The sequence below is a fragment of the Musca vetustissima genome, unplaced genomic scaffold, assembly GCF_032173495.1.
Source record: "Musca vetustissima isolate MV318-11 ecotype Yass unplaced genomic scaffold, APGP_CSIRO_Mvet_v1 utg5570, whole genome shotgun sequence".
Lineage (NCBI taxonomy): Eukaryota > Metazoa > Arthropoda > Insecta > Diptera > Muscidae > Musca > Musca vetustissima.
The window spans coordinates 30,447-318,804 of record NW_026882635.1 but is presented as its reverse complement, the minus strand read 5'-3'; the positions used below and the strand labels follow the sequence as shown (position 1 = coordinate 318,804).

Genomic DNA, 288,358 nt, shown 5'->3' with positions numbered 1-288,358 from the left:
ATTCAGTCCACTAAGTTTCTGATTTCGAAGTCGAGGCCTATCAAGTTTGTCTCATGGTTGTAGCACTATCAGATTCGTCTGAAATATTTGCAGGAGATATAAAAACAAAGTTTAGAGGTCCGATCAAGCCGAACTAGGCGTAAATTTTTAACTGTTATACCCTACACAACTATGTTGTCAGGGTATTATAGCTTTGTGCAGCCCCAAAAGTTTGTAACGCCGCGAAATATTGATCCTAGACCCACCTTTAAGTATACCGACGTCATATCTCGACTAGCGGAGTCGATCTAGACATGTGTGTCCGTCTGTCCGTCTGTCCATTATAATTTGTAAACACGATACAGGCCACAGCTATAGACCAATCTTCACGAAAGTTTGCATGTAGGATCGGTTCTGGGCAATGAAGACCCCTATTGTTTTTGGTAAAGATCGGTTAATATTTAGAGGATGAAATGGACCAAAAAACTTTATTTTTGTTGGATTTTCTGGTCGCTCCAGAGGCCGGCCCAAACACCTCGAATTTTTGCATGGAGAAGGGGATCGGCCCAAAGAATAAGCATGCCTGTTTTGATAATGATCGGTCAATATTTAGCGGTCAAATGGACCCTAACTTTTGTGTGAAGAATGACAAAATTTGTATTTTATAGCGTATATATTTACTCCTGAAGGACATAGACCCGAGAAGTTTATAGTATATATGCAAGAGGAGTAGTCGGCCTTTAAATTGGTACCAATTATATAGTCGTATGTACTCGAAAGTGGGAGTTACACGTAAATATTTTCAGGAGCTTATGTATTCAGATATTATTTAGTAACCCATTTCCACGGTAGAGGACGGAAATATAGCGCTGATCGCTTTGAAATTTTCCATAAGGTTCCAGTTATGGTCGAGGACATCGCCTATAATTTTCGATGACGATCAGATAATAATTTTTGGATGAAGTTGGCCGAAATCTTAATTTTTTGTGTTTTTTTGAGTCGATATATAGGCCACAATTATAAGCCGAACATCACAACACAACCCACGGTGGAGGGAATCTGATGGGTTTACTGAATATAAGTAATATTCGGAATATAAGTAATATTCTAATCAGGCAAGAGGGTGCAAGTATTAGAAATATTACACAGGCTCGGAATAAAAATCCGCAGAAAGTTAGGAGGTTGTGTAGGGTATCGTATGGTCGGCCCCGTCCGACTATACTACTCCGCTCACAGTTTTTTTTTCTAATTTGCGACAAAGTCGTAGATTTTTAAAGCATTATTTTAGATGTCCGCACAAGGCGTAGATTTCTTAAGCATTATTTTAGAGGAAAAACAAGACGTGAACTTGTTCAAACATTTCTTTAGAGGTCGGCGTAGATTTTTTAAAGAATTTTTTAGAGGCCAAACAAGACGTAAAATTGTTAAAGAATTTTTTGTTAAAGAGCTTCAAAGAAGGCATAGAATTTTTTTAGAGGTTTTAAGAATTTTTAGAGGTTCGAATAAGGTGTAGATTTTTAAAATACTTTTTACAGAAATCCGAACAAGTCGTAGACTTTTTAAAGAATTTTTTAGCACAAGGCGTAAATTTTTTAGAGAATTGTTTCAGAGGTCCGAATAAGGCATAGATTTTTTAATGAATTTTTTTTAGGAGTAGATTTTGTAAGAATTGTTTGAAGGTCCGAATATGCATGCGGAATTAAAATAAGTCATTGGGTATAAAATCTTGGTTATACGGTTGAACCTACTTTATTATGTATTGTTTATAAGTCTCAGTGTAAAAAATACTATCAACTACTTTTTATGCACATTCTTAAAAAAAAATTGGAATTTCTTACTTTTGTTATTATTGCCATTTTTTAAATTTAATTATCTCAAATTCTTCTAAACAGAATTTTTTATTTCATGCAAATATTTAGAGATTCGTTATCTCTTTCACATTTTATTTCCGCGAAATCCGGTGATAGCATGAAGTTATGTTCTCTCCTATTTCAATTTGATTCATTGTGTAAGAATTTTCATTCATGGGAAAGAATTTGAACGGGTTGTGCAGATAAAGCAATGAGCTATGCGGATACAACAGTAGCATGGAAAATATAACCTGGAGACGGGAGGTTGTGTTTATTATTCTGATAAAAAATGGTTTGAAATTCTAAAAATAGCGAAGTAAATATAATAGGTTGGATAAAATGTGTTATTTCTTAAGAGAAGATGCGTGATGAGAACCTTTAATGAAAAAAATCGTGGGTTTGATTTCAATTCGATCTTAAAACTTTCCAGAAGAAGTGAGTACCTTCCGCTCAAAAGGCGAGGATTTTAAGGAATATTTCAATGCTATGTTCAGCTTAGATTTTTATAGAATATCTTCCAGGCTATATTCAGTTCAAAATCCGTTTATTTTTAGTATTGTTGATATTAAACTTTGAATAATAAAAAATGTTTGTATTGAATGTCAAACATATATAAAACAGAAAAATGTGTTAAATTTCTCCAGTTTTTTGATTTTAATAATTATGAAATATAAATTCCATATTTTATATTTCCTTATTATTAACACTTAATTCCATACAATGGTCAAATAACAAAATTGTATCTCACATACCATACGTATTTATTTCTTTTTTAATATGATTAAATTAAAATTAAGTAACCCCCACCATAACCTCTAAGGTTCACGTACGCTGTCGCTCAACATTTGTTTGCTACAATAAAAAATCTACAAATATTTTTTATAGTTTTTATGTAACAATTGCTTTAAATCTTATACGTGATATGATAATTTGTTTTTTTTTTTTTAAGAATGTGGGAGGTAACTTGTTTTCGTCTGTTCGTTCAGTTGTATTTTTTCTCTCAACATTTGGGCAAGGTCGTTTGAGTTCAACAATTACCACGATTAATAACAACCAACAAATGTGAAAAAATTAAAAAAAAAACAAAATAGCAACTGCCAAACAACAATAATAAAAATAAATAAACATAAATCGTGATAAAAAAATATTATAACCATTGAAACTACTGACCATATATTTGTTTGTATTCGACAAGAATTCGACATTGTCGGCAAAATAATAATAAAAATTAAAATCATTTATTTGTGTGAAATATGTATATTTGTGTAAAAATGTAAACCCTATATTATTATGAGAACTTAACAAGTACAAGAAAATATAACATATTAAAATTTTTTGGTAAAATAAAATTTAAATTCCTAAAAAATGAGAATACCTAGTTTTTACTTTTACAATACAAAGCCCCAGGTCTCCTCCCCTTATTTGTGATCTAAATCAATTCAGACTCCTTTTCTCTCCTCTGTTCGATTTTTCAAATCTTTCAAAAAATTTTCAATTTTTCATGATTGGAAATACAGTCGACGCCCGGTGTATCGAATGATATATTGGCAGGCCCATTCGTTGTAGCGAAAAATTTGTTATATTGCGAAGTTTTTTATGGTGCCATTTTATTAAAAAAATTTTAATCCACTTTTCATTGGGTTTCTAATAAAAAATAAATTAATAAACGTAATAACAGTAATAATAACATATTTATATATGTTTTTATAAGGCTGTCCATTATTTTTTGCGCCATTCGTTATATAAATTTGGAAAACTTTCGTTATATGCGATAGATAGTCATATTTTAAGAACACTTTAAATTTTGGGAATCTTGGACCAAACAAGCAAGGTGTAGATTTTTTAATTTTTGTAAAAAAGGCGTTTTTTTAAGCAGGTCCAAACAAGTCGTAGATTTTTTAAAGTTTTTTTTTTTTGTGATCCCAAGAAGTAGTAGATTTTTTAGAGGCTCAAACAAGGCTTATATTTTTTTAAGAATTTATTTAGAGGCGTATATTTTTACAGAATTTTTTGCAAGTCCCAATTTAGTTTTTTTAGGTCTAAAAAGGCGCAGAAATTTTCAGAGGACCAAACAAGGCGTAGAAGTCCAAACAAGTTGTAGATGTTTTAAAGAAAATTTAAGTGAAGAAGAAGGCGTAGATTTTTTAAATAATTGTTATAGAGGTCCAAACAAGTCTAGATTTTTTAAAGAAATTTTTAGAGGTGCGAACAATGCGTAGATTTTTAAAAGAATTTTTCGAGGTCCAAACAAGGCGTAGATTTTTAAAATAATTTTTTAGAGGTCCGAACAAGGCGTAGGTTTTTATAAAGAATTTTTTATAGGTCCTAACAAGGCATAGATGTTTTATAGATTTTTTAGAGGTCATAAGAAGGCTAGATGTTTTATAATTTTTTTAGAGGTCCTAACAAGGCTTAGATTTTTAAAAATTTTTTAGAGGTCTGAACAAGTCGTAGATTTTTTCAAGCATATTTTCAGTTTAAAAGTCGTAAATTACAAGACTACGTTCAGCTCAAAAGGCGTGGCTTTTTAAAGAATATTTTCAAGGCTATCTTCAGCTCAAATGACGAGGGTTCAGTTTAAAAGCCGTAAATATTTAATAAATATTTTCAGAACTATTTGCCGCTTAAAATGCGAGGATTTTTAACAAATATTTTCAAGGCTATGTTCAGCTCAAAAGTTGTGGGTTTTTCAGGAATATGTTTTTTAAAGCTATGTTCAGCTCAAAAGGCGTGACTTTTTAAAGAATATTTCCAGGACTATGTTCTGGTCCAAAGGTAAAGGTATAAAATGTGTGGACTTTTAAAGAATATTTTCAGGAATATGTTCAGCTTAAAAGACCTGGATTTTTAAAGAATATTTTCAAGGCTATATTCTGCTTAAAATGCGTGTGTTTTTAAAGAATATTTTAAAGGCTATTATCAAGGCTCAAAAAGTGTAGATTTTTAAAGTATGTTTTTAAGGTGTGGATTTTTAAAGAATATATTCAATGTTATGTTCATTGAAAATGCTCTTAGAGGTATTTTGAAGATACTAACCACACTTCCACTTTTTAAAGACTTTTACAAAGCTCAAAAGGCGTAAACTTTTAAAAACGTATTCCAGAATATATTAAACTAAACCGCTCATCTAAAGCAGTCCAACGGCATTTTTCAACCGAAGGGCCTGTATGTTGACATTTCGGGTTTCCAGAAGATAATATTCCTATCCGCAAAAACATAGCTCCATGTTTAGTCACACTCAAATTTAAAAAGAAAACTGTAATTTAGCTTTTCCAATTCTTAAGAGATAAAATACCTCGAATTCTATATCCCGCTCCATTTTAGTTATTGTAAAGGTTCTAGTCGGTTATATTTGGCATTTTGATAAGGACTTACATTACGACCTTCACTGATTTTTAGGTGCATTTTTTAAACCTTCCATAAATCCAGAATGTAAAATTACAATCACATTTCACAATTCGGATTTATGAAAGTTTAAAGTACTCCTCGACAAAATATTCATTATATGACATATAATTTATACCCATAAAAAATGGCGCCCAAATTATACATTATTTTTTTACGTCCAAGATGCATTTTCCAAACGAAGTGCATGTAATTTACCATTTTGTTATCAGAGGGTAAAATCCAAAACTTCGTTTGCCATTAGTTTCCCAATGTAATAACAATACGAAGTTCAAAAATTCCTCCTTCAGTGACACATTTTAGAATGACAATTTGCCAATTTTTCAGTCTGGGCCAAACTGCGTAACTGTTGTGTGTAAAGAGTACCGAAAACAAGAGTTACAATCGGCCACAACCGAAACTTCATTGAAACTTACAGCTATTTATACAGCTGTTTAGGTCCACACCAATATTTCTCGGGGCTAGAAAAACTTATTATGCCAGATGCATTCAATTCTAATAGAATTATTTAAGAGTCAAATCGGATCTTAATACTTATACTTTTCTATTGTTAAATCTATATAATATTTTTTCTATATTTTATTTTAATATTTAAAGTATAATTTATAAACAAATTTTACCCTAAAATCCCACACACACACACACACTCTCATCTACATATTTACTATTCTTTGTTTCTCTTACGAAACTTTAATGTAATTTTGCCCAAAATCTACCTTCATCCGACTTTCTTGCAACAATTATCCATGGGGACCCATATGCTATGCAAGTTCATTTTCGGCAAATTCATCTTGAAAACTATGCCAGAGCATCTCTTTTGCATTAACTATGGGAAATTTTCTACTTTAGCTTCCTGCTACTACCTCTTCTACTCCTTCCCCTTTTTACATACTGCCATAACACGCTACCACATACAACAGGCAAAAGACGAAAATACTGATGATGAAGATAGGGACGGGACGGGAAGCCACAAATTCATTTAAACATTCATACATATTTTATGATGCAACATTGTAAAGTTTTCCCAAACAACACACACATTCATACACACTTGCCCATATGTGAGTTTGTGTATATGTGTGCCGTTGAAATTATTTATAAATACATTTGTGTGTGTTTGTGCCATAAGAGGAAGAAGAAATGCCATAAATGTGTTAAACTCAGATGCAGGTATGACCTCCAGATATTAGGGTGAATAAAGGTTAAGATTTCTATAAAAAAAATATTTCGCTAATAACCTAATCGAAATATAATATTTGACATAACAAACACTTTAAACAGAAACTGGAGGAATATATCATATAAAAAAATATGTTCAAGCTCTTTGTCTATGTAATTAGATTTGAGGCTTCATATCGATAGTCAGGTTATATTATCCCGTCGGGTCTCTTAGATATCGTAGTATACATTACTACAATTCAAATGTATATGTATATATCCATAATTTTTAGTATATAGGCAAATATTATATAAATTCACTTACTACAAATATAATGTAGAATAAAAAAATCCTTAAATTCTGGCACCACTTACATCGAACACTCTCCAATTTCGTGAATTCAATCTCCTCGAGGACTCGTATCCACTTCCGAACTATTTATGTATACTTCTGCTGTTATTCCAATACATCATGTCATCTACACCTACTTGTAAATATTTTCGTTCTTCATTTTTTTATGTTGGCTCTCTGTAACATGCTGACGCTAAGCCACCGGCCACAACATATTTCTGTACGAGCGTTTTCCTTCTGAGCCACTCGAAAGCCAAAAAAGCCGCAACGACAACAATGTAAGAAAAAGAGTGTGGTCGATTTGGTTTTTTCGGCCACATTTTCCTTTCATCGTTCACACACTGCTGCTGCTGTTTCAATCTCAAACGACCGACATGGCTGCATGACTGACTGACACAGTAACTTGGGTGCCTTGCAGGCAGAAGATGTCGCAGTAATGGCATTCCTTCTTCAGCATTGCAATGGCAAGGTATATTAGAGTGGGTATTTGCTGTAATATGGAGTGCTGCTGTAAGATGTTCGAAAAAGTCATAAGTTATGCAAATATTAGGTTGGTGAAAAAGAATTCCATTAGACGGGTCGTCGAAACTGTCGATAAAATCGGAGAAATGATCGAAGTTGATCGGCATGTTAGCAGTCGTAACATCGCCCAGGAGCTTAAAATCGACCATGAAACTGTTAAACCATTTACACAAAGCTGGATTCAAGAAGAAGCTCGATGTTTTCGTGCCGCACCAATTAATAGAGAAAAATAGGATGGATCGACCCATTTCTTTAACGGACGTTATATGGAGATGAGAAATGGATCACATGCAATAACTCTGTGCGAAAACGATCGTGGTCAAAGAGCGGCGAAGCACCCTAAACGGTGGCCAAACCAGGACTAACGGCGAGGAAGGTTCTGCTATGCATTTGGTGGGAATGGAAGGGGATTATTTATTATGAGTTGCTTCCATATTACCAAACGCTAAATTCTGATCTCTTCTGTCAACAATTGGACCGTTTGAAGATAGCAATTGACCAGAATTGACCATCAGGAGTGGTGTCAATGCAAAATTTCTTTAATGATAAAAAAACTGGTATCTAGAGAGGATTGTGAAAACTGACTACTAGAGTTTTTTGCAAATAGAGAACAGGACATCTATGAGAGAGGCATTATGAAGTTACATTTGAAATGGCAATAAATCATACAACAAAACGGTGAATATTTTGCACAAATAGGACATTCCAAAGGAAATCCATCGTTTTCCCCACCCAATACATACATGCGACAAATTATAAGACTGTGCTATTTCGTCTTGAAGGAAATTGTCCTTGGGAGAATTAAAACTCCTGAAGCAGTAAATGGTGCACATGGGATATAATTTAAAAATAAAAAAACCCTCAGAGGATCCTGGAATAAAATTTACATCCCCTTTTAGCCACAATCTTACCATTTCTTGCAAATTTTCCGTTTAATCCTCAAAATACCATACCGGTTGTTGTTAAAAGGAAGTTGTAGCAAAAAATAAGCCGATATTTCCCGTTTTTATACGAATCAATGGATAAATGCGGCTAGAGCCTTCTGGAATACACAAATTCAGACACCACCGTGTCAGCCAAAATAGGGTCTGTTTGGTTGAAATGTGTGGCTAGTTTCTTCCAAATGTTCGATATTTATACAGGCGATAACACACACAAGAGGGTTTGAAATGGACAGGGTTCTCTAAAATATTTTTGAAGCTCTAAAATGATATAGAGTAACTTCGGGTAATGTGGACCACCATTTTCTTTTTTTTATATTGTGGGTGTAACAAAGGTAAAAAATAAAAACAAATTGTTTCCACATCATGGTAGATTTGTTGGCTAATTATATTCCAGGTCAAAAATTATATATATTTGTCCATTAAAATGGTATTGCATTATATTTCAAAAAACTCTAAACTGCAAATAAAAATAACTTGGCGGGTAATGTGGACCAGTATGTGTGGGTAATGAGGATCAGTAAGTTAAAGGTAGGTTGTGGATTAATTGTGATAAATTTCAATTTATTGCACTCTTGGGTAACAATGAATGCAAAAATATATGGGTCCATGTTTTGGAATAGCCCCCATTTAAGGGTACCACCCCATGCGGTATTTTATCCGCATGGGGTGGTACCCCCCCTCGGTATTATCCAACCGAGGCACCTATAATTTCGGATATCAAGTTTTCAGAGGATAGAATACCTCCTCGCATATTAAATGCGTCCTTGTTTCGAACTCGTCCTCATGAAAATGTCCCACTTTTTTATAGTGGTCCACATTACCCGACATTGAATATTTTTATTTAAAAATAATTATCGTCTTCAAAAATGAATAAAAATGTAAAAATAACCGAAAGTAATTACAGATAAACGTGTATTTTTGTTAAAGAAAACAAGAAAACCAAATAACCTCTTTATATTCGAGAAAAACAAAATGTTCGACTATTTTACAAAATCGTTCGACTAGTGTGCTAAAAAATTTTCAAATCACACTTTTACAATCAGAACTACATTTTCAGCTACTAAATTTTCAACTTTGCAATTATTTATTAAAAACCAAGTTTGCTGCTTGTTTTTACTAACTAGGAAAACATTTATCATGGCGGCATTGACATATTTCATATTTCAAGATATGGGGGGTGGTCCACATTTGACGCATGGTCCACATTACCAGAAGTTACTCTATTTGGAATAAGCTTATTAAATTGTCGAATATATAGGAATAATTAATTTTATTAGTGTATAGACCTCTACGGCAACTCACTTACATTTATTTGTATTTTACCCACTCTAATGTATTACAATTCACCCCTTTTTTACGAAACAAGCATCTGAATACATTCTTGTGCAGTTGCAGTTGTTAAGTTTACTTTTCTCAATCTTTTTTTTATTTTTTGCAAACATTAACCCAAATTTTATTATAACGAATTGTTGCTGTTGTTGTTCTTGTATAAATAAAAAGAAAATTGCAACATAACTGGCAAAGACATATTAACATTGACTTGCTAAACACACAGGGGACTAAATTATGTTCTACTTAACTATGCCGCATGTTGAGGAAGGCATGAAAAAAATTACAAAAATACAACAATATTCTATATATATATATATATTTTCCTATGTGAATTAAATGAAAAGTCATTCTGGCACGGAGAGTTGAGAAAAAATTGGAACAATTTAAAGGCAATGGAATATTTTATTTAAATCCTTTATATATAGTTTTTAAAATAAAATTCCTAAATCTAAACAATATAGAAAAATTCAAAAGCCTTGGAATAGTTATTTACAAAAAGTTTTGTTTAAGTAGCAAACAATTAATTCAATATTTCCTAAATCTGAGCCATATGTAAGCAAATGCAAAAATGTATGTTATGGGGTCGTATACGTAATTTTGTTTAATATTGCGTATACGATAGCAATTTAAGAAAAAGCGTATACGTACCCCAGTACTTCTGGCGTCTGTGATTTGAAGTTATTTAAATAAATTATAATACAATTTGGTTAATATACACAAACAAAAATCGTTCTTAATTTAAAGTTAATTTCAATATAGGGGAGACTGGGGCACCTTCGGCATCGGGGCACCTTCGGCAATCGCGTTTTCGATATGAAGTTCTCACCGTACATCACTAGTTTCGATACATAGGTATCGAATATCGAAATAAATAACTGACACAAAGTTTGAAATTTTTAGCTAATAAGCTTATTTAGATACATAGGTTTTTGTATTTTTATAGATGTTTCTGTAATATTTCAATTCCATTTCGTAAGTATTTCGTATATAAAACTTTTAAAATTTTTAAGACAATATTATTAAAAAGTGGTTAACTACGATGTGTATTATTATAAAAATATTTAAAAATATAATCTTTTTACAAATCTGATCGAAAAAAATGAAAAAAACTATAAAAAGTACATTCGGGGTACATTCGGCATTTCAAAGTGGGGCACATTCGGCCATATACAGATTGTGCAATATTATTTCCGTAAAAGGTTTTTGAGTTTGTTTTTAAAACTAATCCTTTAATATGGTTCGAAATTGCATATATAAGATCAAACGTGCTTGTATTGACGAAAATGCGATAGAAAACCCCTATTTCTGATGGTGTGTGCGACCTTGAGATGTAAACGTCCGCCGCTCCAAAATAAAGCCATATAATTCAAACATTGTGTGGCGTATTAAAACCTAATAGAGCCTTTAGAGGATCAGAATTTCAACCAGACTGATAGCGATGACAATTACCCGGCTATGACTATGGTGCCGAATGTGCCCCATCAAATGCCGAAGCTACCCCGGGTTGGGGCACATTCGGCGAATTTGACTTTTTTTAAAAAACTGTAAATTTTTTTAACTAATACTATTTTTTTATATCTTTTTGGTACTATTTTTTATAATTAAGTGTCAGAGGACAAAAATCAGCCATAAAGTTGTTATATATGTTAAATAAGTACTGAGATATAGAGCTCTAAAAAAAAAGTGCCGAAGGTGCCCCAGTCTCCCCTACACACAAAAACTTTCTGAGAAAGAAAGAAAATATTTCATTAAAATTCTTTCCCTAACAAATAAAACAAAATTGTATTTTCAAAAATTAAAAAATATATATACAGTCGAATTCGGTTAAGCGAAAACGCCTAATTTCAGAAAATGTTTTTCTCTTAAGGGAACCCCCCCCCATTCACGATTTGAATTTTTTAAGATTTTCAATGGGCTGGTAAATCAATACCAATGCTTGTTAAGGTTTGTAACTTTGCACATATATAATTGAAGATTTAAAAAAGAAGAAAAGTAATTTACAAAAAATTTTTGTTATTGTTTTGTTGTTGTTTTTTGTAATTAAAGAACAGTTCTTATTTTTGATGGCGGGCATGATAACTCCTCACTGGAACATTGGAATCCGAAAATTCCAACGGTGTTAGAAAGAGTACATGTCTGGCTCTCGTATGAACTAGGATTATTGACTTCGCTCTAAAATTAACAAAATGGTGGACCTTTGAAAAAATATTTTTGGAAAATCGCCGATTTTTGACCAAAAACCAAATTAAAAAATAAGGAAGATCTTCACCGATTGGCTTTATCCTAGTTCATACGAGAGCTATACACTCCCAGAGAAACGATGCAAAATTTGGAACCGATTGGATTATTAGTTTTTGAGTTATCGTACCCGCCATTCGCAAAAAAATGTTTAGAGAAAAACGCGTTTAAAGTTTGAGAAGTCCTTTAGCCGTCACTTGATGCTGACACACTAAATCGGATATATCTTCAACAGTTCTTGAGATTTTCACTTGAAATTTTGTAGAGACATTCTTTAATCAGTGTAGATTCGAATTATATCAACAAAAATTTTGACCCCGAGAATGGGGGGGTCCCCTTAAGCTGAATTTTTTTTAAGAACTTCAGATAAGCGAAACTCGTTGCGCTTAAACAAAGTTTTCAATCATTATCTGAAAAAGTGTGAAATTTATAAATCATATTATATAATAAATTAAGCAGGAACTTATTTTTTTCGTAGTCATTTGCTTGGATGGTTGGAAAAATGTGCAACATAATTTTAGGGTTGCAAATACAAATTTTAATGAATTATGTCGTCCTTACAAAAATGATATTTTTCTCTTAAACGGTGCTCGTTTCATATATATTTGTGTTTTTGCAACTAAAAAGTCTTTCTCTTTTACAGATTTTCAATTAAGCGGGTTTTCTTTTAAGCAAAGTAAAGTGTTTGAAAATTCACCAGAAATATTAGTTTAAAATTTTTAGTTTCAATTAACAGATTTTTTCGATAAACCGGCGTTCGCTTATCCGAATTCGACTGTATATCCATTCTCTTCATTGTTTTCCCTTCATAATACAATTTAATTTCATTTGTCTAATATTATTTTAAAATATGCAAAGTATAAAAGTTAATGAAAACATTGTTGAAAACTCGAAATAACGACGCCTTTTCCTAGTAATTTTTATATTTTTAAATACTTCGACGGCATTTCATTCATAAACTTCTAAGTCATTCAGATGAGATGATGACTAAAAAAGAAAGTTGGAAATTATGCGAAGGAGAGTGGGGAAAACAAGAACAACAATATTATAATTATAATATAAAACTACTGCCACATCATCATCATTATCATACAATATACTGGTATATTTTTTTATTATCACAAAATTAAGACCAAGAGATTTAATTAAATTGAACAACAACATGTCAAAAACACTAGCAACAAGAACAGCAATAACATCGAGTCTCCACAATTTGTAGTGTTATGGGCCACCAAGGAAGGAGAGTGGAGGGTAGAATAACAATTAGAATTGCTCTATAATTAATATAAATATTATTTAATTAAACAAATTTCACCACAAGCTATCTATGACTTTTTCAGAGCTGCTATCAAGAAGTAGCTGCTGCATAAGTGCAACAACACATAATATGTGCTGTTGCAAGATGTTATGTAGAACATTTCACAAGGAAACAAACGAGAAAAATGAGGTTGCTACATAGGAAAAAAATCTCACCATAAAGCAGGTTAAGGTAATTTTCTTCAAGATAATGTGAACTGAAATTGATGTACTCAAGAAATGGCCGAGAGAGATTTTTATTATTATTATTTTTATTATTATGGATAATGTTGTCTTACTAAATGACATACATACATGCGACAATTTCTAAGATGAATTACATAGACTGGAAATATTTTGTCATGAAGGAAATTGTCCTGTAAATTATTGTAACCCCTAAGCCATTAAATGGTGCACAAGGGATATTATTTAAAAATAAAAAAATAAAACATCAGAAACAGGCGAATCGTCTTCGATCATATAAAATCACGAACATTAAATAATAGCCATTCCAAGAACCCGAAAAGTCATCACACAACATAGCTGCTCAATCAGGGGAACTAGTGTCTTTGGTTATAAACTCGTCCATTGTGATGTCTTTTTTATAGCATTAAAAAAATGACTTTGAAACCAGTGGGAAAATATTTAAAATTTCAATGTGCCAATATGCCACTTATCATAATGCGGCTAGGACCTTAAAAATAACATAAATGATGCGGGGCATATATCAAAATATGGACATATGTTGACATTTTTCCATGGAAGTCTTTCCCTTAGAAGATCCTGAAATGCAAAATCACATCCCCTTAGGGCGAAGTCCTACTACGGACATGAAGATGTCTCAATTGGAACCGAATCTTTATATGGAGCTCAAATGGATCTACATTGATTTTTTTTAACCACGAGCATTAAAGTCTGGTTTACTTCACTAAGGTCACGAAATGCGGCTTTTACAACCACATAGGCACAAACTAGTTGTTCATAAAATGGGCGGGATCTTTATACTTGGGGGTATACCAGAATATAGATATATTAGGTTGGGGAAAACGAAATCATTTATTTTTATATGAACTATACGAATTTATTTAACATGCTTCGGAATGTACGATTTGTGCCAAATATGCACCGTTTTGTTGTATGATTTGTTGGCATTTTGAAGGTAACTTCATAATGCCTCTCCAATAGAAGTCCTTCTAGTAGTCGGTTTTCAAAATCCTCCCTAGATACCAATTTTGTATCATTGTATCATTGCATTGCAAGCAAAAGATGATAATTGATTGGTGCCAAGTCTGGACTGTATGGCGGATGCATTAAACTTCCCAAAGAAGCTCCCGAAGTTTCTGACGAGTTTCTGACACCTCTCCAGTTTACCAACTCTGGCCGTTTCTGGTCAATTGTAAATGGTTTAAAATAGGGTTATGGTCGATTTGGGCGATGTAACGACTGCTAACATGCTAGTCAACTTCGATCATTTCTCCGATTTCATCGACATTTTCAAAGACGGGTCAACCTGTTCGAAATGCATCTTTAACATCAAAAATTCCTGAACGGAATTTTAGCCGCTTGGCTTGCATTTTCGAATTTGTCAAAGAAAAACTGTAAAATGTACCGAATTTCCTGTTTGTTCACTTCCATTTTAACACCCTGTAACGCACAACTGAATGCAACAAACAAAAAACAGCAAAATATTTTTTATTGCGAAATGTTACCCTTCCTACGAGCATAAATCGGAAATTGTTTGATCGATACTTTACGAGAAATCTATCAGTACAGACCTCTGCCGAAAAAAGAATGGATTTCTTTTTCCCCAACTTAATATATAGCTCCAATTTTTAGTAAATGGTGCTCTAAAATCCCAACGGTTGTCCGATTGAAACCAAAATTTGCACAACGTATTGAAATAGGTCAATATTGATGTATATGAAGTTTTGTAGAAATTGGATGAGATTTAGATATAGCTCGTCCGAATATATCTAAATGGTGCACCAAACACATAAAATTTGTCCGATCGAGAGAAAATTTTGCACAGCGTAAAATAGGTCCAGTTCAATGTCTGTGAAGTTTTGTTGTAGTTTCGTCCGATTTTTGGTAAATGGTGCACCAAACTCCCAAGGATTGTCCGATTGATATCACATCGTATTAAAATAGATTAATATTAATGTATTCGAAATATTGTGGAAATCGATTTAGATGGGCCTACTTCTGTTGCAGCATACCAAATGGTATATGCCACGGTTGCTTTAATTGGTAGAAATGTCTACGTAGATCACAAACTTAGTTTCGCCCGATTCCATTTCAATGGTCTTCTAACTTCTAATACTAAAGGCTATTATTCAGATTATGGATGGGTTGAAACGCGATTTTGTAAAAATATGCAAAGTTAGGATCTAATTGAACATTTTATTCGCAGGATATTTCATTGTCAATTTTATAAATTGTTTGTATAAACTGTGGGTGGGGTGTTTATACACAGAGTTAAGTCATGATATATTAAAATTCCATCCTCCTTATAAAATTTCTATATTCTCCCTTGCACCTTAAAGTTTCCAAGAAAATATTAATGATAGTTAGGAAAAATCGAATACCCCAGTTCTTTTTCTACTTTTTATATATATTTCGCATTTTTGTTTTTTGCAATTTTAATCCCCACCAAAAAACCATTTTATATGGAAAGTAGTTCATATCTTACAAAACTTAAAATGAAAATTACTTTCCTCGGTCGTTTTTGTTTTCTTTACTTGATTTTTTTCTTCTTCTTCTTTTACCATTTTGCTACTCATCTTATTTAACTTCAAACTGCCACCGTCCACATCCATCCATCTAAAATACTTCAAATATTCTGCAGCTCATCTGTGGAGTGAAATTGAGAAAACTGTCATGCAGGTGCATTAATATCAATTCCACATTTACTTTTACCAACACGTCCACACAAAAGCAGAGAAAGAAGACGACGAAAAAAAATAGAAAACTGCAAAACGAAATAGAAACGATTTACTTGCATTGGCTTTTCTGAGGAAGCTGCTGAGTAATTTTTTATAACGTTTACTTTTCCCAGCCATTAGAGTGAGTGCATCCTGACCTGTTTCAGTTTTTGTTGTTGTTGTTGTTGTCGTTGCTTCCTTTATCTGTTTAGATTGAATGGCAACAAGATGCCAGGCAGGATGGGTGAGTGAATGAGTGAGTGCTTATGCCAACAAAAACACCGGGTATTATTACTAGCCCAGGCAGCAAGCCAGACATGTTCGTCCATTTCCTGGGAGTGTGTGTGTATGAGTCTCTTCCTATGTAGTAACAACCATAGTTCAAAGTTTAAAAGCAAAAACATTTTTTTTTCTGGCGGATGTAGTTTCTGGTTGCTTGCCTGCCCAACTTCTCCTCCTTGTGACCAATAACAAGGAGGCTTGTCAGCCAGGTTTGCTTTGCTGCTGCTACACGGTGTTGGATTTAGGTATTTGGTAGCCAAAGTTACTTCCTGTATTTTGTGCAGTTAGGCTGGCTTCTTTAGGGCCTAACCAGAGATTAGGTTGGTGGAAAAGTTTTATTACTTTGTCTCTCCCAGCTTTCTTCGTTATGCCATTTCTCTCTGTGTGTGTGTGTGTGTAATGGGTATTTTTGCTGTGGCATCTCTTTTGTAGTCGTTGTTGTTGTCATTTTGGTATTCATGTTGCCAGTGTCTCCGCAAAAGTTTTGCTGCATTCATTTTTATGCAGCATAACCAATATTGGGTCGAGCTATGTTGCCACTATATCCTCCACTCCTCCACTCTGGAAGAGCTTAGCTAAATGGCATAAATTTGTAAGTGGCTATATTTGCTTAGTTGGCTGTATTAAAAATGGTAGCTTAAATTTCATTCTTTGGGCAGATGGTGTGTTTATGTGTTTGCAGAATGGAGAATGAATATATTTCCTTAGCTAAGACTGCAATTTTCAATTATATAAAATATTTTACAAATGGATTCTAAATCCACAAACAGAATTTCCTAGTTGTGGCACACAATTTATTTTAGCAATGCCACTTAAAAAATAAAAAAATGTGTATTTTTGTAATTCCAGATAAACCCCAAAATTAATATTGAATTTCCTCAATTATTGTATATTTGTTCTAAGAAAAAAAAAACACATGTTTTCTGCTGCTGATAATTTGCCATATTTCTCTCTCCGACACACACACCATCTACCCACAAACGAACACTACACAAAAATCTGCTAATTTTCCTTCTTCTTCTTATACAACAAACATACAGCCAGCCAGCTAGCTTTTCGAACAAATTGCAAATATAGTTTTGCAATTAATTACAATAAAGTTTTTCAATATTTTCATTTCGGAATTTCATTACAACAAGTTTACAATAATTTTTGTTAGTTATACAACAGTGGTGGTGGTGGTGATGGCGTATGGCTTATTGATGAAGGCGTCAGGAGGGAGGTAACATAGCTACACCTCCTTCCCGAAAAGCAACAACCAAACTCCACCTATTTGTATAACGCCTTCACATCGTAATGTAGACGATTTATGTTTTTGTAACCTTGCAATAGCACCCACAGCTGAATTTTTGTCGTTTATTTTGTTGGACCAGAGTTGCCAATTTGTAAATAAATAATAAATTTGTATATAAATAATCAAATTATAATAAAATAAAACAATGGAATCCAAGTTTATGCAGAGGTTAAATCCAATCCAATCCAAGTTTATGCAGAGGTTAATTCCGCCTTTATGCAGAGGTTAAATTTTTACCTTATATTAGTTTCGATAAGTTTTGTTTTTCATCGTAAGAATATGACGGGTTTCCTGTAGCCTGTCCTAGCTGTTGAGGCTGCCATCTATTGTTGCCTAGAAACAGCGCATTCTTGCTTATTTAGTTCGCTTAATTGTTTTTTTCTTTGTTCCTCAGGGTGGCGCTATCTCCTACATTAATCATGTATTTATGATGAAGATTGCTATTTAACCCTTTGAGCCCTGGTTTTAGGCCACAAATATTCGTTTACTACCACGCCAATTTCCCTATTATATTTAAGCCAGATCGAGGAATATCGCTCTATACGACAACAACAACCTGCAAAGGTTTTCAAAAAATTGGGGCAAAATCCAAATTCAAAAAAGGAAATTAATCCAAGGATTTGAACCTGACTTTAATGCGGATGACGTTATAATTAGGAATACGTAATGGAGCTGACTAAAAAGTCGATTTTTAAATTTTACGACTTTTTCCTTTGAGTACAAAGTCTACTTTTCAATCTTTCGATTTTGTAAAACCTGTTCAAAATCGATTTCCGAATACAAAATCGACAAAAAAATTTATGTTTAATATGGATTGCATACGTAAAATAAAGTTTGGTGGGCCTGTATTTTTAAAGAAAATAAAGGGACAAAAGTCGATATCGACTTTAAGACTTTTCAATAAAAAAAAACATTTCGATTAACTTATCCCTAGTTATAACCCTTCAATATAAAATGAATATGAAGAAAAATAAATTGGAAAAGTTTTGTTTTAGTACTTCTGTAAAAGATTTTATGTTTTCTTAGTTCTTTGTTATGTCTAGTCTTGGTGTTCAGATCAAAGGAACTTTATATATATTGCTATAGCATTTATATCGAAATAATTTGTGACCTCGTACTTTGTTCCCATATTCTTCATTTGTTCACGCTGCCATTTTTTTAAAAATACATAAAAATAACAATTTATCATTGTTTAAATAATTATGAAAACAAAGTAGATTAATAAAAAAAGTATTTTGAGATTATCGTCCTGCTGAATTCGGCAGCTTCTGAATATTCTACTAAATAGAAATTAAATTAAAAATTTAAATCATTTGTTGCATTTTTCCTCAATTTCTTTACCTTTCACACCTATCAACGAATTCACACAAAACTATGTGATCGAAGAATAAAATCGATGAATGAGAGAGAGAGAAAGAGATTCAAAGAAACTATCTAGGAACTAGTTCCGTTAAAAAGGAACGAGAAAGATTGCTCCGCTTCGTGAACTAGCCCAACTCTAGCTCAAAATGGTGTTTTTATTTAAAGATTATACCCAGGATCTATAAGAGCATTATTAGATTAATTTGGACATACGTGTCTGTATTTAGGTGTAAAAGCACTACCTAAGTATACCTAAGTATATCTTGGAGAAAGGCCTTGGTGAATATTTTGATATCAAATAAAATGTGAAGCTGTTTTCACAGCTTTCAGGTTAAAAGCCTTAAGCGATGAATTTTATGAATGCTATTCAAGTATTGCAAGTTTGGTGTATGTGTGTTTGGTGGTGGTGGGTTTCTATGGCATAGCAATTCTTTGTTATTTTAATTTTTTATATTTTGATATTATGTTTTCTTCTCCGTTATGTCGTTATAAAAAACCTTCGGTTAGGTTTATTGTTCATATTGATTTGACATATTGTATTTAGCATTTATATCGAAATAATTTGGAAAATCCATATGCGATATCTTAACACCGATGTAAATCAAGGCTGTGTGTGGGAGAGGCGTATTACTTATCCTATGCTGCATAATCGAAACCGTTGTCATATGGTAATTTTTGCTGAAAAATAAACTGACTACTAATCTCCTCAAAAGAGAGAGATAGAGAAACAAGTTCGGAAAAAAGTCGTAAAATAGAGCGCACAGGTTCTCATACAGCTCGCATATAAAGATGGGACCATGGCATTTTTTGACATTTTAATGGTTTTGCCCCAAATTTGAAATTCGGATACCTGATTAAAAGTCTGTTCTTCCCAGAACCATTTATAGGGCCATGTTTCCACATGTTTGATATTATAAGGGTTCAAGGCCCGAATTTGACATTCCTGGTTTATAGAGGAAAACAATTCTTCGCAGGAAAGATGTAATGTAAAATATAAATCCTCCGCTTAATTTGTTATCGACAGCTTCCTTTCGTATTGGCTGTAATTCCACATTTATGGTTCATAGTCTCCGTATACCTTTTCACATTTTGAAAATCTTGGTGGAATTAAATTATGCTATTTTAGACTCCCACTGAATAGAAAATCTCAATTCAATAAATATGTTGACCGATTTTTTAACGCAAGTACCCAGTTATTAAACTTCGCCAACCAAATTTTAGTCCCTGTTTTAAATAAATTGTAATTATCCTCAATTCGTGTGAGGTATCTCAGGCAATTTCTGATCGACTTAATCCTTGTTGTTATAAAGTGGCAACTCTTGTTTCATATCGACATATATTTTGTACATTATATGAAGCAAGAACATTTGTATAATAGACAGTTTTTTAATATTTAACCAACATTTTTTTCTTATATTTCTTCCTCTTCTGAGTGGCCCAACGGCGTTCGAACAATACTTGTCATCTAAAGTTTCTTAGCCTGAAGGCAAGCTCTTCATATAACCCGCAAAAAAAGAAACAGACAAGATGACACCGATGACAAATACTTTACAAGCCATAAGCTGTCGCATACCACAAGAAAAGAACCCTTTAGACCAAGACTCTATCTCCCTCCCCATCCCCATCCCGATTCCAGTTACGATTTTCTATAAAGTTTTTGGACAAAAAAATAACCACAATTCTGTGTGTGTGCGGTGGTGGTGTTGCTTGTAACATGAATAAGTTTTGATGTTGCTGGAGTATTGATTTTGTTGTAGTATTTGTTGTTGTTGTCTTTTTTGATATTACTTGAAAAATTTATGAAAGACAATTTTCTTGTCACATTTTATTGTTGTTTGGTTGGTCGCTTGCTGGGTTAGCAGAGTTGAACTGTAATTTGACCAAGATTTCGGTTGACTGTCAGTTAACACCACCACCATCGCCTGCCTGCCAGTCAGCACCACTGCAATCACACAGATGCAAATTTGCAGAAAAATAGACAATCAGACAAACCAGTCTTCCTTTTTTTGTGGCGCACATTGACCAGGCTGTGGGGTATCGCATGGTTCAAAGTTTTGGTTTTTTTTCTTCAAAAATTTTGGAAATTTGTTTGGAGTTCGAAGAAGAAAAACCAAAATAGCAGATATTGTGTATATTTTTATGAGGCTGTAAATTATGACTGGCAGTCTGTTGTTTGGATTTTTTGTTTCGTATAGATTTTGTTTTTGGCCGGCCAGCCAGCGATACTTTGCCGGACAATGGTCCATAGTTTGTTGAAACCGCTTGCCGAGTGTGTCGATGTGCAATATGAATGAATAGTAGAAAAAAATATATTCATTAAAATCATTTATTATTTAATTATGGTAATTTGGTTACCAAGAAAAAAACAACAACGGTAGAGGAGGCAGCAGCACAGATGCGATGCGAAATGATAGCGTAAAATTTGCGTTTTTCTGCAAATCAGCAAAAAAATCGATATTTCGCATAACTTCTTTTTCATTTGGTGGTCGGTTTCTTTCTAGTATTACTGTTGTTGTTGTTGCTTTTGACCAAGTGTTAATTAATTTTAATGAAGTCATTTTTTTTCAAACAAGTAATTACCGCAAGACATTTAGCCCTTTATTTAAGAGGGGGATTATAAATGGTTTTTGTTTCTTTAAAGACTTAAAAAGAGTTATTTTTCGCCATGGCAAAAGATTTATGTCTAACACTTAATTTTGCAAATGACGATTTGACTTTCTAGGAAATAATTGTATTAAATTATTACCTCGTTTTGGCGCCCAACCATCCACTCAAATCCTTGTATTGCGCAGCCCATAAATCCCCCCGTTTTAAGAGGGTAATTATTTTTGTGCAACAAAATAAATGTTGAATACCTTTGCAAAATTTTCTTCTCATTGACTTTTACAAAGGCGACATTTTTCTTTTGCAAAATTTTTATGTTGTTGCTTTCACTGGAAAAAAATTGCCATCAGTGCAAATCATTTATTTTGAAGAGACAACCCACCGACCACAGTCACCAAAAATAACTCAGACAAACATCAAACGCGGTTTTTTTTCAACAACCATGTCAGGCGGAGACCTTGTTCTTAATTTTCTTTAAAAGGCTTTACTTTGAAAAGAAGCTGTCGCTGTGCTTCTCCTTTGTCTTCAAATAAATTGTGAAAATTTCTGACGAAAATTGCAATTATATTAAGTGCTTAAGTGAAATTAGTAACAAACGAAAAAATGTGTGTGTGTGCATCTCAAATTTGCCTTTGAGGATAATTTATTTATGAGGGATAAATTTAATAATAATTTAAAGGTGGATCTCAAATATTTTAAATGAAACCAAAATATATTTATTTTAATAAATTTAAATTTTTAATGTGCTAATTTTTTGCCTTATTTTCTTTTCAGAATTTGCACAAAAATAATTGATATCGCTTTGGCATGTAATCAAGGTATGTATTGAAAGTCAATAGAACATTTTAAAATCCTATATTATAAATGAAAACCTATATGAAAATATCGAATATGGAAATTACTCCCATTCCTACCTATAGTGTTTAATAAACATAGGCGAAACCTGCGCAAAAAAAAAATATTTAATAAATAAAAAATAAAATTCTTTCAAAGCTTATTTTTTTAAATTTTATACATATACCTCGCTATTTTCCTACTTCGCTCTACTTTACTCTCTCTCTTTTTGACAAAAACAAATGTATTCTTTCGATAAATAAAACAACACCACCATTTCATTTTTGGCTGTGCTCGCTTCGACGCTCACTTGGTGGTTGTTAATTTTGCAACCGTTTATTTGACTACTGTTTCTCTCGCTAGCAACCCCTGTCACTTGACTCATTCGATTGTGCTTAGTTTTACATTCCATTGATTAATTCTCTCTCTCTCTCTCTTATTTTGGAATAAAGTCAAAATATATCAAAAGTGTATATGTCAAACTTGTACATAATTGCCCTAATAAAACAACACCATTTTCACTCTCTTTTATAAGAAACCATTATTTAAATCTTATGAATTTCATTCATAAAATTCAGAAGTCTGAATATATAATATACGAATTATATTTTATTTATTTTTACTCTCGCCATTTCTCGTCCATATGCTAATTAAATAACCCTTCCCTGTGTTCATAGTAACTACATATTTTTTGTTTCTCTCTCCAAAAAATTCAACGAAGACCTTGTTCTTCCGTCACTTGAAAAATGGGGTTAAAACCATTCGCCGATAAAATCGAAAATAAAACAATACCTAATGTTAAAGTACAAGTCGGAATGCTCTATGAGGCCAATTAAAAAATCCGACATACAAATTTTTATGCCCTCCACTATAAATATTATATTTGGCATTTTCGTACATACAATACAATCGACAAGGAATGCATTGGTGTTATAAAATTCGCATATGTATTTTCCAAATTATTTTGGAATAAATGTCAAATGCAATATATGAAATAAGGTCCTGGCTATCCTAGCCATAAACATATTTTCAATAGAACCGGTTGTAACTAACTTATTTGAGTTCTAAGAACAGAAAATACCTCCTCACCAAAAACTTAATTTTAAACTGTTTTAATGGTTAGGCATAATTTCCCAGAAGTGGTTGAAATTACAAATTTTTTGTTCTTAGAAAAAAACCTGGTGGGTCATATTTTAAGTAATTTGCCAATTAGCCAATTCGTAGATTCGAAATATAACCATATAGGATGGGCTCATGTTTTGCCACTGTACCCATATAAAGCCGATGTAATACCTGTTGTCTCTGCCTTTAAATAGAATTATATTTTTAGTAACAATTTTTCTGAGATCTCAGGAAATTAAAAAGTCGCAGAATACGCTTTGGAGCTTATAACCCTTAATCATCCTCAATCGTCCATCTAAATCATTTACGAGCTCACTTTTTTAAATAAAACACGAAGTTTTATTTAAAAAAGTGAGCTCGTGGTGACCTCACCTGATACAGAGTATTGTCCTATCAAATAATGAGTTAATAGTACAAGTCAAATTGTTATCTATATAATAGTTCGTTTAATTATTTTTTATGCCGATCTCTTTTGTCTTCGATACATACACAGTATTCCAAGTTATGATCAATAGTTATTTATATTCAGCATCGTATAATCAATAAATTATTAGAGTTTTTAATTTGTTGGTGCTATGTTGCGTATAAGTGTCATTAATTATTATTATTTCTGGTATTTTTATTATAACTCGAAAACTAGTCGATATTTTATGTGGCTGTAAATGTCATAGTATTCTTCAGAATATTTGTAATACGTCTAAATGCAATAAATATTTATTTTCAGGGAGTAACTTGGTAAAGATTTGCCATTAAATCGAAATTTAAAAAATAGGAAATTCTCAGAAGAATAAATATTTTTTCTATATGAGAAAATAATTTCTTCAACCTTTCTGAAGATTATTTTTTTGAACACAATTTATCAGGCACCATTGATGAGTTATATTTTTCTAGTGTAAATATGCCCAGGTCTTCTAAATCTTTTTTAAATACATTCGAAAATTGTTTAAGGCAATAATAGAGATGGGTAGTGGGTACCCAAATCGATTGCTGCAATATTTCATCGATACTCAAACAATTGTCCAATAGTCCTAATATCCTTAAAAAATCACATTGAAAATAAATTGTTTTCTTCATACCGAAATCGTTTTTCTACATACCGGACACTTTTTTAAAAATACAATTTAGAATAGGTGTGAAATTCCATTGAATTTACTTCATTAACTTTTACCCATCTTCTTAATTCACAAAAATTCAGCATCCGTAATGTTTTACAGTCACACAGCTGGCCACATTTATTTGGATTATAATTAATATGTTTTATTCCACCTTTCGGTTCGCCCATCAAAATTCATATTCAAAAGCTTAATTTGATGATATAATAACAATAGCAACAACACCAACAACAGGCATCGACTAAAAAACACAAAAAAAAAACAAACAAAAGAGATGCATTTATTGAACTGTATTTTTATGAATAATCATAAATTCCCAAGTTGGGTATTTCTAACGAAATTAGTTTATGATGCGCTAATTTTTTTTTTATTTAAAGAATTGGTATCCAAGGTAGAAGCATAAAAATATAAAAATAGATGTGAGCGTAATAAATTAATAAAAATACGATATCCAAGAGCACTGGTCAATTTTTTCGTTTTTAAATAATGTGGTAAATTGGTATCGAAAGAAACGTTTATAGGGTTTCATATTTCATTATTTGGCTGTATGAATTTGGATAAGTGCTACTGTACTTCTTTAAGGGAAATCAATTTTGGACCTGCAGTACAAAAAATCTGACCTATACACAGAAAAAAATAATTCGTATTTTATATGAAGAGTGTTAAGAAAGTATTGTCAATGTCAGGATTTCTGCATTTTATGAATGCAATTCATAAAACATTAAATACTGGTATCTTGTCAGAGAGATAGTGAAAAAAACAACTTCGGAGTGTGTGTTTGGTGGTGACGGAATTGAAAGGAATACATTTGTTTTTGTCAAAAGAGAGAGAGAGAGGGAGAGAGGAAAACTAAGCGCCAATAGTGGTAAAGTAGACGAACTAAGAAAATAGTTGTAATATCAATGAAATGTTTACGTTTTTTAAAAGAGAGAGAGAGAGAGAGGGAGGGAGAGAGGAAAATAGTGCCTTTTCGTCTTTACAAATGAATTTTTAAAAAAAAAGAAAATAGTGCTTGCATTCAAAGATTTTTTACATGCATTTAATGCAATATGGAAAAATAACTGTGAGTGAAATTATGAAAATATTCATGAAACATATTTTTCCCTTTAGTAAAAGAAATCTACTTAAACTATCGGGCCTATTGGTTTCCTTTATTGAAGCCGTTTCAATTATATATTTCATTTGATAGTCACCCCAAAAATATGTAAACAATAATAAAATATTTATTAATATATGCCCCCATTAACATTTTACCACACTTTCATTTTCCAATACCCAATACCACCCGCAAATTCTTAACAAAAAAAAAAACAAAAAACCCAATTTGCTGTGCTCTCAAATATTTTCGATTCCATTTTTTTTTAATTTCACTTTTTTTCGTCTACATAGATATTGTTTTTATTAAAATAAATTACTGGGCCGAGTGATATGTTTTGAACACATTTTACTCCGATTTGACAACAAACAACAAAAAATCAATCCCGAGTTTCGCATAAACTTTGATTTTATTTCTTTAACTTTGAATTTTTGTTATGCTAATACAAAACAAAAAAAATAATATTGACAAAGAAACAACCGAGGAAGATGATGGTGATGAGACCCCATCATAAAAAAGTCTAGTCACGTACAAATTCCAATCAAGTGTTTTTTTCTTGGGTTTCTGTCTTTCCTATTTGGTAATATCTACACACATTGACTGGTGAGGTGAGGGCACATATGGCCATTAAAAGGTGGAGAATAGTAAATGAAATGTGGTTAAAAGAAAAAAATAAAACTTTTGGAAAGATATGCAAAAATATGTTTAGTTACGTAGTTGGGGTAAAAGGTTTTGAGAATTTTTTTCTATAGGGAGGCTTTGGTATGGTATTATTTGTACCATTGTAATTAGGGTGTGAGAATTGTTATTAATTTCACTTAACTTTAGGCAGATATGTAGAAAAGTTGGTATGTACGCAAAAGGGTTATACCATCAAACTTCTCTATAGCAAAAAATTCCACTTGTGCTTTTGAAAAAAAATTTATAGGTGTAATTGAAAATCGAGAAAATTGTGTAAAAAATATAATATTTAAATTTGTATGAAGAAAATGGGGAAATTTAATGAGAAAAAATATAACATTTCAAATTTTCTCACATTATAATTATAATTGTCCAAAAATAGTCCAGAGATTTCCAAGACAATTTTTCCCAACCGAATTAATTCAACTCAATTTATTTTAAAACCTAACCACCTCTTTCAGCGCATAAAATAACAAATATTATTTTTTTCTCCTCTTTCTCAAACAAAGATAAAGAATCAATAAGCCACAACACAAATAACCACACAAAAAACAGGTACCTCTTGTGAGCAAACATTGCCATCACCATTATCATAATTCTCATGCACCACCAACACCATCACATTAACTAACAAAATCACAATTCTAAATTTAGTTAATGACATTGAAATGAAAAATCCTGATGTGTACGAATGTGAGCGCCCACATCCTGTTTTTGTTCAGTTCACTCACTCAGTTACAAAGTTATTTTTGTATCACCCCAGTCACCATCACAAGAAATTGTCCAGTTTTTTCGTTGTTGTTTTTTATCGCAAATTTTATTAATAGGTAATTTATTGCTCACAATTTATAATTAATGATTATTAGTTGGATGATAAAGGGTGTTGTGTTGAGGCAAAATGCAAATTTCTTATTTAAAAGTAAACAAATATCTACCAGGAGATTTTCTATCCCCTCAAAAACCGAAACACCAAATAACAGACCCTTAGTTTGAAGGCTACACTGAAAAAAATAATTTGTATATTGTATAAATAGTGTTCAGAAAGTGTAGCCAATTTCGGGATTTACACATTTTACGAACGCAATTCATAAAACTTTATATACTGGTTTCTTGTCAGAGAGAGTGAAAAAACAACTTCGGAGTGTGTGTGTTTGGTGGTAGTGGCGGGTTTCTATGACCCAACAATTCTCTGTCCTTTTAATTTTACGTTTTCTTCATCTTCGTTATGTCTTGTCTCGTTTCTTTTTATTTGCTTACATATTCTGCGTCATTAGAACCACCGCATACAATGTTGCACATTCGATTTATTTCATATATTGCATTTTGCATTTATATCGAAACAATTTGGAAAATACATATGCGAATTTTGTAACATCAATGCAGAGGTTGGTAAGAGTGTCTGAAATAAAGAATCAACGGAATGCAAAATTAGTCACAATCGTCACAAAATCGGCGATTTTTATCAACAGAAACAGTAGACAAATAAACGGCTGGAAACAAAACCCAGCCGAACAACGAATGTTGGTTGCGGTGTTTTTTTTTTCTTTGGGGAACACATTTGTTTGTAAAAAAAAGATGGAGAGAGAAAAAATGAGCGCAACTAATGGTAAACTAGAGCAAAGTATGAAAATAGTTTTGATATTGATGAAATGTTAACTTTTTTGGAAAAAATATTGGCTTTTTCATGGTTATAAGGTTTCATGGTTTTGTCTGGTACTTAAATCGAGGTACATGTACAATATAGAGACTGCGGAGACTTTATATGGAGGCTCTGCCAATGGACCAATGATGACATTTTATTTTCCAGAAATTTTCACTCCAGACAATTGACAATGCTAAAACTTCAAAATACCGAAAATAATGCGATACTATTCTATGGATAATATACTAAAACGTGGGTCAATATATCCCATCATCAACCATATATGCCATCAAAATTATTTATTGATTGTTTTTTTTTTAAGTATTCTCAAGCTTGATTCTCGATTTCAAATTCCCGTTGAGCAATAATTCCAAAAGTGCCTTATATAAAAAATACAAATTTACGTTTTATATCAACTTGCCCATATTTATTTATTTCATTATCGATTTTATCTAAACATTGAATTTGGTAATATTAATACCCAGCCTTATGGCTAATGAGGGTATATACACTTTGCTACAGCAAAAATATGTCTCATCGAAATATTGGTGTTAGACCCCATGTTTCTTTGAACCAAATCAGTTTCTGACCATTTGGAGACGATTTACAAATGTCCGTCCATCTGTCTGTCTGGGCGGCTGGTGCGCAGAGTGCAATCGATTGGATGACCAAGCTTCACACATCGTAATATTTCTTCTAAACTTAGTTTAAGTTCGAAGGTGGGGAATTTCGATACACTCCTTCCTCCGCAAAAAATTGTCAAAATTGTGGAAAATATTAATATCATGCGAACAAACTATCCAATGTGTACCAAACTTTGTACAACCTATTATCTTTGTCAAGCCTAGATCAAGTTCGAAGATGGCACCAATTTGTCCACTCCTTCTGCTACCTCCACCACAAAGGATCAAAATTGTCAATATTTATAAATGCAATATCAGGCAAATGGAATGTCCGATTAGGACCAAACTTTGCACAACCTATTATATTTACAGAGCCTAGATCAAATGCAAAGATGAGACCCCTCGGTCCACTTTATTTTCTTTTCAATACAAACATTTCGTCATCCATATTTAAATTTATTTAAATAAGAATAATTAAAAAACACTTTTTGTAAAATATAATACTACCGCCACAGTAGGTGCTGTCTGTCGCCCTATTTATAATTTTTACAACAATCAACGACAATTAAACGTCATGTATGGAAATAGTTGATTACCAGCACACTAAACATACAAATTATTTACATGCACATACATGTGTTTGTATTTCGTACTCCAATACGAATTAAAATAAAAAATACTTGAAAAAAAAACATTTTCTTAAAATTAAACTTGAAAAGAAGTACATACATAGTTGATGACAAAGTCACAACAACTACTCTAAACAGTGGGATATCTACTACTATTGTTGTTGTTGTTTTATATTTTTTCTGCTGGTATCATTTACAACATTTCACGGGATACCGAGAGAGAGGGAGGGAGAAGTCTGTAAACCACCTGTTTCCCACAGTTAATCGTATTACATTTAGTTTTAATTGCGATCTTAGATTACCAAGACCAAAAAACCGGCAGTTTCAAAAAATAAAAAAACAACAAAACTACAAACAATGTGTCATTCAAAACGACAACAATTGAAAAAGTAGCGAAATATTTAACAATAAAAACAAAGGCATACCGAATTCAAAAGAAAACTAAAACAGTTTTCAATTACCGTGCAAGTGAGTGATATTTTTTTCCAAATATCAAATCGATATAGTGATATTTTCAAATCGGTGAGTGTACTTTTTATTAGTAAAAAAGACGTAATAAAATAAATAAAAATAAAAAAATATTTAACCAGTAAGGAAAGTTGTAAAGTCGGACTGGGCCTCCGATATATGGGAGCTATATCTAAATCTGAACCGATTTTCACGAAACTTAGTACACACCATTCTAGACTTAATTCTGTACGCTATGGTAAAATTTGTGCAAATCGGAAGAAATATCGGGACTTTGGTGCACCATTTATATCAGACGAAAATATATATGGGAGCTATATCTAAATCTGAACCGATTTCCCAATTTCAATAGGGTTCGTCCTTGGGCCATATTAATGAGCTGTGCCATATTTCAGCCAATCGGCATCATAAATGCGACCTGTACTTTGTTTACAATTTAACATCTACATACGGACAGACGGACATACATAAATCAACTCAGAAAGTGATTCTATGCATATTCTCAAAAGGAACCATTTGTCTACCTCGTTTCCTTTTGCCTGTTACAAACATATGCAAAGACATAATCAGGAGACCCTCCCCACAATTGGTCTCAATTTTGATCATTTTCAAAAAATGCGAAATGAGTCCCCGATTTAATATAAACGTGGATATAGATTTGGCATATTCGCGAGACCTCAACACGTAGACCTTGATTCTGTAAACCTGGTTCGGCCGACCCAAATGTTTAGAGGCTCCACATGAGTTGGGTGATCAAAATGTCTAAAGTCACCGTCAGCTTATATGGGAATTGTAGAAAATTAAAGATTATGAAATTTGGTTAGGGCCTTCAACATGCCGAAAATTCTTGCCAAAACATGGACTTATATATTCTACGAAAAATTTTATCTTACCCATCAAAAACCCGGAGTGTCATACTGCAGCCACTTTGGTTGGGAAATTAAGCAGTTCATTAACAAGGGGGTAGAACAAAACGTGAATTGATTTCTCCCACGAATATTTCGAAAATTTGCAACGGCATCCCTTTATCTTATTGTGGAGAGTATACCAAGTTTCCCATATCTGTACAGGAATGTTGGCCACTGATATTCTGCGCCTTAGCATTCAAATCCATCTACATAACTTCCGTAGGTTGCATATGAGCAGGTGCATTATTATCCTCCTATTCAGACTCGACATTTGAGTTTGAGTCATCACCTGCTTCCGAAGGTTGGGTCGAGATTGTTCTTCAACTGCGGCCCGAAACATTAGATACATTTTAGCTCGTTGGCTGTCAAGAAACCCAAATCAGTAGGAGATGTTTCCACACCATTACAGGATGACGATGGGGTGTGACTTTTCAAAATTGACAACAAAAATTTTGATTTCCCTGATACAACTGAATTTTCTTCACGGATGCAATTTCCGAATAACGTTGTTCTAAATACAAATTAGCAACGTAACGACTGGGAATAGTAATTCGACTTTTTTATTGAACAATGTAAAAACTGAAATCGACTTTTGATCTTTATGGTCGCAAAGTCGACTTTTCAAAATTGACTTTTGATTTCCTTCCGACCTAGCCAACGTAATCGCTGCAGCTCGATCCGTCTGACTATGTCGAATAGATGGTCGACGCAGATCGGTCCATAGATCTTCCGGAGAATTTTTCTTTCAAACACTCCAAGGGCTGCCTCATTTGTTTACGAAAATACCCATGCTTTATATCCATACAACAGCACGGGTAATATCAGCGTCTTGTGGAGGGTGAGTTTGGTCTGGCGAGAGATGGCCTTGTTTTTGAGTTGCTTACTTAGACCATAGTAGCATCTGTTGGTCAACACTAATATCCGGATTTCAAAGCTGATGATATTAGTTTTATTTATGGCAGTACCGAGGTATATAAAATTGTTGAATACATCGAAGTTGTAGTCTTCAAGTTCCACAGTTGGTCCGAGTCTACTGGACGTCTTGCACGTTGATATCATCAGCATGGTCTTCCCGCCATATACTGTCAGACCACTTTGGCAGACTCCTTCTCACACATTTATGTCGGTACCGAGGTATATAAAATTGTTGATTACATCGAAGTTGTAGTCTTCAAGTTCCACAGTTGGTCCGAGTCTACTGGAGTCTTGCACGTTGATATCATCAGCATGGTCTTCCTGCCATTTACTGTCAGTCCACTTTGGCAGACTCCTTCTCACACCGTTCAAACGCAGACATGACATTAAATGCCTCTGAACGGATAGGGCTGTCGAATGTGTTTTTCGTGGGTCGTTTGGTTTTCTTTCTCGTTGCTTTTTTATAGTTTTGTTTTTTTTCGAGTGTGGGCAACTAACCGGATGCATCAACCCACTTTTTATAGTTCTTATGGGCACATATGAGCTCACTATTTCAACGTGTGATGAAAATTGCTACCCAGGTGACACTGCGGGGAGGTCTGTGCCCACAATTGAAATGAAAGATGGACCAAGATACGCCTGGGCTTAGTCATGATAAAGCCAATCAGAGCCGTTGCTTGGTATCTATCATCCCCTAAGTCAATTATAGTTTACGAAGGATTTTTTTGAAATATCTAAGTGTTGTTATACCACTTTTATGAAAAATCCAATGTGATTATCAATCGATAAAATTTAAAATGCTCTCAATGACCACATCTTATTTCGAGATCCCAGTCTATCATTAGAAGACACGTCCTCATTTGGTTAGGAAAAAAAAACTAACAAACCGCTTGACATTTACAAACTTACATCCTTTTGCGGTTAACGTTTTACATTTTTTTAATGTGGACACAATCTAACCAGACATTTGTGCCTGAGAACACGTTCTAATACATTTTCACCATTGGAGAATAATAAAAGGTTCATTGGCCTCAATCTACAGAGATTTCCATGTACGTAGTCGTAGTAGTGGTAGCACTCGCATTTAGTTGTCGGGGGATTGGGAATTTAACGACAAGTATTTGCAAATACTAGACTTGTGTGTGGGTGTGTGTGTGCAAGTAACGCATAGAATAAGAAGAAGAAGAAGAAGAAGCTTGAAAAACATATAACCCTTAATCTGGGTAAATCTTTTCTTTTATTCATAATCACACTCTCGTGGGGTTTTGGCGTTTTCGAATGGAATGAAACGCAATGGCGAGGGAGTGAGTTTTATGGCTAGGCGATAGACAAACATTCTAAGCATGAGGCGTTTTCTTTCTATTTTTCTATAGCCAGACAACATAAGTTTTTCTATTTTTTTCTTCTTTTTCAGCTTTTTATGATTTGAATGAATAGAGTTTTTCTTTTGCAAATGTAAACATTGTCACAAACATGATTACATACATACGTACTTATAGTACACACATGCAATTTGAAAACGGATTATAAATAAATATTCTAAACCATCACTGGAAAACTGTTGACTGACTGTTTGCTTGGATGACTGACTGGCTGGCTGGTTGGTTGGTTGATCATAAATACGTAGAACTTTTGAAAACCTAACACTACAGTCGACACATGAGACTTAAAGTGTTTGCGGGGTGGTTCTATATGAGAGAAGTGCGGAAGGAGACGCTGCAGATGCATATTACTACTTGTAGTAGTGTGTTACATAATGAATTCATTTTCAAAGAAAACCGCTTAGCTGGCATTATATGTGACACCACTTACAATGACTGTTGTGACAGGCAACACCAGCCACTAACACATCCAAAGAATGGAAATAGAAAAAAAAATGGAAAACAAAACACCAGAAAATAGTCACAGTTAATGGACTTTTAAGTACGAGGATCGTTATTGTTTTTGAATGGATTTAGTCAAACAAATATATTATTTTCTATGCATATTGGGTTGTGGTTGGAATGTTGGAATTTTTTGTTTTTAAATTGAGGTTCCCCAAAGGAGCCAGTAATATGAATTAAGTTTGATGTGTTTTCTAACCGAAAATTTTGAGAAAATTGTAAGAAATTTTCAGTTTGTCGTACCGAGTTCCTTATGAGTGCCTAACAAAATATTGAACATTCTGAAGAGAAATTCGAGACTTCTGTACATGTTTTGATATAAAAAGGTATGGAACACTCTTTATAGGAAGTAAATTTTGGAGAGTTATACACTTCATCATTCGCTCAAACCAATTTTCGAAGCATTTTTTTCCACTCAGATAAAGACACTTCCATAACATGGTTTTCGATGTGCGGGAATAAAATTAAGTCATTGGGTCAAACAATTTTTCAAAGCACTTTTACTGATTACATTTGTGAAAACTTCAACACCACCTTTGTTGAGGGAAATCGCTGACAACCCCTTTTTTGCTCGATGTACGGTAAGAACAAGTAAAAAAGTGTCAATCGGTGTTGCCGACAGATATACCCTCTGTCTATGGTTTGCAGAGGTCTGCGGAATTACACACAGGTTTTATTATTAATTTTATGTAAGGTATAGTTTTTATTAAACATTTGGTTGAAATCGTACATTCCATTCGCATGAGATTGGATTTTTGAATGCTAAAATGTTGACCCTTGGCGGGGGAGGTACCAGAAGGAGTGGTCCAATGGGTCCCATCTTCGGACTGGATATAGGCTTGGTAATTCGCCTAGTATTAGATTTGTAAATATTGACAATTTTGACCATTTGTGGGGGAGGTACCAGAAGCAGTGGACCAATCTGTTATATCTTCGGACTTAATCTAGGCGTAGTAAAGGTAATTAGTTGTGCAAAGTTTGGTTCAAATCGAATAGTCCTTTCCCAAGATATAAAAAAATCAATTTTCAGTAAAATTTTGACCATTTTGTGTGGTAGGTACCCGAAGGAGTGGACCAATAATTGCCATCTTCGATTTTAAACTAAGCATGAAAAAAATATTGCGATGTGGGAAGTTTGGATGATACCGGTTAATCCCTTCGAGTGTTATAGTGCGCGGCAGCCGACCAGTGAGATAGACGGACGTAAATCGACTCCAAATTGTCTGAAACGGATTTGGTCCAAAGAAACATGAGGTCAAAATTCAATATTTGGATGAGGCACATTTTTGCCGTACCCACATTAGCCATAAGGCTGAAGATATTAAAATCGATGTCAATTTAGCAGTGGGAGGCATATGAACTTCCGGTTTATGACTGTCAATCTGAATTCTGATATTTTTTAATACAATTCCGCTCTATTTCAGATATTCATGTTTTGACATGGCCGAAGAAGGTTCAAAAATTATTACATTTTTTATAAACGGCATAATTCCGCTCAAAGTTCTTGCGATTACATTTGACATTTTTTCATATAATCCTTGTTCAGATCTATATACTAAAATGTGGCTTCTGAACCCTCAGAGAGACATTGTTAATCTACTATAACAATCTAAGCCGAAGGATATTTTCCAGGGCCCATCTCAGCTAAAGGAGTGGTCTTTTTAAATGAATATTTTTCAATAACGAATGATCTCAAGGGTGAGTTTTTTACAGAATTTCTTTAAGACCGACTGGTCTTAAGGTGTGCGTGTTTAAAGAATATTTTTTCTAGACCGACTTAAGGCGTCTTAAGGGGTGGATTTTTAAAGAATATTTTTTCAAGACGGACTGGTGTGAAGGCGTGGATTTTTAAAAAATATTTTTTCAATGCCGACTGGTCTTAAGGTGTTGATGTTTTAAAGAATATTTTTTCAAGGCCGACTGGTCTTAAGGTGTGGATGTTTTAAAGAATATTTCTTCAAGGCAGATTGATTTGAAGGCGTGGATGTTATAAAGAATATTTTTTCAAGACCGACTAGTCTTTAGGCGTGGATTTTAAAATAAAATTTTCAGTAATGATCTGAAGCCATGGTCTTTTTAATAAATATTTTTCAATGGCGTCTGATCATAAGGCTCGGGTTTGTAAAAAATTTTATGCAGGAACGACTGATCATAAGGCTCGGATTTTTAAAAACTGTTTTGAAGGAATGACTGATCTAAAGGCTTAGATTTTTTAAATAATTTATTTTCAGTGGATAAGTATTAATTAATATCAAAACTGAGAACGGCAACGTCCCTGACAAGGCATGTCAGGAAGAATCTACATGGTCTACATGACCACAATAAACTAAAGAGAACTACTAAGCTCACGAGCAACCCAAGCAGATTTATTCGCTAATACCACATAGAATGCAATAAAATAAAAAAAATGCTGGTCTGATGTTATGGCATCCCTTCACTCAACAGCCCTCCTTTTTCCCCTCTTCATAATTTTACTCACTGGAATGTTCCGAAATTAAAATATCGATTAATTATGACGCGATTTGCTTTTGCGATAAGAATTGGTGAAAGACATTCACGCAATCCCTACAAATCAAGATAAACTTCAATTACCTACAAAAGGGACAACAACAACAATGAGAACATGTGCTTCACTTTTATTTTCAAAACTATTTGAATTTACGTTTTCTTTTGCATGTGACTAACCGACAATGAGATATAGATATCAGTGCAAAGAAAAATTGTCGTGGCACTACTTTCAACGAAATTTGAGATATGAGTGGTGGTGGAACGTAGGAGGAATACAATCAATCGATCGCCAAGGTGGCTGACCTTATCACTTGAGGGAATTAAAAAAAAAAATAAAACGCTGTCACCGATTTATTTATGCTTATAAAATATCTCTTGGGCCGCTGATTTGCTTGATGCTTGGTTGCTTGCTCAACTTACCTTAGATGCCCTTTGGAATTGGGTTACCTTTGATCACAGGCAAACAGGCATCCAAGCAGCAAACTTGTTTGTTGTTATTTTTTAATTTACACTTTTTTGATATCTAATGAATGTTCAATTGTTGTTCGTATTTGTCACATGCAAATAAGTGTTGTTGTATTGATTTTCAATTAAAAAAATTATAACGCAAAATTCAATTGAATTTTGCATAAAAGTGACATGTCTAAAAAAGTGGTAGACAGTGGGACCTGTAACACAATAAATCGGCTACAAATAAATAAATAAGTCTCTTAGATGCCTATAATCCAAAATATATGTGATTTCGATTTGTGAAACTCGCACTGTATTGCCGATATAAATTGGGTGAATGAAATTCCATTGTCAAATATATATTTTTTTTTTATTTGCAACATTTTTATTGTTCTTGTTGTTTTTTGTTTCAGTTTAAGTTAATTAAATTTTTGGTTTTCGTATTTATTGCTGGCATTTAATCACATTTTGTTGTGATTGGCTTAATTTAATATGGCAAAAAAAAACTAAAAACAAAACAATAGCCACCATGCGTTTGTATTATCTATTTTTCATTCAATTTTTCGAGCGTTTATCTATCGCGCAATGAATTTAATTGAAATAGATTCAAGGGAATTTATAACCGAGAGATTAAACGAAACTCTGAAAGATTAAACGTTGACCCGAATCCAAAATTAGATTAATTAAGTTTTAATTAGAGAAAAATGAAAAGTCGTATGGTATATAATAAATTTTGAAATTTAAATGAAATTAAAACACAACTACAATGTTTTGTAAAATTATTTACTAAATAAAAAACAAATTTAAATATTAACCGAGTCAAATTCAGAAAAGCAATACAATTGACAGAGTCAATGTAAACAAGATTCCCAATTCTATGGCATTTTGTATATAAGTTATTTGATCGAAGCGGCTACCGAATTGCATCCCTTAATTATTCTATTTTTTTTAATGTGGAAAGAAAGAGTCATATGGAATTGGCGTAAAGAGCTCATATGTTCCTTTTTTTATAGAGGCTTTGTAATATTAGAAACAGAGCAACGGAGGAAATGTACGAACGATCCAAATTTGGTTGAAGCGGAAATTGCCTGCTCTAAATAAATCAGAGCTCCGATTTGCTCGATTTTACTCGTGAGTGAAAAATACTCCTGCGTGGGAGTACGAGTTTTTTGAGGAGTATACTCGCCACTCTTTTATTTTGTTTAGGAGTGCTAGCGAGTACTCCTTGTTAATGAAAAAGGGTGAGAGTCTAAATGCTCGAAATAGAGTAAGAGTTCACTCTAAGAGTGAAATCGAGTAGACAAATAATTTTTTTGTGATTTGCGTGTGTTGTAGCAAACAGTTTTTGTTGTTAATCGATCATGTATAAAAACAAAAAAAAAAAACATTGGTTATTTTGTTTTTTGAAGGTATTTAAAAAATTGCTTACACATGTAAGGTACAAATAAAGATATTTTTTGAAGAAGAATGCCTAAGTAGTTCACTATTCAGCTTTAAAATCAAAATATTTTTATTTAGTTTCATTTTTTATTTAAAAAAAAAAAGTATTCAAAAGGAGTACTCGGCAAGAGTGGAATCTGCTCGATTTCGAGCGTATTTCACTCCCACTCTAAAACGAGCGAAGCACATGCGCTCTTATTTGAGTGGCAGAGAAAAATAGAGTATACTCGATTTATTTTTTCTACACGCAGGAGTACTCCCGCTCGAATTCGAGCAAGTTTCACTCTTTACTCGAACTCGAGCGAGCATTTCGGAGCTCTGAAATAAATACATCGCAATACTAATTCACCTCCCAAATAATTTCCTTTCCTAATCGGTGTTAGGTGGCCTAGAGTATATCGATTTTCATGAACATAGTGAAGGTTGCGACTATATTCGAACGGCCCTTCTTTGTACCTTAACTAGTTCTTAATTTAGTTGCAAGATAACAATTTCTTCTCTGCTACTGATTTATTTTTCAACTCCTATGTCATTCGGAAAGAACTTTGTCTCTTACTTTTGGAAGCTGACATTTTGGGCATACGATGCTGCTCCTGCTCCGATGTTAGGTAATGAAAATGGGATATATCGGTCCACGTTTTGGTAATACACCAGTTTCTGTGTTTTTTAAGAAAATTTTTGTCTTGGTATTTTCGTCTTTGCTTAGATTTAGTCCCCACATAAATGCCGAAAGGACTTTTAGATACTGTGAAGATTTTAGACGCATTTTTTCCAATATTATTTCCAAAAATTCATCAATATAAGTTCAAAATATTTTGAAGTGAAGGGATTATAATCGGAGCGTTTATACAAAAAACATTTCTATATACGTCCATAGTTTGACATAGCTGCTTATAATGTTCGAGCCATTTTCGGCATTTTGAAGTTTTTGGATGTATTTTCACACCGAAGTGGATTCCTTGTATATAAAGGATCTCAACAGAGGGAAGAGAATATAGCCAGATGTTCTATTTGCAATACTATTGAGGAGGTCGTAGGCAATGGTACTAACATTATTCATAAGTTACAAAGTTATCCAATCTTCTTTCTTCCAAACAATGTATTGTATACATGGCAATATTTTTGCTGTCCTATGAGTTTGTAATATAACATTGGTCCTATCTAACTCAATTTGAACAAAATACACATCGAAATAATACACGAAATTTTGCATGAACATCAAGTTGTTATCGAGAGCATGAACTTCTGGAACCTCCCCCACAAAATGATCATAAAAATAATTTTTGGCATCATGCAAACGGACTATCCGATTTAAACCGCACTTTGCACAACCTATTATCATTAACACGTCTAGATGAAGTCCGAAAATGTGACCCATTGGCCCCCTCCTTCTGGTACCTCGCCCACAAAGGGTCAATATTTTCAATATTTATAAATCCAGGCGAATGGAATGTCCGATTTGAACCAAACTTTGCACAACTTTTTACCTTTACCAAGCCTAGATAAAGTCCGCAGATGGGAGCATTGGCCCACTCCTCGATAATGTGAACACTCAAACTGACAATAAAGTATTGAATAAATCAGGGAATTAGCGGTAAATAAGCTGGTCGAAACGAAAATGTGAACAAATTCGAAAATATGAACTACCCCGACATAAATTAGTTCACAATATCGAGTGTTAACTGTATTTATAAATCCAATATCGGCAAAGGGAATGTCTGATTTGAAGATGGGACACATTGTCCCACTTCTTCTGGTACCTCCCCCACAAAGGGCAAATATTGCATAAACATGTAAATTTAATTTGAAGCGAATTGAATAACCGATTTGATCAACATTAAATCCGCAATTTCCTTGATAGAAACATATACCTTATATAAAGAGAGTAATAAAACCTGTGTGTAATTCCGAACACCTACGCAAATCATATACTGAGGAAATATATCTGTCGGCAGCACAATAAGTTCATATTTTAGGTTCTTCAGGACACAATGTGGAATGTTTACATGATTAATAAAATTAAAAAGCATATTAGTTTTAGTTTTGAATATTTTGGCAGATTCTTGAAGACATGGTCCGCACATCGAATTTATTATATATTATACGTGCATCTGAAATTTCTAATATTCTTTAGTTCTACCATTTTCACAATAAAGATCGTAAATACGGAAAACTCTCACGAAAACTGCACTGCTTTGTTTAAAGACAAGTGGGAATTCTTAGACAAAATAATCGGGTATTTTCTGACATTCACCTCAACGGTAGAAGTATATAGAACAAACGTCGAACATTTTTTTAACACACTTTACACCTTTTTGAAGTAAATTCATGTATGTTTTTCTATAATAAATAATATTATTTATAAAATAAAAAATGCACATGATGGTAGATTAATACGTTATTATTACCTATAATTTGTTTAAAATCACAAAATCACACGCCATAAAAACGAATTTCTTGAAATATATACTAAAGTTTGTGTGGATTTTCCAAACGAGTTTCTAGCTTGACACAAACAGCTGATTTGAAATAGGCTCGAACAGGATAGGATTACCAAATGTTCCTCTCAAGAAAAAACAACAAATTAATGATATTACAGAGTCTTCCATACAAATGTAATTATCGTTAGAATTAACGACATTACTAAAATGACAGAAACAATTTAAAAAACGAATACAATTTTTATTGTAGGGCAACACTATTTCTTGTTTTTGTTGGGCAGAAGCTCTATAACTTCAATTCACGTGAGTAGCCGAACAGAAGATAACTTCTGAGGGGAAGTGTGTGTGTATAGTGTAAAAAAGCACCGTGCGTTCCAGACCATACCCGAATCACTCCATAAAGTAGTAATTTATTGGTCCTTAACAGATATCCTATAAAGAAGTATTGCGGTATATAGTATTTCTACTATTGCGTCAGCCACTACATACCGCATTCCAACTGACATATGTTCTGAAAAACTTAAAAATAATAAATTCACAAATAAGGATACTAGTTTGCTTTTTTGCGCAATATCTGTGATTTATATACTAAACAAAATTCGGTAGCAAAACTTTAGCATTTAATGGCAAATATTTTTCACTTTGTTATTATTTATCCCTCAAATTAATTTCGTGTTATATTCAACCACCACTTAAACATACCTCTTTAATAACAATGGAATTTTTGTTAGATGACTTCTTAAAAATGATATCATTCTTTTATTATTTTATATTTATTTTTATTATATCTTGACGTGTGCTTTGAATTCTTTTGGTTGTTCTTTTTGTTTTTCTAAGTGCGTGCTTGGCTGCGTGCCATTACTTAAACTAATTATTATGGGTCGTATTTTGTTTGCTTTTTTTTGACATCTTAAATTATATATTAAAAAAATGTATACCACATATAAATGTTGAAAATTTATCATGAACCTACCTAACAATTCTAATTATATACGGTGGTCACAGTGTCAGCAGTTGTCATCTGTTGTTGTTGTATTTTTTTCTTTTTTTATAAAAGTTGAACATTTTAAATGATGTAGTATTTTTAATTAAAGTAAGAATCTGGCTGACATTTTTTTTCGTTATAAAGGTTCATTAGCATAGATTAACAATGCTATTCAAATTATTGTGTTTATAATTCACACCACAGGGAACATCTTCATTTGTTACTAAGGGGAGAGGGAGGTGCATGCAAGTTGGATACATTTTCAAAATTAATTTCTTTTTTGGTTAAGTAAACGTTTTGAAAACGCTATAATTTCACTCATATGGATTTATATGAGGAGGGTCAAATTATTTGGGGAGTTTTTTTTTGCCGAATGATCCGAAAATTTATATAGGCAAGGATAAATAGTTTGATGAGCATTAATCTACTTTTCAAAAAATATAATTTAGTAATAGTTTTCTTTAGAATTTATAAACTTCTTTCACATCTTTTATTTGTTAAAAAATTGACATATTTTTTTTAACATGCATAAAATTTTATGGAATTTATTATTTGAAATTAATTTCAAATAAGTTCCATAAAATTCCAACGGTGGTCATTATGAATTTCTCAAATGAGTCTACCTTCCATAATTATGCACTGAGACTGGGGTATGAAACAAAATTTCGTCACTGGCTCCAATTGGCTATTACCTTACATCTTCAGCAAATTTTCACTTTCATTTTCTTTTTTTCTTTTTCAAAATTAGAATTCAAGCTTATCATTCCCCAAACCACACTTTTAGTAAAATAAATGCTCCCATTTCATTTCGTTTTTTTCACATGGGTGATAATATTGTGATAATAATTATCACCAAAAACCAAAGTAACCCAACAGAAATTTGTCACCACACATTTTGCAGTTTAGCATGTCATGGTTAAATTCCAATGCAATGCTTTCATTACTTAATTACTTTAAAGCACACAAAAAAAAACACAAAATGTGAGCAGGAATTATTTATCAAATTAAATAAAAAAGAAAAAAACAAACCTACTGCCAGTCACAAAACATGCTGTGTTAAACCACAATTAAAATTTGTGGCAACCTTGTCAACGAATTGTCGTTCAACCACCACGAAATGAAAAAAAAACCTGAAACCATGGTAGTGAAATGAAAAACTAACACGCATTATTATCGCACTTCGTGTGCGTAAAAATGAAAATAGAAATTGCGTAGCAATGATTACTTTTTTTTTTTTTTTTTTTGAAAAAAAATATATAAGGGCAGTATTGCCAATTTTTTAACATAGCTGAAGCGGAGGTTCACCCCTTTATAACTCGGGAATTACTTTAGTATATGAAAAAAAGTGAATAGTTTTGGGTTAATTGATCTGTCGTTGCAAACTGTTCATGATATTGACCTCAAAACTTTATTTTGGTGGAAGCTGTATCTACTTTAATGTAAAAAAGGTGTAAAAACAGGTTGAGGCGAACCAGTTTTTTTATGTTCTCTATCGATTTGTGATTAAGCCACTCATTTCACGGTCTTCGTGTCAAAGTAAAACTAGAAGCCAACAAAATGAGGACTACGCCCCTTATGTATCATTTTTCAAAATTGTAACAGCATCTACCTTTAAATGATGCTGACATTTTGATGCTCGATTTGGAGTGTTTTTTTTTTAATTTTACTTCTAACTTTAATACGCAAACAGGAATTTCTAAAAATCGATTATAAGATTATTGTAGTCGCGAATCTGCGTAATTTGATATGTATTTTGTGTATGTAGTATGCACAGCTTCAGAGTAATTCTCATCCGAAGGTGCGAATTTTGTGCGATCAAATTTCTAAAAAACCTATTTTTCGGGCCAAATTTTTAGATCTGTCAACTGAATGATATGGGTACTTGCGATCAATAAAGTTTTTTACGTTTCGGATGATATAAAATCTTCTTCGTGAAAATCCATCTACTAGAACGGCGGGAACTGGCCTTCCAAAAACACGAAATTTGGCAAAAACTGTTTTTGAAAATATAGCGAATTTACTTGCGTTTTCTGTGTATCATTTCCGCTTCAATAAATGACCTCATACGGATTTTGATCTTTTTCGAAAAGAGAACTTTAAAACTTCAGCCGAAAGAGAGATGTACGCAATTTATCTCAAAAATAGATTGTGCTGGCACATCCATGGTTCTTAATGGACCACATTGAAATCGGTATAGATCGATGTATTTTTTTAGGGTGCACACCGAAATCGGATGCGCGTTAATGGCATATGGAGTTTTCGGAAATTATTCGCGTTTTACGATTTTTTGGGTACTTCAATGTAACGTGTGGCACATCTTAGCCATCAAATGAAATTCACAAAATATATATGGATTGGAAGATAAACTTCAGTACTTCCTGGAAACCGCATGCGCATCAAATGATTTTGATAATTAAGCGATTTACACGCAATTTAAAATGTATATTTCATAATATTATTTTATTTTAAGATTTATTCCTATTTATAGAATTCTAAGATTTATCGGAAGGGTCTTGATATAATCCGCAAGGCGTATACTTATACACAAAAAGTGATTATTATTATATATGTCAATTTTTCGGCGAAATTCGTGTAAAATAGCAGAATAACCCCAAATTTTTTTTCTGAAATTTCTTGTATACAATTAAAAAAATAAATACGATGACATTATTTCTTCGAACCAAAAACAAATGTTTTTCCTCAATATCTTGTTTTGTTGTCGCTTTGATTTACAAACCGCTACACGGACTTGTGTGATTTTGATATCATTTGATTCATCATGGTGTTTAGATTATGTAGATATTTTTAAATTATTTTGTAGGTGTGAATGTCATTAATATAATGAAAATATTGACGTAATCTCCTATATTTTTATTTTTTTTCTCATATTTCGCGAAGATGTGCAACTTTTTCGCGATTATTATAATATGTTCATATTCTTATTTTACGGAGGAAGATATATCAACGTTTTTGGTAAATATAATAAACGGAGCAATATTAAGATATTTTTCTTATGCCCAAAATTAAAACCTCGATAACTTTTGGGCGCATCAACCAAAAATTTGATCGCGAACAATTTCGGAGTCAGAACATTTTTTTCTATATGTGTACCAAAAATCATTGATGTGCCACAAAAACAAAAAAGCTGATTTTTTGAAAATGGAATATTAAAAAATTGGCAATATTGCCCATATATTTACATACGAAAATTTGAAAGTAAATACATTCATATAGAGCTTCATATGAGTGAGAGAGAAGATATATTTCACAGTTTTATGGTAGAGTTTTAGCTGCATTTCAAATTTTTTCGTACGAGAAATAATAATAATTCCGAACTCCCTAGATTTATACCAGAGATTTTCAAATATGAGGTGCGGTATCGCACTGATTACTGAACCGTTTTTGTATTCTATGTGCTCGCATAATTGTAAAATCAAGGATCTATTGGAACATATGTGTTGAAAGTTATGCTCCAATCCTACACGTCCTGTCATATTCCCACGTGTCAAAATATTCAACACCAAATCTTTTACCACACTGTTACTGAATATGCATTTCGATAGCCATACAATTTCGTAAACAACTACCCAAAATGTTCGACAATATATAATATCGGAATGAAATTCAGTGTGATTCTATGGATATTTTTTCAAAACAAACTTGCTAAAATGGGAGCATTTATGTTGCATCCTGTAGTTAAAAGTTCTCTAATTAGAAAATTATTTAAGAGTTCTGGTCATCATTATAATGCTTTATTGGGTGTTATCGTGAGAGTAGGCACACCTCCATTTTTCTTCGCTACTCTTTATGGCATCCGCCTCTCCAATCATTGACTTTCTAATCTTGAAGAAGTCTGCATTAAACACGTTGTGCATCTTTCACATAGCCCCCTCGAAACTTCAGTTCAATAGGATCGCCTCCTTATGGCTCTCCTTTTTGATTTTTTCCAGACCTTTTCAAAAGATGTCGGCACTTTACTATTCGTTGCCGCTGTCTTTCTCTTTCAGCTCTTCAGGAGATTTAATAATTTTCGCCACTTCCGAAGAAGGTTTATTCTTCTGTGCATAGGCTTGCTGTTCAATTATGCTTCTCTTGATCACTCTGGATATTTTTCGCTTATGTGACCTCACATAACTGCTTCTTTCTTGTAGCGATGCCCTTACTCACTTTCTTAATCATCTTATCAGCTTTTACGCTCATTCGGCTTTCTAGGTCGGTCGTATAAGTCGTGTATTCATGTTCAGACTCAGACTGTGATTAGCCCAGGTTACATCAATACATAAAGTCGGAAACCTCAAGGTGGAGATTTCTTTTTCAGATTTCTTTATTTCTAATACGCTTGCGTTTCTTTTCAGTGTTTGTGTTGGGGTCATTATCGACATCTTGACTGTAATTAGTTACTGTTCTTCGACAAGCTTTCATGTCCACTACTACCTTAGGTTTGGCTCTTTAGAAATTTAAGATATCAGTGGTAGGTAGAAATAGTTAGAACGTATCGTTCTCTTCTTAACCTCTTAAAGTCTGCGACTCCTTTTTTTTCTAGCTGCGTTGTTGTCTCACAGAAAAAAATAATTAACACTTCCTTAATTTCATTCATATTTTCCATACTGTACATGTACCTCGCTTTGAATACAAGTAAAAATTCTTATAATCATGAGGAGGAAGCCACTATATTGTCGAAAAAATGAAAACATTTCATTAATATTACAACTATTTTCCTACTTTGTTATTTTTTCTTCTCTCTGTCTTTTAGTTGACAAAAACAACTGTATCCCCCGTTTATTTGACTACTGTTCTTGTTGCTAAAAACCGCTAGTTTTGTATTCCATTCTTCTTTATATCATATACTGATATCGACCTCAGCATTGATGTTACAAAATTCGCATATGTATTTTCCAAATTATTTCGATATAAATGCCAATAAAAATATATGAAAAAGAGGAGAACTTAAAACTAAAATAGAAAAATTAAACACATTTTTTTAATTTCTTTCTGCCTATCTGGAATGAAACCAGACTTTTCATGTGATATTTTATGGATTGCATTCTGAACACCATTCTATAATATACGAAGAATTTTTTTCTGTGCACCAGCCGAGTTTGTTCCTGTACGTAAGGTCGGAAACCTTGTTGCGAAGATAGTTACTCTCGAACTTCCTTAAACTTTCTTGTTTCGAATTAGCTGGTATTGCTCTAGAACGATTGTGTTTGGGTCCTTGGCGTCTTTAGCACTTGCACTTTTGGTAATTGGAAATTGTTATAAATGTTTAGTTAAATTATGACAAATATCTGTTAGTAATCATTGCCATAACCTCACAAAAATAGTAATTTCTTACCCTTCTTTGTACACTCTACTAGGAAACCAAATATTTTTTGATATATATTTTAGTAAATCACTGACATAACCTCACATAAATAATAATATCATATATGTATATTCATTCCCATCTCATCTAGTATTTTATTTTCTTTCTCACCCCAATTTAAACATAATTTGTTTTTATATTTACAATAGAAAAATTGCATTGACCTCCAGCATAAAAATCGGTGTAATGGGTTTCAAACAACTGGTACGGCCACTGGATCCCTTATTAAGTGGCTGAAGCAAGGGAATTGTAAAGAACAAAAATAAATAAACATATTTACATTTGAAGGTTGACTGAACAGAACAGCAACAAAAAATTAAATCACATTTGATATGCTTCCCCAAGTCTGTCTGTCAGGCAGTCCATCTAGCTGTCCTTCTCTACGTCATTTACTCAGTTTGTCAAACTAGAAAAATAAAACGTTTTGCTCCCCATGCGTTTTTGGCCGCACACACACGCTCACACAAAAATATGGAATAATTTACTCTAAATAAATTTCATTTAAATTGTTGGCAATAAATCACAATTGTTTTAGATTTTTGCCGGTACCTAAAACGGCTACAATCATGTTGGTGATGAAGATGATGCTGCTGACGATGATGGATGCGAAGCCCTGGTGTTTTGGGTTTTCTACAAATGCGTTAAATTTCTGGTGAGGGTGTTTTTTGAAAATCTATGTCATTTATATTTTCTTCCCTTCTACACTGCAATTAATTTTATTGCAGCTCTCATTCCAATTTTTTGAGGGAAGGGGAAACATTTGTTTTTATCTCGGACCAAGCCATAAGGAAATGAAACGACGTAAACCACAAACATATTTTGCATAAAATGACAAAGAGGATTATTGTGACAACCTCACACTTCTACTTATGTTGAAGGATGGGGATGAGAGAGTGTGAGAGTTTAATTTATTTCAAACAAGTGAGCAATTGGGTATTCATTTCTCTTCAATTCTTCTTCTTAAAATGTCACAGTTTTTATGGCTTGGACTTGAATCGATTTATAGAGAACGAAAGGGAGTTAGAGAGAGAGAGAGAGAGAGAGATAGAGTGTGAGCATGAAGATGTTGTAAATTGTTCCATAGCTTAATGAAGAGACCGAGAACAAGTTAGAAGATATGTTGACAACTTGACAGCTGTCAGCTTTAAATTGTTAATAAAGAAAATAAGACTTTTATCGGAAATTAGAAAGAAACGAATGAAAACAAATATGTGAACTTGTGTGACCTACTACTACCACTAAGATGCTGCTAGTCATTTTGGTTCTCACGTGACAGTTTTTATTGTTTAACTCAGAAATTTTATTTCGACACATATTAAATTAGTTTGGCAAAAGCGGAAATGAAGGGTGAGGGTAGACATGCACCGACGATCAACTGGAGATAATCTGATAAATATTCTGTCATCATCACCATATTAATTGTAAACCACTGAACTCATATTAAGTTAGCCCGAAGCCTTTATTGAACCCTTGCCACTTGAAAAAATATATTATTGAGGAAAAAGAATCTATGTCGATTTTCTGTCAGGAAATTAAAAATTCTCACTGCCCATAATATATTCTAAATATCTCAATTTCTTCCCGACTCGAGTCTTTGAATGCATTTTTATTTACTTCTGTTGACCCTGCAATTTTCTAGCTTTTTGTAATTACCTCCTACTTTTGGATGCCACCATTTTACTCATGGTTGTGCGTTCCATTTTGTCCCCTTGCATTTCATTCATAATTTCCTTTTTTAATAATCTCTTAACGCCACCATTTAATTTCTGGTATTTGTTCTATGCTACTGTGAACACCTTATCCGGATGTCCGGTTTCAACATAGATGATAAAATGGTGGGGAACTATTTATTAAACAAAATGTCACCATAAGTGGATATTTTACCACTTTATTAGCAATGACGTTGATTTAAATTGCTTTATGCTATTAGAAATGTTAGAAATCTGAGGTAAATAGCAAATCTGGAACATGAACCAAAACATCACAGAAAATGGTGGCATTAAAAAAATATCTATTTTTTAAATTTTAGAAAACTAGCACAAACCAGACTGATAGGTCTTGAAAAATTGAATAATTACAGAAAATCGTATTGGTTGCTCACTGATTAAATAGAATTTCCTTTTGCGGTCGAATATTCTCTCAGTATATACCCTCAGTAATAATAGTACAATGTTGGGAAATGCACTATAAGACAAAATTTTGAGGGTGAAATATTCCAATTGGTGATGAAACCTTGGCGAGTATATGAAACCCCCAGAAGGAAAAAATCGCCATAGGTCAAATTTCGGAGATATGGCGGCTACCCTTCAAAGCACGAAGAAGAGATGACTCAATATCTCGATTTTTAGCCATTCTATATATTTTTGGAGATGACATTTCTTCAGTAAAATAAAATGAGGAATTTGTTTGTAGAACATTTTGTCCTTCTAAGTCGAACCAGATTCCAATTATCTCAAGATGCGATTTTTCATTTTCGCAATGTTTTACAATCGATATTTTAACATTTTAATTGTATTTGTCATGTTAAAAAACAAGGTTTTCTAAATTTTTGAAACGAATATTCAGATAATAAAACCAGTTTAAATATCTTATATGCATGACATTAGAAGGATAACAAACAAACGCGCTAAATATATTATAAAAGCGGACTTTTTGGTTTTATTATCTGAATAGCCGTTTTAAGAATTTAGAAAACCGGTTCTTTTTGGTCAAAATTATTTTCTTTCGTCTGAACTATTTACTAAAACATATACAGTTTGCCCAAATAACCAAAAAAAAATAATTTTGAACAAAAAAGAACCGGTTTTATAAATTTATAAACCGCGGATATTCAGATAATAAAACCGGTTTAAATATCTTATATGCATAACATTAGAGATTTTTTGGTTTTATTATCTGAATATCCGGTTCAAAAATTTAGAAAACCGGTTCTTTGTGCTCAAAATTATTATTATTTATTTATTATTTTTTTTTTTTTTTGGCTTGGCAGTAAATAAAGTTGTCACGCCATATCTCCGAACTTTGACTTATGGCGGATTTCTCCTTTTGGGGTTTTCATATACTCACCAAGGTCTTTTAACCACAAGAGGAATTTTCCACCCCCAGCCCATGATCCCGATTTTGTTGCACAGTGTTATATATACAATTTTCGGAGTCCACTCCTCAGGTGGGAAATTCCTTTGGCGAGGAAAGCCCTTGGTGTATGATTTTTACGAAATTTATTAAAGTATATAGATATAAGGTTGCCAGGCAAGGATCGGGTTAAAGTGAAAAATGCTGAAGAAGTAATGTAAATGTCATCTCGTAATATTTAGTTTACGTCTCAAGAAAATAGGGACCACAAGAATATATTTTACAAAAAATAACCACCAAAAACTTAGTTTTTTTCTTTCTGAATTTTAGTTTAATAAAAAAACGAAAAATTCGCCATCGGTCAAAATATCACGCCATAATTCAAAAACTTGACCTATGCCTAATTTGTCCTACTGGTTTCTTAATATACTCGATTTGACCAGTTTCGATGATATTTTTTTAATTTCGATTTATTGTCCAGTATATTATCACATAAAATCTCCTTTCAAAATTTTTCCTTTCCCCCAATTAAATTAAATAGCAATCATTCGCATTATCTTGCTAATTTGTTAACGTTTAATTTGTGAATGCATTCAAAAAATTTAATTTTAAATTCAAATTGAATATGCAAAAAATGTGTTGTTAAATATAATGACCAGAAAAATAAGCATTTAAAAAGTATATTTGCATTTTTATTATTTTTAAATTTAGTTTTTTCAATTTATTTTACTCGAATATAAATCAATTTATTTTTTTATTGAATAATAAATTTTTGTGATATATTTAAATGCTAAAGACCGGCAAACTTCCTCCTTCTCCACAATTCACTATTATACAATTATTTTAATTTAAACATTTATGCAAAGGTAACATAAAAAGAATGCAAATGTTTTTTTTTTCATTCCCTGTGTTCATTCATACATAGTTTTAGCTACCTACGACCCGCATACCACAATTCCCCAGCTCTTTGATTTGTTTGAGTTTCAAAGAAAAACAAAAGAACTGTAAAGTAGCTGTTGTTGCTGTTACTGCTGCTGCTGCTGCCGTTGATTAGTTAATCTGATTTCCCACAGATGTCACAGTTAATGAACTATGACAAATTACTAATGGCATACGAAATGTGAGTCAAGCTGGAAACGACTCATTAACACTGGACCGCCAATAAATCTCTACAATGCACACACACGCACACACAGTCGCATTAAATGAATTAGTTTTTAAATGGATTTTTCGTTGCGATTTAATGGGGAAAATGCGGAAGAAATCTAATTTCTGAATACTATTAATATAAGGAATATTTTCATTCAGATAAATTTTAATAATCATACGCACCATGGGTAATGGTGTATTCATTAATATTACTAATACGCAACCGAACTTTAGATTATATGTTCTCCAAGCCATTATTAAACTATAGTGGATTCATCTCTACAGCACATAGGCATATTAAATGATATATTGGATTTTTGATGTGATTAAATATGAAATGTGGAAGAAGAAGATGTTCTCAATATTTTTAATGTGAGACATATTTTATTCAGACAATTAATAAAAATCATACGCACCATACTGGTGCTTATTAATATTACGAATACGCAACCGAATTTTGTTCTGCAAACCGTTATTAACCTGTCGAGAATTTAAAAAATTATTTACAATTAATAGAGAAGTTGGATTTTTTCACGTTTTCAACACTTTTTTTTATTTATAGGGCTTCAACTTTTTATATTCCTCTCAACCCTGAACAGTGAACCTATCAATTTGTACAGTCACATTAAATGAATTAGTTTTTAAATGGATTTTAATTGTGATTTAAGAGGAAAATGAGGAAAAAATAAATTCTGATTGCTATTAATATTATAAATATATTCATTATATCAATTAATAATAATCATTTGTACCATGAGTAATGGTGCGTATTAATTAATATTACTAGTACGCAATCCAATATTCGATTTTTCCCTGAGTCCTATTTAGAATTCATAAATTATTTAGAATTTATAGAGAAGTTGGATTTTTTTCCTTTTCCTCGTCATTTTTTTAGATTTTTTAATCTTCGTCTCAAATCCTTTACACTGGACCATTAAATCTCTAGAACACACACACAGCCGCATTAAATTAATTAGTTTTTAAATGGATTTTCTTTGTGATTAAGAGCAAAATGCGGAAGAAATTGAGTTGCTAAATACTAATAATTTAAGTAATATTCGGACTATTAATAATAATCATACGCACCCTGGACAATGGTGAGGAGTAATTAATATAACTTATACGCAACCAAACATTTGATTACTTTATTTATAGAATACTAGCATATGCCCGCAACTTCGTTAGCGAATGTAGGAAAAATTTAATAATATATTAGCATATTATTTTATTTTTAGATAAAACTGCATATGTCTGAAAAAACAAGTACCATTTAGTACCAAATTTCATTCGAGCTCTAAAGGTTCACCCAAATCCAAATTTTAACAAATTTTCCATTTAGCACACATTATTTCCATGAGTACCCTCCTCAACCAATGATTCCAAATTAAAATTTCAGGATTCCAACTCTATTAACTGTATCGGTTCACCCACAATACAAATTGTACCAAATTTAGTACACAGTAGTACGAATTTCAAAAACTTCCAACTTAACCCAAACCAACACCCCCACAGTGATCCTAAATCCATTTTTCAGGATTATCACTTCACTCACAATTGAAATTGTACCAAATTTAGTACAGAGTAGTACCAATTTCCAAAACATCCTACATACCCCAATCCTACCCCCACACTGATCCTAAATCCAAGTTTCAGGATTCCAACTCTATCGGTTCACCCACAATTTAAATTGTACCAAATTTAGTACACAGTAGTATGAATTTCTAAAGCCTCCTTCTTACCACAAACATTAATATTAATATCCCAATCCTATTAATATCCCAATCCTACACTCCGACGGTAATGTTACTTTAAATTTTCAGGATTTCAGCTCGATTTGTACCTCCAAATCAAATTTGTACCAAATATAGTACCATATGGTACTTTTCGTACACATGAGAACACGCAAACTCTCCTCATATCGACCATAATTCTCAACCTTAATTTGCATTCCAAATTTCAAGTTTTTTACTCATTTCATTCACATGCTACAAAATTGTACCAAATTTAGTACATTTTCGGATAGTTATAGTTCGAATTTCCAAAAACCCTTTGGTACATCTATCCTACACTCCATCAACGACCACCAAACCAAATTTCAGAGTTCTAGCTCCACCGGTTCGCCAAACACATATGGTATCACATATAGTACTTTTTAGTACTTTTCGTACCGTTCTAGAACGAATTTTCAGCCGTTTCGTCTGGGCGTTGATGAATCGTTAAATCAGTCAGTCAGTCAATCACTTTACTCTTTTATTAGTATAGATATGGATTCATCTTTATATATTCGTCCCAAAACCTGTACACTGGTCCAATAAATATCTAAAATATAGAAAAACATTAAATGAATTAGTTTTAAAGAGATTTTCGATGTGGTCATATGCACCATGGGCAATATTTGATTAGTTGTTCTCCAAGCCCTTATTAACCTATACGGGATTAAAACATTATTTAGAATTAATAGAGAAGTTGGATTTCAGCTTTTAATACATGGTTTCATCTTTTAATATTCGTCTCAAATTATTTTTAAATGAAAATTCCTCATGATTTAATAGAAAATGTGGAAGAAGAGTTTTTTAATACTATTAATGTAAGGAATATTTGCATTCAGACAATTAATAACAGTCATACGCACCGTGGGTAATGAATGTTACCATTGAATTAATATTACTAATACGCAACACAATATTTGATTATTTTTTACTCCAAGCCCTTATACGACTACAGGATTCATAAATTATTTACCATTAATGGAGAAGATTTGATTTTTTTCACTTTTCCTACTCAAAGATTTGCTTTCCAAGAATTTATGACTGCATTTAAAAAAATTGTTTGAAAAAGGTAGTCTTCATCAACTTAAAATCCTCAACCGATTTTTTAACGAAAAAAGCTTAAGTTTTAAGTAAAATGTATTAATCTTCCTTAAATATTAAACACACACAACAGTACATACATACCCGTAAAATAAATCCGCAACACCTTTTTACCGAACGCACTTTCCAGCAGGTGAATGAATATCATTTGAGGTCGCAGCAAACCACTTTTTACATCTCTCCCACACACACACAGCCATCAAAAACCAACCATTACAGATAATAAAAGCATTTATTCACATTTGACCACTCTTACTGTCCAACTCCACCACACCCCTCCCTACCACAATCAAAATATCCACAAAAATAAATCCTCCATTGATAAAGAAGAAAAAAACACATAAATGATAAAAGCAAACCGTTCATCATCAGCCTCATCCGCTAGCCACCTTCATTCCAGCTGTCATATAAAGAAGTGGTTAGGCATTCAATTCTATTTTGGTGAAAAAAGATAAATGCATTGCCTCAATAACCAAAACCAAGCAACCAACCATTACCATTGAGTTGGGACAATATTTTGTATAGCACCGCACCGCCATCATATGTACGTACGGGAGGATCAACCGACAAACCAGCAGCTAACAACATCCATTGAACTTCCGCAACAAAACGAATACCAGCCAATAGCAGACTATCTCTCTCTCGGTGCATTCGGCAATGAAGAGGTATTTGCGTCCATGTGTGTGTGCGTTTGTTTGTATGCGAATGACACAAAATCCTACAAACAATTGAAAAATTGGTGATGCACCAAAGGCAAACAAACAGACACACAGACAAACAAAATAAATGTAAATAAAAACGCACCACTATTGGCTGTGTTCGTACTTGTTGTGTGCATGTATAGCGTGGGAATACACTGAACGGGAAAAGTGTGCACAATTTTAATGAAATACTTATTTAATACTGAAACCCAAACACGATTTGCATTTATTTATGTGAAGAAACACTTTCTCCCACCTTCAAAATATCGAAAATAGTATCCGATGTGTTTGTTTCATTTACGTGAAAGCTGCAAACCGGGTTTGCGTACTAGCATTGGTGAGGTTTATATACTAGAATTGGTCGATTGGGTACACCATGAGTTCCACGCTGAGAACTACATTTCAAAGATATTCGTATTTTTTGCCATAATGTCCTCAGTAATCCTCCCATATAAACGAAAATAGCCTCATTTAACAAGCGAGATCAAGATCTCCCAGTTATACTCCTACATAACCGGCATGGTTGTGTGTAATGCATATTCAATTGTCTGGGGGATATTTTTCGTGGTATCCAATTAACCAGTAGACGGACAGTATGTCTTAACAGGTTACGACGATGTTTCACTCGTGGTCGGCACTTTTAATTAAACCTCTGATTTTCATTTCCTAACCTAGGAAGTTAACTCCTTACATATATATCTGATGCGTGGGAAGTATGTTGGCGCTTCCGTTATGGGTAGTATCTCTGATTGAGATATACTGGGGAGTTCAACCAGCTTTGCTGATGTTTATATATTATTTTCTCAAACCAATCCACATACCCGTATACACCTTGACGTTATATCTAACCAATCATGGTCTCAATCTGTTAGTTTTTGAAGTTTAGTTTCAAAATTCTGAATTCAGTTTCGGAAGAGACGTTGTACTTGTAGCAAATAAAGAAATCATTCTGATCTGTCTAATTCAGGCTCCTCTTTTTCCTAATCACAAAAGGCTGCAACCTGACTGACCAGTAGGTTAAGGAATCCGTTGGTTTTTTATCAACATGTTGCACGTGTATTCGATATTGTGCCTTCAACTCATAACTGCATCACTCTGACATAAAAAGGGTCTAATCCACAAGCTTTTCTCTTGTCATCTGGTGTGGTTTCCATCACATTTTAATTTATACTCCACGGTGCTACTGTCTGGCCGATTCCATCTAGAGGTTGACGTTTTTTCTCGTAGGACATCCCTCGAATGTGCGAGGAATGTCAGAATACCAATTCATGGACTGGAGACTAATACAGCAGGAGGTGCAGACAATTTAATAGCCAAACTATTCAAGATCGGTGGTCAGATGCTGACCAGGAGCATGTACCTTCATGTGTCCCGTGCACAAAAAAGGAGAGAAGATATGTGCCAACTATAGAGGAATTAGACTTCTTCCCATAGCATATAAAGTGCTATCCAGCGTGATATGTGAACAACTGATGCCAATGATCAATGATATTATTGGATCTTACCAATGCGAATTCAAACCTGGCAAATCCACCATAGACCAGACACACGAAAAAAATATCGACACATTCCACCTATTCATGGACTATAAAGCTGCATTCGACAGCCCTATCCGAACAAAGGAGTTTAAAGTCATGTCTGCGTTCGGCATTCTTGCAAAATTAATACGACTATGTAGGATAACTTTAACTGGTACAAGGTCAGCAGTTGAAGTCGGAAAGAACCTCTCGGAGTCCTTCAATACAGAACGATGATTCAGACAAGCAGAGAGTTTGTCGTGCGACCTGTTTTACATCCTTCTAGAAAAGGTAAAGTTATTGAAGCTTTTTTCGTACACCTTATGAGTTGTATAGACAATGTGTCACCTATCTTCTCATGTGTCAACTATGATAAAATCCGATGCCAAGGCCGTACAATCATCCGCATACATTATATCGATGCCGACCGTTGGCTTGTGTGAAATCAGAAGAAGGTTGAATGATTCCGGAACTATCTATTGAAAATCTCTCTTCAGACCTTTCACTTATTGTATCTGGATTCCACATATTCGTGGCGTCCCCACTTATAGTATATATTGGCCTCCTCTATATCCTGCGATAGTTCGCGTTTGCATGACCTGTTTTGGTTCAATCGTTTGTCATCGTAGGAGTGACTACTGTATCTAGTGTCAATGGTGTCGTTAAAAATATTCTGTATAATTCACCCCACCTAGTATTCATGCCGAACTTCGGTAATGTGATCAATCTAAGTTCAAACCTGCAGAGTGTTCTATGGACTAACCGGCACAACACAAGCTTAACTATGGAGTTTTCACTGTTACGTCTTTAATTGTGGAAATTCAGATTCACTCACCCTCACATAGCCTTGGGTGATCCAGCAAATTTTTTTCATTTATAACCATTATAATAAAATAAAATCTCATTAACCTATACCGTTAAAATTCGGCCTACTTCGGTTATTAGTACAGCAATCGCTTTGAAAATTCTTCAAAGGAATCCCAGGTACCTGACGAAAGCATCAATTGGTAAACTCTCTGAAATATTGCCAAGTAGACTTCCCATTGCTTATAATAGATCTGAGTTATTGAAGACGGCTGGTTCTGGACCTGAACCTGGAGCTTGTGGTTATGTCTCTCTTATTCTTGTGTTCCGTTATATAGTCGAGAAGAGACGTCTCATATCATAACAAAACAAATCTTAAAAGCCTATGGGTGTAATCGTGACTTCAAGATTTCCCTTTTCTACAACAATTTTCTCTGCGTGTATTTTTTGACACGACAATTTCATGTAAACATTCCTCCACACATGCTGCATATGTTCAAGTAAATATAACAACACAAAATATTCGCTGGGTCTCGGTTGTCGGTTCTCGTTTCGAGTGCAGCTACCCATCAAGAAGAAATATCAATATTTGTATATTTAAATATTGTGTGTCGTCTATTTATTTTTTGCCTTCGTTGAAATCAATTTTGAAAAATTGATAACCAAAAAATAAAGCGAAAAAAATAAATAAATTTGATTTCCTACTGACATTGCGGAATTGAATCGATGGGATGAGAGAGATGATAAACAAAGATTCAAAATACATATATTTGCAATTTTAAATTGAATATTTAAATTGAAATATTTTTGGTGAAGTTGTCAAAGGAAAATTTGAAAGTAATTTTGATATAAAATTAATTAGATCTTCGAAAATACTTTTGAAGAAATTAAATTAAATTTTTTAAAATACTTAAATTAAAATATTTCAAATTCTTTAATAAATTTAATTTTCAAAATACATATATTTGCAATTTAAATTAAATATATAAATTTAAATATTTTTGGCTAAGTTGTCAAAGGATATTTTAAAAATATTTTTGAAAAATAAAAAATAAGTTATAATTTTAAAAATACTGTTGAAAAAAATTAAAAGAAATACTTAAATAAAATTAAAATATTTAAAATTCTTTGCATAAATGTAAAATTGTCTCCATCATTTAATAGCCCATCGGTCTTAACAGTCTCACCTAATTGAGTTATTACAAAAACCTATAACCTCCTACCCTCCCAAGCTTACACTAATTGACCCCTAAATGCAACTCCAACATAAATTTTGCCACACTTAAAAATAATAACTTGTTAATTTGCATTACAGTTTTTTGTGCAATTGCAAATGTTGTTCACATTGAACCCCCCCTTGAGGAAATAACAAAAACACAACAACAACATTTTGTTGTTGACGAGTTCAAAAAGCTATAATTAAAACATGTTAAAATGCAAGGCAATTTATGTTTACACGGAGCCGCCTTTTGTTGACCCACATGTGTTTTCTGAGCGAATAATAAAAAGAGGCACGGACAGCAGACACACAGACAGGCAAGCAAACAGTTAGTCAGGCAGGCGATCAGAGGGGCTAACAATAGTTTTTTTTTTTTTTGCCATGCAATTTTTTTTTCTGCTGAGTGCACCAACATACATATTTTACAAATTAATTATGCTTCTATTAAAAAAAAAAAACAAAACAGAAATCAAATGTGAGAGAGAGAAGCGGGGAGTCGAGAAGCTGAACAAGAAAAATAGACGCAACCACATAAATACTCATGCACTTCAGTTGGGATTTTGTTGTTGTTTTTTTATAAAACTGCCAATGAAGTGTTACTGTGTCACCCCAGTCAGTCAGTGAGTTCATAACAAACCAACACATTGACACACTCACACACACCTCGCGTAAGCCACTGCCTCTGACACAATTCATTTTTTTTTTTTTGCACAAAATTTTCAGTACCATGAAGTGTGACCAATATTCTCTGCCGACCTGCCTGCCAGTCAGTCGTCATTCACTCGCAACGAACACCCAGTTAGTCAGTCAGTCAGCAATTTTGTACTCAGCAGTTTTCATGACTTTGTCAAATATTACGCGAAAATGTGTCAAATGTTAGTCCGTGCCATGGGACAGAATTCCGAAAATTAATGTTGATACTTGCTGTGTTGTGTGTTGCGGCGCAATATGGTTACCCTTTGTAAGGGTAAGGGCAGAACAGTAATCTCCGAAGTGACCTAGTTGTTTATTTTGAGATTTTGTTTTTGTGTTATCTATATAAAAAATTAAATGTGAATTTGTTTAGGGGAATATTGGAAATTGTTCTAGAATCGGATTGCTATTCGATAGGGGATTCTCATACATACGACATGTTCGAGGACTACATGGATATTCAATATTGTACATTCTTGTGGAAAATTTACCGGATCTCACATGTTTCTATTAAAAATCTGTTAATTACACATTTTTCAATAGAAAATTTGGCTGAAGCTAGAATCTTGGAATTTTGGACGAAAGTACTAAATGTTGTATGTGTATCAGTGTCTTTGTTATTCTCTCGAATATATTCCTCCAAAAAAAGAAACAAAAAACACGACCATTCACTGGTCGGCTGTGTTTTGTTTTGACATCGGCAATTCTTCTCTCCCCTCAATTAGTGGTTGTTAGTTTTGTAACAGTGTGTGTTGGACTATTGTTCCTCTCGCTAACAAACTCCGTCTCTCCACTAACTCGGTTGCGGTTAGTTTAGCATCTCATTGTTTGTATATTTCATTATAATTCTCATATGTATTTTCCAAATTATTTCGATATAAATACCAGATATAAAATGTCAAGCAAATGTTGATACGAGCAACTTGACATACCGATTGTTTCAATTGTGACTTAATATAGAACAGAGATAATTTTTACAATTAAATATCGTGCCTACAATATTCTTTCCTTTTGTAACTAAAAGTAAAATAGAGATAATATGTTTGTCCTTTCTACCATCCTTCTGAAACGACATCTAGTGGGCAAAAATGGTACAGATAAGATTGCTTTTAATCCTTAAATGAGTCCATATTTTAAAAAATTTTGACGTTTAGGGTAATTATTGAGTTTTGGGGTTTTCTGAGGCTTAAAGTAAAAAATGTATTCCTCGCATTTATATTAGTAATATTGTCAAAGACACCATATACCTAATATGTAAGGAATTCGAGAAATGTTAATACGAATATTTTCAAATGTATTGGAAATGGGAATTATTGCCACTCCTTTTTAGGTTACCTCCAGACGTAAACTTTCAAAATGCCCATAGACGTCTTTCTTCTATTTTTAGCTCCTCTATAGCCCCCCTTACTTATGAAGTGAAATAATTTTAAATAAATAACCCGTAACTTAATACCAATATTTTCCCCGATCCCATAAATATATAATTATTTATAAATTATACCCTACACAACTATGTCGTCAGGATTTTATAGCTTTGTGCAGCTCCAGAAGTTTTACTGATCGTCATATATCGACCAGCTGAGTCGATCTAGACATGTGTGTCCGTCCGTCTGCTCATTTCAATTTGTAAACACGATACAGGCTACAGTTATAGACCAATCGTCATACAATTTTGCATGTAGGAGGGGTTCTAGCCAAAGAAGACCCCTATTGTTTTTGATAATGATCCGTTAATATTTATTTATATGGACAACAAACTTTATTTTTGTCTGTTTTTCTGGTCGCTTTAGAGACCACAATTATGACCTAAACACCACGAAATTTTACACCAGAAAGAGAATCTGGCCATAGAATAAGCATGACTGTTTTCCTGAAGATCAGTCAATGTTTAGCGTGTAAAATGGACCCTGACGTTTGTGTGAAAAATGACAAATTTTGTATTCTATGGCGTATATTTTTACTCCTGAAGGACATAGACCCGAGAATTTGATAATATATCCTAGAGGAGTGGTTATCCTTTAAATTGTTACCAATAATATTGTTGCATGTAATCGGATGTAGAAGTTATACGTAAATATTGATAAGTGTTTATGTGTTATGATATTGTTTGGTATTTTTTGAAATTTTACATGAATTTCCCGGTTATGGTCTAGGACCATAATTTAGGGGTTGCAATGAACCGAAAACTTTTCTAGTTGCTCTAGAAGCCATTATTATATTCAGAACGTCATATACATTTTACACGATGAAGGGGATCTGACAAATACTTAGAACGGCTGTTTAGATGATGATCGGCCAACATTCCGAGAATCATCATATTCGCCTCGCAAAACAAGATTTGGAAAATATGTCAGGATTAGAAAGTGGAGCTGTTGACCTATAAGCAAATAGCAAATGAGTGCAAATATCGCGAAATATTGCCCAGGCTCAGAAAATATAAAAGCAAAAAGTTAGACTTTCGTCGAAGTTTTGTAAGGTATCATATGGTCGGCCCCGACCAACTATATTTCTCCGCTCGATGGTTATTTTTTTGTGTTGTGCGATGTTATTTTGATGTGTAATAATTTTCAATAAATAACCCGTAATTTAGTAACAATAATTTTCTCGATCCGATAAAGGTATAATTATTTATTAACTCTATTTGTGAACTATTTAGTGGCTTATCTGTAACTAAACCATAATAGGCTTAATAAAAAAAATTACGGGTACTTTGAGGGTCAGATTTTTAGTTATTGGTATAATCGAATTCCTCTTCAAACATAAACGAATTCCTTTTCAAAATAAGTGTTTATTTAGAATCGCTGTTATCGACTGATAAAATATATAGGGCGACCCTATACGTTAATAACTCTTCATTGTCCAGAGGATGGGTGTTCTTGTTCTCTTCGCTATATACGGAGACTACTTGATCGAACGAAAAAATATTCATGCCTTTAAATAATATTATCACACATTTTTCACCACTCAAACTCCCCCTATATTTCTTTCATCTTCTTTTACCCCGAACTTATTAATAATAAATTTTCATTCATTTTTCTCTTTTCATTTCAGATAATTAAAATCAAATTTCATAGAAAAGAATCAGAAGCACACAAAAGAAAACGCATTTTATTTATTTATGTATGGGTGTGTGGGCCGATGAAAAGCAGCAAAATGTTTACACAACGAAAACAAGTGGCATGCGTTTCTGCAACGGCTATTAAATAATAAAACGACGGAAGGAAAAAAGGTAGCCGGCAACAAATACAACTGCAACAACAACCCACAACACCAAGTCCCTCTATCATCAGAAAAACAAAACAAACGAAAAGAAGAAGAACAAGAACGATTACAACACTGATTGTTAATTTGTAAACAATCGCCAAGCACCTCCCCACGATAATTCCCCCTTCGTTCATAAAATTGAATTGCAACATAAAAGAAAATCTAATAAGGAAGAGTAGAATTCAAAGAAAGAAAAAACTCATTGACTGCTCCCTGGTAAATTGAAAAAATTGAATACTTAGGGAGAATTTTTTTTCTAAAAAGCCGAACAGGAAAAAAAGGAAACATTTCTATTTCGCCAAACAACGACTGATTTGTATTGAACAGAGAACTGAAGTTTTTTTATATATTCACACTTCATTAAGGAGTTTTTTGTAAACAAAAACAACAATTGCTAATCAATAAACCATAAACATTTTGAGAAGAAGAAACGAAATATTAAAAACCCAACAACAACAACAAGAACAAGAAGTTTTTTACAACTTCATAAAAAAAAGAAAAACCATAAAACAATTTTCTTCTCCCCCCACGTTGCCATAAAAAACATTCAAAATTACGACGTATCACCCACCCACACCCAAAGTCAAACAAAACCCGGCCAATATGGACAGTGGTTCCGGGCCGGGATTTGACGATGAACCACCGCCAGAGCCACGGGACGGTTGGCTGCTGGTGCGCATCCACGTACCAGAGCTCAACGTCTACAAATGCCTGCAATTTCCCTCGGATAAATTGGTCTGGGATGTCAAACAACAAGTATTAGCCTCATTACCAAAGGTATGTAATAATTTTTCCTACTACTAATACTTCTAAGTTTTTAGATATTTAATTTAGCCATAGCATATTTTAATTTTAGGTGCATCCATTGATCTGCAAAACCCAAACATGAAAAAAATGTGTAAATAAATTGAAATTGTTTGGGATTTGTTTGTTTTCTGTTCGATATATTTTTTCTTTGTTTGATTTGAGATTTTTTTGTTTGACAGCATATCCATAACTGTACAAAATAAAAATCCATTTTATTCCCATATGCATTTTGTTTAGATTTGTAAATAATTTTTTGTTTTTCCTGCTCGTCATCTCCAGTTTTGGGAATTATGATTTTTTGTTTCTTTTATTTGTTTTTTCAAGATTGGATGAATATTTCTTTCCCTGTATTTATATTTGTGTTGTAAGGTTTTTTTCAAATTAAATAAGTAATCTGTTTATAGGATTTCAATAAATAAACTTAATGCAAATTGGAAGCATTATACAATATTGAATAAAGAACTAATGCATATTTATACATTTGATGCAATAAATTCAATTAAAAATGTCAATGGTGATAGTTATATATTATTAAATGAAATATAATTAAAGAAAGATGCAAAACAAGGACAATAATCTATAAGACAGCATTAAGAAAATTTTGAAAAAGGAATTTTCTATATTATTACACTGTGCAACACAAAAAATAATTATGGGAAAATTCCAAAAACTATGATAGAAGACACATGTATCGGCATTCTGAAAGTTTACGTCCGGACTTGACCTATAAAGATGTGACAATAATAATTGCATTTCCAAGACATTTGAAATTTATACGGATTAAGATTTCTCGAAATCCTTGCATTGTAGGCATATGGTATCTTTGGAAATATTACAGATTTTTTTTCTGATACATCAAACCACAGCCGATTCTCTGATGAGGTCCCTTTTTCCATAAAATTATTGAAAACTCATTTAAAACTGAATTATAGCAACTGAGAATATTTTTTGCAATATGTTTCTCCATAAATTTTTGCTATAAGTCTCAGAATATATCAAAACTCGAAATTAGCTTAAACGTCAAAAATCTTAAAAAATATAAAAAATCAATTTGGGGTTAAAACCGATATTATTCCGAGTTTGTACGAATTTTGCCCACTAGATATCGTTTTATAAGGATGGTATAAAAGACAAAAGTATTCTTCATCAATTGCTAGTATAAGTCACAGAACAAGAAAAATCGGTATATATAATAAATATGTATCGAATATATGACCTGAAAATGATGGCAATATTTCCAATAACCAAGATATTTTTAGGAAATATTCGAATTATGATTTCTCGAAATCCTTGTATTTTAGGTATATGGTGTCAATATTACTGATATAAATGAGAGGAATATTTTTGTCTAATACGATTATCGTCAATCGACTCTCTGAAAAACTCATTTAAAACGCTATTATATCAAGTCAGATTATTCTACAAAAAGTTTTACTATAAGCCTAAGAATAGAGCAAATTTCGAAAATCAGACTACGCCAACGTCAAAAATCTAAAAAATATGAAAACTCATTTCAGCCAATTTCCACCACTAGATGTCGCTTTACAAGGATGATATGAAGGACAAAAATATTCTCCAAATTTTAGTATAAGTCACTGAACAAGAGACGTCAATTTGGGAAAAAAATCTAAAAATATTAGCAATTTTTTACATAGCAAATAGTATGAAAGTTTGTACAAATTTCTTCGACTAGATGTCGTTTTAGAAGGATGGTATAAAGGACAAAAATATTCTCCATCAAATTTTAGTATAAGTCAGAGAACAAAAGAAATCGGAAATTGTAATGTATATATGCCGAATATATAGAGTCAATTTAGGACAAAAAAATGAAAAAAATATTAAATTTTATAAGAAAGGTTCCCAGTTCTTTTTTCAATAAATTGTATGAAAGTAACATGAAACTTTATTTTTCGTGCATACTGTCAAGGAATGGAATATTCAACATAAAAAATCATTATGAGTCTCAAAACAATCTATACATTAAAATTCAATATATTTTTCATCAGTTTTTGGCAAAACAAGTAATGTGGTGACTTTTCCACTTGACTGATGTCTTCGAAGAAATTCGAAAAATAACCATGACAATAGTGAGCTCTGAAGCATATACAGAACCAAATATTTCGTAGATTATATGAATAGTATTCAGAATGTGTTGCCAATGTTCGGATTTCTGTATTTTATGAATACAATTCATAAAACATTAAATATTGATTTTCTGTCAGAGAGAGCCAAAAAATAACTTTGGAGTGTGTTTGGTAGTGGTGGCAGATTTTCTATGACACCAGAACTATTTGTGATTTTGATTTTGTTTTCCTCCTCTTCTTCTTTAAATCTGATCTACCTTACACATGTTCTTATCCTGAACGACCATTGAACGATCATATACAATGTTAAACATTCGTTTGGGAGTGTTGCTCGCATAAACACTTGTTTTTTGATATATTATATTTGCATTTGGAAAATACATATGCGAATTATGTGTATAGAAACAGTGTCTAAAATACAGAAATAATGGAATGCAATACTTATCACACAACCGAGTGGGAAAGGAGACGGCGGTTTTTAGCAAAAGATATAGCTGTCAATCAAAGTAGGGAAATAATTTTGATATTAAAGAAATATCAACGTTTTTTTTTTAATAGTGGCTTTCTCATGATTACAAGATTTTTTACATGTTTAGAATACGAAGTACGTCTAAAATATGGAAAAAATAAACTACAAATGATAGATTTTAGGTACATATTTTGATAGATTATTTTATTATTCCTAATTTTAAACGCAGTTATTTTCGAGACAAAATAACCCTTGCAAAAGTATTCTGTTTTATTTATTTATACCTCAGTCTTATCAATACATCTTGGCCCGAAATCATAAAATGTTATTTCCTTCTGAGGAGCTTTCTGCCAATGGAACTCCATACAACTTCTTCTGTTTGCAAAAAGACTTCGTTATTATTTATTTTTAATTAAAAAAACTTGTTTCTGATACTCAGTCAATCTAATATCACTGACTAATGTTAATCACTGCCATAAACTTCCTACGTTCTTTATAAATTTCATGCATCTATCTTGTAACAATTAACCATAAGTTCATGTTAATTAATGTGGATTTGAACAAGAAATTGCTAGTGTAGTTTTTGTTCGGAGTTTTTTTCTAATTATTAAATCAAATACAACAAATCCACTTTGTAATTTAAATTCAATTAGACACGCGGGTGTTCTCTCCACAGAACTTGTTTCCCACTGCGAATAGGAAAAAAATAATGTGTGGCACAAGAAAAAACAGCAAAGTTATTAAAACATAAACTACAATTGTTGAAATTAATTACAAATTTAATTTGTAAAACTGCCGAAGGAAAACAAAAACAATAAAAATTAATTCATTAATTGAGACGTGGTGGGAATGTTAGGTTATGGGGTTAATTAAAACATTGGATGTGATTAATTGATAGATGAAGAAAAAAACTATTTAAATATTTTAATTTACTTGGAAAGAATCCAAAACAAATCCCATTTCTAGATTTTATGTGTTTGCTATTTTTAACGTCCTTGACCTTTCCATACCCCTACCTCGTTTGAACAACAAAGTATTGGCATCTTACACCAACACGGCACTTGAATAAAAATAAATAAACCCCATTACCACCAGTTCAAGTTTATGAATGAACTGTGGCGGTTAACTTTACTTTAACGGAAGTTCAAAACAAAATATAAATTTCAATATCTCAAACCCACTGCTCTCCAGTTAGCAGCAGTAAAGTAACGGCGGCCACTTCTTGAACAATAAAGTAGCCGAATGAAATGACAGATCGCTCAATGATTAATGGCAATTTGATGGATTGTGGCCATTTGTCCATTTGTAAAGAGGTTTGTGAGTTGTTGAGTTGATGCTTTGACGTAAACGCTGAGAGAAGGAAAATGAGTAAGGAGTTCATAAATGAATTCAAAAGAAGGTGGTTTGGTGATTCTGGAATCACTTTGAATAATGAAATTTCAATAATTTTTTTCTTCGAGTGTATAATCATTGCTGTTAATTTGATCATAAAAAAATTACACTGTGATGGCCGTAACTTTCGTAAAGAGTGTTTTTTTTTTTCTTTTACAAAAGTCAAATTCTTTCATTGAAACATACATACATTTCTACCAAATATTTGTAGTTTTAAAACAGTGTATGTTCGTATGTATTCCTCTTTTCTAAAGCCCCACATGTCTGTATGTATGCCATCATAATAAGACGTGATTTTTTTCTAAACATTCTACACGTCGAAAATACCAGTAATCTGTGCGTATTTTTTTCTTCTGTGACTTTGAAATGCGTGGGTTGACCGACCGTCTGTCAGACCAGTCTGTACTTTATCGCGGACTTTTGGAAAAAAAGAAATCTTTTTTTAATGTAAAGGTTGTTGGTGGACGGTTTAATGGATGTGGGGACACACTCATGTGCTGGTATTAGGTGGAAGTAAATTAAAAAAAAATAAATTTAAAATAAACAAAAAATATGTTGCTAAGGCGGAATATGGGAAGAAAGTGACTATGTCACATGTAAAAAAATAAAATAAAGAAATTAACTATACTTAAATATTAAAATATAATAAGTTTGTGATTCCTAAAAATGTCAAGTTAATTTTCATAACATGGAATTGCAATCAGAATATTTTTCCCAGGGAATATCAGAGGTATATGTGTGTATTTTTCCAATAACATTATCCGCAGACGCTATTACAGCTGCAACTGTGATTTTTTAAAGTATTTTCAATGACTTTTTCAAGCTAAAAACATTAATTTTTAGAAAATGTTTTTATCAAGCTCAGTAAAAGCTTTGGTAATAGAGTTTTTAATAATATGTATTTAAGGGATATTAGTGCCATAAACTTTGATTTTTAAAACGATATCAATGCTTTAAACGTGGAGTTTTTAAATAATCTTTTCTAAGCACTATCAAAGCTTTCAATGTGGATTTTTTAATTAATAGTTTTCAAAAACGACCACGCTTTAAGAGTGAAGTTGTAAAAAGAAATTAAGAATATATTTTGCAAACTGTAGAACTATCAGAGCATTAAGCTTGAATATTTAATATTTCAAGTTTGGATTATTTGAAGTATATATTCTGAGAACGACCTTGGATTTGTGAAGAATATTTTGAGGATTTTTAATGAATATATTTTCAATGACTACCAGGGCTTTTAAAGTATATTTTTATAAAATATTTCCTCAACTTTGTTACGAAACAACCCTGGATTTTTAATGGTTTTTTTCAAGGACTAACAGAGCTTTAATCATGAATTTGTAAAGAATATTTTTTTGATGGACTGTCACTGCTTGGATTGGATTTTCAAAAAAATGTTAATTTGTAGAACTACCAGAGCTTTAAGCTTTAATTTTTTCAAGATTATTTCATTTAAGGACTACCAAAGCTTTAAGTGATTTTTTAAAGAATATTTATTTTATATACTAAAAGTGCTTTAAGCGCGATTTTTTCAAGAATATATTTTAAGGACTAAAAGGGCTTTTATCGTGACTTTTTAAAGAATTATTCTTTCAAGGGCTCCCAGAGCTTTAAGCGTGGACTTTTTAAAGAATATTTTACAAAGCTTTTAGCGTGGATTTTTAAAAAATAGTTTTATCAAGGGCTAACAAAGCTTTTAGTGTGGATTTTTAAAGATTTTTATCTACAAGGACTAAAAGAGCTTTAAACGTGGATTTTTTTTTTATCAGAGCGAGTGAATTTTTAAAGAATATTTTTCCAATAACTACCAGAACATTAAGCGTGGATTTTCACAATTTTGTTCAAGAACTAACAGAGTTTTAAACGTGAAGTTATTAAGTACTATTTTTGGAGCTTAATTTGGCTCCAACAATAGTACTTTCAGTTTCAAGTTTTCGACGAATATTTTTCCAAAACTATCAGAACTTTGAGTTTGCATATTTTTAAACATATTTTTCAAGGACTAAAAAAACTTTAAAAGTAGATTTTTTTCAAGAAGTAATCGCGATTTTGGACTTTTTATTTTTTGAAGAATAGTTTTTTTTCAAGTACTTGAAGTGACGATTTAAAAAATATTTGTTAAGTGCTATTAAAGCTTTAAGCGTAAATGTGTAAGTATATCTCTTAAAAAAAACTACTGGAGCTTTAAGCGTAATTTTTGAAAAAAAAAATCGCTTAGGGACTATCGGAGCGTATATTTTTAAAATTATTTCTTTCGAGAAGTGCCAGAGCTTTAAGGTTTGATTTTTAACGAAGATTTGTTCAAGGATTAAGAGAATTTTGAGCGTGGAACTTGTAAGTACTATTTTTCAAATCAAGCAAAGCCTTAAACCTCGATTTTTTAACGAATATTTTTCAAAGTATATTTTCTTTAAAATTAACAGAGATTTAAACATAGAATTTTTAGTACTATTTTCAAGCCACATTAAAGTTTTAAATTTCGATTTTTCTACAGATAAAAGCTTTCAGAGCTTTGGGTTTGAAGTTTTTAAGCCATCAGCCTTATGGTTAATTTTTAGGTTTATTTGCATCAAATCCGTTTAAGACAATTGTGTGTCCATTTTCAAATGTCTGTCTATCTGTATATCTGGCTGTTGTGCACGATAACTCTCGAGGGGTGTAACAAATTCTATACAAACTTTCTTTCAAACTTAGATCGAGTTCAAAGATCGGGAATATCAGTAAACATCATGCTGATACCTCCCCACAACATAACAAAATTTTAAATTTATTTATTTACAAATCGAACCTACATTAAACTCGAAGATCGAGGGGCAAAGACTTTTAGAATTACAGTTTACCTCCTTAAATGACTTTGACTTAAAGAAAATTTTTCCTCTTTCGGGTCGAGCTTAATAATCGAAGTTTTGCATTTAAAATGAAAGCCAGGAAAAGAACCTACGCACCCACCATTACGCGTTTCGCCGTCTGTTATGCGGCTCATTAGGCATATTCGTTTTTTTTTTATTCTTCTATTCAATATTTTTAAACGCTGATTTTTTAAATATACTCACTATTTCCTATGGATATTAGTTTCCATGGATATTATTTTCCAAAAAATGCAATTAAATTCCAATTAATGTTAATTTCTTAAAGCCGTTCCCATTGTCTTTGATTTCCAATAAAAACAAATTGTGGGTGGGTATTTAGTATGCATTCCATACCAAATGGCCCCGAAATTTTTTTGCTTACTAATATTTTGAATTTTGTTTTCATTTTCAATGGAATCTCAAGTTTAATTAACTTGTGTTTTTCTTGTATTTTTTGCTTTATATTTTTGTATGGCCAAATTCGGTGGCAAGAATAAATAATTGTTACCAATTTGTAACACAATTCACAATTGTTGTTCCGACCGATGTTGTTACTGTTGTTGCTGCTGCTCGATTCCAAAGTTGTTCTCAATAATGTTAATTTTATTGTTAAAACGTGTTCATTTGCTTGTTGTAGTCATTGCTTTCTGCAACTACTGCTTCTTGTTAACTTGTACATTTGATTCTTGCTATTTTTTAACAAGCCAAAGATGATAGTAAAATATAAAAAAAAAAACAAAAAAAAAAAGAACATGAGAATGAAAATTAAAAAAAAAAAACAATAATAAAAATAAAATTGATTGCCGATGTTAAACGAAATGGAAATCAAGTCATTTAGAAGCAATTAATATTGAACATGATTTTTAAATGTTTTTATTTTTGTCAGTGTGTGTGTGTTTTGGTGTAATTCAAAAATATAAAAAAAAAAAAAATTTTGAAATAGTTTTCGAGCTTTTGATAAAAAATACTATAATCAGGAACGTATTTTATAAAAAAAAATTATAGGAAATGATATATTTTCATGAAATGATATTTTCCTATAGTTGATTTTTACAACATATCCCATATCTCGACAAATATATGTCGATACATTACAACTTTAAATACTCAGTTCGGAAAGGAAAGAGGTGTAAAATGTTTTAATTTCCCTCAACTCTCTCTCTCTCTCACCAACCATCGGAAAAAAATTAAAAATATATATGTACCTATGTTCTAATCCAATAAGGGGATCTCTCCTTTTAAACCAGTCGATTAAGATTTCAAATATCAGTCAAAATGCCGATATAACTGCCCTTCTCAATAGTTAATTTTCCTATTATTACCTCAGACCTCTTGAGTTCCCAACTAACCTAAATATTAAGTAATCAATGATAAGTGCAATTAATTACGGCAGGTCAATAAAATAAATAATAATTCTTATGTTTTTTCAATTATTTTTACAATTACAAACCTCCATCTGGTATCTGAAGAAAAAGCAAATACAACCCCTATCGTTGTTACAACTTCCCCCACCTATACGAAAATCAATAAAGTGACAGCTTTTTGAAACGTGTATTCTTTCTTTTACTTTGTTTATGATCTCTTTCTTATTTTTATCTGCACATTATTTTCTTTTGATAATTTCTACCTTATTGTTACCCAAACATAATCTTATCAACATTACTAAACATCGATAAGAAGCCAAGAACATGCTTTTAATCAATGGAGAGCAGAGGATATGTCTAGTACTGCTGCTATCTACCCATGCCACTGACTGCTATGTTGTACTACGACGAGTAGTATGTAGTCATGCTGATTTTGAGGTGTGAAGAATTCATTCAAGTCAATTAAAAACAAAAAAACTTAAAAATTATTCGTGGCGGGAAATCTTACTTTGTTGTGGTATTTGAGGTAAATGAAGGTGACGATGTCAACACATCATCGCACACAGGGAAATTTATAAGAAAATTGTAAACAGCAGTAGATGTGTTTGGGGATTTTTTTTGGAGGACTATCAGAGCTATATTTGTGTAATAACTATTTAATGAATATCAAATAATTACAAAAAAATATTATGTAAAAAAAATATAAGTGATTTTCAAAAGAAAAAGGACCCTAGATAAAAGTAAAGCATATAAGGGGTGTAATAAAATGTATTTAAAAAAATGTATTCAAAATAAAAAATATTTATAATGACATTTAACATCAATTTTGTTTATCGTAATTTTTTTCAAAACAAAATTTTTATTTGGGATACCATTTGTATTTTGTTTTTGCAAAATAGTCAGGCTGAATCCCAGTTTGTTGTTTTTATAAAAAAAAAACAACTATTTATTAGTGGGCAATGTATGACATTGTTTGCCGAGGGGTAAGGCAGGGAAGACTATAGTTTCGGATCACGCCACTGATCCTCATCAGTTCCCTTAGTTTTTTGTTGGGATATTCTCTCCAGAAGCTATTGCTTCTATACAAAAAACCTTTCATACCCAAATGTCTCTTGTAACAAAGCGAAGTACATAGCTGACCAACGACATAAACTGCATGAGAATTTCGCTGGAGTCTCACTTCGAGGTTAACAAGGCATTTACAAACAATACCACACCTTTCCCACTGTTGTGTAATAAGAATTCAAGGAATGTCAGAGCAACATTTTCTACAAAACATACCAAATCGTAGACTTGAAAAAATATTTCTTTAAATATGAAAGCATCGACTTTTACAAAATGTTTCAATGAATTCGTTACAAAAATAAACTAATAAAAATGTTTTCCAAACAAATACCAGCGCGTTGCATTTTAGAAAAAAGTATTTTCGTCAACACCCTCAGAGCGTGGATTTCAAAGCTTGGATTGGATTTCAGAGAATGTAAGATTGTAATTTTTTATTTATTTATTTTTCTATTTAAAATTTTTTTTTTTTCAAAGAAAAAAAATAGATACAAAAAATTAGAAAAAAATATATACGTTGAATGAAAAATATTCTTTTAAGGATATCAGGCCGGGATTAAAAAAAACATATTTTTTAAAGAACTATTATGAAGGAGATATTTAATAAGAAAATATTTTTTCAAATTATATTAGGGCTTGGTGATCCCTTTTAAACCAGGGTATTTTATAAAATATTTGACAAGGAACATATATCGTCAGCTAAAATGCAAAAAGGCGTAACTAACAAAAGCATAATTGTGTAGGAGAAGCAAAAAACTGTTTTGAATGAAAACTATAAACATGTCATGTTATATGAAAAAGTATACCCGGCACACAGTGGGAAAAAATACCGATCTAGCGCGCAGAAAATCAAAAAATGAAGTTGAAGGAAACTTTAAAACATTAATGCAGTTTTAAAGTAGAGTGTTGAGAGTACTTAAGTCCGTATAAAATAATCCGAATTAATAAGCTAGAACGGAATAACGGTACATTTAAAACAGAAAATTTTTCCAATGTTAAAAATGGCATTTTTTTGCTATAAAATTGCGATGGTCGTGTGCATTCTGTGAATATATTATTATAAAATTTTGTCCATTTTTGATATATAGTATTGGTATTTAATTAAATGGTATAGTTATATAACCCATAAGTTATTTTAATTTAGGTGTTTCGGGCTAAATATATGTAAGGCCCGTTTTTTTTAATTCCTTCAATTAAAATAGGGGTTTAGTATGGAGTGCAGTCGAGTTCAGCTTTGATTTTTGTTTTATTTTTCTTGTGTGTCTGTCTAGAACATCATACTAAATTTTTTCCTGCGACTTCCTGCGATTCTCGGATTTATGACAATTTTTTGAAAAAATGCCAATTTTGTGTAGGAAGCTTTTTTAAGGTTTGGTTCAAATAAAATTAAAAATTTGTGAATTTTTTTGATATAATTCATCAAATATGACTTGGAATAGATCACAGCATAGCAGATAAGAAAAAAAACAAGTTCAAAATGTCCATCCTAAGGTTCAAGAGTACTGGGTGTGAGTATGAAAATGAGGGATTTAAGTAAGCTGCTCCAAACGTTGATTTTAAACTCATGCACTGAATATACATTTATTCCAAATGTCTTTCTAAATGAAAATTAAAATTACAACGAAATCGGTTGTAAGAGTCTTTTAAAATACCGCAGGTAAAGGGTCCACTTTATGAACCATGGAAAAATATCATTGGTGTAACATTCATATATACACTGTTTTACCTATATTTATGATTTTCGTGGAGGTGGAGTTTATGGACTTTTATTATACCTGTTATGGGGTTTCCAATGACTGACATGACTTCGGATGACTTTATGACTTTGTCATGCGAATTTCGTTAGGGTCGGATACAGGTATCAGTTACGAATGAATGCAAAAATACATATTATTTATAGATTTTTCTACCTATGAATGAAAAATCCGCATTTAACAAATGTTCATTCATAGATTTTTCTCATTCAATAAGTGTCAAAGAACGGGATTATACAAGTTATAAACAAGTGAATAGCGATTTATTTTAGTTCTTAAACAAGTGAAGTGGAAAAATTGTCAATTTTGTACAGAGAGCTCTTTGAAGTTTGGATAAAATCTAAACATGGTTCTGATGTAAAAGAATATATATTAAATAGACTTACTGAGGAAATATTTATTCTTTTCGTGGAATTATATTCTTGGTTCTATATGCCTTCAAGCATACACAAAATATTAGTGCATGGAGCTGATATAATCAAATGTGCAGCTTTGCCCATAGGAATGTTGTCTGAAGAAGCCATGGAATCCAGAAATAAGGACTTTCGGAACTACAGGGAACTGTACACCAGAAAAATTAGTCGTGAGGAAACAATGAGGGATCTTTTTAATAGGTTGCTATTTTCTTCTGATCCAAAAATATCATGTTTGTCTCGTAGTACATCTCTTAGCCATCGATATAGTGAGCCACTATCTGAAGAAGTCCTTAAACTACTGGAGGATCCAATGCTACCAACTAATTCAGATCAAAACTCGGATTCTGAATGTGATTAGTATTTAATAAGTAACGCCTAAATTTTGTAAAATATATATAGTTTAATGTTTTAGATATGTAATATTTACAATAATAAAGATATATATAATAACAATAGTGTTTGGCCTTAACCCACTTTTTACCCTCCAAATGTTTCCGAATTTTTAAAAGAAGCTTCCATTCTAGGAGTACTATTAGTTATAACGAAAAATATTGCTTATTATAAAATATTTCAATTGCTTCAAAATAGTAATTTTCACCTAAAAATTTAAGTTTTTTCTAAAAAAAAATCGGCGCTTAATGGGTTAATAAAAAAAAAATTGCCAAATTTTTTCATAAAATACTTAAAATTGTCCATCTAAATCTATTCTTATCCAAAATATCGATAAACATACAGTAAAACATCTACTTTGATTTTCTGCGCGCTAGATCTGCATTTTTTCCCACTGTGCGGCAGGGTGATATTGATTATAACGAAAAATAGACTACAATTTTTCTATCAAATTTAGTTATTTAGTTTAATGACAGTCATAACAATTAAGTAAAAAATTTGAATTTTTTGTTAGTTACGCCTTTTTGCATTTTAGCTAACGATGTGTATATTTAATGGATAATAGAAGATTAAAAAAATATTTTCGAAAATTAAACGAAAAATAGTCAAGCTGTAACCCAGTTTGTCATTTTTATAAAAAACAACTAATTATTGGTGGGAAATGTATGGGATAGTTCGCCGAGGGGTAAGGCAGGGAAGACTATAGTTTCGGATCTCGCCACTGATCCTCATCAGTACCCTTAGTTTTTTTTGTTGGGATATTCTCCCCAGAAGCTATTTATTGGTTCTTTACAAAAAAAACCTTTCATACCCAAATGTCTCTTGCAACAAATCGACCGTGACTGCGTCTACAACTTCAGTAGTGTTGGCGGTAATTTGGGATATAATTTGTAGTTTGTTGTTGCAAAATACCCGGGCTAAATCCCAGTTTGTTGTTTTTATAAAACTGACTATTTTGCAAAAACAAAATACAAATTGTATCCTAAATATTTTATAAGGAATAAATGTTTATGTTAACATCATATTTTTTCTAAGAAAAGCTGAGCTGCGTATTTTTGAAACTATCAATTTGAATTTTCGAAAACAGAAATATTTTTTTAAGTATCAGCAATGGATTTTTCAAAAAAAGGTTCATAGATTTTAGGGAGTGGTTTTCTTCAATGATTTTTAAAGGAATATCAAGCGTGGATTTTCAAAGAATATTCTCATTCCTTCATAAATAATTTTCAGGCGTTGATATTTCAAAGATTTTTTCTATTATAATTTTCATGCATGGTTATTTAAAATAATGTCTTTCAGAGATTACTAGATTTCTCAAAGAATATTTTTTTCAGATACCATTAAGCGTTGTTTTCTCCAAGAATATTTTAAAATTATTTTCACAAAGGATTATTTGCGACTGATCAATCCATTCAAAATTTAAGTGCAAAAGAACGTTTTTTCTAATTGAATTCTCAAAAAATATTGTTTTTCCAAAAAAAAATTCGGGAACTACCTGGAGTGGAATTTTCAAATAATATTTTTTTCAAATAACCTTTTTGAGAGGAATTTTTAAATAATATTGTTTGGGAGACGATTCTTAGAGGAATTTTTTAATTGTTGTTTTTTAAAGAAAATTTTTACGCATGGATTTTTTGAGGGACAGTTGAGATTTTCCATGCTATAAATTTCATTTTTCCTAAGTATGAATTCTTTTTTTCAGGGATTATGTTCTGATAAATTTTCCAAAGAATATTTATTGAAGGCATATTTTTCTATTTTTTTTTTTTCAAACAAACATTTTTATACCCTACACAACTATGTTGTCAGAATATTGTAGCTTTGTGCTGCCCCAAGAATTTGTAACGCAGAGAAATATTGGTCCTAGACCCACCTAGCGGGTCAATTTTAGCGGGTCACAATTGAAAGTCGAACATCACAACACAACCCACGGTGAGGGGAAAATGGAGAAGTAATTAGAAGGGCTATACTGAATATAAGTAATATTTTTTGACCTCTAGTTGGACAAGAGGATGCAAATATTCTGCCCAAGCTCAGAATATAGAACCACACAAAGATAAATTTTCGTGGAATTTGTGTACGGTATCATATGGTCATAGGAAATAATTTTCAAAGAATATTTTTGGAGACGAATTTTCATGGAACATGTTTCAATCGTGGCTTTTTTAGAGAATTTTTTTCAAGCACATTGGTTTTTGAAGGACTGTCGATGTTTATTTTCTAAGGACTGTCAAGGTTTTTTCAAGACTTTCCTTGATTTTTCTAAATCTCCGAATTTTAAGCTATAAAGTAAATTACTTAATTGTTTATATTTAAATAATAAGTTTTAAAAGGTTAAGGCGTTATTTTTTAGCACTTAATTTTAAAAATACTAGACTATGAAGCTGCAATTTTTCAAAAATAATTCTTCATAAACTATCCAGCACAAATCATTCAAGGAATATTATTTTCAGCAGAATATTTATATCAAGGACTGCTGCGCTGGAGTTTTCAAGAAAAAGTTTTTCAAATTTTTTTTTTCAAGTATTTTAAGAAATATTTCTCAATGGATTACCTACTGTGGATTTTTCAAAAAATGTGAATGCATAAAATTTTGAACAAAAAAATAAGCATTTTTTAATGGCTTTCAAGAGTTGATTTTTCAATACTATTTTACTGAAGTACTTTCGTGTCTATTGGCTAAAAGTGTAGCTGTTCAAATATATTCAAAGTATATATTACGACTGCGAGAACAATTCTCACATTCTATAATTAAGTTATTATAAAATCGACTCCATCTTATCAATTTCTTGCAGCCATTAGCTACCCTTTTAACACCTTACCACACTTCCACATTCTTTAAGTAATTTCCAATGCTATCATTGACCTCCCATGTGTATTAAATTAATATTACCTCCAACAGATGTTTGTGGCTGTATGGGTGATTTATTAATTGGTTATATTAATAAATAGCTCCCTTAGTATATATATATTGTTTTGTTATGAGAATATGTGTTAATTAAAGATTGTTTTCTATTATATTTTATATCGAACATTTTTTTCCGATAAAAGAAATAACAGCAGTGAAGCCAATCAGCCATTGATCCATTTACTATCTACCTGTGGCGTTATTAGAATACAAAGTTTATTGTTCGATATTTTTATACAGCAAGGCAATATTAGGTCGGTAATATTGCGAGTTTATTTAATTAAGAATTGATAACAAAAATTGCAAAGAAGAAGAAAATAAAGACGATTGTGTAATTTATTGCTAGCAAAACGTGGCTACTATTAATAATAAATAAAATGGCCTATATTTTTTTTAATTATAAATCGATAAGAGAGGGGCTTTTGTGACTTGCAATGATGATCAAAGCAGTAAGGCATAAAATGCTATACTAGAATCCCATACTAGGGCTACTTTATATAGTTCTGCAAACTTCCCAATGGAAATGTTATCTAGCACCCGATATATATTTATAAATATATATAGTGCGTAGAAAAATTCTCACATCTGTGTTCGATGTTTTCTAATAGACCCTATTTGCCTCCATTAACTAAAAATTCAACATAAATTTCACTTCTAAAAATGTAACCTCCTCCTAACTTCCTCCTCTTCTTTGTTGAAAATTTTCTCCCAAAAAAGGTAACTCCTTTCTAAATTAAAGCATTATCTTAATCACAATTTAGTGACAATGACAATCCCCAACGAACAACAACAAAAAATACACTCAGCTTTTAAACTAATGCTGATGATCTCTTTGCCAGCAAATAAATGGCACTGCACTTTTAAGTGAAAAAGAAAATCTTCCATACATTTTGGCTATACAAAGACCCTCCGAACAACAAAACCAGACCTTTCCCAAAAATAAAACATTAAAAGGCACGTGGCTGGGCAACTAAAATTGAAGGAAGGCAGCAACAAGAACACCAACCAAATTTTTGTAATGAAAACCTGTAAATTACAATTGCAACAAAGCTCGCGAAAATCAGAACAACAACCACAAGTCCGCAGAGTTATTTTTTTTTTCTATTGTCAAAGTCACCAATTTAGTGAACCCTGAAAAAAAATTGTGCAGAAAAGTTCAACTGCTAGGCAATTTCCTTAATGCAATGCCGAAAAAAAATTGAAACATTGGCCTACCACCACTGCCTACACCAGGCCAATGGCACGTTTCTATTTCTTAGTTTTTCGTTTCTTTCAAACACTTCTTTTTTTGGATTTTCCACCATCAAATGAAACGAAAAAATCGTGACTTTTGGAAAACATCAAATCCCAAACAACCATCATTTCGAGAAGAGAGAAACAACACAAAAAAATAATCGTTTTGGTCGGTCAAAACAATGCCTATAACTTGGAGAATATCAACCACAAACCAAAACGAAAGCAATAACAACAACAAAACACAAATTTCATCTAAAAATTTGCTACAATTGCCAAACAGAAAAAAAATTATTGTATTTTTTCATTTGCTGGTTGTCTTGGGCCCGTTTTTATGGTTTGTAGGTTGTTTTGACTTGCCTTGCCTGCTTTCGACCCATTACAATCCAATAAAGTTCAAGAATAATAATGAATGGAATCAACAAACAGCCAGACCAAACAAAATCCAAAATAAAGACAGAATATAAAAGGAAATAGACAGACAATGAGTTGAACTATTTCCAAATAGACAACACACAGTGGAAATGAAGGGATAACAAGGACAAGAAGAAATAATAATAAATATTTATAAATATAAATTTTAAATATTTTTATTTAAAAATACAAACCGCTAGAAATTTAGATTGAATTAAATATATGTATATATATATATATATATAGAATTTTCTTTTTACGAAATACAACCACAGTCAAAGGCAAGTAACGTTGGGCATTAATGTACCAGGCCCCACGTTCGGCGCCAATGTAACGGACACCACGTTGGGTGTCAATAAAGCAGATGTGGTATATCTTCCCCCGCAACAAACCATTTAAGCCAATACTTTTACACCTTTTATCCGGCTTATGATCGGAGTCCATCAACTTGGGCAAGCGTGGTCATTAATCTTATTCACATTGTTAACCCTTAAGTTCAAATATTTAAATATGTATTTATACTATAGAAAATAAAATACATAAGTGGAATTCAGATAAAAATAATTAAAAATAGAGGTAGTCTGTTTCAGAGTAGACCTTTTGATTACAAAATGGTGTCTTTTAATAATTAAAAAAAAAATATTTTACAAAGTTTATCTTTGTTTCAAGGACTAATCAAAGTTCTTGGCGTAAATTGTGATGCTTTGTAATATTTTTACCTTAGCTACAAGACAGTTTTTATACCCTACGCAACTATGTTGTCAGGGTATTATAGCTTTGTGCAGCCCCAAAAGTTTGTAACGCCGCGAACTATTGGTCCTAGACCAACCTTTAAGTATACCGATCGTCATATCTCGACCAGCTGAGTCGATCTAGACATGTGTGTCCGTCCGTCCGTCTGTCCATTATAATTTGTAAACACGATACAGGCCACAGTTATGGACCAATCTTCACGAAATTTTGCATGTAAGATGGGTTCTGGCCAATGAAGACCCCTATTGTTTTTGGAAAAGATCGGTTAATATTTAGGGGATGAAATGGACCAAAAACTTTATTTTTGTCGGTTTTTCTGGTCGCTCCAGAGGCCGCAATTATGGCCCAAACACCGCGAATTTTTGCATGGAGAAGGGGATCGGGCCAGAGAATAAGCATGCATGTTTTGATAAAGATTGGTCAATATTTAGCGGGTCAAATGGACCCTGACTTTTGTGTGAAAAACGACAAAATTTGTATTCTATAGCGTATATATTTACCCCTGAAGAACAAAGGCCCGAGAAGTTGATAACATACCCAAGAGGAGTGGTTGACCTTAAAATTGGTACCATTTATATGGTCGTATGTACTCAGATGTGGGAGTTACACTTAAATATTTATAGGTGCTTACGTACTGAGATATTACTTAGTAACCCATTACCACACTAGAAGGCGGAAATATAGCTCTGATCGCTTTGAAATTTTCCAGGAGGATCCAGGTATGGTCAAGGGGAACGCTTATAATTTTCGGTGATGATCAAATAATAGTATTGGGATGAAGTGGACCGAAAACTTATTTTGTCGTGTTTTTTTTTCAGACGATATATAGGCCACCTTTGAAAGCCGAACATTACAACACAACCCACGGTGAAGAAAATCTAGACAAGTAATTAGAAGGGCTGAACTGAATATTAGTAATAATAATATTTGTTGACCTCTAATCGGTCAAGGGGTGCAAATATCGCGAAGTATTGCCCAAGTTCAGAATGTAGTACCACAGAATGTTAGATTTTCGTAGAAGTTGTGTAGGGTATAATATGGTCGGCCCCGTCCGACTATACTGCCCCGCTCACTGGTTTAGGAATATTTTTCTTAATTCAAATTTTTCACAGTGTGAATTTTTTTATTCAATATTTGAATAAGGATTAAACAAACATATTATAAAGGTCAAATCATAGACCAACATCAAATCGTAGATTATTGTTTATATATATATATATATATATATAAAAGAGAAACGCGATTGATTGACTGACTTAACGATTCATCAACGCCCAGACGAAACGGCTGAAGCTAAAATCTAGAAATTTAAGGTAAGGGTCACTCACGGTCCGAGGGTGTGGGCATTCGTACCAGAAAGGCGCGAAATGTACTAAAGAGTATTGAATATGGTATCATTTGTATTTGGCGAACCCGTACATGTCGTCACACAGACGGACGCAGACATTTGTAAATCGAGGAGGCACATGCTTGCCATATCAAAATGTATTTACACTCATTTTTACACCCATTTATACCTAAAATAATAAAAAAACTGAATGGAGATGTAAAATTCTACCATATGATAATTTTTTATTGCAATTTTCCATTACAATGCAATGAAATATTTTTTTTTTAATTTATTTGTAAAGTATGTGGAATTCTATCTAAATTGTGAATTTCCTGAGGCGTACCTTTTGATTACTTTCTGAAGCGTGGGAATTATTTTTTACGGATTACTTCTTGACTTCAGGATTACTTTCTCAATTACTTGATAACGCGCGGTTTTTTTGGTTAAATTACTGAATAGTCGATTTTTTAAGATTTATTTTCTAATGACTTTCTTCAGAGTGAATTTTTAATATTTTTACTTAAAAAACTAAATGTCCCTCTCATTATTGAGCCCCACTGTCCTTTCATGGCAGTTTATGACATTCGTTTTTTCTTTTTGTATTTGGTTTATTTCTTGGAATTGATACAAATTCGCCAATAACGCCAAAGGAGAAAAAATCGACAATGGCGCCAAGTGTCATAGTCGTTGGCGTTGTCGTCGTCGCCATAGTTTGTGACCTCTAAAAACGTCTTCCAACGTCGCCTGGCTCCACTACCACCAATTCGGTTGATGGTGAGTGACGACGGAACAGCAATATTTTTTCTTGTACAAGTCAAAAAAGCGATTTACCAATTTTTTTGTTTGTTTGTCTGTACAACAAGAGCATTGTTAAGAGATAAACTGCTGTTTTTCTGTCAGTCTGTCTTTCTGTCATATGGATTACCGTTACAATTATAGGCTTCTTTTTTGGGGGGGTTTTGTATTTTGGGCCCAACCAACCAAAACAATGACAAATGCAAATCGAACAATGCTGTTGTTGCTGCTGCTTGGCCAAATTGTTTAGCAAATGTCAAAAATCGTGTACGTACATCAAGTTGAATGTCAATGTTGAATTGACAAGTGATGGATAGATAGTTTTTGTGGGTTTGGGAGGCACACTTTATGTGTCTTGTTTTTATGTATAAGGCATTTATTGAAAGCTGACATTTGGAAAAGTGCGATGTGGATTACAGGACTTGCAAATTTGAAAATTTAATATTCGATAAGCTTCTTTTATTTGGAATGTTTCAAAATTGTATGACTTTGAAGCCTAAAAGTATACCTTAATTTGAAGAAATATAACGTATGTCATATTTTGAAATTTATTTATTAATATTATCATTTCTATTTAAAAAAAGATTTTCAAAGTTTCATAATAAGATTCCAAGTGAGTAGGGATTCCAAGTTGCCATAGAGCCTTAAAGTATGCCGCATTTCAAAAATTTAATTGAAACAGCTGATAGAAGAGGAGCAATTTAACTTTAAAAATCCCTGAAAGTATGCCACATTTTGAATAATATATAAATTACTCAGCTGGTGCAATTTGTTTTTACACAATTTGTAATCGATATTTTTGATGTTTTTAATAAAAATAACCTTTACCACAACAATTACAATTTTGTTTTCTGACCCTTAATTCCCATTTACACAAAATTTAAATTTGTATGCCATCAATTTCGTTAGCAAATATTAAATGCCACCAAGAAAAAAGAGAATGAATAAAAATGTATTTTACAAATATATGTCGTGTAAATATTTACCATGTTTCTCTGGGTCCCATTATTATTATTGTTGTTGTTAGTATTTACTCCCCTCCATTAGCGTTGCAAATAGTAAAGAATTAATTGACCGGAAATAACAATTTAATCAGTACATACAAAAAATAAAATAAAAATAAAAAACCGAATTATTCCCAAACATAAAACGAACAACGAATAATATTGAACCGCGTGCAATAAATAAAATTAAAGTAAAAAAACGGAAATTGGGAATAATCATGGAAAAATCACCGCACATCAGGGGAAGCGGGAGTAGAATGGAAAAATAAATAAAGCACACACAAAATTTACCAACAAAATAAAAAAATATTACATAATTTCATAGAAAAAAAAAATGTTCTATGTCATGTTGTTGCGATTTTTACTTGTTTTGTGATTAACTGGAAATTGCGGTTTTTGAAATACGAAACGAAAATCATTGCTGTTTTTGTTATTTTGCCTAACCACAATTATTGTGTGAGTGGAGAGGTGGAAGTTTTAGAATTAATCAGCCAGTAAAATTTGTGTAGGATCCAGGCATGTCGTACGGAGTAGCTGGTTAGTTCGGATTTGAAAATAATATATTATCAAATACCGTTGTATAAATTCTTGTTACTAGGCATGCTAATCAAAGCTAGTTTTGAAATGTAAAGCGTGGTGGTGTTTTATTATTTTGGCGCCAGCTTAAGAAAGTTCTAAGAATTTTATTGTCAGAGAAAACAGGATTTATAGGAGGCATACAATTAGAAAATTAACGAGTACTTCTACAAAACGTACGACAAAAAAAGCAAACAGACAAAAATACGATATTTCGATGTATATCACACGGTATGGCAAATTAAATATATGCCTTCCTCTTTTGGTGGCATTTCCATAGCAAAGTTTGGCATATTTAACATTATGGTACTCTGTACTATTTAATGTAGGACCAAGTGTTGTGTGGCGTACAGAGACATGAAAGTCAATTTCGATGTGGTTTATGGTGTAATCATCACCATTTTTATGAAATATGAAGTAGAAATATAAAATAAATATAAAATATTGAATCGAATATTTTTTTGAGTTGCCCTCAGATTTACCAGTTATCTACACACTCGGATAAGTTTTCTTTAGAGGTAACAGTTTAGTTTTGCACAAGACCTTGCTCACAACCTCTACCATCCAGACTAAGTCATTACTCATCCTACTTTCTGACTCTGAAGGTTGGGTCGAACCTGTACTTCGAATACATACTCAGCAGTATCCACGACTACATATACCAAGAGGAGATAATTACTCATTCTTCTTTTTCTTCATAATTTTTAGGAGAACAACACCGTTTCCGGTGTCTATATATATATATATATATTCGGGATCAGCGTAAAATTTTATGACGTCGGTGGTAGTCACTCTGGCGTCTAAACGAATTGAGATAGATCACCAAAATTTAGCATAGAGTCGTATTTTGTCCCATATTAGGGTGCCCCCATTTTCGGTATTTTGGGTTTCTTGAGCGCGTTTTTCAACCGAATTCGCTGAAATTTGGTACATAAGATTCTTATTGGGCACCAAATTTCCCCTCTACAAATTATAAAAATAGGTCCATTTTTGTGGTAGCCGTCATTTAACAGCACCACCCAATTTTCAGTATTTTGGGGGTTTTTATCGTATTTTTCAACCGAATTGGCTGTAATTTAGTACTTTGAGTTCTTATTGGGTAGCAAATCTCTCCACTAAAAATTATAAAAATATGGTACCCCTAATTTTCGGTATTTTGGGGTTCTTGAGCGCGTTTTTTCAACCAAATTCGCTGTAATTTGGTATTTCATGGTCGTAAATGGTAACAAATCTCCCTCCCAAAAATTATTTGTTTTCGGAGCAGTCCCCATAAAACCCCCTTCTTTATATTAAAATAGTAAACTGACGCCTATATGGAAACACCCGTGTGTTCGGGTTTCCCCATATAGGCGTATTCTACCATTGTATGGGGATAGCCGTTACTTGAAATATTCTGTTACGCAAATACTCACTTGGCCATATGTTGTAATCATTCCGCATTCTAAGGATATCGCGATAAATAATTCGAACTTGACGATAATAAAATATATCGTCTGGCATTTAGGCATCTCCCCCATATAATGATACCTCTTGAAGGAAAGAATTGAGGTGCAAAGATAAAATATTGGGTTTGCATATGCATAGCCTTCATATACTGATAACCCCAAATATTCGCTAATTCCTACACTATGTAATAAATATTGGATCCCCTTTAGACATAGCCACATATAACTTTGCACTCTGCATTGGGGTAATTTGAGGATTTTATCAGTATCAGTCCTCATTTTGGGGGTTTCAGATGTTAAAAAACCCCATTAACAATTGTGACATTTGTATTTGGTGTACATAATGGTATAGGTCCACTTTTTGGTATGTTCCTTATATTTTCATTGCAAGTGCCTGTTAGTATACCTATGGTGGAGGGTATCCAAAGTTCGATCCGGCCAATTTTTACGTTTTTTTTCAATTTTCCCATTGCCCCTCAAATATCTGCTTAATTTTAGTCGTGATATTAGTATACACTGCATGTTTTATTTGATTTTTTCAAATTTCTTCAGGAAACACCCACGTAGTCAGATTTAATTGTTTCATCAGAATAGTTTTCCCACAATCCGTTTAATTTCCTGTTTCGTAAGAAATTAACAAAGTTTTTTCTTGCACAAATTTGTGTAGAATTCTTTCGCACATATCGCTTCGAACCTGCAGATGATATTATTAATGTGGCTTCCGTAAAGGTTTAAAAACGTATGCAACTCTTACTTTTAATCCGACGATTGAGCTTTCCACGATATAACCATAGAATCTGGTGTTAGGCAATCTAGCTCACGGAGGTAATCGATTTTTCTCGTTCATTTTTTTCGAATGGAACTATTTCCGAAATGAGTCAACATCAGATTTTGTTGTTAGATTCCTGTGACAACTTCCGTTGCAACGATTGAACATAAGCCATAAGCTGAATCCATTTTTTTACTTTGTCAATATTCGAAAAACAAAGGGGACTTAACGATAAATAATGGAGCGTGATAATCTGAAGGAACTAGATGAACTAAAGTCGTTCAGTCGTTCCTTTCTCGGATGAACCTTTCCCTTATGAACTATTTCGAATACAAGTAACAATAATTGAATACTGTCTAACAAAATTATTCAGAATCTTTTTAAACTGATAAAATTATTTATCATATTCTGTAAGTCTTTTCAGAATCATGTTTTATACGTAGGATGCGAACATTTTTATATCCACATTCGGCTTCTTTAGAAAATTGCTAAAAATCAATACAATGTTTTCCTAATTCGAACACTAAATCCGTAATGTACACGTAATCTATAGGTAGAGGAGTAATCTCTTATAAAGATTCCCCCATATGTTCTCAAAGAGTTGCTTCGTTCCCGAATGAACATGTTCGGTTTTATAATTCACTGAAAAGAGCGCATGAACTAGTTCAGTCCATATGGTTCATTTTACTTCAGTTCAGCAACATAAGATACGATTATCTTTCAAAAGGTATTAAAACATATTTTTATTGTTCCCAAAATCCACAAAAAGAAAAAACAAACAATAGATGGTTATGGGCGCGTGAGGGATTTTAATACTGTGATTATTCGTATACTTCTAACGACTGAACTAGGAAATGGATTGTGAACTATGATTTTTATGACCATACCTGCTCACCCAATAGTGCTATAGTTCGGCTCCCGATTGTTATTTTACATAACGTAAAATATATATATATGTAATAATTTGAGGCCAGATACGGCAAAGTATAATTTAAAACTCACTCTGCCCAATGGAGTTGAACATTCTCACTTCACTTCGCTATCCTAATGAAGCATTGATGTTCTCCTACATTTGTTTGAGCTCGCCAAAATGTTTAAGACTTGAGATGTCTAGCTTTTCACTATCCACATCAAACTGACTGATTCAGACAAATCGTAGGATTCTCAGGACTCCAAACATACCTCAGATATGTTTGGAGTGCATCCGAACTGAATTACCTGTCTGGTCTTCTGTTTCCTCTTCTTCTTTTATCTTGTTCTATACACTCATGGCTTATTGCTGAAACTAAATTTTTCTTCAAAGTAGTCATTTATTAATAAAATATTAGAGATTTAAAAGTAATTTCAAGATTTTGGAGAAGAAATCTATGTCGATATCTATCTCAGTTTCAAAGTTAATTTGTTAGAAACGTTGTTAAGTAGTGCCAGGAGATTTTCATGAGAATGACTAAAAATATTAAAAAATCAATCTGGTCTATTTTTGCCATTTGAAACAGATTTTCAATTCAAACTTTTGTAATAAATCGGTTAAAAACGATTTTCCCCAAATTTCCTGCTCCAGAATGTAATCACCCAAACTTACAATGGGCAAATAAATCAATTTAACGACATGTGCCACGAAAACTGGAACATTTCACATTTAAAGCACTCACCGAACACATGGTGCCTAATGCCACTTAATAATACACCAGGTTAAAAGTGCAAAAGTCCAGAACAGCTTCTTTCCCTGTTACCAGCTTGGGTAACGGGTATGGCGGCGGCATGCTGCTGCTGTTTCTGCTATGTGTGCCTTAAGTACTGAACACCATTTGTTTTCTATTGGCCACCAGCTGATGGTGGTGATGGCGGTGGTGGTCCCCTTTAAAAAAAGTGATTACATTAAAGGCTCTTAGTGCGGCATAATGATGACAAACATTGCCACTTTAAAGCGCAGCCATGCTTAAGCATTAGAAGAAAAAAAAAAACTAAAGAAAGAAAAATCCTCACAATTTATTGTTTCAACATGAATGAATTGCGGAGAGTATAGAGCAAAAGTTTGACCTCGATGATAATTGAATTGAAACACAGCTGAGCAGAAGAAAGCTGATAACCAGCTTGTAACAAAAAAAATCTAACCAATGGCCTGCCCCGCACGGAAACACGAAAAGAATGGAAGAAATGAAATTCAATACTAAAATGATTGGAATTAAAAGAAACGAAATGTGAACTCACATAGAGAGAAATTAAAGACGAAATTAGTTTCTTTAGCCACAGCAAAGTGTTGAAGATGTCAGTCAAAAGGCCACAGCATAGAAAAAGTTGGTCATTGAATAACTGCGTTAATGTAGGCCAGTCGCCTGCCCAAACGCCCGACTACTATTTGTCTATTTGTCTCTGTGACTGCGGAAAAAAAAGTTCCTGTGATTTGTTTTTTTTAGAGCATACCTTAAGGCTGTGGTTCAACTAGACAAAAAGTGGCATAGCTCTTGGTCTGCCTGTCATCATTTGAAACATAAAATGCCCGGTCTAAGTACTTTATCTGTTTGCGGCTTGCACAGCTCTACTTGTGTTCAATGCTTATTTTGCAGACATAAAGTTTTCAAATTTATTTAAGTCCACTTTAGGGGTTTTTTCAACAAACATTAATTGCATCTAAATAAATGCTTGATTTTTAATTGGAAGGTGTAATTACGGCAAATGGTATATGGTAAACATATTTTAAGCTTTATAATATTGCATATCTAACAGGCAACAGCAAATATGTTGGGAAATTTAAAGCATAGTTTTAGGCAAAGTTGTGTAAATTAATGAATTTAGTGCCGTATAAAATTGTGTGTTTAATATTTAATGAATAGTATAGTTCAGCATAATAATAAAAAGTTACAAACTATGAACATGTGAATATTTAATACCAAAAGTGGTGGGCTTTAATTTCGAAATATTTTAAATGAAGAATAAATTGTGGAGAATAAAAACTTAAATCCTTCTATAACCTTGTTACCACTTTTACTTTCTCTACTTTATGAACTTTTATGAAGCATCCGTAACACACACGAGGAATACTGTGATCGCATCTGGAGACCTCGCTAAATTCTTTCTATCGGTAGAAGCAACGTGGGTACCAAGTGCAGGAACATAATTAATGGGCGCGCAGCCCACTACATCTAATGGCATCGCAGGCCTGTTATCGCTCAATATCTTAATTTGAAACACAATTTGTTCATTTATAAAGCTAGGGTCCTTCTAATGGAGCACACCAACAAGTAGGCTCCACAGGCACTTTTAATTCGGTCGCGAATGAAGTCTTTAAAAGCTTCCACACCATAATTCTGATAGCATCTATTTAATATACGAGTCTCGTCGTTATCGTAATTAAGCTGACAAACTAAGAACAGTCGTGCACCACAATCCATAGATACGACAAAAGCTACCAATAAATCTTACACACTTATCTTCGGATCTGGTATCTGATATACTTCAGATGAAGTCTATAAAAGGTTCAACACCATAATTCGTTATCGGAATTAACCAGACAAATCAATCCACGAACTAGGAACGCCTGTGCACCACTATCGATAGATTCTCATATTATATTATATTTTGTTGAACTAACACTAATAAACACTTAATACGCCACTATAGACAAGTTTAAATGAATAATTATTAATTTGGTTAAAAGACACTCACAAAACGCTTCTATACGAGCAGAGTTGCCAAACTTCAATCAACACTTATGTTCGGACATGGTAAGATTTCCCGAGCTGTGTCATATTAAACCGCACTCTCCACTCTGGTCATGCCCTTCCGCCAATTCCTTTAAGTTTCAGATTTGCAACCACACTTCGCCCAGAGCACAAATGATTTGGTTTCCTGGGAAGTGACTGAAAGAGTCATAAAAGTAGCTACACCCATTTATAATTAGAACTAGGGAGGTATCTGAACTTTCGTTCTAGATAAAAGAAAAAATCTTTAGCAATTGCTTTCGCTTAAGTTAGTCTTGCGACGGTCTACCAATTTTACTTCTCGCGTCGTAATACTAATGCTGCCCAAACTGCTTATATTAATCATTTCCTCTCAATCTAAAAACCAATGAAAGTAGAACTGAGATCTTATTTCCTTATTCTATGTACAACAGCTTTAGGCACTCTAATTTGTTCAATTCCACCAATCCACCTTTTCTGACGGCCAAACAGCCTCTGCTTTGAGTCGATATGTGAGAGCTCGCCTTGTAAGGGTCTACAATTATTTGCTTATTTTTTCATAATTTATTACATATCCAAAGTCTTCAGAGAAACAAATTGTCGTGAATCACTCAGTGTGTGGACGAAGTTAGATGTTTAGAATGCTTTCGACACCATCAGACGAACTGCATTAGATAAATATTGAGCCAAAATGAAGTACCTCAGAACATAATCCGAATAATAAAAGCGATATACGAGAATGCAGAACTCTTCAAGGGAAACATAAACAACTCGTTTCTCACTAGCGCGCGAGTAAAGCAATTATGCCCTCTGCAACCCCTTCTCTTCACAATTGTATTGAATGAAATAAATAATGAAGTCTACTCTCAGATAAGAGACATAACATGGTGTCTCTCACGACAACTTGAAGACTTAGATTATGCGGATGATCTCCCTATATGACAGTGAAACATGGCTTGTGTCTAACACCATCACGAAAAAGTTACACGCATTCATAAACAAATGCCTCAGGATCATATGCAGAATATTCTAACCGAACACCATAAGTAACGTAGAGTGGTGGAATCTAATGAACTAGGAAACAATTTCGTTAGTAGGTGGTTTAGGGGAAATTGATAAAATACAATATCAAATGAAAATTGTTGTTGAAACATCCGTCAGTTGGCGGTGACGGATGTTTCTTTTTATAGCGTAGACACCAACCAAACAGTGGTGAGTTGTAGGTGTTACCCTATGATCGATAGCAAGGGCACAAATATTTCTATATAAAAAATTATTTTTTATGCAGCTAATTACAATTGTTGAGACGGGCTAATCGATTACGAACTCCTTTATAATACCTACTGAACGTAAGTTGTTTACGATATAAGAATGGAGAATGCATACCAAATTATAAAGATTTCAAATCTCCTACCTATTTTCCCCGTTTAAAATACACCTACTCTAAAAATCATACTCTTTATAAGCTTCCCTGTTACTAGGGCGACAATTAAAAAATTAATCAAATCATTAAAAAATTGATTTACTTAATTAAATACGTGATTGATATGAATAACTATTTGCTTTCCTTCAATCAAACGATTTTTTTTTTTTTAATAAAAAATTACAAACATTTCGACCCACCCTCCATATCAGATTATCATCATTTTTCTTTCTCATTTTACAAAGCTACTATTTAATGCTTTTATAGTCCACACACATAACAGAAACGCTTATCGTTTGTGGACATTCCGATTCCGATGGACATTACAATTCCTTTTTAAGTGGACAAAGACGATAAAAAGAACGAAACGTTCATAATGTTGAATTGACATGACAAATTAACCTGCTTTCTCGGACCAGCTAAATGGGTGGAAGGGACGAAATGTATGGTTTGGTTGGTTGGGTGGCTGGCTGGCAATTCCAACATGGTCACAGGTGTGACCGACCACCATCGGCATTGCTCTTTGACTCCTAGTCCAACATTCTTTCACATGATTCCTTTCGGCTACCAAGTGTTGCTGTTTGTCGGATTTCCCAATGCCTGTCTCTGAGGGAAAGTTTGTCTGTGTGTTTGGACAGAGAGGCTTGGCAGTTATTAAACAGTGATTGGTCAAATTACAAAGTTTTCCCACAGCAAATTGGCCCAGCTGTGGACTTGGAAACAGGACTAAAGTAAGAAAATACAATAATTGAGGATATTTCGTAATTTGTTAAATGCTGTTGGTCGAAACAAACACACACACGCACACATTCCAAGCAATTTTTAAAACAAATGTCAAAGGAATTTTCCTGATCCCTCCAAACAACTTCACACCTATCCTTGCTAGATTGCAATCACGATGAAGGGAGAGAGCCACTCCCCGTTTGGCAACCAGAGGAAATTACATTAAACGGCATTTCCTTTTTTAAGTTGTTTTATGGCATTTTATTCCGTCAATGGCATTCGCGCTGTGTTTTTGTCTGTCATGTTGTGTGTCTGTGCGTGATTAAAAGCTTTAAGGTGTTAACGTTAAATGTTTTCAATTCTCCAATGAAAAAAAAAAAACAAATGGAAATAGCTCAGTGTGTGGATTTGTTGGGATATTTCAATGTGAATCAGTTGGAGGTGGGAGGGTGTGATTTGTGGAAATTAAAATTGCCTGTTGTGGTGTCTCCACAATCTCAATTGACCACTTATGTTTATCTGGCACAGACTACTCTTGCCAGCGATCCTACCACACGCCACACATATGACACACATTTTATCTACATAAAAGGTTAACCAAGGTTTTAACCGGAACATAAAAGAAAAACCATTTCAATGACTCGGGTGGTGTCCATTTAAATGCCATTAAACGTTATAAAATCATCATCATCACCATTATTACCATGACTCGGTGCTGACTGATTTAAGCCGATTAATGAGGCTTAACATTTGAATTGTCTATAACTATGCGGAGGTCTTTTTTCGAGGCGATCTGCTGCTATACAAATTACCTTACAATAATTTTCACCCGGGAATTATTTGAGATTTCAGAAAAAAGAATATTTCGTTTTTAATGGATTTTTTATGTCTGTCAACTAAGCCTGAATAAGAAGAGGAAGAGAATTTCCTATTGCATAGCTATTTTTTATTAGCACCTGAAAAAGGGATTATAGAAATGTTATTTAGATTAAACTTGGATCAATTTGTAATAATAAAAAAAAATGCATTAAAAATTATGGTTGAAAGCTCAAATTTAAAAACGAAAAGATCAAAATGAAAAATTCATACTGTAATTAAATTAATGTGATTATGGTCTCCACACAAAGCATTGAAATCAATCCAAACTAAAATACTATTCTTACACTACAAACAATCTTAACAGATAGAATCCGTTCAAAATTTTTTAATATTTTTTTTTATCGTTTCCACCACATAACCCTACTATGGTTAGATGCGCGAGTTTAGACTTCCAAGAAGTTTGGTACGAACGAATCTCTAAAATGTGTACCAAAACTAATTTATCTGCCACTTTATCTGACAATCCCCGCCCTAGGTGTTTTTGTCCAGTCAATCCAATTATAATTAACAGCATATAAAACAGAAATTTTAATATTGAAATATTTGTTCCTTTGCTATAGCTCACAGGGTTACACATAAAATTCACAACAGTTTGGTTCATGTCAACGCTACAAAAAATCTAAATTTTCGTCAGCTAACGGAAATTTCAACAACTATTTAAATTTTGTATAGTGTTTAATCGTATGCCCCTAATCCACCTACTAAAGAAATTGTTTGTTACGAATGGAGCAATTTGTATTGCAAGTAGAACATTAAGAATTACAAATGTTCTTAGATTTTTATTTTTATTCGCTGTCATTTGTTTCGTGATTCTTGGCGATGCTATTGAAGTGTCATGTGTAATCTGCTTTTTACGGGTTTCTGGTTCGTTAGGCTTCACAGCTCTACATAACTTATGGTGTTGGACCAAAATATCCTGCATATGATTCGTAGGCATTTCTTTTTAAATATCTGTAGCTTTAGACACAAGCACGGTATTACAGTACTTCCTAGATGTCACAAACTATCGACGTATAATTGAAATGTTTGTGTCTTTGCTATCGATCACTTGGTTACACTTACAATTCACAACTGTTTGCTTCGTAGCTAGGCTATAAAAAATAAACAGCGCCAGCTAACGGAAATTTCAACAGCAATTTTAAATTCATATAATTTTTAATCGCATTCTCCTAAACCACCTACTAAATGATTGTTTTTGCGAGTATCTTCAGGTCTCCTAATTTTGATTGCAAGTTTTCGAGTTGTCGTGAGAGACTCTACGTTATGGCTTTTCTTTGAGAGCAGACTCTATTAATTCTTACCTCCCATACAATTAAATTAAAATAATGTAATTTGTAATTCAAATTATTGCATTCATATTGTAATTTAAAACATATTAAAGGAATTTCGAATTTTATATTAAAATGTTTTTGCCTTTACCTCTATCACAGGGTTACTTACACCCAAGGTGTATTTAATAAGGTGTAAGTGACAATCATAAGGTTTTAAACTTTTTTCTTTATTGTTTGTAAAGTAAATTGTCAAAAACATTTTCAATATTACATTTCGATTTCAAAAATGGTCTTTAAATGTAGACTTTTTTAATAATAAAAATGTAAGAAAACTACATTCATGTGGCGGACGGAAAGGAAAGCTTAAATCAGTTTTAACCCCGTTCGCCGAATGGTCCACATATTTTATGTTATGTGTGGAAATATGTCCCTAAATTCCTGGTACTCATAAAATCGAGAAGATTATGTTAGCATACATTGGAATCGGCCCCTTGGTGCTTGTCACAATTCTCGGCGAAGGTTAAAACGCCTATGGAGAGATTTTATACGGTCAACACAATTTCCATGATTTAGTCTTTGGCCGGGGATTTATGTCTTTCATTTTTTTAAGAAGGCAAGAAAATTGAAAGGCACTACTCCATAGAAAAATAGATTGTAATTCACAATATGAACAACATCACAAGGAGCCATGGGCTGCATGTGGGAAACTTAAAATTAATCTCGACCAGGTCTTAAACTTTATTTCTCACTGACTTAAACCGCCAATAACCCAATAATACACAAATTCATTAATTATTCCTCAAAGTAAAATAAATTAATAATTGTTTTTGTTTATATTTGTAAAAAACTGATTGTCAGCATGACAATTTAATTTCTATAATAACAATGTTGTTTTTGTAAAATATTTGTTGTTGTATCTGATGCATACACCTTGCTTACACCTACAATTCACCACAGTTTGGTTCACTTATATACTACAAAGGCGAACAGCGCCATATGGCGGAAATTTCTACAACATTATCATTTGACACGATTTTTATTCGAATGCCCCAAAACCACTTACTAATGGAATTGTAGGTGATTTAAGGGCAATATTTTGAATGTTTATATATTTTGGAGCAAAGCTAATTTGCATAACCCATCCAAAACTATGAAATATTTAAAAGGTTATTATAATTATAATAACAAAATTATTTTGTTATTACAGAAATAGATTTGAACAACGAAATATTTCAGTGGTAATTCTTCAATATCGACATATTATTTTTTTAATTCTTATTATTTGACGTTTATTTCAAATAATTTCATTTGTAATTATATTATTGCAATTACAAACATTTTAAAGGAGTTTTGAATTTGTGCCTTTGCTATCGATCACTAATTGCACCTACAATTCATCACAATTCGGTTCGTGTCTCTACTACAAAAACGAACACCGCCATCTAACGGAAATTTGAATAACAATTTTATAGGATTTTATTAATCGAATTCCCCTAAACCACCTACTAATAAAATGGTTGTGGATTTAGGGGTAATATCTTGAATGTTTAGACATTTTTGAAGCTCAGCTAATTTATATAACCCATACAACCCTGAACCATATTTATTTTTAATATATTAATATTTTACAAACCGAACTTTGGTTAAGCTGATATTGTCAAATTAGTTTACTTGTTGTGTGTTGTTCTTGTTGTTTTTTTTTTTCTTTTATTTGTTTTTATTCAAAAGTCAACGGAATGAAACCAACAAAAAATAAAAAAAAAATTGAAAACTGTTTCAAAACTTTTGATAAAACCAAATAATGAAACCCATGTCACATTTGGCACTGTGACAGTTGAAATAGTTAGTTTGACAAACATGTTAGCCAAATTAAGATGTGTAGCAAACTTATTTACACCAGCACTCATACATGTACACACACATGTCATAAAATTGTCATATTTTGGAATTAAAATGAGATGAGAATGAGAATATCTCAATCATGTCATTTGTAAAATTCAGTTCATTTCATTACTTCTAGTTGATATCCTTCCAAGGGATGGAGTAAGAGAGTGTGTGTATATGTGGAACTTTTGGGAATTGTTTGCAGTAATAGTAATTATTTTTGTGTCTATGTGTTCGTCGGTATGTTTGTATATCTGACTGTATTTATGTCAAATGGTTATTACTTGGTATTGTGGCCTCAGTAATTATTGCTAATTGAAAAATTGTCAATCGTGTAAAGTAGTTTTGGGGAATTTTTAATAATTATTTAATGAAAGTTTTACCCTGTGATTATATGTGTGTGTGAGCATAATGAGAGGAAAATACTAATGAGGCAATTTTAAGAAGGCTGATAAAAATAATCAGTTAATATGATGATTATGAATTTGTGAAGTAATTAAGTATGGAGATGCATTTAAATATATTATAATTAATATAAATTAAATAAACTAGACGTGGTTTATGATAAATGTAATAAAGTAAATAATTCGTCTAAGTCTAAGACATAATTATTCTCATGAAGAAGATCTAAACTCTAGGTGCTTGCGGTTCAAACAGAAATTTGTTATAATTTTTGTAAATTATCTTATTTAATTTTTATCTGTGCGGTTGTATTTGATTGCATAAATACTCCACGAAATTCCTCAACAGTAATTTAAATACTTTCAAGCCATTTTATTTGTCGCTTAATACCGATATATTTTATTGTTCCATTTTATCTCTTCTTGTCAATTTTGTGTGTTCAAATTATATTAAACATTTGTGTAATTGTGCGATGGTTCATGGTTCATTTAATGACAACAAATCTCATTTGTCAGTAATAAATGTTACAGATTATGGTCGATGCGTATTGTGCGTGACTTAATCTCATTGCTGCACTGCCACTACCACCACCAAAAATCATCATCATCCACAACCACAATGACAATATTGAATGAAGTTAATTAATTTATGAAGAATTTATTTTTATTAATACATAAAAAATGAAGTAACATACATTTTTAATAAATTATGTAGAGAGATTTATTTAAATGAATTGTAAATGATTACAATGGAAGATATGCAATATGTATGATGTGAAACCTAAAAGTATGCAATATTTTTTTATAAAAAAATAAATTTCCAAAAATAGTAAGGAATTCGGTTGATTAATAATCATATTTATATGATTAATTTCCATTATTTTAATTTAAAAAGTTGATGTAATTACATGATTTTATTAAAAAATAATGCATACTTTTGGGCTCCAATAAACTCGAGTCATATGACATTAAAGAAAAAATGGAAATGTAATTAAATTTAATAGCATACATAACATTTATTAGAAAATTGTTTTAAAATTCAATCCAGTCGAAAATTTGACAAGATTTCCCCTAAACCACCTACTAATGAAATTGTTGTAGGTCTTTGGCCTTTGCATCGGTCACAGGGTTTCGCCTACAATTGACTACAGTTTAGTTTATGTCTTTGCTGCAAAAGCGAACAGCGCCATCTGGCGGAAATTTAAACAACAATATGGATTTTTAATTGAATGCCCAAAAACCACCTATTAAATGAATTGTGGGTGGTTTAAGGGGCAATGTTTAGACATTTTTGGAGCACAGCTAATTTATACAACCCCTGCAACACTGTGCCATATTTAACATTTAATTATAATAAGAAAATTAGTTTTTTATTCCACAATTACATTTTAACATATAAATATTTCAAAGATAATTCTTTAATATCTAAATGGAGATATTTTATTTGAAATTCTTGGTATTATTCCAATTTTAATTCATAATAATTTTGTTTGTAATTTATGTTATTGTAATTTAACACATATTAAAAGAATTTTGAATTTAATATAGGGAAAATTTACTCCATTACCCTTGATTACAGGCTTGCACTTACAATGGTTCGTGTCTATGTCAAAAGTAGAAAGAGTGGCATCTAACGGAAATTTCAGCAACAATTTAATTTGATAATTTTTTCGGATTCCCCTAAACCACCTACTAATGGAATTGCTGTGGGTTTAGGGGTAATATCTTGAACGTTTGGAAGATGTATTTTAACACTAGATTGCCGAAGGCAGTCATTTTGACCGTTTTCCAATTTCAGGTACAAAAACAATTGCGTATATTATGACCCAGCTTTTTAAAATTTGGTGACTTTTGTACCACATAAAACTACGTTTATTAATCATGGTAGCTGCTTATGGCCTAAAAGCGGTAATTTTGACCTTTTGTGAAATATTAAATAATCAAACTACTTTTATTATTGTATAAAGTAAATTTTTTATATGACCAGATCAGTACAACAACATCGAAACCCGTTTGCTACTCTAGAAACACAAACAAACATACAAATCGGGAAAAATAAATTTTATATTTCCAGTCTTAGAGTAAAGACTTCCTCTTTTTCGAACATTTTGCCCGCGCTCTTATTTTTCAAAAGGGGAAACTCGAGAGCCCTACCACCAAAAACAAATAATAACAACGTTTTGTATGATTGTAAATAATGTAAAAAATATTAAAAAAATAGTTTAAAAAAATTTCTTTACACAATAAAAATTCTTTCAGAATGAGGTCATTTTGACCGATTTTAGGCAATATAGGTATATACAAAATTCCCGTCTTTCTAGTGTTAAATAAATAAATTAAAATTAAAACAGATAAAATCAGTAATTATTTTCAATCGCATTCACCTAAACCACCTACTAATGGAATTGTGGGTTAAGGGGTACTAATTTGAACGTTTATTCGTTTTGTTATTCCACAATTGCATTTTAGCATATAAATATTTCGATGGTAATTCTTCAATATCTTAATGGAAATATTTTATTTGAAACTCTTATTATTCCAATTTTAATTGAAATAATTTTATTTGTAATTTATATTATTGTAATTTAAAACATATTAAACGAGTTTTGAATTTAATATAGAGAAAATTTGCTCCCTGGCACCTACAATGGTTCGTGTCTATGCCAAAAGTTGGAAGAGCGACATCTATCGACAATTTCAGCAACAATTTAACTTTATATGATGTTTTTAAACGAATTCCCCTTAATCATCTACTAATGAAATTGTCGTGGGTTTAGGGGTAACATCTTAAATGTTTAGAATTTTTTTAAGCGCAGCTAATTTATCTAATCTATACAACACTGTGTCATATTTATTATTAATACATGAGTATTTTCCTTGACAAACCCGAACTTAGGTAAACTTATACTATCAAATTAGTCTACTTGTAGTATTTAAGGTTTAAAATGCATTTATCAACTGCGTTTTGAGACGATTTAAACAATATTTATAGAAAATTTTCAATATAGTCCAGGTTTTGACATGGCATTCATATAAGGATCCCCCAGGCCTCTTAAGGTCCAATCCGCCAGAAATTTAACAGTTCCCTATTACAATGAATAAAAAAATTTATGTTAACCATAAATCTACATTTCACTCTATGCTATCATTACCACCACCACAACCTCCCTCAAAATTGTTCTTGTTTCCATTTTTATTTTTCAATTAGAATTTCACATAATGTTTTCTCTTTCAATTTATTTTTCATTGTTTTTCCCCCAAAATTTTTCCACGGTAGTTCATCAAAACCACCTGTCATATTTTTATCAATTTTCCATTATTTGCACATTCCATTTGCATTAACAAGCAATTGTAGCAAAATCTACATACAGATATATATTTTTTTAAATTTATTTATCAATTGAGTAAACCTGCATCCAATAACCCAGCATATAGCGAACTATCATCATCATTCATCGATTGGTTATAGTGAAGTTTTTTTTCTTTTTTGCACGGCTACCCTAATGAAATCCACATATCGTTTTTCTTTTTGTGTAGTCCTTTTTTTTGCTACCATTCCTCTCACATGCACTCAGCATCATTTTATGTTATGTCTGTCAATCGGGGGCCAATATGGCTCACACCTATACCATATTTACTATGTGTGTGCGCGCCGTGTGTTACACACAGCTTGTCAGTGTAACTCTATGGAATGGAATGTCGGGAATGAATAAAAAAGACTGATTGTTACAGCATATTGGAATGCCGAAGTAAAGTAATAGCTTTTGTATAGCAGTTTAAAAATGTTGGAAGAAAAAACTAATTAAAAAATGATTTTTGTTCTTTTCTTTTTCTCTTTTTTCTCTTGATTTCTTTCTAAATGCTTTTTTGCAAAACAAAAAAAAATACCAAACAAAAAACATCACGGCTTTCACTCGCCAAAAAAAAAACACTCACAACATGTTAAATGCACCTTTTGAAAAAAACTACAACAAATTGAATTCAATCACACATTCAAAATCCCAAATTACAAAATGTGTTATTGGCCTGAATCCTGTATTCTGCTGATGGAAAATTGACAAAAACTAATACATGGATGTTATCTTTATAATACTATTCATCACGTAATCTACGTCACCATAATGATACTACTAATGCTGAATAATGTGAATTAAAAAAATTATATTTAACATTTCATCTCAAAAATATGCAACGATTTTTAAAAAAATCATCGATTACTGTTGGATATAATTAAATCCCTGGAATATGGCTGTTTATTGGAAATTTTCAAATTTGTTGACAATCGTAATGTGACTATTTTTTGCTGTGAAAATTTATCGGTTTGAAAATATAAATATGCTGGCAATTACCTACAATAAAAATTAATGAATCTGCGCTAAAATCTATGATCGGCTTTAAATGGATTGTAATAATATCAAATTCCTCTAAACTCAATATTACCGCAAAAAAATTAATTTATATTAATCTACTGATGCTGGTGACACAAATTATGTTCATTATTATGATTTTGTAATCGCAAAATGTACGAAATTAACAATAACTAAAATGGTTATCATTTGGGGTAATTGTAATAATGAATGCCTTATGAATGCCTCTCATCACAACCCCGAATATTTAAAACCTGTGATATATTAAATAATCGTTTTTTGCAATATATCACCAACTGCTTGTGATAATGAACACTTAAATTCGGCGGCCGTTCAACCTGTGATACTATAATCGCAAAATACCACCCTCGTGGCTCCCACTAAAAATCGTCGTCTAATCAATTTATTACCACCTGAAACTGCGATATGTTTGAAAATCCAACATCTGCATAAAACAAAAAAAAAATAAATACTATATCAAAAATATTCGCTTATTTGTGATAATTATTTTCTTTATAACGTAAACCTTCGAACTTGCGATATTTTTGGATAATAACTTACCGATTGATAATACTAATTTGTTTTTATTTTGAAAAAAAAAACACATACAAAATCATTCCATTATTTTGCGGTCTTTGATGATTTGGTAAAACTCCTGATGTTAAATACAAAAATTAATTTTGAACCTGTGATACATAAACATCATCGTCTATATGTAATCTTCGATGAATTGGTGATGATAATTTTGTACCTGTGATATATGAACATAACAATCTCAATACTCTGCGATGCTTTGCAAACTTTTTGGGACCTATGATATTTGAACGAACGAAATTGGTGATTTTTAAATTAATTAAAAAATATTTTTTTAACCTGTGATACATAAATACATTTTTTTATAAACGAACTTCTGATGATTGGATGTACTGATGGTATTAATAATAAAATAATTTTGAACCATGTGATATATGTACATCCCTATCTCTATAATCCGCAATGACTTGGACGCTGCCTCAATACGTTTTTCTGAAACCTGTTATACTTGAACGAACGTCATGAATATTGATGATATTTTTTAAATAAATTAAACCGGTAAACATCATGACAAAACTGCGAATTGGTGATTTTTGTTGCTTCTTTGAATGATGATTGAAACTAACACCTCCGAAATAAATTTCTGATCGTTGTGATATTATTTACCAATCTGTGATATTTTTGCATAACAATTTTCGAATATTTCTAACAAAAAATACAATTTTAAAAATCCACGTCTTATTGGTTGGACAAATTTTATTACAAAATCCACGTTTTATTGTTTGCTGGAAAAATATTTTATAAAAAACTATGCTTATTGGTGCATCAAAAAATATAATTTTAAAAATCCATGCCTTATTGGTGCCTCAAAACAATTTTAAAATCCACGCCTTATTGGCTTTTGAAAAATGTTATCTTAAAAATCCACACCTATTGATTGATGATGTGATATATTTTTCCCATATTTATTAAAATTACCGATTTATTGCCAATTATTTTTCAAATATGGTCTAAATTCTCTTACTTTTCCACTCATCCGCCGAATTTCATAAATCCATTCCATGGATACCTGTGATAATTTGAACCGCGAACCTATAATACTTCGCATCTTTCCAAACGTTGCTGAATTTTTGACGAACTATATTTTAACATAATGAATTCAAATTAAATGTATTCGGCTACCAATATTTCGACTTTCATGATGCGTAATCGCTTTATAATTTTGATTATAATCACAATTCCCGATATTTTTACAAACATTAATCAATTATGGTTATTATGGTTAACAACATGAACTCCCATTTTAAAACACCCACATACAATTTTTAATCAAATAACTCAATAACTACTCCATACCACAATCTACGTTTTCAAACTTCATTGATATTCCTCTGATCAATAATATGATTTCTTGATCTTGATTACAACAACAACTATCCCGCACAACAATTTATATTAACTCCTCGATATCCTATATCCTGTTAATCTCGATTATGACCCTAAAATTTCTGTGATAATTTTTCACTCTGCTGTATTTTCACAACAATTATCGTCCTGTCACCAAACACCATTAATATACTCCGGCGTTTATTACATCAACCATCAACAAATACAAACAAAATATCGCCCTATTTGAAAAAATGGTATTTATAACTAAAAACGTTCCCATATAAAAATGCTCCCGTTAATACTCCTTTACATGGCTTACTAACTATCAAATAATTACAACGCCTCGACCTTCAAATCGTCGCTGCCTAATTCCTGCAACATCGCTATGACTACTGAAATGATCCAACAATTATCCCGCAACACGATTATATGAACTCTTCGATCTCTTGTCAACCGGCGCTATTTTTGATTACTGTCATAATTTTCCTGTGATAATTTCTCAAACTGCTGCATATCCGCAACAACTATCATCCTGCTACAAAACACCATTATTATCCCACACTCGTTATTACATCAACTTTCTACAAATATTATCATCATAAACAACTACAAACAAAACAAACGCGCGCTCTCTCTCTCCCTTAACACATCACTCTCCATCTCACATCCTCGTAATAATCTCTGGGGTTTCAAACAAATTACAAACAAAAAAAAAAAAAACGTTGCCACATATAAAAATGTTTACCGTTAATATGCTACCGTTTTTATGACTGACTGACTAACTAACACATAATAATAACAAAAACAACAACGACATAACGTAACAACGTAACTGATGCTGCCATTGGCAACATGTGTTCTGCTGCTGCCTACAAAATGTACATACGCTCATCTGCCACTTTATAACCATTTGGGCCATATGATTTATGACGATGCCGTACGGCCACCGTTTGCTGTTTTGTTGTGGCAATGTTATTGCTAATGATGGTGCGCCAATGTTGCTCAAAAACACACGCACACGCCAACAACAAAATTATATATTACATTATCTCTCTGAAACACACACACATACAAACACTCATGTATTAATGGTGGGTGGGTATATATGTATGTGTTAATGGAATTTATATATGACAACAACATGTAATTAACAAAACCTCATCTCTTTACGACAAACACATATATGTGACGACAAACACATATATGTGACTCCTTTCCTTATCTTCTCAATTTGCCAAAAAAAAAACAACAACAACAACGGGGAAATATTGCCAACAACTACTAAACACCATCTAACTACGATGTTAATAAATTATTAAACCGCTGATTAACCATTAAACGGGTGAATAATCTTTAACCAACCAATACAACAACTACTACTTCGAATGCTGCTGAATTGCTGCCAAAACAAAACCAACCGCTGTTGAACTACAACTACCTCTGTTTGCTCGATGGCTGCCTGACATCTATGTTAATTATTTTTTCGTTGTTGCTGACATTAATTATTTTTTGCATATTAATTTTTTTAACGTTAACGTTTAACCATCAACACAACACCACAATTGTCAACCATATAACAAAAAAAAAACAAAAAACTGCAACAACTTTGCAAATCAAAAAAAAAAATACATCATTACAACAATAACAACAACTGTCTTAATTAATTTGCTTGTATTTTTGGTTTTGTCTACCATAACAATTGTTACAACAACAACAACTGCAATAATGATAATAACAATTGCATCGTTTAACCAACAACAATAACAACTACAACATTAACAACACACGATTTACGTATTTTTTTGCTTCCTCATGGAATTAATAACGATAATACAACAACAACAAAAAAATCATCTACACAGGTGGCTTTTTGGTTTAAGGTTGGTGTTTTGCTTTTTTCACAATTATTAAATTATATATAATTTATTTATATTATTTTTTTATATATATAATAATTCTATTAATATTTTATTATTATTTTTAATATTTTATATAAAAATTGGAAAATATTTGTAATATTTTATACAAATTAACAAAGTAATATTATTGGGAAAATCAATAGAAGGGCAATGCATTGAAAATTATGAAACTAAGAGAAAATTATACTTTCATGACAAAAATTAGTAAAAACAAATAAAACAAGTGAAAAAAGCGTTAAGTCCAGCCGGGGCGAACTTTGGATACCCTACACCATAGGTTACTGGCAGATACTTGAAATGAAAATATAGGGAAAATACCAAAAATGAACCTATACCGATAATCCTACAAAAGGAATTATGTAAACCATTATGTACACCAAATAAAAATTTCAGCAATTTTTAATGGGGATTTTTCCTAAAATCTGAAAACCCCAAACGTGGACTGATACTAATAACGTATGGTAGAGTATAAAATACCCAAACTACTGCAATTTAGATTACAAAGTTATATGAGGCTATTCATAAAGGGGGACCAATATTGATTACATAGTGTAGGAATTAGCGAATATTTGTGGTTATCATTATATAAGGGCATTGCCTAATTAATGTCCGATATATGTAAATTTCGAACCCAATATTTTAGTTATGTATCTCAATTCTTCTCTTTAGGAATTATCGTTATATGGAAGAGATGCCTGAATGCCTACCGTTATACATAAAATACAAATTTCAGAAATGTTTATGGATATTTTTCCTAAAAAACCTAAAAAAGTGGACCGATATAGATGATGGGGATGGAACATCCCCAAAAAACTGTAATTTAGTTGTTACATGAACTATATAAAACCATCACCAGAGGTTTTATATAGTTCATTTAGGAACCTAACCTTATAATTTTTTATCTTGATATCCTCCGCAGGTAGAATGATTCAGATAGCTATTTTAATATAAAATAGGGTGTTATATGGGGACTACCCCTAAAAGGGGTGAATATTAATAATTTTTGGGAGGGAGGTTTGTTAACATATACGACCGCAAAATACCAAATTACAAAGAATTTGGTTGAAAAACGCGTTCAAGAACCCCAAAATACCGAAAATTGGATGGTACCCTTAAATGGGGGCTACCCGAAAAAATGGACCTATATTTATAATTTTTAGTGGAAAGAATAATAACTCGAAGTACAAAATTACAGCCAATGCGGTCGAAAAATACGACCAGAACCCCCAAAATATCGAAAAATTTGGAGGTAACGTTATATGGGGGCTACCAGAAAAGGTGGACCAATATTTATAATTTTTAGGGGAGTAATTTGGTACCCAATAATAACCCAATGTACAAAGTTTCAGAGAATTCAGTTATAAAACGAGCCCAAGAACCCCAAAATACCGAAAATTGGGGGAACCCTTATATGGGAGCTATCCGAAAAATGGACCTATATTTATAATTTTTAATAGGGAGATTTGCTACCCAATAAATACTAATAATACTAAATTTCAGCGAATTCGGTTGAAAAACGCGCTCAAGAACCGCAAAATACCGAAAATTTGAGGGTACCCTTATATGGGGGCTATTCGAAAAAATTGACCTATATTTATAATTTTTAGTTTGGAGATTCAAAGTTGAAAAACGCACTCAAGAACCTCAAAATACCGAAAATTGGGGGGGGTAACCTTATATGGGAGCAATGCCTAAACTTGGACCGATATAGCCCATCTTCGAACTTAACCTGCCTGCAGACAAAAGACTCTATAAAAAATTTGGCGTTCTATCTCCATTCGTTTAGACGCTAGAGTGATTACAACTGACGGAAAGACGGACATGGAGGGTATAAAAATCATTAACATCGATCGGATCGAAGTTTTTGTATCCTACACTATAGGAAACCAAAATAAAAACTAGTAAAAAAATAAATAAACTCGGAACTTTTTTATTTTAATTTTAAAATGCTTTATAGTACATTTACATGGTACTGGATTTAGTAAATCCATTGAGTTCCAAATGTCAATTCCATTGCATATATGTCAAATAAATCCTCATAGAGGAAGTAAACCCTGCCCAATGTTCTAATGTACATGCCATTTTATTCAAGTTGGAAAATTTGGCTGAGATCTTCAGTATACCAAAAAACGACCGGATCATTGTGCCATAACCTGAACTTCGGTTGGGAAATGGCCCCAATACAATAGGAATATCTTAAATTCGGTGGCATCTATATATGGGGACTAGGTCAAACAAGGACGCATATAAAACCAGTAGAGAAAGTTCAAAAGTCGGGCGAAAATATAAAATATATTTTTTAATAAAGAAAATATATTTTTTGGGCAATATCGTAAAATGTAAGGGCTTTGGTGCAGATAAAAATATTATATATGGAAGCTGTAGCTAAATCTGAACAGATTTTCACGAAACTTGGCACACATCTCAAAAGACTCAATTTAACCATGGGTTCATCTCCTTTCCGTTTGCCTATTACAAACACATGCACAAAGATGTAATATCCTATACTACAGTGTGGTGAAGGGCAAACAAATTGCTAAGTACTTCTGTACCCACCATTAACCTTCAATGCCAAATTACAGACATTTTAATGTGAAAATGTCCCATGGCCTATGAAAACACCTAAAATTGTACTCGACCTATAAAATAAGGCTATATCAAAATATTGACCTATATTTAAACCAGTGAGCGGAGCAGTATCGTCGGACGGCGCCGACCATACGATACCCTACACAACTACCACGAAACTCTAACTTTATATGGATTTTTTTTTCCGAGCCTAAGCAATATTTCGTGATATTTGCAACCTCTTGCCCGATTAGAGGTCAACAGCACCTCTTCCATAGACTGACATATTTTCCGAATATAACTAATATTCAGTACAGCGCTTCTAATTACTTTTCCAGATTCCCTTCGCCGTGGGTTGTGATGTTCGGCTTATAATTGTGGCCTATAGATCGAAAAAAAAAACACAAAAATTTAAGTTTTTGGTCCACTTCATCCCAAAATTACTATCTGACCATCACCGAAAATGATAGATGTTCTTCTTGACCTTAAGTGGAACCTCATGGAAAATTTCAAACCGATCAGGGCTAAATTTCCGCCCTCTAGTGTGGTAACGGGTTACTAAATAATATCTGAATACGTAATCACCTGTGCAACTCCCACATCCGAGTACCTACGACAATATAATTGGTACCAGTTTAAAGGTCAACCACTCCACTTAGATATACTATCAACTACTCGGGTCTATGTTCTTCAGAGGTAAATATATTCGCTATAGAATACAAATTTTGTAATTTTTCACACAAAATTCAGGGTCCATTTGACCCGCTAAATATTGGCAGATCTTTATCAAAACAGGCATGCTTATTCTTTGGCCCAATCTCCTTCTCCATGTAAACTTTTGCGACGTTTGGGCCATAATTGCGACCTCTGGAGCGATCAGAAAATCAGACAAAAATAAAGTTTTTGGTCAATTTCATCCCCTAAATATTAACGGATCTTTCCCAAAAATAATGGGGGTCTTCATCGGCCAAAACCCATCCTACATGGAAATTTCGTGAAGATTGGTCCATAACTGTGGCCTGTATCGTGTTTACAAATTATAATGGACAGACGGACGGACACACATGTCTAGATCGACTCACCTAGTCGAGATATGACGATCCAAGAACCACAAACGCCAAATTACATTAGAACCTAACATGATATCACAACCTAAAGCTATATTTCAATAGTTCTGCGTAGAAAATGCAATAAAAATACTTCAAATAGGGCCTGCCCTGTTCATTGTCCCCCATGAACATTAAATGGCAACCATAAAAATAAAAAAAATTGGAGTGAAAAAACATCTTAAAAGAACAAGTAAGTTGGCAAGCCATTGAAAATATTTAGGCCAACTATATAGTATATTTCTGGCCTAATAATGAAAAAGTTATTTTTTAACAGGATTTTTACACTTTTTTCATGAGCTCAAAACAATACTCGAAGCTATATTTTCTATTCTAATCTCCAGCAAAATCTTCTGGCGGAGAAAATCAATTTTCTCAGTGTCAGAGCTATATGCAGTACATGACATGTCAAGCCAACGTTTTGGTTGGTCAAAAATATGCTGGCCGATGACGTTATTTTATTAAAAATCCAATAATTCCACATTCCTTAATTACAAATATTTTAACATATTTCAAAACAATTGTTGAATTGATCAACTCTGTGTATATATCAATCAAATTACTTCCGTTTCGATGTCATTGCAAACAACAGAAACAAAAAAAATCCGTCATACAAACTTTTAATCGGTAAATAGCGATTTTTCGCATGATCATGCTCATCAACAACCCCAATTTTTATAGTTCATCAACAACAATAAAATAATTGTGAAATGAAAATCGCAAATGACCGGAAGTAAGTAATTTTTTTCTTGCTATTTAGTCAGTCAAAACAATTATTGAAGATTGAATTCGAACATATTTTGTTGCGCTTAAATAAACGGTACAGACATGCAACAATTATTTACCACGCCTTTTACACTTGTGGCAATTTGAATAGCACAACAAAACAAAAAAAGTAAAAAACAAATATTGTTATTTGCTGTAGCTGTCTCAGTTCCGTTCCGTTTCTGTTTTTGCGGAACTTCATTTAAATAGGTCTTGTCAAGTGCATGTTGGTACATGTGTGTGTGTTTTTTCTTTCTTTTTTTGACAAAACATTGCCATTGTCGAATATATCGAACATCAGACAAAGAATGGTAATTGTTGAATAAAAATCAAACAAAAAAATTTAGCAAGTGGAGGAGCAAAAAGTCGGTATTTGAACTATTTTTTCCAAATGGTGTGACAGATTACACTATGCAAAAAAATGAGTGGAGTAGAATATTCCTTTGGGGGTTGATAGATCTTGGCGAGAACATTAAGAAATCCGAAGAAAAATTCTCATAGGTCAGGTCTTTGAGTTATATAATAATGAATTTTTTTATGGTGTAAAATTGTTCCCTTTTTGGATTTGCTGGATTTTTCTGTTTTTTAATATTACTACGGGGTTTTTCATATCTCAAAGTTATGGAATGGTCTAAATCCGTCTCTATTCTGCGGAAGTCATAAGGGTTACTGATTCCTTTGTATGTTAAATTGTTTTTGTCTCCTACCATGATTTTCGTAAAAGTAAATTTCTGCTCAAGTTTTTTTTAATGGAAAGGTTTACGACTTACTTCGTATCTGAATTAAAAAAATCGTCGCCCTCCGACTATGATTTCCTGATCATAGCTTAGTTCTTTTGATCGTATTTTCCAGCTTATAAAATGTAAATGAAGTTTCTAGAGCCTTTACCTATACTCTCCAGCTTCAACTATTCCACATAATTTTCCTAGTCTTAAACAAAATTAGACTTGATCTTTTTCTGGATAAGGATTTAAGGGAACAATGAATAAGGAGTTCTCTTGCAGTATTTTTGTTTCTTTTTCTCCTGTTACTCCTCTTGAAAGCATAGGGCTTCCACAGTTCTTGGCTTAACCTATTGGGATGTTGCTGCCATCTATTGATATCTAGAAACAACGTCTACTTGAATTTTATGCAGTGTTAGTGTTGTCCTTTACCTTAGGGAAATTTGTCTATTATAGCCTGGCCTAGGTGAGGGAACTGCCATCTATAGCATTCTTGAATTTTGTGCTGTGGTTTGGGTCCTTATTTAGTGTTGACATTTTCCTCGGGATGACATTTTCTCCTGTCATTCCGATTTTGTGTTATGTTGATGCCGAGGTTTGTTGGAATTTGAACCCTGACACATCGGTTTGTATAAGAATTTCCAATTGACAACATTTTTTTTTAACGCAATCGCTTCAAATGGTTCATTGACTTTAATTTTCAATTAATTTTTACCATACAGGGTACCAAAATACGCCAAAAAGTAGTTTGGAAAGAAAGTCTTGGAATTTTCTACGAATTCTATCGAAATATGCACCCATAAAGTGTATATATTCGTGATCGCATATATTGCTAATGGTCCTAGGATGTCAAGTATTGAAATGGTTCATTTTATTACCCTCCACCATAGTATGGAGGGTATATTAGTTTTGTTTTTCCATTTGTAACGCATCGAAATAATTATTTCCGACCCTATAAAGTATATATGTTCTTTATTAGCGTAAAATTCTATGACAATTTAGCCATGTCCGTCTGTCTGTTGTAATCACTCTAGCGCCTAAACGAATTGAGATAGGGCCACAAAATGTTGCATAGAGTCTTTTGTCTGCAGGCAGGTCAAGTCCGAAGATGGGCTATATTGGTCCACGTTTAGGCATAGCTCCCATATATGGGTACCCCCAAATTTCGGTATTTTGGGGTTCTTACTTTGGTACTTTGAGTTCTTATTGCGTAGCAAATCTCCCCACTAAAAATTATAAATACAGGTCAATTTTTTCTGGTACCCCCCATATAACGGTACCCCTCAATTTTCGGTATTTTTGGGTTCTTGAGCGCGTTTTTCAACCGAATTCGCTGAAATTTGCTATATTGGATTCTTATTGGGTACTAAATGTCTCCACAGAAAATTATAAATATAGGTCCACTTTTTCTGGTAGCCCCCATATAACGGTACCTCCTAATTTTCAATATTTTAGGGATTTTGATCGTATTTTTCCGCCCAATTAGCTGTAATTTTATATTTTGAGTTCTTAATAGGTCCCAAATCTCTCCACAAAAAATTATGAATATAGGTCCATTTTTTTCGGATAGCCCCCATATAAGGGTACCCCCAATTTTCGGTATTTTGGGGTTTTTGAGCGCGTTTTTCAACCGAATTTGCTGCAAATTGGTATTTTGTAGTCGTATATGGTACCAAATCTGCCTACCAAAAATTATTAATATTCGCCCCCATTTTGGGGTAGTCCCCATATAACCCCCTTTTTTATTTTAAAATGGTTATCTGATTTGTTCCACGTTTAAAAGCTCTGATGTAATCATTTCACCTGCGGAGGATATCGAGATAAACAAGTAGAACGTAAGGTTCGATAATGAACTATAACCCGCATTTAGACCTAGCCCCTGTATGGAGGTTCAAGAAGAAGTGGACCGTTTTTCCCCATTTTCGAATTTGAACTAAGATTGGAAGCAATAATAAGACGGACAAAGTTTGGATGAAATCTAACTTTTTTGAAACGGATTTGGTCCAAAGAAACATGGGGTCTAAAACCAATATTTCGATTAGCCACATTTTCACCGTGTTAAAGTGTATACACCCTCAATAGCGATAGATCTGAGGGTATAATTATCCATTAAAAATTTCTGAATTTTTTATTTTTGTTTATATAATCCCTTTTTAGAAATGTCGGTATAGGTCGACAGTAATGTGGAATTATGGATTCTCAGTGGTTAGAATGTTTCCTTCCAAAAAGGTATGAATGTAGGGCTAAGGTAGCCCTTATAGAACAATAATTCCAACATTTCAGCGTTTGGGATCGTTTTTCATTCCAATTGGATTCGCATTTTGTAGAAAATTCCCATACCAACAATTATTAATATTGACTCAGATTTCAGTAGCTCCTATATATCTGCACCCCTATAATTGGGTACTTTAAAAATTTTAGACACATTTTCTACTATTCATAAATTTTATCACCCCAAAATTTCGCACACTCCAAATAGACCCATAATTATTTTTTTGTTTACACATTTAGGAACTTCAAAATGAAATTCAGTTCGGCTCACGTCAAAATGCAAAAGCGACAATGACGATGATGACATAGTTGGAGTTTTTGTGTGTTTCGCAAAACCCATCATCATCAACTGCATAGACAGATATCGTCATCATCATCTCACCTCCGCCCTAGCTGCAGTTAATATCTTCTATCTTCCAAATCAAGCTGTTAAATAAACATTGTCCCACTTGTTGGTGTTGGTGGCTCAGTGGTTCCGTTTTGCCTGCAACAGCAACAATAGCGACATCACAGTCAACAAATTGTTTTGGCTGGCGGGATTTGTTGATGCCGAAAATTACAGCAATTATGTGCAACTGCAACAGTAATTGTTGCCACTCAATATTTAGCGGATCTCTTTTTTGCTGTTGTTTAGCTCTTTTTTCGCTAGCGTTGGCGTTTTCTGGGTTACTTTTTTGTTGTTGCTGCTGCTGTTGTTTCAAAACACTATTTGAAGTGTTTATTTGCAATTGTTGCTCACTCACTAGCTCGGGCTGACTGTCTGTCAATTTTGTCTGCTTCCGTTGCAGTGTTGATTTTTTGCAAAAATATAGGGAGTGGTATTACTGCCATCTATTGTACGAGTGTATGCAGCTTTATATACAATTTTCCTTGTCGTTGGTTTTTTTTGCTGCAAGATTTCTTTTGTTTAAATTAAATTGTTGTTTAGTTTACTATAAAACTCATTGTTGTTGTTTTTATTGTTTGTCTGTCTGTCTGTATATAGTTGTTTATTTAATTTGTGATGTGATCATTGCTGACTGGCAGTCTGGTTGTGTGTCTGTCTGGTCGCTCGTTGCTTTTCAATGTCAAGGTTGTATGGAAATTATCGATGCCATACCGAGACTTCATACTTTAGCGGCTGGGATCTGTGGTTTATGTGGAAGAAGAAGAGGCTCTGAGTCTAAAGAAATGTAAAATGATTTGAGATTTTTTTTGCCTCAAAGATGTGCAATTAGTTGCTTGAATATGTCTAGCCAAAGGCGTTTTTCTTTATGTATGCAAGAACACAATGACAGCAACACAAACAAACGTCAATCAAAAAATTAAAAATCAATTTCAATAAACAATTTCAATAACAATTTATATCAATTTGTACAGTTTTTGTTGTTTATTTATTCCTCTTCGTTGTCATTTGATTTAAATGATGTTTTTTTTATAAACAGATCTGTGAGAGAAAAATTTATATAAGAAAATAATTAAATCAGTGAAGATTATAATTATTTTTTAACTTTAATTGGAGCTAATCCAAGTTAATATCTGATTTCTCCCAATTCCATAGGAATTTTTCAGTGAGGGAAAAATCACATGATTGGCTTGGTGTATTATCAAAAAAATCAGAAATTATATTGAAGTCTTGAAGTAAATCCACTGTGGAAAGGGGATTTTAGCTAAGAGCGCACTAACTTACCCAACATACAATAATGAACTTTGACAAATTTGAATTTAATTCGCATATGCAAGTTTCGCATCAGGGCGGAATAAGTACAAGTTATCAACGTACGACATTTGTAAAGCCACATAGCCCAATATGCCTGATGAGCCGCTTAACCAACGGCGAAACGCGTCGCATAATGGTGGGTACGTAGGTTCTTCTCCTGGCTTTCCTTTTCATTGCAAAACTTAGATCATCAAGCTCGACTCGAAAGAGTATAAATAACCACTTAAAATTTTTGGACAAATCTCAAAATATATTTTCTTATTATTTCCTTTGGCATAATCCATTTCAAGGGGTGCCTATATATCTAAAGGTATGTTACAAACAGATAATTGTCTGTAGATGCTCTAGAGAAGGCATCTAAAAAAAAGTAGTACAGAATTCCCTTTGTTAGGTTTATAGCTAAACGACCTTCTGCAGATACTCTATAGATGAAAAAATGCTTTTTTAGGTCTTCTAAAGGCCGAAAACAATATTTGGGTTAAACAATTCACTTTATTCTGGCCCTAATTAGCATAAGACCTCCGCTCGCTTTCTATAACCTCTGGTAGATCCAGAAAAATTCTTAAATTATCTATTACTAGAAAATCTTTAGATCGCCTGTCCCAGAAAAAAATAGATCAGAAGGTCATCTACGGGTAAACGACCTTCTGCAGATCCTCCATAGATGAAAACATGCTTCTTTAGGTTTTCTAAAAGCCGATTAAACTATGAACTATGTACTGGCTTTCAATTAACATAAGGCCTCTGCAGGCTTTACATTGCCTGATTGCTTTTATTACTAGAAAATGCCTATGTCTCTCATCCCAGAAAAAATAGAGACGATACCCATTATGACGTAGAAAAACACATGTGGGGTTTTCACCAAAAACCCAAGGAACATAAAAACTATTTTTAAATAATCCGCGCTTTGTCTTAGGCTTTAAAATCATTTAAAAAAATCCAACACTGTTTAAGGACCCAAAAAAATATTTTTAAAAAATCCAAGGACTATACAAAATAATATTAAAATGTCCAAGACTATATAAGGCCCCAAAAGTATCTTAAAAAATTCAAGCCTATCTAAGGACCCTAAACATAGTTTTTAAAAGTCCACGACTTAGACAGACCCTTAAAAATGTTTTTAAAAGCCCACGCTTTGTATTAGGTCTTAAAAATATTTTTTAAAATATAAAAAATCCAAAACAATCTAAGGTCCTAAAAAATATATTTGTTTAAATCCATACCCATCTTAGAACCCTACAAAATAATTTTAGGAAAACCCAAGACTTTCTAAGGATCCTAAAAAATATATTTTAAAAATCTACGCCTTGTCTTAGGCGTAATCCAAGACTATATAAGAACCCTAAAAATATTTTTTTAAATATCCACGGCCTTAAACATTTTTTTAAAAATCCAAGACCAAGAAATCCACGTCTTTTCTTAAGTCTAAAAAAAAGTTAAAAAAATGCAAGGACCCCAAAAAAGGTTAAAAACTCCTAGACTGTCTAAGAACCCAAAAAAAAAAAACAAATGTTTTTAAAAAATTCACGCCTTGTCTTTGGCTTTTAACATTTTTGTTTAAATCCAACACTATATAAGGACCCTAAAAAATATATTTTAAAATATCAACGCCTTTTCCTAGGCTATATTTTCTATAATTATATGCTTTACCAGAACTGGCCATCTTTGGGGAGGAACCAGAAGAAGTTACCCTAAAGAGTAAAGTGTAAATCAAATCTACGCTCAGGTTTGGGTCAGGTCTAACGAAATGGCAAGGCAATGCATATATAGTGTTATTTTGTAGTTTAAACTTAGGTTATATAAAAAATTACTAGTAATAAATAAAAAATCTTTTTTCAATGTAATTAATAAATATTTTATTTCATTTACAGGTAAGCATTCACTCAAAAGATATGGTTAGCCAATGGGTAAGATTTAAGTAGCAATGTATGTACGCAAAAACCATACCTTAACTTTATTTTTTTTTACATTTAAAGAATACGCCTATTATTTTAACAATAAAACAAATCACAGTTTTCAATTCGTCATTACTATCTAAGTTCTTTTTTTTAGTATTTTTTTAAATTATTCTTTATTAGAATCTGTATTTTCGTTAAATTCGATTGTCGAAATCTAATCTGTACTAAGAGAATCACCATTATTCGTGAATATTTTGAGACCAAAGGAATTTTTTATGAACTGGTCGATTTATAAGCGTGGATTTTTTAAACTATTTAGCTAAAAACTGGAAGGCCAAAATTTTTAAAAATATTTTCTTTTGAAGGATTGGTGACCAAAATTCTTGGATGTTTTAAAACAATTTCTCTAAAGGCTGAAAGCAAATAACTTAATTAATATAATGCTTCTCATCTCAGAACTTACCAAAAATTGTCACATACACTTATTCAATGTCAACAAAAAATAAAATTTCTTAAAATTCATACAACTAAATATTAAGCCGAACAACATAGAATCCCATGGAACCAACGAATTTCAAACCAACTCCCCTAAGTAGCAACTTTTACATTTACTTTTACGTAAAAATGGCATTGTTGTGTGACCCACAAACAATTTCGGCTACATCCCCAAAAGGCAAAACAAAAACAACAACAAAAACAATATTTCGCTTCCCCCATAACGACGACGTTTATGAGGCATTTCAAATCACATTTAGGCCAAACGATAAGAGATTACATACAACTACTACAACAACAGAAACTATAACCCATAAACATACTTCCTACCAGCGATTAAATTAGCATAAAAATTGTTTTTCGTATATTTTTTCAGCTTCTCTCCTCTCCTACAAAGCTGTCCTTTTGTTTCAAAGGCCCTTCCAGAAACAACGAATCTTTGTTCATCTTGGAAGTTTTTGTTTGCCAGTGACTGTGTGTGTGTGCGTTTTGTTGTCTACTACACACAAAAACCAATCTCTTAAAACTGTTTCTGAGTGTCACTTCTTTTGGAAAATTTAGCCATTATTGTTTGGTTCGGTTACGACCCCAAACTAAGCATGGAAAATGCTGTAACGGAAAAAAGTTTATTTCTTCTTTTAAGAATTTTTAAGTAAAATTTACAATAAATAAATATTTACTTGCCTAAATAGACAACTGTGGAAAGCGGGAAGAGACACAAATACACACACACACAGACAGAGCGAGAGAGAGAGAAAACCGACTAAGGAAATAAGTCGTTTTTGTGTGCATCATTTCCGTTTAGCAAGTAAACACCGCAATTCAGACATTGTGGCAGACAGTAGTGTAATAAAAGCTCCTTGAAATATGGAATTGTTTTTCAGTTTTTTTTTTAGTTTGTCTCCCCTCTTCCTTCACATAAAACAAGAAAAATGCTGACTGGCTGTCTGACAGTTCAATTTTGTTATTAAATTTAATATAATTTTATATTCTCCACCAGAAGATGGAGAGTATATTAAATTTATCATTCCGTTTGCAACACTTCTAAAAAGTTTTGCTGATCAAGAATATTTGCTTTATAATGTTTAGTAATGTTTTAGTAATATGTGACATTGAAAATGCCATTTAAATGTTCAGCCTGATTTTAAATATTTTTAGGGTCCAATCCTCAATTTCCGACCGAAGTGGCTATAATATGACACTATGCGTGCTTGAATGATAAAATACTTCCTCGCAACACAGTTTTGTATGCCTTCTTCCCATTAGAGGTATTAAAGTCCCGCCGATTATAGTCCTTAAGTTTCCTGGAGGTATTGCAACAGCGCTATCTGAATTTCGATCTAGAAGGCTAATAAGCGTCGGTTCTAAAGAATATTTTTGTGAGGACTGGAGTGTGATTATTTTACCTGATTTTTGTAAGAATTTTGTACGCTTGGATTATTTAAGACCTTTTAAAATACAGTTTTTGGAAGGACTTTAAAATCAAAAAAATATTGAAGACTATTTCTTAAGGAATAAAATGGCAATAATTATGTAGGGAATGGAATGTTATATATATATATATATATATATATATATTCTTCTACAGACTGACACACTTATTTTCCCCATTTATTCATAGGGCAGTAGATCATTCTCTTGAATTAATTTATGGGCAGAAGATGATCTTGAGGACTTCGATCGTCAAAAAAGCATAGTTAGGACTTTTAGGGACATAATAACTTCTTTAGATTATTTCTAGACAATTGACAGAAAACCTTCTTCAGGAGTTCTATGGACAGGACGGTTGCTTTAAGTCCAGTTCTACTATAGACAACAGACCTTGTTTTGTTATTCTGTAGATAACAGAGATTCAAGTCTTCCATAAAGAAAAGATCTTTAAAAAATCGTCAGTAATCAAATGACCTTGTTCAGATATTTAAAGTCAGGAGACCACTTTGGAGCTTCTATACTCAGAATACCTTCATCGAGGGTTCTATGTTTAAGGAGACTTTCTTTATGTCTTCTACAGACCCTTTTCAGGAGACCAACTTTAGGTTTTTTATACACAGAATAACTTATTCGGGGGTTCTATGCTCAGACGACTTTCTTTATGTCCTCTACATACCGTTTTTAGTTATTCTATAGACAGCAGGCTTTTCCATGCCTTCTATAGATTAAAGACCTTATCTTCCTTTATGTACAGCAGTTACTTTTATAATCTTCTGTAGATAGCAGATTTGCTTAAGAACTTCGATGGTCTGAACAGCGATTTCCTTGGACAAAAGACCCAGGTCGTTAATAGATAAAAAAATGCCATCATATCTTCTATGAACAGAGAACAAGACTCTTATGTACAGACGACTTCTGACGTTCTTCTAAAGAAAATATATATTCTGCAGGTCTTCTATCCAAAGCAGACCTTTTTCAGGACTTATATATTTTAGAGTTTTCTATAAACAGAAGAGATTTAAGGAACATTTATAGATTTCTACAAAGGTCCCTAAGTCTTCTGTCCAATATTCTACTTCTGGTCTTCTATAGAAAGCAGATCTTATTCAGTTCTTCTATAGAAAGGTAAAATTCTTCACGTCCGCTGGTCTTCCATAGGCAGAAAACCTTGAGCGGGTCTTCGATAGACAGAAGTCCTTCAGCCATCAATGAAAATAAAAATTTTCAGCCATCATGTGTCCTATTGATAGAAATCCCTCTGCTGAACATTCTTTACTGTATAGTTTACTATAGACAGAAGTTCGTTACGAAGATCTTCGTTGTTCAACAGACATTTTAGAGTTTTCTATAGACAGAAGAGATTTTAGGGACTTTTATAGACAGAAGACCGTGTTACATATTCTATGGACAGAGTAACTGCCAAGTTCTTTTAATGTGTTCTATGGGTCTTCTGAATGAATGTACTAAAGATTTATTAAGGCATTTATGGCCTTTATAGCATATTAATGTCTTATATAGGTCAAGACATTTCAACTGTAAGCAGATGACCTTTAAAGGTTGTCGATAGACTGCAGACCCCTTCTTGCTTTTCCATGACAGAAGACCTACTCTTCTACACACAGAAACCCCTCTCTATGCCCAATTTTAGGAAATTTCCCTTCGGTTTTCTTCACTAGCTCAATGACCTTCCACACGAACAATAAACATTTATAGTGCTTCTATAAATCGATACGTTCATTTGATCTTCCACAAATATATATGATATCCCAATTGGCCTTTACATAACTTCATCAATATCTTCAAAATTGAATTGTTAACTTCAATTCAAAATTATTTTTGAAATATTTTTATTTATCTTGCACATGGACACTAAACTCACCCACACACACAGAAATAACCCTGCGGATATATACAGTGTGTATATTTCACCTAACTAATATAGTATTCGTATAGTTAACGAATATTCATTTATTCGTTCATTTTTTTTATTTTCCTGTCATATTAAATTGCTGTTTGTTTTCTCAAACGTGTGTGTGTTTTGACATTTGACATGTGTCACGTTGTGTTGTGTTCACTTCAATGAGTTTTGGCAATGCAATACAACAAAAAATGTTGCTGCATGTCGTAACACTTAGGTAAATAAATACATAAATACTTGTATTTATACACAAATACATATATGTATATATATATATATATATGTATATCTATATACCCACAAAAAAGTAACACAATATTCTCAACCAGTAAATTGCGGGCCTAAAGTTAAATTTACGTTTGAGAGAAGGGCTGTTCACACAATATGATCTGTAGGTGACATTGAGGGTAACTACTTTGGGAAGTAGTGAAATTGAAAATGGTTATTTCGAGAGAATGTTGGAAACCATATGACTATCCTATCGTCGTCGTTATAATCGGTGTCATTGTACACGACTTCGACTGTACAGAGTTAGGCCCACTGGGGCTTTGTTGAACTTTCAGAGATTTTCTTATGGCCAGTAAACTTTTTCTGAGCCCGTCAATGGACCCTAATAGTACATTTACATTGTTCTGGATTTGGTACGTCCAGTGGGTTACAAATGTCAATTGCATTGCATATATGTCAAACAAATCCTCATAGAAGTGGTTAACCCTGCACAAAGCTTTAATCTACATGCCGGTTAAGTACCCTAAATATCTACCCCTCCCAAAGGCCTATTACCTCAGCATTTCTTACCTTTTTGCCCAAAATTTATTATTTCAAAAATAATATGATACATTGTGAACCTTCCTTGTTTTAGATATATTACCTCAAACATATCACACATACACCTGAAAAGGAGTGTGAGTATGTGTTATTGTGCGGGGGTGTGAGTATGCATGATTTTCGTTACGTGACATAGCAGTAGTCAAATCAATTACTAGTTTACTGGGGAAACACCATCCACACCACATACACCGATACTAGCTTTGGATGGATGCATGGTGCTCAACCTGGCCCTGATGATGAATTTGCAACTTTTGTTTGTTTGGCTTTGGGGGAAAATATTTCACACACACAACCAAATGAAAATATGCATCGAAAATTGTAAACAGACATAAATAATTCAATTAGAAGTAAAATAAACACCTTCAAAAAAAATAATAAAATTTTTGGTTTCATGTGTCCAAAAGCCTGCGGGCACTAAAACAATATGAGAGGGTATTACGTTACTTAACCCTTATTCAATTGTCAAACATTTTATGATTGAGTTTGTCTGGAATTCGGGATGGCATCATAAATTAAATTGTGGTTGACCAAAGTTCAGTAGTTCAGCACTGATTGATTGAACGAACGAAGTAGAAAAGCACTTCATCGATTCTCTGTTGGAGAAATTAAAAATCTTAAATCTTTAATTTAATTATGTGTTCGAGGCAGCTGTACTTCAAACCAAAAACTCAAAACAAATTGATTAAATTGAATTTTTTGAGGTCAAAAAGTGTTAATGAAATATTTATGGTGACCAGAAGAGATTACAAATTGCTCTGAAATGCCAACAACAAACACAAGAGCACTTGACCCTTTCGACTAGTGTCAATAATTTGTGAGGGATAAAAGTTTGTAAGGGGCAATTGATCAAATTCCTTGAATGACCTTACGAATTTAAGGAAATTGATTTTAAATTGTGGGGGTTCAACATGAGGAAACTCGAGGTTAACAGTCTCTTAATCATAAGATAAATTTTGAAATTGGGGTGAAATATTTTATGTAAACATTGAAATTGAAAACATTCTGAAAAATATATTTAGAAGGAAGGGATTATATAAATTATAAATAGCCAATATTATTATGCGACAAAATAGAGCTCATGGTCTGAGGGTGGAAAATTCCTATTTAGGGTATGGATGCCCTTAGTCAGTATATTATATATACACCTCCCAATAGGTACATTTTTAGTTATGGCGTGATGGACTTTTAACTTGTGACGAATCCGACAATTCTTCATATTCTACAATTTAAACGAAATTTGGTTGTTCTTTATCACGCAGCTCGATGAACAGTGATGGTCCCGGAGGTTGACACAGTGCTAATTCCACTGGAAGCTAATTCTCGTTTTTCAACCCCACTCGACACAGAGTCTATGCTCTGTTAGCGGAGGACTCGTTTTTCAATTGCACTAGACAATTCAGCAGCTAATTCACTCGTCTCCGAGGTATCGTTTTGCTACACCACTCGACTAGACTGTCACTACAACTACCTACTTCCCCAGAAAAGGTTTCGTTTTTCAAATCTACTTGACTCCACAAACATCTACAGAAGACTGCCCCGATTTAATTTCATTTCAAAGTTGTCATTTATTTAGAAAATTCTTTCATTGCGCAGTATACTTAATGGCTACAGTATAAAATTAGACTTTATATATATTTCTCTTATGCCACATGGCTTCCAATGAAGGAGACTACGAACTATTTCATATCCAGCCACTTTGGAGCTTCTATACTCAGAATACCTTCATCGAGGGTTCTATGTTTAAGGAGACTTTCTTTATGTCTTCTACAGACCCTTTTCAGGAGACCAACTTTAGGTTTTTTATACACAGAATAACTTATTCGGGGGTTCTATGCTCAGACGACTTTCTTTATGTCCTCTACATACCGTTTTTAGTTATTCTATAGACAGCAGGCTTTTTCCATGCCTTCTATAGATTAAAGACCTTATCTTCCTTTATGCACAGGAGTTACTTTTATAATCTTCTGTAGATAGCAGATTTGCTTAAGAACTTCGATGGTCTGAACAGCGATTTCCTTGGACAAAAGACCCAGGTCGTTAATAGATAAAAAAATGCCATCATATCTTCTATGAACAGAGAACAAGACTCTTATGTACAGACGACTTCTGACGTTCTTCTAAAGAAAATATATATTCTGCAGGTCTTCTATCCAAAGCAGACCTTTTTCAGGACTTATATATTTTAGAGTTTTCTATAAACAGAAGAGATTTAAGGAACATTTATAGATTTCTACAAAGGTCCCTAAGTCTTCTGTCCAATATTCTACTTCTGGTCTTCTATAGAAAGCAGATCTTATTCAGTTCTTCTATAGAAAGGTAAAATTCTTCACGTCCGCTGGTCTTCCATAGGCAGAAAACCTTGAGCGGGTCTTCGATAGACAGAAGTCCTTCAGCCATCAATGAAAATAAAAATTTTCAGCCATCATGTGTCCTATTGATAGAAATCCCTCTGCTGAACATTCTTTACTGTATAGTTTACTATAGACAGAAGTTCGTTACGAAGATCTTCGTTGTTCAACAGACATTTTAGAGTTTTCTATAGACAGAAGAGATTTTAGGGACTTTTATAGACAGAAGACCGTGTTACATATTCTATGGACAGAGTAACTGCCAAGTTCTTTTAATGTGTTCTATGGGTCTTCTGAATGAATGTACTAAAGATTTATTAAGGCATTTATGGCCTTTATAGCATATTAATGTCTTATATAGGTCAAGACATTTCAACTGTAAGCAGATGACCTTTAAAGGTTGTCGATAGACTGCAGACCCCTTCTTGCTTTTCCATGACAGAAGACCTACTCTTCTACACACAGAAACCCCTCTCTATGCCCAATTTTAGGAAATTTCCCTTCGGTTTTCTTCACTAGCTCAATGACCTTCCACACGAACAATAAACATTTATAGTGCTTCTATAAATCGATACGTTCATTTGATCTTCCACAAATATATATGATATCCCAATTGGCCTTTACATAACTTCATCAATATCTTCAAAATTGAATTGTTAACATCAATTCAAAATTATTTTTGAAATATTTTTATTTATCTTGCACATGGACACTAAAGTCACCCACACACACAGAAATAACCCTGCGGATATATACAGTGTGTATATTTCACCTAACTAATATAGTATTCGTATAGTTAACGAATATTCATTTATTCGTTCATTTTTTTTATTTTCCTGTCATATTAAATTGCTGTTTGTTTTCTCAAACGTGTGTGTGTTTTGACATTTGACATGTGTCACGTTGTGTTGTGTTCACTTCAATGAGTTTTGGCAATGCAATACAACAAAAAATGTTGCTGCATGTCGTAACACTTAAGTAAATAAATACATAAATACTTGTATTTATACACAAATACATATATGTATATATATATATATGTATATCTATATACCCACAAAAAAGTAACACAATATTCTCAACCAGTAAATTGCGGGCCTAAAGTTAAATTTACGTTTGAGAGAAGGGCTGTTCACACAATGTGATCTGTAGGTGACATTGAGGGTAACTACTTTGGGAAGTAGTGAAATTGAAAATGGTTATTTCGAGAGAATGTTGGAAACCATATGACTATCCTATCGTCGTCGTTATAATCGGTGTCATTGTACACGACTTCGACTGTACAGAGTTAGGCCCACTGGGGCTTTGTTGAACTTTCAGAGATTTTCTTATGGCCAGTAAACTTTTTCTGAGCCCGTCAATGGACCCTAATAGTACATTTACATTGTTCTGGATTTGGTACGTCCAGTGGGTTACAAATGTCAATTGCATTGCATATATGTCAAACAAATCCTCATAGAAGTGGTTAACCCTGCACAAAGCTTTAATCTACATGCCGGTTAAGTACCCTAAATATCTACCCCTCCCAAAGGCCTATTACCTCAGCATTTCTTACCTTTTTGCCCAAAATTTATTATTTCAAAAATAATATGATACATTGTGAACCTTCCTTGTTTTAGATATATTACCTCAAACATATCACACATACACCTGAAAAGGAGTGTGAGTATGTGTTATTGTGCGGGGGTGTGAGTATGCATGATTTTCGTTACGTGACATAGCAGTAGTCAAATCAATTACTAGTTTACTGGGGAAACACCATCCACACCACATACACCGATACTAGCTTTGGATGGATGCATGGTGCTCAACCTGGCCCTGATGATGAATTTGCAACTTTTGTTTGTTTGGCTTTGGGGGAAAATATTTCACACACACAACCAAATGAAAATATGCATCGAAAATTGTAAACAGACATAAATAATTCAATTAGAAGTAAAATAAACACCTTCAAAAAAAATAATAAAATTTTTGGTTTCATGTGTCCAAAAGCCTGCGGGCACTAAAACAATATGAGAGGGTATTACGTTACTTAACCCTTATTCAATTGACAAACATTTTATGATTGAGTTTGTCTGGAATTCGGGATGGTATCATAAATTAAATTGTGGTTGACCAAAGTTCAGTAGTTCAGCACTGATTGATTGAACGAACGAAGTAGAAAAGCACTTCATCGATTCTCTGTTGGAGAAATTAAAAATCTTAAATCTTTAATTTAATTATGTGTTCGAGGCAGCTGTACTTCAAACCAAAAACTCAAAACAAATTGATTAAATTGAATTTTTTGAGGTCAAAAAGTGTTAATGAAATATTTATGGTGACCAGAAGAGATTACAAATTGCTCTGAAATGCCAACAACAAACACAAGAGCACTTGACCCTTTCGACTAGTGTCAATAATTTGTGAGGGATAAAAGTTTGTAAGGGGCAATTGATCAAATTCCTTGAATGACCTTACGAATTTAAGGAAATTGATTTTAAATTGTGGGGGTTCAACATGAGGAAACTCGAGGTTAACAGTCTCTTAATCATAAGATAAATTTTGAAATTGGGGTGAAATATTTTATGTAAACATTGAAATTGAAAACATTCTGAAAAATATATTTAGAAGGAAGGGATTATATAAATTATAAATAGCCAATATTATTATGCGACAAAATAGAGCTCATGGTCTGAGGGTGGAAAATTCCTATTTAGGGTATGGATGCCCTTAGTCAGTATATTATATATACACCTCCCAATAGGTACATTTTTAGTTATGGCGTGATGGACTTTTAACTTGTGACGAATCCGACAATTCTTCATATTCTACAATTTAAACGAAATTTGGTTGTTCTTTATCACGCAGCTCGATGAACAGTGATGGTCCCGGAGGTTGACACAGTGCTAATTCCACTGGAAGCTAATTCTCGTTTTTCAACCCCACTCGACACAGAGTCTATGCTCTGTTAGCGGAGGACTCGTTTTTCAATTGCACTAGACAATTCAGCAGCTAATTCACTCGTCTCCGAGGTATCGTTTTGCTACACCACTCGACTAGACTGTCACTACAACTACCTACTTCCCCAGAAAAGGTTTCGTTTTTCAAATCTACTTGACTCCACAAACATCTACAGAAGACTGCCCCGATTTAATTTCATTTCAAAGTTGTCATTTATTTAGAAAATTCTTTCATTGCGCAGTATACTTAATGGCTACAGTATAAAATTAGACTTTATATATATTTCTCTTATGCCACATGGCTTCCAATGAAGGAGACTACGAACTATTTCATATCCAGCGCCGCATTTGAAATACTAGGCGAATCTTTAAACAAGCTAGTACTTATATAGATACTCTTAAAACATCACATGCCTTAAAAAATAGGCCAAACTTAAATTAACTTAGAACTACCTTAAATCTAAACTTACCATTAAATTATATACAATTTCTGCGTTATTGAGCTGGGTCCTTTCCATAAAGTTGAGGGCGTATTTCATCATGCAGACATCGATTCGGTTGAAGTCGATTGCATTGTAGATGTTCCTATTGTTATCCAGTGTTGGACGCATTCCTACGCATGATGCCAATATATTTCTCTCCCACATTCTAATCATTTCCATTTGGGCTGACGATATGTCTGCCCATGCAGCAAAGGATTAGGTGATGATGGCACGAATCACTTGCTTGTATATTAGCAACTTTACCTCTGAAGAAAGTCCTCCTCCCATTCGAAAAAGTCGAATCTTTCGTGCAGGATGATTCCAAGGTATTTCATACTGTCTGATACTCCGACCTTTATAGTTGGAATGTACTTTCGGAAGCTCTTCGCAGTAGACACACATTTTCCTAAAATTGAGTTTAAGGGAACCCCACCCATTCTCGATTTTAATTTTTCAAGATTTTCAATGGGCTGGTAAATCAATACCAATGCTTGTTAAGGTTTGTAACTTTGCACATATATATTTGAAGATTTAAAAGAGAAGAAAAATAATTTACAAAAAAATTTTGTAATTTTTTTGTTGTCGTTTTTTGTAATTAAAGAAAAGTCCTTATTTTTGATGGCGGGCATGATAACTCCTCACTGGAACATCGGAATCCGAAAAATTCAACGGTGTTAGAAAGAGTACATGTCTGGCTCTCGTATGAACTAGGATTATTGACTTCGCTCTAAAATTAACAAAATGGCGGACCTTTGAAAAAATATTTTTGGAAAATCGCCGATTTTTGACCAAAAACCAAGTTAAAAAATAAGGAAGATCTTCACCGATTGGCTTTATCCTAGTTCATACGATAGCTATACACTCACAGAGAAACGTGTAAAAATTTGAAACCGATTGGGTTATTAGTTTTTGAGTTATCGTGCCCGCCATTCACAAAAAAATGTTTAGAGAACAACGCGTTTAAAGTTTGAGAAGCCCTTTAGCCGTCACATGATGCTGACACAATAAATCGGATATATATTCAAGAGTTCTTGAGATTTTCACTTGAAATTTTGTAGAGACATTCTTGAATTAGTGTAGAATCGAATTAAATCAAAAAAAAAAATTTGACCCCGAGAATGGGGGGTCCTCTTAAGTCCCCATTTGTTAAAGTAGTTGTGAAGTATTTCCATATACACATTCAGTCTTCTTTCCACAGTGCTTCCAAAACGGCCTCGTAGAGCAAGTAACACATCATCAGCGTACGTTAATAGCAGTCCTCTTTCAGGCGGCATACCCATACGAACAGGTTGTATAGAACCGGTCCCAGGAGTGATCCCTATGGCCGTTCGCTTTTCAGACATCTTATCTTCTACCCTGACACGGAATACTCGATCCTTGAGAAAACTTGCCACCATGCGACAAGTTTGTTGATCGAATCCTAGTGATTGAATATATAAAGAATGCCGTGCTACCATACTGTATAAATAAACAATTACAGTGTTGAGAACCCCTAGCGTCAACGGTCTACACTAAAAATATCAGGTTAACAGACAGCCACCAACAGGTATAAAAGGAGGTGCTCTGGTCTGCAATAGCACGCCGTGCTCCGAAAATGTCGTATGGTATCGACAAATTTCCAGACATTGCCGTGAAGAAAGCAGGTGAAGTCATAATACATTTCCTGCAGGCAATTTATTATGGCTTCACCTTTCTGACCAATAGCAATGATTCCTTCCTTCAGGTTGAAGCCTTCGGTGACATATAGCCAATGCAGTGATTTAAAAGTGCCGTCAGGAAAATTATTATGACTTCACCTGCTTTCTTCACAGCATTGTCTGGAACTTCGTCGATACCATACGGAGCACGGCGTGCTATTGCAGACCAGAGCACCTCCTTTTTAGTGTAGACCGTTGACGCTAGGGGTTCTCAACACTGTAATTGTTTATTGTATGACCAATAGGGTGCTTTTTGACGGTTACTTTTAAACTTAATACCTTGAAACCTCAGATTTTAATTTAATTTGAATGAAGATTAAAAGTTTGTGTCTTCTGGGATTTTCAGCAGGTTCCCAAAAAGATACACGAGTATGTTCTGGAATACACGAAGTGTTTTTTACACTTTATTATTCTATATTTAATTATTTAAAGAAAAACACCTGTTAACACAAAACAATGGAAACATTGATGGTTCCAACCGTTACCAAGGAACTCAAAATGTGTCCTTGTTTATTGATTTGATGTGAAAAGGCATTGCAGTCCCTTCTTCATATTGTATGCATTGTGGTATCTTTCACCTCAATTACGGGTATTCTCAGTACTTAATTAATCTTAATTACATTATTGAATCAAACTTTTATTAGTTATTTATGAAATGCTGAAATACCCCTCATAAATGAAATTCAAGAACAATTGCAGCAAATCAACACCACATAATTTTCAGCATCACATAATCTCCCCACCACTCTCTCCCACATAAATGTCATATGGGGTTTACAGCAAATACAAATTCAATAACAATTCAATACGCAATTGTGAAGCGCGTAAACAACAATAATAATCCACTTCAAAGTTTTAACATTGTCCAATCAAAGCTCTAAAGTAAACCTATGCGGGAAGAACTTCTTAGAGAATCGAGGAAGCAAACACAACAAAAATATTGGAAAATGAAGTGTGGAGGTAAAATGCATTTCTACGCAGCAACTCAGACGGAAAACAACGCACACACACACATAGACACGTTCTAAGAGCTCTTCAAATCAGACAATTGTTAGGTGGAGAAGAAGAAGAGGGGGAAGTGGTCGGGGTGGTGATGGTGACGCGAAGTAGTTGCATTACATCAATACCCGGCAATGCACTGCGCATTGATGTTTAGCTTGCGAATGCAACCACAAAGCACGTACTACCTCTGAATGTACTCCGAACGTAGAAACCCCTAATGGCAATGGTTGTTCGTAACCCTCCATAGATAATTCTTCTTGACGCAACTGAATCAAGAAGAACAACGCCAGCAACAACAACACCATCATCATCACAGGCAATAAACAAAGGTACAAATCAAATCAAGGAAACGTTTTCTCACAAGATGCAATTTTTGAAGGAGGGTGGTGAGGTCCCCCCTCATCTCACTTGGTGTAAATTTAAATTCGCACAACAACAAAAAATAAATTTCAAATTTCTCACTTGTATCCCAGACAAGCGAACACCGCACAGCACAAGAATTCTTTGGAGTTCATGCTGAATTTTCTTATTCAGGTATTTTTTTTTTGCTCTGTTCCCCTCAGGTACAATTTAAAAGTATTTTGTTTGGGTTTAAACCAAAAAACGCCCTCAAGCCTCAACAGCAGAACTCCTTGGTATCTTGGAATGGCAGCTGACAGTATCAAGAAATATTTTTTATGTATGTGAGATTTTTTTCATTCCTTAAGATTTCGTTACAAATTACAGAGCTATTTTTATGCAACAAAGATATGCCAGAAACATGGTACCCTACAATGGGGAGGAAGAAAACAATATCAATGTCCGATGTGAAATATGTTTTTTTTCTATAGAGAAATTATAATTATAAATAATTATAAATGTAAAGCCTATTTTCCTGGTGGGAACCGTTTCTATGGATAATATTTCCTTGGTCTGAAAATATTCTATAAAGGACATTTCCACGTGTGAAAATTGTCTACACAGAAAATGTCCCTAGTGTCAAAATTTTCTATAGAGAATTTTTCCTTACTACCCAAATTCTATATAGCACATTTTTCAGGTGTGAATATAGTCTATAGGAAAATTACCCCGTGTGAAACTCGTATACAGAGAAAATTTTCGTTTTTTAAAAAAATCCACGGTATGAAAATGTTTGATAAAGAAAATTTACTTGGTATGAAAATTATCTATAAAAAAAGTTCCCTGGTGTAAAAATTTAATATAGAGAAAATTTCCCTGGTGTAAAAATTTCCTATAGGGAAAATTTCCCTAGCATAAAAATTTCCAACAAAGAAACACATTACCCTCATTTAAAAATTTCTATATAGAGAAGATTTCCGTGGTGTCAAAATTTTCTATAGAAAATAATCTAAAGAGAATATTCCCCTCGTGTAAAAATCGTATACAGAGGAAATTTGCATTGTATTACAAATGGTTTATAGAGAAAGCAAATTACTCAGTGAAAATTTTTATAAAAAATCTGTATGATAATATTTATAAAAAAATTTCCTTAGTATGTAAATTATCTATTAAAAAAATGTCTTAAAAATAAAATTTCCCTAGCATACAATTTTCCTAGTTTATAATATGCCTATAAAGAACATTTCCCTGATTTAAAAATTTCCATATAAAGAATATTTCTACGGAGTGAAAATTTTCTATGGTATTAGAATTTTTTAGGAAAAAATTTATGTGAAAATTTAAAAAAAAAATATTTTGTTAGTATAAAAATTTTCTATTGAGAAAATGTCCTTGGTGAAAAAATTGTCTGCACAGAAAATGTCCTCGTGTCAAAATTTTATATAGAAAAAATATCCACGGTGTGAACGTTGTCTATAGGGAAAAGTTCCCCCTAGTGAAAAATTCCTTTAAAAGAAATTTTACCGGTGTCAAAATTTCAAAGCGAGGAAGTTTATTTTTTTTTTTTTTTGAAAATTTGTGTAAAAAATATTTAGTGAATTAGAGAATATGCTAAATTTCCCAGGTGTAAAAACTTTCTATAAAGAAAATTAGCTTTATTTAAAATTTTCCTATTGAGGGAATTTTACTGGTGTGAAAATGTTTTATATAGAAAATATTCGCTGATATAAAATTTTCCTAAAGCAAAATTTCCCACGGTATTAATTTTTTCCTGAAAAAAAAAATTGATGTGAACATTTTCAGTGAAAAAATATTGAGAAAAAATTTGTATATAGGGAAAATTTTAGGTAGTGAAGAACTTCTTTGAAAGAGAAAATTTCCCCGTATAAAATTTTTAAAGCGAAGGAAATGTGCCTTGTCTTGAACCTTTTTTTTTAAAAAAATTACTTAGTGAAAATTGTTACTACAGTAAAAAATTTTCAGAATTTTCTATAAAGAAAATTTCTTTGGTATGAACGTTTTCCTACCATAAAAAATTCCTGGTGTACAAATGTCCTTTAAAAAATGTCCCCTATTTTAAAATATTATAAAATCCCAGGTATCCCAATTTTCTTTAAAGAAAATTTCTGTGGTATGCACATTTTCCATAATGAAAAATTTCCTAGCATAAAAAAATTCCTGATGTGCAAATTTTATTTTTATTTAAAAATTTCCTATAGAGAAATTATTGGTGGATGTGTACATTTTCTGAAAAGAATTTCCCTAGTATTAGAATTTTAAAAAGACAAAGCATGTTTTATAGAGAAAATTTCCAAAGAAATAAATAATCCGGTATGAAAATAGACTATCGGGAGAAGTTCTCAATAGGAAACTTTTCTACAGAGAAGTATTCCTCAAGAAGGAACATTTGATGGTAAGAAGTTCCCAATGTTAAAATTTTGTATAGTGAAAAGATCTCCAAAGTAAAACTTGTGCCGCCTACCATATTTCTCCGTGTGAAACTTTTCGATTGGGAGAAGGTCACCGAATTTTACTATTTTGGTTAAAGGAAAAAAATCTAATTATATAATGTGCCTACAAAATTTCAAATGAAAATCTCAAGAACTCTTGAAGATATAGCCGATTTAGTGTGTCAGCATCAAGTGACGGCTGAAGGGCTTTAAACGCGTTTTTCTCTAAACATTTTTTTGCGAAATTTTAACCCAATCGATTTCAAAACGTTTCTTTGTTAACAATTTGTATTTTTATTATTTTAACTTGGGTTTTGGTAAAAAATCCTCTTTTCCAAAAATATTTTTTCAAAGGTCCACCATTTTCTAATTTTAGAATCCATTTATATTGAAAAATTACTTCCAGTGGGGAGTTATCGTGAAAAAATAAGGACTTTTCTTTGATTACAAAAAAACAACAACAAAAATTTTTTGTAAATTATTTTTCTTCTATTTTAAATCTTCAATTATATATGTGTAAAGTTACAATTTGATTATTTCCTTGAAAATCTTGAAAAATTTAAGAAAAAAAAAATAACAACTTTTCTGCTGTCAAATGTTCTCCTGGGAATTTTCAAAAAAGCTTTGTTAACAATTTTTCGTATCCTCTTCCAGTTCCAAGAATCCATTTATATAGAAAAGTTACTCTAGGTGAAACTTTTCGATTCGGAAAACTTTCCCAAATTTGATTTTTTTTTAAATACACATTTTTCAAAATCTATTTTTTTTTAAATACACATTGTTCTTAACCTCATCCTCTTACAATTCTTAGAATCCATTTAAGAGAATATTTTCTTATAAACTTGCATATTTCTATATTACCATTTGACCATTTAGATAACCATCGACCATTTTCTTTCCAAGAACAAGGCATAGGGTATCATCGTTAAACAAAAACTACACGACTTTGGACCATAACATTTGCACCATTTTAGATTAGAATTCCATTGCAGCAACAACAAGAAAAAATGGGATGCCACAGGGTTATTTCATTTTTCACTCTCTTCTCCAATGAGGAGAAGAAGTAGTTACATAGCTACGAATGGGCCAACGTCGGGATGGTGGATGATGGTAACCACACTTAAAACGTAACATTTTCAGTTAATAGACAGTTGCAGAGGCTACAATTTTTTTCCTGTTGTTTTTCATTCTGGATATGCTGTTGAAACACCCAATTCGAAATTCAGCCAAGGTGCGTCAGTGTGTGTGTCGGTGTCTGTGTCAGGCTGTGTGTAAATTTGTAGCCCGACGAACAAATTTGATTAGGTGCACACAATGTTCAGACATATATATTTTAAACACAATTTTATACTGGACCAGCACTGCTGGCACTCCATGAAAAAATAAGCAAAGAAGAAAAAAATTGTTATTTGATGAAATACCCGGGCCAGGAGGAATGTTTGGGCGGAAAATGCTATGCTACAGGAAAACCACATCGAGGCATGCTAGTTACGACGAAGAATGAAAAAAACATACAAAACTAAACCGAATAAAATTAAAGAACTGAAATTTTTGTTTTGCTATTCGTTTTTCGGACATTGACATTTAACAACATGGCCTTAACATTTTTTTTCGTTTGGTTTTACTTGGACATTGTTATTCAAATATTGCCTGTTTGTTGTATTTATTGGGCAAGTCATGTTCTAAATGACATTGTGGTGAAATATTTTTTTGTTGTGGGAAACTAATTGCAGTTGGTGAAAGAAGAAGTTGGGAATTTTTTTTGCGGAATGACCCAAATGGTCAAGGAGGGTACGGTTTGAATTAGACAATTGGTATTAGAAATACCATGTTATGGAAATGTTAGCTATAAACTAGGAATATATTCCTTTGGAATATCGTAGAGACTGGAAATGTCGAAAAAATCCTAGATTCTAAGAATGCAGGGCAATACCAACCAATTTGTTGTCCAATACGACATGGAACTTTAAAATTCCGAAATTCGGGATCTTATTGTATATATATATATATAAATTAGCTTCGTATCAAATTTTTAAAACCTTGTAAGGGAGGTACTAAAAAGAGTGAACGAATAAATCCCATCATCGAAATATAGGTTTAGATATGCAGTGTTTGGATAAAATCGTACATTTCTTCCACATAATATTATAATTATATTTCTCAGAAACATTGTGACCAATTTACGCTGGAGATACCATAAGGAATATACCAATATTCTCTGCCTTCCCAAATAATATATGTTTGAAAAGAAAATTACGATGAACTATTTATCTGTAGTGGGTTTGGTACACAGACACATGGGGCCTAAAACTTATATTTCGATTATGCACATTTATTAGCCATAAGTCGTCTTAGGGTATAAAATGTCAGGACCTGTATATTTTTGGTATAAAAATACCACTTGAAGTTTTTTATTGAAAAAATATTATCTTGTATTGGGAGCATATGGCGGTCACATAACATCGCCATCATTAATTCTATTTATACCAGGTAATCATATAATTTTTGTAGCTTGTCCTAGATGATGGGAATGCCATCTATTGCTGTCTAGAAACAAAACCGCCTTATATTTAGGGTCCAGTGGTTAGGGTCCTTGCTGATTTAATGTTGCCATTTTCCCCAGGGTGGCGCTGCAATCTACTGACATTTCTATTTTATATTATACTCAAGATTTTAGAGTTAGGTTATTAGAGGGTCAGGGGGATTTCGAATTCATTTCATCTACAAGGGAATGCTTCCCTCTGGCGGTAAATAAGACGGATCTGTGAAAGTGTGCATTTTATTTCGAAGAAAAAATCAGTGGCAATTTGTTTATGACTTCTTGATTTTTTATTTTAACTAAGTAGATAATTGATTTGCTGTTGGAGGTTCTGCCATCTACCGTCGACTAGAAACAACGTCTCCATGAATTTTGTACAGTGTTGGTGTCTTCGCTTATTTAGTATTGGCATTTTCATTCGGATGTCGCTATTTCCTACAATCCCTAATTTGTGTTATCTTCATGCGTGTGGATGTTGATGTCGGGTTTGGTTACTACAATGTAAGGGGGCTTTGGATGAATTTCATCTAATTTAACAAATATTCAAAAATAGCTGTGTAACATTTTTCCTCTGAAACATTTTTTCGCTTCCGGACCTGTAGAAGTGTACACCTTTTTTGATAAATAAAATCAACGAAAATTTTCTTATGGCATCACAGTGCATATCTATCATTATTTTTTATTATTTCACCTAAGTAGATCTTTGATTTGCTGTAAATGATGGTGCTGCCATTTATCGTTGCCTAGAAACAATGTCTCTTTGAATTTTGTGCAGTTGTTAGTGTCTTTGATTATTTGGTATTGACATTGTAATGTGGGTATTTGGTATTTTGTGTATTAGCCTCATGAGTTACTGTTTATGACAAGTCGAGTTGGAAAATTCCGCTCTTAAAGCGATTCGCTTCGAAAAGGATGATTTATTTTGTTCCATAGTTCATTTAAGTTCACTCGTATATTGATACACGAAAATTAAAAGAGACTAGGATCAAAAGTAACGGGGCGAGAGAGAACAAAAAGAAAGGATCATCCATTTAGTTCCATAGTTCATTAAAGTTCAAACTGGTTCACGCCAATTAATATGAGCTGGGTGAATGAGAACTAAAAAAAACGACTGGAGTAAAATGAACGAAAAATCCGGTTATTTTGGGAAATAATTGTCTCGAAACAACCGAACGCTATTACCGAGCTTAGTTATTAGAATGTTAGCGGCCTTCGGATGCATTTCAGCTAGAAAGGGATGTAAGCCTCCTTCTACAAATATTTGATAACCACTTTCAACAAAATTTTTACTCTTTTGCTGAGATTTGAACCCGGTACGCGACCATTGAAAAAATAGTTATGTTGAAATGATCTCTCTTGACTAAAGATGTTCTATCTAGTTCTGTAAACTGATCGCTCTTTCAGTTCCGTTCAGTTCCTTTTAGAGAACTAGGTCGGAGTTCAATCGTTCACAATAAAGCTCTTTTATTCAGTTGTCGTTTCAGTTCGATATTTCCTTTAATAGCTCATTGCTCCCCGAATCATTCGGGTAATAGTTTCAGTTCTTAGAAGGGTACGTTCTGGAAATAAAAATAATTATAAAGGGAGACTGAAAAGTTTCAGATAAATTTATAGACCAATAAGTCGTGGATTCTTAAAAGTTTATGGACCAATAAGGCGTGGATTTTTAAAGAAAAGTTTCAGAAGAATTTATGGACCAATAAGGCATGGATTTTTAAAGAAAAGTTTTAGAAGAATTGATGGACCAATAAGGCATGAATTTTTAAAGAAAAGTTTCAGAAGAATTTATGGACCAATAAGGCTTTTGACAAAGAACTTAAAAAAAATAACATAATTTATTATTTGGGTTTACATTTTTACATCCCATTGGAACTTAAGGGAACGATTATTCTCGTTCGTTCATTTAATGAACTAAAAATAACATCATTGTATGTCCTAGTTCAGTCGCTCTTTTCAGTGAATTGTTTATTTGAAATAGTTCGTTTGTGAACTATACAGCTTTAGTGTTTACGGAGTACGATTTAAAATATATATATATATATATATAAAATTCGAAGAAATTTCAGAATTTATCCTGGTCAAGAATATAAATATGTTTTTATGTCCACAATGTAAAATTATTATAAGGCTCCTAAAAGTATGCACTACACATGTATTGTTTTCACTTTACAAAAACCTATAATGTCGATTTAGTCATGCCTATCTGTTGAAATCAAGACAGAGCACGCAATATTTGGGTGCCATTATTTGGGATTTTAGGAACACTGGGCACAATTTTCAACCAAATTAAAAATAAGTGTTTATTTTGGGTACTCATATGGTGTCATGTCTTCCTACTCTCCACTATATTGAAGGGTGAATAAATTATTTGCAGAAAATATTCAATATACGTCCATGTTTAGACATAGCCCCTATATAAAGAAGGATCTGAAAAATTTTCCGTTTTTTTTCCAGTGTTTTAACACCAATGTGCCTGTGTATAGGTTTTGAGTATTCATGTTTTTGTGAAAAAAATAGCTTTAGGTTTTGCGGATACTCCAGAAAGTCATTTGTAATTTTTAGACCATTAATTGTTTATCGATGACTCCTAAAAGTATGCACTACACATGTACTGTGTAGAATATTACACCTCTACAATTAGCAGTTTCCGATTAAGACATACAACAATAACAGCTGACGTTGTCTGTTAATTTGTGTTTCTTTCAAATTGTTGATCCCAATGGCCCCAATATATTCGGCATCAGTTGATATCTTAATTAACATTGTATTTGTTTACAAACGTGCAGTTAAAAATCTACAAAATTTTTTCGGAATATTTCACAGAAAAATCCAAAGCCAATGTTTCACAAAATACAAATATTTTCCTCTGTATGTTCGGATTTTAATCATAAAACCGTGTTGATTTTTATCTATCTCTCGAACAAAGTCAATTTTTTGGAGTTGTTGTTACCTATCAGTACGAAAGATATGACATACATACTTACATTTTTAACAGAAAAATATTTTTCTTGTAACATGTCTAACATTTGTGGAAAAAAATGACTACCACCATCGGTAGACATAATTTTTTTTTTGGCTATCATTAAATCTGGAAAATCTCCGAGGAAAAAACAAATCAACAAAGTTATGTTATTTGATTTCGGTTTATAACAAATTTACAGTAGTTTTATTGCTATGTACACTCCTGTCCTGCCCGGTCGTGTTCCACCCCAAAACATCTGCTGGCTGACTGGCTAGTCGTTGTTGTTGTTGTTGTTGATTTTTTTCCTGCCCGCCTATATGTCTGTCGGCTATTTTGCGTAAGACACACCCAATACGGACAAGGCATTTGAACAGCCAGCCAGTTGGTTAAGACCAGACCCAGTAGCTCTGACAGTCCATGTAAAGAGCTAACTCTTGAGAGCATTTAGCCATTTTTTTTTAATCGTAACTTATTACACACATGTTGCTGGCTTGGATTTTCCTTAGTCTCTGGGTATAATTTACGATTTATCGTTGAACCAAGGGGCAAAAATTATTTCAATTGTTGAAGTCCGTAAAAGTGCAGGGTAGTAGTTGTAGTTATTGTTGTAGTTTTTATTTAATGATTATTTGATTGGATTTTAAGTAAATGAATGAATGGAATGGAAAATTGTCCAGTCAACAACATTCTTCAATGTGTGTGGCCTCTGGGGAGTTGCATGGCTGCAAATATAGGAGGAGGAATTTTAAAATGTCTCGTAATGACATGGAGGTAAATTTGCTAAGTGCAATATTTTGGGTGATAAAATAAAAATAATACAACATTTTAAAACGAAATACAGAAAGTCGAAAAGAAAAGAAAAGAAAAGGAAGACTAATAGTACGTTTACATTGTATCGGACAAATATTTCTCTTAAAAATTATCAATATTAGTTCACTTATTAAGGAATCTCCGACACAATATTCGGAAGTTGAGCCTTTTTGGCACGTTTCTCAACCACATTGGCTCCAATTTGATATTTCGTATTCTCATTGAACAGAAAATCAAAAAATAATCAATATGGGCAAAGTGTCCGGGATCACGTTTTTCAGCCGATTTGGTTTCTGATGGGGGTCAAAACTCTCTACACAACATTTTAAATAGGGGCTTGCGTTTTGGTAACCTCCTCACTTTCGATATTTTGAAGAATTTCGCCGCATTTTCCGACCGATGTGGCTGTATTTGATATTTCTTGGTTCTTGAAGGCTGATATACATATGACCATGATCAATATAAATAAATTTTTTGTCATAGCTCCCATATAAGGGTAACCACTAGCGGCTGTTAAAAAACATTTTTTCAACAATTTTCGATATGACTCACATCGTTTTGACATAACCCTATAGAAAGGTCCAACCCCATTTTCGGTATTATTAGGGAGTTTTACCGAATTTTCTCATCGATATCGGATTCCGGATGAATAAAAACCTTACTTCTGAAAAATTATCCCCTCCCTACAAATGTGCCTTTTAATATTCGGTATATTGAAATTATTTTCCCACTATCCAACAACATATTCACCATATAAATGTTTCGACCGATTTAAGAAATTCTGAATGCACACAACGTTGTGGAGGGTATAACAAGTTCGGGCCGTCCGAACATAATAAGTTCTTATTTGCTTTTAAACTCAAATCAAGTTTCAAAATGGAGCGCATCTGGCCACTCCTTGATGTACTTCTCTCTCAAAGGGCCAACAAATTTGGAGAACTTTTAAATCTCCTTCAGGATTGGATACTCCAATCGAAAACGAAGCTCAAAGATGGAGTGTGTCTAGCAACTCTTATTAATCCCTTCACCCCACTGTGGTACAGGGTATTATGTCTTTGTTCATATGTTTATGACAGACCAAAAACCCATGGTTCCTTTTGAGAATATGCTTAGAATCACTTTCTGAATCTATTTTTGGCATGTCCGTCCATCTATCTTTTGGCGTAAAATTGTAAACAAAGTATAAACCGCATTTCTTATAATCGTATTTAGTTGAAAATTGTTAAAACGCATTAATTTAGCCCAAGGACAAACCCTATTGAAATTGGTGAAAATCGGTTAAAATTTAGATATAGCTGCCATATATATGGTCGGCCGATTTTAGGGGGCACTAAGGGGCACTAAACTCTCTAGGTTTGTCCGATTAAGACGAAATTTGGAATATCGTACCATATTGAGTCTATAATGATGTGAGCTATGTTTCGTTGACATCGGTTCATATCTGGATATATAGCTCCCATATTTATTTTTGTCCAATTTTATGTAGATGAAGCACCAAAGCACCTATATTTTTTTCGAATTACATAAAATTGATCATAGCGTACAAATTTGAGTCTATAATGGTATGTGTTAAGTTTTATTGAAATCGGTTTAGATTTAGATATCGGTTTAGATTTAGATATAGGTCCAATATACATATATGTTCGTCCGATTTCATGTAAAACGAGCACTAATCTCCAAAGGTTCGTCCAATTAAAACGAAATTTGGAATCTCGATTCAAATTGAGTCTATAATGAAATTTGGAATGCCGTATCATATTGAGTTTGTAATGATATGTGTGGCAATTTTTTTTGGAAATCGGTTTAAAATTTAATACACTTCCTATATAGATCAAGTCAGAAGATGGAATTCATGAATCCACTCTTTCTGGTGCCTCCCCTACAAAGGGTCAAAATTTTCAATATTAATAAATTCAATATTAGGCTAGTGGAATGTTCGATGTGATTCAAACTGGGCACATAATCATGTCTGTATATTGTTATGAGATGGGAGGTTTTTGCCTAGCCTAAATCGAATCCAAGTGGCTCCCCACCAAAAGGTCAATATTTTGGAAATTTGTTAATTTTATATGAAGCGACGGAGTATCCAATTCCATCCAAATTTTTATCTTACATATTTAAGTGATAATGGAGTGTCGGATTTGATCCAAACTTTGGTAATGGTAATATTTTACCAAACCTACATTAAATCCTAAGATAAGGACATTAGGGCAACATCATCTAGAACTTATCAAAAGATTGTGAATTCTTAGAAAAAAAATAAACCTCATATGAAGCGAATAACAAAACCTGTGTTTTAATACGTAGTCCTCCGCAAGCCATAGACTGAGGGTATATATCTGTCGGCAACACCCACTGACATTTTTTTTAATTCTTTAAATAAAAACAGTTTCGGTAATGGGGTCGACTTCGGTACATAACATCCAACTTTGCAGACATGATAAAAAGTGTTAAAAATAACAACAAAAGGTAGGAAGAAAAACCAAGTTATACATGGGCGGCAATGTCAGAAGGTACCAATTTCGTAGCTTCGAGTTCCCAACAAAATTTTATAATTCTATTATCAGGTTCGAGAAACTCTGTGGTGCAGTATTTAGCACTACCTCGACCCAATCAGGCGATAATAGTTTACCTTTTAGTACATTTTACAACATGAAGGTGTACAAATATTAAATGTCCACTATTGTATTTCAGTATTTGGCCCAGCTGACAGAATTTCAGAATATTACGTATTTAGCACTACTTATTACAACTACAGAAGAAGAAAAAAATCATTTAATCATCCCAGTTTTTTTTCGATTGGAATTTCCCTTCCTTTAGAAAAATTGTGATTTTTCAATTGTCGTTAATTTCACATCAATGCCACTTCTGCAACTTCCACAATCCGCTCAAAACAACTAATTGTACTTTTAACACATTTACCAGCACACCACACCAATCAGGCTCACTTCTATTGATTTTATGCGATTTTCGGCCATGACTAGCTTTTAATTACTTTTTTGTTGTTGGTGTTCGTGTTGTTGTTGTTGTTGCTGGATCCAAATCCATTCAATTTATTTGCAACAGCTATTTCAACGAACGACCTAATGTCCATATTTGTACAAAATGTTCCCAGCCAAATGAAACAGAATTGGAGTCAACATCGTCGGCAGCAGCCTAAGAAAAGTTGGCCAATATCAAACTGCCTTGAAAAGTATGCCAAAGTTTTGTTTGTTGGTGTTGTTGTTGTTGTTGTATTTTCGACTTGGCATGTTTGACTTGAAAACTTTGCAATCAATTTGAAAAGGGGGATTGAGGGAGGGAGGCGAACATAGCAGACACAGTTTAGGCGACAGGAGGGTTTTTTGAAAACTGGCTGGCTGACTAGATGTCTGTCCTACCATCAGTCTGTTGGGGTTTTTTCTTTTAAATCACAAAACGCAAAAACAAAAACCAAATCAGCAAATGTGGTGCACACGTGTTCCAAAACTGAAAGACACACACACAACTTTTATTTGTATTTGTACCGCCAGACATTTTGTAAATGAATGTATGCTAGCTACATACAAACATGCTTACAGAAATTGTTCGACGGAAAATATATCATAAAAACTTGGTTTGTAAGGATTTGTGAAAAATTGGTGGAGGTTTGGAGCGGGTACTCTAATGGAGGAGGCAAAGTGTAGTGATTAGGGGAATTTTTGAATATTTGATCACATTTGTGCACAATAAACGAACGGGTTCTCAGCTTTGATTTTCTTTTTGTGTACGTACATATTTTTTAGAGATTGAAATTCAAGATTTTGTTCACACTCACACATACACAAAACATTAATTATTTTAGTAGTTTTTTTCTGGCAATTAGAAATTTTGAATTAGATACATATTTTTGGCGGGATAATAGAATAACTAAGAGGTGTTCTTGAAAAATAAGTCTTAACACTCAACATTCCTCCAATAAATACAAACCTAATATCATTCGAAGTTGGTCCGAAGGTTGTATGTATAGAAGATTAGAATTCGCTTTTGGATAAAGAGAACGAATGAAACTGGTGGGAAATTTTCTTTTATAATGAAGGCAACTTATAGATGACTGATAATTATACCCTTCACCACACTGTGGCACAGGGACGAAACGGACCCATAGTTACATTCTGAATCGATCCTGAATCCGTCCATCCTGTCTTTTGATGTAAAAACAAAATACTGGTCGCATTTAAAAACCGATTTAGATGTAAATTGGTAAAACTAATTTATTTGACCCAAGAACGAACCCTATTGAAAGTGGTGAAATTCTGTCAAGAGTTTTATATACATAGCTCCAATATATATTTTCTTCCAATTATAAGTAAATGGTGGACCAAAGACTATCACATTTCACATTTTGGTATTTCGTTTTCAGGACGCTCCCATGTTTTGACATAGCTCCCATATAAGAATATGAATATGGAGCCAGAGTTTTCTTAATAGTTTAAACAGCACCTAAACCATCACCACTCTAATTTTCTCTGGGCCTAAATCCCGATTCTATGAACATTTTCGTGACATTCTCTTTACAAACTCGTGGGCCACACACATTTATGGTACCCTAGCCACAAAGTTAGGACAGGACCGTCAAATAGGTATAGGTTATAGAAAATCGAATAGGTGTTCTTTTATGTTTAAATTGGACTTCTTATGGACGGCTGAATATGCCTTCTTTAAGAAAGTCGAATAGGTCTAGGTTATAGAAGCCCGAATAAGTCCTCTTATAGAAGGTCGATTTGGTGTACTTATTTCTTTTTATAGAATTTCTAATATATCGTCTTATAGAAGTCCGAAAAGGTCATCTTACAGAAGGCCGAATTGGTCTTCTTATAGAAAGCCAAATTGGTCTTCTTATAGAAGGCCGAATTGGTCTTCTTATAGAAGGCCAAAAAGGCTCTTATAGATGGCAGAATAGGTCCTCTTATAGAAGGCTGAATAGGTATAAGTTATAGAATATGTCCCCTTACAGAAGTCCGAATAGGTCATCTTATAGATGGCCGTATAGGTATTTTTACAGAAGGTCGAATATGTTTTCTTTCCTTTACTTATAAAATTCCGAATATAGATCTCCTTATAAAAGGTCGAATAGGTCTTCTTATAGAAGGCTGAATATAGGTCTTCTTATAAAAGGCCGAATAGGTCTTCTTATAAAAGCTTTTTTATAGAAGGTCGAATAGGTTTTTTTATACATAGGTCTTCTCGTAGAAGGCTGAATAGGTCTTCATATAGAAGGTTGAATATATATTCTTGTAAAATGCCGATATATTTATGTAGAAGGCCTGTAAGTCTGCTTATAAAAGGCCGAATATGTTTTCTTTTATATGGACGAATAGTTCTTTTTATAGATGAACGAATTAGACCTCGTATGAAAGGCCGAATAGATCTTCTTAAAGAATGCCGAATTGATTCTCTTATGGAATGCCGAATAGGTCTTCTTACAGAAGGTCGAACAGGTCTTCTTATAGAAGACCGAATAGTTCCTCTTATAGAAGACGGGATAGATCTTTTTATTGAAAGCCGAATAGCACTTATTATAGAAGGCCAAATAGTTCTTCCTATAGAAGGCCGAATTGGTCTTCTTATTGAAAGCCGAATAGGTCTTCTTATAGATGGCAGAATCATCACTAACAACTGTACCTTGATTTTTTGTCTGATCTACTGAAAATTAGTTATTTATTAGCCTCCACACTCCGCAATAAATCTAATTAAATTGTATTGAATTTATTTATTTTGTCAACATTTTCTAGCACTTCCTTTCAAATACATACATATGCATGTGTGTATGTATTGTTTAATATTAACACCATTTATACATTAAATCCCCTACCCCTTACATCCTCTCTCCCTCACACACATTCTTACATTGACATCCTGCAATTGTGGGCCTTCATTGTTTTCGTTTTAATGATCCAACCGAACAATGATTGGTCCACCGAATTAATGACTGACTATGTTGCGGGTAAGTGAAGGAATGTGGCACAATGTCTTGGCTTTGTGAACCATAACTGACCCATATTTGTCGAACAAATGCTCTGCCTGCATCTACCATTGACTAGGAGGTTAAGTATTGTCGGTCAAACAGTCTCTGGCAAACAATGTCCAGCCATTTGGATTCCATCCTCTTCTTAGGTCGATTCTATAGATTCTGTTTTCATGTTATTATTGACAAATACCAATAGCAAAACAAAAGAGCAAAAAAATCGAAATAGAGTTTAAGCTGAAGCTCTACAAATCTCCTTGGAATGGCTACTTTGTTGCATTGGCTGGCATGCTGCCGGGCACTACTTCAGTTTTTTTCTGTTTTTGTTTTGTTCTGTTGCCAGTGATTATGGGCCTCTGCAACATAATAGTTTTTTATTTGATGTAATTTTTTTCCTTGTAGTTATTATTGTTGTTTTGTTGTTATTTTCTATGTTTTCTGTTTTTGTTGTATATTGAATCAATTTTTTGTTGTTGTCGTTATGTTTTGTGTTTGTATGTCACTGCAACAATTGCTGCTGCTTCAAATGCTCACCATCATCAACTTTTATGACTCGTGCGGCAAGTTTTCCTCTGGCCGGATTTTTTCCATTATTGTTTTGTCGTTTTGCTGCTTCTTTTTTATTTTTCTTAACCCAGTATTCAAGTTATTGGTGTTGTGAGTTTTTTCTCAATTGCGTTACCATAATTTTGTTGTTGATGTTGTTTCCACGTATGAATGTGCAACTGCTGCTGTACCACTGCCGGTCTTAGAGTTGCTGCTGCCATCTCTGATTAGTGGTCATTAGATTAGATGGCCATAATGTGGCCATTATGTTACTGTAATGGCTTATTTTTGATGATTGTTGTTGTTATATTTTTTTATGTTTGTTTTGTTGGTGTTTATCGCTTGCATTTGAAGCTGTCCATTCATTTGGCAACATTGAATATTTTTTATTATTGAACAATTCATATGTTTTACAACTTCAGATGTACGTGATATGAAAATGTATATACTTCGAGAGATCGTATTTGGAATATCTAATTTTGGATATAAATTTTTATGTGGACTAATTAGGCTAAATTTTAACTGCTGTCAATCAAAACATTTTTGGTTATCTTGTAATGACAATCATAAGGGAAATCTCTAAAAATCATAAATTTGAAAAGTGACTGACATCAGATGAAAGATTAAATCGATCCCAAAGATGGCCCCCATGTTGGATGGTACAAAAAATCACTTTTAGAGTGGTGATTTTTGAGAAAAAAATTCGATGTAACAATTGGGCGCCATTAAAATGACTTCTTACAGGAGGACTTCTTATAGAGGGCCGTATAGGACTATTGAAGACCGAATTGGTATTCTAATAGGAATAGATCTTTATATGGAAGGCCGAATAGGTGTCCTTATAGAAAGCTGAATAGGTCTTCATAGTAAATTATACTATTCATCATCTTAATGACATCAGTGGTACACGTCTTCTTACAAGGGCCTAATAGGTATTCTTATAGAGTAGGTTTTCTTCTCATAGAAGGCCGAATAGGTCTTTTTATAAAAGGCCGAATAGGTCTTCACACAGAAGAGCGACTAGGTCCTCTTATAGAAGTTCGATTAGTTCTTCTTACAAAAGCGCGCTTAGGTCTACTTATAGAATGCCGAATAGGTCTTTTTTATAAGAAGTAATATAGGTCTTTTTATGGAAACCCGAATAAGCAGTATAGGACTTCTTATAAGGCCGTATAGGTCATCTTATAGAAGGCCCTATAGCAAATCTTATAGGAAGCCGTATAGGGCTTCTTATAGAAGGCCATCGTATAGGACTTCTTACAGAAGGTCATCGTATAGGACATCTTATAGAAGGCCGTATAACAATTCTTATAGAAGGCCATCGTATAGCAATTCTTATAGATGGACTTCTTATAGAAAGCCACTTCTTATAGAAGGCCATCGTATAGGACTTCTTATAGAAGGCCATCGTATAGGACTTCTTTTAGAAGGCCATCGTATAGGATTTCTTATAGAAGGCCGTCGTATAGGACTTCTTATAGAAGACCGTATAGGACTTCTTACAGAAGACCGTATAGGACTACTTAAAGAAGGCCGTATAGGACTTCTTATAGAAGGCAGTATAGGACTTCTTATAGAATGTCGTATAGGACTTCTTATAGAAGGCAGAATAAGACTTCTTATGGAAGACCGAATAAGACTTCTCATAGCACACCGAAAAGCACCAATTACAGCACTCCGAATAGGGTTACTTATACATAATATGCCGAATAGAACTAGACCTATTTATTTTTTTTCTCTGCCTGGATAAAGTTTACGTTAATCAAGGAGTCGTTCAAATAGACCCGAAATAATTTATTGTCTGTTTTACAAGATTCATATTATCATATATATTTTTAATTCTACCATTTACAAACAACTAATTGCCTTACCCATTTATTTTATTTCCAGGTATGTTCCTAATTTCCCCTTTAAAAGCAGAAGATTGCATTAGTAAGTACGTAACTATTTAATGGAATATGCATATTCCCCGGGATTCCAGCGTAAGGATCCAATTTTTATTTTGAAAACAAAACTACAACTCCCTTGCAAGAACCAAAACACATTTAAATGAGCATAAAACTTCAATTCGCCAGAATAAAAAACATCGCAACTCTACATGTAAACTCTGCATACCATCCTAATTGAATTTTTCCTCTTTAGTTCGTGCTGCTACAAGCGAAGCGAAGAAGATCATAGAGTAGTGCAAAAAAATTCAACATAAATTCAATTTAAAATTGTAACTATCTTTCCTGCCATTTTGATAACAAAAACGTAAAAATAATAATAACAAAAAAACGCATAACAAAAAAATATATCCTCCAACCAGCACCTAAAATAAAACGAAAAAAATAATAGCTTAACAAAATCTATTTGCTTTGCTCTACATCTTTCGGGGCCCAATGTCCCAAAAACGCCATGCCATTCCAAAAAACACCATTGATCTGTATATTCATTTAGTTAGTTATACGTCCGTCCATCCGGCTGTCTGCCCATTCGGCTGTCTATCTATTCGTTTGTTCAATTTTAACTGGCATCTAAACTAAAAGCGAGCCAAGAAAAAAAACCAAACGGAGTTCATAGCAGAGATATTAACGTTTGTTTGCCGGCGATAGTTTTAGACCAACGATGCGGACGAGTTTTCAATTAAAGGTTTCAGGTGTGAAAATTGCACACTTGCACCAAATATGGCCAGTTTTGTCGGCCAACTGCGGCAACAACAACAACAATTCCAACAAAAATTCACCTCCGTCTAAAAACATTAAATTTTATATTTATATTACTTCCATACCAGGTCCAAAAAAAAAATCATAAGGAAAACAAAAAAAATTGTTCATTCACTAAAAATATATGGGTTATTCCATGAGAAGTTCCATGCGGTCATAGGTCTTCTTGTAGAATGCCGAATAGATCTTCTTTAGATGGCCATATATATCTTTTTATAGAAGCCTAATAGGTCTTCATAGCGAAGTCCGAATAGATTTTCTTATAGAAGGCCGAATAGGTCTTCTTATAGAAGGCCAAATAGCTCTTCCTATAGAAGGTCGAATAGATTTTCTTATAGAAGTTCGAATAGGTATTTATATTTATAAGGTAGATTAAGTCTTCTTATAGGAGGCTGAATTGGTCTTCTTATAGAAGGCCGTATAGGTCTTCTTAGAAAGCCGAATAGTTGTTCTTACAGAAGTCCGAATGGGTCTTCTTATAAAAGGCCGAATTGGTATTCTTATAGAAGGTCAAATTGGAATTCTCATAGAAGACCTAATAGGAATTCTTATGAGAATTCCAATTCCGAAAAATTCTTCTTCCAAAAAGGCCGAATAAGTCTTCTTATAGAAGGCGGAATACGACTTGTTACGAAAGCCCGAATAGGTCTACTATTAGAAGGCCGAATAGATATTCTTATTGAAGGCGGAATAGGTATTTTTATAGAAGGACGAATAGGTCTTCTTATATAAAGGCGAATATATCTTCTTACAGAAATCCGCCTTCTTATAGAAGACCAAATTATAAATAGCCAAGTAAATCGTCTTATAGACATAATATCACATTTTTAAGCCAGACCGAATAAGTCATGTGAAACTCCATACCGGATAAAGACTCTGGGCCTAACGAAACACTAGCCCTAAAGCCCTCTGGAACCTGTTATTACACCGATGGCCCTCTGCTAGGAGGAAAGGCGGAACTGTGACTCTCCTAGAAGATGCAGAAACTAAAATTACATTCAGCATCCACCAGGTGAAGGTTCGAGCCTTAACTAAATGTTTTTACTTGTTAAGTTCAAACTCAAGACTAACAACAAGCATCCTGATGGCTAACAAATAAGCTTAAAAACATAGCTGGCAACCAATTATAGGGTACTGGGTCACGTAGGAATTATAGACAATTTTGAAGGCAATATCCTCGCCTGAAGTCCTACACACTTTGTCACAGTTCTCAACACCTTTTTACGCAAACAGGTGAAAAATTGAGGTAATGAGTGAAGGAGACCCAAGTCAGGACATACAGATGACTCCTCCTTTCCACATTTTGGCCTGACGAAAAGCCCTGGGTTGTCATGGTGCCCTCCGTTTTTCGAAGACTTCGGGCAAAGAAATTGTCGTTTATCACTCAAATTTGACCTCCTACTTAAGCCAAAGGGAACAGTCGCCAGATAAGCAGTTTCGCCGAAGTCGCATATTTCTTCGAAGGCCTTATTTGCCTCGAAGTGTTCCATAGATCATTTCTTCCGAAGTCACATTTGCTTCGAAGTGTTTCTCCCACAAATAACTTTCATTGGGTTTGGCTTGTCTTCGAAGACCCACACGGTCGCTTGCTGTTCTGTGTCGGACACATACACACAAATCAATGATTTGTCACCTGTAAGGATCTAATAAACGCATCGCGATATTTCTGGCCTAGACGGGCTTAAGAGGACTAGGATAAGGTCAAGATGTTTTCTATTTTTAAAATATGCGATTTGTGCTAGATCAGTAATCCTACTGCTTACGAGAGCCTAACTTCAGGCGTGGATTTTGTTTGAACCGCCATTTTGTAAATTTTTATGCGAAGTCATTAGGTTTTACATCCTATTTATAAAATATCTATCCGAACCTAACCATTCTTTACTTCCCTTTTTAGTTATTTGATTTTTTTCCAAAATATAAACGATTATCTCATCCAGAATCTCCCATATGTAGTTCCAAACACTATTTTTATTATTTCACACATAAGTTATAGTTTGGAGAGTTGTCTTACTTGTCTTGTTGGCGGTGGCGGTTCCATTAGATAACTGGAGTTGTGAAAAACCTCCTCTCGAAACAAAAAACAACAAATACCAACAACTACAACGCCGAGTACCATGATAATTTCATATGAACCCAAAAACAAAACAACAGCAAAAAATCCAAATTCCAGTCTCGCTAACTGACTGACAGACATACCTATCTGAGTGACCGGCTTTTGTTGTTGTTGTCGTTGTTTCCTCATCTGTGGGAATATATAGAGCACACACTCTGCTATTTAATTTTCTTTTTGGTACACATCCTAACTACAACAAAATCATTGACATGGTACTTGTCGTTTTTTTTTTTTTTTTTTTTTTTTGAAAACAACAACAAAATTTTCGTTAAAAGTCCTCTTGGTAAACATTTTTAACACTTTGACTAAATTGATGTGCAAACACACACACACACACACTCAACATAGCAAATCATCACCAACTATTTCACTCCGTAACACCCCTACCACCACTCAAACATCACAGGCTTCCATGGTCCTTTATGTTTGTTCGAGGGGTTATCTTGTCCATATGTAGGTCATTTAAGCTTTGTGTTCAGATATTAGAAATAGAGAGCAAAAAACATGAAAACATTTTATTTGCGACTAACCTATTTTTGGAGTTTAAACATTAAATGTTGTTGTCAGACAACAAGGACCTAGTGTTGAAGCAGTAGCAGCAGTAGTTCACACCATTGCTTGCAACAACCTCATCAAACATTTGTTTAGTTTTGGAGGCAGCATTTTTTCTTGATATTAAATAAATTTGACTGAATTCAATTAAGTTCATGCTGTCATCGGAATCCGATTTTTGTTTTGTGGTAATTTAATTAACACTAGATTGCCGAAGGCAGTCATTTTGACCGTTTTTCAATTTCAAGTACAAAAACAATTGTGTATATTATGACACAGCTTTTTGAAATTTGGTGACTTTTTGTACCACATAGAACTACGTTTATTAATCATAGTAGCTGCTTCCTCCCCTCTTTCATTCCCAGTATTCACATGTGCTATACCTATATTGCCTGAAAGCGGTCATTTTGACCTTTTCTGAAATATTAAATAATCAAACTACTTTTATTATTGTATAAAGTAAATTTCTTATATGATCAGATCAGTACAACAACATCGAAACCCGTTTGCTACTCTAGAAACACAAACGAACATACAAATCGGGAAAAACAAACTTTATATTTCCATTCGATTTCACTCTTAGAGTAAAGACTTCCTCTTTTTCGAACATTTTGTCAGCGCTCTTATTTTTGAAAAGGGGAAACTCGAGAGCCCTACCACCGAAAATAAATAATAACAACGTTTTGTATGATTGTAAATAATGTAAAAAATATTAAAAAATTAGTTTAAAAAAATTTCTTTACACAATAAAAATTCTTTCAGAATGAGGTCATTTTGACCGATTTTAGGCAATATAGGTATGTACAAAATTCCCGTCTTTCTAGTGTTAAATAAAATTATTGAAGGGTATGAAAAATCGGACATGTTGGAAGGGGTTAATTTTCGATTTTTAAAATGTGGAATTTTGACTTGGATTTTTTTCAAATGATATTTTAAAGGAACCTACAGAAGTCCTGGATTTTTTAAAGAATATTTTTTTTGTGCCTACAGAAGGCCTGGATTTTTCAAAAAAATATTTTTAGGGGGTTTACAGAAGTCCTGGATTTATTTTAAAAATATTTTTAAGGGATCTACAGAAAGCGTAGATTTTTTAAAAAATTTTTTTGCGTCCTACAGAAGACGTTGATTTTTTAAAGATTATTTTTAAAGGACCTACAGTAGGCGTAGGTTTTTTAAAGAATATTTTAAGAGTCCTACAGAAGATGGTGGATTTTTTTAAAGAATTTTTAAGGGATCTACAGAATACGTGGATTTTTTAAATATTTTAAGGGTCCTACAAAAGGCGTTGATTTTTTAAAGAACATTTTAAGGGTCGTACAAAAGGCGTAGATTTTTTAAAGAATATTTTAAGGGTCCTACAGAAGGTGTGGGTTTCCTAAAAAATATTTTTAAGGGACCTACAAAAGGCGTGGGTTTCCTAAAAAATATTTTTAAGGGACCTACAAAAGGGGTGGGTTTCCTAAAAAATATTTTTAATGGAACCTACAATAGACTTGGGGTTTTTAATAAATATTTTTAAGGGACCTACAAAAGGCGTGGACTTTTGAATGAATATTTTTAAGGGCCTTGCAAAAGGCGTGGACTTTTAAAAGAACATTTTTAAGGGTCTTATCAAAGGTGTAATTTTTTTTCTTTCATAGCTGTACACCAAACAACATCAGTTACTCGCCTACGCCGATGACATCGATATAATAGGTCGAACATTGCGAGCGGTAACAGCCACCTTTGAACAAATTGAAAAGGAGTCTGCCAAGGTAGGTCTGGCAGTAAACGGCGAGAAGACCAAGCTGATGGTATCAACGCGCAAGACGTCCAGTAGACTCGGACCAACTGTGGAACTTGAGAACTACAGCTTCGAGGTAGTTAAAGATCTTATTTATACCTTGGTACCGCCATAAATAAAACGAATGGCATCAGTTTTGAAATTCGGAGAAGGATTGTGATGGCCAACAGATGCTACTATGGTCTAAGTAAGCAGTTTAGAAACAAGGCCACCTCTCGCCAGACCAAACTCAAACTTTACAAGACGCTGATACTACCCGTGCTATTATATGGATCAGAAGCATGGGTACTTGCGCAAGCAGATGAGGCAGCGCTTGGGGTGTTTGAGAGAAAAATTCTCCGAAAGATCTACGGGCCGATCTGCGTCGACGGTGAATATCGGCGTCGAATGAACCACGAGCTCTACAATTTATACGCGGACATCGACATAGTCAGTCTACTGATGGTTCCCGTAGAAGGGGAAGGCCACGAATTAGATGGAAAGACCAAGTAGAAAACAACATCTTGGAACGTGGTCTTCCAAATTGGTGGACTTGCGCACAAGACCGAAGCGCTTGGAAATCTTTTTTAAGCTCGGCTTATGGAACAACCGTTCTGTAACAAGCCAGCTAAGTAAGTAAGTAAGTAAGTAGCTGGCTAGAGACAGAACACTTGTTCCATAAGCCGAACTTAAAAAAACATTCCAGGTGCGTCGATCATGTGCGCAGGAACTTCAAACAAATTGTCGAGACGCTTTCCTCACTCTGATTGTGACACCTCCAAAATATGGATTTCGGAAGCCTCGACAGCATCGTCTGGTGATGAAAATTTTCGGACACAATATTTTTCTTGATGTGCAGAATAAAAATTATCCGGACAGAGCAGTGCGGCGGATGTCCTAATTATTCCATATTTTGGCAGAAGAAAAAAGGGCCTGGTTTAAGAGGTTGTGCGAGCAATATTTTTCATGATGTGCGAAATAAAAATAAGTTTTTGGTGCCCAGGTGACCATCTATTCCTCATTTAGGTCAGGCAAAAATGCCCGATAGTGAGAGTTCACATTGTCATGGTGAGTTTTTCGAATTTCTCCGAAAACCTCAGACGAAAAAAATTGTGGTGTATCACTCTGAATTAACCGTCCTACGTTGTTCAGGCGGAACAGTCTCCATATGCCCACATAATGTAGGATGTTTCTCTCGAAATTTTCTCGATATGTAGGAATAAAAAGAAGTAATTAGGTGTTATGCGGATGGCCCATCAATTCGACGTTTTGGCTGGTGAAATTCGAATTCGCTGCGTGGAGTTAATGTGTGAGAGTTTGTATTGACAGGATGCAAACAGTCACGTTGCTCATGACCAGTTTTGCCGAAGATGCATGTTTCTTAGGAAGTTCCATTTGCTTGCGAAGTATTTCTCCCACGAAAAACTTTCATTTGATTTAGCTTTTCTCCGAAGACCCACACGATCGATCACACAGATCCATTATTTGTCATCTCTGAGGATCTTATAAACGCATCGCAATATGTCTGGCCTTGACTTTTCCAAATAGCCGATTTTCCAAAAAATCGAAGTTTTGCGCGATGTCAGTAATCCTACCTTATTCGAGAGCCTGATTTCAAGGACCTACAGAAGGCATGGATTTTTTTTTTTAAATATTTATATTTTGTGTGCAGTTTTTCAAATTTACCATGGTCCACAATGATTCCTCTCATGTTTATATTTTCAGCAGAGTTTAGAATTCGTCAAACTTTTTGGACAAGCCTCGTATTAAAGACCTTCTATTACCTAAATATCTAAGAGTCACTTCAGTTTTTTTTTTCTTTTTAGAAGAAAACTCAATGGAAAACTATATTCTGCAGTTTCAGCAATTCAACAATTTTATTGAAATTCTATTGCCATAAATAAATAAGCTAACGTGTTTCTATGCCATAATTTTACAATTGTCAGTTATTGAGTGTGTGGTGCGTGTGTTGGTGTTGATTTTCCATGTATTTGGCATACATTCCTCTTTGGAAAACTGGCACAAGCACATATCCAGGAAGATATTAACAATGGTCACTTAAAGTCTGAAGTCCATTTTGATGGTCAGTCAGTCGGCTTAAGTTGTTGTGATGGCATAGCCGTCAGAACAAAACAAAAAACTCTAAACCAGTATTTGCAGCTATCCATAAGCTACGAGTATGGACTCTTATGTATCCCCCCATCCATAAATAATAGCTTATTGGCATGCTATTGCCAATGGCACTTCTAATGTCAAAGTGATTCAAAACACTTGTAGAGTGTCTTAATAAACATCATACCATCGGACTTGAGCCCCCCTAGTATGGAGTTTTATTCCTTCTTAGGATAATTGTTGTGACCATCCACAACAATGTGAATGCTCTGCTCGATTCATCCAGCATTCACATCCATCGATGGCTTGCGGCAAAAATATAGGAAATGTATTTCATTTGAAATAACTGCAAATAATTGTTATTATCATCAGGAGGGTTTAGAGGAATTTTCAAAGTGTTCGAATCGTTGTATTGTTTAATAAGTTATGGCCAGAGGACATAATGTTCTTGTAGTTTTTTTTAGGCTTGTAAAGATCTGTTAATGAAGACTAGAGTTGTGAAATCGATAATTTATATGTTTTGAAAATCTTCCTCATGTATGTGGTTCTTTGGAAAGGAGAAATAACATAAACTGAGAGCTATGAAATATTTGTTTTATACAATCTATGGGGATTTAAGCGTATTAATAAGCGTGGCAAATGTAAGATGCAGTGTACACAGAAATTGTTAATGAATATTTTTTATAATATCATTTTTTATAATATCTAGACCAACTCAGTTAATGTTTACCATATTGTGAATACAAGTAAAAATTCTTATAATCATGAAGAAGACACAATTTTTTCAAAAAAAAAATTTAAACATTTCATGAATATTACAACTATTTTCCTACTTCGCTCTACTTTGACACTATTTACGATAATTTTTCCTCGCTCACTCTCTCTTTTTGACAAAATCAAATGTATTCCTCCAAAGAAAAAAACACCACCACCTCTAGACCAACTCATTGTCCTCAGGCTCTTCCCTTACTTGTTATTTTTGCAACCGTTTATTTGACTACTGTTTCCGTTGCTAACAATAGCCGACTTTCAACTCACTCGATTGTGGTGTTTTTGGTGTTACAAAATTCGCATATGTATTTTCCAAATTATTTCGATATAAATGCTAAATACAATATGTCAAACAAGTACTGATACGAACAACAAGCCCATTCGAATGTTTAACATTGTATGTGGTTGTTCTAGTGATGCATAACATGAACATGTCAGTAAATAAGAAAACAGAAGACAAGACAATAACAAAGAGAAATCTCCATTATAGAAAAATCAAAATCTCCATTATAGAAAATTTATCGTTACAATTGATATTGATGCATTAGTAGAAATAGCGTACATTTTTCCATAGAACATGCTCTACAAACGGTTTTCATTGATTAAAAATAATGCTTGCTTGGTTATTAATATAGATTAAATGTTTCTAATTTTATAAAATGTTGATGGACCTATTATATACAGCGCTTGAAAACTTGTATTATATAAACTCATTAATTTTGAAGTTTAGTTAGGATTCTCCTGTTTAATTAAGTAGGATTTATCCCCATGATCCGATAGTTCACAAACGAACTAGTTCTATTGAACGATTCACTAAATGGGCATATATACTAGCTTGCAACATATGAAGTTCCTTTTATGAACCAACCGAACGATTCATTCATTCCAATAACTAAACGTTTGAGAAGAGAGTGAAATGAAAAAAACTGTCCCATCATCAACACTAAACAACAAATGAGAAGTGAATGAGGAACAATGTATGACTAGTGACAATCTCAATCAGAATAAATGAACTATCAGGAAAGTTCATGTGTTGAAACGTTGACTTATTAATCGAAAGAGCTACTTTGTCGTAAGAGTATGGCATATTATCTTATCGAACATTTTATTTATTCTCTTTCGTACTTGATTATCAAAATAGAATTTAGTCCCCAATCCGGTAGATCACAAATGAATTAGTTCAATTGAACGATTCACTGTATGGAGCGTAAGTACCAGGTTTATTTAATGAGCCAAACGAACGATTCATTCATACCTATTACTGAAAGTTTGGTCTGGGAGGGTGGAATGAAAAGAATTTCTCATCATTACCACTAAAAGACAAATAGGACGTGAATGAGGAAAAATGTAAGACTAGATCTTATCTAGGCCAGGGGACTTTTCCAAATTGATATAGCATCGATTAAATTTTTTCTAGACTTTTTTGTTTTCTCCGATCCTTGTCATATTTGAAACAATCGGAAGAGTTTTTACAATTCCAATTCCATAGCCGTTAATCCATCAATCATACCAACAAAAAGCTTGATGTTCATCATGTCTGTATACAGCGTTCTAAACATAAAAAACTTTGGTTGCCATAAAACTGATTATTTAAAAATCCTCCTAGCAATGGATGATTTTTTACTTTATCGCGACTAAGTTAAACCACAATATCGTCGTCTTGGTAGATTTTATTAGCAACTTTATCGTCGGATAGCGTTATTTCGCTTCAGCGCGAACTTTGGCAGATTAACCATGAAAAGATCGTCCATACAATCTCCAACTATATTCCATTCTATCGAAGTCTTCCAACTCATTTCGTCTGACGTATTTTGAAACTATAGTGGGTTCGTTCTGGAACGAATTAGTTAAAAAAAAGATGATTCTAAGTCCGGTTCATTCGTTCATCTAGTTCCTTTTGCTGCAGTCGTTAATTTTTCTTTCGTTCGCCCAGTTCCCTTTTTATCCAATCGTTAATCTCGACCAGTTTGAACAGAACTAATAGTAAGTTTACATTTAACCGGATTTCGTTAACCCAGTGGGTTTCAATTGTCATTTCCTTTGCATATATGTCAAATAAATCCTCATAAAGTAGGTTAACCCGGTAAAAAGTTCTAATGTACAAGGAGTTTAAATTAAAAATTATTGTCGAAAAGAGTCGAAAAATTATTGTCGAAAAGAGTGATTAACCATCAACGTTATCGTACTATTATGTGCATAACTGACTTGTACCAATGAACGATTAAACAGAAAATGAACTATGAAACTAAACCTATTTCACAAAAAGACATTGTCCAATCCTATTTGAAATTTTAATTGGGCGCCACAAATTGCGGGTATCGAACTCGGATTAAATACCGCCCATTTAAAAAATAATATTTTTTTAGGTTCCAAATACCCATGTACTTGCTAAAAATGTGAAAATTATAAATCCAAAAAATCATATTTGGGGATTATTTAAGATCGTTCAGATAATCTCCCATGCGACTTGAAAGTTGCAGCTCGAAACTTCATTTGATCATCCCATTTCTCTAAAGGATTGTTTTGAAGATTCTGCGCCCAAATTGACCGTTTTCATGCCGTGGAAATATCCAAAATAATTTTTTGTCAGAGAAGAACAGACTAATTCTTATCTGACAAAAAATTATTTTGGACATTTCCTTATCTGCTTTTTAGGAGCTCTTCCCAAAAAAGGGGAGTCAGGATCTGAGAAATGAGTAAATTTGGGAAAGTCTTTAAGAGCATTTTGTTTGCTGCCCAATTGAGGTTAATAGACTTCATAGGAACATTTCGTTGGATCTGTTGTCTTTGAATCACAGGCAACTCCTTTGTGTAGAATTTTTAATCTGGAGATATCTCACGGTTTCCACCAAGGGTAATTTTTTTGATCGGAACTAGTTCAACCTCACTAAACTGTCGGAACTATCGCAAATATATGGAGCAAAGGAACTAGTTCCTTTTTAAAAATGAACGAGAAAGATCTCTTCGCTACGTGAACTAGATTTCCCAACCTCTTCCTTAGTCAGTTTTTGATCACTGGGGAATGCTGGTTTTCCAGAGCATTTAGATCATCAAACAAGAAACCAAAACTATTTCTGGATCTCCAGCGCTCTAATCCAAAATTTGAAAAAAATAGATATTTACCATTTCCAGCTTTTCTTAAGAATCGTTTTTTACTTCCATCAATGGCCTTAGACCAAATTTAGAAAATTGTCTCCCCGCTCTGCTGCTATCACCAACAGCAAAAGGTGTTACAACTACAACCACATAACACAACACAACAAAAAACCAAGAATTGTAACCCAAACAGCATTCCCCCATACTTACCATACTTGTGAATGAGGTTGGAAGTTGGATCAACAACGAAAAAAAGGAAATGACTGAACAAAGAATTCACACACAGCTCGGAACACCATCCTCAATTGTTTGTTTGCCCGCCAGTCAGCTATCCAGCCAGCTAGCTACAGCTATCATGGTTGATTGTTTGCTAGATGTCTATCTCCGGTAAATACCGCATGACATATCATTACTTTTTCTTTGCCAGGGTACTTCACAGCATTTTTTCTGTTGTTGTTGTCATGTTCTGCTCTTGTTTATCTTGGAGTTGTTAGAAACAAATTATCATAATTTTCTCCAACGCTAACAAAACGACGACGACGATGTTGGCGATGATGATGAAAAGCATACACATAAAAGAAAACAAGAATGAATCAAAACAAAAAAAAACTTCAAACCACACGTTTTCAAAGTGTTGAACACGATATGCTGGAGGTCGGGACAATACTTTAATAATAGCAATTTTTTGTGTTCATTCGTTCGTTTGAGCTTTAAAAAAAACATAACGCACGACTGGAAAATTTTCAATTTTCATAGCACCTTTCCCCACACCTCAGTCAGTGTACATTTCTCTCCGAGGAAAACAAGATTGCAATTACGTTCTTCTTCTTCTGTTTTCTCTCGAGCTGGCATCAAAGTGTTAAGTTGTGTCAGAAGTGTGCGTCTATGTGTGTTTGTGCATAATTTACACACACCACACTCTTTCGAACAAAAAAAAACAATTCTTACAAACAAATGGAAATGTGATGTATCACGGACATTTTCCATTTAGAAATGTGTGCGGCAGCGCGTGAGTGAGTGACAATCACAGCAGCAAATGAATATTTAAAATAAACGACTCCTTCGTATTCTTGGGGGTCTCAAAAACTTTCAGACATGAATTGCTGCGTATAGAAAGAAGGAAGGTAGGTTGGTAGTTCGCTCGGTAGGCAACAGCAGGTGTATAATGGTTTGTGAAAAAAGAAATGTTAACGAATTTCTACCATAGATTGAAGATGTAAACGGCAAAAACCTAGCACAAAATTCATGCATAATAAATCGTGAGAATAAAGAATACATCAGCATATAAATATCCAACTTAATCAAATATCCATCCATTCAAAAATAACAAAAATATCCTTTCAAAAAGTTGTTGTGTGCTGTTTGGAAAACAATTCTAGGTTTTCTTTTTCCAAAAATAAAACGAAAATATATTAATAAATATCAGCTGGAAACATCAAGAAAACGTCATTAACATTTTAATTATAGGTAGGCTTTAGATTTGTACACATTTCGTATATTGTGGTTGGGTGGTGCATAGTTTTAGGGGTTATAAAAGAAACATATGTTTTACTTGAAGGATTATTCTTGAAATATATTTTTTGAAATTAAAACGTTATTATTACCTTCATGTTAGAGTAACTTCGGGTAATGTGGACCACCATTTTTTGTTTTTTTTTTATATTGTGGGCGTAACAACGGTAAACAAATAAAAACAAATTGTTTTCAAGACATAGTAGATTTGTTGACTAAATATATTCCAGGTCAAATTTGTCTATAAAAATGTTATTGCATTATATTTCAAAAAACTCAAAACCGCCAATAAAAATAACTTTGCTAGTAATGTGGACCAGTATGGGTGGGTAATGTGGATCAGTAAGTTAAAGGTAGGTTGTGGATTGGTTGTGATAAATTTCAATTTATTGCAATCTTGGGTAACAATGAATGCAATACTATATGGGTTCATGTTTTGGAATAGCCCCCATTTAAAGGTACTGTCCATTTGCGGTATTTTGAAGGTTCTCAAAATCCAACCGAGTCCGTTGTAATTTCGCATATCGAGTTTTCAGATGATAGAATACCTCCTCCATGTTTCTAACTCATTCTCATGAAAAGGTGGCGAACCAACTCTGATAAGGGTTTCTCCGCTACCCCATTTGTCTCTTTCTACCCATTACATTTATATATTTGAAATTATTGATGCTGAAAATTATATTCTCCTGAAACCAGAGAAGAATTTTAAAATAATTCTAAAAAAAGACAATTTAAAGTGGTAGACGAAATATTCACCGGAGACCCATAAAGTATATATATTCTTGATCAGAATAAAATTCTATGTCGATTTATGCGTCTGTTGAAATCATAATAGAGATCGAAATATTTAAGATGGAGCTCTGAAATTTTCAGACTTTGCTATCACTCCTAGGATCTTTGGTATTACAAATGGGATATATTGACCCCCATATAACGGGATCCCCCAATATTTGGTATTTTAGTGATTTGGGACACTTTTTTCAACCGAATTGGCTGTAATTTGGTATTTTGTACTCTCTTTGGATCTCAAATATCACTACCGAAAATAAAATACAATTTAAACTGGTAGACCTTATTATAGGAACTCAAATGGACCATAGATTTTCTTCTAGCCCCTATACAACCTCCACCATAAGGTGCAACACCTCGAAATATTCACTGAAAACCCCATAAAGCATATATACTCTTGATCAGAATAAAATTCTATGTCGATTTATGCGTCTGTTGAAATCATAATAGAGATCGAAATATTTGAGATGGAGCTCTGAAATTTTGCACAGACATTGCTAGCACTCCTAGGATGTTTGGTATTGCAAATGGGATATATCGACCCCCATATAACGGTATCCCCCAATATTCGGTATTTTAGTGATTTTGGGCACTTTGGTATTTTGTATTTTGTACTCTGTTTGGGTGGATATCACTACCAAAAATGATTTATAGTGACCTAAGTTTCTGGGTAGCCCCCATATAATGGTATATCTAATACTCTGTATTTTGGATGATTATGAACTCATTTTTTAATAAATTGGCTGTAATTTAGTACTTTGTATTCTCATCTGGGGCGGCGTATTACTAACATGTAACGGTAGCCCCCACTATTCGGTACGTTCTAGGTCCTCATGTTATGACATGAGTATTTTCCTAAAAGTCCCGTTTCATTATAGAAATTTTGAATGTCAACTTCATTGTGGAGGGTATAAGAACTTAACATCGTTTATACTTGTTCTTTTTTCGAGATTTCAACATACCCTTAAAAGAAATTCTAAGAGTCGTCATCGATGTACAGATTAAACCAGTGAGCGGAGCAGTATAGTCAGACGGGGCTGACCATACGATACCCTACACAACTACCACGGAATACGGAAATTTATTCCGATCCTGGGCAATATTTCGTTAAATTTGCAGCCTCTTGCCCGATTAGAGGTCAACAGCACATCTCCCTTACACTGAAATATTTTCCGAATATTACTAAAATTCAATACGGCCCTTCTATTCATTTGTGCAGATTACCTTCACTGTGGGTTGTGTTGTGATGTTCGGCATTCTATTGTGGGCTACGGATCGAATCGAAAAAACATAAAAAATTAAGTTTTCGGTCCAATTCATCCCAAAATTATTATCTGATCATCACCAAAAATTATAGGCGTTGTCTTTGACCATAACTGGAATTTCATGCAAAAATTTCAAAGCAATCAGCGCTATATTTCCGCCCTCTAGTGAGGAAATGGGTTATTAAATAATATCTGAGTACGTAAGCACCTGTAAATATTTAAGTGTAACTCCCACATCCGAGTAGGGGAGACTGGGGCACCTTCGGCACTTTTTTTTTAGAGCTCTATATCTCAGTACTTATTCAACATATATAACAACTTAATGGCTGATTATTGTCCTCGGACACTTAATTATAAAAAATAGTACCAAAAAGATATAAAAAAATAGTATTAGTTAAAAAATTTTACAGTTTTGTAAAAAAAGTCAAATTCGCCGAATGTGCCCCAACCCGGGGTAGCTTCGGCATTTGATGGGGCACATTCGGCACCATAGTCATAGCCGGGTAATTGTCATCGCTATCAGTCTGGTTGAAATTCTGATCCTATAAAGGCTCTATTTGGCTTTAATACGCCACACAATGTTTGAATTATAGGACTTTATTTTCTAGCGGCGGACGTTTACATCTCAAGTTCGCACACACTATCAGAAATAGGGGTTTTCTATCGCATTTTCGTCAATACAAGCACGTTTGACCTTATATATGCAATTTCGAGCCATATTAAAGGATAAGTTTTAAAGACAAACTCAAAAACATTTTAAGGAAACAATATTGCACAATCTGTATATGGCCGAATGTGCCCCACTTTAAAATGCCGAATGTACTTTTTATAGTTTTTTTAATTTTTTCGATCAGTTTTGTAAAAACATTATATTTTTAAATATTTCTATAATAATACACGTCGTAGTTAACCACTTTTTAATAATATTGTCTTAAAAATTTAAAAAGTTTTATACACGAAATACTTACGAATTGGAATTGAAATATTACAGAAACATCTATAAAAATACAAAAACCCATATATCTAAATAAGCTTATTAGCTAGAATTTTCAAACTTTGTGTCAGTTATTTATTTCGATATTCGATACATATGTATGGAAACTAGTGATGTACGGTGAGAGCTTCATATCCAAAACGCGATTGCCGAAGGTGCCCCAGTCTCCCCTACATACGACAATATAATTGGTATCAATTTAAAGGTCAACCAATCCTTTTGGATATATTGTCAACATCTCGGGTATATGTCCTTCAGGAGTAAATATATACGCCATAGAATACAAATTTTGTAATTTTTCACACAAAAGTCAGGGTCCATTTGACCCGCTAAGTAATGACCGATCTTTATCAAAACAGGCATGGTTATTCTTTGGTCCGATCCCCTTCTCCATGCCCTCCATCCCCTAAATATTAACCGATCTTTACCAATAACAATAGGGCTCTTCATTGGCCCGAACCCGTCCTACATGCAAAATTGTAGGAAATCGTGGAGTTTAGTCCATAACTGTGGCCTGTATCGTGTTTACAAATTATAATGGACGGACGGGCACACATATCTAGATTGATTCAGCTAGTCGAGATATGACGATCGGTATACTTAAAGGTGGGTCTAGGACCAATATATCGCGGCGTTACAAACTTTTGGGGCTGCACAAAGTTGTGTAGGGTATAAAAAGTTAAGAGAATAAGCTATCCTTTTGTATTTTGTCTTTTCGAGTGCACAACGAAATTAGGTATCAGTTCAACTGTTTGGTAATCAGCAAATCATCCATCGTTTTTTTAAAGTAATCGTACCTATTATCCTACATTCGTTCAGCTAGTGAAGACCTCAATCATGGATAACTTCCGTTAGCTTAGTTACCTATCTGCATAAGTTAAGTTTTTTTCAGCCTATCACTTAATACCAATTACAAAAATTTAAAGTAAAAAAAAACGTTCCGACAAATAACCTCAAATTCTCCCGGCTACTGAATCATATCACGATTAGCAGAAGACAACGATTTTTTTGTAAACAACAATAAGAAGCCACCAAAAACGAAACAATAGAAAAATTGACCGATATTTTAAAACAAAAAAAACATACCGCTAAATTGTTTTTGTGTTTCCTTGCCTTTGATGACTGCAAATTAATTCTCTTCCCCATTGTGGTGGCAGTGTTTTTTCTTCAGCAATAGCTACACTTTTTGCTGTAGTTGTTGTTATATTTAAACACCACTCGATAGTTCAATGTTTGGACAATTCAATATGAATGATTTCTCCATCCATTTGGTCAATAAACTAATTTTGCATGCAGAACACAGAGTTGTTGGCTTCTTGTTCATCGACAGCGCCAGTGTGATGAACTAAACAGGGAACCAATAAGCCATCCAATCAACCATCGAACTGACTGACCGACCAACAGCATATCCAATGTCTTCTGAAACATAATTATCGATGACATTGTTGTCGTTTGTTAGCTGGTGTTGTGTTGTTCGATCATTCACCATTGTCTGGTCATGATGTATATTCTTTGCGGATCTAGTGATTTTCTAATCACACCGTTGTTCCTTTTTTCATATTGTTTTTTTTTTTTTTGTATTTTGTTTTATTCTGTCATGTTTTATTGGCGTTGCAAAGCCACAACTGGAGCCACAACTCGATCTCGACTGTGATCATCATGGTGGTCGTGGCTGACCGTGCTGATCATGGCGTTGTAATTGTTTTGATGTATTGACTGATTGGCAAATAATCCATCCAGCTGTGGTGAGCTTATTTGTGTCATTAGAATTTCATTACTAATTTGTTAAGCTTTCTTCTTTTTTTTAATTTTCAAATCTATTGACTGAGCTTCTTATTTTTTCTTTATTTTCATTCAATTTTAAAAATATTTCCGTTTTTTTTCATTTCAAATCTAAAAGCTGTTTTACAAGCAGTGATATATCAAAAGGGGAGGAGTTCTATTTTTTCGTACACATGCTTGTTGTCTTTGAATCAATTTATTATAGTATACTTCGGGGCGTTATTTCCATAACATGCTTTACGACTTGAAAAAATATCATAGTTTTAGGGGACAATAACCAATATTAAAAACAAATCTTAATTGAATTTGCAGCTGACCATTCCAGAGAGACACAAAATACTTGAGGCAAAACTCATAACTAAAATTAATAACTGGAGTGGGTTGGAGAAGTAAATGAAATACAGAAATCACTTTCAAATATTACAAATTGAAAACAAGTGAGGTTGGAAAATGAAAATAAATAAAAATATGGGAACAAAGATTTTATAGTCAATCAGAAAGGACAATTTTGCAGAAATGTTTTTTATAGGAATCTGATAAGAGTCCTTGTTGATAGAGACGAGGAAATTGGAGTCTATCGCAGACGAACTAAGACAGAGAGTCTTTCATAAACCAGCTGAAGAAGAAACCGATTTATTGGCGAACTGAAGCAGGGAGTCTTTGATAGAAGAACTGAAGCAGATAGTACTTCATAGAATATCTGAAGCAGGATTCGTGCACAGACGACTTGAATCAGATAGTCTTTCATTCATAGGAAAGGAAAGGCTTTCATTCATAAGTCTTTTATGTAAGAGCTGATGTAAGGAGTCGTTCATAGATATTCTGCAGCTTGGAGTCTGGATTTTTCATAGGCAAGTCTTTCACAGATTAGCCCGAAGAAGGAAGTCTTTCATAGACGAGCCAGAAGCTGATATAGATGTAAAGAGTTTGAGGCTTAAAAATTATTATGAACGACCCTGCTCGTGATTTTCATAGTCAAGTCAAAAACCAATTATGGAAGCATTTTTTCCTACTACCCATGGGAGCATAGGACTTCTACAAAGCATCGACATCTTGCTCGATTATTCTTTGTGTTAGTTTCGCAATCATTTTGATTTGGTATTAGAACTACCATATATCGTTCCCTAAAGACAACGCCACCTTGAGATTTATGTAGTGGTTGAGGTCTTTGCTTATTTAGTGTTGCCATTTTCATCTGGATGGCGCTATCTCCTGCCATTCCTGTTAGGAGTTATCCTCACCTATTGATGCCGAGGTGGCTAATTAGAATGTCAGGGGGTCTTCGGATGCATTTCATATGGAGGGGGACATATGAGGTAAGGAGTCGGTCATAGACATTATGTAGCTTGGAGTCTTTAAGTAGTTAAGCCCGAAGAAAGAAGTATTTTACAGATGATCCTGACGTCGAGGTATATTAAATAAATCGAAGCCTGAAATAAATATTATGAAGATTGAAGTAGATGTAAGAAAATTGAGTCTACAAAAAGTCTTATGAAAGTCCCTGTCTTGGATTTTCATTGCCAAGTCCAACCTAATATGGAATCATTTTGTCCTACTCCCCGTGGGAACATAGGTCTTCCACAAAGCGTCGACATCTTGCTCGATTACTCTTTTTGTTGGTTTCGCAAACATTTTGATATTTTAAGTAGATGATTGGTCTGCTATAGCCTCTCCTAGGTATTGGAACTGCCATCTATCGTTGCCTAGAAACAACACCACCTTGAAATTTGTGGTTGGGGTCCTTCTTAGTCAGTGTTGTCATTTTCCTCTGGATGGCGATATCTCTGTCATTCAATTTATGTGTTATTCTCACCTTTTGATCCCGAAATTGCATATTAGAATTTCTAGAAGTCTTTCTTAGAAGTCATCTGGAGGGGAATGTATGCCTATTTTTACAAATATTCGAAACCCGCATTTAATGAATTTTTCCCACTTCCCTGGGATTCGAATTAGAGATCTAGTCTTTTTGAGATGGCCTTCGCGACCATCGTCTTTGAACGATCATCGACTATGATTGAATCCATCAAACCGTCTGTAGGACGGAGCATCATAGCTTTACAAAGGCTTAAATTTAGTCATGCTCTTTTGTCCTGCGATGTTCAAGGTTTAATTTTTCCATAAATAAATTTGTACAAATCACTATAAACAACACATTACAATACGACAGAGTACATATTCCCTAAAACAGGGGTCAAACCATACAATAAAATATCAGATGGCGTCAGGTAACACTTAAGGTCGAGAAATGTTTATAGAATTTCTCGATCGGTCCTTTATAAGTAAGTCAGTGTCTTTATCTTTAACAGGATTCTAATCAACGTGCCATATGGGAAACATTTTAGACAAGTCAGAATATTCAAAAAGGATTCCTTTCCTGAATTCCTGAACCTGAAGACAGTGTTAGTAGACTTAAAGGGAGTCCGTATAGGACATTTCCGAAGGCAAAGTGGATCCTGCAGGAAATCTTGATAAATTTGCAGTATTTATGGTCAACTTTTAAGTCCAGTTGAAGCAGAAAGTATTTATAGATATAGATAGTGATTTAAAACCAACCGGAATAAATCTTTATAGACCAGTCATTGATTGTAATTGTAGACCAACCGAAGGAGTCTTAATAGAGAAAACAGAAACCCAAGGCACTTTTTAGACATGATTTGAACCATATCTTTATAGATCTGTCGAAGAAATATTTAATCATGTCTGCCTTTAAAAGGGCACAATAAATTTATAAAAATATATATAGCCATTCGGACAAGCTATCTCATTAAAGAATACAGTGACCTTTAACAATTCTATACATTCCATTGTTCACCACATCTATTTTTGCCCTTTTACCCATTCCAAATACTTTTCCACCAACTTAAAGTATGCAACAGCATTTAATTTGATAACAGCTCCCAAATGTATACTTTACACAAAAAATGCGAAACAACTACAATTTAATATTTAATATTTCATTTTCCCTTTCTTCGTTTTCACTTTTTTTACTTGGCAAAAGTTAACATTTTCTTATTAAATTAAAATAATAAATCAAAAAACAACAAACAACTTTTTCCAACAACTCATGGCACACATAAAAAATTACCCCAAAAGTCAACTGCCAAAAAAAGAACACATTAAAATGTAAAAGGAGGGGACCGAGCAAGGAAGGATGACATTGCAATAATGATCAGGATAACCTTAATTCAAAAAACTTGTTTTATTTTTTATTTGCGGCAGACCATATAGCTGCCAGTTGAGGCCTTATCAAAACCGGATGAAACAGCAACATCCCTTGCTGCACACATATTTTCTCCCGAAGCCTAAAAGCACACTTTAACTTTTTGTGAGTGTTTGCGCAAGTATGTGCCTGTGTGTGTTTGCCCGTTGGACCATTCGTAATGGCCTTCACACAGGACTTTTCATAATTATTTTACGGATAATTAATCTAAAATCCACCAAAACAAATGGAAAGAAGAGTAATGTAACAAACGTATATGTATTTGTATGAGTGTGTGTGCATATATATGTATGTGTCCGTGCTTATCTTTGTGTTTTAAGTGCAATTTCACCTTTTTATCCATGGTCTTACAACTTAGATGCCATGTAATAAAATACAATTACGAAATGGCTTAGTCCCGCTATGTATGAGTGTTTCTGTGTGTGTTTGTGTGCGAGAGTACGACACCATACACATGTCCCTGGAATGTTTAGGGTGTCGTCTGTCGTCCAAAAGGAAATCTTTGTTTTATTGTTTCAAAGGTATTTAAACCTTTACAAACAGAAGGACATTATGCTTTATTTTTGTTGTTGTCATATACTTTACAAATGTCCTCATATGTTTATGTATAGGTGTATGGCGTGTATGTATGAGTAAGCGACATTTTGTAATGCCACACATATGCTTAGGATAACAAATTAAACAAAACATTAGGTTGTAACTCATTTTAAATACTCGAGGGAAATAATTTAAGCGAGGTGGTTTAATGCCATGGAATGGGAGTTGTAATTCTCCTTTCGGTTTCGAGTCTCAGGCTTCATCCTGAGATTGTGAGCAAATATCTCTGGCATAACTAAGTTACTTGGCATTTGTAGTCGAACATACCGCTAAAAGCAGGCAGGTTACTGACAATTCTGATTCAAAAACCAACGGGGAATGGTAATCTCGATGCAACTTTTCAATGCTGGCTGGGCTTGAACTCAAACTCCGAGTAGAAACACGAGTGTAAAACTTACAATGCAAGGACAATGCGGGGCATCAAGGATGAACCGAGCACAGAGTAGGAGAGTGCCTCTAAACATAACCGCTACCTCGGAAACTGCGAGGTCTCCGGAAGAACAGACGATTGTCAAACCCGCGAAAAAGAAAATAGTGCTTGCAGTTTTCTGGAACGTAGAGAAAGCAGAGTAAACCCCCAATTCAAAAGAGACTGACACGAAAATCCTTCGACTGAGGGCCACAAAACTGACTCTGGTGTCAAGAAAACCGAAAGCAAATTCCGAATCGTCCGTAAAGTCCAAAAAGAACAACTGGGTTTTAAGAAAGATGGCAGCAAAAATCTTTGAAGAAGATGGCCATTTTCGGAAGAGCAAAATGTGAAAAAAACCTCCCATTGTCTAATTCGAATAAAAAGAAGGGTCAATCAAAGTCAACGGAGACTGACATTAGAATCCATCGGCTGAGGACATCAAAGCTGGTTCTAGTGTAAAGAACAATCTTTCGTTTAATCAGGGAATCTCAGAAGTTATAACAGGAATGCACGAAAGTGGAAGAAGACGGCAAACACTGGGAATTTGAGGTTCGTCTAGTGCAATCTTTCTATAATCGAATACCTAATGCTAGCCTTGATGGTATTTATTCACCTCTCTTAAAGGAACTTCTTGCTCCAACACGTCAATATAGATACTTCCAGAATCTATATTAAAGACTCCAAGCCTCAGCTCATCCATGAATGACTACCCGCTTCAGCTCCTCTATAAAAGACTGAAAGACTCCCTGCTTCAACTCATCTATGAAAAACTGCTGCTTCCGCTCGTCTATGAATACTCCCTGCTTCATTTCGTCTATGAAGGTCCCCTCCTTCAGCTCGTCTTTGAAAGCCTCCCAGCTTCAGTTCGTCTATGAATGACTCCCTGCATCAGCTCTTCTATGAAAGACTTCCTGCAGCAGCACGTCTTTGTCAGACTCCCTGCTTCAGCTCCTCTTGAAAGACTCCCTGCCTCAGCTAGTCTATAAAATATTCCATGTTTTAGCTCCTATATGAAAAACTTCCTCCTTCAGCTTATGCAGGAGAGACTCTCTGCTTCAGCTTATCCAGGAGAGACTAACTCCTTCCCCTCCTCTATGAAAAACTCCCTGTTTCAGCCCGTTTATAAAAAATTTCCCGCTTAACTCGCCCATGAAATGCTCCCGCTTCAGCTTGCCTATGAAAGACACCCTTCTTCAGCTCATTCATGAAAGCCTCCCTTTTCAGCTCTTTTTATGAAAGACTCCATGCTTTAGCTCCTCTATAAAAGACTCCCACTTCACCTCGTCTTCGAATTTCGATCCCTGTTTTTATTACTTCGTCTTAAGATTTAAACATTTCATCCATTCTTATTTAAAAATTCCACTAACTGTCCTGCCTATTTGTTTTTCATGCTTTCTTCTGCTTCATGTAAAAATATTCAAATTTTACAAATTTTCGACATGTTGGCCACATTTAAATTCCACATACATATATGTATGTTTGTGAGTGTGTACCAACCTCTGACAACATTTGGTGGCATTTCACATTTTTCTTTTTCCAAAAATTCAACAGAGAATTGTGTCTTGTTGTAGTTGGCTTGGCATCCAAACTAGAGCATTCTTTGTGGAAGAAGAATTCCCTTACCTCACCCTTCCCACACACATTTCCATTCGGCCCTTCTAGGGCATGCAACATAATATGCTGATGTTGTCGATTGTTCCTTTTCGTAGTGTATTTTGTTGCATTTTTAGTTCACTTTGATGTAACACACATTCATATGTATTTCTATGTGTGTAAGTATGTGTATTTATACAGTAGTACAAGTGCTGCCAAGTTGTTACACTAGTCATTGACCTTTAATGTGTCCGTGTGTGATTAATGTTGAACATTTTTAGGAGGGGAGGCTTTTGGGCAATCTCTGCAGCCTATATACACACACATATACACATACAAAATTTAGTCTAGAAAACTTTTGACACCACTCATGTGTACGATAGGTTGATGTTTACGATGATGAGGCTGTTGCGACTGCAGCACACTAGTGACCTGCCCTGCTTGCACTACTACTGCTATTGCCAACTACTATTATTCGTAATTTAGGTGAACTATACGCCTTGGGTATTTAAGTAGTTCTAGGTGTCTTAAAAATGCACAGACACAAATACGGTAAACTACAATGGCGTGTAAAGCCTAAAAGTAGGCTTTAAATAATTTTTAATTTAAAAAGAAAACAGCTGTGACAATTTGCAGCTCCTAAAAGTATGCAAAGGGATATAGTATTTATAGAAAAATTGAAACCGCGAAAGAGAGATGTATTGTTATGGGCCGAATCAAATGTCCTTAAAATGTATAACAAATATTTAAAAATCTTAAATTGCACTTATAATTTCGATTCCATCTCTGTCTTATTACCTTCTTCCCATTCCACATACTTACACGCACTTTATAAGTTATGCACAAAGTATGCTACAAAATTAGATTAAAATACTCATACCAACCCAACCATGTATACCCTATTTATGTTTGTATATTCTACGACCGACTTAACTCTTCGGAAAATCTTTGTCATTGTTATACGTACGCCTGCAATTCTCTGTCGGAGCATTTATCATGGGCAATCCTCCACTGAATAACTCTTAGAATTTCAATTGGAAACTACTTAACAAGGTTAACTCTGTCCATTTGTTTGGTATATTGTTCGAAAAATCGTTGTTGTCTGTTTTTTATCTTCTTCTTCGCCTTTTTTATCCTTCCACTCCGGCTTCGCCACAAGTGAACAGAAAAAATCAAGTTTTTTTCCATACCATGATAGATGGAGATTATTCTGTTTTCTTGGGGGAGGTAAAGGAATTGTGCACATGGCTTATTGATGCCTTTCTTTGACCACACAATGTTCGTTTCGCATCCATCCATCCCATTCTCCGATCCATCCATCCTATCGTAGCAATTTGTTATGGGTTTTTGAGGGTGTAATGACCATAAAGAATGAAGAGGGAGCCTGAGTATTGAATACCACTGCATCATCAGAAGAAGAAGGAGTACCAGGAAAGAAGAAATCCATCAAAGACAATTCGATATTAAAATTTCTTTTAGTTATTGTTCGGCCAATGTAGTACTTGGGGACATGTTGTACTTTGAAATATGATAGCAGTTTTTTTTTTAAGTCATCACATACTCAGTATGTATGTTTTTGTTGTTGTTTTATATGTTGTATAATACAACAACAATATAAGTATACATATTTCAGACAGTGGTTGAGATAAAAATTGCAGAATTAAAATAACTAATATTGAAGTCTTTAAAACCTAGCACATCTTACAATACAAGTTGAAGGAACGTGCTAAAAGGCGTATTTACACATGATCTGATGGGCATATTTACAGTCGATATGAAGGGCGTCTTTACAGACGAACTAAAGATGCGCTACTTTACTGACAAACTGTAAAGCGTATTTACAGACATGCTTAAGGTCGTCTATACAGAAAATCAGAGGAACGCCTTCGCAACGATTAGGAAGTACTCCTTACAATTGAAGATAAAAGGATTCTTAATAGCAGGGTTGGAAGGCGTATGGTGTGAAGTGTCCGTAAATATGGTGTGAAGGATCCCTTTACAGCAGTGTTCGCAAAAAACGGTACACTATCGTAGTGTACCGTACCAGGAACACAAACATTAAAAAAAAATTAGCGTTAGTGTTCCGGTACACAAAAATTAAAAATATTTTAGTGTTACTGTTCCGGAGCACAACGAAATTCGTAGTGTACCGCTGTCGGAGCACTAAAAATCGTAGTGTACAGCGGTCGGAGCAATAAAAATCGCAGTGTACCGCAGACAAATTAATATATGAGCTGATAGGCGTCTTTACAATCGGTCGGACAGGTGTATTTGCGCCGCTACAGACGAGCTGAATGGTGTATTTACAGACAAATTGAAAGGCACATTCACATATGAGCTGAGGGCCATTTGTACACACGAGCTAAAAAACGTTATTACAGGCGAACGATGGAAGCCGTAGATGAACTATAGACAAGTTGTAGCAGGGAGTATTTCCTCTTCCATAGAGGGGCTGAAGCAGAGAGTATATAATAAATGAGCTGAAGGCCGTCATTACAGACGAGCTAGATGGCTTCTTTACAGCCGAATTAAAGGGCGCATTTACAAACGAGCTGAATGTCATATTTATACACGAGATAAAACGTTTTTCAACACGAAGGATGGGAACCGTAGGTAAACTAATAGACGACGTCTATAGACGAGCTGAAGCTGGGACTCTTTCATAGTGAAGTTATAGCTGGGACTCTCAGCTGACAGGCTTATGCAGGGTGTCTTTCAGGAAGTTCGGAGGCAGAGAGTCTTATAGACGAATTAAGGTAATTGTTATAGACGTAAGGCGTTATTACAGACACAGATGACCTCATAGGCGTCTTTCAGACAAGCTGTAGGGCGTCTTTTCCGACGTCTTTACAGATGAACTTAAAGGAACATTTTTAAAACTTAAGGATTTCTTTACAAACGAACATTAGTCGTTTAAAAGGCAATGCGCAGTGTGATCTTACAGACAAACTCTAGGACGTCTTTAATTATGAGTTGAAGCAGGGAGAGTTTTTCATAGACGATCTGAAGCAGGGAGTTTTTCATAGACGAGCTGTAGCAGGGTCTCTTTCGTAGAGAATCTGAAGCTGGGTGGCGTTCACAGACGACCTGAAGAAGGGTGTCTTTGAGAGATGATCTTTCACAGAGCTGAAATAGGGAGTTTTCAATAGACGTCATAACGAAGAGAGTCTTTCATATACGAGCTAAAGGGAATCTTGATAGAAAGCTGATGGTAGTCCGAATAGAAGTCGGCCCGAATAAATAGCTGGATCAGAGGGGGTCTTTCATAGAGAAGCCGAAGCAAGGACTCTGTTATAGACGAGCTGTAGGGGAGTATTTATAGAGAAGGTTTCCTCTGGATGTGCTGAAGGTTGCTTTTTTTAGGGGAATTGAAGGGAGTCTTACAGATCAACTAAAAATAGTTTTTTATATGTGGGCTAATGTTGGGAGTCTTTATAGGCAAACTGATTGAAATAATTTCAGACGATCTGATAAAGTCTTTATAGCCGAGCTGATGAACAGTTAATGGGTGTCTTTTTTAATAGACAGACAGAGGGGCTTATTTTATGCCAATAGAAAGGAGTGTTTTTATATCAGAAGGAAATCTTTTTGTACGAGCTATAGGGAGTATTTTTATTGGTAGGTAGTCGGTCTTTAATATACGAACTGCAATAGGGGGTTTTCATAGACGAGATCTCGAAGAAAGTATTACATAGACGAGTTGAAACAATGCGTCTTCCATAAACCAGCAAAATGGACTCTGAGTAGACGTCCGAATGATGGGAGTCCGAATAGAAGAGCTGAAGTCACTCTGACTAGGAAGCTAGATCAAGAGACCTTTCTTATACAAGGAGTATTTTAAAAAATCGGAATGCAATCTTTTTATGTGACCGGTTGCAGACTCCCTAGAAGAAGTTAGAACTTCTTGCTAATCAAAATATCTTCTCCGAGAGGTTGTTATAAACTTTAAAATTGGAAATCTTAATAGGAGAAGAAGGCCTCTTAACCCTTTGAGCCCCGAATTTTTTCCGCAATCTTGGAACAAATTTCTGTTCACAGATTTAATGCAACTATCCTTAATAGGATATGCACAAAATTTCGTTATGCATCGCTACATCCTTGCATTCGGGAGATACAGTACATTATTTCGAAAAAATTAAAGTCCAATATCAAGAAAACCAATAACAAAATCGACAGAAAAATCATTTTAAATTATTCTCTATATACTTTTTTAAAATAATCAGCGACTTAACTAATTTGGACTGTATAAAAAAATTAGTACTGTACACAAACTTACCAACATTTTGAATTTTTTTTTTTTTATTTTTCTTTATATATGTGTCGTCCATAATCAGGTCTTGACATCTAAAACCAAATAATATATATTTCTACTAGCTGCATATTAAATACATGCTCTAAAACATTTTGTTGTCTGTGAGCAACATTGGGCCACAAAGGGTTCATGGTTGACCATATATCTAGTAGTTTCTCTATATCTTGAAAAATTTATCTTAAAATAATTTTACGAAGTAGAACCACATTGCAATTCAGTAACCTATCAAAAGCCAACAAGTTTTCTAAATTATCATCTATTCATGAAACACAACAAAGAAGCAGAAGATTCTCCAAAAACATGAAACTTGCTGTCTAATGGTAGCCAATCATATGGATAATCAAACTGATAGCTTTCAAACATCCCGACTAGCCTATGCAATCCATAACATACATGATTTGCAAATTTAGAACCGGATAATTTACCCTATGCTCTTACGAATAATCCCCTCCCCTTGTCCCCTTTTCATTTGGTGGTAATCTTAAATAGAACAATAATGGAAAGCCGCCAGCAGCAAAATAGTTCATCAACAATTCTCAACCCTACCTCCGATCCCGAATTAAGGAATCTTTAATTCATTTGAATTATCATCATGACATGGCGATGTTGTGACGATGCAATTTATTCTGATTTGAATTCTATAGAAGAAGAATTTTAATGAGTTAATTAATCAAATGTTTTAATTGTTGTTGTTGTTATTGTGGCAGAAGGGGGTTTGCTATTGCACAAGCCCCATGATTATGGTCCGATAATAATAACGCAATTAAGGGAGAAATTTATTTTAAAAATAGTATGGAAATGAAAAATTCTGTGCTTGATTATATCGCACCTTGACGGGACGTTTGTGGAATTCGTAATCGATATTCGAAGCCAGGCTACATGTACAGTTGAGGCGGGAAATAAAAGTCTAATATTAGATAATAGTTGTTATTTGTAAACCACATACTCCAAAGTTCTTTGTCATTACTAATTTTTAAGGATTCGGAACATATTCACCTGCTTGTTATACACTAAATAATTCCAAATCTACACTCTCTTTTATTCTCTTATTGTCACCACCTCCAACCTCCCAAATTTCACAATACACAATATGATATTGTCAATTACCGTCAGACATTTTCAGCTCAGCTCTTCGCATTATTATTTTTTCTTTTTTCACAATTTTCCACTTCCGTTTGCTTGCATAAATTTCATCCTGATTTTATGCAGCCACCAATGCCACCATGGACATCCTAGTTAGGGATTATACACTGCTCTTTGCCATGCACTCTAATGATTTTTATAGCTGTAAGATCCTGCCCTTGGGTGTTGTTGGTGTTATTGTGTTGTGGCCCCGAGAGCAATGCGGTGGCACAGTAACCATTCCATTTATTGTGCAATATAACAGCAACAACAACACCAACAAGCAAGGTAGCAAACAAAAATATAATTTATGTGGTGTAGCTACCCCAACAACATCTAGCCTGCACTTGAGACAATGACAACAAAAACGACAAGAGAAAACAAGAAGCTTAGCACTTTGTCGCCTTCAACAAATGTAAGGGGGTTGAAATACTTTTCCTACATCCCACCTCTCCGCCAAAAATATAATTTCACAATACAGTAAAAACTCGCTAATCCGGATAATTGATTGCATAATTTCGGATTATCGAGTTTTATTAATTGGTTTAAATTTATATTAATTTGGTGATAATTTAATTATTTTTATGCTTTTATTAAAAATGAAAATTATTCATTTCAAAAATATGAACTAGGTACCATTTTCAATTAAATTTGCAACGATTTTTTTATTAAAATAAAAAGTAACTTATTTTTTGATCAAATAGCCAATACGGATTATAGACGCAAAAATGCAATCCGGATTATAATTTTTGTTTATACTGTATTAAGCTCTGGCATAATTTACAATATAAACTTATTTATCTGCCAAAGTAAGACAAAGAAGAATAATTTTTGGTAAACGAAATAAATGTGAAATTTTTGGGTTTGACATCTTTTTACCTTTGCTCATTTTCTGGTATAATTAATAATGATTATTCCAGGTTGGAACATTGGGGTCCATGGCATTGAAATTAGCAACATAAAAAACGAAAAAAATTAACTAAACCGACTTAAAAACAAAGCAGCTTGAAAGTAGGGCAATTATGGTGAAATACTTCATATTTAAGGTGCATACTTTTAGGATAACATTATAATAAATGATGTATTAATGTGCATACTTTTAGGAACCAAAGGTACTAAGAAAACATTATTTTTAATAAATCAACGCCTGGGGCTATTAGGAAAAAAATATTTTTATAAATCCACTCCTGGGGCTATTAGGAAAAAAATATTTTTAAGTGGTTATTTATACTCTTTCGAGTCGAGCTTGATGATCTAAGTTTTGCAATGAAAAGGAATGCCAGGAGAAGAACCTACGTACCCACCATTATGCGAAAGCGGCTCAAATATTTTTGGCTTTACAAATGTCGTACGTTGATAACTTGTAATTCCGCCCTGATATTCAAATTTGTCAAAGTTCGACATTTGTCTTTAATTCTAAAGCAGATTTTTGTTGTAGAGATGGATAATTAATCCACACACCTACAATTGCTTCCTGGTATACACATGTTTTTGCGCAACCGTTTTTGGAAGTGTTGATGGCTCAGAACGTTAAGCGGTCTTGGCAACATTAGTGTTGCTCAGAGGACCTAGTTCGAGCCCTAGCCGTGCTCGGCTGAAATTAATTTTTGTTATTTGAATTTTGCCTTGTAAGGGCAGTGATCATTTGAAAGTAATTTTAAGTGGTTATTTATACTCTTTCGAGTCGAGCTTGATGATCTAAGTTTTGCAATGAAAAGGAATGCCAGGAGAAGAACCTACGTACCCACCATTATGCGACGCGTTTCGCCGTTGGTTACGCGGCTATTAGGAAAAAAGCTTCTTTATAAATTCACGCCTGGGACTATTACGAAAAAATGATTTTTAAAATATTTAACTATTCCTTAAATACAGGTTTTTTTCCGCATTTCTGGAGGTCGAGCTATGTTATCCCCCTTCATAAATCTGGTAATAGATGTTTCATAGATACTTATAGGTGTATTGCGATGTAAAGTGTCATACCCAAACTTTTTGAACTATTAGTATCACGAAGAATATCACATTTTATAAAAAGCTTTATTTCCCCTTTTCAATGCGGTTTTATGAAAGGCAGATATACTACTTCCAATATTCTTGCATTTGTTTGTCATGTTTATGAAGGCTTTGAAAATAAACAACAAACTGACGTTATTTATACAGACTTCAGTAAAGCTTTCGATACTGTAGTTCATAAGCTATTGCTCCATAAACGTAATGTTATAGGGTTCCCGTCAATTCTTTTAAGCTGGATTTCATCCTATTTAGGGGATTGTACCCATAAAGTTTAGTTCAGTGATACCTTTCCTAAAGATATTGTTTCCTCTGGAGTTTCGCAAGGAAGTCATTTGGGTCCGTTATTGTTTGTTCTTTATCTAAATGATCTTCCGAATTCAATTCGTCATTCCAAAATACTAATGTATGCAGATGATGTCAAGCTGCTTTCGCATACAAATACACGTAATTCAGTTTATTTACAGTACACTCACTCTTTAACTGGTGCAGTGCAATTGGAATGTCTCTTAATATAAAAAATGCAAGAAATTTTCCTTATTCAGATCACATCCAATACAAACCGACTACTTTATAGGGTCATACAATCTGGACAATGTCGATTCTTTCTCTGATCTTAGCATCATCTTAGATCCTAAACTAAGGTTTCATCTTCATATCGATTCATGTGTTAATAAAGCCAAGTCTTTATTAGATTTCATTAGACGCTGGTCTAAAGAGTTTGATGACCCTTATGTTACTAAAAGATTATTTGTTTACATTGTCCGCCCAGTCTTAGAATACACACCTAAGTCTGTTTTTACACGGTCTTTTTGTACACGGTTTTGATAAAACACGGTTTGAAAATTGAATATTTTTTAATTGTTTACACGATTTTATTCCATTTAGCACGATTTGAAATTTTATGTACTTAAATTTTTTTATCAAATTCAATTTTTGCGAAGTATGTTCATATCACAAAAAAGTATTTATGAAAGAAAAAAGTCTGAAAGCATCGATAGTATCGATAGTTTGGGAACACTAGCTTTAAGTGAATTCCCCTTTAGCGCGTACAAACAATTTTTACTGGTCAAAGCAAGTGTGAATAGCACGTATTTAGGGGAATTCCCTTTTTTACACGGGTTTTTTTTTTACACGGCTTCTTCTGGAACCAATCTACCGTGTAAAAACAGACTTAGGTGTAGTTGCATTCTTTGGAGTCCATTTTATAAATGTCACTGTGATAAAATTGAGTCAGTTCAAGTTCAGTTTTTAATCTTTGCCTTGCGTGGCCTAAATTGGAACCCATCGGAATTAATTCCATCTTATAAAAATCACTTATTGTCAATTAATCTTCCAACACTAGAAAGAAGATGTTTTATGTTAAGGGAACCCCCCCCCCATTCTCGATTTTTTATTTTTAAGATTTTAAATGGGCTGGTAAATGAATACCAATGCTTGTTAAGGTTTGTAACTTGGCACATATATATTTAAAGATTTAAAAAGGAAGAAAAATAATTTACAAAAATTTGTTGTTGTTGTTTTGTTGTTGTTTTTTGGGTGCAAAGAAAAGTCCACATTTTCGATGGCGGGCATGATAACTCCTCACTGGAACATCGGAATCCGAAAATTCCAACTGTGTTAGAAAGAGGGCATGTCTGGCTCTCGTATGAACTAGGATTATTGACTTCGCTCTAAAATTAACAAAATGGTGGACCTTTGAAAATTTTTTTTTGGAAAATCGCCGATTTTTTACCAAAAACCATGTTAAAAAATAAGGAAGACCTTCACCGATTGGCTTTATCCTAGTTCATACGAGAGCTATACACTCTCAGAGAAACGCTGCAAAATTTGGAACCGATTGGATTATTGGTTTTTGAGTTATCGTGCCCGCCATTCACAAAAAAATGTTTAGAGTAAAACGCGTTTAAAGTTTGAGAAGCCCTTTAGCCGTCACTTAATGTTGATACAATAAATCGGATATATCTTCAAGACTTCTTGAGATTTTCACTTGAAATTTTGTAGAGACATTCCTTAATCAGTGTAGATTCGAATTATATCAACAAAAATTTTGACACCGAGAATGGGGGGGGTCCCCTTAAGAGCATTATTTATTATTAAATTAACAAGAAATAATTTTTAAAGTCCCATCTCGAAGAACAATTTTGAACCGTTGAAATTGTCCATCGCGAGAACTAATTATGAACTAAACAAACCAATGAGGTCTTTATGTGCTGCCTGCGCATAGGGAGGTAGCCCCCTTGGTCGGCAGGGGCGGGTGCGAGAGGAGTGGAAACGAACGATAAAAAATAAACACATGCCTGGGACTGCTACAAAACAATTGTTTTTTATAAAAAAAAAATCAAACTTTTCAATGAAAATCCAGATAGCGCCAGCAACACTAAGGCCAGAAATGTGTATAGTGGCCTTCGTAAAGAAGACCAAAGTATTTTCATAAATCATGCCAAAATGTCTTCCCTTAGAACTTCAAAATGCATATCCTATCCTTATCCTAACGTCCCCATTACTTTAATAACATTATTATGCTATATGAAAAATGCAAAATTAAAATCTTGTATGGCGTCATAAATCTGCACTGATTGCCACCCAAAAACAGTAAAACGTCTACCTCATAACTTATAAATATGCAATTAGCCTATAAAAATATGAAATACTGAAATTTATTACCAACGAAAATTGCATTATGAATCCCCCCATCGGCGTTTACAGCGTCTCTTTCCAATAAACGCTTCAACGCTGCAACATTGATTAGCATACTTACAGGCGTTGCGTTGTTATTACGGGTTCATGAGGCACGTTTCGGCAAACACTTGGCTTGCTCAGAACGAACATCACCATCAAACAACCACCTTGCACACCATCACCACCCATACCCCTCGAACATTGCAATCATCTGTCGAATTTGATGTTATTGTTGTTTTTGTTGGTGTAATGGTTATGTTTCCTTGTTATGCAAGCGATCTTTTAAGTAGCCATAAAATATATTTATCACATATAACAAAAACAACAAAAAACACACCCCTTATATTCATCCGTTCTGTGTTTGACTCTTAACATATTTCAAGATACTTGAAAACATGTGACGTATCACACGTGAAACATGTTTGAAATCTATAACAACAACAAAAACAACGTAACGCAACGACACCAATGCCAGCACACTCTCGCACCACCATCACCACCACCAAAACGGGATTTTGAATTTGCAACACAATTGTAGAAAAGTAGTCGATTTCAAACACCCAACCTACCAAAGGCAAAAAAGAAGAAAGTTTAGACAAAGAAGCCAAATTAGAACCAGGAAGTCTAGGGTGCACTCATGTTGAAATTATGATTATATAACATTTGCTCAGATATGCCTTTACTTTACTGCAATTCTTTTGAAAAGGTTCTACACCGCCAACAACACCATCACCAACAATGTAAAATTGAAATAACGACTTAAGCACGTGAATTATGGGAATGAATGAGAATGCTAATGCTGCAAGTTGTAGATGGGAAATTATAATTTAATATTTGTTTCTGCTCCTTTTTCGCAAGCTTATTTCTTCGCTAACAAAGAAAACAATGCAGAGCATTAACCACAATTCTTTCTTTGTTGCTGGCAAAAAAGAAAAAGATGCGGGAAGTGATAAAGACCTACACACATTCTTAAAGAAAATTAGATTTTGAAAATGAAAATAATGCAAAAATTAAGAGCATATTTTTCAGCAGCTGACATATTTTTGTTAGGCAGTTCTTTTGAATATTAACTACTTTATGGAGCATACTTTAAGGAGAAACGATTATTTTTTGTGCCAAAGCAGGGTTGTATTTGAAATTACCTTTATTTAGCATAAGATTTAGAACAAATCGAGATATTGAGTGGATTTAATCGTGCTAAATTCAGCACGATTTACCGATTAAATCGAGATAATGCACTTTATTACAATAAAAGCTGTAGTCTAAACGCACCTTTACTTGATTATATTTAAAAATAAAATGCCTTATTTTGCAATTTTCAATCAATATTTTAATAGTTTTTATAGGAATTACCCTCCATTAGGTCAAAAATACATAGAAACATTTGGTTTAAATTATTGTAATACCATAAATTAGCTGCCATATTTTTGTTAAGCAACCAATTTACATTTTAACGTATTTTGAAGCATACTTTTAGGAGAAGTGATTATTTCTTTGTGCAAAATCAGAGTTGTATTTAAAATTATGTTGATATAACTTATAGCACTTTCACATTGTACCGGATCCATTGCGTATTTGTCAAATAAAGGAGGTTAACCCTGCAAAAAGTTAGAATGTACATGTCGTTTTATAATTTCAAGCAAAACGCAATATTAAGTGAATTTAATAATTTATATGGTATATTAAGATTAAATTATCTCGATTTAGCAATTTGATAGAGATAAAAACTATAGTCTAAACGCGCCTTCAGAGTATATTTTAAATTAATTGTGAAATATGTTTCCCTACCTATACGACTGCTGAATGTCTACGAAATAACAGGACAAATGTGAGGTTTGATTTCCAAAAAGGAATTTCTTATATGAATGAATTCCTCTTTCTATTGGACATCCTTCTCCAGTCAGATTCGAGTAGTGACATATTAATGAAGACCATCCTGTCCCAGCACATTTAAGAAGATCCCGCCTAGAAGATCCTTGTGAGGGCCACTATGTACACTATTTTCATTTATATACAATTCGTACAGTTTGACGTACGATCATGTGTTGTTTAGAGTGGCTTGAAAAATCAATTAAGAAGCGTGCATTGCTGAACTTAAATCTTGGTATGGCGATGGAGAGCCATCCGAGAGGTATACATTCGATATTGTATGAGCAGCTGGCATTTAAAAATCTTTGTTGTCCTTGGATCATGCAAAAAAGGCTAGTGTCGATTGGTGCCAGAAAATCCCACATGGATCTATACCAGCAATCGAACCTTACTTTCGGCCTTTGAGAAAGAGTAGCACTTCAAAGTTGCACTTCTTCAACATGGTTATGTGGCCACTGTCCCGCTGGAACATTGTAGGCCGACCAATTCTGAGTGCCACACACAATTTGTTTGTATGAAGTGGTCGCAGAAATTTTGAAAAACCCAGAAGAGAAGACAAGTCGAGGCGAGATTACAAGAAATCACACATCGGATCAATCGAGTGTCATTTTGACTGATAGAAACGTCAAACGTCCGCCCTACAGATTGTATTTGCCACCCAGTGAATTTTTATTGCCGTACATCATGAAAAAAATACTTGATTCACAACTTTGTTCGTCAGAATATGCTGCTGAAGGGTTCAAAATCAATGATCAATGGTCTCTCAATCGGTGTAAAATATAGGAAAATATGGCTTCAGCACCTACAAATAAATTGTTTCAGACAGCCGCAGCTCTTGTGTACAAGATGTTAATGAGATCCGGCCCTAGACGACCGTTCGTGATGAGTGGTTGTAAGGCACTGATTTTATTAAAATATTTATCCTTAGGTACTACTTAAACTACTTCTGCTTAGCCTAATCTCAAACACACAATACTTATAAATAAACTATTTGTTCTAATAATAGAATTTGATATGTGGAGAGTGTTCCCATAGTGCGCGTGTCCTAAAATCTGAACAAAAACTAACTTATCAGCGTTGCATGTGGAATTTCAAACTTTTATCTTAAAACAATTCAACAATCAAAGCTTCTGTAATAAAAAATTCGGTTCATAGTATTTGGAACATGCTGACGACTGGCAAGAAGAGCTGACAAATTAAATTTCTGTTCAATCGGAATCGGATGGAAAAAGGGCTTCGACAGTTAGGTTGAGGGCATAAAACAGTCCTGCTGAAGAATATTTTGAAAAAAGAATCATTAAAAGCTTTGTGCTGGCAAATATTCGCGTTTTCATCATTACACCAGAAATATATATAGTAGCCCTCGTCTGAAGACTTTTGACAGTTTTAAAATACCTTTTGGTCTGCTTTACGAAAAATGTTGGGCCTCATAAGAGAAAACATCTTGAACTTACACATGAAGATGTCTTGATTTTCAATAAAAAGACCTCATGGTATTCTAGAAGAAGATTCTTTGGACTTCTTGAAGAAGACCTTTTAGACTTCTTCTTGGTCTTCTATGAGAACACTTCTTGCCCTTCTTTAGGAAGACATCCTGCTCTTTTATAAGAAGACCTCTTAATCATCTATGAATAGATGTTTTGGCCTTCTATCAAAAGCCTCTTGGTCTTCTATAAGGAGGCATTTCGTTCATCTTTAAAAAGAACTCTTGGTCTTCAATATGAATACCTTCCTCTATAAGAATAACTTTTAGTTTTTATAAGATGACGCCTTGGTGTTATTTAAGAAAACATCTTGGGCTTCTATAAGACGACTATTAATGTTCTATAATAAGACTTCTTGGCCTTTTTAAGGACTTCTATAAAAGGATATCTTGGTATTTTAAAATAAGACCTTCTATAAGAAGATTTACATGTCTTCTATCAACAGATCTACAGATCTTCTATAAGAAGACTTCTTGATATTCTTTTTTTATGAAAAGGCCTCGTGCTCTCCTATAAGAAGAGCACCTTCTCTACTACTAGAATACACAGTGGTTCCTCTCTATGACCTGTAGGTGTTTTTGCTCTCTTATACAAGGATTTTTACTCTTCCATAAGAAGGCATTTAATTTTTCTATAAGAATACATTTTGCTCTTCTGTGCTACTACTTGGTATTCACTTCAATTCGCTTCAATATATTACCAATCTTCCTGCTTAGCACCATCTTATCCGACCTAGGCGCCACAAACTTACAATCACAGTTTTTTTTCCAATTTACATAATATACACAAAAAATCCCAATTTGCCAGTAACACCATCTTATTTTCACTTGAAATATCCTTCATGTTTTTCGAAGTTAGATCAAACATCACACACAACCACCCACTCAAACATATAGCCCGACAAACACCCTTTTAAGTTATTCAATCAACCACACACACAACATTGCCACTTCAACACCTTCAGTAAATTGCATTCCAGATTTTCCGAAGAGAAGAAGTAATTTCATTTTCAACCAAACCACAATAACAGAAACACCAACAAAAATGAAACCCTAATAAACCAGAAAATGTGGCTACCTTTGGGGATTTGATTATTGCTGCATCAATCAGTTGCATACTTTTAGGTGAAGGTGTAAGCTATTTACAATTACAGCAGTTTACTGAAATCTTTGCAAATTGTATACTTCCTGTGGGGAAAATTGTCCTTTTTTTGGTTACAAGAAAGAGCAATAACCTCTCAAACTATTGACCTCAATAGATGTTCCTTTTTTCTGGGAAACCAAGAAACCCGCAGCAGCAGTAGAATACTAAGAACTCTTCAAGTCATTATTATTAGTTACCAGCATCTAAGAGGACCATCTTTCGTCATATATATTTTCTAAGCTAACACCTTTTACTTGTGGCAGTAACTGGCTCCCTCTTTTTTTCCTTCCCCTGAAACTTTTTTATCAGCATTATTTGCCAGTTGATACTGCGACAATTTTTCTTTTAGATCACAAGTTTTGATGTCTTTGCTGGAGTTGTGTTTGAGTACACAAAGATTGAATGCTGTTTGAGAAAAAAAAACGCTCATAGAAAATACTCCAGTCTGCATTGGCAAATCATCGTATATACTCCTATTTTTCTTTTTTTGCTGTAACTAAAAATTAGAAAAGTTTGTGTTTTCTTTTATTCCGTGCACTTTCATCAAGTATTTTCCTTTCGTTTATCATCAAGTTTTCTTAATGCAGAATATTTTATGTTGACATGTTTTAAGTTGGAATAGCTAGCAAATGGTTGTAATTTTAATGGTGTTATGGGGATTCCGGATGAGGGTACTGTGGTTAAAAAAGAGTCAAATAAATGTCAACTAATATAAAAAATAATAATAATATCATAGAAATCGCTCACAGCACTTTGTTTGAGTTGATTTTCTTTTTAATATGAAGTATTTTTTATTTAATTGTAATAACACATGCATATTTTCAAGTTTATTTCTAAATTAATTTTAATTTTAGAGAAAGTTTATTGATGTCTGTAATTGCACTGTTCTTTACACTATTTCTACATTTTTATATCTAAAAATTAATCCAAATTAATTGCTATTAATTTTCCATTATCGCTAACCTATTTAATTATTGTTAGGATCGCAGTGTTGCCAACACTGTAGAATTTAATCACAATAATCTGATTTAATACAACTCTGATTTGATTTTACTAATGGCGCGTTTAGACTATGCCTCCTAAATCGACGAACGAAATTCTAGCTGGTTAGACTAGTATAAACATGAAATGAAGTGAATTTGTCAGCTGTTATTATTTTACGTACACATTCCACTGCTGCCATAATTTCGATGGCAAATTTTCAATCAATATTTTCATAATTTTGTTCGGAATAGTTCTCCATTAGGTCAGAAATATAGTAATACTTATTAAAACGGAACGGAATTTTTCATCAGTCACTTATTTTGAATATTGACTAATTTTAAAGCATACATTAAGGAGAAATATTTATTTTTGGTGCAAAATCAGAGTTGTATTTGAAATTATCTCGATTTAGTATAAGATTTCGAGCAAATCGAGATAATTAGTGGATTTAATTAAATATAGATAATGCACATTTAGGCCTAAGGTCATCCTTAAGCTTTGTTAGTTTAATTTTCAAAAAAAAAAAAAATACCCTATAATATTTTTAAAGTGAGTTTGTACTTTCTAGAAAAATAAAACTAGTTGATTTATTAGTCTGAACGCACATTATGAATGCACTATGAGCTGGTTGTTCCTTAAAATGAACTGCTGGAACTACTTTCAGCTTGTTCGTCTATCTAATTCCGCATTTCTTTTTTCACGGTCTCACGGAAAATTTTGCTAAAAATAAACGGACGACTTCCGGTAAAATTCCTTGCAAGATTTATATATATATATATATAAAATTTAATCCACTGGATTTGTGAACATGATTAATCATATACGTTATGGAATTTACATTAAAAATTTACATTAGTCTAAATGCTCATTAGGTATTAAAATGAACTACTGGAACTATTTTCAGCTTATTCGTCTATCTAAATCAACATTTCTTTTGTCCCAGTATCAAGAAAAATTGTGCTAAAAATAAAGAGAGACTTTCGGTAAAATCCAGTCATGAAAAAAGATGATATACGAGATTTGTTTGACAGTTTAAAGCCGAAATACATTTTGAATAACCGATTTTTAGTTGTGAGATTTTTAAATATTGTTGCGTACTGCTGAAATCTCAAAATAGAAAATTATGACCAATTTATATTTAATTTTTTCCATATCTGTTCATATTATCAGCTGATGTTATAAGAAAATCATTGCTGGGTGAATTTTTCTTGTAAGAATTAATAAATGCTCAGTAAAGCAAACTGTCAAGTCTGCTCTCCCAATTCAATCTGGGCTATTTCATAAGCGAACAACATCCAGTAATAATTTGAGTATTATTGAGTACATTCCGTTTATTATGTTCAAACGTTTGGTATTTGAATGAATTTAACTTTTTCTAAATAACCCAACAAATATAAAACTATGTGTCCAAATAATTTTTCTCTGTTCAAAAAAGTGAAAGAATTGTTTACAATTGGAAATTGTTTTTGCAATTTTCATACTGTAAATTTAATTCACAATAATCCAACTGCATATCAGTTGTTTTGATATTTTTCATAGAGAAACCAAATTTTGTTAAAACTTTCAAGTAACTTTAAAACTCACTTCTAGATCTAATTCGTGTCGTAATTTTTTCATTCAAACTGAAAAAAGATTTACTACATTCTCTCGATCTAACCAGATTGTATATGTTTATACTGTCAATTTAATAATAATTCAATTCACAATAATGTATTTGACAGCAAACATAAGAAACAGTTGATTTTCTTATTAATATGCCTTGGTTTAGAATGGTAGATTTGAAATAATAACACGTGTGTGAACTTCTTTTTGTTTCTTAGGTTGATTTCAAATAATTGCTGATTTTAGATTTATTGCACTACGTGGTTTTTGACACTTTATTGTATTGTCTTTATCCATGCGTTAAAAATAAATATATCCACATATTCCGAATCTCTCCATTCTTTCCACTGTAATCAAAAGCATAATATTTTCACCGTCACAAATAATATTTCCAAACTGCAAGTTCATTGCAAATACATACCATATTTTTCAGCTTAAGCATCGCGGATTTGTCATTACCCAAGTGTTTGTTATCATCTTCTTTTTCCACTTTTGTTATTGTTAGAGTTTAAGTTTTGTCATTGAAGTTGTCATTCTTCACGTTATTGTCATAGGATTTAAGAAAACTCTAAAGTAAAATAAAAATGTTCGTCGGTGTGCATTCAACTTCGAAACGACAAATGGTGAAGTTATGAATTTTCCCCTTACAAAAGTGAGTAGAGGAAGTACAGTTAAACCTGAAAATGTTAGCGGCGTTGTTTTTAGGTATTATTTTGATAGCAGAATCTTCTTGATGATAGATGGGGACTAGATCCAGCGATTCGGGTAGAATTGTTAATTGTTTTTAACCAAGTATATCAAAACAAAAACATTTGTGATTTTAGTCGACCATCTGCCAAATTTTGTCTACTAATATTTCTCATGGTTGGCAACATTACACGTCGAATTCAAGTAGAAACTATGCACTTTGACAGGGATAGTCAGCTGCGCAAAACGGAGTATTTATTGTGACTATTTATTGTGCCATGGTTTCCAACGTTTAATAATAATCTAAAGTTAAACCGCGTTTAAACACGCCTTCTATATTGACTCGATTTCTAAATTGAGGTACTAAATCCTAACTGTTTAGACTAGTATTAGAATGATATAAAGTCAGTCAGCTGAAATTTGTTTACGTATACATACACATGTCTACTTCAAAGCTGGTGGCCAGTATTTCCAAGCATTGTTTTAAAATAGTTTCATTATAATTTAAAACAAAATGTTAATTTTTTCAGCTGCTACAATTTTTTTAAATATACATATAACGTTTTGCCATTTTGGTATTTATGTTGTCACAGGATTCGTGCAAATCGAAATAACAAATTGACTTAATTTTAAATCGATTTAAATTCAGATCAAGATAATCAATATAATGACAAATATCACGATAAAAGCTGTAGTCTAAACCCATCTATAGCATTAAGAGCATTATGAACTCTTTGTTCCGTAAAATGAACTGCCGGAACTATTTTCTGCTTATTGATTGATCTGGTTCAACTTGTCCCAGTCCAATTTAATGAAACCAATTACATAAAATTGTGAGTTCTTAGATCGAGTTCTTCACATGAGTAAATTTTGAAATTTACTGTAGTAGGGAACTCGACTAAAACGGCCTTCTCTATGAGGGTTTATTACATATATAATGGAATTGATAATTTGGATCTACTGAAATTACTTTAATGTGGCCAGAGACATTATAAAGTAAATGGCAATAAGATAACCTCCATAAGGAAATACACCTCTGAATTTATTTAAAGCGGGGTACACACTATCAGCTTTAAGTGACAATTTGGCCCAAATTCAGCCTCCGAATTCCATGGTATAATAATAGAAGGTAACAGCAAATGTTGTTGTACAACAAACGATACAACAACCACATGGAAATTTGTTGTTGTAAGTTTTACTAGTGTCAGTGTCTTTTGACAGAAAAATTTAAACAAACAAACTATATTTATTTTGAAAATGAAATATTTTTGAATCCTCACAATAAAATTTGAAAAACATGAATGAAAATCTATCAAATTTATATTTCTATCGCTTCCACATCTTTCCTATAATTAAACCATTGCCACTTATATGTGTAACACGTATGAAAATCCAGGGAATTGAAAGTTATTCCATAAAGAAAGATTTGCTTCCTCAAACTTTCCCAGTAGGCAGATTGAGTAAATTGAATACAGGAGCACATTTAATAAAAAACAATTTCAAATTGTATGCGTTCCCAATGTTCCTGTTGGGTTATTTTTAAAAACATAATTTGTCAAATTCATATTGACACTAGTATTACGTTGGAATCAAATCAGCTGGGATTTGCTGTTACCTTTTATAATTGTACCATGTCCGAATTCCTTTTTTTAACTTATTTTAAACGTTGAGCTTAAGTCATTATTTGGTGGAATATTCTTAAAGAGTTTCATACAAATATTTAAGCGACTTTATCGTCTGCCCACTGTTTTCATAACATGTTCATTGTCAATGCACCGCATACCAGCAGGGTTATCTGTAAACTTAATGCACTCCCCGTGATAAAACAAAGGTTTGAATATTTATTAAATTATTTTTTTTCCAAATGAATTTAAGAAAACAAAACTCTTTTAACCCATGAAATTTATTTCGCCCTATTTATTATGTTCGTGTATATTCTTAAATAACATTTTCCGTACTTTTTATTCTATTTTTACAGGAACTTAAGGAGAGCTTTAATTATGGTCTCTTTTGTCCACCTTCAAATGGCAAGGCGGGTAAATTCCTTGATGAGGAGCGACGTTTGGGTGACTATCCATTCAATGGCCCAGTGGGCTATTTGGAGGTAAGTCGGAAGACAATAAAAATAACTTATATAATAATTAAATCCCAATTTCTAGCTGAAATACAAACGTCGCGTTTACAAAATGTTAAATTTGGATGAGCGCCAATTGAAAGCTCTACATACCCGTGCCAATTTAAGACGTTTTTTAGAATGCATCAATGGTGGTCATGTGGAAAAAATCGCCAAAATGTGCGCCAAAGGGCTGGACCCTAACTTCCATTGTCCCGAGAGTGGTGAAACGCCACTAACAGTGGCCACCGGTGCTAAAAAACCAAATAAATTGTTGATCGCTTTGGTAAATGGTGGGGCACTGCTTGACTATCGTACCAAGGACGGGACAACGGCATTGCATAGGGCCGTGGAAAAAGATTCTTTGGAGGCAGTGACGTAAGTAGTTTCCCTCCTAAGATAAGAAATTGTTCAATTCAAATCAAATATTTTTGTAGTACTCTTTTGGAATTGGGAGCATCACCCAATTATAAAGATGCCCGTGGCATAACCCCATTATATATTTCCATAACACGCAAATGTGATTCGAAAATAACGGAAAGCCTATTGCATGATCATGCCACATTGGGTACGCAAGATAATCAGGGTTGGAATGAGGTCCATCAGGTAAGTATTGGCCCACAGCTGAGGGTATTACATTTTGTTTTTTGGTTTTTTCAAAAATACGAAACATGCTATGGATATTTTTTTTTCAAAAAGGAGCAGAGTGTATTGTTCAGGGGAATGAAATGCTTGGAAATTGTACCTTTTTTAATGACCTTAAATGTAGAAATTTGAATACAAATATTAAAACTATGTAGTTTTGTGCTAAAATTAAAAAAAATAAAATTATTTATTATATTATATTTTTAATTGGTTATTAATGGTGTTGGCCTTTTTTATTAAATATTTATTAATCATTTTATATTGATTGCAGCTATTATTGGCATCACAGATATCTGTCTCAAAACTATTACCTGTCGTCTTATTAAATATTCAGACACAAAGCTATAAAGAAAACCAAAAAAAGATCATGTAAACAAACAGCAGCTGATTGCTTTTTAAAATAATCTCAAAATCAGTAGTTGTGTTGTTTTAAACTGCAATAATATACAGTTTTTACTAGAAAACAATTTACTTATTCGGAAAAAAGTTATACAATTTTCCATTAAATTAGAAAACAAAGTATTTATGATTGCTAATTATTTAATTGGTAACACTATTTAGGGACATATAGATCGATTTCAGTGTAATTACATATGTAATAGGTAAATCCATGATGCAATAATAAGGTGATGTATCAAAACAAAAACATTTGTTTTTGTCTCGACCATCTGTCAAATTGCTCCTTATAATATTTCAAAAAATTTTAATTCCCCATGGATGTTGTAAAATGCACAATTTACTGCAAATTGCAATCAATATAAAATGATTAAAATCTTCTACAACCAAATAAAGATATCATACCCTTTTCAAAATGAATCCGTTCTACTTTTTACATATCTACTCTGGTACTCCTATTATCCTATCCATACTATTGTTTTGTATAACTAAAACCTAAAACATCAAATATAAAAATTAAAAATTCTAACCAGCAATATTTTACTTTTTTTTATTTTATGAAAATTTTCGGAACATTTTTTGTATGGGATTGAAAACAAAAATACACACTATGTTATTTATCCAACAAAAAAACTACTACTATACCTTCAAAAACACAAAATCGAAAACAAACTATCCAATATAATCCTATTACCTATACTACTACTACCAAATACTGCTACAACCTCTACTACATACTACCAGGCCTGTCGTCACGGTCTTGTCCAGCATTTGGAACATTTATTGTTTTATGGTGCGGACATGGATGGCCGTAATGCTTCCGGTAATACACCATTGCATGTATGCGCTGTTAACAATCAGGAGGCTTGTGCTAGAATGCTTCTGTTTCGTGGCGCCCAACGTGGTGCGCTAAATTATGCCAATCAAACTCCCTATCAGGTATTTACTACTATGCTCAACAAAAAAATTAAAATTGTTTCCTTGTAGTTTTTTTAGTTTCCTAGTTTTTATTTGTAGTTAAATTTTAAAAAATATTGGTTTAGTACATTTTCCCTATTGGTTTCCTATATTTTTTATTTTTGTCATAATTTGTAATTATTTAAAAAAGTGATTAGTTTTGGTATTTCTTAAATTTTGTATACAAATATTAATATTTACCTTTTATATGTCCTCCCGATGTTTGAAAAAAACTTTAGGTTGCTGTCATTGCCGGTAATTTGGAATTAGCCGAAATAATACAAAATTATAAATCAGAAGATGTTGGTAAGTCAAATACTTTATTTAAACATTTTTTACAAATTGTATTCTAAATTAAAATATAATAAAAAATCAATTCATCCATTTTTTAAAAATCATACCGTAAATTTCATTCAATCAAGAGAATTCATTGCAATTATTTTTGGTTTCAATTTCTTATAAATATTTTACAATAATTTTTTAATGGCTAGCACACTTTAAAGGTTGTAATTTTAAAAAATGAATCAGGATAAATTATTTTTAAATGTATAAATGCAACACTGTTGTCTTTTTAATAGGGATCAACAACTCGATATATGTACTCAAAAACAATTAACATTTTAATAACTTTTTTCTATTAAGTGTAATTTTTAGACAAATCGTTTTGGTTTCACCTTTGATTTGACTGCAATCTTAAGATACAGCTGATTTGGAAAATCAGCTGTATCTTCTGTTGAATTCTGCTGATGAATTCAGCTGATTTTCCTGGATGATCACATTAATATACAACTTTTAATGCGATAATTTAATTTATTTATGATATGAAAGAATTTAATTTATTTATGATATGAAAGAAAATATTAAAATCTAGTAAATTCCTGCAGTACAGGACCAGACCCATGATGCAATAATAAGGTGTTGTATCAAAACAAAAACATTTGTGTTTATCTCGACCATCTGTCAAATTTTTCCTTATAATATTTCATATGGGCGGCAACATTCCACATCAAATTCAAGTAGAAATTTCGCACTTTGACAGTTAATCAAGACATCTGCTGCGCCTACCTACCTATTTATTGTGCCATGAACAGACCAAATGTATATCATTGATATAAGCAATTTCCAACAGGACCTCTGTTGTTAATATCATAACAACAGAGAGAACAATATTAAACGTTTTAAATTTAAAATAAAGCTTATGTACATATTTTGATCAGACATTTTATTCACACATTTTCGCGTATTGACGTTTTTATTCTTAACATGCCTCTGTCAACTATTTACGGTTTCTATGTCTTTGCTTTCATATATTCACCCATTAAAGTGTGCCAATAGCCAATGTTTTCTATCAAATATTTACAATTAAATATTTTTAGAAAACATTTTATATTTTGTTTTATTATGTTTCCTAAAAATATTAAATTACCTTTAAAAAAAATCACATAAAAATCATAAAACATTGTCACATAAATATTTTTAATATTTTATACCTAATTTTACTCAATCTATAAAATTTATTTTATTATCATCATAATTTATGTTCGTTCTATAAAAGAATTAAATATCAAAACGAAAAGGAAATTTATTTTTTAAATCATCCTTTGAAGCATCCCATTCCGCAGCCTTTTTATTCACACATCTTGCAAACTCATTTCCTCTTTTCATAAATAACCCTTCCGAACTTTAAACAAATCATCAGCATTTTCAAAATCACATCACATTCTCATCACAATAATCTCACACAATGCGATGTTAAATAAATGTTAATATTGTTATGGCTCGAAATGTTTAAATATATTCGTTCGTTTGTTGTGTTACAAATTAGATTTTTTTAGGATTTTATTACTGTTTTATCTAGTTGTTAATGAAAATGTATTATCTACCCCTTTAAAAATGCATAACATATTCCTACTATGCAGTTTTTTATATTTCTTAATACACACCCATTAGATATTTTAGTTCAGTTTCACAAAACATATATTTATCCCTAAATAAATACGTCCAATATAAATTAAGTATATGCAGTCAAATAAATTAAATGGAACGTTTCGTAAAAACATATCAAATGTACAGATTTTTGATCTTGAATATTAAAAAAAAATTATAACCGCTCAAATCACTCCAATAAATTATTTGACATAAAACTATAGTAATTGACAATTTAAATTACTTTTTTAATACAGCATTTAGATATAGCCGTACTTTTTTTAACACATGGCTTCGTTTCATGTTCTTCTATCAGATATGCAATAATACTTCTATTTACCAAGGCCTATGAATAAGATCATCCAGGAAGATCAGTTGTCCTCAAGTTTGCTGTCAAAATCCGTTATTGTGAATGGACTTCACATTATAAAAATGTAAACAACGTTCAAATTGTTTGACAATAAATTGAGAAATAACAGTTGTTTTTCGCTTTCTATTTGAACTTTCTATTAAGCCCTTGATATGTTCGATACACTAAATTGAAAGTGAAGCCAAGTTAAATGATACAATAATAAGGTGATGTATCAAAACAAAAACATGTTTTTTTATCCCACCATTTGTCAAATTTTACCTTTTAATATTTCTCATGCACTTTGACAGTTAATCGGATAGTCAACTGCACTAAATGGAGTACCAGAATTAAATTATAAAAATGGTGTCACACGTTTTAAAAATAAATGTTTGCCAGTGTTGTATTTCCGACAAAAAAAACAAACACACTATTATTGCTATAATATATTAATTTTGGTTCTATTTAATTAAATTGACTGCTCTATACTTCATAAACACACAAATATTTATTCTCTTTCAATACATATTTCTTGTTTACTCTAAGTAGTGAGATTTCCTTTATTTGAACATTTGATTTGCTCTTTAAAAATACATTTAAGTGTGTTGTTGTTATTTGTTAAAAAAATTAACTGTACACAAAATAAAGGTAATGGTCCTTACAAACGCTAAGCTAATATAAACGTAAGTAAGACAATGCTAAACAAAACATAACACACCTGATTCATCCTTCGCATCAAATTGGAAAAAATAGATAAAAAAGAACTAATATAATAGCACGTTTAGACTACTTAATCCACTCGATATCAAATGTCAGTATCGTATACGTCACTTTAATCATGTTCACAAATCCAGTGGATTATATTTGACGTATACGCTATGGAATTGACATATGCAATTGAGTGGATTTCGTAAATCTAAACGTAGTTTAAAATTAGTTATAATTGATATTCCAAATTGGCCACCCAATGATCTGGACATTTATTAAAACCCACCTTAAATGATAAATTATTCATCCTTAATAATTTTCACATATTGGATATTTGTTGAAAGGATATGCATCAACAGACATATTATAATAACCTATATTTAGAAAAGTGTTACAAAATAATTATAGATTGAGTAAAAATTGTGAAAAACTTATAATATGAAACAAATTGAATAATACTAATAGAATTTATAATTTAAACAAAATAATAATCCTACTATAATATAACATTTACACTGAACAATATAGAATAGTGTTTATGTAGAGATTAGTTCAATTGAACTATTCATTGCAGTGAGCATGTGATCTAGTTCAGCAAAAGTAGTTGATTTAATAATTAACGATCGAGCGACTGAATTTTATATGGTCTGATCGCAGGATATACTAAAATTAACCCCTAAATGAGTGAAATATGGAGACATTAAACCAAATAATAAAGTGAATTTTAAATTTCCCAAGTAAGGACTAAAGAAATAAATATTCTTAATAATAGCAATCGATGTTGACGATTTGTATTTATTTCAGCCTTTCGGAAATCAAAATCATTTAAGATAATCTAAACATCTGGTATTGAAACTATAGGCGTTTTATTTAAACCAGAATTGATCCCAAAAATTTAAGTATATTCAGAATTTGCATTGATAATCGAAACTTTTCACTATGCGTACTTAATGACACGTTTAGATTATAAATGTCTCGAGTTCATTGCTAAATTAAATCCACTCATTTTCTCGATTTGCTCTATATCCTGTGCGTAATCGAAATAATTTCAAATACAACACTGTTTTTGCAACTAAATGTACCAATACGGCAACGTTTTAAATAATTAAAATTTTTAAAAACGTATAATAAACAATTAACTTTTTAAAACAAAACATATTTATATATTTATATGTCTAAACAACTAGTATTATTTTGTTTACAAAATATAACAAAACAGCTGACAAAATTTTCACAGTAAAAATTTGCAAATACTCAGTGACACAACTGTCAAATGTTATCGCTCAATTCGCTCTCTTTTACTGTACTTTTGCGTAAACGAACCATTTCTACAAATTCTTGAGTAAACGAACATACCTTATATATGTTACTATTCTATTACAAGATACTCGAAAGTGTTAAACAGTAGACAATCGATAAATAAAACTGAATGCCATTTACCATGATCTATTAATAATGTCACCCAGCTAACGATAGTCAGCTGTTTTTTCTCAAGTCTAAAGTCTTTCAAAATGGAACTCATTTAACAATAATGGATTTTGACAGAGAACTTGAGAAACAGCTGATATTTGGCTGGTCTTCCTGGATGACCATATTTATAGGCATTGGCATTAACGTTAGCTACTGTCTACTGTGCATTTTTCCCTATTGTAGGGATCTTTAATCGACGTTTAACTAAATAATATTGTAAGAAATTATATTTTTTTTATCAGTGTAAATGTTATAAAAAATAACTGCAATGAAATGTCTCTTCGAATTCAAACAGCTAACTGACTAACTAATTATCGACCAAAAAAAAAAATAAAACAAAAACCTTAACTAACTCTTTGTATAAAAAACATTCACTTATCTCAAAATAAAAACATTTCCTCCTCCTTTCCCCTGAATAAAAAATCAACATCACTCACCCACACACATCTACATTTAATCGTATAGTACCCTTTCGCGGACCACCACGTTACAATCCCAAACGTCGTTCCGGTATGGGTTGGCTCAGTGCCAATGGTAGCATTGGCGGTGGTAGTAGCCTAATGGGTACATTGACACGCAACAGCAGTACATGTGGTCATCATGGACCACCATCACCGTGTCCATCTGAGCATTTGCCATATAGTTCAGCCAGTTCGAGTTTATCCGAAGGTTCATCCGGTCATCGTTCTCATGAGGATGATATCAGCATTGTAACAGGTATTTTTTTAAATGATTTTTTTTTTATTTTTGTATATTTAATTTTATGATTATGTTTTATATTTATTATTGATTTAATTTGTATATTGATTAAACATGTTTAAAAATTTTTGGGTAAATAAATGTGTATCCTCCATTCTAAATCAAGAGGTAAAACATGTATTAAAGCATGTTTACATGTTAGCATTTTACAAAAAAAAATGGTTGTGTTCCCGTAATGATATGTGTGTTCGAAACATTTTTTAGAAAATCGGATTATAAAAGGGGTAAGGTTACGTTTAGACTAGGGATAAGTAAACGACTTCCGATTAATCGACTTTTTGTATAGAAAAGTTTAAAAGTCGAAGTCGACTTTTTAGTCAAATGCAAAAATCGAAAAGTCTAAAAAACGACTTTTTGGTCAGAGGCAAAAATCGAAAAGTCTAAAAGTCGACTTTTACTTTCAACTACGTATCCCTAGTTAAGACTACTAAATCCACTCGATCTCAAACGTCAATTCCATTTCTTGGATTATATTTGATATATACGCTATGGAATTGATCGAGTGGATTTCGTAAAGCTAAACATGCAGTTTGATATTTATAACCAATGGAGAACAATTCCTATTAGAATTATGAAAATGTTGATTGAAATTAGGGATAGGTAAATCGACTTTCGACTAATCGGTTTCGACTTTATTACTTGAAAAGTCTAAAAATTGAATACTTTTGATCTTTGGAAACCTCGCAATTTCAACATTTCAAGATTGATTTTCAATTTTCTTCATAGTTATTTCAAATCACAAAGCCCAAAGCCCAAATAATCCAAAATTACTCATTCCAGAACTGTTAGTCGATTTTGAACAGATTTAAAAAGGCGAAAGATCGAAAAGTAGACTTTTCAGTCAAAATAAAAAATCGAAAAGTCTAAAAATCGATTTTTTGGTCAGAGGTCTAAAAGTCGACTTTTGTCATCGACTATGTGAAACCAGTGCAATGTCTCTGTATACGTAAACAAAGAACAGCTGACTGGTAAATTTATATCATTTGAATACTAGTTTAAAGGGCTAGGATTTTGAACCTCGATTTAGAAGGAATAGTCTAAATGTGCCCTTTTATTGCGAGAAAAACATGTCAATTTCATAGCGTATACGTCAAATATAATCCACTGGATTTGTGAACATTATTCACGTGACGTATACGCAATGGAATTGACGTCTAAACGCGCTCTAATTCTTGGTTAGTAGTTGTATAGATGTAGAGTATATTCCATGTAGAAATGTGAGAAGCATTCGACTTGTTTTATAATGTAATTTCTAATGGATTTGATGAATGGAGGATATATTAGCCGATAAGAGGACATTTTTAATTTTAGTTTAATTAAATATAGTTTAAATTTAATTTAAGTGACGAATAGAACATACATAAATATTTACTTAAAGTCAAAACCATAACATCAAACAGATAAGTATTTTCAAAAAAAGCAATATCAAAAAAACTATTTTTTATATTTGATCAAAGAGGAAAATGTCCATTATCCTAAATGGACAATTGCATGTTCTAGCACTTTTCTGCCAATATAGTTTTTTTCGTTCGAATTTAATATCAAACATTCTAGTTTTTGTCTTTCTATTTTCAGTTTATAGACAAATTGCATGTTTACATTTCTTAATTGTTACCATAAAATCTACAAACAGAACGAAAATACTTACAAACGAAGAAGTTTATATTCAGCTTTTCATTCGTCATGCATTTTCTTTCCATATATTCTTCTTGTTTTTTTTTTTTTCTTTTCTTTTATTTTTTCTTTCATACACATATGTCTTCTGTGACGTTGCAAATTGTCTTAATTCATATAAAAACATTCCATACAAAAAATACATACATACGTACAGTCAAACTTGGTTAGTATAACATACCTATTAAACCCATATATATATATTTTAAATCAAATAGAAGAGACTAGGAATTATATATCCTTTATTACCACATTTGACTGTATATCCTTATTTTATATTGCATGCATGTAATCATATATGCCAAACAACAAACAACCTTACACTAAATACAAGAAATCTGTTCTACATTTGGATTTGAGCCAATATTTAATATTGTCTTCTGTAAACGTGTGCGAAAGATATTAAATTAAGGAGTGGACTTTAAGCACATATATACAAATATCTTAGAAATAAAATTAGTATAAAATATACATATTTATTGTTAAATATAAATAATATCGAATAATATATATAGTTCACAACGTGATACAATAATAAGGTGATGTATCAAAACAAAAACATCTAGTTTTTATTCGACCATCTGTCAAATTGTATCTAGTAATATTGCTCATTGTTGGCAAAATTGTCCGTCGAATTCAATTAGAATCCATGCTCTTTGACAGTTAATCAGATATTCAGCAGATCTAAATGGAATACCTATTTATTGTACCATGATTCAAAGTACTAATGACACATTTACATCGAACTTTTCATTGTTTTATGATAAATCATAACTTAATGCTTTATCTACCTCAATTTATGATACGATTTGCTCGAAATCGTATGTTAAATCGATATGATTTCAAATACAACCCTCCGTTTGCACTAAAAAATGCATCACTTCTCCTAAAAGTACCAAAATGGCAATGCTTTTCAATTCCAAATACATGGTAAACAAAAATATTTCAGAAATTGGAATTTTTAAAATTTATAATGAATATTACTATAAATTAAAACAAAATTGAGAAGCAGCTGATAACCAGCTGGTCTACTTGGATGACCTTTTTAATAGGTATAAGTAGCATCAGCTGACTTTATAACCAGATGTTTTCTAGATAGATTAAAAAAAATCCATATTTGGAACAAAATTTTGAATCGATTTAGCATTGCAGATCAGATTACATAATCAAAAGACTAAAATTAATTTTTAATATTATATTTTTGTTTTGAATTGTTCAACAATTCTCAAATGGGAATCTTTAATTTTGTAGGTGTCTCGTCTATTATATCTACATGATTTTACTAGAAACTGTTACATTTACTTCTCGCAATATTTCCCATATGAGTGTTAACTCTCTCTGCGGAAGTTACTCAGTAATTCTTTTTTATCTCTTTAAAAAATGGAGACAGTTCCTCCTCCAGCTAATTCACTTTCTAATTGAATAGAAACTATAAGACCATAAACCATATGCGCGAGATAAACAAAGATTTTCTTATATTTTACGTTAGTTCGATAATAAAACACGTGGCAAGTTAAGCGAAAGCTCAACACAGCGCCATTTTGTACTTTTTTTAAGCCCGTAGGCGTGATTGACTCTTTAAATGCATCTTTCTTGTAAGCTGTCTACTCAGTAATTCTTATTGGAATAGTAAACGAACACACCTATTATTAGTCGACTTATCAAATTGACAGACCAAAGGGTTATATAGTTAGCATTTTAACTATTTCCGTTAAAGAAATCACTGAAGGGAGCAAATGAACTAGTACAATGATTTTTTTACAGTTATCAATGAAATGGAATTTTAGAAATGTTATAGAACGACTATGAATTATTAAATATGTTTAGGGACTATGTGATTCTTACCATTATATGTATTAATTAAATCCCTTAAATGTATTGGACTTTAGGCTTATATTTGTCAAAGAATATTATTGAAAGTCTACTATAATGCCATGTACAGACCGCCGTCGTTCGCTCTCTCATTCGTTGTTCGATCCTTAATTATGAAGTAATTACTTAGTTCCCCATACAAAATTGTCTGAGCGAACACCGACTTTTGTACGTTGTTCAATTTGAATCACTCTCCGAATAACCAAGAAATTTGTCCCATCCCTAACAATTGAGAGAATTTATCGAAAATAAATTAATTTTGACAGCATGAAAATATTTTTAAAATTTTCAAACTTTTTCAGTGAAATTGAAAATGGTGAATGAAAAGTATAAAATTTTCTAGTTTTTATATATGCAGAAGGAAGTAAATTTTGTAATCTACATAATGCAATATGTATTTCTTTCCCTTTGGTTCTAATTAGCGTACAAAACGAGAATCCAATATGGGGAAACCCAAACAAAAAAATTCTCCAATTTTTTTATGTGACATTTGAATTGAGAAAAAATGAAAATATACTCAAAACAACAATACTTTCAGAAAAAATGGAAAACATGAATTAAAAGTAAATAGATATGGGTTCATACAATAGTCAGGAGAAAGAGAATTATTTTTTCTATTTAGATCCATATAGGATTCACGCAAATATGTTACAATTTTGGTGTAAAACTAGAAACAAAAAGTTTGAAATAAAAAACTCTGATGACATGAATTAAGAATAGTATTGTATGAACGGGTTAATTCATGTACATAATTCTGAGAGCGAACTACGTTGTTCGAATGCCCGTCAGAACATGGCATACTTTTTATTAAGGAGTAGCTACTCAAGTCTAGGGGATTTAATATGGGTATTTGAGCTCTGATTTATAATCCGTGGTTTATTTAAGGTATTTTAAAGGATTTCAGTAGTACATATTTTTCTATTAAACCATTTCCGATCATATACGAATATTTTCCATGAAAGTATAATCCTGATTTTTATGGACATTTTCAATGTAATTAAATTATTCAAACAGCATTATTATTAAAACTATCAGAGTAGATTTTCTGAATACTTTTGAATATTACAACATCATTCCGTAATATTAGGAATATCTCCTTAAGGTCTTTCACTCGGAGAGTCAATACATTTTTGTCTATAAACCTCGATATTAAATATGTGTGTCCTCACATCCTAAATTTTGATATATTTTCCAAATTAACCTGTTTTAACTGCATACAGAATAATTCAAGAAACGTGCCACCTTTTCTATCAATAAGGAAACATATATCCAAAACCTAGATTTGCATTAACCTAACCACTCTCCCCCCTCCTCTACTGTCTTCTCTCCACACACAGATAAATCATTGGGCGATACCAGCGACATTATTAGCGATTCTTCCGGCGTTGGTACCAATTCCGATTCTGCAGCCTGCTCAATTGGTCACCCTAGCACAACGGTGGTTTGCATGGAACCCTATGCTGGCAATTCAGTTGGTCATATACGCCTGCAGGTTGGCGATGTTATTGAAGTTGTGGGTTCCACCGATTGTGGTCTGTTGGAGGGCTATGTTCGTGGTACCAATCAGTCGGGTTTCTTTCCAGCTGAATGTGTACAAGAGGTTAATTTACGGCAAAAGAATATAACCAATGTTGCTACAGCGAATCCAAATCACTCGCCCTATCAACATTCGCCAGCAGCATCGTCTGTTCACCAGGGTTCACCACAATTGAGTCTGGGTGGCAGTTCAGGAATTGGTGGTATGAGTAGTACGGGCGGTACGCTGCCACGTCCCTCGCTAATACATCAATCGCCATCGTTGTCGGTGAATAGTAATGGTTCGACACATGCTTTGAATGGTGGTGGCGGTGGTGGATCCACTGAGAATTACGGGTCAATGAAATTGACAGGAAATGGAAATATTGCCGGTCAGCAACAACAAAATCAGCAATACAGCAGTGCTACAGCACCCAGAGTCAAGAAAAAGTAAGTATAGGAAATTTGATATTTGTTTAAGGTCTGAGTATTAATTTTTATGTTTCCTGCAGTGCTTTCAACGAACCCCGGACTGTGGTCTTGCACAGAGCCAAGCGTGGTTTCGGTTTTATTTTGCGCGGTGCCAAAGCTTCTTCCCAACTTATGCAATTGAAGCCATCTGATCGCTTTCCAGCTCTCCAATATCTGGACGATGTTGACCCAGGAGGTGTGGCCGACATGGCTGGCCTAAAACCAGGTGATTTTCTCTTGGCCATCAATGGAGAAGATGTTCGAGCTGCATCCCACGAGAAAGTAGTTGAAATGATAAGATCAGCCGGAGCTTTGGTCTCGATGACGGTTATATCGCCACAATTCCCTAATCAAATGCAAGCCACTCCACAATATATGCCCAGTCATCATTTGTCATCGGGTCCCAGCACTCCGCAAACCTCGCATCGACAGTGTGCTACTTTGCCACGTAAAATGTCGTTGGGGCCAAATGCTGCTGCTGCCGCGGCAGAACGCCAGGGAAGACCTGCACCGTTGCCACCACGCAGAGATCCTAAAACCACATTGTCAGTGGGCCGAGCTAGAGCTAAGTCAATGGTGGCCGGTTTGGAGAATGGCGGCGAGAAAGAAGACGATGATATCCATCACACGAAGTCATCTTCAGTGGAATCGATTGTGACACCGACACCCACACATCCTGGCACCCCGGTGCAATTACGCACCGCCAGCATTAAGGCCAGGCCCACATCGAGTCGCATTACAGCCGCCGAACTTGAGGAACTGTTCCAACGTCAACAGGGCGAAGCTGTTGACAGTGCAAATCGTTACTCCACCATGATGACCACTTCACGTTTCCAATCGGGTACAGACAGTGGAGCCGCCACACCACCAGCCAATACCAATTCCCCCCTTAAGGGTCCCATGGTGTATGGCAGCGTGGCAGAGATGAAGCGTAAAACCAAATCCAAAAATGGCACATTACGTGGCAAGCCATGTGCCATACCAACAGTGGGCGCTGGAAGCCGTGATCTGAAAAGATTCCATTCGACACCAGATCTTAATATTAATGCCGGTGGTTCGTCTTCTTCGATCTGGACAGCTGGAGTGGCCAAGGGTCATTTGTCGCAAGACGATGTGGCCACACTACATGCCTCGATGTTACGCCTGAATGCATTGCCGCCACCAAATCATCCACCACCACCGCCACCCGTAGTGGGTCAGGTGGTAAAGGTGGAGACACGACAAAGTTCGGAATATGAAAGTACTCTGTCACTGCAGCAGAAACTAAAGAAACGTGTTGAAAATGATGCCGTAACTGCGGCCGCAGTTGATGGTATTCAATCGAGTTTTAAACCTTCGGCAAGTGCAAAGATCTATGCTTCACCACAGGAGTTAATCGCATGGAAGTTAAGGCAAACTCAAGAGGTATGTGTGTGGGTTTTTTACGTTTGAAGTTCTTAAAATAATAATTAATTCTCTCTCTCTCTCTTTCCATTGCAGAATCGCCAACAGAACAGCAATCAACAACAAAACTCGAATCAATCTGGTATTTATGCACCAACAAATGTTGCTGTCCCAGCCGTATCCCAACAGCAAGCACAAATTAGTCAATATGCTCAACCAACGGCATTGGCGCAAGCCTCTGCAGCCGGCGCCAGCACAACCTCTTCTTCTAATGTCACAGTCACCACCACCAATAACACCTCAACGCATTATGCCGCTCCACCCAGCCAAAATGGTGGCATAATTCACAATCAAGTCAATAACAACAACAACAATAATAGTATTGTGGCAAATCTACCGACTGGACCTGCACCACCGATACCCGAACCCGACTATAGTCTCAGTGAATCGGATGGTGAGGATGAAAATTCAATTTTGGTAGCCCGAAATACGAAGCTAAATGAGAAGATTGCTCTCATTGATGTACCCGAAACAAGTGGAAATAGTCAAGCAAGGTAAGGAGGATGGGAGATAGAGAGAGGCCCAATTTGATTATTTTAATTGTAAAATATATTTTGTTTCATCTTCTTTCCAGTGGCAGCAGTTCAGCATCTGGTTCTGCATCCATTTCACATTCCCTATCCGTGGAGGAGATACAACGTATTCGCAGTAATTTGAAACAATCCAAATCGTCGCCAAATGGATTTGATAAAAACGATGAGAATCAGCCAGCCTCCGCCAATGAAACAAATCAGCAACAGCAACAGCAACAACAGCCGCAACCAGCAGCACCAGCTACAGCCAAAAATGATAATGATGTTGAAAACCTCAACAACAACAATAATAATAATAACGAAGAAGAAGGAGATAGTAATAGTTCATCGGGTGTTAGCAGTGATCAAGAAGTATTGGCGGCTGGGGCCTTGGCCCATATTGGACCCAAATCAACCGATACCATTAAGAAAAAACCCACGGTCACAATCAATGAAGAGGCCAAAACAATACCCGATACAACAAATAAGGAAAAGGATGAAGTGGACTCCTCCGCCAAACTGCCAAAAACAACTGCAACACCAGCAGTTGCAACCGCAACCACCACAGCAACAATTACTGCTGCGGCTACCCCCGCCACGGCAACCACAACAAGTGCAGCTGTACCAAAAACGCCACCACCCACACAAAGTAAACCCAGCAACATGCAACAGTTGGAGAAGACTGCAAAATCGACACCACCGCTACAACACAAAACACTACAACCTGTGGCAATAACCACAGCTGCCAGCATCGATAAGCTACCGACAAGCAGCGGCATCAGCGTCAGCCTGACAAGCAGTAACGCCGCCACCACCACCGCTATTTCAACAACAAATGTGGCCAATGCCAAGGCCGCCTTTGAGGCCAAGGCCATTACCTCGTCCCACGTTCCTGTTTCAGCTACACCAAACATTCCAACCACGGTCACCGTTAAACAAATGGTTCAGCAACAGCACGCCCCAGTCATACAGCAACAACAACAGCAAATGTCCGCAACCAAAGTCAAAACCATTGTCGTTCAGAGTCAACAGGTGGCGGCCAAAAGTCAAGCCTCGGTGGCTGGACGTTTAGCTCAACCCCATATGAATCCCAATCAAAAGCTGTTGGCCACACAGCAACAAATTCTCCTGCAACAACAACAGCAACAACAACAAATGGCCCATCAACAACATTTACAGCAGATCCTCAAGGCGAAGGCGGCAGCCGCTGGAGCGGCAGCCAATACGGCGGCCATTGTTGCCAAACAGCAACAACAAATGGCCAAACAATCCAGTATACTCTCCTCGCAAGAGTCCCAAGAGGAACAGCGTTCCGATGATGATGGTGAATTGAGTCCTTCGCCGCCGGCCAAGGCCTTCCAAAGACACAATTCGCTAACACGCAAACAGGCGGCCGCTATTGCTATGCAACGTGCCACCCGGTCGGCGGCCGTTTCGCTGGTTCAGTTGCCACCACCCATTGAGGCCGATAGTGATTCTGAAATGTCGATGACCATGTCGAATTCAAAATCTACCATTGTTGGTGGCAGTGCTGTCGCGTCTGCGGTGTCACGTCCCGAACCGGACGGTGGCCTGGTAACAGAGAATATTGTGCTGGCACCACCGCCGCAATTTTGCGATTGCAATGACATTAAGCACACAGCACCGCAGATGCAGCAACCACTGCCGCAACAACAGCCTCCACCCCAACAGCAACCACAGCAGCAACATCCACAACACCACCAGCAACAGCAGCAGCAACAACAACAGCATATGTTATTGCAGCTGCAACAACAGCAACGCTTACACTTGGCACAGCAACAACAACAGCAGCAGCAACAGCAGCAACAATTACAATACCAACAATATCAACAGCATTTGCAGCAACAACATCAGCACCATCAACAACAGTTGGCTGCCATGCAGCAGCAGCTGCAAATGCACCCGCACATGATGTCGTCCATGCATCATCATGTGGTGGCGGCACAAAATGCTGGTAATGTTGCTACTGCTGCTCCTGCTGCCGCCGGTGCCGGCAATATGGGCACACTGGGTCGTGTACGTATTGTCGGGACTCCCAAGAGCAATAATCATCATCGTTTGCATTAAAAGGTGAAAAAGAAAAGCAAAATACTGTGTCGTTTTTTCTATTTATTAATTGGTTTCAAATTTGAACATTTGTGTACGCGTTACATTTAATTCGATTGGCTTAAGTGATGGCCAAATAATTTATGTTGTTTATTATTATTATATTATTATGTTGTATGTATTAATGTTTTATATACCATATATCTGTATGTGTGCGTGCGTATTTTATGAAGAAAAGAAAGAAAAAAGTTATCGAAATATCTTAAATATACTTATTAAAAAAAATCATGTTTTGAAAATTTTCTATATTTTTACTGCTCTGTGAATGGTGTATAATTTATTTAAATTATTAAGCGCCAGATATTTTAGAGCTATCATTCCATTCAAGGTTAATTTTCCCTATTTGAGAATGTTAACCAGTATTAAAAATTATTTTCCTACACAGAAACAATTTCCGTTTCCTTATTGGAAGCATTTCATTCAAATTAACTTGGCATCACTTTTCAAGCCAACTACCTCAAAGTTGGCAACGACGGCGTCATCAGTTGATCTGTTGTGCAATAAGCTGTCAAAAGAAATTTTTAGTTTAAAACAAACTAAAAAAGTTGTAAAACTGATCAAATTTATAAAGGGAATTAAGGGGAATACACATAAGTGGGCTTGAGGATTGTCATGTTAAGTTGGCTTCTTTTATTGTAAAAGAATAAAGGAGAGCGACGTCCAGATTCAAGTTTGGCTCTGATATTCTTTTATATTGACATTTCATACAAAGCAAACTTATCATTCCAGGTCTGAATCCTTGTATGTGTTTCCCCCTTTAATAATAGATGCATAGAAGTTTCTTATCGATTCTGGAACAGAGCAATAACTATGAACGAAAATCTGTTTTTCACTTTCATCAAAAGTCAATTTAAAAATCCCTAATTATTACCGAGCATGACATTGACATTTTAATTACAAAGAAAATTACGTTTTAATGAGTCGTTTTATAAAAACATGTAGTCTAATGTGCACTAAATTTCACTTTTTATGAGGTTTTATTTGACAAATATGTAATGGAATTGACATTAAAAACCCAATGCGTTAACTAAATCAGGTACAATGTAAACGTACTATAATGCTATATTTACATTGAACGGGTTTTAAAATAATTCATCAGTTGTGTGTCAATTAAATCACATAGCCATATATATTTTGAACAAATGATGCTTTGCAGAAAATGAGTTCGAAGTAAATGTAATTGAATAACAATGAAGAATTTTACAAATTTCTCCTTTTATTAAAATAATTCAATGTAAACATTGTTATATACCATCGGAAAAAGGTTTCCAACATACCATTCGTAATAAATGGCGACGAAAGTGATTTCGACTTTCGGGTCGAAAATAATTTATAATAAATATCAAATTTCTGCGAATGTAATGACATTTCCATGGCTTAAAGCGAATTTACATATAACATCTAATAATGATTAAAAGATGAATCAGGGTTTATTTTCTTAAAACAACTTTAATTTCTTTAAAATTTAAATCATTGTGCGACAAGGTTTATTTTAAATCATGATAAATCAGTGGATTGAAACTGTCTATTACATTGCTTATATGCCAAAAAATAAATCTCTCATAAAGGATGTTTTTACATGCCGTTTGTTTTAAAAAACGTTATAAATACTAAAATGCATTAAAAAAAAACATTTCCATTGTGGTAATTCTTCTATTTTCTTTTCAAAAATTTTCTTTTTCAAAATATTTTTGGCGCAAAATAATAATTTTGTCAATATCCATGGCATTTAGATCATGATTAATGGTATGTGTAAACACTCGATTTGTGAACAGGATTAAGGTGACGTATACGCTATAGAATTGATATTGAGATCGAGTGGATTTTTGTAAATATAAACGCACTTTTATCTTTCATTAATTTTTAATATTTCTATTTTGTGCGTTAAGCCCAGTTATCAATTACTGATTATCGAACAACCATAAAATAAAGGGCAACATTATCAACCATGCAAATATTTGGGTCAAACTGTCATTCAAAACCAGTAGTTAGTACAACGTTTTAGACTATGTTTACATCAAAATATGCCACATATTCGGAAATAAATAAACCTGAAAAAGGCGCCATTTACTAAATCAATGCCCTTGATTATACGTCAAATAAGTGACGTATGTAATTAATAATTAAGCTGTCAATGCGTAGGGCGTTAAAGGGATATAATATTTTCGATAAGTACAATAATTGCATCATTTGTTTCTTACAGTTAATCAATTATAGGTGTGGATATCAGCTGCCTCGCAAGTTTTCTGTCAAAAATTCATTATTGTGAATTAACTTCCATTACGAAAACGTAAACAAAGCCAAATTTTTTGGCATTAGACTTGACTCCCAGCTGACTTTCGCTAGCTGGGAGACCTTCTTAATAGATCATGTTTCAAATTGCAAAGATAAAAAAATTCTTACAACTGATCAACTATGGGTCGGTTCCCGAACATTAATACTTAAATAAACATTTCAAATATAAATGTAAAAAATCGACAAAAGTAAGATACTCGTAGGGCATATAAATGTATATCCGATAATTATGATATTTCTTTAACTTTTTTCAAAAAAGGTAGCGCACATTTCAATTTTTATAAAAATAAATTTGTTGTCCATGTACACAACTAAAAAGAAGAAGAATGTTTGGTTTTACATTGTAAACATTTAAAAAAATCTTTCAAAAATAAAAATACACACAAATTACAATTGAAACACGTTTTTTAAGATATTCGAAATAAATAATAAAAAAATTCAATAGTGACATAAATATGTTAATTATAACAAAACAAACAAAAATTAAATAAATAAGAGACAGAAATTTAAGGTAAATACTAATATGTTTAAAAAAAGTGAAAACTAACAAATTAAGGAACATAGAAAACTAATTTTACACGGAGTGGAAACTGAACACACGAGAAACATGGCTAAATGTAAACATGGCAGAATTAGTACAATTCTAATAAGAAAAATAAATAAATTTACGAATGAAAATGAAGAATTCATTTTTTTGATTTTTTCTTACACAATTTAATATAATTATATTACACATGCGTACATATATAAAAACCCTATGATAACACAATTTTGTTTCACATTAATTGATGAATTTTTATTATTATTTTTATTATTATTTTTTTAAGAATTCCTTTTAAATTTAATTTTTTTTTTTCTTTTAATATCTTTGTTTTAATTCTAATCTGTTTTCCTAAATAAATTTAGTTTCTGTTTAATAAAAAATGAAAAAAATACAATTTTTAATATATATTATATTTTTTTGCTAATTATGTGTGATATATATTTTAAAATTCTATATAATAATAAAAACAAATGTTTTAATAATAAACGAAAAAGAAAACAACTAAAAAATTATATAATTTGTATTTCTTACAAACGAAAAAAATGATGAAATGTTTTGTTTTTCTTTGAATGGTAAGCTAATGATAACACTGTGCTACAAAATGTTTACATATATTTTTAAACAAATGTTGTTTAAATTACAACAATTACTAATACAATTGAAAGCATGATATAAACGCTTTATTGGATATTTAATTAACGAAATTGTGGATTATGACATTTCAAATGCAACACTGCCTTTACACCAAAAAAATAATCACTTTTCCTAAAAGTATGCTACGAAATACTTTAATATTCAAAATAGTTGCCTAATCAACATGTGACAGCTGATGAAAATCTGACAAAATGTTAATTTTGTAATGAGTATAATTAATGTAATATTATTGTTAATGAAAAAAATATGTTTTTATCCATTTTTGACCTAATGAAGAGCAATGCCTATCTGTAGTTGAAAAACAGCCATAGAACAGAAAGCAATGAATTGTGTATGTATACGTAAACAAATAACCCAACATCTAGGATTTGATACCTCAATTAACAAATCGAGTTGATTTAGAAGGCATAGTCTAAACAAGCATTTTAATTTGTCAAATTCATATTGACACTAGTATTACGTTGGGATCAAATCAGCTGGGATTTGCTGTTACCTTTTATAATTGTACCATGTGGATTATATTTAAAAATATAATAGTACGTTTACATTTAACCGGATTTCGTTAATTGTCAATTCCTTTGCATATATGTCAAATAAATCCTCATAAAGTAGGTTAACCCGGTAAAAATATCTAATGTATATGCCCTTTAAACTATGGAATTGGCATTTGATATCGATTGGATTTCGTAAATCTGTACTACGGCACAATAAATAGGTAGTCCATTTACTACTTGAATTCGATGTGCAATGTTGGCAACCATGTGAAATATTAGAAGGAAAAATTTGACAGCTGGCCGATACCAAAACAAAGGTTTTTGTTTTAATACATAACCTTATTATTGCATAATAATCTGAACGTACTTATAGTTTGTTTAAAATATACATTTGAATAAATTATCGAATATGCAGCTGGTATATTGTTGTTAGGCAACTTTTTTTGAATTTTAACATATCTTGAAGCATAAAGCGTTGAGTTTTTTGGTTCTATTAGGAGAAGTGATGCATTTTTTTTTTTGAGCAAAATTTGGAGCAAAGTCAGGGTTGTATGGATGTGGATTTAACTTTGTATGGTAAATTGAGTGTAATTCAGATTGATTTAGCAATTAATAAATATTAATTATCAAAATAAATGCTATAGTCTAAACACACCTTTATTTTATGGATTGATTATCTAAATGATATATTTTATTAAGAGAGTTATTTTTCATAAAATTTCTTTGGTATTTTTATTAAATTTTTTTAGCACAGTGTTAATTTTAAAATTTTCTAAATAATAATAATAAAAATTGTAAATAAAATATTTTAATGCCAAACATAAAATTAAATTGGGTATGTTGATTATTTCTTAATAAAGTATTCTGATTTTTCACAAAAAATCAAAACACAATACATATATAATTGTAATTATAAAAACATACAAATGACATAGTTAAAAAAAAAACATTTTTTATCCATCCATTCAATTGTTAGCAATGAACTACAAGAACAAACAACACTCGAGATTTCAATTTAAATTCTTAATGGGAATCTAATGTTATAGGATTCATACATACATAGATACAAATATACTGAAAGCAAAACAAAAATATAAAACAAACAACAAATATAAATGTTTCAAAAACGCACTTGAATACAATAATATTAAAAAAAAAAACAAACAAAAGTATTTATTAAAGTAAACAAAAAATATTACCGAATTTTTATAAAATTTATTTATAAATATTACTAATAAATAAAAACAACAACTTTGCTAATAACAACAATTTACAACAATTGTTCAAAACTTTTTAATTTATTTATTATTCTTTTTTTTCTTTTGTATAGATTTACACACAGAAAAACAAAAACAAATAAAACAATTTGTCTATTGCTTTTTTCTAAAACAAAAACAGAGAACGAAACGAAAAAAACCACAACATTTTAGAAAAATATTATAATTAATATAAAAATAAAATAAATAATTGCACTGATAGTCATATTATATAAATATATAAAACTACATATGTATTTTATTTTTATTATTAAACAATGATTATTTTTTTCAACATTTTTCATAACTCTAACAACTTCACAAAACAGAAAACATTAGTAAAAATATTTAAAGAAAAATACATTTAATTAAAACAAACAAAAAAGTCCATCTAACTTTGAAAATATCATCAAAACATAAATCTATTGTCAAAGCGAGAAAAAAGAAAGAAACAAATGAGTTGTAGAAAGCTACATATATATATAGAAGGAATAATAAAAAGTTTTAGGCCTAGAAAACAAACAAATATATAACATAACTAAAAAATTGTTGGAAATCTTGTCATGAATTTAACTTTGAATTATAAAAAAGAAATTAAAAACGAAATATGAAATTCGTAACATGTTCAACAAACAAAAAACACGAAAGAAAAAATATCCTTGAAACATTTAAACAATATTAAAAGAAAGCAAATTATTCTAAAAATTAAAATTCAACAAACAAACAAAAAAATAAAATAATGTTTAAATGAAATATTATAATTAGAAAATTATACATTTATTATCAAAAATAATAAGTAAACAACAAGTTCTCCCCCCAATATTAATAGAGAGTGATAGAGAACTGACATTTGTGTTTTTAGTTTTAATTTTTAATAACAGATTAAATAAAATGATGTTGGCTATAAAGTAAAAATATCGCGATCATTAACGTCGAATTTCTCCAATTGGATAAGTGTTTTAGACGAAGATACGTCATTTACTTTAACCATGTTCAAATGATAGTCCTTTTAAAGACTTTATTGGTCTAAAGCACATTTGATGTAAACATGACATTATAATTTATTCATTCATGACATAATAACAACGGGTCTTCATATAAAATTTGATCATGATTAAAGGCAGACTCATTGTTTATTTTCTTAATTAGAGTAAAACGGCATATACATTATTAGAACTTTTTACGGCGTTAAACTACTTTATGACGATTTATTTGATATCTATACAATGGAATTGACAATCTTGAACCAAAATTTGCAACTGTTTTCACATGTTGTTTGGTTTTATATTCTATAGTTGTCAAATGGAAAAACGAATGAAAATACAAATTATTAATAGAATTATTGAAAAAAACTCAATTGTTATTTATTCTTTTCATTATCAATTTGCAAACAAATACTTTCGGCGCAAACTAAAAATTTTGTATATGGGCAATATTGCCAATTTTTTAACATAGCTGAAGCGGAGGTTCACCCCTTTATAACTCGGGAACTACTTAATTATATGAAAAAAAGTGAATAGTTTTGGGTTAATTGATCTGTCGTTGCAAACTGTTCATGATATTGACCTCCAAACTTTATTTTGGTGGAACCTGTGTCTACTTTAATGTAAAAAAATGTGTAAAAACAGGTTGAGGCGAACCAGTTTTTTTATGTTCTCTTTCGATTTGTGATTAAGCCACTCATTTCACGGTCTTCGTGTCAAAGTAAAACTAGAAGCCAACAAAATGGGGACTACGCCCCTTATGTATCATTTTTCAAAATTTTAACTGCATCTACCTTTAAATGATGCTGACATTTTGAAGCTCGATTTTGAGTGTTTTTTTAATTTTACTTCTAGCTTTAATACGCAACGAGGAATTTTTAAAAATCGATTATAAGATTATTGTAGTCGCGAATCTGCGTAATTTGATATGTATTTTGTGTATGTAGTATGCACAGCTTCAGAGTAATACTCATCCGAAAGTGCGAATTTTGTGCGATCAAATTTCTAAAAAACCAATTTGGCAGGCCAAATTTTTAGATCTGTCACCTGAATGATATGGGTACCCGCGATCAATAAGGTTTTTTACGTTTCGGATGATATAAAATCTTCTTCGTGAAAATCCATCTACTAGAACGGCGGGAACTGGCCTTCCAAAAACACGAAATTTGGCAAAAAATGTTTTTGAAAATATCGCGGATTTACTTGCGTTTTCTGTGTATCATTTCCGCTTCAATAAATGACCTCATACGGATTTTGATCTTTTTCGAAAAGAGAACTTTAAAAACTTCAGCCGAAAGAGAGATGTACGCAATTTATCTCAAAAATAGATTGTGCTGGCACATCCATGGTTCTTAATGGACCACATTGAAATGGTATAGATCGATGTATTTTTTTAGGGTGCACACCCATATCGGATGCGCGTTAATGGCATATGGAGTTTTCGGAAATTATTCGCGTTTTACGATTTTTTGGGTACTTCAAAGTAACGTGCGACACATCTTAGCCGTCAAATGAAATTTCGCAAAATATACATGGATTGGAAGATAAACTTCAGTACTTCCTTGAAACCGCATGCGCATCAAATGATTTTGATAATTACGCGATTTAGACGCAATTTAAAATGTATATATCATAATATAGTTTTATTTTAAGATTTATTTCTACTAACAGAACCCCAAGATTTATCGGAAGAGTCTTGGTACAATCCGCAAGGTGTACACTTATACACATGAAGTGATTATTTTCATATATGGCAATTTTTCGGCGAAATTCGGGTAAAATAGAAGAATAACCCCAACATTTTTTTCTGAAATTTCTTGTATAAAATTAAAAAATAAATATGATGACATTATTTCTTCGAACCAAAAACAAATATTTTTCCTCAATATCTTGTTTTGTTGTCGGTGTAATTTAAAAAACGCTACACGGACTTGTGTGATTTTGGTATCATTTGATTCATCATGGTGTTTACATTATGTAGATATTTTTAAATAACTTTTTAGGTGTGTGTATGCCATTAACATAATGAAAATATTGATGTAATCTGCTATATTTTTTTATTTTTCTCATATTTCGCGAAGATGTGCAACTTTATCGCGATTATTATAATATATTCATATTCTTATTTTACGGAGGAAGATATAAATCAACGTTTTTGGTAAATATAATAAACGGCGCAATTTTAAGATTTTTTTCTTATGCCCAAAATTAAAACCTCGATAACTTTTGCGCGCATCAACCAAAAATTTGATCGCGAACGGTTTCGGAGTCAGAACATTTTTCTCTATATGTGTACCAAAAATCATTGATGTGCCACAAAAACAAAAAAGCTGATTTTTTGAAAATGGAATATTAAAAAATTGGCCCATATATACTAACAAACATCAGCTGATTGACATTTAGATCATGAATAAAGGTATGTGTAAACAGTTATGGTATATTTGTGGATGTCTTTAACCGAGTCGATTTAAAATCACATATGTAAATGTACTGTAACAAAATGTAGAATTGGTTTAAGACTGGAAGAAAAATACAACTCTGTAGTGCCGACTACACATTAGCGGTTTGGACTGTCCGCTATTTATATCGAATAAAGACTGTCTGACAGCCATGAATATGTTCGTGGACGCCAGATGAATGGCAAACATGTTATTCCTAACTGACAGTTTGTACACTGCTTTATTAACACATCTGATTTATTTTTGTAACGTTTTTACCATTATGCAATATTAAGATGATATACCAAAACAAAAACATTTTTTGTGTCCCGAACATTTGTTAAATTCAAGTAGAAACTTTGGCAATTAATGACAAAACATGACATTTTATTTGACATATACAAACGAAAATTTGACTTAAATGACACACACATTGAATTAAGGTACTCTTAGTTTTTATTTCAGAATTCAACTTGATTTATAAGAATATATATGCAAATATATTTTATCTCTGGTGTAGTAGAGGCATTTAGACTACGGCTTCTAAATCAACTCGATTTCTAAACCCCTAACTGTTTAGACCAGCATTAAAATAATATATAGTTGCATACACGCAATCAGGGCACAATGAAAAGGTAGTCCATTTAGAGCAGCTGATGGCTCGATTAACTGTCAATGTGGGTAATTTCTACTTCAATTCGATGTGCAGTGTTGCCATCGATTTGAAATATTATAAGGAAAAATTTGACAGATAATCGAGGCAAAAACAAATGTTTTTGTTTTGATACATCACCTAATTATTGCATCATGCACGCAAGGTATAATTATTACATGGTAGGGCTAGCTACCATCTGATTAAAATTTTTTCTCAAGATGTCTTGTTCTATCAAATCAAAATAGATATTTGTTGTGAATTCTTTTGAATACCATGGCAAATAAATTTAAATTAAATTGAAAGATATTCGATTTTATCATATATGTAGATATTCCTCTGAAAGTAATTTGTTTCATAGTAATCTTAACTTTCATTCATCTTTCGCGTTTGAAAAAATGTAAATAAAATGTTGCCTTTTTATATTTGGCAGAAGAAGCCAGAAGAAGCATTTTTGTTATTCACTTTAACTGATCTACCTTGTATTATTGTGCCATGGTATAAACAAACCCCTAGCTGTTTAGAAAATAGAAATATTAATTTTTCAATTAATATTTTTATAATTCTAATAGAAGGGGATGTATACTCTAACTTTTAACCTCTATGAAGTTTTATTTGACATACAATCAATGGAATTTACAATATAGATCTAATGGATTTGCTAAATCCAGAACAATGTAAATGTATTATAACATCGATCAGATACATCTTGCCGTTTATAATAAGTTTATATCGAATGTGTTTAGGGAATTGTCAAACTAGTTTCCTTGGCAACTTGAAGTTATTGGAAAGTCATAAATTATTGTTAATGATCGTTTGTCAATATAGCCAATTTCTGCATTAAAAACAAAACATTTTAATTAAGTTATCACACATATTTAATTTTCCTAGAAACGCTTTTAGTATTTTTAAATAACAACATTATGCATTTTTGTAATTATTGAATTATAGTTTATTAAAAACAATTCAATTGCAATTTATCGCTATAAGATAAGATAATGCTTAGCATTTGTATTTTATTTAAAAAAAATTAAATTTTATTATTTATATTCTGAACCCCTCCCCATAATCAATAATTTGTAAATTTTATGTTTTCTCTTTTTAATTTTTACTACATTTTTAAGTTAGCCATTTAAACAAAACATTGAATTATTTTTATATTTATTAGTTTAACTTTATAGTAGAATATCGAAAAAGAAAAAAAAAATATATTATTATACAAACAATTCGATGCAATGCTTTTTAATGTGTGTGTTAATTGTGTGTAATTAATTATGATTAATATTACAAATGAAAAATTAAATTAATATCGTCGTCTCATAACCCAACATTTAAATATAGATGAAGAACAAGAACAAAAAGTATAACATACGATATAAACAATTTATAATTTTAAGTCCAGGTTTAGTACATACGCAATGAAAGGTTTTATTTGCAAAACAAACAAACAAAAAACAAATACCGCACGAATTCATAACATAATTACAAAAATATACTTAAATTGATAAACAAACAAACAAAAACAGGAGTAATGAAGAAAAGGAAAAGCGTAATCGAGAAAAAAATATGATGTCGGATGGAGAAGAAACGCAACATATTAAGTCAGTTAATCATATGCATATTATTATTATAAATGAAATAAATATTAATAAAAACATTTGAAAACAAAATGAGATAATGTGTTTTATTATTTGTGATATATAACTATAGATTTTAAAATGATTAAAGGACATAATACGTTTATATTTACCCAAAATATGGTTAATTTTTTAACAAAATATGTAACAAGGTACGTTCAGACCATGGCACAATGAATAGGTAGTCCATTTAGATCAGCTGATGTCTTGATTAACTGTCAAAGTGCGTAATTCTACTTGCATTCGATGTGCAATGTTGCCAACCATGTGAAATATTATATTACAAAAATTGACAAGGGGTCGGGACAAAAACAAAGGTTTTTGTTGTGATACATCACCTTATTATTGCACCATGGTTTAGACCATGATGCTATAATAGCTCTGTCTGTTTACTCGATATTTTGTAACAATTTTTACCAACTATCGTAACTCTCTTGTGTAAACAGACACAAAAATCCAGTAAAAGAGAGTCAAGTGAGAGAGCAAGTTTGACAGTTGAACAAAAACAAACTTACTAGAGTTTACTGAAAGAATTTTATTCAGTAAGATTTCGCGAACTCAGCATTTTTTGATCAGCTGTTTTATGACCAAACACAAAAATTATTCAAAACATTTTTTTTTAATTTGCAAAGTTCAATTTGAAATTAAGTTGTATAAAAATTACAGAAAACGGAGGAAAATTCGTAAGTAATGCTAAGTTTCATTAAATTAGAAACTAATTCCTTATATATTTTTATGCACGTTCCAGATAGGGGGCAATGTATTGATGCAGGAAGCTTAAATATTCCCGGGGAACATACCAAATCACATTTACTTTTATTATTTATTATATTTTTAATATTAAATGTAATACAAATAATTGTGTTCGTCCTTTGTTTGTTGTTTATTTTGGCGCAAATCAAATGTTTTCTTGAAACAGCTGTTTATTTGCTAAATCTTACTAAATGTTGTCTGTTTGTCAGACACACCTAATAAGGCGATGTATCAAAACAAAAACCTTTGTTTTTGTCTCAACCACCTGTCAAGTGTCTCCTTATATTATTTTACATGGTTGACAACACTGCACATCCAATTCAAGGAGAAATTACAAACTTTGACAGTTAATCGATACATCAGCTGCGCTAAATGGACTACCTATTCATTGTGACATGGTTTAGACTACCAAATCAACTCGATTTCAAATGTCAATTCAATAGGGTATAATAATCTTAATATCGTTCATAAATCCAGTAGAATAGGGGAGACTGGGGCACCTTCGGCACTTTTTTAGAGCTCTATATCTCAGTACTTATTCAACATATATAACAACTTTATGGCTGATTATGGTCCTCTGACACTTAATTATAAAAATAGTACCAAAAAGATATAAAAAAATAGTATTAGTTAAAAAATTTTACAGTTTTGTAAAAAAAGTCAAATTCGCCGAATGTGCCCCAACCCGGGGTAGCTTCGGCATTTGATGGGGCACATTCGGCGCCATAGTCATAGCCGGGTAATTGTCATCGCTATCAGTCTGGTTGAAATTCGGATCCTCTAAAGGCTCTTTTTGGTTTTAATACGCCACACAATGTTTGAATTTTAGAGCTATATTTTCTAGCGGCGGACGTTTACATCTCAAGGTCGCACACACCATCAGAAATAGGGGTTTTCTATCGCATTTTCGTCAATACAAGCACGTTTGATCTTATTTATGCAATTTCGAGCCATATGAAAGGATTAGTTTTAAAAATAAACTCAAAAATATTTTAAGGATATAATATTTCACAATCTGTATATGGCCGAATGTGCCCCGCTTTAAAATGCCGAATGTAACCCGAATGTACTTTTTATAGTTTTTTTCTTTTTTTTTCGATCAGATTTGTAGAAGCATTATATTTTTAAGTATTTTTATAATAATACACATCGTAGTTAACCACTTTTTAATAATATTGTCTTAAAAATTTTAAAAGTTTTATCACGAAATACTTACGAAATGGAATTGAAATATTACAGAAACATCTAAAAAAATACAAAAACCTATGTATCTAAATAAGCTTATTAGCTAGAAATTTCAAACTTTGTGTCAGTTATTTATTTCAATATTCGATACCAATGTATCGAAACTAGTGATGTACGGTGAGAGCTTCATATCGAAAACGCGATTGCCGAAGGTGCCCCAGTCTCCCCTATATGGGATTGGCATTTGATATCAAGTAGATTTCGTAAATCTAAACGCACTTTTAGGTAAATAATAGTTCCGCACCATAAACTGTATTTACTAGAAAACAGTTCCTAAACCCACAATACTAGTAAATATGCCAACCAAATTTAAGATAACACAAAACAAAATGTCGTTCTCTTTACAAAATATTAACTCGAAAAATTTGGGCGAGTAAAAATGGTAAACAGGAATGCCAACTTTCGATTGACTGTTGTGTTGATTTTGAAGGTTTGTCATCTAATTTGGAAATATTTACTAGATTTCCGTTCCCGAACTTTTCGAATTATTTTGTACTCTGAGAGTGATTTTTCTCTTTTACTAGCTTTATTTTATAAAAGGTGTATTTAGAATATATCTTCTAAACTGATTTGTTTATCGAAGCATCAAATCCTACCTGTTTTATTATACATATTTTTTTTAATTTATCACAAATGTCATATTCTTTCTAAGACGTGTTTAGACTCTCTGTCTGTTTAGACTAGTATTAAAACATTAAGTGGATTTGTCAGCTGTTTACGTATACAGACACAATAAAAATAGATGGCATCATGAACAAAAAACAAAAACCTTTGTTTTTGTCTCGACCATCTGTCAAAATTTTCCATATATTACCCTCTTTGACAGTTAATCGAGACACCAGCTGCGCTAAATGGACCGGTACCTATTCATTGTGCCATGGATGGCATCAATCCATTAAGGAAAGTATAGTCGGGCGACTATAATGATAATCTTTACCAATTTGGGTCCATATAGAGATGCTTGTTTGTAAAATAACCTTCTAGTAAAATAACAAATATATCATCTTACAAAATATATATCATATTTAGAGGACCATTGAGATGGCATTGGACGAAATTAAGTACGCGATGTAGATAGATATATATCAACCCATGGCACAATAAATAGGTAGTGCATTTAACTCAGCTGATGTCTCGATTAACTGTCAAAGTGCGTAATTTTTACTTGAATTCGATGTGCAGAGTTGCCAACCAGCTGAAATATTATATGGAAAAATTTGACAGAAGGTCGAGACAAAAACAAAGGTTTTTGTTGTAATACATCACCTTATTATTGCATCATGTAGGGGAGACTGGGGCACCTTCGGCATCGGGGCACCTTCGGCAATCGCGTCTTCGATATGAAGCTCTCACCGTACATCACTAGTTTCGATACATACGTATCGAATATCGAAATAAATAACTGACACAAAGTTTGAAATTTCTAGCTAATAAGCTTATTTAGATACATAGGTTTTTGTATTTTTATAGATGTTTCTGTAATATTTCAATTCCATTTCTTAAGTATTTCGTGTATAAAACTTTTTAAATTTTTAAGACAATATTATTAAAAAGTGGTTAACTACGATGTGTATTATTATAGAAATATTTAAAAATATAACGTTTTTACAAAACTGATCGAAAAAATGAAAAAAAACTATAAAAAGTACATTCGGCATTTTAAAGTGGGGCACATTCGGCCATATACAGATTGTGCAATATTATTTCCTTAAAATGTTTTTGAGTTTGTCTTTAAAACTAATCCTTTAATATGGTTCGAAATTGCATATTGCAAGATCAAACGTGCTTATATTGACAAAAATGCGATAGAAAATCCCTATTTCTGATGGTGTGTGCGACCTTGAGATGTAAACGTCCGCCGCTAGAAAATAAAGCCCTATAATTCAAACATTGTGTGGCGTATTAAAACCAAATAGAGCGTTTAGAGGATCAGAATTTCAACCCGACTGATAGCGATGACAATTACCCGGCTATGACTATGGTACCGAATGTGCCCCTACCCCGGGTTGGGGCACATTCGGCGAATTTGACTTTTTTTACAAAACTGTAAAATTTTTTAACTAATACTATTTATACCCTACACAACTATGTTGTCAGGGTATTATAGCTTTGTGCAGCCCCAAATGTTTGTAACGCCGCGAAATATTGGTCCTAGACCCACCTTTAAGTATACCGATCGTCATATCTCGACTAGCTGAGTCGATCTAGACATATGTGTCCGTCCGTCTGTCCATTATAATTTGTAAACACGATACAGGCCACAGTTATGGACCAATCTTCACGAAATTTTGCATGTAGGATGGGTTCTGGCCAATGAAGACCCCTATTGTTTTTGGAAAAGATCGGTTAATATTTAGGGGATGAAATGGACCAAATACTAAATTTTTGTCGGTTTTTCTGGTCGCTCCAGAGGCCGCAATTATGGCCCAAACACCGCGAATTTTTGCATGGAGAAGGGGATCGGGTCAGAGAATAAGCATGCATGTTTTGATAAAGATCGGTCAATATTTAGCGGGTCAAATGGACCCTGACTTTTGTGTGAAAAATGACAAAATTTGTATTCTATGGCATACATATTTACTCCTGGAGGATGTAGACCCCAGGAGTTGATAGCATATCCAAGAGGAGTGGTTGGCCTTTAAATTGATACCAAATATAGTGATGTATCTACTCAGATGTGGGAGTTACAGTCAAATATTTACAGGTGCTTACGTATTCAGATATTATTCAGTAACCCATTACCACATTAGAGAGAGAAATATCGCGCTGATGGCTTTGACATTTTTCATGAAGTTCCAGTTATGGTCAAGAACAACGCCTAAAATTTTCGGTGATGATCAGATTAAAATTTTGGGATGAAATGGACCGAAAACATAATTTTTTGTGTGTTTTCGAGTAGAGTATAATCCGAAAATCACAACACAACCCACCGTGAAGGTAATCTGGACAAGTAATTAGAAGGACTGTACTGAATATTCGAAAAAAGTAAGGAAGAGGTGTTGTTAACCTCTAATCGGACAAGAGGGGGCAAATATCACGAAATATTACTCACACTCGGAATAAACATCCTCAGAAAGTTAGAGTTCGTGGTAGTTGTGTAGGGTATCGCATGGTCGGCCCCGTCCGACTATACTGCTCCGCTCACTGGTTTTTATATCTTTTTGGTACTATTTTTTATAATTAAGTGTCAGAGGACAATAATCAGCCATAAAGTTGTTATATATGTTGAATAAGTACTGAGATATACAGCTCTAAAAAAAGTGCCGAAGGTGCCCCCAGTCTCCCCTATAAACCCATACACATTTCATTCTAAAGTATATGAAAAAATTCGTTGTAGAGTTGAGTGAGATTTTCATCATCAACAATCACTGCAATTTCTGCGGATTTCATTTTATTTGGTAAATCGAGGTAAAGTCAGCTCGATAAACCAATTAAATCTAGATAATGCACTTTATCACGATAAATGCTATAGTGTAAACGCGCCTTTAGACTATTCCTTGTAAATCGGCTAGGTTTGTAAATCGAAGCACCAAATCCTAGCTTTTTATTATATTTTGTAATTTGTCATCAGCTGTTATATTTTAGTTAGACAACCGTTTTGAATTTTAACGTATTTTGAAGCGTACACTTTTGGTGCAGAATCAGTGCTGTATTTGAATTTATCTCGATTCAGCATAGAATTAAAGCGGATTTACATATAATATCTTCACATGATTGAAGGCTGAATCAGGGGTTATTTTCTTAATCAGGCTGAATTTACCATGATTTAACATACAAATTTAAATAATCGTGCGGCAGGGTTTATTTTAAATCATGATACTACTGAGATGCAACGCGGTTCTTGTACGAAAAAATTGTTTGTTTTTAAATTAAAAAAAAAATCTTGTATCATTCCCATAAGTTGATTTAACCCGCTTTTGAAATTATTTTTCATTCAAAAATCTTATATTTGGAGCAGCCTTCACAATTTTAAAATTTTTCAAAAAGTAAACAAATATTTGTATTAATGTTTCAAAATGCTGAATTCTGATTGGCTGAATGTAATCAGGTATATTAAAGGTAATCGTATCAAGGCAGCTGATGGTAACATTATATGTCAAATATAATTTTGTTATCTTAATTCGCCGTAGGTAGATAAAAAGTGAATTGACATTTCAAAACAATAAACAATTTCGTACACAATTTTATTGAAATAAATTTTATGAAAAAGTTCAAAAAACCAATGAGAAAAGACGTATACTCGGACAGGTCGACTAAATAAATCAGGAACATAATTCCGATCTTGTTCAAAAATGTGCGGCAATTGTCTCATACCTCTACCTCTAACAATACCATAATTGTGACCACAATAGCCACTAGAAAATGAAATAAAGTTTTTGCTCCATTTCATAATATCATAACCAAAACTATTGATTTTGCTATTGACCAGAAACGAACATACAAGATATTACAGATGGACGGGCACAAAGTTTTCCATTCTACTTGAAGTTATGTCTATGGAAACGTTAAAGACTCCAACTGCTCTGTAGTGATTTCAATAGGGGTTCTAGATTACGATTTCGAGATTTTGCATACTATAGGTTAGGTTAGGTTAGGTTTGGGGATGTGCAGTCACATGTGTGACTGCAACACTCTGAGACCGGTTAGGTCCGTTGTGATCATCCACAACAAGAGATACAGGGAAGTGAAGAGACAAGAGATAGATCTGTAGGGGAGAGAAGATTAGTGAATTAAAGGAGTGAAGAGTGAAGGTCGATGGCCCTATGAGTCAGACAGAAAAAGTGTTACGTGCCAAGATTGTATGCTGCTAAACAACTTTATGTTTCTAATTATGCTGTAGATTAGAGCAGGTTCGGTTGTTGAGAAGAGGCTGAGACTAGGTAGAAAATGAGCACCCATTAGTCTATGTCGCCTGTAAGCCAGGGCTGGGCACTGGCACAGGAGATGCTCAATTGTCTCCGTCTCCTCCTCGTCAACACAGAGTCTACAGTAATCAATTGCATCGAGATCCCATTTACTAGTAAAGGCCCTGATGTTGCAGTGACCAGTGATGATTCCTGTCACTACTCTAATTTCGGCTTTACTCAGGTTCAATAGTGAGCGCGTTCTTTTGTTAGACAGAGTCGGCCAAATGGATCTTGACACGTTGCACCTAGGTTCGTTGTGCCAAAGTTCACAGGCTGTTTCGACAAAGAATGCCTCAAAATTCCCATAGAAAAGACATATGGGTAGTTTGATTGATATCCTCGTCTAGCTAGTTCGTCCGCTCTTTCATTACCTAAGATGTCACAATGTCCTGGTACCCAACACAACCGATAGCTATAGTTAAGTTCTTCCAGAGCTGCTCTACACTTGAGGACGGCTTCGGATTTGATGTGACAAGATTTGATGGCTTTAAGAGCCGCTTGACTATCCACAAAGATAGTCACCGGTTCAACGACCTCAGCATCCAGACTTTTTATCAATTCCGCTGCCTTCCAGATCGCGAAGATTTCAGCTTGGAAAACACTGCAGTTGCTATCCAGCTTGTAGGTTAACTCAAGGCCTAACCTTTCACAGTAGACGCCTGCCCCAGTGCCTTCTTCCATCTTGGATCCGTCTTTATAGAAAGCCAGACCGTCCAGAGGAGGATTACTTCGTTTCCAGTCGTCTCTACTAGGAATAACGACATCTACATCGTCAAATCTAAGGATTGGTGATATATAGTCGCTTAGTTTAACGCGTTGGTCCAAAGCCATTCCTGGTTCATTCAGAACACTACTATGCCCAAAGGTACAGTTCCGCCAGAGTTTTTGTTCATGCATCCGTAGGGCGCTACGCGCAGCTTGACACTTAATGCTGAGGCCCAAAGGCTTGAAATACAGCATTGCGTTCAAAGCTGCTTGTGGCGTACTCCTTCTGGCTCCTGTAACTAAAATCGCGGCGGCTATTTGTACCTTGTCTAATTTACTGGATGTCGACTTGAGGCTCAGACAGTTCCACCAAACAAGAGAACCATAGGACAAGATGGGCTTCACCACAGTGTTATACATCCAGTGTATAGTCGATGGTTTTAGCCCCCAGCTTTTCCCAATGGAGTTCTTGCATATAGAGTGCAATCATTCCACTCTTCGCCCGCTCCTCAACGTTCCTTTTCCATCGTAGTTGACAGTCCAGGATTGTGCCGAGGTACTTTGCTTCGGGAGATAGGTGAAGTTGCACTCCATCCAATGTTGGTGGAACAGAAACGCCGAGCTTACGCTCCCTAGTAACCATTACCAGTTCCGTCTTCGATGGATTTACACCAAGACCATTTTCCCTGGCCCAGCGTGACAGCGTCAGTAAGGCTCTTTGCATAAGCTCAGAGATCGTAGACGGAAATTTTCCGGAGATCAATATCACCACGTCGTCCGCGTAGGCTACAACTTTGATACCTAACCCGTCCAATTCCCTCAATATGATATTAATAACCAGTAGCCATAGTAACGGCGAAAGCACCCCTCCTTGAGGTGTGCCTCTAGTTACCGTTTTCCTGATTTTTGCATCCCTCACACTTGAATTTATAATACTGATATTAAGCATTTTATCTATCCAATATGTCAGGGTATCAGGAATGCCAACTTCCCGAAGTGAGTGGTTTATGGATTCAAGTTTAACGTTGTTAAAGGCTCCCTCTATATCTAAGTAGGCAGCCAGCGTAAAATTTGAATTTTCCATGTTCCTCTCAATGTAGCCTACCACTTCGTGCAGTGCAGATTCCACAGACTTGCCCTTTATATATGCGTGCTGTGAGTTGCTAAGAGAGGTGGTGTCTATACGACTCCTTATCTCCAGATCGATCAGTCTTTCGAGAGTCTTGAGGAGAAAGGATGATAGGCTAATGGGTCTATAGTCTTTACCTCGTTCCATAGATCCGGAACATACGAGAGAGTCAGACACGCAGTGTAAATCTTCTCAAGAATCAGATAAATACTTGGTGAGGCATATTGAAGCATCGCCGGTATGATACCATCCGGTCCTGGCGATTTATACGGCTTGAATGTGTTGACCGCCCATCGTATCTTATTTCTGTTAATCACCTTGCTAATGAGATCCAGATCCGGAGTGACGAAAGGCCATGGGTACCATCGACGGTGATCGTGATGACACTCGGCCTTTCGTCACTCCGGATCTGGATCTCATTAGCAAGGTGATTAACAGAAATAAGATACGATGGGCGGTCAATACATTCAAGCCGTCTTTGCAACCCGGAAAATGAGTCTCGGCTAGGAGATTTAAAGTCTCAGAACCTGAGTCCGTCCACGCTCATCCTGTTTCTTAATACTACCGATGTACTTCGGATCCTTGGATAGTAGTTTTCGAAACCTAGCAGCGTCGTTGACTCCTTCTGTAGACTCACAGAAATTTACCCAAGACTTTTTCTTCGCGCGTTTTATCTCACTCTTGCCGCATACTATAAGACCTGAAACCACTACTTACTTAGCTGGCTTGTTACAGAACGGTTGTTCCATAAGCCGAGCTTAAAAAAGATTTCCAAGCGCGTCGGTCTTGTGCGCAAATCCACCAATTTGGAATACCACGTTCCAAGATGTTGTTTTCTACTTGGTCTTTTCATCTAATTCGTGGCCTTTCCCTTCTACGGGAACCATCAATAGGCTCGTTTTATATGCCTTTTGAGCTGGGGCATTCTCATTCATTCGCACAACATGGTCTAGCCACCGTAGTCGCTGCAGCTCAATACGATTGACTATGTCGATGTCCACGTATAAATTGTAAAGCTCGTGATTCATTCGACGCCGATATTCACCGTCAACGCAGATCTTTCGGGGAATTTTTCTTTCAAACACCCCAAGAGCTGTCTCATCTGCTTGTACCCATGCTTCTGATCCATATAATAGCACGGGTAGTATCAGCGTCTTGTAAAGTGTGAGTTTGGTCTGGCGGGAGGTGGTCTTGTTTCTAAACTGCTTACTTAGACCATAATAGCATCGGTTGGCCATCACAATCCTTCTCCGAATTTCAAAACTAATGTCATTCGTTTTATATATGGCGGTACCAAGGTATATAAAGTCTTTAACTACCTCGAAGCTGTAGTTCTCAAGTTCCACACTTGGTCCGAGTCTACTGGACGTCTTGCGCGTTGATACCATCAGCTTGGGTTTTTCGCCGTTTACTGCCAGACCCACTTTGGCAGACTCCTTTTCAATTTGTTCAAAGGTGGCTGTTACCGCTCGCACAATTCAGGTCAGTATCCCCCAAATACCGCATTTAATATGTCGGATATTTGTATTGAAGTTCCAACTTGTGACACTAAAGTCTTTTACGGAAGTTATGAAGAAGGGCCAACATTTGGAGATATGTTTACGGCCATTTACGGTAACCATCCCAGACTCACCCCAGCTCAAAAACTTTACCATTTGCGTAAGAAAACTAAGGGTGAGGCTGGAAGAATTGTAGATCGTTATGGGAACAATCGCTCGAGTCCCATTCAGAGCTCCCAAAATGGTCAAAAATTGAACAATTTTTAAGAAAAAGACATCAAGTTCTATAACGAATTTATGCACTTAGAACACAACCTTCATTTACTGCGCATCAAAATGCACAAACGACATACACAAATAGATGTGTTATGTGTGATAAAAACCACATTCTCAAGAATTGTCCGAGATTTAACAATATGGCAGTGAATCACAGAATTGAATTTGCTCGTGAAAACATGTTGTGTAATAATTGTTTGAAGAGTGGACATAATTCAAGAGAATGTTTCAGTGCGCTTAGATGTTTATTCTGTAAGAAAAAACATCACACTAAGTTCCATATTGAAAATACATAACAATTACCTACAAGAACGGACTCAGCAAGAATTGGTTAACAAAGTCCTCCGTCGGGAGCAAATATACAAACAATGTCGCATGTCATGACAGATGACATGCCAAGTACATCCAATGCTGCAGTACAAATGTCAAGTGTAGAGTCAAATCTATCAATGTGTGACGATGATGTATTGTTACCAACGGCACTTGTAAAAATCAAGTGTAATGAAACAACATTCACGGCGAGAGCATTATTAGATACATGATCTAAAAGATCATTTATAACCAGCAAAATGGTAAACCGACTAGGTATGTAACAACAAGTAAAACAAATGTCAACGTTAGTGGATTTAGTGGGTCAGTGGTTGAACACACTAATAAAACCTGCAAAATCACTTTGTGTGGAAATTCAAAAAATATGATAAATGTAAATGCTTTAGTAATACAAAGCCCAACAAGTAAAAATCCCACTGAATCTATTCCAATATATGTCCGAAACGAAATACGAGATTTAAAACTTGCAGATCCTGGATTCCTAAAATCAAATGAGGTTGATATGTTAATCGGTAGCGATGTATTACCATCCATAATATTGAATGGAACTAAAACAAATATCTTTGGGAGTATGATAGCTCAAAATTCAATATTTGGGTGGTACATTTACAATTTTGTCGTAGGACCAAAATTTTAGAGAATTCTAGGCAGAGACAAGCAAATTTCAGAAGAAAACCATAAGAATATTTTTATAAGCCAAAATAAATTTAAAGTGCCACACCAGCAATAAAGTAATAAATTGAATGAGCAAATGTGAAATGTAGAATACAAGTCCTTTCGTCGGAATTGGAACTTGAAAACATATTTGTAATCTTAAATTAATAAAAGTGATTAAAAAATGATATCTTTGGCGATTATACAAGTATGTGTAATGGATATATTGTGAGAATTGAAAGAAATGTTGATGTAGTTTGTTGAGAACAAACATTGTGTCGCAGACACATTTTCTGGTGGTGATGTAATGGCAAATCAACCGCTTGGAAGAGCTTGTTTGAAAATGTTTGATGAAATTCGATTTCTTAATTTCACTAAAAAGAAGTTTTCGACTTGAGGTGGAAGATTATAGTAAAAAATATGTATAACCGCTGGAGGTGGCTAAAGAGGTGATCAAGTTTAATAACATAGATCCCTCGAAGAATGAAATTGGATTAAAAGATGAAATTCACTTGAGGTGATAAGAAATATGTAAAAAGTCCAGTAGAGGTAACTACGAAGCTGATCATAATTTTTATTCAATATATTGATCCCTTCAATATAATTTCCACTAGAGGTGGTCGTTTGTCACTAGAGGTGACTAAACGAAAATTAAAAAAAATGAATGAAACAATAAAAGAGAAATAATTTAAATAAATTAAAGTCAATTTTACTAATGCCATATTGAGCATGGCGAATTTTCTTCCTTCAAGTATATTTTGCAGAGAGTTTGAATAATTGATGGTATGAAATTGAGAATGGATGAGAAATGTCCAAGAATGGAAATTGCTATATTGTTGCACCCGTGCAAGCGGCCCGGAATGTTGAGGTTTCATCGATTATGTCATCGATAAGTCTATTTATCGGTACCTCAACTATTACATATCGTCATCAGAGAAGAACGATCCCTAAGGAAGAAGAAGCAGAAAGAAACAATAATTTGCCGCTAAAACGTTAAGAATTGTTTTAAAAAGAATAAAACATTAATTCAGACCGCCAGAGTCTTTAAATTAAACAAGTGTTTTATTTTACCAACCACCACCAGTTTCTAATTAGCAACACGTAAATATCGCCTGTATACTTGTTGTGTTGTCTAATATTCATATTTATTGTTGTTCGTCTTTGTGCAACAAATACTTTCGGCACTAAAGCTACTCTGTAGATTTAGAACTCCTACAAGTCCATACGCCTGTATCGGAACTTGTACACAGAGTTTTCAGGTGTTGTAAATTTTATATAATGCATCGCTTTTAATCTACAAAAATTCTTGGAACCAATAATAATAAATCAACTTCGAGAAACAGTATGTATTCCTACATTTTAGCTGATGTATCCGGGGATGAAAAGCTGCACAAGATGTTCGAAAAATTCCATTCCTGCTTCGAGTCGTTCAATATTTTTTTTAGTGTAATTTGGTTTGTTACTTTTTGCAATAATAATCCTTGAGAGAAAAACAATTCTCTATAAAAACACAAATTACAAATGTCTGTTTTTGTTATAAATTCTTGGTTGTATTTCAGCATTAATAAAAACTAAAAAGGATATTTCACTAAAACTAATTAATTTCTATTACTAAATTATGACTTTGGATATGAAACCAAAAACAAATGTGAATATGAATAATATTTCATATCTGATGAATGTGAAAAGGGGGAGCTACTTTTTTAAAGAACCTCCCAATTAGAAAAAGCAAAATTAAAACGAACAACATGAAAAAATTACATTTTTGTCATGGTTTTATAATGCTAAAAATAAACAGCTTAATCACTTTTTGTTGTTGTCGGTGTAGACGTGCGACTTAGTGGATTTAATGTGATTATCTTCGGTGAGGTTTGTATTGTTGTGCTAGAGGTCGATGACGAAGGTTCCGTTTCTGTCGATGTGGGATTAACCGCAACAAGGCTACTAGGAGGTACTGGCGATGAAGTAATCGTTACACCAGGAGATACCCCTGTAATGGTAGTTGACTTAGTAGCCGCCACTAAGTTTACTAATTTTCGAACAGTGAGATTACGATTCAACAGCTGACTGGTCAAGTGTGGCGGCAATTGTTTAAGTCCGCCAGGCTTCACCACAATGTTGCGTATTTGGGGTTTGTCCGTGGATATAAGTGTGGCATTGGGATTATTGATTATTTGTATTTGTGGCAAATTCTTTGTTTGAACATTAAGTATACCAGCCGAGGAACGTGTTGGTGTTGTTGTGGGAGAATTTGATGTAGATGAGGCGGAACTTAATGGTTGTATATTGATTTTCTTTACCGTTGATGCTAATGGAGATGTACTACTGGTGCCAAGACCGGTGCTGGTTAAATGTGCCCCCGCTCTGGGTATAATTGAAGCACCTGTTGGAGATTTAGAATTCGTCACCACAACTTTGGTATATTTGGGGATTTGTTGAGGTAAACTTGTACGCGATATAATGCTGGGACAAGGTTTCATGGTATTGCGATTGATAAAGACAACCTTGTTGGGTTTATTGGTACCCAATTGTTGTGGTTGTATTATGGTACCGGGTTTATTTATAACATATGTACCACTGCCGCTGGTTGAACCACCACTGGTGGATATGGTTGGTGCGTTTGCCTCTTTGATGATTTTTTGACTAATTATTAATTGGCCAACACCTGACGAAGCTAAGGGAGAGAAATGAATTAGCAAAAGTCAGTGTATGCAATTGCATGTTTCCTACTAACCTGGTTTAATAGTTGTAGTAGCTGGTTTTGTTTCCACACCTTCTGAGATATTTCCCTCATTGTCGGCAAACACAATTGGCATATCAATAATATTCGATATATCCAGATTACTGGCTGAGGTTGATGGCGATGCAGCCCCCAATGATGTTGTTGATCCAATGGGATGCAATGTCTTGGCCGTGCCGGACAATTGTAGAGTCGTGTTTCCAGTCGTATTCTTAATAACTGTATATTTTGGTTGACTACCCACAGCTGTGGCAAATTGTGTTGTCTGACCCGTCGGAGTTTTAAGGGTAAATATGTGTTGACCAGTACTTGCTGTACTAGGACTTGTGGTGACAATGCTACCAATACGAGGTCCTCCCGATAACACATCACCTTGATTTTGAGCCACTATCGATCCCGTTTTAATGGTGTAGATTTTTGATTGTGATTGCAGTGTTGTTGGTTTTAATTGTACAAATTGGTTTGATGGTATCATTTTGATTTTAGTACCAATTGAAGTCGATGTATTGCCACCACCTATAACCAATTGTTTTTGAGGGGCATTTATGACTGTGGTCTTTAGTGGTGTTGTCTTACCCGACTGAGTAACCAACTCAAAGTTTGTCACCAACTTGTTGGAGTTGGAATCATTACTGATTGTACTCATATTCAAACTGGTATCGGCATCATTTGGATCGGACATAACAGATTTCATTGTCATGCCGAGATCATCATTTGTTGTCGACACTTTTGTTATTTTCGGTTGAGTTTTACCAATCATTACCGGTGTTGAAGTGTGTATTTGGTTAAGTTTGCCTGTAGGTGTTGTGCCCGTAGAATTTGGCAAGGGTCGTGTACGTGGTCTGCCTACTGTTCAAGGTAAGAGAATAATATTTGTGGTTAAATTTGACAAACAATGATATGGAGTATATGGAGGCAAAAGGTAAATTTGTTAAAAAAAAAACATAAAATGCAAAAATGGGTTACCCTTTCTTTTGACTTGAAAAGGATCTTGAATTTTTGGTTTCTTGATAGATTTTGATTTCTTATCTTGTGGTGAAATAAAATCATAAGTTGTTGTTAGTAATTGTGAACATGCCCCTCGATATTGAAACTTACCCAAATGTTTTGTTTTTGCTGGAGTACCATCCGAGTCCATTGTATCATTTTTACGTTTACGTTGCTGCCCTGCACTCTTCTCGCCAGCCAATGATTTATTTTGTTTATTATAAATGCTACTACTAATCGAAGTGGGTATACGTGGTCCGGGAGGATTTGTTAAGACTTTCTTAATGAAATCGTATACCTCATCGACAACCATGGTATCGACCATAGCTTGGGTAACATTTTCAATTTTTCGCCTTGATTTGGGTACCCTTAAGGCATCATCGGCACTGCCAACAACAACTAAAGATGATTCAGATTGCATTTTTTCACGCAAAGATTCAATTTCTTCGGGGCTGAAAAAGAAAAAAAAGGTGGGCATTATTAAAAAAATATTTAAATAAATTAAAGTTTCATTCTGCTCTTACCTTGATCTGGCTGAATTTTGTCCAATAACAAAAAGTATTGGTACTTTGATATCTAAAATACGATCATCAGGTGTACCACGTACCCCATTGTAGGTATTGTAGGCAAAACCCATACAGACAATACAAGCCACATTCTCCGACATGCCCACTTGTAAAGCCAAAGATGCTCCAGCATTAAAGCCAATCAATATTATGCTACGTTGTGGATTTTCATTGCGCAATTCAAGAATTTTAACACGAGTCAATGAAACTATTTGCTCCGCTACTTGTTCCAGTGGTTGGCGGGAAATATGGCCACCTAAAATCAAAAATAAAACGGTGCATTAAAGATATACACATTTTTTATAAGGAAATAACAATAACAACAAATCTTACTTGTCATGGGTAATGTGACTTGCACAATCTGTGTTATGGTTGCCAAATGTTGATACCATTTCTGTAAACGATTTGGTACAGGACCACTTGTAGGCATTGAAGGCAACGCCACTATTATCGAATTCTGTGGCAATTTTCTTGTTTTAGTTGCAATTTGTGGTTCCCATTTCTTTTTCAATACAGGCGCCAACAGCTCTTGACTTATATTGAGCGGTCGTCCAAACAACATTTTATCCATTAGGGTGGGTAATTTTGATTTCAGAGTTTGCAAGATATCCAAATATGAAGCCATATAGGTTGCGGGCAATGAATCCATTAGCAAGCAATGCAACCATTGAGTTAATCGTGATTCCCAGCCAACGGAAGCCAAGGCTTTGCGCATGCGTGCAGCTGATTTATCCACAACAACACGTCGTTGCATTGGTTCATTCGGTCGACCCTGATTGGCTAAACGTCCCAACTGATCATTGTCCAATATGCGTACAACTTTGGCAAATAGATTTTTTTGCATATTTGACCAGCCAATTCTAAAACAAATAAAATAATTTAATTAATCATTGTATTATTATGACCTCACAACTTACTGATTTATTCTCATTTCCCAGTCCTCATCATCAGGATTAATATTTTTAACATATTTTGCAATGCGTGCACATTCATTCATCATCTCCTTGGCTGCAATTTCATTGTACGCGGGTATACAGGCTTGATTGCATTCATTTAAATCTTGTTCATCCAATGGATGTGTATGACACGAGGGACACTGAGGTGGACGACGTACAAGTATGGTCCTTGCCGGTTGCAGGCCATTTGTTATATCTACACTCAAAGATTTAACCGAATTATCACGCATATAGCTATGCTCCATTTTGCCGCTTTCTGTTGATGTATCAGCAGTAGCTGTTGTGCTCTAATAAAACATGAAATGAAAAAGAAAATATTTTTTGTTTGTTAATTTTCATGGCCTATTTGATAAGTTTTTTTTTAATAGCCTACTATATATTATAATTGAAATATTCTACTGAAGTATTGATTTTCTCATCCCATAAGTCTGGGTTTATACATGCAACTATAGTAAGCAACTCTGCTGAGTTCTTAGAAGTGAAAGGTATAAAAGGTGACAAGGGGGAAGAAATTCAAAAAAGATTCGAAGAGAGCAGCAGCAGATTTGCATAAAAAAGTTGCATGTATAAACCCAGACTAAGCAAAACCAGGCAAAACTTTTCAATTATATAAATGGCCTGTAACCGTACTGTAAGAATCTTTAAATGTTTACTATTTATTTTTCGATATTATAAAGGAAATTCAAAGTTAACCCCTATCTCCAGTCACTGAACGTTTTAGTTAATTGTCAGACAACGGGATGTACCCTGAGGTTAAAGAAAACTGTCTTTATACAAGAGCTGAGGGGAGTCTTTCTAGACAAGCTGAAGAGAGTCTTTCTAGACCAGCTGAAGGGAGTCTTTATAGACGAGCTGAAAGGAGTCTTTATAGACAAGCTGAAGGGAGTATTTTTAGTCGAGCCCATGGGTGTCTTTACAGACGAGCTGAAGGGATTCTTTAAAGACGAGCTGAAGGAAGACTTCATAGACTAGCTGAGGGAAGTCTTTCTAGACGAGCTGAAGGGAGTATTTCTAGACGAGCTGAAGGGACTCTTTCTAGACGAGCTAAAGGGAGTCCTTATAGACAAACTGAAGAGAGTCCTTCTAATCGAGCTCAAGGGTGGTCTTTATAGAGGAGCTGACAAAATGCAATAATTCTGTCCCTAACACTTTCCTATTGAAGCCGATTTTTAAATTTAAACATAAATATTTTTAAAATCCAATTTACACTTGATGTTGTCACAATGATGGGTGTTGTTATTGCAGTTCCTGCTGCTAATGATGCTGCTTGTGCTGCTGCTGTTATTGGAGGTGTACTAGTCGATGATGGCGGTGGTGTCCCAACAACCGCTTTAGTTGCCACAATTGTTAATTGTGGTCTCTTGGCTGCAACAATTGCCATATTATAACTAACAGCTTTATCCGTTGACGAGGACGATGAAGTAGCTGCCGTTCCAGACGGTTTTATGATACTTTTCAAATCTTTTAAGGCCACTGTACTGGTCGTTTTCGTTGCAATTGTTATGGGTGTCTTTAATGTAGCAGCAGCGGTGGCGGCCAACGATGCCCCATCCGTTGTTGACGTTGTCCGTGTTGTTATCTGTTTTGCTGTTACAGTGGTATACAATTGTGGAGCAGCTTTCTGTTGTTTTTGTTGTACAGTTTGCGGTTTCGGTATAGGTGTTAGGAAAGTTGATTTTGTTATGGCAATCTTTGGTGCAGACGATTTTAAAATTTCTAGCTTTTTTTCAATACTACTGTCAATGCTGGACTGCATTTTTTTCTTCACTACATATCACAGAAAATGGACTATTTTCAATTTTTATTAAGTATTGTTTAATAACAGCAATCGATTCGGGACAACAATCATGAATTCTTAACAGTTATGCCACTTTTCTATGGGGTTGTCTTTAACCACTAGACAATAATAACGACAACAACAATAAGCATTTGTTTGCAAATTGGATCTAGCATATTTTTTTCTATTTCTGAACTTTTTCACTGTATTTGATTGCGTGTGTTTGTTTGTGTATGTGTACAGAAGAGTGTTGTTGCAAAATATTGCTGCAGTTCCAGGCAGTATTAAACACGTGTTGTATATATATAAATATTAAAACTTAAATATTATCAACTTTAATTTCTATTATATTTTCAACTTTGCATTATAACTTTGTAAATAGTTTTCTGTTTTGTGTTTTTCTGTAGCGTAAATCTACTTGTTCCTTCTTTTCGATTGTATTTTTTTCGCTTTATGAAGCGTCATAAATTGATGTTGCCAGATTGCCTACACAAATAGTAAAAGATTAAAGGAAAGCAATTATGCGAGCACAATTGCTCTCTCCCGCCTTATCTTTCGCACTCTCAATCTCTCTTCCTCTTCTTGGTTTCACACACCAAAAAATCATATAAACAAACATATGTCAAACGGCGTGTTAATTTTACTACTTATTATGAAAAATAATGATAAATAATGCGATAGAAAGAAAATTAACAAACTATGGGCAGGAATACTTACACCGCCATCGTCGTCTTCTTCTTCCAGTTCATTTATTACTCCACTTCTGCCGGGGTCACTCTCCTTCTTTTGTACAAATTCTTCAAACAACTTTATATATGACATTTCACAACAGGTCTATTCCAAATTGGTTGGTGGGGAGAAATGTATTAAAATTGTTGGTATCACCCACAAATACCGCACTTTTATCCAACTTCTTATCAAATATGTTGTGGTAAATAACTCTTACAAACAATTCATAAATCTTCTTCTACAAGCCACTCAATTTCAGCTACCGTCTTCTAGGAGCAAATCACGACGCAAATTGTGAGAATAAGAACGAACTGACGAACGAAACGAACAACTAAAGCAAACTCAAAAATAAGAATAAACCATCAAAACGTATATCTTTGCGCATTCGATTAATGATAATTTCAAAATGCCAAGCACATATTTGTTTAGTTTCTTTTGTTAATACACACTGAATTTGAACTGTTGCACTACGAGAGCGTTTTTTATTTTATCGCCAAGCGGAATTTCTTTGGGTTTTTTTACAGCTCACAAATGAAAACACGATTTTTTTGGCCTCTATTGTGAAATGAATGAAGCTGTCAGTGTCGTGTAGCAGGGTTGTATATACGAAAGAGCGGCTATGTCATACGATAATGGGGGTATTCACCACAAGCAATGCATGGTAGCAAATAGTGAATCGTAACATAGTTACGTAAATGATGCACGTATTAACTAATTTACAGAAGAATTAATTTATTTAGTTTAATTTTTTTGACATATAAGGAAAGGAAATTAAACTGTTTATGATTGTTGCTCTTCACCGAAACCAGCAAGAATTTTCTATGAATTGTCATAATGTAAATTTAACATTACAACATTTGTAATGCGTCCGTATGGCGTGTTTCCGATGTATGCGAATAGAAAATTTTTAAAATTTATATACAAATTGTCTGTTCCCGAACTGCAATAACCTTAAAGTACATTAACATAACACATTAACCGCGTTGCATCTCAGTAGTATCATGATTTCGATCATGGTTTAAAATAAACCCTCCGCACGATGATTTAATTTTGTATGGTAAATCATGGTAAATATAGCCTGATTTAGAAAATACATCGTAATTCGTTCTTTAATCATGACAAAATGTTATATGTAAATCTATGGTACAATAATATAAGGTAGGGCAGCTTGAGTTGTATAAAAAAACAACTATGTAGGTTATGTTCTGCCAAAATATAAAATTAGTATACGCAACAAGTGGTTGTGTTAATTTTGCATTGAAAAATGCATAAAAACGCGAAAATGAATGAAATATTATGATTTATTTCCAAAACCCCATACGGAATACCAAGAAATATTTGTTTCATCCATAACAAAGAAATTATTTCCAGACAGACGCTTTAAAAACATCATTTTCATTTCAATTAAATTTGAATTTATTTCAATTTATTTGACATAGTATTCAAAACAATACACACACATGCACAAAATATGTATTTTGATTTAATGGAGTAAGGCACCTTGAGCAAAAATTGTATTCAGTTGGTAGCTGTGCGCTACCTTGTAATAATTATACCATGTGTAAATCCGTTTTTAAATTTTTTGGTAAGGCTACGTTTAGACTACTAAATCCACTAGATATCAAACGTGTTCTGACGGGCATTTGAACAACGTAGTTCGCTCTCAGAATTGTACACTAATTAGAACCAAAGGGAAAGAAATGCATATTGCATTATGTAGATTACAAAATTTATATCCTTACATGGTATAATTATTACAAGGTAGGGCACAGCTACCAACTGATTACAATTTTTTCTCAAGGTGGCTTGTTCCATCAAATCAAATTACATATTTTGTGTATGTGTGTGTATTGTTTTGAATACAATGTCAAATATATTCAAAATAAATTGAAATATATTCAAGATTAATTGAAATGAAAATAATGTTTTAACACGTTCGTCTGGAAGTATTTATTTTCTTATGGATGAAACAAACATTTGATGGTATTCCCTACTGAATTTTGGGAAGAAATCATAACCTTTCATTCATTTTTTAGTTTTGTGTTGAAAAAATGTCAAATAAACACAAACACTTGTTGCGAATATTTATTTTATTTTTGGCAGAAGAGGCCACACGTGCATAGTTGCTTTTTTGTTATTCACCTCAAGCTGTCCTACCTTGTATTATTGTACCATGCATCCTTCTGCATATATAAAAACTAGATAAGTCCCAATTTAGATTAGGCGAGTTTACTTGCAGCAAGTCTTTGTTTGTAGGAGAGAGGGGTAAGGGGAATAAAAATGAAAAAAAAAAAAAATTGCTCGTACAGACAATTTTCTGGCAATTCGTTTTGTGTATTTCGTATTTGTTGATATTTTATATATATTTAAATGTGAAAAAACAACAAATAAAAATTATTTTGGAAGCCGAATTGCCTTGTATAGACGCATGAAGCAAGTTCAAAAGAGAACGATAAAAATTGCCGCAAGTAAACTCGCCTAATATAAATCAGGACTAACTTTTTACTTTTCATTCATCATTCTTTATTTAAATGAAAAAATTGAAAATTTTACAAATATTTTCATGCTGTCAAAATATTTTTTTTTTTTTGATAAATTCTCTCAATTGTTTGGGATGGGACAAAATTCTTCTTTATTCAGAGTAATTCGATTTGAACAATGTACAAAAGTCGGTGTTCGCTTAGAAAATGTTGTATGGGGAAGTAAGTAATTACTTCATAATTAAGGGTCGAACAACGAATGAGACATGGCATTGAGCGTAATGACAGGAGTCATTACTGCTCATTGCAATATCAGGGCCTTTACAAGTAAATGGAACCATGATATTACTGATTACTGCAGACTCTGTGTCGACGAGGAGGAGACGGAGATAATTGAGTATCTCCTGTGTCACTGTCCAGTTCTGACCTACAGACTGCACAGACTAGTGGGTGCTCACTTTCCATCGTCTCTAAGATTCTTATCAACTATGGAACCTGCTTTAATCTACAGCATCATTAGAAACCTAAAGTGGTTGGAAAGTGCACCCTTAGCACGTAATATGTTTTCTTTCCAATTTCTATAGCCATCAAAACTATTCCCACCTTCCTTCTAATACTTCTTGTTAGCTTCTTATCCTTTTTTTATATAGTGGCTTGTTATGCCTATATATATATATATATATATTTGTATTTTTTTGATAAATGGATTATAACACCTTCACGTTTCAATTATCAATTCCATTGTATACATGTCTAATAAATCCTCATACAGTAGGTTAGCCCGGAAAAAAGGTTCAAATGTAAATGCCATTTTAGAAGAAATTACTTTTTGTATTTAAAAATTCAAAGGAGACAACTTCTCTAATTACCCCATTCATTTTCCCACCTACAGCAACCTATTTCCCACATTCCTTAGAACCTACAGAAACCTATAACCCCTTTTACAACGATAACAAACTATCGATTAGACACAAATTCGATTTGTACATCCCTATTCATTGCTGAGTGCCTCAGTGTGAGAGAGAGTGTCGAAAGTCGAAGTAGTTGGGGAAAATTTGTGTAAAAATAAGTTTTAATCGGTGCGATTAAAAAAAAAAATAGAATTTGAACAAAAAGGCGACTAAAATTTTGGCACAAGTCGCCCAGCGGTTTTCGATATTTTTGAAAGAATACAATAAATAATATCATTAAGGAAATTTCATAACAAAAACATCAAATAAAATGGCGAGTTTAATGCGAGTGCCATCGATTTTGGCTAAAAATGCCGCTGCTATGGTACGTTCAAAAGCAAAAAGAAATATATATTAAAAAAAAGAATATTGTTCGGCCTGCCTGCGTGCGGTGTGTGTGAGGTGTGGGATGATAAAAACGAAAGATTGTTTTGATTTTTTTGGGAGAGAGCAGCAGCAGACCAAAACGAAATGTGCAAAGAAATTCATCAAAGCAAAAGCAGCTTACACAATCAGTTTTTCCAAATGTGCAACTCATAGACCAAACAGCAGAAATGAGGCAGGATATGAATTTCACAACAATCAGGATAGTAGTGATGAGGTGATGGGAAAACCACCCACCCCCCATCAATTTCTTCAGTGACAGCCTGGCCCTCTCTTGTAGAAGCGCTAAGACGTTTTTCGAAACTCCCCAACAGAAATTGTGCGGTTATGTAATGGTAACACTTTAAATGTTAGGCATTAAAAAAATCGCTTCTTCGTTCATATCGGATAAATAGTAATTTAATTCTATTCGAAAACAGAGGAAATAGTTTTCTGGAAAAATAAAACCATGTGATTGTTATTGTGTTAGGTAATACATGTGTAAATTATTTTTTACATAGCCACGTTAAATTAAAACAGAACACTCAACTTATCATATATAGGTAATTTTCCTTAGTGAATACAAATGAAATATGCTCAAATAATGCGGCAGTTCGCGATTGGCATTGTCTGTCGGTTGTTTAAGGTTATGTTGTCGCCCCAAAAAGTTCATTGTCTTCTTGGCCGACGATGCACATCTTCGTTAATCCTAAATTTTCTTGTTGAGCAGAGTATCATCGGATTTATATATTTAATTACCTTCTTCTAAATTACAAAAATAATGGAAACACTATTCCATTGAGGGGGGCATTTAAATTTCTTATTAGGTAATCTATAGATTTGTGTGTATGTTTATTGTTTCTTAGTGTTCCATTCGTTGATCACCCCCCTTACTGCTATTTGAGTTTTCTACCTGCGTCTTATGATTTTTTTTTTCAAGCTATATATTGAATTCCTTTAGTTGATAATAATATTCTTATCTTCTTTAAAAAGAATATGCCGCAATTCTACCTGTCTACCTACTTGATGGGTCAAGTGTATTTCATGTTTTCACTTTTCCCACATTGATAATGAATGCATTTCGATGGTCTGTTGTCGGCTTTAATACATTTAGTTACAGTCTCCCCAGTCTAGAATAATAATTTATGATGCTTGGTTTTGTCTTGCGCAGCATTGGTCCATTAATTGTTCATTTGTATAGAATTAAATACCGTCTGCATTTAGTTTAGGTGTCTTGATTTTATAGCAACAGGTTGGGGTATTATATTAAGGGTTTGAGTATGTAAAAAGGGATTTTAGAAAACAAAACTAGTTTTCTGTTAATGATCCCTACAATAAAATGAAAACCATCGTAAATTATTGATTTTCTGAAAAGGGGCTTATATTACAGGGATATTTTCTATTGTTATTAGTTTTGTCCATGCCTATCGCCAGAATGTTTTTGTTTATTCTTTTAAGACTTTAGTATTATTGAATGAAACAAATAAATAAACACAATTTTGAGATCCACATCCAACCACATTCATTTCATAATAGTTCAATATAATAAAGATAATATATAACATTTTTTAAAAAAATACCAAAACTAATTTTTACCAAAATTAAAAATAACTGGTTTATCATAGTTTATATCTATAAACCAGTATTGGGCAGCTTTTGCATTTAAACTGAAATAACCAGATAATTATATTACTAATGAAAAAATAAAATTAATTAATTTTTAAAAATTTTGTCAAATTTTTCAGCTTAGAATTTATTCAAACTTATTTTATTTAATTAAAAATTATTGTAACAGATTGGCTGTTGATGAAAGTTCTGTCCTGAAAATGTTGATAGAAAAAAATAGAAGAAGGAAAAGGAAAATATATTACTTAATTATTAGGAAATCGGATTTGAAGAGGTTAGACGGAGAAATTGTGCCATCTCTCTTGGCTTTAGCCATAAGTCTATAGGCGATAGTCTTGTAGGTTCGGACGGACAATTGAATATATGGTGTGTGTCGTGAGGGCTTTGCTGGCAGGAGGGGCACCTGTTAAACCATTTGTGGGAGAGGTACCAGAAGGAGTCGACCGACGGGTCCCAACTTCAGACATGATCCCGGCTTGGTAAATATAATAGGTTGTGCAAAGTTTTGTTCAAATCGCCTGCTATTGGCTTTATTAATATTGAAAATGTTGACCATTTGTGAGGGAAGTACCGGAAGGAGTGGACCAATGGGTCCCATCTACGGAATTAATCTAAAGATAATTGGCTGTGTAATGTTTGGTTCATAGTAATAATGTTTAGCACAATTTTGTGGGGTAGGTACCAGAACTAACTTGAACTAAGTTTGGTATAAATAATACGATGTGCAAAGTTTTGGTAAAATCGGATACTCCTTTCGAGAGTTATCGTAGACACCAGCCGGCCAAAAAGACGGACGGGCATTTGTAAATCAACTCCAAATTGTCTGAAACGGATTTGGGCCAAAGAAACGTGGGATCTAAAACTAATATTTCGATGAGGCACATTCAAAACATTTAGATATTGTGTACTATAGAGATTTAGTGTGAACATATAATTTTTTACAAAAATAACGATTTTCGAGAAAAAAAAACATCGACTTTGACCTGGCCACATATTTAAAACATCTTGTGATTATTTACTGCATATTGTTTCAAAATATTTTTAAAAGCCATCTTAAATTTGATAAATTAAACACCGATAAATTGAATTACAAATAAAAAAATCTGTAAAATCTATCAAAATTAGCAACAATTTTTACAGTACACCTAACATGGGAAAATCACCCTTAATATAGAAAATAAAGGTCCGAATGTACCAGAAATTGCTAGAATTAGTAAATACCAATAAATTATTCATAAAATAAATAAATATTTGAAATGAAAACTCGAAAGATGGGAATTAACCTAATAGAAGAATCGATTTCGAAAGGCTTTATTAATAAAAGGCCGGAATATTTTTGCAGTAATGGACTTTATTCTATTGAAAAGTTTGGTATTGAAAATACAAAATATTCGGTATTTTGGGGATGTCCTCCTACCACATTTTATTAATCTTTTGTTCCACTTTTTAGTTACAACCCAAATTTGATTTTTTTTGGAAGTTAAGGTAGATTTTTTATCCAAATTGGATATAATTTTGTATTTAGGGAATAAAATCTCGGTTCCGAAACAAGTTGTGGATTTTGTCCATAAAAATGGTATATCCTCAACCAATGTTACTTAGGCTTACAGAAACTCTTCTAATTTAAAGAAGGGCTTTTGAAGAACATTTCCAAGAGGACAGACTTCAGCAAAAAACTGTTTTGTTGTAATCATAATGCTTCATTTGGTTAAAAAAACACGAAAAAAGTCCAGATGACCTACAGTAAAATGCAGGGAACCAGTTTAATCGTTATCAAAATGTATAAACATTGGTCTCTGATATTGTAACCAGTAATCCACCTAAGCATAAATTATTATTAGAAGCGGATTTCTTTGCAGTATAAGAGAATAGGCAGTTTTCAACTTAAAATAAATATTTTAATATTTGATAGGAATAATTTTTATCGCACTAATTTTTTATGTTTGAGTCCTATGATATGTGTTTACTGACGGTATACCATAATTTAAAACCTGCATTTATATTAAAAAAGTATTACTTTGAAGTTATTAAAAACCACTATGTTTTATATGAAAATACGTGGATAATTGTTGATTTAAAAATGAATTGGTGCGTTACGAATTATCTGTTATTCAATTATAAATATTATTTTGTTACCAAATAGATTTGTCCAACATTAACTTTTGAAATATAGTAATTTGTCAAAAAATTTATTAAACGTAAGCATAGCTTCTGCTTATTACTGGTGAACGAGTGCGATTAAAATAAATGAAAAATAAAAAAACTTCATCATTTTATATTTGTCGTGCCCCAGTCCTCAGAACATTTGTATTTTAATTACATATACAACAACTATAAATTGTAGTTAACACGACATTTCACTTTCATGAACCATATAATTTGCAATTTACTAAATTACAGTAGCAAAACATACACATACATATGTTTGTATGTACATTTATATGTCATAAATCCATAGATTTATTGATGAACAAAGCGGGTTTGTCTTAGCTGTCAATCGATTTGTTTTGTGATTTACTATGATTGGCTGCATTCTGTATTTTTTTTTTTTTTTGCACATAAAATTGATAATGAAAGTGAATTTTGTTGTAGTTGCAGAATTTAAATATAAGATTTTTTATCGGCATTTTTTAAAGAAACACATACTCACTTTTATTTTAACGTTATTAAAAAAGACAACTCAACACATACACATCATTTATTTCCCCATGACATTTTCCGTAAAATAAATTACACGAATCTCCATTACAAATAAATTACCTGTTGATCGGCCAGCTGATCCCCACACTCCCTTCATTCGAACAAATCAGTAGCCAATGATTTGCAAAACAATGCTACTTGAGTTAGAACTTCTATGTTTGAAAAAAAAAAAAAAATAAAACAGGAAAAAATTGACAAAAGCGCGACAAACCTCTTACGTAAAAAACAACAACAGTTAAGTGTCAATTATTTTTTTATAATGACAAAAACAACGAAACGAAAAATTTGCGATAACAAACTTTTTGCTGTTGATATAATCGACCATAACATACCTTTAAGATAGATTAGAGACGATAATTACTATGACACATGTACATATTAACAAACATGTGTTTATACAAGACACCCTAATACACACACTCACACACATACATACACAAAACATTGGCTTTGTTTCTCGAATCTTTGCATCATTAACATGATGATAATCAATTTGTTGTTTACGCGTTTTACAGCTTCGTGCATCTTCCGTTGTTCCACAACGCGAATTGCACATCGGCAATGGCCGCCGTGAAGCTTCCACCAAAGCTGATGCCATCTCCAAGGAATATCCAATTGTCGATCATGCCTACGATGCCATTGTTGTAGGTGCCGGCGGTGCTGGTTTGCGTGCCGCTTTCGGTTTGGTAGCCGAGGGCTTCAAAACCGCTGTCATCACAAAATTGTTCCCCACCCGTTCACACACAATTGCCGCCCAAGGTGGTATCAATGCTGCTCTGGGTAACATGGAAGAAGATGACTGGAAATGGCACATGTATGATACAGTAAAGGGTTCCGATTGGTTGGGCGATCAAGATGCCATCCACTATATGACCCGTGAAGCACCCAAGGCTGTCATTGAATTGGAAAATTATGGTATGCCCTTCTCCCGTACACCCGATGGTAAAATCTACCAACGTGCCTTTGGTGGTCAAAGTTTGAAATTTGGCAAGGGTGGTCAAGCCCACAGATGTTGTGCCGTAGCTGATAGGTAAGAAGACAACAAGAAGATCGATGGCGTATTTTTTTATAATACTTTTCTTGATTTCCAGAACTGGTCACTCCTTGTTGCACACCCTTTATGGTCAATCATTGAGCTACGATTGTAACTATTTCGTCGAATACTTTGCCTTGGACTTGTTGATGGAGAACGGCGAATGCCGTGGTGTTATTGCCTTGAACTTGGAAGACGGTACCCTGCATCGTTTCCGTGCCCGAAACACTGTCATGGCCACCGGTGGTTATGGCCGCGCTTACTTCTCCTGCACCTCTGCTCACACATGCACTGGTGACGGTACCGCCATGGTTGCCCGCCAAGGCTTGCCCTCACAAGATTTGGAATTCGTACAGTTCCATCCCACTGGTATTTATGGTGCTGGTTGCCTTATTACCGAAGGTTGCCGCGGTGAAGGCGGTTACTTGGTCAATGCCAAGGGTGAACGTTTCATGGAACGTTATGCTCCAGTGGCTAAGGATTTGGCTTCTCGTGACGTTGTTTCCCGCTCCATGACCATTGAAATTATGGAAGGCCGTGGTGTTGGTCCCGAAAAGGATCATGTCTACTTGCAATTGCACCATTTGCCCCCAGAGCAATTGGCTCAACGTTTGCCCGGTATCTCCGAAACCGCCATGATCTTTGCTGGTGTTGATGTGACACGCGAACCCATTCCTGTATTGCCCACCGTACATTACAACATGGGTGGTATTCCCACAAACTACAAGGGTCAAGTGTTGACCATCGATGAGAATGGCAACGACAAGGTTGTTCCTGGTTTGTATGCTGCTGGTGAATCTGCCTGTTCCTCGGTGCATGGTGCCAATCGTTTGGGTGCTAACTCATTGTTGGATTTGGTTGTCTTTGGTCGTGCCTGTGCCAAGACCATTGCTGAAGAAAACAAACCCGGTGCCACACCACCATCTCTCAAGGATGTAAGAGTTATTGTTGGAGTTTGAAAAAATATATTTTTCTTACAATTCTCTTTCTCTTGTTTTAGAATGCCGGTGAAATGTCTGTTGCCAATTTGGACATATTGCGTCATGCCAACGGCAGCATTACCACAGCTGATTTACGTTTGAAAATGCAAAAGACTATGCAACATCATGCTGCTGTCTTCCGTGATGGCCCAGTACTTAAGGAGGGTGTTGAAAAGATGTCCGACATCTATCAGCAATTCAAGGACATTAAGGTTGTCGACAAGTAAGTTGAAATCATAAGAAATTTGTCAAACAAACAGTGGTTTACCAATCGTTTATATTTTTTTAGGTCAATGGTTTGGAACTCCGATTTGGTTGAAACTTTGGAATTGCAAAATCTTTTGGCCAATGCCAAGATGACCATTGTCGCTGCTGAAAACCGCAAGGAATCCCGTGGTGCCCACGCCCGTGAAGATTACAAGACCCGTATCGATGAATACGACTACAGCAAGCCTGTAGATGGCCAACAAAAGAAGCCCTTGGAAGAACATTGGCGCAAACATACACTCCTATGGGTAACCGATGACAAGGGTACCGTCGAAATCAAATACAGACCTGTTATCGATCATACTTTGGATGATACCGTAACAACTGTACCTCCTGCAATTCGCTCGTATTAAAATGTTGTTACACCTCCCAAAATATATTTCTTTTTTGTTTTGGAATTTTTGTCCTCCTATGTCCCTCCTCTTCTTCTTTTTTTATAAGTTTAATATAAAAATACGAGATACTAAGAAAACAAACAAAAACACACAAATTACTATTGTCTACAACTGAACAGCTTCTTTCTTTAAATCTTTATTTTTGAATAGAAGAAAAAAAAACGACAACAAATAAATCTACACTTTGTTTTATAACCACCACTCTGGGTTTTCTCCTTCCTGCTAGATTTTTTTGTTATCCGTTTTTTGTTTAATTTTTTTGTTTTTATTTATTATTGAATAAAAAAACTATGTATTTTCGTTCTACCTCCTTTGAAAGAAATCCTTTTTAATATTTTGACGCGAAAAAAAGTTGTAGTTGTAAATTTTTAAATAAAACAAAAAATACAATAAATGAATGATATTTAAAATATTTAATGTGGGTTTAATTTTTATTATTATTATACATAAATATATTTACAGCTAGTCATATATAAATATATGGTATACCATTGATCTGTTCCAGAGCTTACAAGAACTTTTTTTATTAAAAAATTTGTTTTCGATTGATTCCTTTAAAAAAAATGTTACCACTTTTTCAGTACGGGAACGGGACTAAATTCTAACTGAATAGAAAAATTACTTCCAAATAATTTGGAGGAACCTCCAGCTCCATAAAATCAATGTCCAAAAATTATATGAAGTGAAAATGTAATTAACTACGAAAAGACGATATGTAGCTGAAGAGAATAATTACTGGATGGCATAAAGACTAGAACTCCCTTTGGATGATATATATCTCGGTACTGTTCTGGACAAAAAATTATGATCCAAGAAAAATAATGAGGTCATTTGGGGCTACTTTTTGTTTATTGCCTGAGAATAGTAATTTGCCCGACAGATAAGGACCCAAGTTTATTAACGAGAAGGAATTCACCTGGATCAGGAAGCACCTTAAGGTCGTGAGGAGTACGAGAGAGATACTACTCACACAAGGCCTCTATGGATATTCTGATGAGCGAATGCCCTTTACAGATTTGTTCTGCGGGCCAGTATTCCCTCGTCCAGAAGATGATGGTTCCTTGCCAGATTTGCCCTTCTTCCTATTCTTACCAACGGTGGTGCTACACAAAGCCTTAGCACCAACCGCTTCACCTTTGTCAATTGGCGTAGAATCGGGCTTTGAGACAGAGCCCTCCACACGTCGATCACCCTTATGGATGACAGTTTGTGTCGGGGTGTGCTCAACAGCCTTTTCCATTGCCTTTTGACTCGGGTTAGGCTTCGGTGCAGAAGCCTGCTTCACACATTTGTCTGAGACAGTGGGCTTAGCCGACTCTACTACTTTGCTCGATTCCGAGGTCTGTTTCGGGAGGGAGTTCCTGTCCATCTGGAGCTCACGATGAAGAGCGTGCGGGTAAGTTCTTTCCAACTTCCTTACGAATTTCATCTTGCCCTTGATGAGATGAACCTGCCTCTCCGAAAGCAGATTCGCATTTCGCCCTACTAATTTGCGGAGATACAATACGGCACGTTTATAGTGCCTCGTATCGGTTGCTTCTCGGGCAGTTCCGCCTTTTGAATCGTTTTCCCTTGCTGGTGTCTCGATAAATTCCCCATCGTCGGACATCGCTTCCCCTCCCAGAACTACAGCAGTATCAGTCTTGAATTGCCGATTCGTCATATTTTTTTTTTGGGTAAACTTGATGCGCTTGTAACAGGTACAGCTGCAGGTGCCAAGGCATCCACACCTAGAGCAGCCGGATCACAATCGCTTGATCTCTACAACACATGGCTTGTGGTCTCACCAACGATTGCCACCGGTACTGGGTTATTAACTCCCTGCACCGTAACTTTATTTATCCTGTTTTTCACCATCTTAGTTAATTAATATTTTTTTTCGAAATTTTTACATTTACAATCCTCTCAATCAAATAAATTAACAAATATTTTAAACAACAACAATAAACCTACATATATATTTGTATAAAATATTGTCGATATAAGTAGATCCAAACAAAGTTCTTTTCGGCCTGTTAGAATATAAATAAATTCTCTTTTGGAAATTCCAATTCCTGTAGAATTTCCTCCACTTTTGTATTATATCCAGAGGGTCCACATGCGGATATAAATGTTATTTTATCGGGTTTTGATTTATCCAGCAAAGGTGCCAGCAGTTCGCTGGATACATGACCCTTAGCTCCAGTCCAACTAGCATCAGGATTTGAAAGGATATTTGTAAATTCAAATCTAAAAGTAATTACATAAATAATTAACGTTTACAATGAAATATTAAAATAAAAAACAAATTTACCTTTCATCATTTTTGGCAATATTAGAAAGCATATCGTGGCACCATATATCCTCAGAGGTTCTATTAAAATACAACAAATTCAAAAGTTCTCTAAAATAGAAAAACAGAAGTTATTTTAAATTCTCATTCAAACATTAATCCAATTCATTTTATAACATACATTCTATTGGTATTTCTTTTCAATAGATGATCAATTAACGGCAGGAATGGCGTCAGACCACTACCAGCAGCTAGGAAACAAATATTACGATGTCCTGCCAGTTTGGATAATTTAAAGTTACCTTTGGGTATTGACACCCTTATCGTCATGTCATTTGTAAGTGAACTTAAATGTCCGGAAAAACTATTTGGATGTGTATATTTTTTAATAAGAAAATTTAAATTACACATTTCCATGTCACCGCAGTTGTTGAGGTCTTTGTCGTCTTTTAGATATCGACTGGGAATTGGTGTATAACATTTACTTAAATTTCTAGAATTTATCAGACATTCCAAGGAGACATGATAACCAAGTGGTAGAGTATAAATCACATTAGGACTATTTAGCACAAGGACAAAGGAATTATGATTATACTGTCGCTGTAAACTTGTTTTAAAATCCATTAACAACTCATCTTCCACGGAATTTTTAAGCACTTTTTGCACTTGTTGTTTCCCCAACTGAGGCCATAAATCCTTTCGCTCCTCAGGTTTCTCAAAACTACATTCCAATTTACCACTTTCGGTATTCATTTTCACATCTTTAGGTGGCCATTTGATTTCAGCATGTAGCTCAAATTCATATTTGTGTATATAGTTGTCTATCAGTATCGAAATTTCTATATGATTATTTGGGCGTTCAGGAACTTTACGTATTAAGGAACCAGGGTTGCAAAACTGTTTTGTATAAAAGTAAAGTGTTAAACTATTGCGATTTTGTATCCAATCTAATCGTGGAACAACATCTTGTGTAGCAGGTGGCAACGGAGGTCTTGTAAATTTAGGTGATAAGTCATTCGTGGATACCTCCAATACTTTCTCTACTTTTTTGGAGTGTTTCAGAGGACCAATCAGACACTTGTTAAGTAACTGTTGATAATTCACCCATGCATGAACTTCATTGAATAGTTTTGTGGCGTCTTTACCCACACCACGCATTAGTTCATCAACACCTTAAAACAGCCCGACTTTAAATATTGAAATCTTATAAATCATTTAAAACTTACCTCCCGGATGAAAATCCATATAACGTGTTACATTATATACCACTCCTCGTATCGCCATCCAGGCATCATTTCTGGTATTATGTTTGGCCAGCTCTTCTGGTGTAACAGGTATTATACGTCCTTTCGTTCCCGCTAGATCAACACCAGAATTTCCCAAACGTATCCAATCCATCAAGGAATGTCCCGGTTTTAAGGCACATTTATTTCGAGGATTGCCTGTCGCGGAACCGCTTCCGGTATTTGGTGGTGTCTGTGGAATCATCAAGGATGTGGGCGATGATGGTGCTAATAAATTATTTGTCGTTTTATTGGACATATTGGTGGTGTTGTAGTTGTACGATTCTTAGAAATCTGAAAGGTGAAAATATTTTCTAGAGATGAATGAAAACAATAGATCTGATTAGATATTCCATACATTCAAGAGTCTAATAAGAATTTGTTTCCGTTTACACTAAAATAATGGACACCATTCACATAGATCTAAGTTTGGAATATTTTTACAAATGATATGGGCTACCTTTGTTTTCAGGATATTAAGCACAGAAGGAACTAAAAGACGATTTTCTTAAACAAAGCTGTCAATTTGTCCTTTCTGTTTTATTTTTTTAAGTTGGAGGTAGATAAAAACAAATGTGCCTCAAAACATCTGTTATTATTTAGAAAAAGGACCGCAAAGGAAATACGCAAAAAACAGCTGTTTTAGGTTTCAGAAAATCTGTAAATGTCCACAATCGTGTTTTATGCTTAATATACTGTTTAAATAAGACATAATCTGCAGATATTAACTTTTACCAGTTATTCACTAAATAAAATATATACTTTCTGATTGGACGTTGTGTTGATTTTAAGGTTGTACTTTTACTAATTTACTATTGCTGTATTTGTATAACCTTCATTATAAGGTAGAGTATATAAAATATATTAAATTTGTCATTCCGTTTGTAACATCTAGAAAAAAGAGTCGTTGACACTATGAAAATACCTTACTTTGAAATGTACGTATTATTTATCATTTATATTTAATAATTAATTTATTTATGAATCATTTATATTTATTAATATTTTAAAGCTCCCTGCCTCTAAAACCTATAAATATAAATTGTAGGTTAGGTTAGGTTTGGGGATTGGGCAGTCACATATGTGGCTGCAGCACTCTAAAGCCCAAAATCAAAGTCCTGATTTTCTACTACAAATGTTTCCATTCTGTCGGTCAAGCAGAACAAACCAATTAATTGTTCCAAGAGCTATCGGAATAAATCATTTCAGGTAGAATAAGAAGCTTTCAAGAAAAGCAATTTTCATTATCAAGCAGCACATATAAATTAAAAATAATAGGCCACTAGTTCCACTTAATTATCTGTACTCTATAAATATGATTTATAATGATGGCTATACCTTCGAGAAAATCGGGTATGCTTAGATTTTATGATATATTATAATATTATTTACTAATGTTTTTGTTCCACTTTCCCAACCACTTTAGGTTTCTAATGATGCTGTAGATTATTGATATGTGATATTAATACAGGTTTAGCCACTTGCCAAATATTGAAATATATTATTATTTTTAGAAACTAATACTTCTAAGATGGAAAGTGAGCACCCACTAGTCTGTGCCGTTTTAATGTCAGGACTTAATGGCAGCAAATTGCATTTTTGGATGCTCCTTCCTCCTTCTCAACACAGAGTCTAAAGTAATCAGTAGCATGGTTCACTTACTGGTAAAGGCCCTGATATTGCAATGACCAGTAATGATACGTGTCAAGGTTCCACTTTCCCAACCACTTTAGGTTTCTAATGATGCTGTAGATTAGATCAGGTTTCGTTGTTGAGAAGAAACTAATACTCGATGGAAAGTGAGCACCCACTAGTCTGTGCCGTCTTTAGGTCAGGACTGGGCAGCGACACATGAGATGCTCCTTCCTCCTTCTCAACACAGAGTCTAAAGTAATCAGTAGCATGGTTCACTTACTGGTAAAGGCCCTGATATTGCAATGACCAGTAATGATTTCTGTCAGTTGGAAAAAATAGATCTTGACACAATGCACCTAGGTTCGTTATGTCAAAGTTCAAAGGCTCTTTCGTGAAAGAACGCCTCAAAGTTCCGATAAAAATTACATATGGGTGGTTTGATTGAGCCATCAATCACTAGATCTGTAGATTGAGATGGCTTAGTTTTACAATTTGGTCCATTGTCATACCTGGTTCGTCCAATATACAACCATGCCCAAAGGTACAACTTCGCCAAAGATTTTGTTCAATACGCGCGGCCTGACACTTAATGCTGAGGCCCAGAGACCTTAAATTCAGCATTGCTTTCAGAGCTGCTTGTGGCGTGCACCTCATGGCTCCTGTTATTAGAATCGATGCGGCTCTTTGTATATTATCTAGTTTTCTGGATGTCGACTTGTGGCGCAGGCAGTTTCACCAAACAAGAGACCCTGTTTCCACGACAGAGGGGTCTACGATCCGAGTATTTCTCGTCCAACGTCTGTCACCTCAGCGTCAGTAAGGCTCTTTGCATAAGCTCCAAGATTGTTGACGGAAATATTCCGGAAATCAATATCACTGCTGATTTATATGAATGTTACCGAAATACGTCGACGTACGAATACTCAAAGTTGAACAAATTCAACTTTGTTGAAAATAGTATCAAAAAAAAAGAAAATAAAATTTTTTCAATAGGAATGTGAAATATTTGAACACATTCTATAATTTTTTAACTTTGCTTCTCGTTTTCAATTAGTTCGCTAAGAGATATGCATTGGACGTATTTGCTATAATGGGTAAGTTGAATATTTTTGTAAGCTTCGTTGGAATTTAGGTAACGTTGTGATATCAAAAAAATATTAAAAAATTATGGTCTGTTCCAGTACTTTTTTAATAGTAAAGCTAGTCAAAGGGAAACATTTCTAAACCGCTCTCAGAGTACAAAATAATTTAAAAAGTTCGGGAACGCAAATCTAGTAAATATGTCAAAATTGGATGGCTATACTTGAAAATCATGATAACAGCCAATAGTTTAAAAAGAGAACGGCATTTTATTTTGTGTTCTCTTAAATTTAGTTCAACGTTTTACCAGCTTTGGGGAAAGGTTTTTGAGTAAAAAGTTGCCAAACTTGTAAAATGACTAGATTCTTTTAGGTTCTGGAACTTTAGTTGATTTTTGCAGATCATTCCCCCTTCTACTAATATCCCAAATATTACCAAAACCTACTAATCTGGCATCACCAACATTTGGTCACGCCAAACCTGTCATACTGGCAGCACTGTCAGCTGGTGCAAAAACAAAAAATTATCTTTTGTTATTGTTTGCTGATTGCCTCTCTTCCAACGGACGTACGTCGTGTCGACGTTGTTTAATTGAACTTTCGCGTTCTCTTTTTTGTTTAAATAAAAAAGTCAGTATTGTTTTAGCTGCCGGTGCAAAGTGTAAGTTTATGTAAACGCTAAGAATAAAGCGCAAAAAATATTTGCAAATATTTTTCTTTTTTGAAAAATAAAATAATTACGTGATAAAATTGTATATTATGTAGTTAGTGTCGGCGGTGCTAAAGTGCCGATATTAATTTGTGTGTGTGATTTTTTTATTAACAATATAACTTGCTTACAAAGTGAAGTCATAATTGTGGTGTTTTCTTTGTTCTTTCCTGTTACTACATCATCCTCCCTCACCTAGTGGGAAAGTGTTAAAAAGTGTACCCATGAGGAGATTACGGGCGTTATAACAACAATTAAACAAAAAAAAAAATATGATATCCATTGATCCAACAGCAACAACACTGAGTAGTACAACTTCAAACAAAGAATGAAAGATGCAACAACTAGTTTTGCCACTGTCTTGTCGTTGTCGTCATGCATGCACGATGCAATAAATAATCCTAACAGTTATGGGCGATGCCCGTGCTGCTTTTGTTGATCCAATAGCTACTATGTGCTTCAAACATTGATGTTCCTTCCCTAATGTTGTATCAACAACCAACATTGTATGTTTGTATATATGTTTATTACGTAAGCAGAAGAATAATAATTGCTTGAATTTGTGGATTTTTAGAATCGCTAATTATTTGACGTTGATATCGAAACAATTCCATGGTAAATCATTTCGCCGAAACAACTAGAAGAAATGTGTGCTTTTTTTAAAAAAGAGGGGAAGACTAAATAGGGATTACAGGTTAGATATTAATAGGGAATTACAAATATTTAAACAATTTTATTGTAATCAATTTATAATAATATTGTTATAGATTAATATTGAGACTAAAAGGAGTTATTGAGATCAAGTAATATAAAGTAATTTTTGTGCAAAAATGCGAAATATCATAAAAAGATCGTGAAATTAAAAAGAGGGTCAACGCCATCTATATTTGCCCAACAGCTATTGACTATGTAAGGTGCATTTATAAGCTTAAAGTACTTTTAGATTTACGAAGTCTGTCAAAAATAATCCACTGGATATGTGAAGATGATTAAGGTGACGTATACGCTATGGAATTGACATTTAGTAGTCTAAACGTACTCTTAATTATAGGGAATAGAGAAGATATAGAACATGCATGTAGACTATTCAGGTAATCATCACTTTGGGACAAAAGTTTCCATAAAATTCGTATTTTTTATCCATACAAAATTTACATGAAATCGGAAGAAATTATACACTGGTCTTGTGGCCAAAAATTAAGATATCGTGTTGGTTTTTTTCAGTTTTAATCGGATACTTGCCCAACACTGGTCTAATGCCGTACAGCATTAATTATAGGGAATAGAAGAAGATATAGAACAGTTTTCATTTTGCAAAATTAAATTGAGAATAATAATGTGTGTACAAAAATAATAACATTGTGACCATTAAAAAAACAACTGAATTTACGTAAGGAGAGAAAAATCGATTTTTTGATAGTGATGTGTTTACCATATACTAGACCCTCAGTTACGGTAGCGTATATGGGTAAGCATGCCTGTTGTATTGGTACTCTCCCAAAGCGCCCACGGGCGCCTGTTTGGTGAACAGTGATGTAGACTATTCAGGTAATCATCACTTTGGGACAAAAGTTTCCGTAAAAATCGTATTTTTTATCCATACAAAATTTACATAAAATCGGAAGAAATTATACACTGGTCTTGTGGCCAAAAATTAAGATATCGTGTTGGTTTTTTTCAGTTTTATATCGGATACTTTAAGGGTCCCATACACTATACATCATGCTGTACAGCATTTATCATAGTATGTGTTATTTTTTGAAAGAAGAAGAAAATCAAAATAGTTTTCATTTTGAAAATGAAACCCTATCAATCTGGTGAATAATAATTTTGTAAAACTTCAAAGGCAAACTGCGACGGAGGCGATGTCCGACGATGGGGAATCTATCGATACCTCAGCAATGGACAATAGCTCAAAGGAAATGCCGGAGAAGTATCCGATGCGAAGCGCTACAAGCGTGCCGTTTCGTATTTTAGCAAATTCGTGGGGCGAGACGGGAATTTGCTTTCGGAGAGAGAGGTTCGTCTCATCAAGGGCAATATGAGATTCGTAAGGAAGTTCGAAAGAATTTTCCAGCACGCCAAAACGCTATGGCTCCCTTCGCTGAAGAAAACATAGTGTTTGTCTGGGTGTTTCAACTTGACAATAACCTCCAAACATACACCAAAACATGTATGGGATCTTTCTAGTGTCATGGATAGCAAAATCAAAAGAGTTTTACAAACAAACAGAAATAACCTCTTCCCACCGGTTCAGGATGCAAGGAATAGTATACATTGGTTGCGAGAGTCAAAATAAGATGTTTATAATGGCCAACACAATCATCAGATCTTTACCTTATAGAAAAATCAGGAATAGTATACCCAAGGATCAAACTGAGCATTTTATTTATTCAATGCCACGTAGGTGCGTAGTTTTGGCCACCAGTGTATATGGGGGCTACTCTGAAACTAGGGGCAATATTAATAATTTTTGGTACGGAGATACAATAAGAAACCAAAATACCAAATTACATCAAATTTATAGCTCGAATGAAAAGGTGTCCCAAACCCCCAAAATACCGAATATTTGGGGGTACCGTTGTATGGGAGCTACCCTGAAACTTGGGTCAATATTAATAATTTTTAGTACGTAGATGTGTTATATGTGGTGTCTCCTGTGAATACTTTGAGGTGTTACAAACGAATTGACAAATTTAACATACACTCCAGCTTATGGTGCAGGGCAAAACAATCTCAAATTTTATAGCCCACATTCTGTGGCTACAATTTTTTGGGATAAACTTTACCCAGAAAGACTGGTTTTTGATTGAGTATGTTAACGTTACTTTGGACTATGAGTTTGGGGGAAAAGTATACATACATACATATTAATATATGATGTCATTCCTTTGATAGAATTGTCGATTAGAATGGTGATAAACAAATTAGTGATATGCATACACATTATCCTATTATACATACACCTAAGTCTGTTTTTACACGGTCCTTTTTTACACTGTTTTGATATAACACGGTTTGAAAATTGAATATTTTTAATTTTTTTAGACAATTTCTTCCATTTAGCACGATTTGAAATTTTATGTACTTAATTTTTTTGTCAAATTTAATTTTTGCGAAGTATGTTCATATCACAAAAAAGTATTTATGAAAGAAAAAAGTCTGAACCAACGATAGTTTGCGAACACTAGCTTAAAGATTTAAGTGAATTCTCCTTTAGAGCGTAAAAACAATTTTTACTGGTCAAAGCAAATGTGAATAGCACTAATTTAAGGGAATTCCCTTTATGTATAATATCAATGTCTTTTTTTACACGGCTTCTTCTGGAACCAATCTACCGTGTAAAACAGACTTAGGTGTATATGACTATATCTATATACAAAACTGCGTATTTAAAATATTTATAAAAAATGTATAATATTATAGATAAAAATATATTACAATGAAATGTTTTTGATTCATATTTATAGGAAAGTACTTCTAATAACAAAAATACTTATTGAGTTATTTTCAACAGAAATATTAACCTCTTATTGCCTATAGTATACAATCTAGGAAATATGTTTACTATGCCCATCACATATACATATTTAACAAGCTGTTTTCTATAACCTTTAATTAACTCTCTAAGCGTCCTTTATATCCCTTTAATTAATTTTTGTAACCTAATATTATTAACATTTCCATTATAATTAATAATATATAGATTAGATTGGAAATGATATGAATAAACAATGTAAATGTATATTAGAAAAAATGGCAACACACATATGTATGTACGAACCAGCACATTTCTAGCGTTTTAGCTAACAGGTTTAGTTCTCTTCTAATTTTTTTTTTTTGGTTTTGCAAAACAGGAAGCCGTTTTACGGCATTTAGTACTTCATGTGGAAATTTCAATTCAATTTCACTGACTTCAAATACACAAAAAACCAACATTATTTGATAGAAGACGTTATCATATAACACCAAAAAGTTTATATATCATTTATTGTAAATATCAAAATAATATGGCAGCAAATGATAAACGAAACCAAAACCAAACCATGTTCGTTCGCCTGTCTGCTTTCTTATTAGTCATATACTATATATATTACGGGTGGCGTTGAAAGGGTAGTAATAATAAAAATAAACAATAAATGGTGTTAATAAAAGCAATCCCTTTGTTCGCAACGATTGTTGTTTGCTTGATCAGAATGTATATTTTTATTACAAAAAATTTTCCAACAAATCTTTTATCGAAAAAGCAATACGCAATTTTAAATTTGATTTACTTAACATTGTGTTTTTTTTTTTTTGGAAATTTGTACTTTGAACCCCTTCTTTTTGCTAACAAAAACGCATACTCACTTCTCATACATCGAGTTCATTCAAACTTCAAATACACGTTCCTATCATATTTCTTGTTTGTATATTGATTGAATATGTTGAAATTTATTAACAAAACGATTAGCATTTGTTATATATATATATATATATGTATTAGCATGCAAATATTTCCATTCTTTAATCACCATTCATCGAATAATGTTTTAAGTATCGATAGATAAGATGACTCTTAACGAAATTGAAAGTTTTTATGGCTTTTGTTTTGATATGGAAAAGTACCCCAGGCAACAGTTGGAATATTAAAAACCAAAAAAGTATTAAACACTTTTATTTAAAATTTGGAATAGAATTTTAAAAATCAAGTTCGATCTTCCCAAAGGTTTTAATAATATGAAGAGCAGTAGATCTACAAATCATATTCATAGATATCGGCTCAACATCTAATAAATGAGAATAATTCTACATAATTCTTTTAATAATATTTGAAAATTCAAAGGGAAGTTCTAATTAATACAAGAAAACAACCATATTCTTTTTTAATTAGAACTTCTCTTTGAATTTTCAAATCTTATTAAAAGAATTTAACAAAATACGAAAAATTTCACTTAAATTTTTTAACTATTATTGTTACAATTTCTTCGATAATGAAACTAATTCATTGTAGATTTATTTTTTGTTTGCAATGTTATCAATTTTCACAAGAATTTTGATAACAACACAAAATGCTGAAAGTTTTTACAAAAAAATATATGTTTTTATTTTAGCATAGTTTACAACAACATGTTTTAATGAATCATCCATCATAATAGTTTTTTTAATGTTATCAATATTTTAACAAAAACAATAACAACTATTAAAATTGATAATACAATACGTGTTATTTTTCACGATATAATCAAGTAAACATTTCGTAAAGGTGAACCATTCTCTACAGTTTATCTTGACAATAAACAATAAACGAGGAAAACTCATTTTGTCATTCGTTTCAGTAACGGGTTTTCTTTTTTAATATCAAAATTAAACTTTTTCAATAGTATAAAAGTCGAAGAAGTTATACCCTAGGACGCTGAATTGTTATTTTGTTCAAATTCTCTTCAAAAAAGGAAATTTATTATTGAAGTCTAAAAAGGATAGTCGAACAAGTAATTGCTAAAGCTATTACCAAAGCGTAAAATGCTAGCCACACTTTATCTAGGGACTGCCACACTTTATCATTGCAAAATAAAATAACATAAAATCTGACGAAACTATATATGGGAGCTATATCTAAATCTGAACCGATTAAAAAAAAAAACTTCGCAGACATCAATCTGAATATGATTCAGTACTCTGTGCAAAATTTTGTCTCAATTGGACAAATATTGGGAGTTTGGTGCATCATTCACAAAAAAATCGGACGAAACTATATATGGGAGCTATATCTAAATCTGAACCGATTTTCACTAAACCCTCGCAGACATCAGTCTGGACCTAATTCAGAACTATGTGCAAAATTTTGTGCCAATCGGACAATATTGGGACTTTGGTGCACCATTCACATAAAATCGGACGACTGTATATATGGGAACTATATCTAAATCTGAACCGATTTTCTCCAATTTCAATAGGGTTCGTCCTTGGGCCAAATAAGTGAACTGTGCCAAATTTCATCCAAATCGGATCATAAATGCGACCTGTGCTTTGTTAATAAAAATACATGGATGGACGGACAGAAAGTGATTCTATGCATATTCTCAAAAAGACCCATGGGTCTATCTCGATTCCTTTTGCCTGTTACAAACATATGCACAACGACATAATACCCTGTCCCACAGGGTGATGAAGGGTATAAAAATCAAAAAGTTTCTTTAGTTTTGACCAAACAATTTAGATTTCCATAGAATATTTATTATTTCAAAATAAATTCTGCGTTCATATATATTTTTTATAAGTGAATAAATTATTATTTTCTGAAAAAAAAAATCACTAAAAATGTACTTTTTAAAAAAAAGTAACAGGTCATTTATTCTGTGTGCAATTTCAGTTGCTTTAGTTTTGGTCATCTGTAACTATGCATGTATATATGCAAATCAGAATATTATCATAAAAATTAGATTTTTGTGCGGCAAATCTGGTACTAACATCTGAGAATAGGACCTGCAAATATGCAAATATCAGGCGGGCCCAAAGGACATACCACCCACTTGTCAATAACTAATCAATGCCTGTAGCTTAGTTTTGCGTGATATTCATTTACTAAATTTAACTTTTGATATTTGACATCTCATTTTCAACCAAAACTGCTGAGTAAAATGTATACTTTCTATAGATATAAATTTTATAGCCACTCCCTGTTTATCTTTTTAAACACGTTTTTTTTCTAAATGGAATATTTTAGATACCGACCTTTGCTCACCACTAACAAGGGAAATTAAAAAAAAAAACATGTTTTTTTTAATTGCTTATAAACCGCAAACATTCTACACTAATCATCAGTTAGGAACAAGTTGTTGTGAAAATGCTGATTTTTTAAATAATCATAGACGGACGTTATTATATTTTAGCTATTTTTATTGAATGAATTTGTTTACAACTTCGCAATAACAAGAGAAATGGATACTAGTGGGCACTCTTAGTGGTAGCCATTGCGAGGTTCACGTACTCATTGCCTTTAGGTGTTTCCAAATCAAAAGGAATTGCTTATGACTGATTTTATAGCTGAATGCACTCTGATATGACATCCAGTGCAGTGCCTTCTTCGATTTATAACTTTTGTATGTTTCCAAAGTCTCTTTATATTACTCTCCATGGACACTTTTACCTTCCGAATACTGTCGACACAGGTAAATTTGTTTCTAACTCACCCTGTTGACTTGAGGGTGAGTCTTTAATAACCGTCGTCTTCCTCTTAGTTTGTTTCTTATATTTTCTGTCATTATTAAAAGGGTGAGTCTTTAATAACCGTCGTCTTCCTCTTTAGTCATCATTAGTGTTTTATTTATCAAATTATATTCAATAAAATTATTGATAGTTTGCAACGCGTTAGCATTCCTTATTTTCCATTTTTAAAATGATTTACCTATGTCGTTAAGCGATAAATAGAAATCAAATTTTTATCAGTTTGTTTCTGGATAGATTTCTGGTTTCTATTGATAATGGCAAAAAAGGCAAACATTAACACAAAGATATGTGAGAGGGGATTTTTTCTTTTCAAATAAAAAAATTAACAATTGATGGTGGCTAGTTTGGTTATGTGCCACACTTTTTCATAGGTTAATAAAAATTTGACATTGGGAGGAATGTAAATATTAAAGTATATATTTGGCTTTTTATAATAAAGAAATCGTAGGCGGTTTAACCAACGCCTTTTTGGGATATATTAAATGATGGAAATATACACAGTTCTCATTTCACTTTCTGATATCATATAAAAACAGGACTTAATCATCGATAAAAATAAATGTATTTTTAACATCATCTTAATTAATCAATTCACAAATGTTTACGTATTTTTATTTATAATAAAAAACAATTTAATAATTAATGTAATGACCTGCATTGAGTATATTGACCCACAAATTATTGCAAGTCCCGCCGCCGCATATTAAATGTGTATAGGTATTTTTCGGTGTTTTCAAGTAACATTTCTTAAATCGAGAACTTTGTAAAGAACAAAAACCACAACAACAACAATGTGTTACACGTATATAATTTATTCAAAAATAATATTTGGTTGTTGTTTTGTTTTTTTTCTTTCGTTTCACATTGAAATGTACATACATACATATATTTATAATAAAAGTTAGATAAACGAAAGGTAAACAAGTTTCCTTTTGGTGAGTGTGTGTGTGTGTGAATGGACTTTGTAAAGTTTATTTTCCATTGATGACGTAAAACCCGCTAACAACAAAACGAGGAAAACTCATTTTGTCAGTCGTTTCAGTAACGAGTTTTCTTTTTTTTACCATCAAAATGAAACTTTTGGAATAGTATACAAATTGTGAAGCTAAGTCGAACAAGTAATACCCTGTGGCGCTGAACTTAAATTTATTGAAGCCCAAAAAGGATAGTCGAACAACTAATTGCTGAAGCTATTCCCAAAACGTGAAAACCTAGCTCATTTTATCTAGAGACTGCAGGCCGATTCACCTCTTCTCATTTCTACTGAAGACAATGGAGAAGTTACTGGATATTGAGTTAAGAAATTATACCTAAATCACAGCACGCCTACTACAGGAGTTAATCAATCGATACTACCTTACACGAGGTGGTTGGATGCATTGTGAACAATTTTGAGAGATATTACTTTAGTAGCTTTCCCTGAAAATGAACGTCGAACTACAATCAATCCACTTAGGACTCAGAAACACATGATTGTTTCTATTCTAGTGGCAATCATTGTAGAGAGTTCCATTAGGAAATTTGTCAACAGGGATAAACCGAATTGTGGCGTACTCTCACCTCTGATCAGCCTTATAATGATAGATTAAATTGTTACAACTCTATTCAAGATTCTCCATCGACACCACCGACGCCTACTAAGCAGTACTTCGTGCATCTAACGACTGTGTGGGTCTCTTAGCAGCAGGTTGTTGCTCATCCGTGGACCTCATTCTCTTCACAGCCGTGGCCTGTGTTCGAGCTGCTGCGAGCCCGGTGTTGCAACTGTTGACCCAGCTGTCACGAACACCTGTTTCGTGTTCGTCATTTATTGATGGGGCTACCGTGGTAGACTTTGCACTTGCTGTAGGAATTTTATCAATTAAGAAGTCCTTCGCAATGTCATAAATAATTGTGTTGATGTCTTTAACAGGGTAATATGTCATGGGCACAGTCTTTTTTGCCTAAAAAGAATATTCTTTATTTTGTTTATTTATTTAAAATTCAATTTCGTCTTATTTTTAATTCAAATTGCTTTTTATTCTCATAACTGCAGACTGTAGCGTATTCATACCTATATTTGTTTGTTCGAATGTTAGCCACAAAACACAATTTGTCTTATCATTTTAGTCATTGGGGTTTTATAATGGTGTAAAGAACGACATAGAAGCAGAAGAAGAGCGTCGCTGTGTGTCTAACAATTTCGTGTTATAGGATAATATTGCTACTGTTCGTGTTTTCAACATTTCTGTCTTGAATTTCCATAATAGTAGAGCTGAGGTATTTTTTTTTTTAATTTTTGTTTAATTCATTTTTTGCGCGCGTAAAATTTCACAACAATTGTTTTTGTTGTTGTGTTTTATCGTTGAAAATTGAGCAACAATTTCTATATTAATCGGTCGATTTATTGTAAAATAAGGCATATTACAAAATATGTATGTCGGTCGGTAATGTGTTTATGTGTTAGTGTATTAAAGCTCAGATTGTTGTTCAATCTTTTGTTGTTAATATACAGATATATATATATATATATATATATACAAGAGCAATAACAATTGTGCCATTAATTACACAAATTATAATATGATGAAAAAAAGAAAATAGTAAAAAAATTGCAAACTCATCGCAGTGGCTATTAATCAGATGAAAATCAGTTAGTAATAAAATTATCAGTATCTATAAATGTTTCTTCCGAACGGGAATGAGTGTGTGTGCCGTTAAGAAAATTAAATATTACAACTTTTAAAAATAATGATGGTTCTGGGTAAAATATTAAATAAAAACGAAAAACTGAAATATATGGAATCAATTAAATTACATTATATTAAGGCTGATTGTAATGGAACTAAAAAAATCCATTACAACCTATTATTCCGTATAACCATTTCTAAAAGTTTAACAACAAATTGTGTCAACAAGCATAAGGCAAATTAATTTATATCATTTGAATAACAAATAAAAAACGAAAATAAACCACATTAATGAAAGTGAAGTGATTTGCATGGGTTTGTATTTTTATGTGTTTAAATGCGTCTGCACTTTTTTGTATAAACAAACATTTAACATTTTAAACTCATAAATTATAAATACAGTTTTTTTACAATAAGACCATTACGAATTCATAATCTAACATTTTGAACTTTCTTGGCACTAAATCTTTTTTCAATTGAGAATAATAATCGCTGAAATATAATTTCGCCGCTTATAAATAAAAGACGTGTTAACAAAAACTATAAAATAATTATATCAGGAGATTATATTGAAAAAATATTGTTAGTAACAACCGTTCACTCGGGGAAATGAAGAGAGAGAGAGAGAGGGTGGAAGAGAGGAGAAAATAGTAGGAAAAGGAGAGCCTAGAGATGGTTATTTTAGCCATACCAGATTTTTGACAAAGCCTAGGTTCTGATTGGGCTCTATTTTAGAGAAGAAAGCTAGATTATCAATTTCATATCTAGCAAACTGTTTATGTCTTCTGCCACTCGGCGATGGACATCTACAGAGGATATGTTCAATTGTTTCTAGCTCTTCTTCGTCATCGCATAGACGACAGTAATCCTCTCCGCTGGAGTCCCATTTCGAAGTGAGAGATCTAATCCTGCAGTGACCTGTTATGACCCCTACAATGAATTTGATCTCTCTTATTATTATACGACAACAGCGAAGAAGTTCATCTGCGAGGGAATTTACCTCACATAGCTTTTGAGATTCTGCAATCAGGTTCTCTCGACCATCTGTTACCGACTACCTCGCCGTAGAACAAGCGGATTTTGCCAATGAAATAGCCAATGGGTGGTTGCACAGATCTCTCAATCGGAAGATTGGACGATTGTGAGCCCCCTCGAGCAAGCTCGTCGGCTAACTCGTTCCCTTCTATGTTGCTATGTTCTGGAACCCAACATAAATTTACTATCCGTCGTATATCATGCGAAGCGGACTTGCAATCAAGAACTGCTTTTGAGTTTATAGTACACGACTTCAAAACCTTGAGGGCCGCCTGACTATCGACATATATAGTCACCGGTCCCGTAATGTCGGCAGTAAGTGATTTTACTATCTCGGCCGCTTTCGTGATTGCAAAGATTTCTACTTGAAAAACGCTGCAAACATTGCTAAGTTTATATGAGTTGTATATTTCTAAATTCCTACAGTTGTGAAAAATTACAGGCCTGGCAGATTCCCTACTAGGAAACTCTACTCTGATGTCATTAAAGTCTCTATGAGAGGGAACATAGTCACTAATGTGAGTATTTCTCCTCAAGAAGTTACAACCTGGCGTTATGTTGAGGATACTAGAGTGACCATAGTTCAGCGATTTCAAAGCATCTGTTTCTCGGAGCCTCAGAGCAAATCTAGCAGCCTGGAATTTAATTAGAATATCCATTGGTTGGAGATTCAAGATCGCATTCGAGGCTGCCTGTGGTGTCCTTCTTAGCACTCTGATAATCAGGATCGAAGCCGATTGCTGCACTGAATTTAATTTTGTGAGCAGTATCTCTTTGTTGACCCCCTGCCATTGTGCAAGGCAACCGTATGTAAGAATGGGGAGAACGACCGTCACATACAGCCAGTGTATGATCTCTGGTCTTAGTTCCCAGCTCTTTCTTGCAAGAGTAGAGTGCTATAAGTCCTTTCTTTGAGCGTTCCTATTCCACGTTAATTTGCGGTCAAGGATTGTACCAAGGTATCACTCCTCCCAAAGATGGCAAGCGGAAACTAGGAATCTTACGTTTCCTACTGAAGAGCAACAATTCTGTCGTAGTGGGGTTTACACCAAGACCCTTGGCGTGTGCTCAGTTGGACAGAGTTGAAAGGGCGCCCTCCATAATATCTGAAATGGTCATTAGAGATTTCCCACCAACCAGCAAGACTACATCATCGGCATAGACTGCAACCTTTATTTTAAGATGATCGAATTTCAGCAGTATCCCATTTATCACCAGAAGCCACAGAAGGGGAGGTAGTACTACCAAAATTTATCGACTGCCAGGCATCCGTTTCCCGGAGCCTCATAGCAGCCTGGAAAACAACCAGAGAATACAGTGGTTGGAGATTCAACATTGAACCTTTAAATTATTAATTTGCAAAAGAAATAAACTAAAAAATTAAAATCTTATTTTATTAAAACGATACGCAAGAAATTAATTTTTAAAATTAATATTTTCCTTTTCATTTCAGTTTGTTTATTTTTCTATTAAATGCACAAAACCATCTCAGCCTGATTTATCGAATTCACTAACGAATTTAGTGAATTAACAAACACACACACATTCCAATAATTGGCAACAAATTTTCCGTTGCACATTTACACACAACTCAACACAACACAATGACAGAAACCAATGCATTTACCTCGAATCATGAGAGGAGTAGTAAACGATCTTCTCATAGATCATCATCCAGTCGTTCCAAGCGCAGTTCTTCGAGCAAACCACGCAAAGGTGGATCTTCATTTTTGAGAATTGTTGAGAGTATATTCTTTAGGTTATATACAATGATCGCCAGGCTGATTTTCAAATTTATCTATGGCGAAAAGGGACAATCGATGCCGGCCATTACAGATCCCATTCTATTGGAATCGGCTACTTCACTTGCCAGAAAAATACGCAAACAAGAGGTAAGAGGGAACTTTTCGTTGTCTTTTTAAGAGAGAAGAGAATATATATTTTTGTTGTTGTATTTTATTCCAGCTTACTAGCGTTCAAGTTTTAGAATCATTCATTAGACGTATCAAGGAGGTGAATCCTTTGCTGAATTGTGTGGTCGATGAACGTTATGACGATGCCATGAAAGAGGCCAAAGAAGCTGATGAGCTAATCAAATCCGGCAAATACACCGAAGAAGAATTGGAAAAACAAAAACCCTATTTGGGTGTTCCAATTTCCACCAAGGATTGTATTTCGGTCAAGGGTAAGTTAAGAAAATTCGATTCTTGCAGGATCTGAAACAGTAAGTGACATTTTTGATTCTTTGCAGGTATGCTGCACACATCTGGCCTGTACGAAAGACGCAATCATCGTGCCTCCGAAGATGCCGATGCCATGGCATTGATGCGCAAAGCTGGCGCCATTCCATTCGCTCTGACAAATGTCTCAGAAGTTTGCATGTGGTGGGAGAGCAACAATACCGTACATGGACGCAGTCGTAATCCCTACGACACCAATCGTATTGTTGGCGGTTCAAGTGGTGGTGAAGGTTGCATTCAAGCCGCGGCTGCATCACCCTTCGGTCTAGGCTCAGACATTGGCGGTTCTATTCGTATGCCTGCCTTTTTCAATGGTATCTTCGGTCATAAACCATCGAAATTCGTTGTTTCCAATCGGGGTCAATTCCCCCTGCCTAACTGTGAAGAACAAAATTCATTTTTGGGTATTGGTCCCATGGTCAGACATGCTGAGGATTTAAAACCAATGCTGAAGATTATCGCCGGCGAAAAAGCCGATCAACTGAAATTGGACGAACCTGTTGATGTACAGAAATTGAAATTCTTCTATCAGGAAACTGATGGCGGTGGTCGCCTTGTTTCACCCGTCGATTCGGATCTCATTGATGCCATTCATCGCATTGTTGATCATTTGCAAACGAAACTAAAGGTACCTGTTGAGCAGGTACAATTGCCAGCATTCCGTCAATCAGCTTCCATTTGGTTTGCCAATATGAAAGATGATACCGGTCATGCCTTCGACTATCAATTGGGCAACTGTAAACGTGTCATAAATACCAAACTGGAATTGGTAAAATGGATTTTCGGATCATCCAAACACACACTGATTGCCTTACTGACCGCACTTCTGGACAAATCCCAACCTCAACATGGTTCCTCGAAATACCATCACTTGGTTAAGAAACGTAATGAGTTGCGCGAAGAGATGCAACAACTATTGGGTGACAACGGTGTACTCATCTATCCCACACATCCCACCGTAGCTCCATATCACAATGAGCCCATCATTAAGCCCATAAACTTCTCCTACACCGGTATTATCAATGTTCTCGGCTTCCCAGCAACAAATATTCCCTTGGGATTGGGTTCGGAAGGTGTGCCACTTGGTGTACAGGTTGTTGCCAATTTCAATCAAGATCGTTTGTGCCTGGCCGTTGCTGAGGAGCTCGAGAAGGCATTTGGCGGCTGGAAGAGACCGGAAATACGCATTTAGTTTAGTCTATTAGCAAGTGACCAGTGACTCACTTATTCGATGTGTTTCGTTTCGTTTTACAACAGAGGAATATAAATGTGACATGCATATTTTTGAATTATTTACTTTTATTTTGCATATTTATTAACCTTAACCTGTAATAAACTACTTACATACATGCCTACATACATATATAGATATGTATTTATTTGATTGTCTTATAATTTATATACATTTTAAGTTTTTTTGTATTCAACTACACATAGTAGTACTAACACAATATTGATATTGTGTATAAAACATTCTTCTTTCTTTCTTTTGCATTTTAAATTATTTTTCTTATTTTGCGTCCGTCTGCTTAACTCCAGAACTATTAAATTACAAATGTTGTACAATAGTTAAGTTTTTTGTATGTATTCGAAATTAAAAACAAAAAATCAAATATATATTTACATATATATACATTAATGTATATTTGTGTTTTGTTATGGTATCAAAAACGATTTTTTTAATATTTTTAATGGTGGATTAAGATAGAAAAACTAACAGTGGTTTTAAATCAAAGAGTCAGTATAGAAAATCTGAAAGCGTATATACATATGTATATATTACATATTAGAAGTAGTCGCCCATGTGCTGCATTTCGAGTTTGCTCGAATGTGAAAAAATTTCCCAAATTTCGTGTGCTCTATTCCGAATTCCCAAAAAAATATTGGGAATATAATTCGAGCACATATAGCCTTGTAGATTGAAAACGAAATGAGATCGTACGTATTTTTCTGAGCACGTACAAGTTGAAAAAGAGCGCTGAAGTAATATTTAACGTGTTTTTACAAAATTTATTTAAAAATACAGTATTTAAATTAGTTTTTATAGTAAAATTAAAGAATATAAAAAGGACTCCTTTTATCAAAAACAGCGCGTAACATTTTTGATACAATCTATTAAAAAAACCTACTTTTAAGATTTCCAATAGTCCTTTCAATAATGTTTCTTGCAGATGTGTGCACTTTATTATATCGATGTTGACAAGATCCATGCTCCACTTGTTTATAGGGTGTCATCAAAAAAGTTTCTAAAGCGTAACCACTGTCTCTTAGAAGCCAACTTTTTTGCATAACATTTGCTCTATTGTTAATGCTGCCTAGCTGCACTCATATGCCAAATAAAATCATCATGGCTCGATCCTGGTCTGCAGCTAACAGAAAAAGAAATATTATTTTTACGATTATCTACATTGTTTTCCTTACAATCATTGCATTTATACTGAAGTATCCTTTTCTATTGTAGTATAAAGATGAGTTTCAAGTGGTTAGTTCAACCACATGTGTGTTCCATCTACACAGCCTATAACTCCTGGAAATCAGAAATGTTAATAAAAATGCAATTTGGATAACCTCATTTTATCTTCAATCAAATTAATGTTTATACACGCTGCACACACTTTGTCTTCCTGGACTTTCATTACTTCATTACACTTATATTTAAATCATTTGACACTACCCTCTGAAATCCACCAACAGCCAGAAATCTTAAGGTAGCTGCTAACTGCAGACTACCCTTGTGTATGAAAGGACCAACTTCTCTTAAAATAGCCATAAATGTTTCTTTATTTATCCTGAAAAGAGATACAAAGCTATAAAAATTTTTGGTAGGGCCTTGGAAATAATGATTAAAAATACTTACACAGATTCGGGCATATCCGTTGACACGTTCCAGTATCATTAAACTTTTTCTGATAGAAACCAGGGCAATTAATAAGCCAGCAGATATTTTTTCTTAATTTTGTTGTTAAACAAATTGCAAATTCCAATGAAACATATGTATGTATGTTTTTTATTGAACACATTTCGTAACATATTGAACACAGCTATGCTTTCGAGCGTACTTTCGCTCGAAATTGAGCACACCATTTTGCACAACATGAGAATTTAAAAAAGTATGGGAATTAAAAAACTCTCGGAACATGTCACATGGGCGAGTATATGTATATAACACATTATGTTATATATCTTCCACTTTTATATCAATCAACACACTCTTCATCGCCTCTTGTAAATATCTTAAAATTTATTTTCAAAAAATTGAATATAGGGCAAATGATTGATTTCAAAGAGTTCATGGCGTTTACATTTTCGTTGTTTTCCATAATCCGATGTCTTCACATATATAGCTGTGAAGACTTATTAGAGACTTCAGTTTACTACGCTATAAGTGAGGGTTATTAATGACTTCATTTTTTCACAGTAAGGCGAACTTTTTTCGAAATCGGCGATGCAGTCGCGATCACATCTGCATCTGCGTTCGTCATTACCTGGTAGTTTGATTTCGCAATAGGAGGTCGCAATTCTTGAAGTATTTTTTACTGGTCCTTCGTCATTCAATGATCCTCCTCTATAGTTCTGACTGGGTTGCTACAGTATCAAAATATATGTGTATCGTGCTTCCAAATCCTCAATTTCCAGGTTCCATGAATCATCTGGAGACACTTGATTGAGTTTAATTAGAACGTTGAACAAATGTAGCGTTTTTTACTGGTGCTTCGTCATTCACGGATCCTCCTCTATAGTTATGACTGGGTTGCTGCAGCATCTAAATATATGTGTATCGTGCTTCCAAATCCTCAATTTCCAGGTTCCATGAATCATCTGGAGATACTTGATTGAGTTTAATTAGAGCGTTGAACAAGTGTAGCGTATTGTGAGACCCTAGTCCGCATACAGGGTATGTGTTGATGTTGTAGCCCCTATTGCTTTTACACAATGGGTGAGGTGACATACGTTGGCCGAGTAACACTCGTACCGTAGACCGTAGAAACACAGGGTTTTTGTCTGGTATCGTGCTGGCAATACGCATATCTTTGTTGGTTTAAAATCACTTTGACTATCGTCATTCTTCTGATATGAGTTGTGGGGAACTCTAATTTTTGTATTCACATATTATCGGTCCATAGTCTGGTTAAATGTCCTTGTGATATGCCCCTAGATCAAGGGTTCCCTCTTCCAAAGCCTCTTCATATAAATGGTCCAATCGTTTCATAAGAAGACATCCTGTCGCAAATGTCAGGGCGCCATTCTGGCAAGTTTGAACACTCTCCCACTGCGTATCGCTAACATTCACAAACAACACCGGGTCGTCATAGCTCGCCACCAACCGACATCTATACAAAGCAATAGAGGTCAACAAGCTATATTTGTTTCTGGCAAGCTATTTGAGGACGTTATAGCGGTGCCTTGCGCAGACGGCTGACGAATGCTACACTCACAATATCGGTCTAGATTGTGATCGGATTTTGTGCCCCATCAATCGAGATGTTCAGCAGAAGCTTCTGACAAAGTAGAGGTATGGCTCCGCCGGAATTCGATCGACTCGAGAACTTCCGAATGAACTTTTAGATTCCTTTTGATCAGATAGATTCCTTTTTGACTGCATCTATTGAAATACGAATGAGACCAAAGTCGCTTACGACATTAGCTTTAAATAGCCTATTGTATTCCTGCCAACGGGTTATTCGTCGGGCTGACTTCGACAGTCCCTTACCCTCAGTTGCTTTGGATGGTGATTTCGGCGATTTCTTAGCACTCAGGTTTCCCTTAGGGGAGCTGAAGGCTCAGCTCACTGTTTTCAGCCACTGAAAACACAGAGGAGACTCTTTTGAAGGTGCTACGGTGTTAGACTTCGGACGAGATGTAGGAATTCTATCAATTAAGAAGTCCCATCGCAAACATCATTCCGAGAGCTTCCGGATGTATTTGAGGTTTCTCTTAATTAGAAGGAACTCTTTGTCCGTTATCGAGTCTCTGTCCCGTCCTATAAACCGGTTGCAGTAATTAACCACTCTCTGGCAAATCTTCTTGTCAGAGATCTCTCTGGCGTTGTCTCGTTTAGTGGTTCCCGGTTCCGATGATTTATCCATCTTTACGATGGGGAGTTCATCGGCCCCCGTATCCACTTAAAATAGAAACCAAAGCCATCTCACCTCTCTCTCCCTTAGCGTGGTTTTATATTTATCGGGATCGGTGTTTTTTAATTTTGTAACAAGCGTACTTTTTATTCACAAAAGGTACGCATACATAAACGTACCAAAACAAAAATTAGATTTTTTTAATGATTCGTGAATACATTTACGCTTAAATTATAACATATATTATTTATGCAAATAACTGGTATAAATATTGGTCAATATTTAACCACGCTTAGTGATCAAAATACATAAATATCCGGCATCCAAATGGAATGGCAAAAATTAAATACTACAGTCTAATATCTACACTTACTTCATAGAAAAATACATCTGCTCTTCGCTATCTTACGTTTTTACAAATACTGGGCTGCAATACAGCTCTGTTCGCCTTCCAATAAAAAAAAAATAAACCAAAAGTTTTATAGTTTTTATTCGAAAATGTGTGATTTGTTTTTATTTCATTTAAAATGAAGCTTTAAGGTAGGTAATTTACGGTATATTTTTGTAGTTATATATATAGTATATTTATATGTTTGTATGTATATAAATGTAAATAGTTGTTGTTGTATATATATAATAATATTACGAGTTCCATGTTAATTTCTCTCTATGAAATTCGAAATTTTGACAGAAACTCTGGCCCACACCATTCATCAATAACCTGAAAGTTGCTAACGAGCATAAGTAATTAAATTAAATAAATTATTTCACAGTAAAAAAACAAAAGAATTTAAAAGCATATCACAATATTCCTTTGTATATTATTAAAAACAAAACTAAAACAAAACATGAATTTTGTAATTAAACAAATTTGTTTTGTGTGTGTGTTGGGGAGGATAAATACATTTTGATAGTGTGGGCTCAAGTTTGCTGCAACTAAAAGTTATAGTACTTACAAAACTATAAGGAAGTTATTATTTCAAATTAAAATGCAAGAAATTCATGGGTGTTTGGTTGCTGTTGTTGTTTTTATACTTTTTTTAATCCAAAAACAATTAAAACATTTGCTGTCCTTTTACAATGCAAAATTATTGGCGCCCCTGCAAGCGCTATTATTATAAAGTAAACGCAACGGAAGTCCTTTCTCAATGGAAGGATCGAAAGTATCAATCAATCAATCAAACATACATAACTATTACTTGTGTTGTAAGAAAACTACAAACTAACTAAGAGTAAGTAAATGATCATATGCGAATCATCATAAAAAATCAATACAATATTTTCTTTTTGTTTTTTATATATGAGAAATACAAATATTAGTAAAAAAGGAAAAGTAATTAATAAAATCACTTAAAAACAACATTAGATTTTGCCGCCCAGCGACTGTATCAGCTTGAGAAGGTCCGAACGCTTGGCCGAGATGGTGTCTTGATGCAATGGCCCCACACCTTCCACACACTCAAAACGATTCACGTTGTCGGCAATATTATCCGTCATACAGATCACATGAATTCCACAGTCATAACCATTGGCCTGTTGTAGACAACGTATCGGCTTCATATGGCTATTTCGACAATTCAGCGCATCCTTGATACGTTGCACAAACTGATGTGAGGCATTTGAATTGTTATTGCCCCACGAATCGAAATGGAAAAATGTCTTTTCTGGCCGTGAGAAAACCAACAGGGACCAGTGTGTACCGCCTGCCTCCGTAGTCTCATTGTCATTGAGTACAAAGAATATAAATGGCTTCTTGGGAGCTTCCAATTGATTCAGTAGTGTTTCCAATTCGCCATCATCGGAAAATTTCATGCATTGTGTTACTTCGGGCGGTACAAACAATAAATCGGGATTGTTTTTATATTTCACTCGTTCCAAATATTCATAGTAGAATGATATTATTTGATCATTTAACCAATATGGACCACTTAACAGTTGAACATCAGATGTCCTTAAACAGGTCTCATTGAAACTTAAAGCAATCGGATCGGCATGAGAATAGGAACTCATTGTGTATGCTGATTTTTAGATCTGCGTTATAATCAAACAACATAAATTTTCTGTAGATTTCGTATGGAGTGTGTTTATCTTCTGATCTGAAATTTGAACACAAAAATTGTGAGAAGAAAATGCGTGGCGGGGTTAGGAGGAAAAATGCCAAAAAAGCGTGTGTAATATAAATTTAGATTGGAGCAAGTTTTCGATAATAAGTTTCGACATGTTTGACAATTTATGTAATTCATAGAAACTGATCAAACATCAGCCATATGTAAACATAATCTTCTATATACCTATAGTTTTATGTTACATTCTCGAACTATTGAAAACAACAATTGACCTCTTTATATTGGAAAACGCACAACTTGATCAAAAAATTTATTTTTTTTTAGATTTTTCTTTTCTTTTTTATATGTAATCCAAAATTTTATATAATCTAGCTGCGTATTAAATATAAGCTCTAAAACATCTGCGGGCAACATTTGCGCCATTAAGAAAAATCGATTTTTTTCTCTACAAGATACATGAAATATAGACATTTTAGATATATGTGCACAAAAATGTGTATTGTTTCAGGTTAAATTATAAAATTTTGTATAAGTTTTTGCCAATATGAACAGATTTGTCCCAATTTTCCAATGCCAAATAATAGCCAATTTGGATCCCAAATCCGACCTGTACTTTGTTTACAGTTTCTTGAATTTGTTTCATGAAATTAGTTTAATATGGACTGGGACTATACAAAACTTATAATTTCTTTCTATCGATTATAATTTCTTCCTATCATAAATCTCTTCATTTCGAAATCACCCATATTAAATTCAGTGTGAAATCCGAACATAACAAAGTGGAATGCAAAATAACAGTCGTTTCAGTTGGAAAATGCCTACAACCATAAAATACCTAAAAATGTATGGAACAAGTTGAGTTTTGGAGTTCATCTCCGTTTTTTTCTGAAAATTTTACCACAGGTAGCACTTTTCTCCCTGATCACAAGCTATACCTGTGGTAAAAATTTCAGAAAAATCGGAGATGCGCCCTTAAACTCTAATTAAGACAAATGTATAAACCATTTAATATTTTCTGCATAGATATTTTTCGTTTTATAACAATTTGGAATGACGAATTGCAGAACATCATTCTAAAAATGCGACTAAAATCTTCAAAATACGGAAAACGAGACAGTGCCGTTATATTAGGGACTATACCGAATTATTTATTTTCAATACCAAACATATTGTGAGGCCTTGATTACAGCGATAATGACATATCGCTTGTCTTGATTAAAGTTTTGGCCCTTAACTTGATATTGTTAATAACGACAACGCTTATAGCGACCAATTCCGTTGTTATAAGTTTTTTATACACTCAGCCTGAGGACTAATGATACGGTGAAAATGTGCCTCATCGAAATATTGGTTTTAGATCCCATGGTTATACTAGTGTCAACATCATTTGACAGAAAAATTTAAACAAACAAATTATATTTATTTTGAATATGAAATATTTTCGAATCCTCAAGAGAAAATTTGAGAAACATAAATGAAAATCTATCAACTTTATATTTCTATCGCTTACACATACATATATATGCCATTGGCATATATATGTGTAACATATATGAAAATGCTGGGAATAGCGAGTTATTCCTTGAAGAAAGATTTGCTTCTTCAAACCTTCCCAGCAGGCAGATTGAGTAAATTGAATACGGGAGCACATTTATTATTATTATTATTATTTATTCATTTCAAAGCCAAGCCAAAAAGCCTTATATGGCCAGTATACTACAAAATAAACTTAGACCAAATTAAAAATATAAATTTTAAACACTAGTATTTCTTTTCATGTTACATTTGTTCAAGCTCCATAAATACTCATTAAAAGTAATAGAAAAAAATCATTTGAATAAGAACTACTCTGAATTGATTTACAAAAACATTAAAGTAAAATATTAAGTAATTACAGAAATTTATCTTCAGTATTCAACTACTCAAAAAAATAAAGAAAAAAAATTAATAAAGAACAGTTTCAAATTGATTTGTTTGATTTTTAAAAACATAATTTGTCAAATTCATATTGACACTAATACAGTATATATCGGATATAAGAAACTCAAATAAGTCAGAGATTTCTTTCTTATATGCGTTTTTTCTTATGAAACGTTTTCAAATACTTTTGTCAGCTTTGATTTTTGACAAACATTTCATATATCAGCGTTTTTCTTATATGAAGCATTTTTTACACTGATAATATGTAAAAAGGCTCTGTGTTTTTGATAATCTTTCTTATATCCGATGTTTTCTTATATCCGATATCTACTGTATTACGTTGGAATCAAATCAGCTGCGATTTTCTGTTATATGTTAATAAAAACCATGGCATAATTATACAAGGTAGTATCTTGCAGTCATATGTTTTCAATTTTTTCATAAATTAGCTTTTGACAGTATTCACCTTGCAACATTTAAGGGAGAATATCTTCCTTTGAAATTTACGCATATGTGTTCAGTGGTAAAAATTGCTAAATAATATATATTTATAAATATTTTGAAGTTCCCTATCAGTAAAACCTATAAATATAATGCCATGTTCTGACGGGCATTCGAACAACGTAGTTCGCTCTCAGAATTACGTATATGAATTAACCCGTTCATACAACACTATTCTTAATTCATGTCATCAGAGTTTTTTTATTTCAAAATTTTTGTTTCTTGTTTCACACCGAAATTGTAACATGTTTGCGTAAATAACTTATGGATTTAAATAGAAAAAATAATTCTCTTTCTCCTGACTATAATATCAACCCCTATCTCTTTACTTTTAATTCATGTTTTCCATTTTTTCTGAAAATATTGTTGTTTTCAATACATTTTTATATTTTCTCAACTCAAATGTCACATTTAAAAAATGGGAGAATTTTTGTTTGGGTTTCCCCACTTTAGTTTCCGGTTTTGTACGCTAATTAGAACCAAGGGGAAAGAAATGTACATTGCATTATGTAGACAACAAAATTTACATCCTTCTGCATATATAAAAACTAGAATTGTGGTTACTTTTCATTCATCATTTTCAATTTTACTGAAAATTTTAAAAATTTTTTCATGCTGTCAAAATTAATTTATTTTCGATAAATTCTCTCAATTGTTAGAGATGGGACAACATTTTTGGTGATTCAGAGAGTGATTCGAATTGAACAACGTACAAAAGTCGGTGTTCGCTCAGACAATTTTGTATGGGGAACTAAGTAATTACTTTATAATTTAGGGTCGAACAACGAATGAGAGAGCGAACAACGTTCGTCTGTACATGGTATAAGATGTAACAACCAGGTTTCAATCCTGAGAGCAATGTTCTGCTTTAGAAAATATGCTTTGTTTAATTTATTGAAAATATGCCAATCGACATACATACATAAAATTTATTTGAAATTGATAGATGATTTCCAAATTAAAAACGGTTGCCATCATAAAATTCTCAAATGAGACTACCTTGTGTAATTATGCCATGGATAAAACCATACCTTATATAAAGCGAATAATAAAACCTGTGTGAAATTCCGAAGACTTTTCGCAAACCACAGCCAGAGGGTATATATCTGTCGGCAACACTGACACTTTTTTACTTGTTTACTACGCTTTTTAAACTTCACTGGTGCAATATTTTTATCAATTTTAAAAATTGTAAATGCCGAATTCAAAAGTGTGAGTATATAGTTTAGAAGTCGTCCATACTTCCTGAAATATACGCTTCAAAAATTCCCCTGGAACCTTTTTATTTGCCCCAACAAAATGCTTTTTTTTAATGAAAGTTTTAAAATCCCCGACAGAAGGCCGGTCACCAATCAAGATCTGCAGTTTGGCCGGTCACCAAACAAGATCGAATTTTAGCCAAAACAATACGTACGGTCCAGAGTGATTATGAGCTCCTATCCATATTAACCAACAAGAACTTAAGGTTTAAACGGTAGGCCGATGATAATTATGAAAATATAAGAAATATTTTTCAGAGGCAACGGGGCGCTAAAATGCGACTCGATTCTAACCAATCGGTTCGCGAATAATATTAAGTTCTATTAGCGCAAAGTATGACCGATCTAAATGCCTTTATAAATAACTATCGTCATAGTAAATGTATTCAAATAAGAGTAACCCGTTTTTGGTTAATACAAAGCAACTACCAAGTTAATATACTTTGCAACGCCGAGCAACAAGATGTTTGTCGTGTTGCATGTTTGTTGCCATGCAGAAAACATAAGCCACACTTTTTGCGACGCAAATTTCCACTTGACTTCCTATTACCAAAATATACCTAAATTACTTTCAATTTCTTTTTGATTCTCTTTCTTGTTCTTCCATATTGGATGCACATATTATGAACCTGGATGAACTGATACTTTGGATACTTGCCCAAAACTAAATTCTCTCACCAAAAATTCTTCGTTGGTTATCCATATTTCATTTGATGGTGCAATGAGTTAATATGTACCTCGTTCTAGTTGATTTCAAGATTCGCACAATTCGATGTTTATGTGTTGCTTTATTAATGAAATAATTTTATTTTTCGCACATTTATAATATTGTTTTAACCAACAAATGTTCGCAAAAATGCAACGCAAATGCAAATGCCTCCTTCTCAGCGACTACGAAAAATTAAAAACCGTTCCATCAGCTACAAATGGAGGGAGAAGAAAAAATGGCCGATAAAGAAGGAACTCAAAGTGAAAAACGGAAAATTTACGAATGGGGTGAGATGGACACAGCTTGAAAAGCGTATTGTTGAGAAGGAATGGCATGGAAGAATTGTCGATTAGGGATTCCGCAAGTCGGCGATAATGATCAATCTAATCTAAAAACGTTTCGAACGCTCTGAATAGGGGGAAAAGGAGAGAAAAGCCGACTTTAATTATAAACAATAATGATGTAAACCGTTATTTCGTAATTTTTATATAATTTCAAATAATACCCTGCTTAAAAAACAATACCTTTCCTAAAAGTATACTTCAAAATAATAATGGCGGCATATTGTACTTGTTTAGACGGAGATGTGGAAAATGTAATAATAATATGTATAAGTCGACTATAACTATAAACACAGCGTTATAAAACCGTTACATCGTTATGTTTTATAATTTCAAATGAGACCTTGGTTTTACACCAAAAAAATAAGGTTCGTTCGTTTACTCAATAATTTGTACGAATTTGTACAAATTATTACAAAATGTTGTTCGTTTACCCAAAATCCCAGTAAAAGAGAGTGAATTGAGAGAGCAGATTTGACAGTTGTGTTACTGAATATTTGCAAATTCTTACAAGGAAAATTTACTCAGTAAGAATTTTCTTGTACCATCAGCTGATATTTAATCAGCTGTTTTGTTATGTTTTGTAAACAAACAAACAGTTGTTCTCAAGAAAATTGATTATTTTGAGAATTTTATTTTGATTTTGTATAATTAAATACAAAAATGGATGAAGAAAACGCAAGTATTTAAAAATAAGGTAATAACAGAGTAATTGGCGAACGATTTTTTAGGTTCCAAACCACTGACTCCATATACACCGAATCTGTAAACATCAATCAACATCAATATATTTCCAAATAAATAGTTAAAACTTACCGGTCACAACCCTTTTAAATGTTTGTGGGGAACAAACAACATCAATTTTCCGCTTGTTATCCATTTATCTAATAAAAATGCTGTTTTTTAGTTTGCGCCAATTTGTTTGTTGTTTTAATCAGCTGTGTCGAAACAATCTTTTTACTGGATGTTGTTCGTTTACTTTTTGCAGTTTTTCTCTCTTGAAAAGGAAAAATTCGTATTTACTCTCTGCAAATTCTCACTGAATAAATATTACTGGGAAAGTAAACGAACGAACCTATAATCACTACTTAACATTTACATTTATTCAGTACGTTCTAGTTCAGAGAGTAAGCCTTTTTTACTTTCTTTTGCGATAATACTGAAAAAAGTAAACAGACAACATTTAGTAAGATTTAGCAAATAAACAGCTGATTCAAGAAAATATTTGATTTGCGCCAAAATAAACAACAAACAAAGAACAAAGACAATTATTTGTATTGCGTTTAATATTAAAAATAAAATGAATAATAAAATAAAAATTGATCTGGTATGTTCCCCGGGAACATTTAAGCTTCCTGCATTAATACATTGCCCTCTATCTGGAACTTACCTAAAAATATACAGTGGTGGTCACAGAATTAAAACATTTACTGTGACAAACATTTTTTGATCAGCCCTCGATTCGTTTGAAGTATTTTTGAAATTTTTTTTAACTCAGAACACTTCGATATACTGCACTTAAGAAATTTAGTGCGAAAATAGAAAATTATTGCATGCAATTTTCCATAAATAACGGTTTTTATGAAAGTACATCGATTTTGAAGTGGCCATTTAATTAAAACATTGTGTAATTTTTTACTTTACTGTATTTTTTTGAAAATATTTTTAAAAAAGCTCATTAATTTAGTTCAATTATGTAAACTATGCACTGATAGAATCATTACAGATAAAAATATCTGAAAAAATCTGTAAAATCTATCAAAATTGCCAAAAATTTGTACAGTACACCTAACATTCACAAAACACCCTTATTATAGAAAATAAAGGTCCGAATGCACTAGAAATTGCTATAATTAGTAAAAAAACAATTAATAATTCTCAAAAAGAATAAATATTTGAAATAAAAACTCAAAAAATTGGAATTAACCTAAAGGAACGATTCAATTTCAATAGCCTTTACTAAAGAAGGCCGGAATATTTTTGCAGTATAGATTGATATTGGTATTTATTATATCAAATCGATTGTTCGAGTAGTACAGAATATATTTTATCAAAAAATATATCAGTCACAACAGAACGAACAGAGATCAAGGCCTATGTTGCCGAGTAAAGGTTTCTGGCACACAGCAGCATGATTGATGGTCAACTCTTAACCCTTAAAATCTATTGAACATGACAATATTTTTCCAAAATAATATTTTATGAAGAGAATAACTTCCACTTAATCTATTTTAGTAAAAAATTAGGAAAAATTTTACACTTTGAGAAATATTTGAAGACTTGTGTTGAACATCAAAAATGCTGCTGTGTGCCAGAAACCTTTACTCGTCAACATAGGTCTTGATCTCTGTTCGTTCTGTTGTGACTGATATATTGTTTGATAAAATATATTCTGTACTACTCGAACAATCGATTTGATATAATAAATACCAATATCAATCGATATTTTCTCTCACATACTGCAAAAATATTTCGGCCTTCTTTAGTAAAAGCTAATGAAATTGAATCGTTCCTTTAGGTTAATTCCAATTTTTTGAGTTTTTATTTCAAATATATATTCATTTTGAAAATTATTAATTGTTTTTTACTAATTCTAGCAATTTCTAGTGCATTCGGACCTTTATTTTCTATAATAAGGGTTTTTTCTGAATGTTAGGTGTACTGTACAAATTTTTTGGCAATTTTGATAGATTTTACAGATTTTTTCAGATATTTTTATCTGTAAATGATTCTATCAGAGCTTAGTTTACATAATTGAACTAAATTAATGAGCTTTTTTAAAAATATTTTGAAAAATAATACAGTAAAGTAAAAAATCACACAATGTTTTTATTAAATGGCCACTTCAAAATCGATGTATTTTCATAAAACCCGTTATTTATGGAAAATTTCATGCAATAATTTTCTATTTTCGCAGTAAATCTTTTAAGTGCAGTATATCGAAGTGTTCTGAATTAAAAAATTTTCAAAAATACTTCAAACGAATCGAGGGCTGATCAAAAAATGTTTACCACAGTAAATGTTTTAATTCTGTGACCACCACTGTATAAGGTAGTAGTTTCTAGTTTAATGAAACTTTACATTATTTACGAATTTTCTTCCATTTTCTGTAATTTTTATGGAACTTATAGTACGTTTACATTTAACCGGATTTCGTTAACCCTTTGTATATATGTCAAATAAATCCTAATAAAGTAGGTTAACCCTGTAAAAAGTTTCAATGTAAATGCCGTTTTAAGTTCAAATTGAACTTTGCAAATTAAAAAAATGTTTTGAATAATTTTTGTGTCCTAAACAGCTGATCCAAAGATGGCTGAGTTTGCGAAATCTTACTGCATAAAATTCTTTCAGTAAACTCCAGTAAGTTTGTTGTTGTTCAACTGTCAGACTTGCTCTCTCACTTGACTCTCTTTTACTGGATTTTTGGGTAAACAGACAACATTTAGTAACAATTGTTACCAAATATCGGGTAAACAGACAGAGCTTATGACTGCTGCTGGATTTTTTTATTTCATAAAATTAGCTTCGTTGCTTTAACGCTGTTTAAAACTGAGAAATGAAGGAAAAGGCACAACGTAATTTAAAAATCAATGGATACAGTGCTACAAGGTTATTTAATGTAATAATAAATAAGAAGAAATTTGAACAACGTGGCCGTAGACGTAGCACTAGAAATTTGGGGCATGAGTGCTTAGTACGGTAAAGTAAGGTGAACCCTTCTGTGACCTCTGAAATCATAAAAAGTAATTTAAAAAGTAAATCAATGATTGTAAAAATTGTCTAATATGGCGGAACAGGCTCCAGACTGTATGTTCGAATTTCACAAAACACAGAATACCAACCTCAATACACAGTCAAAACTGTAAAGCATGCAGGGTTGAGTTTAATGTTTTGGGCCTGTTTTTCATATTATGGCGTAGTGCCAACTCTATGGCATACAAAAGGTAGTCTAATTTGAGAATTTGATAATGGCAACCGTTTTTAATTTGGAATTCATATATCAATTTCAAATCAAATGACAAATAAATTCTATAAGCTGAACATTGCTCTCAATTTTGTTTTTTTTTTTATTTTGACAACCCTTCATTGTCAAAATAATTTTGACATGCCCTATAAACATATATATATATACATACATACATTTGTCAGTTATAAAACAGAAAGAACATTTGTTCACAAATTGAAAAACATGGTATAACTATTACAAGGTAGGGCACAGCTACCAACTGATTACAATTTTTTCGCTAGGTGGCTTGTTCAATCAAATCAAAATACATATTTTGTTTTGAATTGTTTTGAATAAAACGTCACATAAGTTCAAAATAAATTGAAATATATTCAAGTTTAATTGAAATGAAAATAAAGTTTTTAAAACGTTCGTCTGAAAGTAATTACTTTCCTATTATTACACTTGTTGCGTATATTTATTTTATTTTGGCAGAAGTGAATAGTTGCTTTTTTCTTATTCACCTCAAGCTGTCTTACCTTGTATTATTGTACCTTGTATCATTGTACCAAAACAATGTTTTTGAAACAAATCCCAGCAAGCATTTTCTATCCAAAAAGTTACTACCAGGCGATGGAAACACTCGTAGGCGATATCGCATTTTTAACAAATAAGTTATACCGTTTGGGAAGAAATGAACCACGTACTCGTTACCTTTTAAAAGTATCTTCTTAGTGACAATTTGAAGTTAATAAAGCGTTAATACTCGACACTCCAAAATGACACTGTTTTGTTACATTAAATATTATCGCCTTAGTTACTTTCAACTTTCACTAAGAAGATAGTTTAAGATGTCACAAATGTGTGCTTCTTTTATTTAATAACCGTATTTGTTAAAATAAAATACTTGTATGAATAATGAATAATTGCAATGACAATACAGTATATATCGGATATAAGAAACTCAAAAAAAAAACCGGAGATTTCTTTCTTATATGCGTTTTTTTTCTTATATGGAATTATTGAATATAAGAAAGTATAAGCTCGGTGTTTTTGATAATCTTTCTTATATGCGATTTTTTCTTATATGAGATGTGCTTATATCCGATATCTACTGTAATGAATAACGTATATTTTGCAAAAAAAGTTAAAATTGAACGCTAAACAAACATAAAATTGAAGTTAAGGTTAATACTAAAAATATTATTTAGTTAAATTATAATAAAAGTTAATTTGTAAAATATGTTGTTGACAAACATTGTTTAGGTCCATCAACGACGTCTGGGAAAATTTAAGATGGCACATATCTTTAAAAATTAATGTTTTAAAAGTTTCAAATTAACACAAAAGTAAGCTGACTTGCCTCTTATTATACAATAATAATAAATCACTGAAAAATGGGTTTTTACATTGATTCCTTCTTCTCTTTACATGACCAAGAGCTTATTAAGTGCTTTATGTCTTACACAATTTTGGTTGCCTATTCAGATAATTTTTTCGAATAAGATTCATTTTTTAAGTTGTGCCTTCAGTTTTATCTTCGCCGTCATATTCACTTTCACTATTTTCCGAACTGCCATTCACATTAAAAAGTAAATCAATGATTGTAAAAATTGTCTAATATGGCGGAACAGGCTCCAGACTGTATGTTCGAATTTCACAAAACACAGAATACCAACCTCAATACACAGTCAAAACTGTAAAGCATGCAGGGTTGAGTTTAATGTTTTGGGCCTGTTTTTCATATTATGGCGTTGTGCCAACTCTATGGCATACAAAAGGTAGTCTAATTTGAGAATTTGATAATGGCAACCGTTTTTAATTTGGATTTCATATATCAATTTCAAATCAAATGACAAATAAATTCTATAAGCTGAACATTGCTCTCAATCTTGTTTTTTTTTTTTATTTTGACAACCCTTCATTGTCAAAATAATTTTGACATGCCCTATAAACATATATATATATACATACATACATTTGTCAGTTATAAAACAGAAAGAACATTTGTTCACAAATTGAAAAACATGGTATAACTATTACAAGGTAGGGCACAGCTACCAACTGATTACAATTTTTTCGCTAGGTGGCTTGTTCAATCAAATCAAAATACATATTTTGTTTTGAATTGTTTTGAATAAAACGTCACATAAGTTCAAAATAAATTGAAATATATTCAAGTTTAATTGAAATGAAAATAAAGTTTTTAAAACGTTCGTCTGAAAGTAATTACTTTCCTATTATTACACTTGTTGCGTATATTTATTTTATTTTGGCAGAAGTGAATAGTTGCTTTTTTCTTATTCACCTCAAGCTGTCTTACCTTGTATTATTGTACCTTGTATCATTGTACCAAAACAATGTTTTTGAAACAAATCCCAGCAAGCATTTTCTATCCAAAAAGTTACTACCAGGCGATGGAAACACTCGTAGGCGATATCGCATTTTTAACAAATAAGTTATACCGTTTGGGAAGAAATGAACCACGTACTCGTTACCTTTTAAAAGTATCTTCTTAGTGACAATTTGAAGTTAATAAAGCGTTAATACTCGACACTCCAAAATGACACTGTTTTGTTACATTAAATATTATCGCCTTAGTTACTTTCAACTTTCACTAAGAAGATAGTTTAAGATGTCACAAATGTGTGCTTCTTTTATTTAATAACCGTATTTGTTAAAATAAAATACTTGTATGAATAATGAATAATTGCAATGACAATACAGTATATATCGGATATAAGAAACTCAAAAAAAAAAAACCGGAGATTTCTTTCTTATATGCGTTTTTTTTCTTATATGGAATTATTTAATATAAGAAAGTATAAGCTCGGTGTTTTTGATAATCTTTCTTATATGCGATTTTTTCTTATATGAGATGTGCTTATATCCGATATCTACTGTAATGAATAACGTATATTTTGCAAAAAAAGTTAAAATTGAACGCTAAACAAACATAAAATTGAAGTTAAGGTTAATACTAAAAATATTATTTAGTTAAATTATAATAAAAGTTAATTTGTAAAATATGTTGTTGACAAACATTGTTTAGGTCCATCAACGACGTCTGGGAAAATTTAAGATGGCACATATCTTTAAAAATTAATGTTTTAAAAGTTTCAAATTAACACAAAAGTAAGCTGACTTGCCTCTTATTATACAATAATAATAAATCACTGAAAAATGGGTTTTTACATTGATTCCTTCTTCTCTTTACATGACCAAGAGCTTATTAAGTGCTTTATGTCTTACACAATTTTGGTTGCCTATTCAGATAATTTTTTCGAATAAGATTCATTTTTTAAGTTGTGCCTTCAGTTTTATCTTCGCCGTCATATTCACTTTCACTATTTTCCGAACTGCCATTCACATTAAAATCATCAAGTTTAAAAACACTTATATCATTGCCTTATGATTTTCTAATTTGCTCAATACGCATTACCTTTTGCGCTAGATCTATGATATTGCATTCTGTTGACTTTGGAAAAAGGTTGAAAATAATCCAAATGCCACTCTCTTGCTTCTCAATTCAATTGCACCTCTCCGCACCTCACTATATTATTTGATACAGCAATCAAAAATGTTTCAGGTCGAAGATTTTTTATAATGTAAATGCAGTATTATCCACAAATTTTTATTCGGTGACAAATATTTATAAAACGGCTTGTTGAATTTTTGTTTTATATTGTAGTTTAATTTCATATATTAGCAACGATTAAAGCAAATTATATTATTTCCCAATGGGATGGAATGTTGGCACAATATGAACATGGTTGCGGAACATCTTAAACGTGCAAATGATGATGAACAACATCATTTTAAAAAAAGCTGCACATATTCCAGAAAAAATACATATGGTTGTGAAATAAAATTAAATTCCTTTTTTAGAAGCCGCCAATGTGTTTTATTAAGGTCTTCTTATAGAAGAGCTGGATATCTTATTAGAGAGCTTGAGACAACAGAGTTTGAATGGGATAAAGATCTGGGTGCGTTTTTAAAGAAATGCTGGAAGTCTTCTTAAAGTTGAAAGTCTTCTTTATTTGATTTTGTATATATATATTTTTTGAATAAGCATAGTTGGGACGACTTCCACCTGCGCGTTTGAATTTATATACCTATGAATGAACATTGGAGCGGGTGTGAAGTTCACCTATTGCTTTTCCGAAATGGAGCAAACAGTGCGAGCGATGCGTTTGCCTCCCATTACCTTACCACCAGGTTTGAAGATACTTTCGCAAGCAGTTATTTTGTTCACCTGATTCTGGATGTTGGGTGGTACGTAAAAATTGAATTGAATAATACAAATTGAACAACAGAAACTGTTAAACACCTCTGTTTAGGCGCTTGTAAGCTAAATTAAATTGAAGTGTTGAATATTCTTATAGATGAACCAAATCTCTCCCTCTGGAATAGCTGAACGCCTCCTTAATTAAAAATGCTTATGTTGGTTTTCCTTTCTGTTCCCATCGCCGCATTTTGCTGTACGTTGAAATATTTGATTTGCTTCATTATTTTCTTTTTCGAACTAACGAAATTAAACACAATTGTGTAAATAAACAAAAAAAAAAAAAAAAATCAGTACTGTTGGCGGTTTATTTGGGATACCATTTGTATTTTGTTCTTGCAAAATAGTCAGGCTGAATCCCAGTTTGTTGTTTTTATAAAAAACATTCCCCACTAATAAATAGGAATATACATTCCCCACTAATAAATAGGAATACACATTCCCCACTAATAAATAGGAATATACATTCCCCACTTATAAATAGTTGTTTTTTATAATGCCTTGTTAACCTCGAAGTGAGGCGCCATGCAGTTTATGTCGTTGGTCAGCTAAGTACTTCACTTTGTTACAAGAGACATTTGGGTATGAAAGGTTTTTTGTATAGAAGGAATAGCTTCTGGGGAGAATATCCCAACAAAAAACTAAGGGAACTGATGAAGATCGGTGGCGTGATCCGAAACTATAGTCTTCCTTGCCTTACCCCTCGGCAAACAATGCTATAGATTCCCTACTAATAAATAGTTGTTTTTTATAAAAACAACAAACTGGGATTCAGCCTGACTATTTTGCAAAAACACAAAAATTTTTTGTTTTAATGACATTCAATAACAAAAACAACATTAATGTTGAATTTGACGTGCTCTGATACAAAAAGTGCACTGTTTTATTCAAATTTTCGAAATGAGACTACACCTAAGTCTGTTTTTACACGGTCTTTTTGTACACTGTTTGAAAATTGAATATTTTTAATTTTTTTAGACGATTTTATTCCATTTAGAACGAT

At 33.4% G+C, this 288,358-nt stretch overlaps 6 protein-coding genes across 6 annotated transcripts; 3 read left to right on the top strand and 3 right to left on the bottom strand.

Annotated features, from left to right (window-relative positions):
* The first annotated feature begins 62,427 nt into the window (after positions 1 to 62,427).
* LOC133329239 (uncharacterized) lies at positions 62,428 to 206,083 on the top strand. The gene is made up of 11 exons (XM_061537733.1): positions 62,428 to 62,707; positions 189,164 to 189,289; positions 189,345 to 189,676; positions 189,736 to 189,904; positions 191,084 to 191,278; positions 191,536 to 191,602; positions 196,215 to 196,466; positions 201,392 to 202,019; positions 202,082 to 203,444; positions 203,520 to 203,977; positions 204,058 to 206,083. The coding sequence occupies exons 1-11, from the start codon at positions 62,534 to 62,536 to the stop codon at positions 206,081 to 206,083; spliced, it is 5,790 nt and encodes a 1,929-aa protein (XP_061393717.1). The 5' UTR covers positions 62,428 to 62,533.
* A 24,289-nt stretch (positions 206,084 to 230,372) lies between these two features.
* Positions 230,373 to 234,112, bottom strand: LOC133329238 (KAT8 regulatory NSL complex subunit 3). The gene is given in 6 exon segments (XM_061537732.1): positions 230,373 to 232,162; positions 232,280 to 232,342; positions 232,412 to 232,752; positions 232,825 to 233,122; positions 233,200 to 233,726; positions 233,784 to 234,112. Coding segments are annotated over 6 exon segments (3,303 nt in total). The 5' UTR covers positions 234,068 to 234,112.
* Positions 234,113 to 239,823: 5,711 nt separating this feature from the next.
* Positions 239,824 to 247,084, top strand: LOC133329236 (succinate dehydrogenase [ubiquinone] flavoprotein subunit, mitochondrial). The gene is made up of 5 exons (XM_061537729.1): positions 239,824 to 240,083; positions 244,963 to 245,477; positions 245,539 to 246,415; positions 246,481 to 246,683; positions 246,750 to 247,084. The coding sequence occupies exons 1-5, from the start codon at positions 240,030 to 240,032 to the stop codon at positions 247,078 to 247,080; spliced, it is 1,980 nt and encodes a 659-aa protein (XP_061393713.1). The 5' UTR covers positions 239,824 to 240,029; the 3' UTR covers positions 247,081 to 247,084.
* A 2,053-nt stretch (positions 247,085 to 249,137) lies between these two features.
* On the bottom strand, positions 249,138 to 252,966 carry LOC133329237 (cytochrome b5 reductase 4). The gene is made up of 5 exons (XM_061537731.1): positions 252,822 to 252,966; positions 250,621 to 250,962; positions 249,576 to 250,566; positions 249,416 to 249,505; positions 249,138 to 249,351 (listed from the first exon to the last, which is right to left on the bottom strand). Exons 1-5 carry the CDS (start codon positions 252,964 to 252,966, stop codon positions 249,138 to 249,140), a joined length of 1,782 nt encoding a protein of 593 aa, XP_061393715.1.
* A 13,643-nt stretch (positions 252,967 to 266,609) lies between these two features.
* LOC133329229 (fatty-acid amide hydrolase 2-B) lies at positions 266,610 to 268,467 on the top strand. The gene is made up of 3 exons (XM_061537723.1): positions 266,610 to 266,905; positions 266,979 to 267,198; positions 267,265 to 268,467. The coding sequence occupies exons 1-3, from the start codon at positions 266,618 to 266,620 to the stop codon at positions 268,443 to 268,445; spliced, it is 1,689 nt and encodes a 562-aa protein (XP_061393707.1). The 5' UTR covers positions 266,610 to 266,617; the 3' UTR covers positions 268,446 to 268,467.
* A 5,213-nt stretch (positions 268,468 to 273,680) lies between these two features.
* Positions 273,681 to 274,386, bottom strand: LOC133329230 (sentrin-specific protease 8). The gene has a single exon (XM_061537724.1). It carries the CDS (start codon positions 274,336 to 274,338, stop codon positions 273,691 to 273,693), a length of 648 nt encoding a protein of 215 aa, XP_061393708.1. The 5' UTR covers positions 274,339 to 274,386; the 3' UTR covers positions 273,681 to 273,690.
* Positions 274,387 to 288,358: the final 13,972 nt, after the last annotated feature.

What these genes read in the sequence shown, in the direction of transcription:
- LOC133329239 (XM_061537733.1), top strand. Translation starts at nt 62,534, where the DNA reads ATGGACAGTGGTTCCGGGCCGGGATTTGACGATGAACCACCGCCAGAG. An exon ending in TATTAGCCTCATTACCAAAG is followed by an intron (nt 62,708 to 189,163) that starts GTATGTAATAAT and finishes CTATTTTTACAG; the next exon opens with GAACTTAAGGAGAGCTTTAA. An exon ending in TGATATCAGCATTGTAACAG is followed by an intron (nt 196,467 to 201,391) that starts GTATTTTTTTAA and finishes CTCCACACACAG; the next exon opens with ATAAATCATTGGGCGATACC.
- LOC133329236 (XM_061537729.1), top strand. Translation starts at nt 240,030, where the DNA reads ATGGCGAGTTTAATGCGAGTGCCATCGATTTTGGCTAAAAATGCCGCT. An exon ending in CTAAAAATGCCGCTGCTATG is followed by an intron (nt 240,084 to 244,962) that starts GTACGTTCAAAA and finishes CGCGTTTTACAG; the next exon opens with CTTCGTGCATCTTCCGTTGT. An exon ending in TGTTGTGCCGTAGCTGATAG is followed by an intron (nt 245,478 to 245,538) that starts GTAAGAAGACAA and finishes CTTGATTTCCAG; the next exon opens with AACTGGTCACTCCTTGTTGC.
- LOC133329237 (XM_061537731.1), bottom strand. Translation starts at nt 252,966, where the DNA reads ATGAGGTGCACGCCACAAGCAGCTCTGAAAGCAATGCTGAATTTAAGG. An exon ending in TTGTATATTGGACGAACCAG is followed by an intron (nt 250,963 to 252,821) that starts GTATGACAATGG and finishes CAGATTTCTAAG; the next exon opens with AATCGTACAACTACAACACC. An exon ending in TATGGATTTTCATCCGGGAG is followed by an intron (nt 250,567 to 250,620) that starts GTAAGTTTTAAA and finishes GGCTGTTTTAAG; the next exon opens with GTGTTGATGAACTAATGCGT.
- LOC133329229 (XM_061537723.1), top strand. Translation starts at nt 266,618, where the DNA reads ATGACAGAAACCAATGCATTTACCTCGAATCATGAGAGGAGTAGTAAA. An exon ending in GAAAAATACGCAAACAAGAG is followed by an intron (nt 266,906 to 266,978) that starts GTAAGAGGGAAC and finishes ATTTTATTCCAG; the next exon opens with CTTACTAGCGTTCAAGTTTT. An exon ending in GGATTGTATTTCGGTCAAGG is followed by an intron (nt 267,199 to 267,264) that starts GTAAGTTAAGAA and finishes GATTCTTTGCAG; the next exon opens with GTATGCTGCACACATCTGGC.
- LOC133329230 (XM_061537724.1), bottom strand. Translation starts at nt 274,338, where the DNA reads ATGAGTTCCTATTCTCATGCCGATCCGATTGCTTTAAGTTTCAATGAG.